General features: G+C 47.3%; 1 protein-coding gene across 1 annotated transcript; it reads right to left on the bottom strand.

The window, feature by feature from the left end:
* Positions 1–69,301: 69,301 nt before the first annotated feature.
* Positions 69,302–287,862, bottom strand: LOC138452972 (exostosin-like 3). The gene is made up of 6 exons (XM_069605337.1): positions 287,646–287,862; positions 249,801–252,330; positions 212,789–212,916; positions 154,377–154,521; positions 138,047–138,175; positions 69,302–71,826 (listed from the first exon to the last, which is right to left on the bottom strand). Exons 2-6 carry the CDS (start codon positions 251,946–251,948, stop codon positions 71,617–71,619), a joined length of 2,760 nt encoding a protein of 919 aa, XP_069461438.1. The 5' UTR covers positions 251,949–252,330; positions 287,646–287,862; the 3' UTR covers positions 69,302–71,616.
* Between the last annotated feature and the right edge of the window lie 496 nt (positions 287,863–288,358).

Genomic DNA, 288,358 nt, shown 5'->3' with positions numbered 1-288,358 from the left:
CTCGGCCAGCAAATATCTAAAGATGGAAAAAGAATACTACCAGACAGAGCAGCTGCCATTCGACACCTTATCATACCAAAAACAGTGAAGGACATGCAGAAATTTCTTGGCATATGTAACTATTGCCGAGCATGGATCCTCGATTACGCAGCATACACACGACCAATGCTCCAAGCACTAAAGGAGGCACAAAAAATCAGGACCCCAATAAAATGGACACATGACATGATTGCCCAATTTCCCCGAATGTGCTGCCAAAGACCTCATTGCAGACGCTCCAGTCCTTGCAAATCCAGATTATGAAAGGGAATTTTTCTTGTTTACACACAGCAACGGAACACTGATGACAGCAGTATTGACACAAAAAACATCGCTAGGCCACAAGCCATTAGCATACTACAGCAGAACACTAGACCCAGTGATGCAAGGGCACTTCGCTTGCGAACAGGCCCTCGCCGCAGCAGCCTTCGCCATTGAAAAGAGTGCCACAATTGTGATGGGATGCTCATTGACACTATATGCAGAACACTCGTTATTTGCAATACTTCAACAATCAAAATCAACCCTCACAACACAAAGAGCAGCTGCCTACAAAATAATAATTTCCAGCCCAAACGTACATGTGGTCAGATGTAAAACGGTAAACCCATCCACATTCATTACAGAACCATGCACAACAGAGGACATGCAGGAACACGACTGCAGTACATATGAGGGGGAGGGCGATGATATTCCTAAGGCGAGTGAAAATGCCCTAACGGAAGGAGAAATGTATTTTATAGATGGGTCAGCCTCAATAAACCCAGAGACCGGAGAAAAACATGTGGGGATGGCTGTGGTACGCATGAAAGAAGTAGAGTACGAAACAATTGTTCAATAGCGCCTCCCCTCCCATTACTCTGCACAAGCAGCCGAACTGACTGCACTAATTGAAGCATTGCACGCAGCCAAAGGTTGCACAGTAACAATATATTCAGACTCAGCTTACGCCACCACCACTGTTCATTCAGGGCTATCACGTTGGCGGAGAAGGGGGTTCAGGAGAGCAGACGGGTCCCCCATACTACATGCCACATTACTAAACGAACTAATAGAGGCTTTAGCAGAACCATCGGTAGTGGCAGTGGTCAAATGCCAAGCCCATACCAACAACACAGACGCCACAGCAGAACAACCAGTAGAAGCGTACAGTAACACGTCCATAGTACAATTGATAGAGCTCCAGAGAAGGGCCCCACGAGAAAAACAGGAACTGTGGGACAGGCGGGGATGTAAGCAATCGGCCACAGATCTCATTTGGAGACAGGAAACCACAGGCAAGGTAGTGATGCCTGTGGAATTACTAGAGCTAGCATTCCAACAATTGCACTTCCCAGCCCATGTTGCAAAACAACACATCGCCTCAGACATCCAGGAGGATTGGTTTGTCCCACATTTACACAAACATTTGTCTAAATTTGTAATAGAATGTCAAACGTACAATTCAGGAATGACATTAAGAACCCTGCGTAGCACTTTGCTACGCCCTGCAGGGCCATTCAGAGAACTACATATCGACTATGCCGATATGGGAGAAAGATGTAACAGAGCGAGATACTTGATTGTGGTTGTATGCCCCTTTTCACGGTGGGTGGAAGCAGGCCCCTGCCCCCATCCCGATGCAAAATGTGCTGCCAAGTTCCTCGTGCGAGAATTGTTCTCGCGTTGGGGAATATGTGACGTGATACGTTCAGACAATGGCACGCATTTTGTGAATGATCTCTTCAAGGAGGTGACATCACTCCTGAGGGTGAAACACAAACTAAGTTCCATTTATCATCCAATGGCCAATGGGGTCGTGGAGATGATCAACGGCCTTCTTAAGAGCAAATTGTCAAAATTGTGTAACACCCTGAAGAAATACTGGGTGTATTGTTTGCCACTAGCACTGTTCCAACTCAGAACTCAACCATGCAAGTATCACCATTTGAGCCCCCACGAAATCATGACGGGGAGAAGAATGCATATGCTGCTCTCCCCTGTTAGGAGAGCTTCTGATGCACACAGAGCTGCAACAGTGCTGGGGGGGAGAGTTTAAAGAGTGCCTAGCACAGCTAACGCGCGCAGTACCGAGCATAGTGAAACAAATTGGTCCGCCATTTGCTGAAAATGTAGCAACAGACACCACCATGCCAGCAGCAGACAGCCCAACAGGGCCGCTAATGCCAGGAGAGCAAATCTACGTGCGTAGTTTCATAAGAAGGTGGAATTCACCAAGGTTTCATGGCCTTTATGAAGTGGTGTACAGCACACCAACAGCAGTGAAGGTCAAAGGTTTGAAATACTGGGTGCACCTCTCAGATGTGAGGGCACGTGGTAGTGCAAACCTCCAAAATGACCAAACTTGTGATACACACAAATGAAGAACGAAATGAATAATACAGAAAATGTACTTAAGAAAAGAAAACAAATGCTTTCAGCTAAATGTCTCTATACCTCTCTCCTATTATATCTCTTTCACAATTCTACACTCTATCCTATCGTTTTTTCTAAGCACTGCTGTATCATAATAACGTGCCATGAGTTGAAAGAAATTGCTAATAGAAAAATGAGTGAAATGAGATGAAATGTACATATGCGTATATATATATTATGACTTAACAAAATGATCTCGCCCCCATAGGTCACAAATGGCTCAATGCGACGAAATGGCCAAACAGGCCGAAAAGATAGATAGGGCCAGTAGATTTAGCAATGTTGAATGTGTTATAAAATATACTGCAGTGCTCTTTTCAGTAATGTTGCTTTTTATGTTTTGGTATTATACGTTATTATTTTTAGTAGATGAAATGCACAAAGGGGGGAGCGGGGCTAAAATGATACGACAATGGTCTAAACTAATATGGACTGGGGTGAAAACAATGTGGACGGAAACGTACAACATTGAGCTCAATAGTACAAATGTAACATTACCTTATGAGCAATTGCATGCAAATATAACTGCTACCTCACTGTTAAGTGATGACACGACTGAAGGAAATGAGCCCGAATGGAATGAATATGACGATTATTATTGGTCAACCAACCCCATGAACACAAACATGCATACACATACAGCACCCGAAGCTACCGCATTTCCTATCAATATTACCATTAAATTCACACATGTTATCATGAACAACAATAATGACACATAGTCTGGAATATTCCCCCTATAGCACCAACGAGTGGGCATCAAATTGAAAGACAGGAGAAGGAGGAGAAAAAGGGGGGCGGGAAGAAACAGACACGATATTTATCATGACATAGGGTTAGATGAAGTAGAGGACCCCCGACACCCTGACCAATCAAATAAATGGTACTCAGACATGAGCACTGCGGCGAAGCAAGCAACTAATGAGAGCTGCTACGTCTGTTCACTCATTCCCCATGCATCTGGGACACCAAAAATGTTAATTCCACAGGAGATACCCTTGTCAGAGGCCCAATGTTTGATTCATCTGGTTCTGTGTAGAATAAGAAAAACCTTCCAGGCACACACAGTCACTATGGAAAAATTGGAAAACGAACAAACATGCACTAGCAAGCGACAAGGAGTGATTTGCCTCAAAGAGCTGTTTTTTATCATAAAAGGGACGAGATATGCAGACAATAATTGGCATGATGAAACAATCAAGTGCAAGGCAGAAGCACTCCGGGGCCTGCCTGAAGAAACATTCCAATGGATAAAAGAGAGATGGGCCCCCGTCTGGTCACAACACGTTGCCAAGCTAACATGGGTCACGGCACTCGAAAAGTGTCATGATGCCCACTCCCGGGGAGCCGGTTCAAGCCCTGCGTCCCCGAAAGCGGACTTCCAGTCCCCAAGGAAGGACCCAGCAACCCCATATAGGGGCCCTTTGGACAGTGTCCTGGCACCTATGGTGCCAGGCTCATAAAAGACACCAGTCCTGGCGCCATAGGCGCCAGAATCATTATGGGAGTGCTTGGGTGCACTTACCTGATGCAGACCATGCTGCAGGATCCCGGCCTCCTTGAGGCCTGAAAGGAACTACTTTACCTGTGGGAATAATTTACCATCCGGGCGTGGTCGGGGAAGGATACATACCTGATTGGAGGAAGGATACATACCTGGAACTTCTTCCAAGGCTATTTAAACCCCACCCGAACAGCCACACGTGCTTCGCGTTGTTCTGCATCTAGCAGCTGGACGCTCACCATGTCTGCTCCTGCATCCTGACTTCTGCCACGCCTGCCAGCATCCTGGATCACCTGCAAAGGAAGAGAAGAAGAGAACAGAAGAAGGAAAAGTCCTTACCTGCTAAATCCGCAACCCGGAGACATCTCGCCGACAATCCTGAAAAGGAAGACTTTTATTTAAAAGCTCATCGCGTCGATCGCTGCAGTGCCGCATTCCACTCACCTTTACAGGGCGCCTCCACGTTCAGCAGCGATCATCCGGATTCGCAGTCACGCCCCAGCGCCTAGGGAGAAAAAGACCAGAACAAAAGGTGAGAGAGAGAAGGGAATAAGGAAAGCTAAATCTCCATGTTAAGACTTACCTGTTGATTCATTCCCTCTTCATTTCGGGTCCGCGCCGCATCCTGGCATTTCCGGACCCCGGCCCCTAAGGGGAAAAAGAGACATCAGCGTTAATGAGTGAATGAAAAGACATTACCAAAAAACGCTCATTAAAGACTTACCTGATTTCTACAAGGATTTCACCTCTCATCTCAGGTCGGTGCCTGTTCCCCGGCATTCCGTACCCCGGCCCCTATGGGGAAAAAAGACACTAGCATTAGTACATTAATGCATGGACACAAGGGGAACCTCTTATCAAAAAAACTTACCTGGAAGCCAAGCAAATTTGGTTCTCACCAATCCGAAAATCCAGTGAAGTAACTGGATACCAATGCGCCCCTGCATCAGAAGCAGGATGGAGAGCTCGTCCTTCCAGAACCTAAGGTGAGACGCTACGAGGAATCACAGAAGGGTTTCGAGGAGGGTGAGAGGGGAAAGTGGGAGGCTGATTGCATTACCCCGCAGACAGTTAATCCCCTATTTTTGCCTACAGAAGGATACTTCTGCGAGCCAGACAAGCCAGATTTGGGGACCGGTCCAGTCCGTCTTCCGAACCCTGCGCATCACCTTAGAAGAGGTCACAGCAGCGAGAACCAGGCCAGCGCCTCCGTGGGAGTCAGGTGAGCGTTACAAAAAGCCCATAAAAATTCAAAAGGAAACTCCACATGAACTGTGCTTCCACGGGGAAGGGAGGGTGAACATGGGGAATGCAAAAAAGTGCAATAAGATAGTAATTATACCTGATATGAAGAAAGGAACAGCTGCACTTATGGACATGTACTGGGTCTGCGGTAAACAAGCTTACCTGCATCTCCCCGCATCATGGAAAGGCACTTGCACCCTAGCCTCCCTCCACACAGCACTAATGGTGATACCAGCAAGCAATATTCAAAACACAGCAGGGCAATCGGCTGGCATATCAGCAGCAGGGCAATCAGCTGAACCATCGACAGCGCCCCAACTAATGACAACAGAGGCTACATTTTACGAACTATTGTCAGAAGATGAACTAAAGAAACAGCTGCCACGTAGTAAAAGATTGTCCAATTATATCTCCTCCAAATCATCAGAACTCCTTGCTGAAATACCGCAAAAGTATAAGCTTTTCTCATCGGCTGAAACATTCTTTGCATCACTCCTAGTTCCAGGCCTCCAAGCACGAACAAACGCCAAATGGTTGTAGATTGCGCGCTGGGAGCTCGTCCAACTAGCCAACGACACTGAAGAAGGGTTCAACATGATAAAAAAAGAGCTCCGTGCACTGCGCCTATTGACAATGCAAAACAGATATGTCCTAGACCTCCTCACAGTAATGGACGGTGGTGTTTGCAAAAAAATTGGGGGGCGTGTTGCACATTCGTGCCAACTGAAGATGCTGATAACGGGACACTCTCACATGTGATAACAGCAGTACACAACCTAGGGGAGAGGATGAGAACAGAAGGAGGCATAGAAGAAAGCGCATGGTTCGACAATTTGTTCAGTTGGATACCATCATGGGTAAATGTGGCAATGAAAATACTGGTCCCCATCATCGTCTTTGTGCTCCTGTTCTTCTGTGTGTGCCAATTGGGACTGCGATGTTGTGAGAAAAGCATGCCAACCTCAGCTATGATGATGGTAACAATGGGCCGACAGACAACGGTAGCTACCATGACAGATGCTCAAATGCAAACTGGGGAATACACTACACCACAATATAGAATGACTGCCATTTACAGGCAGTATGGGGACAGGGTTGATAATTTACATCACACTACAATTAAAGAGCCAAGGGAATTGCAATGGTATAACAAAGTGTGGATAGATCTGGATGGGGATGGTGGGATATACTTAATGTGCACCCCAGACGAATATGCAAGAAGAGGGAACAGCTTGAGAAGTGTATGCAGAGCATGGATGCCAATAAAAGGCACCCCAGCTTGGGATGAGGCTGTTGCTGAAGCAGAGTACTACCGAAGGGAGAATGAAAAGAATAAGGTAAAATAGTTTGTTACTGTTAAGACGGATTTCTGAACTCTGGCCTGGCGGCGCAGAAGTTCAGAAGGCCAACCTAATTACTTGGAACAGGGTAACCTCTGGACAAGCCAGACCAATCAGGGTAGCGATCGCGGCGGTCAAGACTAGGTCTCAAGAGGGGTGAGGGTGACTGAAAGCCCGCAATGAGCACACAAAGCAAGGACACTTACAAACTACTCCAAACAGGTGTTATATTAAAAATATATACACATTTATTCCAAGGCCTTTGCAACAATGACCGTAGCGAGAAATCACAATAAAACTCTAGTAAACCAACACATACCAAACCAATACAATATATATACAAATACAAACGAGTCTAAAGCGTTAGATGCACGAAATGTGTAGTCCACCTAGAAGGGGAGGAAAAGAGGCAGTGCGAAATAATGATTAGACCCAGTCCGCCTTCAGAGGCACCTAACTAAAAGGAAGTCCAAGCCCTACGAAAAGTGGAGCCTTGTGCTTAAAAGTACCTGCACACGCTGGTGCCAACGGGCAAAAAGGGGAGTCTCTTCGAGGGAATCAGGCAGTTCAGTTTGGTGCACAAATGAAGAAGAACAGAGTTCCGCGACTCAAGCGCAGCCTCCACTGTGGGCAGAAGCAGAGCGCGAGTACGGAAAGGCGTGCTGTTTGACACAGTGGGGAAAAGCTATGGGCTCCTGCAGGAGGGCGACCAGTTCCTAGCTATGCTACTCACCGGTCCCCGATGCAAGCAGACCCAGGCTTCTCCGCGTCAGTTTCAGTGCTGGCAGGTTCAGGGGAGCAGGGGAGGTCTCGTCGTCGTGTAGATTCTGCAGCAGCAGAGTTGAGTTAAAGATGTCCCAAACGAAGTGAACCCGCACAGTTTGTTACCACAGCAGGGCAACGGAGCGGCCGTGTGTATCTCAGCCAAATGTACACTACTCACATCAGACCTGGGAATGCCAAGTGTACGAATCGTGTGAGAGTGACAAGGACTCGAAATACAACACAACCTGGCGGCGGTTACAGAGCAAGACTCCTGGGTAGGCTGGTCAGTCTGCTGGATGGCCCAGAGACACTTCCGAAGGCTTACGTGCAGGATATGGTGAAGATGCCGAGAATAGCTGTCCCTGCTATTCCAAGAGTCGAAGTACCAGTACAGGCCTTCTGGTTCGATCAGAGGTAGAAAGAGTTTCACAAGGCAACAGCAGTGCAGAGGAGCAGTCCTTCAGCGGGTCACCAGCGATTCCTCGGTTCAGCCTCGTGTTTGCAGGATACTTGGCTCCTGTATTCCTTTGTTCGTGAGAACTCAGGAGATCGACATGGTAGTGGCGTTTCCAGCCCCCTCTCATCCACGGTTCCCTTTGTGCCAAAACAGAGGGGACCCAATGGGAGATCCGCTCATCCAACACTCACACCATACGTGGACCTATCACGGACCACGGTGGTCCCAGGCATTCATACCACACTAGACTCTCTGGCACCCAGGATGTGTATTGGGACCAGACATCCCAGCCCACATCCTGGAGGCACACACAAGGCCTGTAGAAGCCTGCGAAAGCATCTGTGTTTCGCGGGAAAGTACATGCCCAAATAAGGAAGGCCCCGGGTCGGCTCGACCTGGGGAAGGTGAAGGGGGCAAGGCGGTCAGCGGACAGGACAAAGGAGCCTCGTGGTCTGGCCATTTTGGGAGCCAGGCCACCATTTTGGGCTAAGCGCGAGAAACGCGCTTAAAACGCCAAAAGGAGCTCAAAAACACAAGAAACGATTGCTGCCACCATTCCCGTCTGTGATTCACTTGCACCGATCAGTTACAATCCAAAAAGAGTATCTAGGGCCTGTAGAAGGCTAGAGACCCAAGAGAGCAGTAACTTAGCTTACAGTGCCCTCTTGTGTCATGTTGCACGAAAGCTGCAACATGATAAAGAAACTACGGAAAACAGCGTTTCCCGGTACTGACTGTCTTAAGGGCATGTCAGTTTCCCCGTAAGAATGGAGCGAAAGCCCAAAGGAGTGCGGCAGAAGGCTGCACTTCTCTGGCAAAGTCTAGATCATGGTGAAAACAACAGCAAAAAGTTTAGGGGTTGCCACATGGAAGGAAAATTACCCACAATTAAGAAATCTTTACTAACACTCGCCCCTCCCAGACTATGGACAGGGAGAACTAATCTACCCTGATTGGTCTGGCTTGTCCAGAGGTTACCCTGTTCCAAGTAATTAGGTTGGCCTTCTGAACCTCTGCGCCTCCAGGACAGAGTTCAGAAATCCGTCTTAACAGTTACTTTAGATGTAACGAAAGGGGGGAATGTATGGGAGCGAGGGGCCCTCAGACCCCCTTGCGTCGTACGCTTCTCAGTACAAAGCTTGGACCACGTGCCTCCAGTAGTGGGTTCGCCCCTTGCCCTTATGTAATATTAACCATGGTTGACGTTTACATAGATGGGACCACTGAGCGGGACATGGGGCATCCATCTTTTGTACCCCCTTTCCGACTCCATCTTGGTAACCAGGCCTCACTGCGATAGTACAGCAAGGCTCAGCTCTCCTTCGCTTGCAGCAGCCAAGGACACAGGCACACGAGACGCGCAGGCACATGACCCCCACCCTTGTTCCCCTGCTGAAAAGGACAAGCTCTGCGATCCCATTCTCACGCTGAAGCTGAAAACAGTTGCAACAACTAAAACGATACAGTAGTCTTCCTCTGAGATCACTGCCCTGCATGAGAACCAGCATGTGAACCAGCATGAGCTAAGCACTTTGCTCGTTCGTCTTCATAAACGTACAGTTACCCACCCCCACCTAGGGTAACTAAGTGCCATCTCCACCATGCATTCTCAGAAGGCATCCCTTTCATGTGCCATACCCTCGCATGTGCTGCGACCCCCACCCAGCACACTCACGACTAACACTAGAACTCTACCGCAGTATATATTTACTTATACTAACAGAAAATCCCAAGCTTGAGATTTGTTTAAAACACATCCTAACCCTTTAATAAATGCATAATAAAGGTCAAGGCCTCCTATTAAAGCCATGAATGACCCAGTGTACCGACAATAAGGTTCTATGTGTGATTTTTGTAGAAATACAACAACAAGCATAAAATGTTTATATATTTTGTTATTTAGAAACATGCAATGTAATATGTTAGCTTACGTAGTGACCATGGCTTCAACCCGACCCGACCTTCACCCACGAGGTGCAGAGATGTCTGACATCCATCATCTCGTCAGCCGATCAACCAACCAGGAGGAAGAGATGCTACTCACGCCTACAGCACCATACCGCCTGACCAATCGGGTCCAACATAGTATTTTTTGTTAGATTTATTTCGAATATTATAAAAGTGTATATTGATGATTATGATGCAGAGAGTACTTTGGGAGAATTTCTGAGCTTAGAAATAAATCCTGCCTTGAACTCTCGCAGCCGGTTCTCTGTGCCTCATTCCCCGTCAGGGGATTTGTTGATTTTTTTTATTTTTTATTATTACACGTAATAAGATGGAGTAGGCACTAACACGTTTACGATTTCAGTTCTAAATTACACTTCCTCCCTAATGCAGAGTACATTGCAAAATGTTTGAGGGCGACATTACAATCAGTATGTTTTGCACAGTGATCTCTGATCAAGTACACCTGACATCAATCAGGTGACATTTTAAATGAATATTTTGACAAAATGACGTACACTGTTTGCGAGGGTATGTGTGTAATGCGCTGTGGGCGATGAAAGTTTTTAATTTCCAATACGATTGACTATTTCATTTAATTTTTATGTATATTCTATTCAAGGAATGTACACAAAGTGTGTAGTTAGAACTGGAGGCACATGGCACACAGGTGGTGGATCAGCTTGCTGGTGCGGTCATTATAGAGAAGACCACAGTTTCACAGAAAATCAAGAAAACAAGGGTAAATAACAAACAATTTCGTTTTCTAGAAGTGTTTTGGGCTGGTATTTTCTTCATAACAAGTTTTTTTAAATTAAAGTGATATCTGCTGTGTGTGTGCTATACATTGAACATGTTTTTACAACCCATCTCCTAGATGCCCAGAAGGAAAAGAAGTATAAAGATACAGATAATAAATGAAAACAAAGATGCCGCTTGCCAAACAGATTTCACCATGGAGCAACTACTATTTGAGGCGCAGCGTGGTCTAGTCAATAAGCAGACTCGAGATGCTTGTGTCGAATGGCCTGAAACTGAATTTAATGTGACCGGCGAAGCCAGCAAAGTGTTCTTGGACCATTGCTACAATGTGGCAGTTGCACAAGATGAAACTGAATATAATGAAGATGCATTTGAATTCCTCGCAGACCACTTGACACAATCTACACCCGCAAAAAAAGGTCCACCCAATAAACATTTGATGTTGACCGTTTCTCCAATTTGTGTGCAAACAACACAAGCTGAACTAACAGAGACTGAAGCTTCAACGCAATTGACAAATGAACTTGCCAAAGATCTCGACTTCAGTTTGGGCGATTTGTCTTCCACGGTTGAGTCACAAACCACATTCATGCAGGACGATTGGCTAATAAAGGAGCACAAATACATTGTATTTGACAGCTGCCTGGTAGCGATTATACTGATCCTGAACTGTGTCCATCTAGAGAGGGGGAAAATATGCGGGTAGCCATTGGTGAATGTGACTCGTGTATTGCAAGGCACTAACCTGAAGATCCATGTTGTCCTGTGTCATGGTCTGCTCAACATGTGCTGAGCAAAGTGCCAGCTGGAAATCTACTATGTTCAGCAGCTTTACTTTTCAGTGGCTCCACTTTTAGTAAGTTGTCCAGTTTCTGTCAATTTGTGGGAGTTCAGTTCCTTGCGAAAACGCAATACTACAAATATCAAAGACAATTCTTATTCCCCGCTTTAGTCAAGCCTGGACAATTGAACAAATGTCAATTGAAAGCACATTCTCTGACAAACGATTCAGGCTAGCTGGCGACGGACAGTGTGATAGCCCAGAGATCATGCAGGTGTCCCAATATACCTCCTCTGTGGCCATGGAGAAACATGGTTTCATCAAATCTGTCGAACATCTTCAATCGACAGGAATGCAAATAGACCTCATAGCCACTGACAGACATGTTTCAATAGCCAAGGCCATGCGAGAGCAGTTTCCAAACATTCGTCATCATTTTGATGTATGGCACGTTGCTAAATCAGTGGGAAAAAAATGACCACTGCTGGTAAAAAAAGGGTTTGGAAAATATTTTACAGTGGTCTCAGTTTTCAGCAATCATCTTTGGTGGAGCTCCAAAACTTGTGATGGGTCTGTGGAAATTCTACTTGAAAAATAACGTTCATTGATGCACCATTGTTCCAATGTTCACTCATGGACAGAAAACAAAAATGTTCACAAATGTGCACATGGACCTTTATCGGAAGAGCAGAAACACAAAAAGAAGTGGTTGGTTCCGTCTTCACCTACACACAAAGCTCTTGAGAAGATCGTGTTTGATAAAACTCTTTCAAGAGACCTAAAGGGACTCACAGAATTCTGTCACACTGGAGATTTAGAGGTGTTCCACAATATGTGCCTAAAGTACAGACCCAAAAAGCTGCATTTTGGCATAGACGGAATGCAAGCTAGAACATTACTAGCCGTATTAGTGCATAACGAGAACTGCAGGAAACTTTGGGATGCCTCGTTACACCATGGCCTTTGCAAAGCAAAGCAAAAAATGGGTGGCCAAGCCAACATACCAGGAAATGGAATTCAATTTTGTGAAAGATCTCACCTAGACTGTGTTGGCCATGCATACTCATGGAATCGATCCTGATTTTGTTCATAGGGCACGCACATTGCCTCAAAACATTGCAAACTAGCCATGTCCACCGAAAGCTGAACTTGTAGAACAGTTGACTTTCCGGTATAAATGATTTGCAGCGGTGTTCTTAATGTGCTGACTATAACTGTTGGGATATGTTCGCCAATGTTTGTACATTGTGCATGAACAATGGAATGCTATTAAACTCGAATGTCAAAGCTATTAAAAGTATTAAGTATTTCATTATGCACATTTAATCCGGTTTATGAATCATTCATTTAAATGTCGAAAGATAACATGCATGTCTGTGGAGCTCGACATAGGTGGCCATAGCGTCGAAATTGTCTTTTCAAATGTATCCTCTTTGTCAACTTTTCTTTGCAAGAAGTGCCTATTGTAGGATGCCATACAGTGTAACTCTGTGTTTTCCCCCTTCCTGCTTTCAGCCAGCTCTTGTGGGTCCTTCACTGATCAGGGCACAGGAGGGTCAGATGGATATCTGCATGAAAGGAACTGTGGAGTCTGAGCTGGTGGGGTGTAGGTTGTTAGTGCAAGGGAAGTTCATTGAAGATGGAAGGGCACTTGGATTTATGACTTGTCAGTGTCATTGGACCTATTTGAAAATGGTTTCCTCGTTATCTGGTAGGGGCAGCGTGTTCCGCCCCCCTGGCATAATTATCGCCATAAGTAAATGAAGTATGATCGAAGAGGGGACCCATCTCCACTACTATTGCATATATTTGCATCCCCCATCCTAGTTATATGTGTATAAAAGCATTGCTAATGTGTGTAGAGTGCACTCCATTTTGTCTCGTCCGAACGCCATCTTTTTCTAGGCCTCTGCCGAATTATCAGCCTCTCCCTCTCCCAGCGCCGCTCACAGCCAGCCCCTGCTACCTCCACCCCTCACCAGCTCTGTGCGAGTCACTTCTTTTTTTTTTTTTTTTGTAACATTAGTTTATTACAACAGAAAAAAAAACTTTTTGTTACATTTGCGCCACATCTCCTCAAGGCTTTTACTGGCTAAAATCACTAATTATGTATCAAGTGTTTAGCTGTAGTGCGTCCATAAAGTTTATTATTGCGCAGGTTAACTGAGTATTTAGACCTGCGATCAGGTAACACCACCAGGAATCCATGTTTCCTGACGAGGGGGCAAAACGATCCAAATGCAGACTACGCTGCGCTGCAATGGCACCACAGTCCAATATTAGATGTCTCACCGATTCTTGGCCAAATTTGCAGAATCTACATTTTGCCGTCTGCACCAGTGGGTCATTTCTCAGGAGCTGTAACTCCCTAGTTTTGTATAAATTACGTCTCATCCGCAGGAACATGTTACGATGGTATTGTGATGGGAATTTCTCCAAGTATCTTGGAATTGCATCCAGTTTATTTAGCGCAGATCCAAGGTCTAAGGAAGTTAACATTTTGTTCTGGCGTTCTTCATTTCTTAGCCAATTATGATGATGAATTTTTTTCTTCGCAATTTGGGGGCGAAGTAGTACAGTTTCTACAGAAACTCCAGCATCTTCTAATACAAGAAGTAGTTTTTTCTCCCACTCCTTTATTAACAGTGCAGATAAATGTTCAGAAACAGTGTGTAGAATTTCATACGGTTTTACTACCGTCTCCATCCGCATTTTCCTAAACATGGAGATTGATTTCCACAGAACAGTTCCATATAAGGCCTCAATACATAGCTCATATCGTATTGCCACAATTGATGAGTTATTTGGTAGTCTCAACACTTTACGCCAAAAGCTACCTTCGAGCTTGTCCCATAGGTCTTTTGGAAGATTCCAACATGTTTCACTCCCAAAAGTTATTGCGGGAACTACTTTTTGAAGGTAAAATGATAAAACCGGTTTTAGAGTAAATTTGCCGTAAGCTGCATGCAATTTTGCTCCTTGTAGTGCAAACATTTTCATTCGGGTCACCAAGTCTTGGCTCCACTCCCATTCTCGAATTGAGTTATTAAACAGAACACCTAAGTATCTTATATTGTCAGTTGTCGCAAGAGGTTCATTGTTTATCTTCCATTCGAAGTTACCTGGCTTCTTTGATATACTTTGACCCACCTCGATGATTTTTGATTTTTTGATATTGATTTGTAGGTCATTTTGTATGCAATACAGCTGAAATTCATTTAGCAACCGCTGCAGTCCAATAGGAGTAGAGTCCATAAACACAATATCGTCGGCATAAACAGCCCAACTCAGTTCATGACAATTCACCAACGGAGGAAAAACTCTTAGTTCACTTAATGTTAAAGGTAGATCAGAGATGAAGAGCTTAAACAGCTGGGCTGCCAAAGGGCAACCCTGTTTAACTCCTCGTTTTGTCAGTATCTCATCAGATAAGTCGCCTTGTTCGTTTAGCCGGACTCTAATTGATGTATTTGAATGTAACGCAATCAGCGTGGCTAGCAGCTCATTTGGACATTTCAAAGCACAAAGTTTTTTCCACAGCAGGTTGCGATTTATACTGTCGAAAGCCTGGCTCAGATCTATAAAGGCGATATATAGTTTCCTCTTACGCCTTAGTGCGTCTAGTTTTAGGCAATTCAGGAGCATCAAGTTAAGCTCAACTCCCACACCTCTTGTGAATCCGGTTTGACGTCCATCAAAAGCTGCTACTTCTTCGGCCCAGAGAGCAAGACGTTTCTGAAGAAAGGACCCAAATACTTTTCCGATTGTATCCAAGAGGGCAATTGGGCGATAGTTGTTAGGATCGTCTCGATTGCCCCTCTTGAATATCGGAACAACCACCGCCTTGGACCAAGAATCAGGCAGCACTCTTTCCAGAGCAATTCTTTCGAATAAGATACTCATCAGATTTGCCCATATAGAGCTGTGGTTTTTTAGCATCATGTTTGAAATACCATCAGGGCCGACTGCTCTGGAAGAGTTTAACTTCTGAATTGCCTGTTTAATATCTTCCTCTGAGTCTGCCACATTCCATCTTACATCAGGGAGTTCTGGTAGGGAGATCTTGATACAGTTGCAATCATCAAATATTGTAGTAAAATGCGCCACCCAGCTTGCTCCACTTACACCATTTGACATTGCATAGGTATGTTTAATCCCACCGGTGTTTATTACTTCCCAAATGTGTCGACTATCTTTTTGCAAAATAAGTTTCAACATCTGTTCCGCTTGAGCTTGGACTCAACTCAGATTGAAAGATTTCATCCAGTTTCGGTAACGCTGTTTTCTTTTTTGAATTAGTATGTTATTACAGGAGTTAGGATCCCTTCTTAAGATCCTGATGTCGTTTCGAAGATTTTGCTTCTCTCGTTTTATAATTGGGTCAAAAGTATGTTTTGGTTCGACATCATGCCCTTTTCGTTTGTTGGGCCTTGTTTTGTATTGATGTAATAACAATGTATAATTTATCTTTGCCGGTATGTCGGTCGCGTTAGTAAAACGGGATTTTATCTTAACCAGCTTTGGTACATTCAGACGTAGCCTGTTGGCTCCATTGTTTATGGTAATTCTCTCCGGGTATTTTATCGAGGTTGTTTGTTGAACTTTCAACCATTTCAGCATTAGTGCGTCATGGTCGCTTTTTTCTGTCTCGGTAACTTTGAGAGTGATTATTTGGTCCAAAAAATTCCTAGATACCCAGATATAATCGAGCGTCTTCATGGAGTCTCCTCTCTTCCAGGTAAATCCTGGGGGGATGTCGCCACGAGTGCATCCATTCAGCATAGAGCAATCTCTAAGGGCCAGTTCATTTGCCCATCTTACACCCCGATCCATCACATGTTCGATGCTCCTTGATGTGGTTGTTATGTTTTTTGTCAGTGGTTTATTTACCCAAGAATAGTTGAAATCCCCACATATTATAATTGCAGGATCAGTATATAAGAGCAGACATTCGTCGATTGCAGACATAACCTCAGAAATTAATCTAGCTTGTGATATCATTGCTGGGTTCCAATAGATATTCACTACCAGAATCACCTTGCCTTTGGAATTTAAGGGCCTGGAGTTTTGAATTGTCGTAACTTGTGCGAACATGTTTGGATTTTTAGTTGACAGAATCTTCCAGTCCTCACTGTTATTTATCATGGTGATCAACCCAGAGAAAGGGCGGCCAAACAAGTTCTTTCCTGCCGGATTAAGAAACACAGTATATCCATCGCACACTGGGCATTCACGTAGCCATGTTTCTTGTAAGCCTATAATTGAGGTTTTATGTGCTAATTGCCATTGACCTTCAAAAAGGTGGGAAAAGCCTCGTGTATTCCATGACATTAATTGGTTATTAATGTCAAAATCCTCCACGCTAAGCTACTGTCTAATTTGATTTGCGTGACTTTGGCACGGTGATCGCTGTATCCTCATGTGGTCCCAAAGTTCTTTCCTTCTTTTTTCATTCTGTGTTAGTTCCATAGTAGAATGTGGGGATCTTGCTTCGTCCTGAGCATCATCACATATAATTTCGAAGCCGAAGAATAGTAAGTCGGCAGCAGCATCCTTTACGGCTTCCTTTAACGTGCTTGAATTAAGATGCAGGTTTACCCAGTCCAGATGGTCTTCCGAAATATACTCAACGACCGCTATGTCGTCTGATTTGATAGCTCGGAGAGTAGGTATGCAGTGTAGAAGTGTTAATATGTTCCGACGATTCAGATTTACTTCTTTTTGTTCTGACAGGACATTTTTAATTTGTATTTTCCAGATACCTCTCACAGATGGAGCATTCAACTCAGTGTTTTTCCAATTAGACTTTCTGCCAAGTTTTTTGATTTGTGCTCTTGTTAATTTCGGATTTAATTTAGCGCACATGTCATTTTGTTGGTCATGGCCAGCTGTCAATTTACTACTCTGCTCTTTTGTTTCCATGCCTATTGGCAAAGGCAGAAGCACCTTTTTGTTGTTTTTGTTTGCTTGCCCACTTACTTGTGGTGGAGTGACCATTCGAAGGCTTGGTCTATGCTGAATCTCTTTTGCCTTACTCGAGTCACCCGATAATTCTTCCACCATAGTGGCAGCCGCTTCTTTCTCTTCGTCATCGTCAATTGAATAGGTTGAAAGGTCACATAAGTCAATAGATGACTCAGATATTTCGTCATCATTACATACTGAACTGTCTCTTGTTCTTTTCAAGCACCGTTTAGGCACTCTCGTCGATTCAATTTCTTTTATAGCATTAACAGGCTCCTTTAGTTGTTTCGCCTGACGTTGAAACATAGACAGGCGTGGTGGTGTTGATAAATTCCGTATGAATTTTTTGCTGCCCGTTTTTCGCGCACGTTTGGCCACTTGCCTCTGGGTGGATCGCGTCTGTACATTTTTTTCCCCTCTCTTTTTCTCCATGGATTGGTTTTTGCTCACTTTCTCTGCTGTTGTAGATTTATTGAAGATCCCAAATGATAGTATTTCAGATAAGTTTCCTGGGACTGCTCTTTCCATGTCAGTCTCTGATGACCGTTCTCCTTGTACTTGCTCCGGCTCCGCCGGTGCTATGATCACGGCATCCTTATTAGTATTGACAGGTGCCTTTTGCTGGGACAGTGGGTTGAGCTGAGCACGCAACGTTTGCTTTTTGCTTACATCATTTAATTTCAAGCCCTTATCACTTTCGTCTGTGACATTATTCTCAATATTCGTTTGCACCTTAGCTGGACATGCATAGCCCATTTTACAGCTAGCCAGTCCTGAGGGCTTGAAACAAGGGTTTAGAGTCGCGCCGGGCTTACCATTTGATGAATCAGTCAATAAAGATAGTCTAGGTAAGTCGTCGATTCCTGCGCTTCCTGTCCGACTATTGGTTGGATTATTATGACGCATCCATTTTGTGCACTCAATTACTGCATCAATCAAGCCCGCTTTATCACCATTTGCCTGGCGAGCAAGTTCGCATAGTCTGCTTTGCCATTTTAAAGATGTTTCAGCTTCATAATCCATTCTGTGCGTTATTGCTTGCGAAAATGTTTCTAATGATGAGATCTTGGCATTTACAGCAGCCAAAAGCGTCAATTGGTCATTCACAGCATCATGGAGGGATTCATACAATTTCATGAATGGTAATAAGGCTATTGATGTTGCAGCTAACACATTATTGTGAATTTGTATTCCAGCCGCTGTGGATAGCGAGCTTTTAGAGGGGGGATCTGACCTTTCTTGTTCAGAAACATCCTGGTTCTCTACAGGTGGGACTCTCATTTCCTTGCTCCGACCAGACAACTTGGAATTACTCATGATAGCTCTGGCCTCAACATCCTTTGAGCCTACTGAATCGATGTTTACATCTGATTTTTGAAGTATCAAGCTGTCTATAGCTGACATGGACCCCTCAGACCTGAATGATGTGTTCCAAGATGAATTCCGTACTAATTCATTGTCTGCTGGTTCTTTTCTAGATGAGTGTGCCGATTGATTATGTCGAAAGCTGTCATTCAAACGCTCGTAGGTTGCTAAAAAGTCGGCTTTTAGCCTTGTGGCCAGCCTGGCTTCGCGTCCTGATAGTTCAGTCGATGGTACTGCTGTAGGTATCTTTCCTCTAGAGGGGTCTTGTGAATTTTGTCTCTGAAGTGTCTGTGTTTTATTTGTGCTCACAGCCTCAGGGCAGATCCTTTGTCTAGGGTATTTCTCCGCCGCTGTGGTAGTTCCAGATGACATTGCATTCGGCAATTCAGTCGTCATAGGATCAAAACTTGCCCCCCCACCTGAGCTTATTTCATTTGCTGGAATAGAACCAACTACCTTCATAATACTGGAAGGTGTTGCTGACATAGGTAAGTTTTTTGTGCTAAGTGGAAATATTGGAAAGAAGGGTGCAGACTGCATTCCTGCTCTTCTATGATCTGCCAAGGGGGTAGGCTGTGAGACTTCAGACTGAGATAGGACATTTGGAATGTTAATACCCAATAAGTCGAGATCAGTTGGTTCAAAGGGAGAGATTTGTGGGGTTTCATAAGCGTCAATATAGACCGAGGGCGAAAAGGGTTTTTCCGGTTCAACACTGCTGCACTTAAGATTGTCTGTCAGCATATTTTGACAAAGTGCTATGGCATCATTTTTACCATTTCTCGTGCAAGCAGTCTCTGTCTGCTGAAGACCCACAACTGTTTGTGAAAGATATGCTAAGGAAGGCACTGTGCCTTTCGACGGTCGACTGATTTCCGATCTGTCCACCATTATAATAGACCCAGTTGATACATTTTGTACAGACAAATCCACCAGGCTTACCTCCTTGTTTTGCCTCAACGGTGGCTTTCTTTGATGTAGCAGTGATTTCTGTCGGGTCTGCGGTCCCTCTTTCAATGTTGTGGTCATCATTTGTGCTATGATATATTTGCAACTCAGCCGTTACCAGGATGTAATCCAACAAATGAGACTTGTGGGAAGCGTATATGATTAAGCGTGTGATTCTAGCTCCAGATGCTACAGCGCCAAACAGCCGCACAACAGCCGTTGGCCTTTACCCCTGTCGGGCTTAACGCCGCGAGGGTGGTAGCCTCGGTCTTTTGTGGGCGGCCTGTGTCACGTGATGAGTCACCTGCCTGCCGTGGCCCCGCCTCCTCCAGGAAGCGCAGGAAAGCCGACAGGAGCTTTGTTCTTACTCGCAGTGCCGGGTAGATGAGAATAAGCTATCCGCTTCAACAGGTACACTCCTTCAATTAGCCAGAGCACAGCGCTCGGGCGGTAGCCACGGTCTTTTGTGGGCGGCCTGTGTCACGTGATGAGTCACGTGCCTGCCGTGGCCCCGCCTCCTCCAGGAAGCGCAGGAAAGCCGACAGGAGCTTTGTTCTTACTCGCAGTGCCGGGTAGATGAGAATAAGCTATCCGCTTCAACAGGTACACTCCTTCAATTAGCCAGAGCACAGCGCTCGGGCGGTAGCCACGGTCTTTTGTGGGCGGCCTGTGTCACGTGATGAGTCACGTGCCTGCCGTGGCCCCGCCTCCTCCAGGAAGCGCAGGAAAGCCGACAGGAGCTTTGTTCTTACTCGCAGTGCCGGGTAGATGAGAATAAGCTATCCGCTTCAACAGGTACACTCCTTCAATTAGCCAGAGCACAGCGCTCGGGCGGTAGCCTCGGTCTTTTGTGGGCGGCCTGTGTCACGTGATGAGTCACGTGCCTGCCGTGGCCCCGCCTCCTCCAGGAAGCGCAGGAAAGCCGACAGGAGCTTTGTTCTTACTCGCAGTGCCGGGTAGATGAGAATAAGCTATCCGCTTCAACAGGTACACTCCTTCAATTAGCCAGAGCACAGCGCTCGGGCGGTAGCCTCGGTCTTTTATGGGCGGCCTGTGTCACGTGATGAGTCACGTGCCTGCCGTGGCCCCGCCTCCTCCAGTAAGCGCAGGAAAGCCGACAGGAGCTTTGTTCTTACTCGCAGTGCCGGGTAGATGAGAATAAGCTATCCGCTTCAACAGGTACACTCCTTCAATTAGCCAGAGCCAACTGCTGAGTCACTTCTCATTGAAAATACAGTCATTAAATGTTGCCTTTAGCAAGTATCAAACATTTATTCTGTCTATTTGGACACGTGCATGCTAAGGTGCCAGCCTTCATTATCAATATAGATGAGTAAAAAAGTATTCACAATAGCGCAGCATTGGTGGATGCCAGCAAACAAATTGGTTTATTTTTCAAACATATTTCAAATGCCACGTTAGTCGGCATGGCTAATCGCTCCCATGGAGTGAAGGTCACAGCATTTGAAGTTGCTTGTGGGAAGTTCACACTGACGCATCTTGTACAGTATGTTTTTGATTTGTGGCTTCCCTTCAACAAAACGAATAAAAAATGTTCAATTGTTGTTCGGCCTTGGAAGAAAGAGAGGATTCGCTTTGGTTAAGCGGATGCTGAGGTGTTTATTACCCGCAAAAATGATAAGGTTCAACATTTTAAAACTGGACAAAGGAACATGTATGTATTTGTATGTATGTATTTAATTTTTGTAGAGTGCCGGTAGCCCGCGGGCATCAGGGCGCTTAAACATACGCAACAGATACTATGTGACATACGACATTTAAAGGGTTTGCTAACCACCGGAAAGCCTCTAAGAGGCATCGTCACCCGATTTCTCATCTGAAAAGGTGAGTCTTGAGCACCTTCCTAAAGGTGGAGTGATTAGTTTCCAACCTCATGGGTTCAGGGATGCTGTTCCACAATTTGGGAGCCAGTACATGAAAAGATCTGCCAGCCCGGTTTTCAGCTTAAACTTGGGCACGATCAATAGGCATTTGCCACCTGATCGTAGATTTCTCCTGGGATTGTAGGGTACTACACTCATTTTCAGGTAGGCGGGCGCTGTGCCATAGAGGCACTTATGAACCAGGCAGAGAGCCTTGAACTTTATCCGTTCTTCTACTCTCAGCCAGTGTAAAGAGAGCCTCTCTTCCGTAACATGATCTTTCCTCTTCACATTTTTTACTAACCTGACCGCCTTGTTTTGGATCACCTGACAGCTGGAGAGATCCTTGGAAGAGGCCCCCAACAGCAGGGCATTCCCGTAGTCGAGTCTAGAGAGGATGATGGCTCTGGCTATCGTTGCCCTATTTCCCTCATTCAGCAATGGTTTGATGGCTTTCATCAGCCTGAGATAGTAGGCTGTGTTTTTCTGGAGGAAGCTGGTCTGGGCATGCAAGTCGACCGCAGCATCGACCATCATCCCTAGTGTCTTTACCTTAGGGACCACTTGTATTGTGGCGTTCTTGATTTGGAATGTGTTATACTCTACCCCCAGTTTTTCCAGCTGACGACTGGAGCCAAACAACATCAGTTCAGTTTTGGAGTCATTCAAGCACATCCAGTTTGCCTGCATCCAGTCGTCAATGTTCTTATAAACCCTGGTGATCACTTCGCTGTCTGTGGTGTGGTTCCTATCCCCTAGCTCCAGTATGAGTTGGGTGTCATCTGCGTAGTTTGTAAACGACACTCCGGCTTTCACCAATAGGCTACACAAGGAGCACATATAGATGTTGAACAACATTGGTGATAAGCTGGCCCCTTGGGGTACTCTGAATAGGATATCACAAGGGTCGGAGAAACTGTTACCCCAGTGTACTCTCGCTTGGCGGTTGGCAAGAAAGGACAGAAGCCAGTCAATGGCCCCCTCCGAGCAACCAACATTCTCTCTAAGAGCCTTGATAAGGAGGGGGTGATCCACCAGATCAAATGCGGCGCTAAGGTCTAGCAGCATCAACATCCCAAACTTGTTGTCATCCAGCATAGTCAACATCCGATTCTGCAAGTCCAGCATGGCTGTTTCGGTGCTATGGAATGCTCTGAAGCCAGATTGTTGCTGGTGCAGGATTTCCTGGTTCTCTACGAATTGTTGGAGTTGCTGCGTAGCTACCTTATCCAGCAGTTTAAGGATGAAGTTTGAATTGGTTATGGGCGGAGGTTCCCGGGATCTTTGGGATCTAGGCCCGCTTTTTTAACCAGTGGAGTAATAGTGACTTTCTTCAGATCTTTCGGCACCATGCCCTCTTGAAATGAAGCATTTACTATTCTTCGGAGAACGGGAGCAAAGATATCCTTGTGTTGGAGAATGATGCCGGGGGGCAGAATGTTTTCGGCGCAAGTGGTGGGTTTCATGTTATTTAGCACCTCCAACATCTCTGCCTCTGAGATAGGTTCGAAGTTAAAGAGCTGCTCTCTGGCAGTGGTCTTGACTTCTATGGGGCAGTTCTCCTGTTTAGGAGAAGTTCTGGCTTTGATAATATTTTGTCTTGCCTTTTCCGTTTTTGCTTGGAATGCATTTAGCACTGTATTACAGTCCTCCTCAGAAGGTTCGAAAGGGGGAGTAATAGATACAGGCTTTTCAATGTTCTTCAAAATATTGAAGAGTTTACTTGTGTTGTTGTCCGCTTGCTCGATTTCTGTGTTGAAGAAATTAGCCTTAGCTGCCTTAATTTTGTCTTTATATTCCTTATCCTTCCCTTTCCAGCTTGCTTTACTCTCTGCCGATTTATCTGTGATCCATTTCCTTTCTAAAAACCGTTTTTCCTTCTTCAGAGCAAGAAGCTCTGGAGTATACGAGAGCTACCATGTAATTTCATTATATGACAACCGTTGATCTGAGCGGACAATGTGCGTTACGCCAAGAGAATGGAAATGCCAAATATAATGTAAGTTTGGCTGAGGACAAGTTTATAGACGAGCGAGTCAAGGTTTCTTGTTCTGTCCGGTATTGCTTGCGTACATTGTAATGGGTTGTTGGTTGGGGCATATTGTGACGACACGCAAACCCAAACTGTATGTATTTGTCTTTGTCCCAGGCACATGGGCATGCCAGCACCGAAATGCTATGGCAATTCCCTTCTAAACTAGAGTACGAACAGCAACCCCATACACGTGTTTCTGCCTTGTTGTGCCTCGTCAGTGAGGTGGAGCTGAGCCTCTCTGAGCACAGTGCACACGGAGTGCACGTCTTGGTTCCCCCAGGTTCCACCAACCCCAAGTTTGTTGCTAATATTCCGTTATAATGCTGTCTATGTGTTGTTCGATTTTTTTACGTCAGCTTCTGCATCCCATTGCGAGCTAAACATACTCCACAGCACTAACCTCTCAATGATATCGTAGACTTCAACTTTCCAAAATGTTTTTCTCTGTGTTTCCATTGTTTCTGGTTTGTGTTCATTATTAGGTTTCACCTGGTGGAGAGGTAAAGGGTAAATGGATACATTGGAATAAAGAAGGTCTACTGAAATATATTTTTGTTAATTTTTCTACACAGATACATTGTTCCTTTTTGCGAATGTCATCGGTTCAGATACAAAGTGACGGATTCTTCAACAGGCAGTGGCAGATACACTTAAACAGATGGATGTCGATTACGCTGATGTGGGACGATCGCCCGGGACCCATATGCCCTTTGGTGGTACCAGCGACGTGGAGCAACCTGTCATCGTTTACGGTGGTCTAGCCAGAAGCTGATGCCAAAGCCTTCCGATTCAAGGTACATCAAATGCGCTTCTTCTACCGAAAGGAACACCTTTTACATCAAGATAAAGATTTGATGCTCGAACACAACGAAATTACACATTTGGTTCATAATCGCAATTGGCGGATGTTCTCGGAGCATTTATTATGAAATAAAAGCACATTATAAATTGCAGCGAATTGGTGTTTCCTTTAAAAATTAGTGTTTTCGATTCCGATTTGGGATGCGCTGTGCTGTGAGAGGATGTGTGTGTTGATATTCCGGGTTCTGCGTCAGCTGATGTGGCACCTGAAGTTAGGGAGATGCGGCAACGGATAACATTGGCACAAAATGCCCATGCCCCGCTTGTTGATTTCGCATGTGTAAAAGTGAGGAAAACTAAGGTAAACTGCATAGGAAATGTTTTACGATCAATCACAGTTTGCTTAAACCCACATGCCCAAACGCTCGGGACAATAATATTTTTGAGCGCACTATTCCTTTAATCATCAAACACGGTATGTAATGACATTTCAAAATGTAAAACACTCCTTGCAGTTGACAAGATAATTCACGAGATGGCACTACATCAAAACATTTTGGCATTAGCAAGACTATAATCGGAGCAGGATGTATTGGCGTGGGACGATTTGCCGCGCCCACTTTGACGCAGCAGACATTTTGGTGCGCCCATTTTGCCATGCCCGTTTCGGCGCTGGAATGTTTCGCTGCCAGGATCTTTTGGTGCGAGGGATGCCAGCTGGAATGTACTGGGGTTGGGGACGGTTGTAGGAAGCCTTCAGCAAGCTACAAGGTAAACTTGTAAGAGAGTTGTCTTTTCAGTGCCAACATAAATAGTACATACATGTTTGCATCCTTCTTCACACTGAAAAGACAACTCTCTTACTTCATACTTTGCCTACTGAAATCTGAAAATGAGAACACACCATGCCAACAGCGTTTTCTATATGGGGTTGTTATCTAAAGTACAATCATTAATAACGTTATAGGAGAGTTGCTGCATAGGGGGCTGGCTGGTAGGAACCAGGCCCAGCCAGTGCTCTTTGTGTGCACGAGCCGAAAGCCGAGACATTTACAGCGCTCGCAAAAAATATATTTTGGCTTCACACATTTCACTGTGGCGTTGAATCATACCCATCTGTATTGGAAGATAGCTGAGAAGGTTAATGCAAATGCTGCAAAGATCCATGAAACAAGCACGTTTACCGAATTCGGAGTGGACTGACTTTCAACATTCCGATGTTGATTAAAAAAAAAAAAAGAGCACCAATACGTTGAATAAATCACACTATTAACTGCCAAAAGATTTTTCAGTTTGAATATACCAGCGCGCACAACTTGATCTGTATGAACGAAGGCATAGCATCCATTATACACGTAAACCCTCACATTCTTACATGTGTGACCCCCACTTACATGCCTGCTGGTTAACTCCAGATACCAGTTGAAATCGCATCCGCAGAGAGACCAGTAAACAGTCGCTAGATGACACTGGACGTTTCTCGGAAGGCATTTGTTAAATGTTTAAACACCCACCGTCAGTAGAAATCATCCAAGCAAGAAAAGTGAATGTACATTTTGAAAACGTAACAGCTTTTTAAATACTGATAGCGCAAGTGAGCACCGTTCATACATTTTCATAGTGCCACCGTACACACCGGATATATCACGATTACCTATTTTTATACTAGCCAATTTATCCGTAATAATGAAAGTCTGAGTCGGCCTTGGAAGGAACCCGTGGCCTGCAGTTTTCACTGGGTGAGTGACGGTCTTTAACCCGCGCGCGTTAAACAGTTAAGGCCTTCACTTAACATACTAGGGCTCCCAGCTCATATGGAAAAACAGACCCTCAACGTCTCTCTACCCTAACAACAGGGAAAGCACAGGTAGACGACTGGAAAAGGAAAGTTTGAAGCAGCCCACACGCACAATTCTTTTCAAATACAACACGCTAACAAGCACAGTACCTGTCGAGGTGCTGCATTTGAAAAGAATGATGCTTCTGAATTTGACATGTGGCTGCAATGTCAACCACGTCCAAACGTCCCTTCGCGCCAAATCGCCCGCGCCAGAAAGGCCCCTGCGCCGAAATGGGCGCCCCATATCAGCCGCGGCAAAACGGCGGCGCCAAAAGAAGGTGTACCGACTATAATGGTTAGCGAGTAGGTTATTTTGAAAAACATGCTAAGAAAACGATGGCACAAGTTGACATTAGGGCTGTAACGAATAGCATATTTAGTATTCGGCCGAATACCGAATAGTTTGTCAACTATTCGGCCGAAGCCGAATATGAAGCCGAATAGTTGCTTTATTTAATAAATCATGTTGCAAACTTCAAAAAACACACTTATTAAAAAAAACAAATAAAGCACCATTTTAAATGCATTCTATACTTTTATTTCTCCTCATTGTAATTAATGTAGCATCTTTATTTAATGCATAAAAGCCAGAAATAAAGCAGATTTAACCAAAATGAAGGGACCAAATTTAGAGAGGATTGTTGCATATTCCGTACCAGTTAAAGTAGGAGGCTTCACAAATGCAAATGGACTGCCTTTGTGAATCAGATGCATTGCATTCTCTAACCAGTTGCGAAGTCGATGCGGTCGAGTTTTGAAACTTCTTTGCAGCTCACATAGAAATGTATAAAATGGTTCATGTCGGCTCATGCAGGACACAAGTCAAGAGGAAATCTGAAATGTGTGAACTCTATCTCACAGCTATTCACCCCACCCAAACAAATGCTGATCACTTTTCACTTATCTTAGCCACTCCTTCTCGCCAATACACACACATATGCAATTTATCATTCCTGATAAAATATCAGATAATGTTAAACTCAGGACTCAAGTAGTTAAAAAAAGAATAGGGGGGACTATGATGTACGCAATGGGAAGTGAAATGACAGGAACTGAAAGTATCTATGCACATTTCTTTCAGTTTGTCTTTTCCAACTGAAAAAAGTGCACATTGCATATAACCATTCGCCAAAAGAAAAGATTTTCCTGTATTGTTGCAGGCTAGGCATAAAAGATGAGCACCTTTTATGTCTAAGAATCTGTAACAAAACATGCCATAAAGAGCAGATTACAATATAAGATATTTTTCAGCTGTGTGATAGAAATTTGTCTGATCTAATTCTATTCAGTTTGCAAAGGTAGCAGGCGCCCCTCTCTTGACAGAACAAGGGCTGATAACCTGTTCAGTGGTTATTAACCACTTGAGAGTTCGCAGCCACTGCTTTTACTCACTGTGCCTTTCACAGATGGGAAATATCCATTTGCATTTCAGTCTTTGTCCTGCCCAGGGGCAGTCCAGCACCGAAATGCAATGGCAATTCCAACCTGAACGAGAGTACCACCAGCAACCCCATACACGTGTTTCACCCTTGTTGGGGATCATCAGTGAGGTGAAGCTGATGCCTCTCTAAGCACAGTGAGAGGGAGACCACGTCTGGTTGCCCCCAGGAGACCTAGGGTTACCAATCCCAGGTTCCTTGAAATTTAGTTTGCAAAGGTAGCAGGCGCCCCTCTCTCGACAGAACAAGGCCTGATAACCTGTTCAGTGGTTATTAACCACTTGAGAGTTCGCAGCCACTGCTTTTACTCACTGTGCCTTTCACAGATGGGAAATATCCATTTGCATTTCAGTCTTTGTCCTGCCCAGGGGCAGTCCAGCACCGAAATGCAATGGCAATTCCAACCTGAACGAGAGTACCACCAGCAACCCCATACACGTGTTTCACCCTTGTTGGGGATCATCAGTGAGGTGAAGCTGATGCCTCTCTAAGCACAGTGAGAGGGAGACCACGTCTGGTTGCCCCCAGGAGACCTAGGGTTACCAATCCCAGGTTCCTTGAAATTTAGTTTGCAAAGGTAGCAGCCGCCCCTCTCCCGACAGAACAAGGCCTGATAACCTGTTCAGTGGTTATTAACCACTTGAGAGTTCGCAGCCACTGCTTTTACTCACTGTGCCTTTCACAGATGGGAAATATCCATTTGCATATCAGTCTTTGTCCTGCCCAGGGGCAGTCCAGCACCGAAATGCAATGGCAATTCCAACCTGAACGAGAGTACCACCAGCAACCCCATACACGTGTTTCACCCTTGTTGGGGATCATCAGTGAGGTGAAGCTGATGCCTCTCTAAGCACAGTGAGAGGGAGACCACGTCTGGTTGCCCCCAGGAGACCTAGGGTTACCAATCCCAGGTTCCTTGAAATTTAGTTTGCAAAGGTAGCAGGCGCCCCTCTCTCGACAGAACAAGGCCTGATAACCTGTTCAGTGGTTATTAACCACTTGAGAGTTCGCAGCCACTGCTTTTACTCACTGTGCCTTTCACAGATGGGAAATATCCATTTGCATATCAGTCTTTGTCCTGCCCAGGGGCAGTCCAGCACCGAAATGCAATGGTGGTACTCTTGTTCACTACCTTTGCAAACTAAATTTCAAGGAACCTGGGATTGGTAACCCTAGGTCTCCTGGGGGCAACCAGACGTGGTCTCTCTCTCACTGTGCTTAGAGAGGCATCAGCTTCACCTCACTGATGATCCCCAACAAGGGTGAAACACGTGCATGGGGTTGCTGGTGGTACTCTTGTTCAGGTTGGAATTGCCATTGCATTTCGGTGCTGGACTGCCCCTGGGCAGGACAAAGACTGATATGCAAATGGGTATTTCCCATCTGTGAAAGGCACAGTGAGTAAAAGCAGTGGCTGCGAACTCTCAAGTGGTTAATAACCACTGAACAGGTTATCAGGCCTTGTTCTGTCGAGAGAGGGGCGCCCGCTACCTTTGCAAACTCAATTTCAAGGAACCTGGGATTGGTAACCCTAGGTCTCCTGGGGGCAACCAGACGTGGTCTCCCTCTCACTGTGCTTAGAGAGGCATCAGCTTCACCTCACTGATGATCCCCAACAAGGGTGAAACACGTGTATGGGGTTGCTGGTGGTACGCTTGTTCAGGTTGGAATTGCCATTGCATTTCGGTGCTGGACTGCCGCTGGGCAGGACAAAGACTGATATGCAAATGGATATTTCCCATCTGTGAAAGGCACAGTGAGTAAAAGCAGTGGCTGCGAACTCTCAAGTGGTTAATAACCACTGAACAGGTTATCAGGCCTTGTTCTGTCGAGAGAGGGGCGCCCGCTACCTTTGCAAACTAAATTTCAAGGAACCTGGGATTGGTAACCCTAGGTCTCCTGGGGGCAACCAGACGTGGTCTCCCTCTCACTGTGCTTAGAGAGGCATCAGCTTCACCTCACTGATGATCCCCAACAAGGGTGAAACACGTGTATGGGGTTGCTGGTGGTACTCTCGTTCAGGTTGGAATTGCCATTGCATTTCGGTGCTGGACTGCCCCTGGGCAGGACAAAGACTGATATGCAAATGGATATTTCCCATCTGTGAAAGGCACAGTGAGTAAAAGCAGTGGCTGCGAACTCTCAAGTGGTTAATAACCACTGAACAGGTTATCAGGCCTTGTTCTGTCGAGAGAGGGGCACCCGCTACCTTTGCAAACTAATTCTATTCAGTTTTGCAAACTGGAGTCTATATTTGCCTTTTTGAGTTGATGTTGCATTGTATTCAAATGAGAATGTCAAAGTATTCGGCAAGAGCCGAATAGCAAGAAACTATTCGGCCGGAGTCGAATAGCTTTATTTCAGCCAGAATTCGGCCGAATACTTACTCGAAGCCGAAGTTCGGTACACCCCTAGTTGACATACAGGATTTTAACATTGCAATGTGATGTTTGATAGACGCTTTGATTGAAAAGAAGAAATAATGACTAGGTAAAACGCCTGATTATCCAGTTAAAAACAGCAAGCCTTGCCAAATGCAATAGAAAAAGAAGGTCAGGCGCGCACTCTAGTTCCCAGTCATTTCATCCTGATGTGAGTAATAACAGGGTTAATTCCCAAAATGTTAAAAAAATAACAGGGTTGAATCCGAGATGCAAATAATAACAGGGTTAAGTCCCAACACTGTTAAAAAAGTACCAGGGTTAAATCCCAACTGCTGCAGTTCAAATGCACAATAGTTACTCCTCCAAGTACTTTCAAATCTCAAACTCTCTTCAGGGAGGCTGTGTTGGCTGCGTTCCTTTTCAGGTGTTGCTAATTACTTTTTCAAAGGATTCTGGTTATTGTAGTGATGGCACATGTGTTTCATTCAGGAGACCAGGAACCAACCCCCCTCCTGTTGTTTTTTGACCTTTGTTGGGATTTAACCCTGTTATTACTCACATCAGGATGAAATGACTGGGAACTAGAGTGCGTGCCTGACCTTCTTTTTCTACTTAATGTTGCAGGAGACCCGGGCTCCAGAGGCAGCAGCACCGGGGTTATTATGCCCCCACTTTGGAGAGCCATAGTCATGGTTTTTCCCCCTCCCCCAATTTTGGGTAAGATTTGTGTGTTTGGAGGGGAGTTGGTTCCTGGTCTCCTGAATGAAACACTTGTGCCATCACTACAATAACCAGAATCCCTTTAGACTCAAATTGAAAAAGTCATTAGCAACACCTGAAAAGGAACACAGCCAACACAGCCTCCCTGAAGAGAGTTTGAGACTTGAAAGTACTTGGAGTAGAAATATTGTGCATTTGAACTGCAGCAGTTGGGATTTAACCCTGGTCATTTTTTTACATTGTTGGGATTTAACCCTGTTATTATTTGCATCTGGGATTCAACAGTATTTTTTTTTTAACTTTGTTGGGATTTAACCCTGTTATTACTCACATCAGGATGAAATGGCTGGGAACTAGAGTTCGCGCCTGACCTTCTTTTTCTTGTCAAATGCAATCGTTTTTCGGTTTTTTTTGGCAGGAGTTCCCACTTCATCTTATACAAAACACCTCATGTGGGCGTGGCCTTGCAATTTGTTGGTGGTGCATTCGGGTGACGTAGATCTCTGGGTTTTTCATTTTGAAATGTAGGCAGGTATGCTTCCCATGTTAGAGGGTGGCAACTCGGGTTTGGCAATCGTCGAACACGCCTACAGGAAATAAGTGGAGGCTGCTTATTCTGCCCCTGCCATCACACTCCCTGTAGCTCTGATATCACACCAGACTGAAGATCCGCAGCAAGCATTTCAGAGGAGCCATCCCCCACAATGTGAATCCAGACGTTTAGCCGCAAGCACACAGGAATATCAGATTATATAGCAATGCATTGTTTCATGTTGAGTATCTGCTATACAGGATTGGTTTGGTTACACATTCCTAGACATAAAAGGTGTGCGCCTCTTATATTTAGCCAGCAATGTTCTAGGCAAATCTGTTCTCAGTTGGAAAAGACAAATTGAATGAAATGTGCACATTTTTCATGATCATAAATTCACTTTCCCAGTGCATACGCCAGTGCCACCCCTTTTTTTAGGACTTGAGCCCTGCATAGAGCTGATTTGGACCACACATAGCGCCACATAAAGTGCCCACATTTTTCCTCGGTGTCGACGGTGCTTTTCTTTGTGCAGCTGCATGTGAATTTCATGCGGGCACACACAACGTGCATTACTATGGAATCCGCCCAAGTTCTGATCAAGACCATATGGATTTAGCAGGAATACACTAGTAAACGCCACCTGCAAAGTGTATTTGCGGGCAGTGCTTACATTTTTCACATATTGAGAGGAAAAGAGTAAACACCATTCTTTCTTTCTCCCGCCGTCGTGTGGACATTTAAAATTGTATGCAAGGGCCAGAGGTCTAAGTGGGCGGGAGCGGTCAGGAGCGGTGCTCCTATACTTTTTATTTTTAAGTTTCACTTTTCCTATACTTTTATTTGAAAAATAAACCATTCTGGAATGGTTTTGTTTTAAAATAAAAGTGTAGGAAGAAGTTGAAGCTTGCACTTCAGTGCACTGCACTGAACATTCCCATAAATAGCAGGTGTGTTTGTTTGGGGGTTTGGATTGTTTGTCGGGGGGGTGGCGATGGGGTTTGTGGGGAGCGGGGGCAGGCCGCACGCTTCGACCACTGGCAGGGGGCACAATACCAAATAAGTGCAAGCAGTGGTGGCTCCCTGTGTGCAATTCACATTTAATGTCAAATAATCCTGAAAGTGACCCCCCCACACTTTGCACCTTGTGGCTCATGCTTCACTGTGTTATGTTGTTAAGTATCTGCACTGCGACCATCAGCACTGTATTGGTCTCTCTGTGCCAAATATATCAGCAAATATATCAGCAAAATGACGAATTGTGCCCCCGGGGGAACACCAGACGCATGTATATGCACGATTTAGCCCCTCACTGGACAACCCCATACATTTTGATTGGGGAGATGCAAGATATCATGACTTTAACACCCCCCCCAACCCCGTGGTAATTCACACCCCCCCTCTTTCTGGGATTGATTCACAGTAAGACCATCTAACCCCTCCCTGGAGACCCCCATGCCTTTTGATTGTGGGGGTGCAAGATATCATGGCCTGAACGCACTTATGGTAATTCGCAACCCCTGTTCTTCTTGGGGTAATTCACACTAACACAAGTGGTCATCCTGTTTTACATTTACAGGTCCCAACAAATGTATAAGCACCACCCAACCCCTCACTGGACACCCCCCGCCCATACCTTTTATTTGTCGGGGTGCAAGATATCATGGCATATTGTGTAGGGGATTGCATACATACAATAAAACATCATCCACATACAGGGGTACAAAGTGAGTGATTGATTCCAGCATCCCTCATATAATGTCTAAAATATTCACCCATGCTTTCAGCACCAAATCAAAGAGGATTGGTGATACCAGGCAGCCTTGCAAAGTCTATTTGGAAAAACCCAGTTTCCTGTTTTGACCCTTGCCATCGGACAATTGTGCAACAGACGGATCCATCTCAATATATTTGATCCAAGGCCAGAGTTCACAAAACTCTGAATAGCCAATCTCATTCCAAGAAATCAAAGGCCTTCATCGGATCCAAGGACATAAGCGCCAACTCGTTATTCAAGGTTTTGGTCGCGTCCATAACTAAACGTAGTCTCCTAAAGTTCATGGAGGTGTCTCTGCCTCCTACGAACCGGCATGCGTCCACATGGATCAGTCCTGTAATGACTTTGGACAATCTCATGGCAATCACTTCCCCAAGGATTTTCGCTTCAATGTTAATCAGCGAGATGGGCCGATGGGATTTGCATAGTCCCTGGTCCTCCTGAGATATAAGTAACACGATCACAACCGCCTCACACATGAATTGTGGCTGGATTCCAGTTCTGAAGGCAAAGTCATACGTTACCTTCAATTTATGAAGCAAGATTTCTGCAAAGATCATATAGAATTTAACTGGGAAGCCGTCGATCCCTGTTGATTGAATCCCCCACAGTAAATGTATTGTCGCCTGGATTTCCCCTTCATCTGGAGGCGCTTCCACAGCCTCTTTGGATTTGGCATCTAGCCGCGGTAACGTGACCAATTCTAATAAATCAGAGCTTATACCACCATAATTCCAACCGTGTCATAATTCTGTGTGATAAGCAATTTCGGCGCTTCTTGCTGAAGCAGCTATGCCAAAAGACAACCCGCCTTATCCCCCTCACCATGAACACGAATGGCATTTTGATTATATTTGTATTTATGTAGTCATTATATGTGCTCCTGGTGATTCCCGATCTCTTTAGAAAATCATCCACGCAGCATATTTCCTCTTGTAGTCATCGAACAGTATCTTCCGACTCCTACAAAGATTTATGGAACAATTTGCATACCCCGAACATGTTGGCTATAAAGGCCTCCCAGATCAGTCCGATATCGTCTATGGAGCCCTTGTTCTGCTCAAGACAAAAGGAATCAATTTCATGTTTAAGTGTTTCCCCTAACGCCACATCTTGCAACCTTTCAGCCCTGAGTCTGCAAGTAGGAATAGCAGGTTTCTCTTCCCCCCACATCAAGGTCGTCACCAGTGGGGAGTGATCGGACAGTATCAATGAATATCAATAAATTGGGCAAATGGTTCCCTTTCCACTAGAATGCAGTCTATTCTGGAGGAAAGTGCAGTGGAGAGGCAAGTAAACTGAGTAACCCCTGCTAATAGCATGACTGTCCTTCCAGAGCTCGGCCAGATCCAATTCAGACATTACTTTATTTAGAGTCCCTGAGGATTGTTGTTTGGAAGGACCACTCCCAATCGGCCAATCCAAATGCGGGTCTAGCAGTTAAAAACCCCTCTCCACAGGTCATATCTGTATTCACGCCCCCACCCCCACCCCGACAGTTTCACTACATTCTAAAATATTCTCATTCAGCACATAAGAGTTTATCAAGCATATCCCTCCATCCTCAAAACTACCAGGCATTATCAGGATTCTCACAAACCCTAAGGGGGTCTAAAGCTCAAATTTAAACTAAACAGGCAGGTTTTGGCCTAGCTAATATTCAGTAACACGAAAAATGAAGGCAGGCGAACCCAACTATTGAGTGAGGGTGGACATCACATTCACTAGGTAAACTGTAAACAACCAACAGTGCAAGGTGAGACAGATACCATGAATTTGACGTTTGTGGAGAGTTGCGTACGTGGGCAATCATGTATTATTCAAAAGGCTCAACACAATTGTTACACTTAATCCAGCCAATGTTCCAAGAGAAAGGACAGAGAAAAGTGCTAGCTTGCCCTACCTAGGAAGTAGACTAGCCCGAGTCTGCGCTGGTGGGCCGTCTGCATATCAGGGGATAGAACAAGAGGACAAGCAATTCATCAATGGCTCTTTTTGGACGAGCAGGACCAAATACCCAATTCTATGATTTTTCACAATACGTTTTTGTAGCGAACTGGAATCTCAAAATCCTCTTAGATTGCTCAGGACAGGCAACAGAAAAAGAAAGGAAAACAAAGTTAAAATTGGTAAGGCACCCAACGCAGTATCTTTTCAGCAATATTTTGACTTTATTGGCTCATGGCCTAACCACAGATAAAATACCCCCAAAATATTCCTATGAAGACTAAACAGCTGGCCGAGCAATTAAGTAGCTAATCGGGCCAAACTGATGTTATGCAGGATGTGACAGATGTTTTCTTGCAATCCCTACATGTATGTCAACCGGTTTCGGTGGTTGTGTGTGTAATACCACCTTCTTCAAGGCGGGACCTCAGGGGCAGAAAACAGAGAAAACACACATACAGAGAAGTGGTAGGACAAGGACAGGATGCCCTGTCCCTCCATAAGGCATTTCCAGCATCACAGAAAGGAAGAAGTCCCTTCTCTCCTTTCCATGCTGGCTATTGTTTTTGTTTACTTTTTTTAATGGGCACCATGGAAAAGAGAAGGGACTACATGTAGTCCCTTCTCCTGTTTGATGGCGGCCATTTTTCTTGTTTACTTTTTTTTAGATTTTTCAATGCCTGCCATGGAAAGGGAAAACGGACTTTGTTTTCCCTTCTCCAGCTGCAATTTTATTTTCTGTTCCGAAACATCTTGCACTGTTGGTTGTTTACACAGTTTACTAGTGAGTGCGACCTCCGCCCATTATCAGGTTTCAACCTTCCGAGCCCCCTAGCCTTGTGTCAAGATGTATAGGAATACCTTACACTATCTAAATTAGAACCCCTCTGCTGTATGAGGAGAGACTAGATCCATACATTCCCCCACCCCACCTCCAGTTCCACCGAACGACACCAGGACCCCGGAAGTGTTTCCTGCAATAAAGCAATTTGGATGCCACTCCTTTTTCAGCAATTCGCTTCGCTCTGTTACTGAGCCACCTGACCTTTCCAGGTCACTAGACTTAGGTTATTCGGAATCATTTCAAGTGTGTGGCGTACTGGCGCTCATCGACAAAATGACCCACCTTCCCTGAGTCATTCAATGCAGTACATTCTCTCCCTTGCTTTTTGAAAAACAATGTGATAACCACCAAAAATCCCTTGGATTCGTATGATATGATATGGCATTTATAACATGCCTATACACAAGTGTTTCAAGGTGTGATAACCAAACCTCCCTATCCCCCCCCCAAAAACACTACCCACCCCATTACAACACCCCTTAGACCCAAACTCGGTCGAAGACCGTAAGTAAAGGACTGCAATCAGTTTCCACAAGTCCATACAGTCGTGTTTGTGTTTAAACCTCTGTTCCTGGGGTATGTGGGACCACGGACCAGTGGGAAGCCAAGCACCTTGACCCCCCCCACTTCATTGCCAATCAGACACGTCCATAAAGATGCAGCATCTCCACCCCACTCCATCCATCCAGTCCGCCCCAACGGGGCACTCTTTGTTTTGACAGTGCAGCCGCCATCTGTACGTGGTTAGCTCTCCAGCCATTCCCAAGCCTCCTGTACGGACAGAAAATACAAGGCTTCCCATTGGCCATTGCTTTCAATTCTGCTGGGAAAAACATCACATACTTTATATTTCCTTCCTGCAATCTTCTCCACGCCGCATCATAAGCATGACTCCATTTTATGACCTCCTGGATGAAATCTGGACAAATCAGGATGTTGGTGGAGCCCATCTTGAAGGTACCACACCTTGCAGGCTTCCTGCAGCACTGCACTGCACTGCATCTCTGAAATGAAGGAATATTGACACAATCACACTCAGGTGGGCATCTCCCCATGTATTTTCTAGGTTTGCCCATATTAGACAAGCATCTGAGCCACAAACAGAACTTACTTTCCCGTTTACTGAAATACACAGTGCAATGAAAACCTGTTTAAATGCAGGCAGCAAGAGTTGCTTTTTCATGTTACAATGAAAACACATTCATATTTGGTTAAGCATGCTTTTTGCTAAACCATGCACAGCAAGATGGAATCAAATTAAAATGCAGGCCTGCTTTTCCATGTAAAATAAGTGCGATGAAGTACATTAGAGTTTTGTATTCATCCGAGCTGTGCGCAAGCGACCTTGAACTGGATAGAGTGTATTCTGCATTGGCCTCTCCAGGTAGGAACCCAATTTACTCACAAAACATAACACAGACCAGGATAGGGCAATCAGGGCTATGTCCTGGTCAAGTGCACTAGTATAGACAGCTAAAAATACAATGTCTAGCAAAATCCCTTAATGTAATTGAAGGACAGAGAATTATCATTGGCTGGTGAAGTGCACTGGTATAGACAGACAGCTAAAAATACAATCTTTGGCAAAATCCCTAAACGCAATTGGAGGACAGAAAATTGTCCTTGACTGGTCTGAGCCCAAATAGAGTAACATCGGCTAAAAATCCATTACTGGCAAGATTCCTAGTTGCCACTGAGGGACAAAAGCCATGTCTTTTGATGCTGTATACATGGACAATGCAGTCAGCTAAAAATCCATTGTAGCGAAATTCCTAGCTGCCACTGAAGGATAGCGAGAGTAGGCGTGGAAAGGCTTGAAAACAGGGAGGCCTCGGGGTGTATAACGGGGTCGAGTTCAACACCTGAGGACTGCTGCTCGGGGCGACAAACCTGACGGAAGACAGGGCTGACACAGATGGCTGGAAGGAGATGAAAGCAACCAGGCTTCCCAGATGGAAGGGACGCTGAACCTATTTTATGAAGCCCCTAACTGGGTTCTGGCTATTGTAATTTATTTTGAGCAGAACTTACATTTCTTTTATGATGCTTGGGGAAAGAAGTTTACTTTCCCCCCTCCCCAAGAACCCTTATCCAGCTCACAGCCTAAGGGCCTGAGAAAAGACGCCTGATTCTGGATTGGGTATATGCTGAGCACCAGTAAATCCAAAGGACATTTCATTCTTTTTAAAGCATTCTATCCTCATTTAATGCATCTTTGAGCCCGTGGTACATTAATAGGTGTCTTTTGGAATTTTTCCTAATTTCCCTATTTTCCATGTTTTTAATTGTGGCTTCCTTTCCAGGCTTTCAGCTTTTTCCAGTCCTCTTCAACTCCCTACCTTCTTCGTTAGTGTATATAGGGGCCCCCGTTAGCCTGCATTTGATATCACATTGATTGAAGCAGAGGCTTCCATGAGGTTGCCCATCATGAATTGGTGAGGCTGGTGCTAGATCGCCTAGCATATTCTGTGAGGTTACCAATCACGACCCGGTGAGGCTGGTGCTAGATCGCCTAGCATATTCTGTGAGGTTACCAACCACGACCCGGTGAGGCTGGTGCTAGATCGCCTAGCATATTCTGTGAGGTTACCAATCACGACCCGGTGAGGCTGGTGCTAGATCGCCTAGCATATTCTGTGAGGTTACCAATCACGACCCGGTGAGGCTGGTGCTAGATCGCCTAGCATATTCTGTGAGGTTACCAATCACGACCCGGTGAGGCTGGTGCTAGATCGCCTAGCATATTCTGTGAGGTTACCAATCACGACCCGGTGAGGCTGGTGCTAGATCGCCTAGCATATTCTGTGAGGTTACCAATCACGACCCGGTGAGGCTGGTGCTAGATCGCCTAGCATATTCTGTGAGGTTACCAATCACGAACCGGTGAGGCTGGTGCTAGATCGCCTAGCATATTCTGTGAGGTTACCAATCACGAACCGGTGAGGCTGGTGCTAGATCGCCTAGCATATTCTGTGAGGTTACCAATCACGACCCGGTGAGGCTGGTGCTAGATCGCCTAGCATATTCTGTGAGGTTACCAATCACGACCCGGTGAGGCTGGTGCTAGATCGCCTAGCATATTCTGTGAGGTTACCAATCACGACCCGGTGAGGTAGGTGCTAGATCGCTTAGCATATTCTGTGAGGTTACCAATCACGACCCGGTGAGGCTGGTGCTAGATCGCCTAGCATATTCTCTGAGGTTACCAATCACGACCCGGTGAGCCTGTTGCTAGATCGCCTAGCATATTCTCTGAGGTTACCAATCACGACCCGGTGAGGCTGTTGCTAGATCGCCTAGCATATTCTCTGAGGTTACCAATCACGACCCGGTGAGGCTGGTGCTAGATCGCCTAGCATATTCTGTGAGGTTACCAATCACGACCCAGTGAGGCTGGTGCTAGATCGCCTAGCATATTCTGTGAGGTTACCAATCACGACCTGGTGAGGCAGGTAGCTGGTTTTTAAGGTGTCTTTGCTTTCTTGGAGAAGGTTGATCAGTCTTAGTCTTGATCTGAGATAGAGGCAATCGACAATAGTTAAACTTTTCCATTAATGGGTTATTGCATTTTAAAGCATTCTGTGTATAGTGATGATAATAATAATGATGTTTCTTTATTACAAATTACACATAATTAAAAATATGTCATTTGTATATGAGAGTTTAAGACACATTCCCCGAGTGCTCATTACTGAGTGATATCAGATGACTTTAAACATCAATGTTAAGTGTGGGCCATCTATTTAAACTACTGTGTATTGATGTATTGTACAAGGTGCAGGTCTTTTTAAAACACACCAAGGGTTAATTGATGGTGTGAACAATGGACTATCAACATAAATATATGTGACAATGGTAAACCTCTCCTGTGGTGGCAATTGTGAGCAGCCGCCAACTGCAGGGGTTGTTGCCTGCTGTCATCCCTGTTGCACAGTGACGTGTACATGCTTTTCCCGACCCCTACACCTACCACAGGCCACGTTTGGATGCGTCATGGAATCCTCTTCTGGGGAGTGGAGGCAAGGCCGGGTGGTAGGGGTGATGACATCCCATCTCCTGCCCACCCCATTACAAAACCCCTCAGACCCAAACTCGGTCGAATGCCTTAAGTAAATGACAGCAATCACTTTCCACAAGTCCATACAACCCTGTTTCAAACCTCTGTTCCTGGGGTATGTGGGACCACGAACATGGGGGAAGCCAGGTACCATGACCGACCACTTCATTGCCAATCAGACACGTCCATAGGGATGCAGCATCTCCACCACACTCCCTCCCTCCCTCCCTCCCTCCCATCCATCCATCCATCCATCCATCCATCCCTCCCTCCCTCCCTCCCATCCATCCATCCCTCCCATCCATCCCTCCCTCCCTCCCTCCCTCCCATCCTCCCATCCATCCATCCCTCCCAGGCAGTCCCTGGTTTAACCGTCAAGCTGCCATCTGTCGGTGGTCCGCTCTCCAGCCATTCCCAAATCTCCTGTGTGGACAGAAAAAACAAAGACTTCCCATCGTCCATTACTTTCAATTTTGCTGGAAAAACAATGTACTTTGCATTTACTTTCTGCATCTTCTCCAAACTGCATCATAAAACGGACTCAATTTATGGGCCCCCTGGGTGAAATCTGGAAAAATCAGGATGTTGGCGGAGCCCATCTTGAAGGTACTACAACTTGCAGGCTTCCTGCAGCACTGCACTGCATCTCTGAAATGAAGGACTTTTGCAACAATCACAATCGTTGGGGCTCTCAGAGGTGGGCATCTCCCCGGCACCCTATATGCCCTCTCTACAGTGACCAATTTTGATTGGCCTTTTATCTGGAAGGTGTCCAGAAACAACTTTTCAAAACAAATGTACCATACAGTGTTTTTCCTCCCCTTCCGGTACTCCCACCACTCAAACACTGCAGCACCAGGATCTTCCTTCTACATATTCATTGCAATGCAAAGCTGATCTTGTAGCCATTGCAAGCCCCTTCACCTTGTTCTATAACATCAAAGAATCCTCAATGTCGCTGACCTGTTCCGCGGCAATGACTCTTTCATTCACCTCCCTTATGTCAGCTCACATAAGGGATACCTCCATGCCCACCTCCTGACCTTTAGTCTCCAGAGACAACCTAGACTCCTGTATGGCGGCCATAAGACCTTCCATGGTGGCTCCATCATTAGCCAAGGCAGATACAGATGTTTCACACCTTGTTGGCGAGGAGTGCTTGTTCTGCCCGTTCTTGAAACCAACATAATGCGCCATCTTCTGTAGGCCCTTCACCATGATGACCGTATCAGACGTTCGTTGTTTCTCACCTGGTGCTATTGAGCAGTGATCGCGTTGATTTTGCCTGAACCACCCCGTCCCTCAGCTGTTCAGAACCTGCAACTGTAAATAACCTCCCAAGGAGCCGGTCTGGATGAATGTATGATATGCTGCTGTGCCGTGAAGAGGGAACACTCCAAGCACCACCAATTTGTGCTGGGCCTGAACTATGACACCCGCAGCACTGACCAAGTGGAGGGCAAAATGGCAGTTCCAACATCACCTCTGGTTCACATGGCACCCACCATACTCCTGGTGGGTGGAGCTCTGCAATTCTAGCACCCTCATCCTCCTTCCACTCTGCCTCCGGTGTCCACAATTACTGTGTCAGATCTTAGGCAATCAAACTGTGCCGTCCATAGGGTGGGCAACAGCAGAGAGAGTCCAGCATACCGCTGACTGCACATCCCCAAGGGGGATCAATCTATCCAATCACCACTGTTGTTCACCTTCACTTAGGACCTTTCCATGCTTTCTATCAGCCGGTAAAGCAGTTGACTGGCAGCCAGCCCCTCCAGCATGACACGGAATCATAAGGATCATGGACGAGTCCAGTCCCGGCAGTATCGCTGTCGCCCCCGGAGGTCCCTGCTTCCACTGCAGAGCTTCGACCAGTGTAAGGAGGTCGAAGAAGGAAGCTGAAATAAAGGTGGCATGATTTGTTTATAGACTTATTTTATCGTAAAGGAAACCTAACTGTCCCTATCTCTGAGAGGGGTTTCCCTGCTGTTAGGGAGAATTCTCATTCTATGGCTAATTTCCCTTACCTATAGAGTCCCCCAGCAGCTTTGCTGGATTTGGAGGGTTTGTTTCTTTTTACCTGCTAAGAGTGAGACTCTCTTTCCCACTCTTAGGCATTTTTGCTATGTGTGTTCTAGGCTATTTTTGTGTTTAATGCGGATGGGATCTTTTCTCTCACCCATAGGAACCATCTTTATGCAAATGTATTACACAGCACCCTCAGTGCAGTGACACAGGGGTGTTGTAGCGACCCCCAAACATAGACTCCATACCCTGGGACTGACTACTGTCTCCCAGGGCATGTAAAGTCCCCATTGACTTTACTAGTCAAATCTTATGAACTTAACCAGTACAAACCATCTTACTACAGAGGTACTGGAAAGGGTTAATAGTCTTTCCCTTGGGTTCATTTTCGAGGGGGTACCTTAAAGTTCCCCTCTTTAAAGTTTCTGGCTGGTGGCAGTGGTTACTACTGTAAATATTCGACCGTGAATATTTCCCTATGGGATTTTTCCATTGTTCGAGGCTACAACTTTTACTGACAGCCTCTAACATACCGCCGGGTTATTTTATTATTAACTTTACTCCGGTTCGGTTTATTCGCCAGAATTTTAATATAAATTCTTTCTCGTGTCTTACTCTAAACTCCTAACCCAGGTCGGGGATCCTTTGTTCGCTATTTTGGTGGGCTTCTGCCAAGAAGCCCTCCTTTTGGCGCCTCTGAGTCTGGGGTGGGTCTGTTGTTTGGGTGGGGGAGTAGAACCCATGGACAGAGTTGCCGCAGAAACTCAGGTCGCACTCTAACCTGATAGGCTGGAGGGTCTCCCACCAAGAAGACCACTCCACTGTTTGAGTGGCAGCGAGGCTGCATGAATGGGTCTCTTTCTGCATAAAAGCAGGGTCCTGAGGACTGGAAGAGTAAGACGTCGCCACTGGAACTACGGAACCGAAGGGGAGAGAAGCCACAGACATCTTCAGCATCTACACCACCGGTGAAGCCCTGCCGGATCGTCTCACCACTTTTCTTCCACACGACGAGAGGAGATCTTCAGCTAAGAGCCTTCTTCCCTTGAGCTGGTGGGCACAACCAGTTCACCCATCGCATCCTAGGACCGGCCTTGGTCGAATCGACAGTGCTCAGCACTTGGATACCGGATAGCCAGGCAGCTATCGACCCGGACCGCGATTAAAAGGAGCGTACCTTTTAAACTTCGTTTGGTAGCACCGCGGCTGGTTTCCTCCCTGGGTAGTGCAGTGACTCGAACCTTCCTCCACGACGAGAGCCTCTCTTCCTCTCCTGGACCCCTCGAACTGCAGGAACTACCAGGAACAATCGCCATCGCAGGAGCCACTTCTTCACGTTGAAGGTACATTGTTCCGCCAGGCCTCCCTTCCCCCGTGGTAGCCATAAAGGCGTTTGAAATCCTTTAGCTACTCGTTGGGTTGGCCGCCCTTTCTCCTAACATTGGGCCTCATTACACGGAAGGCGGTAAGGGTTAACGGTCACCGTTAATGGTACCGGTAACCGTTAACCCTTACCGCCTTACTACGAGGTCCCTTTGCGGGTTGGATACTTTAACGCCTGCTTTTTGCAGGCGTTAAAAACCAACCCGCAAAGGGACCAGGGAGCTAATTACGGTACCGCAATTTGGGGTCCATAATTAGCACCTTCCCCATTCCCATTATGCCCTATGGGGCAAAAATGGGAATGGGGAAGGGCAATGGGGGAAGGGGGAATTACCGCCCTGCCAACCTTGGAATAGGGCGGTAATTCCCCTTTCCTCCAAGGCGGTGCCGGTAATTTACCGGCTTGGACCAAGGTGCTAATAGCACCTTGGTCCACCACCTACCGTGTAATGAGGCCCATTGTCTTTTACCTCGCATCTACCTTTTCAACATTTGCTCACCAAAGACGTGACTGCAGCTACAAGAACATTTTCGCTCCTAACCTCTTGGTCCTGTACCATTGACTCTGGCCCAGGCCTATAGACTCTGGCTGATTTGTTAGATCTGCTCTCACTAGTTTGTTTTTCAATGAGAAATGTGTTGATGCACCTAAGTCTTCTTAGCCACTCTTCCTTCCTACTGTTTTAACTTGTGGAGTGTCATTTTGCTCAGTTTTCATTTACCTATCTCTTTGCTAAAGTATTACTGTGCATTACTTGTCCACAAAACTTCAGGGAAGTGTTGCTAGGAGGCCTACGAAGATATTTCTGTGTAACTTGTGCTTTCCCTCCCTTTCGTTAAATTGTTAGAGTGCCATTTGTAGTGGGTTTTCACTGTGCCGTTTCGCTCAGTTTTCACTTAACCGCAAACTTGTCTACAATTGAACAGGGAGTTGTGTATATCTTTTTCGGGACTTATTTTAACTTACTTGATAATTGTGATACATGTGTTTAATCAGAAGTGTATAAATAAATATATATTAACTTTTTAAGTACAAAGCTTTGGTCAGTGTTTCCTTGTTCCATAGCCTGGTCTGCCTAATGTGTAAACCCTGAATACTGCTCATCTCCCTCTTGAGATATGTCTGACTGCTTAGCCACAGCTACCAACTAAATCTTTGTGGTACGGACTGATACCAAAGGGGATTTATTGCTCTCACCTGTAGTCTTAATCTTGTGTAGTGGTCCCAGAGGGAACTGCACGGGATTCTGCTTAACACCTGCCTGAAAACTAATACTAAAGTGTCTGTCAGAATGTGCATCAAATTCCACCGTCCTGTGTCAATGTTCTGTCAAAATCCTACTCTAACCCTCACACTACAACTAAAGGATAACTAATAGAAAGTTCCTTCTTCAAGAGAACAGCTCCCTTTTCTGCTGCCTCTTTAATAGTGTCCAAAAGAATGTTCTCTCAGAATGTTCTCTCACAGGGAAAGGCCATGGGCAATGACTTCCTTTCCCCAGGTTTACGGGTATCACCCAGTCTTTATGCAATTTCACGCTCAGGAGAATGGCTCACTTCACCTTGTGTAGATCTGCACAGTTTCCAATAAAACCAGGAGGGGAATGACTCCCTTCCCCTTTTATTTCTTTAGTATTTATAAAACACCTGATCAATAAATGGTGTCTCAAAGTGTGAGGAATTCGACCATCCGCACGGTGGGTGTGCGCTCACCTAGGCTTTTTTAAAATTTTATATGAATTTGAAGGATGGTAGGTCAACCTCTGGAAAATGTGTGGGGCTACTCCACACACATTTTCCTAGGCTCACTGCGAGACATGCACATAGACCTTATTACTCTGGGTGGACACAGCCTACAATCGCAGTCCTCCCGGTCATATTTAGTTGAGATCTGACAGGTGGAGTACATGATGCATCTCAGAATGGGATGGCCATGTAGGGAAGGCATGGTATCAACAGTAAGACACACACAAGTGACCACAGTTGAAGGGTGTTTATTGAACTTCAGAAAGTGTTGAGAAACACCCATCTAGGTTGGCCACCAGGCGGCGCATGGATGAGGAACACCTCCGTGTGAGCTCCAGACTCACGGGCCCCAAAAAGTGAGTTGAGCCCCCACTTATGACCCCCCCCCGTGCATAACAACAGCTGATCAAGCAGTACGAATTGGCCCCCCATCCACTGGGCGAAATTCTGTGGAAAAACAGATGAGCCTTCCCCGAGAAAAGACTGTCTTTCTGTGCCTCCCCCTCCCCGCGACATACGCCGAGACAGAAAGCAAGCCGCGGCCAAACGAGACCCGGGGCACCCAGCCCCTGGTTACAAGCCTTCGCTGATGAAACGGGGTGCGCTGCAGCTCCACCAGCAGTCACCGCATCACCATCTGTCCCGCAACCCCGGTAGGACAGGCGGACAGCCTACGCAGGAGGCCGTGTGACAACAGGCCCCTGCGCCCCGCTATACAACGAGGAATAACAAGGCCCTTCCCCCTGGAACACGCAGAGGTGCGCCACCCAGCTCTGGGCCCCGTCGCTCTCCAGGACGCTCCCGACCCGAGGCCCGGGTGCAAAACAAACATTCGAGTCGTGGGGGGAGAACGCCCCCCACCCGAAGTGAGGCTCCGACTGGAGGCACGGCAGATAGCGGCGCGCGGGCTCGCGAGGGTGCCCAGCCACGCGCATCGCTCCCCCCAATACAGCGGGACACACGGGGACCCGGGACGGGGCACCCACGCTCCGGGTCCTGCCTTTGCCCCGGAGCCTGAAAGTCCAGAATGCCCCAACAGACACGGCTCCAAAAGATCCAAAGGGGAGAATCCGACACCCTTCTGGAGCCTCTCGCACCCACCACAACCCCCTGTACCGTGCACACCACCGGCCCGGGCCCTCGATAAGAGCCCATAAGATTTTGTGTGCTACCAAACGGCCCCCAACCCTAAGAGGCCTACGGATCACCAAGTGCCACATTCCTCTACTACTCATAGGGGAACAGTACACACCCAGTGAGGCCTATGCACCAGGCACCTCCTACAAAGGCACTGCTCCCCCCCAGGCACCGCCATAAGAGCACCAGCAGTCATCTAACACTCTCCGGAGGGCAGCAGAACGCTCTGAGTCAAGAAATCCTCCCCACCTGTCACGTGGAGCTTTTTGCCCCGGGAGCACTCCATAGCGACGCTAGACCTCGCCCACCCAGCCAAAACACCAAAACTGGCAGCCTTGGACCTAACACACACGACCAATGGACTACCCACATAATCCCTGCAAAGTATACCACCAACGGCCACGGCAAACAAGGCAAGGGGCTCGCACCCGCAACAAAGGCAGTGCAGAGGGTTGGGCCCCCAAACACGGGGCGTGTGCCCTCCTCTGAACAAACGTCAGTGTTGGACCCTCTCTGAACCGGATAGGCGGACCAACCACGAAGAGAAACAGAGCATCCAAGTGTCCCCCCCTGAAATTTAAACTGAGCTAAAGCCCCCAACTAAGAGATCGGTCACTTGCAATCCCACCAGTGACTAAGCACAGGACCGCTTGAACACTGGAGCACCCTTGACATCACATTGGGCCCGTCAACAGACGGCTAGTCATACGGAGGGTAGGGCCCCTGGACCCAGGGCGAGTGCCTCCTCCTACCCCGCAGCCGCTACAAGCACATCACGAGGCAGAGAAACATCGCCACCACCCCAGCAGAGCGCACTGGACGCCCGGCGCTTCAGCACGTCGTCAAAGACTCCCCCTGCATGCGATAAAGTGACAGTCCACACTACAAATTCCTCACCAAGCACTAGGAGATCTCCCTGACGCATCAACGAGAGACGTTAAGTCCCCCCAGGTCCCCTCCTGACACTGCAAGCATAAAACCACGCAGCACTGAGAACCACGCCCCACCCTCACAGGAGGCCCGCACTACGTCTCTGCAGGAAACGGGCAGCCTGCCATAACCACTCGGACCACGGTCTGACCAGATGGCAATAGACGCCACCCAGAAAGGCCTGATACAGGTCCCCTATCTATGGGGGGCCCCGCGCAAACACCCGGATCATACTTCAAAACATCATACAATATGGTAGTGCAGAGGGTAGGGCCCCCACAACTGGGGCGTGTGCCTCCTCGCACACAACAATTGCTACATGAACATTAAAAGCAAGTATGCCAGATACGCATACACTCCGCTTCTCCCGAACCCCGACCCGCAATGTCGATGGAAGCCTCAGAGACGGGAGCGGCAGCCACCAAGGGCGACATCGCTGCCCTCCTGAGTGAAATTAAAAACATGGGGGCCAGCCTTGGCGGCAAAATTGATACGATGACACAGAGAGTGGACAACATCGAGGAGAGACTGGAAGGCGTCGAGAACAATCAAGCCTCGATAGATACCCTTGAAACCCAAATGGATCTCAGGATACGTAACAGAGTAGAGAGAGGATGAAATTCGCCTTAAGATGGACGATTTAGAAAATAGAGAAAGAAGGAACAACCTACGGTTCTTCGGGATACCGGAGCACGAGGGGGAAACAGAAGAAGACCTCAAAAAAACAATACATGATATCATTAAAATCCTGACAGCAGATGAGGACATCGATGAGCCGAAAACCGAGAGAATACATAGAGCCGGTGGCCCACCAGGCGGCCCAAGGTCAGTCCTCTCCAGATTCCACCGATATCAGGACAGAGCGAGGATACTCACGAAAGCCAGGACCGGGGGCTACATCACCCTCGGGTGGATCAGATCACCATCTTCCAGGATCTATCCTCGCTCACCCTTGTGTAGTGGTCCCAGAGGGAACTGCACGGGATTCTGCTTAACACCTGCCTGAAAACTAATACTAAAGTGTCTGTCAGAATGTGCATCAAATTCCACCGTCCTGTGTCAATGTTCTGTCAAAATCCTACTCTAACCCTCACACTACAACTAAAGGATAACTAATAGAAAGTTCCTTCTTCAAGAGAACAGCTCCCTTTTCTGCTGCCTCTTTAATAGTGTCCAAAAGAATGTTCTCTCAGAATGTTCTCTCACAGGGAAAGGCCATGGGCAATGACTTCCTTTCCCCAGGTTTACGGGTTTCACCCAGTCTTTATGCAATTTCACGCTCAGGAGAATGGCTCACTTCACCTTGTGTAGATCTGCACAGTTTCCAATAAAACCAGGAGGGGAATGACTCCCTTCCCCTTTTATTTCTTTAGTATTTATAAAACACCTGATCAATAAATGGTGTCTCAAAGTGTGAGGAATTCGACCATCCGCACGGTGGGTGTGCGCTCACCTAGGCTTTTTTAAAATTTTATATGAATTTGAAGGATGGTAGGTCAACCTCTGGAAAATGTGTGGGGCTACTCCACACACATTTTCCTAGGCTCACTGCGAGACATGCACATAGACCTTATTACTCTGGGTGGACACAGCCTACAATCGCAGTCCTCCCGGTCATATTTAGTTGAGATCTGACAGGTGGAGTACATGATGCATCTCAGAATGGGATGGCCATGTAGGGAAGGCATGGTATCAACAGTAAGACAGACACAAGTGACCACAGTTGAAGGGTGTTTATTGAACTTCAGAAAGTGTTGAGAAACACCCATCTAGGTTGGCCACCAGGCGGCGCATGGATGAGGATAAGCATACACTCCGCTTCTCCCGAACCCCGACCCGCAATGTCGATGGAAGCCTCAGAGACGGGAGCGGCAGCCACCAAGGGCGACATCGCTGCCCTCCTGAGTGAAATTAAAAACGTGGGGGCCAGCCTTGGCGGCAAAATTGATACGATGACACAGAGAGTGGACAACATCGAGGAGAGACTGGAAGGCGTCGAGAACAATCAAGCCTCGATAGATACCCTTGAAACCCAAATGGATCTCAGGATACGTAACAGAGTAGAGAGAGGATGAAATTCACCTTAAGATGGACGATTTAGAAAATAGAGAAAGAAGGAACAACCTACGGTTCTTCGGGATACCGGAGCACGAGGGGGAAACAGAAGAAGACCTCAAAAAAACAATACATGATATCATTAAAATCCTGACAGCAGATGAGGACATCGATGAGCCGAAAACCGAGAGAATACATAGAGCCGGTGGCCCACCAGGCGGCCCAAGGTCAGTCCTCTCCAGATTCCACCAATATCAGGACAGAGCGAGGATACTCACGAAAGCCAGGACCGGGGGCTACATCACCCTCGGGTGGATCAGATCACCATCTTCCAGGATCTATCCTCGCTCACCCTGGCCCTGAGACGTCTCTGTAGTCCCCTAACAAAATGGCTCAAAGAGCAAGGCACGAGATACAGGTGGGGATACCCCTTCTCCCTCACCTTTGAGCATGGGAGCAGAAAGATACAGCTGCGCTCCGAAGAAGAGATTCGAGATTGTATCGCGGAACTTCTCGGAACAGGCCCAAAAGAAGGAGCACGAGAGGGGCCTGAACAGGACAGAGCGAGATGGGAGCTTCAGGGTCCGAGGAGGAAAAGTGTCAAGGGATCAAGGAAGTACAGGTGGCCCAACGACACACCAGACAGTAACAAATGATAACGTTTACCAATGTTCCAAACCTCCGTGATGGCTATCAGGATATTACTGCATAGACATTTGTCAACATCCCGGCGCCCAGCGTGCCCCCGCTATGGGGCCTAGCCCACACTGGGGCCGCCGCCTGGAGGGCAAGGAGGAGTAGTCGGTGGACGATGAACCGGGAAACCGCAGGTATCACTACATTTTCCACTTAAAAGTTATTGTTGTATATTAAAGTGTTTGGGGGCAGGGGGGGGTAGGGGGCTCAAAATGTTATAATGATAATAGCTGTGGTACGGGTCGTGAGGTAACGGCCCCCACTGGTGATCAGATAGTGGACCGGCTGTACACACTCAGTCCAACTGGGACGCCACCGAGCCAAGATGCAGACCCTCAGGGAAAAGGGGAAGGATGAAGAAACCGAACTGGGGGCAAGGGGTATCATGTTCAATACCTCGAGGGGCAGGGAGGGGGGAAGGGCGGCAGAATGCATCACAGCCCCAGCTAGCTAGGGGCATCTATCAGGCTACATCCACTGCGGCGGCATCTAGCGTCGGGACCCAACGCGCAAACCAAGAAAACACACAAGTGATCGACAGATATGACAGATCAAGTGACAGGCATGGCTCAATCAAAATTGGCACATTGAACGTCAAGGGACTCAACTCCCCCACCAAAAGGTCGCTAGTGTCCAGAGAGTTCAAGAGGGCGAAGCTTGATATACTTTTCCTACAGGAAACCTGATACAGCAAGGGAGAGGAGAGGAAGATCCTATACACCAAGGCAGGCTCCGAATACTGGGGCTCAGGCCCACTCAAGACGGCCGGAGTTGGCATCTTGGTCAGCAAAGCGATCCGGTTCGAAATCCTAAAAACCTGGGCTGACGTAAGCGGCAGAGCGCTCGTATTGGTCGGCAAAATTCAGGGCACCACCATCACACTAGCATCCATATATGCACCCAATACCGGACAGTCCAGGTTCCTACAACAAACAGTTCCTAAAGTCATGACTGAAGCAGAAGGCGAAGTGATCTTGGGAGGAGACCTTAATATGTGGATGGATCCAGAATGGGACAGACAAGCCGGCAATCCACTCGCAGCCGCACCACCCGGATCTGGACACTCACAGTTTGCAGACATGATGGACGCCTACAACCTCAACGATGCATGGCGACACATGAACCCAAGGCAAACAGGTTTCACGTTCTACTCTGGACCGCACTCCATGTTCACCAGAATTGATTATATATATCTCACCTCAGAACTCACCGAGGCGATGTCCGAATCCAGTATATCTCCTGTAACATGGTCGGATCACGACATGGTCACGGCCACCATCAATCGGATGGCTCTCCCACAGAGAAGCTCTAAATGGCAATGCAACGAGACACTCTTAAAGGACCCGATTTTCCGGGATCAACTTTGGCAGGACATCAACCGGTATTTTGAGCAAAACAACACAGGTGAAACTCCCGTAAACACAGTATGGGAGAGGGGGCAGTAAAGAAAAGAGAACGCCAACTCATAGAAAACAGGCTCCGAAACGAAATAACCCAATTGGACCTCATCGCCCAATCTTCTGGCCTCGACAGAACCCAAAAAATTGAGGAAGCCAACGACAAGAGGGAGGAACTGCGGCGATTAGAAACAGATAGCATTGTGCGCAAACTCCAATGTCTAAAGCAAAAACAATATGAAAAAGGGGACAAGGCAGGTGCCCTACTTTCCGCAAGACTTCGGGGACAACGCAGAGAGCGATTTGTCCTGACGATACAGAGTGAAGAAGTATCCCACGGAAACCGTACTCCCAATATCCCAGAAGCCTTCGCCAACTTCTACGAGAAACTATACACTTCGGATGCCGCCCCCCACTCAGAAGCGATCACAGAATACATGAACAAGGTTTCCCTACCGAGCCTCCCCCTGGACATAGCACAAGCCATCGACGCCCCCATCACAGGAGAGGAAATTGAAGAGGCGATTAAAAGGCTCCCAGCAGGGAAAGCCCCGGAAACGACGGCTACACAGCAGGGTTCTACAAGACCTTCAAGGGCGTCCTCCTCCCATTCATGGTCGAGCTCTTCAATAACATCCTCCAATTAGGCGTTGCACCCGAATCCTTCTCAGAGGCGCTTATAACTTTTATACCCAAAGAAGGCAAGGACCCCAAACAGTGCGCATCCTACCGCCCAATTTCCCTCCTAAATACTGACGCCAAAATTTATACGAGAGTTCTCACCGCGCAGCTCGAGTCACACATGCCCGCTATAATCCACAACGACCAAGTGGGCTTCATCCTCGGCAGACAGGGAGTTGACTCTACCCGGAAGACCCTTCACCTCATACACTAGGCCAAGAAAATGCCGAACACACCCACATTATTCTCAATCGATGCTGAGAAGGCGATCGACAGAGTTGAATGGCACTTCCTGGAAGCCACACTAAAGAAAATAGGCCTGGGCCCTACTCTCCGATGAGGAATCAAGGCTCTTTACATGGCGCCACGAGCATCCGTTGTAGTGAACTCCCAGTACTCCCGCTGGTTCCCCCTCAGTAGAGGAACAAGACAAGGTTGTCCCCTCTCGGCAATGCTTTTCGCGCTATCACTGGAACCGCTTGCGCAAACGCTTCGAACGAACTATGGCGTAGAAGGGATGCGAGTGAATGGCAGAGAATATAAGCTGGCTTTGTACGCAGACGACATCCTGCTCCATGTGCAGAATCCGATGACATTGATCCCCCAAGCGATCCATCTTATAGAAGAATATGGCGCACTGTCAGGCTTCAAAATGAACAAAACCAAATCCATCCTTTTCCCGCTCCACGAACCCACCCCCGGACCAACAAATAGACCTTGAGCACCTGGGACTAATCATTGGAGGCCCAACATTAAGATACTTGGGGGTCAATCTAACGAGAGATATCGCACACCTATATGAAGCAAACTTTCCCCAACTCCTCGACGCCCTGAAAGCGGATCTCACAAAATGGAAACCCCTCACAATCTCCTGGATGGGACGTCTAAACGCTATCAAGATGGAGAGCCTCCCACGCTTCATATACCCCTTTCAAGTCCTGCCCATCACAGTCCCGGATCAATTCTTCAAATATGTGAAGAAGGCAATATCCGAATTCTTATGGGAGGGAAAGAAACCAAGAATACCTTATGAAACCCTGATACTACCCAAGGAGCAAGGAGGGGTGGGCCTTCCGGATATTGAGCGATACTACCAGGCGGCGCAACTCAGAATCCTTATTCTACACCTACGCGACAGAAAGGACCTGCAATGGGTTCAATTGGACGACGACAATCTAACCCCTGCAACTCTCGCAGAATGGCTATGGGTCCCCAGACCAAAACTTACGAGAAGACTACGCAATCACCCAATACTGGGGACAATAAGGAACATATGGAAGGAAGGGAAAAGAATGTCTTGAGTTACCACATGGCCTTCCATCTGAGCCATCTCTGGTCCCCCGGGATCAGAGAGGAAATCCCCGAACACGCCAGATATCAAGTTTGATTCGACGCCGGACTTGAGAGCGTCGGCCAACTGTGGAGAGACGGAAAATTCATAACAATCATGGAGCTAGAAGAAGCCCTCCAACTGCATCCGATCCCGATCTTCTTGTATCTGCGATTGAAAGGCGTCTTATCGAAAAGGGAGTGGAAGGCCAAAACATGAAGAGAGCTCACGCCCTTTGAAACAATCCTGGACACAACCAGAAAGGCTTGATAGCACGCATGTACAGTGCCTTGATTTGCAAAGAACGAACTCCGAGTCTCCGCCTCAAAGAAAGATGGGAAAAAGATTTCGGCAGAGAATTCGATCAGCAGGCATGGGACAGAATTTGTGAAACGCCTTCCCGAATATCAATTGTAGCTCAATATAAGCTACATGCAATAGAGCTACTCCACAGATGGCAGTACGACCCACACAGGCTTTCCAAAATGTTCCAGACCACCAGCCCGAGATGCTGGCGACAATGCGGCATGGATGCCAATTACTGGCACATGTGGTGGGGATGCCCCAAAGTTCGTATTTACTGGCAAGAAGTCCTAGGATGGATCAAAGAGATAGACGGCATTGAACGGGAGCCATCCCCCCTCCTGACTCTTTTTGGTCTAGAAGAGGACGAGGAATTGATCAGGATAAAAGGACTGGCATCCCCTCTGCTATTGGCCGCGAGAGCGGGCCTGGTCATCAAATGGAAATACCCACGCCTTCCAGTTAAAAAGGATTGGTTAAAGATCGCAACAAACATCTACACAATGGAAAAAATTACGGCAGCCCTCCACGACAAGGCCGCACGACATGAAGAAATCTGGTGCGACTTTGCCAACCATTACATCGCAGGCTCAGATAAGACCGACTCAATGCACCAAGGACTTTAGAAAACACCCTGTCCTAACATGAACTGAACATCACCAAACACGTTACCAGCCAACCAAGCCTGTCGCAAACTCAGTCACTAACTCTAAACCTAAACAGACTATCAGTGATAAACGTCCCGTCGCGCGCTACACGTTAGCGGAACACACGCCAACGAACTAGGAGCATTGTTATGGGGAGGGAGGGGGTGGGATTCAAAAAACAACTTTCCATTAGGATGGGACATTTATTTGTTATCAAAATGTTATTTTTGTTGAACGATTTTGTAATTTGATGTAACTCTGCGATCATAATACGCATACATTTGTATGTTCCACCCTTATGTTTAAAAATCAATAAAACTTAAATAAAAAAAAAAAGAAAAACACCCATCTAATCCTAAATCTTAAAATGGGAGCAAGCTACGACCATCAAATAATAATAACGCAGTCCTAGTGGTGTCCTGTCAAAAAAAAGGGCCTATACTAAAAAACCTATTGCCAATCCTTACCTCTAAATACACATAGTGTGGGAAACAATGTTATGTAAAAGAAAGAAGTGTTCAAGAAATTATGTCAGGATATTCAGGCCGTTGGCCTCCCTTCCCCACATTTTCTGCACAGGACAAGGTGGCACACTCAAGCTTAGCACAGTCTCCAGCTTCTCTAGCAAGAGAGTCCAGTTCAAATAGCATCATGGCCTTCCATCCCCAAGTCCATTTGCCTTTCAAAGTCTCTTCGTTCAGAGGGCCTGATGCGACAAACAAATTCCTTTCCTCTTAGGATTTCACACGTACTCAATTTCTCAGGTGATTCACTATTCACCTCGGATCACCTCAGGTGGGGTCAGATCCCCTTTAACACAATGCTCGTAGGACTTTCATGTATCCAATTTCTCGGTTGATCCCCGGTTCACCCTGGATTCCCCTCAGCCGGGCTCAAATCCGTTTCAACACAATGTTTAATCAGCCTCCCTCTGCCAGGCTCGGACCAATGTTAATACAATTTAACACAAACTTGCTTTAACCCAAAGCTTTCAATTGATCTCCCTCGTTCGGGCTCAGTCCAACTTTTATCTACTTTGTCATCAACATTCTCGGGAGTATCAATATCGAAGACATTCGATTGTGCACAGGATTTTTTGCTTGACCCATTGCAGGACCACTTAAATTCACAATCTTTTCCCACTCTTTCACTTTTGCCACCTCTCAGTTGGATACCTTACAGAGACCTTCGAGTGAGCACGCACGAGGTTCCGGACCACTCTCTCAAAAGGTATTGTACCTTGGTTTCAAAGTTCAATCACTGATCTGTTGTTCAATTTTACTCACATTGGTTATCACATGTGTTTCATACACTGTTCGCTTCAGTGTTCATCATACAATGCTGCTGCTTGCAACCTTGGCTTCAACACAGACCAGTCTGGTATCGGTCTCCCCAACTCACCGGCTGTGTTGATTTCAGTGGCGCCACTTTGTTGTGGGAGCCAAGGACAGTACCACAGCAGCAGGCAATTCTCCCCACCTTGATTATCGACGCGGGCGGGCTCTGGGTACCTCTGACAGACAATGCAGGATTCTTCAGCCTAGTTTCCTGGTATTACGCTTTCTATTCTCGAGGTTTTGTGAAAGTAACAGTTCCTTGTCAAAAAGATCAAGGGCACTTCCCTCCTTGCGATCCCATTCTGTTTCACAGTCTTTCTCCTCGTGTTAAACTGCCATCTTGGAACTGCTGCTTCCTTGTGTGTTTGCCTCGGTCAGAGTGTGCCCTCATGCTCCACCTTTTATCTGTGTGGGGAAGTGTAATGGGAGTCAGGTGTGTGTGATGGTCAGTAATTGCCTGACTCTGCCGGACCATTGTATTGGCACATGTCAGGTATATGGCTCAGGTGTTAGTCCGTTTTCTCTCATCGCAAGCTGTCCGTGAGAAGTTGTTAGTGTTGTGAAAGGGGTGGGGGGGCTTGAGTTCCTAAGTATCCTACCTGGTAGGATGGGGTAAAGCGGTTACAGGGAAGGTGATACCGTGCCTCGCTATACGGTGTCCCACTCCCCGAAGACCACTCACCCAGGTGATCCTCCCACACTCGTCCACCACAAGGAACTGAATCCAAACGGGATGGCTGGGTCCTGCCCACCTGGATGACAGATCCCGGGGAACTAGCAAGTAATACAACTTCAGGTTTCTCAGAGCTAAAACCTTCCTCCTGCCATGGCCAGCCGAATTAACTATCAAGGGCTCCAAGGATCCACCCTGTTTGTTTACTCTCTGCCGATGGTGGCAGCAATTGACATAATTAACATACTAATGGAGTATACTTCAAACAGCCCCACATGGGGCCTGGCTGCAGAGGCTAAAACAAAAGAGACAGGAAACCCCAACAACCTTTGATATGCACTGTCTCATCCTGAAGCCAGCTCCCGCCTCTCAGTATCAAGGGCAGTGATCTGTCATGTCTAGGATTATGTGCTTACAGTAGGCAAGCCCTGCAGGGAGACCCCATTCAGAAGGTACAAGTATGCGGATTGACAGAGAAAGTCTGTTCTCACCGCAGCTGCAAGGGTGACTTGCCGCTTTAAATCAGGAACCGCAAAGAGCCCAATTAACCCTTCATCCACAACTGTCACGATCCATGCCCCTGGCCCCCTCAGGTATAACAGCCCCCTGGCAGCAGTGGGGCTAAAGCCCTTCACACTGGCCCCAAGGGCCTTAAAACTCCATCAGAAACATATATAGATTCAATCCTGGCGCCTTTGGTGCCAGGCTCATTATCAGGAATAAAGCAATACCAGTTTTGGACCTTAATCCAACATGGAGGTCTATTACACAGCTCAGGTCTTTAGAACCAAGCCATGTGGTCTAGTGATTTGGGTGTGGCTGGGCCTGGAACTACTTTACCTGGGCTATTTAAACCACACCCAAACAGCAGAACACCCTTTGCGTTATTCTGCACTCCTGCAGCGTAACGCTCACAGTGTCCAGCTCCTGATCATCTGCTTCTCCGGCGGCGCGATCCTGAAGCCCTAGATCTGGATCCATTAACAACCTAGAAGAACAAGAACAGCATTAGCGAGCAAGAACACTTACCTGAGAAGTAACCGTTCTTGAATTCATTCTGCGCTTCGCTTACCTCGCCCATCTCTGGAGTTCGCCGCAACCTGCAAAGGTAAAGAAACAAGGACAGCATTAATAACAATTCTTACCTGGGCAAGCAGCGAGTCCTGGCAGCACCCTGCGCCTCTCTTACCTCGCCCATCTCTGGGTTTCACCGCAACCTGCAAGGGAGCAGGAACAAGGTCAGCATTAACAAAGCACTTACATGGGCAAGCAGCGCTTCGATCGATCGCTCATCACTCCGAAACATCACCGTAACCTGTACAAAGGGAAGAGAACACAGGGGAGCAATTAACACCAATAATGTGCAGCACTCTGCGCTACCCAACGTCTGGCACATAATCAAGCAGAGAGGGGTCCGGGATAGCACTTAGACCTCCATCCAGTATCGTGTGGTGCCCCCGTGGAAACCAGGTGAGCGTAACAACAGACAGGAATATGGGTGGGACTTAGTGTTACCTGTTTTCACCACTTTACCATTTCTATTGCAAAGCATTCTGTTTATGATCTCAGGCATACAGGAGATTGTTGGTGGGGACCCAGGATTGTTTCATTAAGGTAGGCTTAGCCTACATCAATCACTGTGGCCCATTTGGCTTTAAAAGAGTGCTGAGCCCCTCTTTTGGGCAAATCTGAAGACTTTGCAAGGAGTAACAAGAAGAACTCATTTGGACCCTGCCTGAAGGTACAGTGTGCCTTACAGCTTCCGCCAGTGAAGGAAGGCTGGGATTTCCAAATAGGGAAGCAAGATCCCTCCCTTAAACATCTCCCAGGAACAGAGGGAGATACTGTATCCAGAGGAGTCTCCAGCAGCTCCAGAAACCGATATTCATCCCTGGACCACAGGTGCCCCAGAAGTTGATTTGTCACACATGGTGCCACCATTTTTATCTCACCACCTAGTTCGGTACCAGGAGAAGGACTCAATTTTCCTGGTATTGTTTTCCACAGTTCTTTCTTAGTGCTTTCAGCTTGCCATATCCTCTTCCACTCTCATCTGTTAGCAAAGTTCCAAATCTAATTGGGGTTCCCGACTCTTCTCCGGTGGCCAGTGGTTTTGTTATTACCACTGCACCGAGGAAGATTTCCTCTGATGCTCTCTTTCTCACTGTTGGGGACCCAGACCCTTCTGGTACTCTAGGCAGGGTCCTCGACCGTCCTGGTGTTTGTGGTACGGTCCCTGACCTTTCCCTGGTGGTCAGTAGGTTTCTGTATGCCACTGACACGAAGAAGATGATACTGGAGGCACAAATGTCACTGGCTAGGCCCAATAGTTGGTTCACTCACACTGGGCCGAGGGAAAGCTGTTAGAGAGTCTATCACGTCTGCTCTCGTGTCCCCTCTTGTACCTCCCCTTACCTTTGATGGGGCTTTGGTACATCACTGCAGCTTCCTGGGTCTGGGATCGGCTCTGTTGGTTCTTCTGGATTCTTTCCTCATCAGGATCTGCAGCGCAGCGTCTACCTGCGCAGACCAGCTTGCTTCCCTCTCTTTGTTATGTGCTTGTGTCTGCACCGCCAGACCCCAATGGAGAACTCCCACAGCTGCTCATGGGCGTTCTCTGTGTCTTCCTCCCGCTGCTCCGCCAGCAAGATGTGAATCTCCTGCATTGGAGATCTGTTACCTCTGACAGCAGTGTTCAACTCAGCGGACTTGACATATCGGATAGTCCTTTGTTCCTTTTTATACAGTGAACCAGTTCCTCCCATGCGGATTGCAAAAGTCCTTCTGTGTTAACGACTTTATCCTCATGCCTCCTCGAGGCCATCTAATATCACTATTAGCCGTGTCAGTGATCTTCATGTCTCCTGTGCTCTTCCTAGTACTTTTGGCTTCCTCTCCTATGCTACAATACATAGGTTTGCTCTCAATGTAGTGGTTCTGGACATTAGGGAGGGCTAGGGAATGTCAAGGAGTAATGACATTTAACGTGTTGTACCCCAGGTGATCGTCTTATCCACACAGGGGGAGTGCCTCCCCATGAGGTCCCTCCGCATTAAACCACCCCTAGGGGTACTATTGGGTAGCGGCTGCAACTCTCTAGCCTCATGTGAAAGGGCTCCCCTCGTAACACCTTTTGAATCGTCACACCAGCCAGTTTCCCCTTCTACATTGTGAAATCATATTGATTAGTTAATGAGGTAGAGAGTATTGCTTTTGCAGTGGCCTTGAATTTCCCAACAGTGTTTCAGGTACACATCCCTTGTATCGCAAGAAGGAAATCACTTCCAAATAAAATCCCTTTATAAACCAAATTGTTACAAAACAGTCTGCTTCTTGTCCCAGGGGCTAGGAGTGGGATTTTGGACATGGAGGCCATTTTACTGAGATAAGTGTCTGTGAAAAAGGACCGAAAAGAAATAGATCTCCAAATGTTGTTTTGGAGTGGATTGGTAAATTGCCTTGAATATGTTACGGCCGAACGAGTGTGAGTACACTGCTGGTAAAGTAAGGCTGAGGAGGCCAGCAAGGCATTATGAAACATGTAAGGTACAGGGTAAAGAGAATACCAGGACTGTACCCGAGGTGAGAGGAGAGCCTATTAGAACGAAGGGCGGAATCAGAAGAGTACCCTGGAGTTTGGAGGAGAAAATGTATGTTCCAGGAGAGGGCCAATGACATGCGAGCAGCAAACATATCAATACCCAATGCATCTACGAAAACAATTCCAAATTAATTTTGTGTTCAACAAAGTCCTGATCTAATGAGACTTCTCCTTGAAGGACTATGGCATACATACAATTGTTCCAAAAACAACAAAGCTGTAGGTGGTACATCTATAACCTTTTGCACTTGCTTACATGGTTCTTTATGTTCACATTCACTGTAGTCCCTGCTTGGATATCTTGCTGCAGAGATTGAATCATCCTCCAGGGAATGATGCTCAATTTGTGTGAGGACCGACTGAGTTTACGTCGTATTCCTTTTGGAAATCATGAGTGACTTCAACCCTATCTATGCTAATCCACTTTGTGTAACAGAGGATCTTTTGTTTACTCTGCCTGTCAGTGATGTTCTTTCTCCCCCATAACAAAGCCAACATCATTGTTCCATCTAGATGACCTTACACCTAATCATTCAAAGGCTAGGTGATCATATTGTGAGGCCAAGTTCCCCTTAACCTGAGAATCACTACACACCAAAGAGCAAGTCAAACTAACTACGATGTAAAAGCCCTATTAAAAACTGAAGTGCTTCCCATGTAGCGCCATCTGTTCTTTACTCGAGTGGCTTGCCCTTGTATACAAAATTAAAAAGTCAATGTTAGAGTCCAGTATCATAGATTCCATTGCCCTAGAACCTTTGGAACAAAGTCTAATTGCATCTTGCAAGATGTACATTAATCTGAACCGTTTGAAATAAACTTAGTTATGTGGATAATCTGGCATGGCCTCGAGGGTTTATTGGTAATACAAGGCCACTATTATGTAAGTGATTAGTGATTAATACTCTTCCAAAAGAGGTCCATCGGTAAACCTCAATTATCAGTCACTATTAAGAAAAGGAATGTGGTTTCTCCTTACATTTGAGACAAAATGATTATTAGGGTATTTATTGAGCGTGGACCTGGCTTCGGGAAGCAACAGAGTGCTTTACAATCATAGAGGAAGAACAAGTTTAGAGAGCAGAGAAATAAGGCAGTGGGGATCTAACAGGGCAGGGAGGGCAATTGTCAGCAGCGGATCTACAAGTAACCGGGGGAGGAAACTGTGGGGATCAGATCACCCAGTCTCAGGTATAGTGGGGAGTGGACAGTGTATGGACCTAGTAACCAGGGGGTGACACTGTAGGGATCAGATCACCCTGTCTCAGGTATAGTGGGGAGTGGACAGTGTATGGACCTAGTAACCAGGGGGTGACACTGTAGGGATCAGATCACCCAGTCTCAGGTATAGTGGGGAGTGGACAGTGTATGGACCTAGTAACCAGGGGGTGACACTGTAGGGATCAGATCACCCTGTCTCAGGTAAAGTGGGGAGTGGACGGTGTATGGACCTAGTAACCAGGTGAGGAAACAGTGGGGATCAGATCACCCAGTCTCAGGTATAGTGGGGAGTGGACAGTGTATGGACCTAGTAACCAGGGGGTGACACTGTAGGGATCAGATCACCCTGTCTCAGGTATAGTGGGGAGTGGACGGTGTATGGACCTAGTAACCAGGGGAGGAAACAGTGGGGATCAGATCACTCAATCTCAGGTATAGTGGGGAGTGGACGGTGTAGGTTTCAAGGAGTTGGGGAGTAGCCTTTCCTTGAAGAGGAGGGTTGTCTAATCTGTGAGGCAATACATTTTCAGTCTTATGTTTGCAGACCAGCTCTTGGAAAGAAGACAAATCGGCACTCCATTCTCTTTGTGCAGCTGTCAAATGAAGACCCATACTCCACCATGAAATACACATTGCCAATCGCCTGCCTGCTTGGTGGCAGTAGATACGGATTTCCTTTTCATTCCTTTTTAATTGTACTTGTATAAAGATTTGTACTTTTACAGTTACACAATCAACCGTCAATATCTGAACTCTGCTACATAGTAGTTGTTCTGTGCCCTTAAGTGGCAAGTGAACTACAATTCACTTGCCTCCCTGGCCAACACACTAACTGAGCACGGCCTCACACAACTCTGCTCCCAACCCACACACTCGAAAGGAAAAACTCTCGACTGGGTAACTGCTACATTACCCTCAAGAACCCCCTACCCCTTGTCTGGACGGATCACCACCTCCTCTCGTTTGATATCAATATCAATAACCTAGTGCCCAAAAAACCTCCTCTTGCACCTGCCTGCCCAACGAGGAACAAGCGTAACATTACAGCTGAAGCTCTTATACCCCTGGTACTCCCCACGCTCAACGCATTACCAGCCACAGCTGATTTGAACCTGCTGGTCAACACCTACAATTAATCCATGTCCAAAGTTATTGACCTTATTGCCCCATTAAAAATGCGCAAAGGGAAACCCAAAGCACACTTGAACTCGTGGTACACCCCTGAACTCAAACTACACAGACAAAGAAAAAGTAAACTTGAAACATTGTGGAAAACAGTTCCCTCTTCAGAAAATAGAACTAATCTCACTAATATCACCGCTCTCTATAAAACCGAGATAATACATGCTAAAAAAGAAACCTTCAATTCCAGGATTACCAAGGCGGGTTCTACTACTAGAGAACTATTCAACATCTTAAAGGAACTTGAAAACCCCATTCCTCCCACAGATACCTGTACCAAGGATAAACCCTGGTGCACGGCCATCCAAAATGCCCTCGCCAACAAAATCACTGGGCTCCAAAATAAAATTGAAAACAAACGACAACAACTCTCCAATGGCCCAACCTCCAATCTAACCTTACAATCGCCCACTGACACCAATTCAGGTTTTACATTCAAAAAGGTAACTGTACCTGAAGTACAAAAAATTATAGCCTCCCTGAAACCCTCAAACTGTAAAGGGGATAGTTGCCCCGCACAGATCATAAAAGATGCAGCGAGGGATCTATCCCCCTTCATCACCAAGCTAATAAACCTGTCCTTCACCAGCAATGCAGTCCCAATTGGGTCCTCCCACTTATAAAAAAGCAAACTCTCGACCCGGCTATACCTACCAACTATAGACCCATCACCACTGTCCCGTTCTTACTAAAAATCCTTGATAGAGTCACCTATTTACAAATTCAGGACTATCTAGAATCTAACCAATTATTAGGAGTCCGTCAGTCTGGCTTTCGACCTCAACACGGAACAGAAACGGCCCTTGTTGATCTTAAAAGTCAGATCGACGAACTCAAAGATAAAGGCAAGGCTGCCATCCTTCTCCTCCTGGACCTTTCTGCAGCCTTTGACCTGGTCGACCACAAAATCCTATGTAACCACCTGTCATCGGCTGCACACTTCTCCCACTCAGCGGTCACATGGATCCAATCTTTCCTTGCTAACAGGACCATGCGTGTCTTTTCACCACTAGCAGCGGCCGACCCGATACCCATCACATGTGGTGTCCCACAAGGTTCATGTGTTTCACCTACTTTGTATAATATATTTACAAAGCCCCTCTTTGACAAACTGGACCATCTGGGTGTCACCTACACCACCTATGCTGATGACACCCAGATACTCCTAACCCTATCAGGCAAGTACAACTCCATGTCGGCCGAATCAATGAAGTCTTCACCATCATTCAGGCATGGATGGCCACACATGGCCTCTGCCTGAATGATGATAAGACGGAACTGCTCCTGGTCGGCTCCCCCAACACCCTCTCGAAACTTGGTCCCAGCTACATGAGCATTATTATCGATGGAAGCAGCATACCCATCGCCAAAAGTGTAAAAACCCTCGGTTTCTATCTAGATACCAACACCAACCTCTCTAAACAAATCAATATGACCGCCTCAGCCACTGCCTACACAGGTAAGCTGATAAGGGCTTGTAGACCTCTACTCTCCACTAGCAGCTCCCTCATATTAGCCAGAGCACTCACAGTCCATACTGGACTACTGCAACGGCCCATATGCAGGCGCAAACAAATCCATAATTAACAAATTGCAGGTCCTCCAAAACAACGCACTCTGAGCTGCGCTTAATATTCCCAGAAGAGAACACATTTCTGCTATCAGAAAATCATGCAAATGGCTATCCATCCAACAGAAAATTGACCTAAAAACCCTATGCCTCACCTACAAGGCCTTGAACCACCTTGCCCCTCCCTATCTAACCAATAACTTCACCTTGAAACCGAATATCAGAACTACCAGATCAACCAACACACTATGCCTGATGGTGCCCAAATACACCCTAAAACGAGCCGGCGGAACCAGCTTCCCGGTTCTAGCCGCCCAACTGTGGAATACACTTCCACTGGACATCAAAACTATCTCTACCTTTCAACCATTCAGAACCCAGGTTATCACCTGGCTACTGAATAAAAACTAACCAGGTAACCTCACACACCGACCCTTCCCAGCTCTCACTCACTACCTCCTTGTGTCTGTGGGCATTAGCCTCTGTATCATTCTTGTGTATATGTTATTGCCATTGTATATCTCCTATGAAAACTGTAACTGTTTAAAAACTGTAGTTGTAAATTGCATAACTGTACTATATGTTTAACCTGTATTCTGTAACCATATTCTTGTGCTCCCATATACCCCTGGGTCTGGAGCGCCTTACAAATAAATTAAACAAACAAACAAACAATTGAGTGGAGAAGAATGGTTCCAAAAATGTTAGAACTACATATATTTGTTTTCATTTTGTTCTTTACAAAGCCTCATTTTTATTACACATTCCATTACTGGAGAACTTGAAGGGTACATACAACGGAGCTCAGACTCCCTGGGTGGGGCTCAGCACATTGCACATGGGAAGGTTCTCACACCATAGGTTGGTTGAGGGTACACACTACATGACACTAGAAATTCAACAACTTTGGGTCACATAGTTTGCAGTTTTTCCTCCACGCAGTACGTCTTAAGTAAACGTCTTGTAAAGCAGGCAGTGTAGCTGTCTGTAAATATTTAGCTTCCACAGATTCGCAATAGGGTGTGTGATAAACAGTGCTGCAATCGGTTGGAGTCCAATGTAACGTGATTTTTGTGTAGGTGTTGGAAACTCAAGTCATAAGTAGAGCAAATGGGTTGGGGGCTGGGAGAACAAAAACATGAACTATGGGTTGCACACAGACATCTTTGAAAAGATATATTGGGGAGAGGGGCCCAAGGGTCACGTGGTCCTTGAGTAACTCTGAAGACCATCATGCAGATCACTCACAAGTACCCGAGGGAAATGCATCGCTGAAGGTGGCCTCCTGGAATTCAAGGGGGCCCAATTCTTTTTTGGCCAATCCAGTCGGCCTAAAACTATTGACCTCTTTTGACATGTTTCTTCTACAGGAAACATGGTGTCTAGACAAAATGTACATCAATGGGTATAATGTAATATGCCTACCCGCTAGTAAGAGCCTTAGAGGGCGGCCGAGGGGGCGGGGGGGTTTTCCCATAGCAGCAAAATATTCTATGAATCTATCCCATTTTTATACTGGCTCCTACAACAAAGACGTATTGGCAGCTGTTTTTGAGGACACAGATCTTTTCCCCAAACTTATCCTGATTATAAACTTGTATAAACCCCCGGGGGGGAAGGGGATAAATGCAGCTGTTATATGTAGGAGAGCTTTGGAATTGTTGGCTCTTTGGTATGCCCACCACCGCTGGTGGGGGGGGGGCGCTCAAAGCGGGGGATTTCAATGAACATATGCTCACTCCCTCAGGGCAGGGGGAGTCAGACTTACATGTCAATAGCGCAACACAGGGTGCGCCGGTAACATACACTACACCTCAGGGCTGAATCGGCCAATTAGATCTTTGGAGTATGACATGCCTGAATACAAAGTCAATGGCGGGAAACAAGGTGAGATATACCTGATCTAATGGTAAACACCACTCATGCATAGACTATGGGCCTCATTACGAGTTTGGAGGTAGCCATGCCGTCATTACCGGCATGGCTACCTCCAAACTCGGGTCCGGGTCCCGAAAAAAGGGAATTACCGGGCCATTCCGACTTTTGCGGGCCCGGTAATTCCCATTTTCGGGACCCGGTACGTCCCCATTCCCATTTGAGCCCCCATAGGGCTGAATGGGAATGGGGAGGATGCTAACAACTGGCCCGTTAATGACGGATCCATTGTTAGCATCCTGGTCTGCTCGCGGGTGCCGGTATGCACGTCTGGCCAGACCAGACGTGCATACCGCCACCGGCAAGCAAACTCGTAATGTGGCAGCCCGGTATGAACGGTACCGTTAATGAGGCCCCATGTCTTTGTATGTCAAGAATTATGGGGACTATCTACCCAGATTACCATGATTCAAAATAATTTGAAGGATCACTTGGTGTTGGCCTGGAAGTGGGCAAGAAGAGTGGGCAGGAGGAGGACTAAGTTGTCCTCCACTAGTGTGACGGTTAATTCTTCAGGCAATCGCCTAAGATGGGCGGACAGGGGGATCAACAAGATAAACACTCTTCTTGAGATCCACGGTCATTCAATCACAAACAGCTTAATCTCAGCAGGGGGGCGGTGGGCTCGAGGTCCACTTTGTCCACCTTTTTCAATCATCTAAAATTAATCAGAGTTGGACCCCAGAGGCCCAGAGGTGGATTGGCCCCTTTTGACCCGATAATTCAAAAGAGGAAAAGGGCTTTCTGAGCAGAATCGACTGCCATTAAGAAGCGGCTTGATCTTGCTACTCCTGAGCGGGAAAGTAAGCTCAGAGCTTTCTCCACGAAGTATAAAAATTGGGTACGCCAACACAAAGGGTCCTTATACAGTGCAAGATGGGTTAATATGTTCGACCTGCTCCACACCAATGATAACGGCAAGTTCTGGTAATACATCCGGTTATATCTGTTGGCCCATTCCCCTCTGGAATTGAACCCGATACCAGAAGAAACTTGGCTGACGTACATGGGATCCATTTTCTTTAATCCCTCAATAATTCTATTTGTGGGGGCCGTCCCAACTGTTCCGTGGCGAGCGCTGGGCGCATTTGACAAGGAGGAGATTGTGGTGGTTATGAAAAATCTCAGGTCCCCATTGGCAGTCGGACCTGATTCTATCCCTGACATCGTGTTCAATGCCAAACCGCTTGCATGGGCAACCATCTTGGTCCCCTAGTTCCATAGTATTCTGTCATCTGGCATGGTGGCTCCAAATAGTTGGAGTCCGTCTTGATAGCAGTCTTTAAGAGGGCTGATCCAGGGGCCCCCTCTAATTATAGACTGCTAGCCATGCTGGACTCCTGTGCCAAGATCATCTTCACATTATTATTAAAAAAACATACCATCTGGGCAGAAACCTCTGGTTGCATGCATCGCTGCCAAACAGGCTTTTACAAGGGCCACAGCACTATCCACAACAACTGTATCGTTTAGTGCTTATTGGCTGATAGGATTGTTGGTAAGCAAAAGACTCATGTGCTTTTTTGATTAATTCAGGGCTTTTGATACAGTGTGTCGTGATAGGCTCTGGCATAAACTCTCTCCAGTGGGGCTTAGACCCCGTCCTTCTGCATTTCATTAAGGAAATATACACATGACACCCAGGTTTGCAACCGCCTATCACAGGAGGGGGTCTTGTCCCATGCCATCAGAACGAACATCGGCCTAAAACAGGGATGTGCATTAGCACTAACATTAGATAACCTGTACACGTCAGATTATGACCATGCCATGCAAGGAACTAGATCATTCCCGCCTTGGATGGGTGCCGTGGCTCTACCTTGGCTAATCTATGCGGACGACACCATCCTGATGGACCGCACACAAATCGTCCTCCTGCGAGTTATTAATGCATTAGGGAACTATGCAAGGGCAAACGACCTGATAATAAAACCATCCAAGACAAAGGTCATGGTCCTAGGCAGAAGGCCAAAGCAGCGGTGCCCCTTTGCATGGTGGCTCAATGGCACCAAGTTAGAGGTCGTAGAGGGATATACATACTTTGGTGAGTCTGTCACTTTCCATATCCTGAAGAAATGGCTACTAGTGAAACGCTTTGCTTCTAGCTCCGTTGGCGGCAATGTGGAGGCTCTGATTAAGATCTATCAGACAAGCATTGTTCCTGCCCTGACCTATGGCTTGCATCTCCTTGCCGAGGTACATGTGGCCTGGTTGGAAAAACTGGAGGGTAAATTGCTAAGGTCTATGCTATCTGTCCCTAAGATCACTCCGGTCGAAGCACTAAGGCTAGAATTGGGTGTCTGGTCGCTTCGGACACACTGGCTCCTCACGGTGTAAGCTATATTGCGCCCTGCGTTTATGTCCCTTGGACGACCACAAGCTCTTGAGTCTGGTCGCTCGCAGCCTGGGTGAGACCTGCAAAACCCCCTTCCTGGTAGCATTGACTAAAACCACTGAGCTACATAGCGAAGAGATAGGTTTCCAACTCTCCAATTTAGTCAATTTCCCAGATTATCTGGCCCTATTGAAGAGGAAAACTTGGGACAGGGACTGTACAAATTCCCTTAAGAAACTCTCTGTGAAGAGGTGCTATACACTGTTCACACAGCAGGCCTTCAAATTCGACAGCCCATGCACCTACCTGACCCATCCTTGCTCCCAAAAAATGAGACTTCATTATATATTTATGATTAAAGATCTTACCAATTTACGAATATATTGGGGGCTGGTTGGGTATGGTTCTGGAGAAGCGGTTGTGTCAGATCTGTAGTAAACAAATTGAATCTAGCCGTCACATATTGACCCAATGTACCACTCTCGTCCATGTATATTGCAGGGCATATTCGAGCTTGGTCCACACAATTGCAACGACTTCCGAGGTGACCAAATCTGGTCTGCGCTGTATGGCGCAAATTCCCTGGCGATCTCAGGGGCATCCTATTACGTCTGTAAAGAAGTGGTAAGGTGCCTGGTGGGCGCTACATGATGTGCTCTATTCTGGGCACAAAAATAAGGTATAGCTAACGTGCTGGGGTACAATGTATGTGCTTAAACTTTAAATATGTTGTTTTATGATGTAACTAGTAGAATAGATCTGTGATTTTATCATGTTACTATGTGATATTGTAAATTATCTTTTTAATTTGTGTTAAGGTTATTTTGTTTAACCAAAATGCACAATAAAACAATAAAAAAAAATATGACTGCACTGTATGGAACATGATTGACGAAAAAGTAAGGATTGGGGCAGTACTAAACAAATTCACATATCCTTGTTATATTTTCACTTCTCATTCCAGGAGCTCTCCGATATTTCAACTGATTTAGAAAGTGCTTCCGTAGGCACAACAATAAAGCAGTTACTTTCATCAAATTATCTGAGCAAAACAGATCACAATAATTAGGATTTCACCATTTCTCACCCCGAAAATAGTAGCTTAGTAGTAATACAGGTAGATCAGTGAGGGGTGTATCCTCTCCCACTGCCAAGCATTTTACATTTTGGATGGCACAATGCCCAACTGGGCCAGGGAGTATAAACAGCTAAAGCAACACTGGAAAGAATTAAAACCAGCAGATTTCAGCTCAACTTCTCATCCAAGACCGCTGGATATTTACATTTTTGATTGTGTCAAACAATAAACCAACCAGGATAAACTGCTGCTTTACAAGCATTGCTCCCATTTTAATTCCTTTGGACAATCTTACTTAAGCTCAAAGTTAAGTCATAAAATACATACTGTAGTCACTGTACAAAATTGGGGGACCATGAGCGTTATTTCAAAAGTTGCAAAATAACATTTCTCCATAGGAACCGTATGTGAACTGTTCAAATGATGTCCCTCAAGGCAGATGGAAAAAACAAACCAAATCAAAAGCCGGGATGACAGCAATCTGAAGGCATGAAGAATAGCAGCGTACAGGAATGTGTTCGGACCCAAGAGCTCGTACTAGTGCAGCAGTGACATGTGATCTGGGCGATCTACAATACATGTTACATTAAGGGCGTTCTTTCTCTTTTCCCATCTCCTGTTCAATAACCTCAGAGAACAGTGCTTATGGTTGTGCTGCCGGCAGGTGTTCCCTTGGCTGTTTCTTGCAGTCTTTGTACAGGTTGAAGGCAAATAAATGCCCGGCGGATGAGGCCTAGTTGTTTCCCCAGATCAGTGCCTGCAGAGCTTCTGCCAACCAGACTTGAGCTTTGGTGGAACCGAGAGGTGGCTGTGGGTCTCCATGAATATCCAAATATAAATGATTTATTTTTCCCTGGCCTCACTATTGGAACTCTTGAATAGCAGCTAAACTTCTACTTGTGAATTGGCGCTGGAAGGCGTGCATCAGTCTGGCTTCTGTGGTTTTGTCATGGGTCATGGATGTTCCTTCTTGCACAAGAGCAAGACTTGTGTGGCCTGGATGAGCACGGCTGAGCGTCCATTTTGGGGCTGGGATCCAGACGTGTAGTAGCTTTTCGTACCTTCCTTCCCTCCCTGATATCTGCCAATGTTCATTCCAATGTTCAAAGCCAACGTGCCTTATCCACTAGAGCCTCTCATCCATTTAAACTTGGATCACTTATCCTAGATGCGCTGGTGGAAAGGGGGGCCCGAGGCTTCACGCAGCTGGATAGTGTTACATTTTAGGAGGTCACCTCATCTCCTCATGTAATTAATACCTGGCCTCCTTTGCGTCTACAAAGTACAGGACACTAGATTCTATCTTTTTGCAAGGCAGCAAATAGCACTACTGTCAACTCATTGGGGGTACCATTACAGAGCTGATTGATTAATATTCTCTGTTATTGACCTTTTTTATGCAAGTTGGATTGTCTTTTTTGTCTTAATCAATGAGTAACCAAGTTGGAGTGATGCATGATTTTCAAATGTTGCACAGAAAAAAACCCACATATGCTATAATACAAAACACAAAGAGCATGGAGGCATTTTTAAAAGCTATTGTACCAGGGAGGAATCAATGCCTTCAAATAAGATACAGTGAATTTAAACTATACAATTTTTATGGCCCCATATTTCAGTCACCTATAACATTTGAACTCATATATACTTGATAGTAATGTTGATAAAAGTTGAAATGGCAATTCCAATTGTAATTAGATTACACAATTGACCTGTGATGCAAGAGAAGGGGTTTGTAGGTTTTGTTTCTGTGTTTCACACTTGGGTATCAAGAGTTTAAAGGGTGAATGAAATTGTGGTGCGTCTACATAGTAATCTCGGGGATAAGCAGTTTAGAAATAGAACTGAATAGAAAAAAAGAGAAGTTCTATTTAGAGATGGGAGCGTTGAGGCTCAAACATGTACATGAAGTCATTCAATGCCACAGAAAATGACGAAACAAGGGACACACCTGAAAGCACCTGTAGTGTTTTAGTCTTTACTGTAGATCTTCACATCAAAGTGACCAATAAAAGTGAACGTACAAGATGTGGGCTGAAGGTGTGTGCGTAGTATCAAAGTGACCAATAAAAGGGAATGTACAAGATGTAGGCCGAAGGTGCGTGCGTAGTGCACCGCCGGCATTTCCAGGCAATACTTTTTTTTCTCAAGCAGATTTGTCAAGCAGACCACAAAATCTGTTGAGTTCTTTAACGGACTGACCCCTACAAAAGTCTTACTCGATTTCTAAATATATTGTCTGCATCTTTGTGCACAAGAGCAAAGAAAGTTAAAATCTAAAACCCCTGCATGTTAAAAGTAGAATGTGCCAAAACTGGTTGAACCTTGGCTAATGTACCCCATTTCCAAGTAGTCAAAGTACCCACTTGACTATGTAGGAGGATCCATGGACATGTGCAAATTATCTCAGTCAGTTAGTTCCTCTTACTGACCCGTTCCGGCTCTAGTCCTTAGTAAAGGCGTCTCCAGTGATCACTTGACATAACGTTTTCCTACGGCCCTAGGAAGGCTACAAAAGGCCTCCACTTCTTTAAAGGTGTCCTTCTTGTGCGTTGCTCATGCTCTAGATAAATTTGAAGCATTTTGTCTTATCGTGTGGCAGACGAGTCTTGAAAAGAACAGAGTCCACTCTGAACTGGGTATACAACAGTGGCATATACCCATACACCTTGACAAAAAAGTTGATGCATTTGTGCCTTTCGTGGAAATGTGAATCGTCATGTGAGAGAGCCTGAGGGCAGCCAGGACAACGGAAGGTCCAGCGAGATGTCACCTGAAAGGAAAAACAATACAGATTAAGGTCAACGAGTGAATTAACCACCTCAAAATCTTTGTAAAGATATGCCCAACGTATCATCTAATTGTAAACATTGAGATCCACCTTGCTGATCCTTCCCAAATCGTTAAAATCATTATAAAAATAACATCGTCCTGTATGCATTGTCTATATCTAATGTTGTGCAACTGTAACTGCGCACCTTCATAAACACTCAATCGGTTTCATTTTTTGTGTGTGCTATAGTGTATTAAAACAACTCTTTTGCTAATAAAAAGACAAATAACATTAATATACATTGTAAAAAGAAACAGGACTTTATATACTTTCAATATAAAACTATGTATGTTATTTGAATTAATTAATCATAGATCGACTCTCGTAATAATTTGACATCGAATCAGTGTGCGCATCAAGGCAACTTGAGTGCCCTTCATCAAACGCTGCCAGAAAGAATCAGTTTATGAAACTCGTATCACGTACACATATTTTTTTAATTCACTCACTCATAAATAATGTGGAGTCACAACTAGTTGGCAAATTGTTTAAGGGAATCCAAATGAGTTGGTATTCAGGAGAGCTGGCAACCTCTATTGTTCTTATAAAGTCATTGATAAGGCCCCGTCCATCAAGGATTCCAAGTTCATTGAAGCGAAACGCACAGTTAGGACTATTTCTCATCTGCGACCTAGAAAGATATTTGGCCAAATAGTTCTAAACTCTCAAGATCTTTGCATACTATGAATAGGGTTTGTAGTTCACAATTTGAGTTTGTTGATTATGCCTCTAATGCGTCCTCATTTGTTCTTTTACCTTACCTGTATTTTCTACTAAAGATTGACGACTGCAGCCTATTTCTAACAATACAACATCAGTTTGCAATAAAACCATTCAACGACAGACTGATCCTTCAACAGCACCAAATTTAGAACAACATAAAATGAGTTCCTAAGCTTATTGAAGATGCTTTAGACTAATTCCAGAGAATTATAGAGTGCCATGAACGAATGCCCAGCTCATGCCTTATCAACACTATAGGGAGGGAATATGGAAGCCCTTACATCTGCTTCTAAAATCATCCCTCGGTAGCATTTAGTTCTTTCCACTCAGGCAGGTGTAGCACCGCTAGGCCATAAGTCTAGTAAATGTCTGTTCGGAATTGTCGGAAGCTTCTGAGTTTCTGTTTCTTCTGTTCTCTCAGTGAGGCTTGACGATTCTACACTGCCCCACGTTAGGAGGGCCTTTCCTCTAACACGATCTTGGAAGGCAGCGGCTGCGGTGGCAGCACTTGGCTGTACCTTGCTGGAAAATAGTGGAATTAGTAGAGAGACGGAGAAGCTGGTGAAGTTACTGCTTTTAGACAAGCCGAAGTTGGAAGTAGAAACAGAAGTAGCTTTTGAGTGACTGGCGTGGCAGTGAGCGGCTGGTGCCAAGTGCTGAGAGATGGTGCATTTGCCATGAGTTGTCGCAAGCGGCTTGTGAGCGATGTGCAAGCCTGGTTGCTGCATTTAAACTTGCAGTCTACTACTGGCTGCTTCGCCACTGCTGCTCCTTTGTTTAGGCCGCTTTGGGTTGCCACAGTTGCTTCGGTTGTGCCTACCTAACTTATTTTGCTCCTTTACGCTTCATTTTTCTGCCTCTATCTGTTCTTTACTGCCTGTGCATGTTACTGATCCGCACTGCTGCTGGATCTTTACTACAATTGACTATAAATAACTAATAAATATTTGCAATACCCAAAACAAACTTTCCAGTGTGTATAGGAGTTTGCCCACCAGTTCTGTGCTTATATTTCTATGCACGATAGTTGAAAGTGTACAAACACTTGTTTTTACCTTTTGAAATGATGCCGGATAAAGCCTCCACCAAATCCAGAAAGCCAGAAATGGTAAAACCTGCGAGAAACTGCCCCCCAGGAGAGGGAATAAAGATAAACACTGTGCAGATATTGTCCGTGTGCAGACTCGATCTGCAGCTGCATGTAGCCGAAGCGTTCAAACCATTATGATGAGCGCTGGCAAAATTACTGCATTCTACAAGCCGACCTGTACACATGTCAACAGCGAGTAGCCGAAGGAGGCTGCCAGTACCAACAGGTCAGCTTTGAACATTATTTGTTTTATCTATTATTTATTTTATCTATTTTTATTTTTTTATTTTTGACATTTATAAAGCGTACCAAACCCTCAGGCATCAGGGCGCTGTTATGTACATGTTACCTATGAACATTACTAATTCAGATTATGGAGACATTGACAACAACTTGCTATTAGCGATGTGCGACATGCTGACAGGTACAGCTGCAAGATGCGTAATGCCTACTCCAATCGTGGAGACTTTGGAATCAAGAGCAGAGACAAACTGTGTTACTAAAACTGATATTCATGCTCATAATCCTGTAGAAGTTTACATCCCTTATAGTTCAGCTATTTTAGTTTTATCTACGCCTATGAGTGCACAAGCCATTTCTCAGGGCGAACTATGCCACCTACCCTTTGTCCAAGAACCACAGGAGAAAATGTGGATGATGCTGAAACCTCCACAAACAGAACACGCACAAGTAATGTAACCGATCTTAGCAATAATGTTAACACGTCAGAAGAGGTGTGGCAGTTAGCAGTTAAGATCTTAATTAAACTGTGCAGTGTTATACTTGAAGAGGTAAATAACCAAGGGATTGTACTTCGTGATCTAAATAACCAATTTCCACAAGAAAGTAAAAATAATGACGAACTTGTGATAAACGCTGACCTGCCTCATGACTGTGTCGAACCTGATGTAATTAGTGTACCTGTGCCATCCAATATACAAGACGAAGCTGAAGTGGAGCTTTCAATGTACAAAACGCATAAAGAGAGACGTATAGTCAAAAAAGCCAGATTACAAAAACAAGCAATGAACAGAAAACATCTTACGAACCTTCAAATACAACCAGCCGAGCCCCTTAGCCCTACGTCTATTGTGCCTGATCAAATTTCATCCATGAATAATATGCACAATCCTGCCAAGAGACGAGGTAGGGGTCAGAAGCCAACTGGTACCCTGACTACTTGGTTGTTGTTTGATGATCCACAAGTCAAACTGCGAGACCATGGAAAGCCTGTGCCCACTCATGCTGCAGTGAGGGGCGAACCGACAAACTTATTAGCAGATCATGACCTGCTGAAGGCAGATGTTGAAAGTCAAGAGAAATTGGATGCTCCTCCAGACTTAGGGCCTCCTCACGAGTTTGGCTGTAGCCCTTAAATGCGGTGGTAACGTTATTACAGCCGCATTTAAGGGCTGGCCCTATCACGAGTTGGGCGCTAAATCGACTGTTTTGCCTCCAGCTTTTTTCTGGAGGTGAAAATCCCTGTTTTCGGCTGTATTACAGCCGGCTGTATTAGCCCGCATAATTAGCGTTGAAAATTCCCCATTGGATCCAATGGACCCAATCAGGAATGGGGATTTACCGTTAAGGCCCAACTCGTGATCCGGTGGTAATACCACCGGACTGGTCGGTGTTAGGGCTATTACAGTCGGCTGTATTACAGCCGGGAATACAGCCCAACTCGTGATAGTATGCCAGCAATCTGCACCAAATCCAACGGAAAAGGAATCAAAAACTTTCATCCTCAGTAGAGGCCCGTTTACGTTTACAGACAATAGTACAAACAGGTCAGACCTTCTCAAAGTCTGTAAAAGCATTCCAGCTCTAAGAGTATTATCCTCTGCGGAATTTAGTTTTGTTGAACCTGTAAATATCCATGGAGGCAACTTTGTACGTTTGCATTGCATTACTGTTGAAGTGCCCTCCTTGATCTGGTACCACCAGAAATCTATTTCGAATGTGGGTTATGTAATCAATCGTCCAAAACATGTTCCTATCCCACAGGCAATGAAACCACATCTGGAGATGATCCCTAAACCCAAGTCGTGGGGGCAGGTGTGGGGCTGGGTGTGGCCACTGGGGTTGCTGTTGAAGATGCCATTGGGTGGGAATGTTTAAGAAGTTTCTCATACGCCAAATGGTAAAAACAAAGTTATCTTTAAAGTTTGCTAGTTGGAACACCTGAGGATTTACCCACTTCCTTGACCCTAAAGGCCCGCTCCCCATACTTGACGAGTTTGATGTGATATTCTTACAAGAAACTTGGCTCACGGCAAAGATCCATATTGACAGATTTACCTTAACCTAGCAATTGGCAACTAGAGGCCACAAAGAACGACCCTTGGGTGGCCTAATAGTGGGAGTTAAGCAGAGTGTCCCCTGTTTAGCACTAAAACGATAGCCCGTACTATGAACATTTTGGCTATCGAGAGAGTGGTGAATGAACTGGTTGATTCTATCCCAATGCTGCTTATTAATGTCTATGCACAACCAGACATTGAATGTCTTGATGAAATTCATGAGCCCATAGACCAAATTTGCTCCTCTTGGGTAGTTGCTGATGATCATTAATCTGTGTTATTGGGAGGGGACCTCGATGCCTGCTGCAGGGACCAAAATAGCTGTCTTAAATATAGGTACGTAAAACCCGAGAGCAAAATGTCTAAGCATAGAGGGAACCATAAGGGAAAGTTATGGTTCGACACACTCAAAGAGTGGGGTCTACTGATGTACAAGGGCTGTGGCCGTACACCTGGGGTTTGTCTGGGCCAACATGCGTGGTCCGCTGGAAAGAGAACATCTACACTAGATTACTTCTTTGGTACTAATTTGTGCTGTGAAAAAGAGATATTGCTCGAGTCTAGAGGCAATAACTTCAGTGACCATAATATCCTGATACTCACCATTGATATGCAAATAAAACAAGGTGGTCGTCTATATGATGTGGTTAATATGGAAGTTAATCATGGGAGTAGCAGGATATGTTGGACGCCTGGGAATATATGTAAAGCCTCTAAATATATCAATGATTTGATTGACTATGAAGTGGTTTCTTGGAAGGGGCAGAGGGTAGATTACATTGATAAATGTTTAGAAAAACTGGCACGAGACACTGGATCGGTTAGACAGTATCAAACGACCATCCATGAGGGAAAACATACAAATGTAATTGATGTCGAAATTCGCAATGCTAAATGTGAAATGCGATGTCAGTTGAGGACAGTCAAAAGGGAAACCTGGCAGTCAAAAGGGAAACCTGGCCTAGTTTGATTTGAGGCAAAAACAAGGCAAATCATTTTTTTTTTTTTTTAAAAAAGAGTACAAAAGTTGGTTAAGAAAAAGGAGATTTTCTACCCTTAATGGGCAGTGGCAATTGATGTTTTCAGTGTTATGCAGTGGAAAAGTGAGATCAATCTGGCAAATGTTGGCTAAGGCTGGGGGTACACACGCTATACGATGGTCAATCCCATACCCGAGCATAGATGGAAAGAATATACATCAAGCAAGTTTGTGGTCCATGAAGAGGAAACTACGGTACACAGATACAGCGGGAGATGGTTGTTATCTCCCAGTGTTGATTATATACACACTGCTATTGTAAAGCTAAAATGCTCTTGAGCTCCCAGCCCTAACGGCTTATCTAATGCAGTATTTAAGGCTGACCCTGGAGCTTGGGCGAGTACAGTGTGTATCCTCATCCCGCTGACGGGGGATTATGACAAGGATTTGGCCTTTGTAAACAAAGTGTACCTCATCATCCAGGCATGGATGGCTTCACACGGTCTATGCCTGAATGATGACAAAACAGAACTCCTCATTCTAGGTACCTCATCCAACCTTAACAAACTAAGCCAAAACTACTCCTCCTTTGTAATTGACAATAACAAGATCACCGTAGCTAAGGAGGTCAAAACCCTTGGCTTCTACCTAGATTCAACACTTACCTTCAAAAAACAAGTTAACGCTATGGCATCCGCCACATCTTTCCCCTGCAAACCTATTAGAGCAGCTAAACCTTTCCTTTCACCATCCAACTGTATCACCTTAGCCAGAGCTCCGATTCTGTCCAAGCTGGACTATTGTAATGCCCTATATGTAGGTTGCAACAAATATATCACAAATAAAATCCAAATCCTACAAAACAATGCCTTAAGAGCTGCCCTAAGCATCCCGACGAAAGCCCATATTTCTGAGACTAGAAGATCTGTCAATTGGCTGTCAACAAAAGACAAAATCTTCCTTAAATCTGTCTCTCTGACCCTTAAGTGCCTCCACCAATCTGCCCCTCAATACCTGATAACTAGATTCACCAGACCAGCATCCTCCCGCCCTTCCAGAAAGGCTAACACTAATCTCCTTCTAGTGCCCAGATTTAAACGCACGATGTCTGGAGGGAACAGCTTTCTGGTCAAAGCAGCACAATTCTGGAACTCCCTACCGCCACCCATTAGGGATGACCTCCCGTACTCACAATTCAGATCTAAGACCATCCTCTGGCTCAAGGAACAGGATACATAACGCTCCCCTGCTGCGCCACACTACATTCACCTAAACTGTGTACATCCATCTTTATCTACTTATCTACCCAGAGACAACATACTATATATACTTGTAAATATTGTATATCTTGTGTAACTATTTGCTGCATCGTTTCTCATTGTTCTTGATCTTTCCAGTATTGTAACCTTAGCTGGATTGCAATTATTGCTGTTATGTAACCAAGCTTCACACTCCTCTTGCTGCCTCTGCGCCCTGCTACCCTTGGGTTGGGTGCGCACTATAAATAATAAAAATACAAAATACAAATACATTGAAAATATTATTTGATGAAGTGTGTAAGGAAAACACTGTTCCAAAATCATGGCTTAAGTCCGTCCTCCTGCCCATTTATAAAAAGGGTGATCGTGAAAGTCCAGCCAACTATAGATTATCATCATTACTGGACGTATCTTGTCAACGGTTCTCTACGTTTGTATTGCAGGCGTTACAGCAACGGGTCGAAGACAACAATATCCTACAATGTACACAAACAGGATTTCAGCCAGGCTCTGCAACTACACACAATATTAGGCTAATAGAGACATGGATCTGTGAGGCTGCAAAAAAAGGGGAATCGCACACTGCATTTAATTAGGGTGGATTTCAGTGCAGCATTTGACACTGTCAATCAGGCCCGCCGATGGAAAATATACATATGTGGGGCTGACCCGAATGGTTATTAGCAATCATAATCCATGTATGGTCAGGTAACATTGTTGAAGTGCGACTGAACAACTCTGGTAATGTGACAACGCCGATGATGGTGAACAGGGGGGGAGGGGTCAGCCAAGACTGTGTCCTTGCCGCCCTTCTGATTAACCTTCACTTGGCAGATCTACCCTTAACATTGTTAACACAGGATGGATGTTCTGTAAAGTTAGGATCCTGACATATAGCAAGTTTATTGTATGCCGACAATCTTATTTTATTAGACCGTACAATAAGAGGTGTCAAAAATAAACCAAAGGCAATGACTGAATATGCAAATTTAAATGAGCTCCCAATTAATATGAATAAGACCAAACTTTTGGCCATATCAGGAAGCAAGATTGCCAGGATAAATGAGCAATGTGATTCTCATAATGTTGAATATGTGAATAGTTATCCATACCTGGGAATGGAGATGATGGCTGACGGGACATATAGGGCTATCGTCGGAAGTAAAAAAAAGAAAGCTTTGTTAGTTGTGGGCGCTGGCTGGATTTGATAGTCCAAATGCCGAGAGATGCGACAGTAGAGTAATAGTCCAGTCCTTGGGTCATGTGCGTGGTAGTGTATTTGTGTTTTAACAACATCATAGATAATAACCTTTTGGTGCCAATTTAGTGAAACAAAAAGCCGCCGCGCGTTTCAACCGAAGGAAGGAAGGAAGCAGCAGACTCGTGGTAGAGCTGGTGGCTACAGACAGGCTGCAGCCACGGTGACAGACAGGCTGACCAGCCTCTACCTGGTACCCTAACCTGGGCCACCAGCCACCAGCTCTACCACAAGTCTGCTGCCACATGATATTTGCCTTGATAAAGACTTTGGTTGAAACGCGCGTCAGCTTTTTGTTTCACTAAATTGGCACCAAAAGGTTATTATCTATGATGTTGTTAAAACACAAATAAACTACCACGCACATGGCCCACAACTAACAAAGGTTTGTCACCCCACCAAGCATCAAATCAACTGGGGACCCAGGAGTTGGTCCCCAGACAAACCATTTGCCAGGCGGCAGGCTAACCTACAAACATTAACAGGAAGTGCGCAGAGGACCGGCTGTCCCGACACCAAAAACTCCTCACCCCTTTGAAACCCTAAAAAAAAGAAAGGCCATACAATTGATTTGTATGATAAACAAATTTGCGAATCAGACAGCTGGCTATTCGATAGAAGGGATCCTTAAGCTCTATAAACAAAGCGTTCCATCTGCTATCCTATATGGACTAAAAGCACTACCCATCAAAGATCTATCCTGGCTTAAAGTAGTGGAGGGTTTATTCTGGAGGAAGTTCACGGGTTTACCTCCCTCCACTCCAATTGCTTATTTACATTTAGAATTGGGACTTGTATCCCTTAAACGTCAGGCACTTAGACAAAGGGGTTTGCTTCATATTTAGTCTAGAGGTTTACCAAGATGCCTATTGTTGCAATGTATAGGTGCGAACTACGATACAAGATCCTTTAGTAATTTTGTGAAATTAAATGAGGAGTGCTTCTCTGATATGGAATGGTCCCCCGATTTTGCACGTGGTACCAAGTATGAAGGGCTGAAAGACATATTAAAGAATACATTGAAACAGTGGGACTGGGTAACAAACTACTCACACCTACAGTCATTGCATAACTTCAAGTATGTATCAGGTATAGCCCATAAATACCTAAAGACCCGGCATTACCTTTTGAAGTGTCCTAGTCCAGCTGTCCGTCATTTTAAACTGAAATTACGAGGGAACCAACTCCTGGTGTTAGCACTGAATGGTACCCATTCCAATATCCCACCTTTGCAGAGACTGTGTCGTATTTGCAAATCTCAAGAAAACATCGAAACTCCCAGACATGTATTGACGCTTTGCCCAAAGATGAGCACACCCTATATGACAATACTAGGTCAATTTGTAGGTCACTATGAGGCCATATAGAGTGAGGAATTTTGGAGCTACTGTCTAAATAATGATCTAGAACCTGTACACACAGCATTGTACAGAATCCGAGGAATTGTATCAGAGCCTCTAAACACCTTGAAGAGCGAAAATGTCAAAGAAACTCTTGAGCAAATTCCAGGAAAGCAAAGCAAATAAATATGAAAACTACATGTAATAGACGACTACATGAAACCCACTAAATGAAATTACAAGACGATTTGTTAGATCATATGTTGGATTTTAGATATTATGATTCAGTTTTACATGTATTATCGATATATGGGATACATTACTCACCGTAATCGTATTTCTGATGCTTGTATCTGCTTAGATTCACATGCTGTGCATAGGCCGACATCTAGTGGAAGCTGCGGAGTATTACAGTTTGTTTTTCGAAACTCGAAAATGGGCGTCGACACAGGGCGTGCCAGTAATACTATCCCTAGTGTGACGTCCACTGTACCCAAGATCTCTCACATGTCTAGGATCCTCAGATTGTATTTTTTCTGACATGAGGTAGCATGAGGAGTAGCGTGAGTACAGATAATCCAAGCAGATAGACAGAAAGGTAAGATATGATATGGTATTTGTAACGCGCCTATACACAGGTGTTTCAAGGCGCGACGAGGCAGGGAGGGGAGGAACAAGGGGAGACAGACAACGATCCTACTAGGCCAGGTGTCATTCAGATCGCGCAAGTGCAGGGGTGGGGGAGGGGGAAAAGTGGAAGGGGAGGGGGGGAAGTGCAGTACAAGGTAAGTGGCGTAAAGTAATAAATAAATAGGGCCAGCTGGTGGCAAGTGCAAGGTAAGTGCAGAACAAGTGCTGGGGAAGGGGGGGGGCCGTAGGGATACAGAGACAGTCCCGCAGTGCAGAGGGGTTCCAGGGCATCAGTCCAAGTGGAGAGTGGCTGGGCCCAGGGCCGAGGCCGTTTAGAGAGGTCCAGTTGCAGGATCAGTGCAGTTTCAGTGAAGAATATTAGCTGTTCAGCAGGGGAGAGGGAGAGAGAAAGCAGAAGCAAAGAGGAAGGTTTTGAGGTGCTTCCGGAACCGGAGATGGTTCTCCTCGAGTTTCAGGGAGGCAGGAAGGCTGTTCCAGAGGGAGGCCCCTGCCGCGGAGAGAGATCTACCCCCAGCTCGTTGCTTCGAGAAGCGGCTGACCCTGAGGGAGTTGGAGGCGGATGAGCGAAGGGCTCGGGAAGGAAGATATTTGGGAAGAGAGAGTTGAAGGTATTTAGGACCCAGGCCTCAGAAGGCCTTGTGGACAATGCAGAGGGTTTTGAACTTTATCCTCGCAGCCACTGGGAGCCAGTGTAGAGATTTCAGTCCTGGAGAGATACGATCCCTGGGCTTGAGGCCAAGGACAAGTCTCGCAGTTCTGTTCTGGATGAGTTGCAGAGGGCGGAGAGTGGAGGCAGGCAGATTAAGATAGAGGCTGTTACAGTAATCCAGCTTCGAGAGAACCAGGGCTCGGGAGACAGTGAGCTTCTGGGGGAAGGAGAGGAAGGGAAGAATACCTCTGAGGAGGTGTAGCTGGTAGTGTGACCTCTTGGCGACGTCAGAAATATGAGGAGAGAAGGAGAGTGTGGAGTCGAAGATGACCCCAAGGTTTTTTGCCTTGCAGGTAGGAGCAGGGAGGGGGCTAAGACTACAAGCAATCATGCGCCTTCTCTCAGAGGGGAGGAAGGGTGGGTCGCATGTGAATCTAAGCAGATACAAGCATCAGAAATACGATTACGGTGAGTAATGTATCCCTTCTGAGGCTTGTTGAATCTGCTTAGATCACATGCTGTGCATAGATTAGCGAGCAGTACCTGAAGAAGGAGGTGGGATGTAGGAAGGGTCATGAGCAAATAAGTGTCTTAGAACCGCTTGTCCCACTTGTGTATCTGCCTTGGAATGGGTGTCAATGCAGTAATGCTGAGTAAAAGTGTGAATAGAGCTCCAAGTAGCTGCTTTGCAAATGGTGTCAAGGGGTACATTTGCAATGAAAGCCAGAGTGGCCCCAATGCATCTAGTAGAGTGGGCTCTTGGCGTGAAAGGCAGAGTTCTTTCAGAGAGTGAGTAACACAGCTGGATACAGTTAATAATCCACTTCGAGATGGCACCTTTAGAGACGCGATCCCCCTCTCTGCCTGTAGCTACGGAGACAAACTGTTGATCTGTTTTTCTTAGCGGTCTGGTTTTATTTACGTAGTAGAGGACCGCCCTATGCACATCTAGGGTGTGTAGTTTCACCTCAGCCGAGCTTTGCGGGTCCTGGAAGAAAGCCGGAAGCTCGATGGACTGGTTTACATGGAATCTTGATATAAATTTAGGTGAGAACCTAGGGTGTGTGCGTAAAACCAGTTTGCCTTTATGGACAGTAAAGAAGGGATCCTGCACTGACAGAGCCTGAATTTCACTGACCCTTCTTATAGAAGTAATAGCTACTAAGAAGGCCGTTTTATAAGTCAGGTGTTTGAGACTGCTTTTATGCATGGGTTCGAAAGGGGGGCCCATGAGCTTGGCTAACACCACATTAAGGTCCCACCCTGGTGGTGGGTTTGAAATAGGAGGGTGAAGTCTCTTTACTCCTTCCATGAAGGCTTTAACTACTGGTACTTTCCACCACGAAACCTTGCTATGGGAAGTGGTGTAAGCCGACAGGGCTGCCAGGTGTACTTTCAGTGAGTTAAAAACCAATCCTGCATCTAGCAGGTGGAGCATGTATGTAACAATAGTGGAAGGAGTGCAATCAACCGGGTTGATTTGTCTACTCTGGCACCAGATAACGAACCTCTTCCACTTGTCAAAGTAACAGTGCCTTGTGTTTGGTTTCCTAGATTCCTTTAGGATGTCCATACACCTCTGTGGCAAATTGAGATGTCCAAACTCTATGACCTCAGGAGCCATGCTGCCAGGTTCATTGAGTTGGGTTGCTGGTGCACTGTTTGACCTTGGTGCTGGGACAGTAGGTTGTACCAGGCTGGAAGTTTGATGGGCTCGCACACCGCCATCCTGCGTAGGTGTGGGAACCACGGTTGTCTTGCCCACATGGGAGCAACTAGGACGAGCGTCATCGATTTCCTGTTCATCTTGTTCACCACTTTCCTGATGAGAGGAGTTGGTGGAAAAGCGTACGCAAACATCCCCGACCTGTTCATCCACAGGGCGTTCCCCTGGGAGTCTGGTTGGGGGAACCTGGATGCAAATCCTGGGCATTTTCTGTTTTCGCTTGTGGCGAATAAGTCTATAGCGGGGAAACCCCACTGAGAGAAGATATCTTCTACGACCTCACTGTGTAGAACCCATTCGTGTTCCTCTGGGAGGGAGTCTCTGCTCAGAGCATCCGCTAGGGAATTGAGCTCCCCTGGAACATGTTGTGATGACAGGAAGATGTACCGTCTGAATGCCCATATCCAGATTTTCTGGGCAAGCTTGGACAGATTTGGCGAACGAGTCCCTCCTTGCTTGTTCAGGTAGAACATGGCTGTTGTGCTGTCCGTCCGGATTTGCACTGACAGGTTTAGTAGGAGGGGCTCGAACGCCTGAAGCGCTCTGAATACTGCCAGAAGCTCTAGCAGGTTGATGTGGTTCTTGGCCACTGAGTGAGACCAGAGACCCTGAGCTGTGTGGTGGAGATGGTGAGCTCCCCATCCCGTCAGACATGCATCTGTAGTGACTACTGCCTGTACTTCGGGATCGTAAAAGGGTTTCCCCTGTGCAAGATTCTCTCTTGTCCACCAGTGAAGGCTTTGTACCAGTGTTGGCGAAACGACCACTAGATCATCCCACTGACCACTTGCCTGAGACCACTGTTTCGCCAACCATTCCTGCATGGGACGCATGCGCAGGCCCGCGTGGGGGACCAGGTAAATACATGACGCCATCATGCCCAGTAAACGCATTGCTTTGCGTACCGTTATTTGTTGACCGGACTGATAATGCAGAATTTGCAGTAGTATATTCTGAATTCTTTCTTCTGAAGGAAAGGTCAACCCCTCTTGGGTATCTAGGATTGCTCCTAGGAACTGTTTTGAGGTGCTTGGCACCAGGTTTGACTTTTTCTCATAGATTGAGAAGCCTAACTCGTGGAGGAGGTCGATAGTCCTTTGAATGTTTGTCCTGCAAATTCCTGGGGTTTCCCCCGTTATGAGCCAGTCGTCCAGATAAGGGTACACTGGGATTGTCTCCCTGCGTAGGTGTGCAGCCGCCACCGCCAGTACCTTGGTGAATACCCTTGGTGCTGAAGCTATCCCGAAGGGCAGTACCTTGAATTGGTAGTGTCGACTGTCCACCTTGAAGCGCAAGTACTTTCTGTGCGCTGGGAACATGGAAATATGAAAATAAGCATCTTTCATATCCAAGGTTGCCATGTAATCCCCCTTTTTTAGGAGGGGGATTACCTCTTGTAGCGTGGTCATACGAAATTTTTGGGGCTTCACATACTTGTTGGCAGGCCGTAAGTCCAATACTGGGCGCATTGTCAAATCTTTCTTTGGCACAAGGAAGTAAGTTGAATAAATACCCTTGTTTACCTGGTGTCCCGGGACGAGTTCTATCGCGTCCTTTTCTAGCAGAATGGCGATCTCCTCGAGGAGAATCTTCTGATGTTCTAAGGAGTGTACTCTTTGTTGTGGAGGATGGTTCCGGGGACGCTGCAGTAGCTCTATACAATATCCTGTGGATACTGTTGACAGCACCCATCTGTCTGATGTGATCCCTTCCCAAGCCTGGGTGAAGTTGGAAATGCGTCCCCCTACTAGGGTTGCGTGAGAAGGGACCCTGAACTGATCGTCACTGCTTTGGTGGAGGCGTGCCGCCTCCTTTGCTGTGGCTGCCTCTGCCTTTACCACGACCTCTCCTATTACCCCTGCCGTAACCCTGGGTAGACTGCTGGTTGTTGTTCCACTGTGTACCCTGCCCCTGGGAATAGTTAGATCCTCTCTGGGAATTTTGGCCGCGTGGGTGACGAAAATTACTATTCCCTCTCTGGTTAGGGGGTTTATTGGTTAACTGGCCAAGGGACTTGAGTGTTTCATATCCATCCTTGGCATTTTTCAGAGCGTCTTCGACCACCTTACCAAACAACAGATCGGTTTCCACCGGTTTGTCCAACAATGACGCCTGGGTTTCTGCCTTAAAACCAGACTGCTGTAACCACGCATGTCTTTTGATAACAGTGCCCTCCGCTATCAATCTGCCTGCGTTGTCCGCGGCGTCGAAGGTTGCTTTCAAAATGCAACCAGACACGGCTCTACCCTCTGCGGAAATCCGAGCTAACTGGCCCTTTAAAGGTTCAGGAGCAGAGGCTATGAGTGCCGCGACTTCTTCCCACTGATGGCAGTTGTAGCTGGCCAACAGGGTGGTGGAGATAGCAATCCTTGCTTGATAGGCGGACGTTGAGGCTACTTTCCTGCCGAAACCGTATAGTTTTTTGCTCTCCTTGTCGGGAGGAGCTTCAGACGATGACAAGGGTGTTCCAGCCCTCTTACGAGTGTTGGTGACAACTAGGGAGTCTGGCTTCAGATGTCCTCTTATATAGAGAGGGTCAGACTGGGCCGCCCTGAAATGTTTTTCAACCCTGGGATTGACTGCTCTGGTGAGGTTCGGGTTCACCAGGGATGGGTCTATTCTCCGCTGAATGGACCTAAGGATAGGGATGGTCTGGGCAACAGGCCTTCTTTCTCCCACTAACTCTTCTGCGAAGTCCCTTTCCTCCTGGACACCGTGGGTGTCAATGTGGAAATGTTCTGCTGCGCAAGCGAGAACCTTATTTAGGAGGGGTTGGTTATCGACCGGGGAGTCGGTAACCGGGGCTTCGTTCTCTACCGGGGAATCTACTCTGTATGTTTCAGGGTCGTCCTCCTCTTCTTCCTGGTCCTCATCATCCCCATAGTAGCCCGTCCCGGTTTGCTCTTCTATCATACCAAATTCTTGGTCCTCACCAAAGGAAGCCTCTCCTTGATACCGTGAGTATGGTCTTGCGTAAGGCTTTACCTCGAAGGGTTCTGACCTCATCGGAGTTTCAAACCGGGGCTTTTTACTCGGGGGGATAGGATCAGTAGAGCCTGAGGGTGTGGCCCCTTGTGGATCATACGAGAGGAAATGTTCTGGATTTTTATCATAAAAATCAGCCAAAGAAGACATTCTTGACATGACCCTATCTATGTCTTCACTGGACCATTTTTTGGAACTGGGAATGACTCTCTCAGCAAGTCTATGGGATTTATCTTGAGTAGCTTTGCTGGTTGTAGACCTATCAGCAGACCTGGTCTTGTCTGTCTGTTTAGGGGGAGTGGAGTGTTTCACAGGTGTGGAAGAATGTACAGGTAGTTTCTTCTGCTGTTTTTCCCCCCCCCGTGCGTGGAAAAATGTTTTCCCTGTCCTTTAGTGGCTCCGGAGTTTTTCGACGCCTGGCGTCGAGGATCGGGGGTGGTGTCCATGTCCTTCGAGCGTGGGGCCTCGCTGGCTTTAACTGCGGGCTCCGACTCCTGCAGCGCGGCCTGGGGGTGGAAGTCGTCTTTGTCTTCCGACGATCGAACTTCTGTTAGTCTAGGGAGCGAGGCACTCTTGGCAAGAGTGGATGATTGCCTGGAGTCACGCGGCGATCTTGATCGAGAGCGCCCAGAGGACACCGAATCGGACCGTTCTGTTTGTGCCTCTTTCCGAGAACTCGACGTCGTCGAGTCTTGGTTGGACTTAGTGTGTTTAGTGTGTGTAGTATGTGAAGCGCTTGTGTCGCCGGGGGTCTTCCCCATAGCTGCCCTGCCGGACGACCTTCCGAGGTCGGGGACCTGCGCTCGGCTGTCTTTCGACGCCGTAATGCCCTCGCCGTCCGAAAGTACGGCGTCGCTGCCATCGCTGAAGGCGCCCTCCGCTGCCATGGCCGCCTGCCTGGCGTGGTGGGCCCAACGCTTCGTCGAACGGTCCTTAAGTGTCTTAGGTTTAAGCCTACTACACGCTCTGCAGTTCGCTTCGGGGTGGTCCCTCGGCAAGCAGAGATTGCACGTGGCGTGCCTGTCGACCCAAGGGTATTTGCGATTGCACTTGGGGCAGAATTGAAAAGGGGTACCCTCCATACGCACCTTGAGGCAGCGGGCAGTTAAGTGTAGGAAATGTATAAGGTGTACCTATATACCAAGAGTGTAGAGTATGTACCACCCCCCACTCTCCCTACTTGCAGGGCCGAGGCCAGAGGCCTTCCAAGGCCCGGGCCGAGGCCAGCGGCCTTCCGAGGCCCAAATCCGTTGTGCAGCAGCCGACGGTCGATTTCTTCTCCAGCCGGCGTCGAGTGTCGAAGTTCGACGTTGGGGTGGGGAAGGATGTCAATAGATTAATCTTTTAAATTTTTAGCAAAAGTATGGCTAAGGCCAGGGGACTCCGCAAAATGCTTCCGACCAGTATGGCGGAAAAAAACAATCTGAGGATCCTAGACGCGTGAGGGATCTTGGGTACAGTGGACGTCACACTAGGGATAGTATTACTGGCACGCCCTGTGTCGACGCCCATTTTCGAGTTTCGAAAAACAAACTGTAATACTCTGCAGCTTCCACTAGATGTCGGCCTATGCACAGCATGTGATCTAAGCAGATTCAACAAGCCTCAGAAATATATATATATATGTATTTTATCAGTACATTTTACACACTATGTGCATAGTGTGTGTACTTTTAATTAAGTTCGATGTGTTGTGATGGGAGAGGAAAAGATGAAATTGAAATGTATAAATTATGATGTGTAAAAAATGTTTTCATAGGAATTATTTTGTAAAGGTTCTTTTATGAATCAATACAAATAAATAAATATAAGTCTATTAATAATGGGATAACTGAATAACTACAGCATTTGTCTTTAATCTTGCACACTTTGGCATATAAAAGGTGATCATTGCATCTGTAATCTTGTTATGGTGTCTGTTATTCTAGGCTTGCCGTATATAGGAAAGCCTAAGTACATTAAGTGAGAAGTTATATTTAGATCCTCGCCTTCGATAACTCAGTTAAACATGTTGTTTCCCATTACTTTTAGAGATTCAGAAAGCTGAATAAGTCAAATGAATGTTTAGATTATTTGCCTTCACGTACAGATTTAGACCCATCAAGTAGAGCCCCCCACACCTGATCCTTCTGTTGCCTCACCTCTTTCTGCTACTGATCTCGCTAACTTCTTCTCCTCTAAGGTACACACTCTACGTCAAGACATTCTGCAATCCCCCTCATATATTTCTCCCCTCCCCACCTCTCACATCCACCTCCTCCACCATGTCTAACTTCACTCGTGTCTCTGACTCTGAAGTCACCCTCCTCCTATCCAAAACTCACCCAACCGCAGCCCCCAGCGAGCCTCTTTCCACCTCTCTCATCCCCCAAAGTCTACCCGTTCCAGGTACCTTACCTTACCTCCTTCCTCAACATCTGGATAGACTGGAACACAGGTGACACGCCAGCCAACCCCACCAACACTTTTGCCCACCCCTTAGTTACCGCCAGGTACCACAGTGTTGTGGAATTGTCGAGATTATTGGCAATCACCACACTACCTGAGATGTTGACATTGGCAGGTGCACTGGCCACAGGTGTATGAAGGGAGGACAGGGGGGCTATGAGAGAGATTGATAGAGGTGGGGGCCAGAGGAGTAAGGAACCTTGTATGCCAGACGGACCCAGATCAGGACAGGGGCGCATCAGAGGAGACTACGCAAGCCGAGCGCCTCAATTCAGGACAGAGATGCAAACTAACCAACCCCACTAACAATTCCCCTTTCTGCATACACCTCTCAAACTCCAAACCAAACGCAACCAAAACCTACAGCACAACAAACCGCACAAACTTCACTAAATTGCAACAACAAAACAAAAACAAACAGACTCGCACAACAGTACACAACGACTACCAGCCGCAAACACCCCAGGCCCAGCCAACGGACCCACCGGGCTGAGGCCGCCAACAGCACATCACTTCTCTGTTGCACTTTTCCTGCTTCCTCCCACTAACTCAACCTCCCCTTCTCTTTCAGAGCCGCCAGAGCGCCAGGGGACCACTCCAGTGGTGATAGTGCGCGGTACAAATGTCCTTTAACATTAACATCTGTCTTGCTACCTCTACCTTCCCATCCGCCTTTAAGCACACAATCATCATTACAATTCTGAAAAAGCCCTAGGCAAACCCACTCCTGGTTTCTAATTTCCGTCCCATCCCCCTCTTACCCTTCCTATCCAAATTCCTTGAACGCCTCGTTTACTCACAACTCTTAGCTTACGTCTCTAACCTTTCTCTCCTCCCTCCCACACAATCAGGGTTCCGCCCTCGCCACTCAACTGAAACTGCTCTCACCTCTGTCCTCAACTCCCTCCTTACAGCCTGTTACTCCAAACACTCTTCTGTCCTTATTCTCCTTGACCCATCAGCCGCCTTCGACACTGCAGATCACGCTTTACTTCTGGACTCTCTCTCCTCCTTCAGCTTCAAGGGCTCCGTCCTTGACTGGTTCACTTCCTATCTATCTAACCGCAACTTTTCTGTTTCCTGGGGCGGCTGCACCTCCCCCTCCTACTCTCTCAATTATGGTGTCCAAGGATCAGCTCTTGGCCCTTTTCTTTTCTCTCTGTACACCTCCCTTCTTGCGCCCATCATCTCTTCCTTTGGTGTATCTCGCCACTTCAATGCTGATGACACTCAGCTACATCTCTCTTTCTCATCTTTCACCCTCGACATCCATCACCAACTCTCATCCTGCCTCACTGCTATCAAATCCTGGATGTCCTCCCACTTTCTTACCCTTCTAATATCTTCCTTAAACTTCTCTGGACTTTTCTATTGCTCTGTTCTCCTCTTTGGCCTCCCTTCCTCACATCTTGCCCCTCTTAAATCCATCTACCATTCTGCCATCCGTTCTCTCTGTCTTCTCTCCCACCAAGACTCCATCTCGTCATCCCTTACCTCACTAGGTTGGCTCTCCTTTCACTCCCATCTCAAATACAACTTCCTCTGTCTTGTTTTCAAATCTCTCTACGGACTTGCCCCTCCTACCACGCACCCCTCCTCTCCTTCTATTTGCCCCCTCGTTCGATCCGCTCTGCTGATCTCTTCCTACTTACTGTTCCCTCCACCCCATGTGCACAAACCCGCTTCCGTTCCTTCCAACTCTTTGCCCCACTTCATTGGAATCTTCTAACTCTCCCTCTCCACTCCAAAACCTCTTACTCCTCCTTCCGCACTTCTTTAAAAGCCCACCTACTCCACTCACCCGCCTAACAGTCAACGGCTGATTTGATCACCGACCAACTCTGCTCAATTTATATTACTATCTGTTTCATAGTAAATTGTTCTGTATATTGTTCTCTGCTACTTGATACATGTTAAGAATTCACTTTGCTTTGTAATGTATTACCTGGTGTTCTATGCAAAGAGCTTTGGCTAAAAGCGCTATATAAACTCCAATAAAATTAAAAAAATAAAAAGAGCTGAAGGCCAGATTGAGCAGTGTAAATTATGACAATATCACCTGCAAACACAAGGGACGTACCTTGTACATTTGTCTCTTGGCTCTGGTTACTTTCCCGTTTCTCCTCAAATAGGTCATGGGTCTTGTTTATTGAAAAAATACAACTTAGATGTTGAATGTCTACTTATCGGGCAGTTACTTATTTGCCATTTTTTGGCACATTTTTAGAAAAAGCTGTTACAGAGCAGTTAAATGATTGGTTAACTAATCTAAATCTACTAGCCCCATGCCAATCTGGTTTTCATACATGATGCAACATGGAAAAAGCCACCTGCATACAGGATGCAGCACGGAAACAGCCACCTGCATACAGGTTGCAGCACAGAAACAGCCACCTGCATACAGGGTGCAGCACATAAACAGCCACCTGCATACAGGATGCAGCACGGAAGCAGCCACCTGCATACAGGATACAGCACGGAAACAGCCACCCGCATACAGGATGCAGCACAGAAACAGCCACCCGCATACAGGATGCAGCACAGAAACAGCCACCTGCATACAGGATACAGCACGGAAACAGCCACCCGCATACAGGATGCAGCACAGAAACAGCCACCCGCATACAGGATGCAGCACAGAAACAGCCACCTGCATACAGGATGCAGAACAGAAACAGCCACCCGCATACAGGATGCAGCACGGAAGCAGCCACCCGCATACAGGATGCGGCACAGAAGCAGCCATCCGCATACAGGATGCAGAACAGAAGCAGCCACCCACATACAGGATGCAGCACAGAAACAGCCACCGGCATACAGGATACAGCACAGAAACAGCCGGCTGCATACAGGATGCAGCACATAAACAGCCACCTGCATACAGGATGCAGCACGGAAACAGCCACCTGCATACAGGATGCAGCACAGAAACAGCCACCTGCATACAGGATACAGCACAGAAACAGCCACCTGCATACAGGATGCAGCACGGAAACAGCCACCTGCATACAGGATGCAGCACGGAAACAGCCACCTGCATACAGGATACAGCACGGAAACAGCCACCCGCATACAGGATGCAGCACAGAAACAGCCACCCGCATACAGGATGCAGCACAGAAACAGCCACCCGCATACAGGATGCAGCACAGAAGCAGCCACCCGCATACAGGATGCAGCACGGAAGCAGGCACCCGCATACAGGATGCAGCACGGAAGCAGCCACCCACATACAGGATGCAGCACAGAAGCAGCCATCCGCATACAGGATGCAGCACAGAAGCAGCCACCCGCATATAGGATGCAGCACCGAAGCAGCCACCCGCATATAGGATGCAGCACGGAAGCAGCCACCCGCATACAGGATGCAGCACAGAAGCAGCCACCCGCATACAGGATGCAGCACAGAAGCAGCCACCTGCATACAGGATGCAGCACAGAAGCAGCCACCTTGCACATCCTTGATGAAGTAGGATCAAGATGGTTAGCGCTGCTTGATTTGTCAGCAGCTTTCAACACTACTGACCCTGGGATTCTCATTGAGATATTATCCCATAGAATGGGGATCAAGGGACTGGTTCTCTAGTGGTTCTGCCCACCCCCCCTCAAAATTAAACTTTACTGGCACTTCAAATATTGCATCACAAACCATTGTGAAACCTCTGCTCCAAGGCCAACCCCACTTAATTACCCTCCACCTGCCCATTTCCATCCCATCCCAACCACTCATCTACACTACGCCTCCCTCCCCCATGCAGTGAGCACTGGTAGACTCCCAAAGTTACAAACCAGGTGTATCACCCCTTCTCTGGACGGACAGTTCAAGGGCCCTCAGGCCTGCATTACAACCATTTCTCAATGGGTCTTATTTCCCCTCTAAGCTCTCAGGATGTCAAGTAGAACATGGTTTTGTCATAACCGATAAGATCATCGTGAACCCCTTACCTCGGGGTCTCCTCCCCACTTTCCCCTCATCTTCCATACTTCTCAAAAAAGGGAAGTCATAGGACCTCAATGTGGACGGGACTCATCCAGAAGGTGCGCAAGGTATTCCATATCGTATATTGCTTTGATCTTCGCCACCTATTCCCTATTTCCCTTTCCACCGGCATGCAGGGATTTTTCCACCATTGGGCTAGGCAACATCTAGCTGCCACCGGCATGATCTGCAGCGTGTGCCCCTCTTCCGGCTCCATTTCCTCCTCCAGCCATACCCATGGTGAGAGCTCCCTCTGGATCTCATTTACCCCTTTTATCCATGCAAAAAACATCCCTCAAGTATAACTGTACTTGTGGGCAGCCCCACCACATAAGAATATAGTCCCCCCTTTCCCTGTGGCATTTCCAGCAACGAGTGTCGCAACCCTTGCACATCCTGGCTATTACGGCTGGCAGGTAATGCCATCTGTGTATCAGCTTCAGGGCCTGATGTCTATATTGCAGAGAGATGATAGAGCACGCTACCCTCCTGCACATCTGCGCCAATAATCTATCATCAATGTCCTTCCCCAAATCATGACCCCATTTGACCCTGGCTGGGAGTGGGTCTCTGGGTTCCCCCAATAGAATCAACCTTTGCAGTCCCGCAATGGGGCCCTTGGAACCTCTCCTCGTTATCAGGAGCTGCTGGAAGCCCATCAGTTCCCTCCTCAGATTTTCACCCCAACAGGTTTACATCAGTGCCCCTTTCAGCTGCAGGTAGAGGAATGGTGACAGCTTTGTTAGGTCCAGAGCCCCCTCCAGCTAGTTGAACGCAATTAAGACACCCACATGTGCCCGGCTCTACTCAGCCCGGCCTCATACCAGGGTTGGAATGCTAATGATCCTCAATCCCATCCCTCAGGGGTGGGGCCAAAATTGAACTCAAAGGCGATGGCTACGTAGTTAGCCACCTATCCCCCCCCCCTCCTTCCAAATGGTCCACAGGACCTCCAAAACCGGGTGGTATAGCACCCTCCGCAAGATGCGAGATCTAGGCACCCACAACCACTCCCATTGGGAGACTGGGTCCAGGACTGCGTTGTCCATCTGTACCCACTGTTTATTAGAGAGCGGGTCTGGGTGATCAACCAGGATCCTAAGCTGAGTCACCTTGTAGTAGGTCTCAAGATCCGGGAGGCCAACGCCCCCTTCCTCTGTTGGTAAGATCAACGTCCTATATGCTACCCTGTGTTTTGCCCCTGCCCAGAGTAATTTCAGCATAGCCGCCTTCACTTCGGCGAGAAAAGATGGTGGAATCACCACCGGGAGCATTTGCAATAGGAATAAAAATTTAGGTAGCACCACCATCTTAATACAGTTTAAACGCGACATCCACCATAGCCCCAACCTCGCCCATCTCTCCATATCCCTTTTCACTGTCGCAAATAACGGCAGGAAGTTTCCAGGGAAAAGATCACCATAGTGGCGCTGTACCTTTATCCCCAGATAATGGAAAGAGTCTTCTCGTATCTGAAATGGCAACCTCTCAATATATGCCTTCTCTGTCTCCGACAGTCCCCCTACGTCATAGGCCACCGATTTCTCCAAATTGACTTTAAAACCGTATAGTTCCCCATATCGTGCCAGGCTCTCCATTGGGGATAGGGGGGGTCAATCGCTCTGGTTTGGTCATTGCACTTAAACCCCCATGCCCCCCAGCGAGGCTCCTCTTTTTCCCAAATCACTGCTGACCATGACTCCATTACCAATGCATAAAGCGGTGAGGAGAGAGGGCATCCCTGTTGCGTTCCCCGCTGTCGCGGGAATGCCTGTGACACACTCCCATTGACCACCACCCTGGCCGTAGGACTCTAGTATAGAACCGCCATCCATCCCTTCCATTTCGGGCCCATCCCTATGGTCGAGAGGACCGCCCCCATGAAGACCCAACTCACCCAGTCGAAAGCATTCATGGCATCCAACGCCAGCAGGAGCGCCCTCCTCCTTCCTCATCCGCGGAGCATTAAGGACATGGAGCGCCTTTCACATGTTTCAGCTACCTTCTTATGCATTACAAAGCCCGCCTGATCTGGATGAATTCATTTGGGCAGACAGGATTCCAAACGAGATGCAAGGACCCTAGCAAAAATGTTTGCGTCCATGTTGAGCAGGGAGATTGGCCTGTACGAGCCATACCCGCCCATATCTTTCCCCGGCTTTGGAAAATCGCTATCAAAGCCAGGAGAAACACTGGTGGCACCCAGCCCTCCCCCACAATAGAGTTAAATAACTTTGCCAGGGGTGTCACCAAATAAGATTGATACTGCTTGTAAAAGGTTGCGGTAAACCCGTCCTCCCCCGGGGCCTTCCCAACTTTTAGTCGTTAGATCACCCGCAACACCACTTCCTCCCTCTCCACCACAGTAAGCTTAGGGAGTTGTCGATCAGCAAGATAAACCTCCATCTTTTCTACTCCCACATCCGCCTGTTTGGTGCATAGCTTCCGATGGTAACCTGTGAATCGGGCTGCAATATCGTCCCCTCTATCCACCAAACCTCTGTCAGTGCCCCGCACACCATCCACTCTTGTCTCCATCCTGCAGCCCCTTAACCTTGCCAGAACCGCTCCTGCTGTGTCTCTGCATTCGTAATACCTCTGTCGTGTAAACATTAGCCCCTTTACCTCCTCCCCTATCAGTGCCTTGTTTAGCTCCTGCCTTTTGTCCGTCATCTCACACAGAATTTGTTCCCTATCAGCGCCCTGCTGAGCCAGTTGGGTACGCAGTGCCTCCAACTCTCCACGGAGCCCATCCTCAATCAGCCACCTTTCCCTCCTCTTTCGGGACCCTCCAGCAAGGGGGAGTCCCTAATCGTGGCCTTAGCCTCCTCCCACACCCATTGCCATGCCCGTCTCCCTGTTGTCATTGATGTCAAAATAGGCCCGCACCTCCTTCCCCAGGAAATCCCGGAATACTTGGTCCATCAATAAGGTGTCGTTACACCTCCAGCAGAATTTCTGCTAATGCTTCGGTACCCTCCACCCTGCCACCACCATCTGGTGGTCTGACCAGGTGGCCACCTCAATTTTGGGTGCTCCCACCTCTCGTTCCGCGGCTAGTGGGACTAGCAGCAGGTGAATCCTAGTATAGGTCTGGTGTGGGAGGGGGGGGGGTGTATAACCCCCTGCTCCCGGAAAGTGACCCTGCCAGACATCAGTCCAATAATAGTCCTGCAGTAGTTTCCAGAAAGCGTTTTCTCTACCCACCGCTCTCTTGGACCTGCCCCCTTTGCCGACCACCAATCTAACGCCGGGTCTGCGACCAGGCTGAAGTCTCCCCCTAAAATTGTGGCACCCTCTGCCCAGCCTCCAAGCATCCCAAATATCTGGCGCAGAAACCCCAACTGTCCCACAATGGGTACGTATAGGGTAGCCAATGTGATTCGCATTCCCTCAAAAAATCCCTACATTCCCAGGAACCGGCCCCTAAACCCCATCTTGATCTGGACCTTAATCAAACTAAAGGCTTTCCCTAGTAGGATACCCACTCCTTCCTTCTTGCGGTCCCTGTGGAAAGCCCAGAAGTTCATGCCAATTTCTTTACCCTTTATTACAGATTTCGTCCACTGCTTGTAGTGGGTCTCCTGCAAAAAGAGGATTGCCAATGGCTGCTTGCAGAACATGTTGCTGGTCAGTGATCTCTTATTTGGAGAGTTTAGTTCCTTGACATTTAGGATGGCTATCTTCACCTCAGCCATACCCCTTCCTCACCTTTCGCCAATTGCCCTTCTCATGTCTCCACTGGTACCTCATCTGTTCTTTCCACCAAAGCCACTGCATGGATTCCCCCCCCCCCCGATGCCCTTGCCCCGCTGAGGTGTCCGACCGTGCATACTGGCCATACTGGCCTCGACAGTCGGACCACCAGGGATGTCGCCCCTGCCCTGATTACCCTGTTTAGTGTCCCCTTCCCCTCCTCGCTCCCACCCGGGGTCCCGAGCTACCAGCCCTTCTGTCCCTCAACCCAAATCAGCTACCCTCAGATCTGACTTTCAAACTTGTCAACCATATCACTGAGGTATTGGTCTCTACCCCATCTCCATTGGATACCCTGCATCCCCCTTAACCTGTGATGTCCCACTATCCCCCCCCCCCTCCATCTCACTCCTCTTTTGGGGGCCATGGTGGGTCTTCCCCCCCTCCCACCAATTCACTGGGTCTCTCCCTATTAATCCAACACACACCCTGTAAAACTCAGAACAATAACAAGGGAACAGCCCCCCCCAAACTCAGTGGTTCCGTACCTCCCACGTTCTCCCCATACCCTCCCATAGTACCAAAAAATATGTCAAACCGATTAACGGGCTCGCGGTCCACCAACCCCTATAACACAAATAACATTTCAGCCTTCCTCCCCTCTTCATGTACCCTCCTTTCCTGGGGAGGGGGTATTACATTTTTTAAATGTCCTGGCCCCTGTCAATTTGCACCTTCCGTGCTCAGTCTGCGGGCCCGAAGCTCTCGCCCTTCCACTAGGCCCTCCACTCCGTGGTGGTCCTGGTGGACCCCCGTAAAGTGTTCTGTGGCCCGCTTAATGTCCTCCTCCGAGACCAAATGATATCTCTCTCCTCCCCATTCAAATAGGATCATGACAGGGTATCCCCACCTATATCGCACCCCTTCTCATGAAGACAACTAGTGAGGGGGCCACACTTCTTGGGCCTCATGAGGGTCTGGGCCGAAAGGTCCTGGAATATTGCCACTTTAGAGTCTCCATAGTCAATAGTCCCCATTTGCTGTGCCTTCTCCAGGATGTCGGCCTTGTCACAATAGTAGTGCAGCCTGGCCAGTACCGAGCTGGCCCCTTGTATCCTCCGCCCGCACGGTGCACCCGTCCAAGGCCACTCGGTCACCTTCCTTTGACCCTAGGACCATCCCAATGATATCCTGGATTTTTCTCTCCAGTCCAGCCATTGATTCCCCCTCTTTCTCTTTTAGGCCAAAGAAACTGAGGTTATTACGCCTCTCTCTGTTTTCCATATCGTCCATTTTCAGGCCTATTTTCTCCTCCTTCAGCTCAATTTCCCAGAGACGGACCTCAACCTGTGATTCCATCACCCCTGAGGAGGCTTGGTTTGCCTCAACCCCAGGTATTCGCTCCTCCAAAGTGTCCACCTTCGCTGTCAGATGTGACACTTTAGCCCAATGTCATTTTGCATTCCCCGAATTTCCTCCACGATCATTTGAATATCACATTTGATGGTGTGAATCTCTGCCGAGCTGGGGTGCTGCCCTCTGGCTCCCTTAGACATGTCGCCTCCGCCGGGGTACTGAAACTGCAACAGCACCACTTTCCAACTCACTTGCCTGGCCTGTACCCCCAGTCATGTCGTTCCTCTGCTCTTTTCCAATTGCACTTCCAATGGGGGTCCTCTTCACCCCTTCGCCACACCCCAGTTTCCTTTGTGAGGCGCCTAACCATTCCAGTCCACTGGGTTCTCCAGCCCCTACACTGCACTATCTGTGCTGGGTCTCAGGACTTGCAGTCTTGGGCCAATCCTCGCTCTCCTACTGTGTCACACCAGTGGACTGTTCTAGCTACTACAATCTATTCTCTGGGTCGTGCTGCTCCGCTCCCGTTCCAACCCGTCCAGTGTCTTCAAAACACCAGACCTTGTATCACCGCTTGGAGCAGGGCCACCTACATCTAGGGTTCACAGTGCCTCCTTCAGTGTCTCCACTTGGCAAGCTCCAAAACACAGTGTGCCGTGACCATAAATGTCCTGCAGACCGTTTAGGCCTCACTAAAAGGAACCTGGCACTGAAACATGAAGTAGAAATGCATCAATATGCGGATGGCGCGCCGCTCTATCTTCTCTGACGGAGATTTGCTGCGACTTTCTTACTGGGCTCTAATGCCAATATTCCTGCTGCTGCTCCGGCTTTTCCTCAGGAAATGAAATCATTGGGATTTACTTAAGAAAACCTTTTATCTTTGATACTGCGCATAGGTGTGGTGGTAAATCTTTTTGCTTTAAGATCTGTATTTCTTTCTGCAGCTCACTTTCGGGTGCTGGTGCATTCTTTGGTTCTATCCACAAATTGATTTTGGTAATTCCTTTTTAGTTGATCTTCCCCAATATTCACTTCAGGGTTTGAAATTGAGGGGAGCTGGGAGCGATTTAGCTCCTGCTTCCAGCATAGTAGAGCCTGGTTAGCTTGAAGCCAACAGCTGCCAGGAACTACCTTTGGCTCCAAGGGCCAACCGGTACCTTCCAAACATGAGTATTTGAGAATGTTAATACAAAATAACTAGAACACATCTAATACACATTTAAACACAATAGTTCATACAAAATGGACAAGGAGTAAAGGAGCATCTGTGGTTCTGGTAGCTCCTGGGTTCCCTGCGGTAGCTCCTGCCTACTGGGTGATGTGCGACTCCCAGGAGATGGTCTTAGCTCCTGCCTACTGGGTGATGCCCGACACCCAGGAGCTGGTTTTAGCACCTACCTAATGGGTGATGCCTGACACCCAGGAGCTGGTTTTAGCACCTACCTACTGGCTGATGTCTGACACCCAGGAGCTGGTTTTAGCTCCTACCTACTGGGTGATGCCCGACACCCAGGAGCTGGTTTTGTGATGCCCGACACCCAGGAGCTGGTCTTAGCTCCTGCCTACTGGGTGATGCCCAACACCCAGGAGCTGGTTTTAGCACCTACCTACTGGGTGATGCCCAACACTCTGCAGCACGTTTTAGCTCCTGATACTGGGTGATGTCCGACTCCCAGGAGCTGGTCTTAGCTCCTGCCTACTGGGTGATGCCCAACACCCAGGAGCTGGTTTTAGCACCTACCTACTGGGTGATGCCTGACACCCAGGAGCTGATTTTAGCACCTACCTACTGGGTGATGTCTGACACCCAGGAGCTGGTTTTAGCTCCTACCTACTGGGTGATGCCCGACACCCAGGAGCTGGTTTTGTGATGCCCGACACCCAGGAGCTGGTCTTAGCTCCTGCCTACTGGGTGATGCCCAACACCCAGGAGCTGGTTTTAGCATCTACCTACTGGGTGATGCCCGACACCCAGGAGCTGGCTTTAGCTCCTGCCTACTGGGTGATGCCTGACACCCAGGAGCTGGTTTTAGCTCCTTCTCATTGAATCTCAATTTCGAAACCTGCACTTGCCCATTTGAAAGTGATCATGTTACTCCCACTCTACAAAGTCTACACTGGCTAACAGTTTATTCCAGGGTTGTTTTTAAATTAGTGTGCATTGTGTACAAAACCATTGACGTTCAGGCACATTTATACTAGATGTATGGGGGTACAGAGGTCTGTGCAGCCAAGGGTCACATGTAGAAGACCCCCAATAAAAAAGTATTGTCTATGAAAAGATTAACAGGTTCCGCAGACTCTCATTAGAATGTCTTTCTATCCAATCTCCACAAGAGCTCCGATTATTTAAAATCAGGAAGGTCTTGAAGACCTAGCTATGGAATTCTGCTTTTAACTAAGGTGATATTTGTTTGATGAAATTTATGTTTTTAGTCAATTGTTCTCATCTAGTTTTATCGTAAATATGTATATTGGACTGTTTCATGGTTTTACTTGTATACGTTTTTAGTTTGTACAGTTCTATGATGCATTCATGCCTTGTTCTTTCTTTATAAAAACTGTACATAAATAATAAAATGTGTAAATGACTGATCTTGGGAGGAAAGGCATAACATCTGCCTAACTTCATCTAAATCAGAAAGATACAAATTAAAAAATAAGGGATCAGGAACACATCCCTGCTGTAATCCAACCAATGTGTAGAGTTCTCTACTAAGAACACCACTCTAGTTATTATAATTTGTATAAAGGCCTCTTTATGCAGCTTGATAATATTAAATTTGAGCAGGCCTTCTGGCAAACCCAAAGAACATAGTTTGTTTAATAATTTGTACTCAAATACAAAATCAAATGCAGTGGTTAGATCGGCATATGACAAATGAAGCGGTTGATTTCCTTTTTGCCAGGCCTGCTTCTGTAGGAGTCTAACAATAAAACCATTTAAGTTCTTACTGAGTTTAGTTTAAAATCCTGTTTGAAATGTAATTTTTTGCCTACTGTTACTGTCCAGTTTTTAAGTTCATTCAAGAGAAGAGATGCAACCATCTAGAAGGGCTATTGGAAGGTAATTCTCTGGATTGGAGAGACCTGCTTTCGTTTACATTGGGACAGTATAGATTCTACGCCTTGAAGGCGGAATTTGTTTTATTTATTAGAATATTTGTTTAGTGCTGGCGAAACACAGAAGGTCTTGGAGCGCCTTACAAGATTCAAAGCTTGAAAGGGTGGGTGGTGAAACAGAGGTTACCAAAGGTTTTCAGGATAGGATAGAAAGATTAGTATAGACATGTGGCAGCAGATGAGATGAGGAGCAGAGTTATGTGTGAGGAAACGTATGTTTTGAGGTTCTTTCTGAAAGTGGTGATGAGGGTGTAGTGCAGAAAAGATGTAGGGAGCTCCTTGCATTGGGTGCCGAGTTGGTAAATGCTTGTTTGTGTGTGCATGTTAGTTTGCAGAGTGGGATGTGTAGAAGATGCTTGTCTGGTGTTTGTGTGAGTAGTGGGTTTCAGATTGTTGTGAAGGTAAGAAGAGGTTTTGAGGTGCATGGCTTTGAAAACAATGCAGAGTGCTTTGAAGGCAATTTGTTTGGGCCCGGGGAGCCAATGGAGCTCGGTGAGAGTAGATGAGATTATTTTTTTTTTAAATGTTTATTTATTGGCAGAGGTTACAGCAAACACACGTCAGAGTGATATGTACAATACATACATCATCAACATTTAATACACTTAGGGAGCAGGTGTTACATTAATACAAGAGTACAACTTATTATATGGTGCCATAGTATTCACGACCGCTCCTGGGAGGGCCCGGGTGAGTCGCCACCTGATACACTCTCAGTTTGATTGATTAAATAACTTCTGGGACGAGAGCGCACTGGGAGCATCATTAGGTATTCTTCCTCGCAGGTCTGGGACCAGGCGAGTGCGCTGAGCCATTTCTGAAAGGTGGGGGGGAGGGGCTCTTCCAGCATTGGGGCACACATCTCTTGGCTACCATGCAACTGATGTTTAATGGACTGGGGTCAACCACCACCCCGGTAATGTCAGTGAGGGCCTTCAAGAACCCATCCCAGAAATCTCCCAGTGCACGACATGTCCAGAATATGTGAATGTGGTCTGCACGCTCCTCTTTACAGCGGGCGCAGATATATACATCCGTAGGAGTGAACCTGGAGAGTCTACAAGGGGTATAATACAGCCTGTTGAGCAATTTAAACTGCATTACACGGTGACGGAAGTTAAGGGATACTCTATTCATCTGTGAACCCATGCTCTTCCACAGGTGATCGGTGATCTCAAGGCCCAATTCGCCTGCCCAACCCTTGCGTGCTTTCGAGGGTCGGGCCGGAGTCGCAGCGAGTTGGCAATGTAGGCCAATTTAGGAGTGTCAGGTGGTTCATCAAGTAAGGTAGGCCACAGGGCATGGAAGGCCGCACGGAGCCTATAGTATTGTAGCATCTCCAGCGCAGATCCGGAATGCTCCCGTCTCCAAGACTGTGGGTCGATGAACTTCCCAGCAGGGACGAAGTGTGTAAGTGCCTGGTAACCCAAGGCCCCCTAGTGTCGAGCCAAAGCTTCGTCCTACCTGGGCTCCAGTCCAGGGAACCCCCAAGCGGGGAGCCATTTATAGTAGGGATACGATTCGGGTGTTACCTTCAAGAGGCGGCCCCAGGCAAACAGTGTTGCAGCCACAGGATCAAACGGAGAATCAGGGACATAGTTGCGCAGAATATCAGGGTCATGATGTTGATATCACCCGCGGCCAGCGTTTCCAACTTGACATGGGCTCGGATACCAGTACGTGGCATATTGGGCTTGTGCGGCTGACCAGTACAACATCAAGTCAGGCGCAGCGAACCCTCGCCTCTCATATGGGAGCACCATATCCAGCCATTTCTTATGGATCGCACCCGCATGCCATAGGAACTGTGCGCACATTTTGTGGAGCTGCGTGAAGTATTGTTTCCCGGGCCAAATCGGAATATTGCTAAAGACAGAGCAGTTGGGAACCAGAATTATTTTGATAAGGGAGAGTTTGCCAGCAAGTGACAGTGGAAGAGAGCGCCATCTAGCCATTTTCGATTCAGCGAGCCGTGCAACGGCTGCGTAGTTATCTGCTAGCAGGCTGGCCTTTGACAGGGACACCTGAACATCTAAGTACTTGATGCCGCCTGAGGACCAGCGAAGTGGATATTCTGAAACTAGTTGCAGGGTATTGTTAGTGAGTGGAAACATTTCTGAATTTGAGTAATTGATTGTGAAGCCAGAACAGGTACCTATGCGTGTGATATCGCGCAGAATGGGGTCAAGGTTAGCAGCGGGGTCTCTAATGGATAGTAGCACATCGTCGGCGTACAGCGATATTATTTCAGGGGTGTCTTTCAGTCGAACCCCTCTGTGGGCATGGCATGCTCTAACATGATCTGCCATAGGTTCTATTACTAGAACAAAAAGAATCGGGGGAAATGGGCAGCCCTGGTGGGTGCCCCTAAGCAGTGTGATTATCTTGGATGTCAGGGAGTTAATCCGGACCCTGGCCAGAGGAGCAGTGTACAACAATTTAATGTATCTGATCATATTAGGACCAATTGCCATAGTCTCCAGAACCAGCCACATACATTTCCACGAGACCATATCAAATGCCTTTTGAGCATCTAGCGTGACCGCAACAGAGCTCGAGTCCTGGTCAATTCTGGCCATGACATTGAAGAGCTGCCGAATATTGTGGGAAGTGAACCTCCCAGGAACAAACCCCCTTGGTCTTCATGCACTAAGTGTGTCATGATCGGAAGGAAGCGATTGGCTATCACCTTTGCAAAGATCTTGGTGTCAATATTGATAAGCGAGAGAGGCCTGTATGAGCCGCATTTGTCACTCGGCTTGCCAGGCTTAAGCAACACGGTTATGACAGCCTCGCGCAGGGGGGGGGGGGGGTGACAGCCAGCCGGAGCGACTCCTCCCATACCTCCAAATGTTTGGGGGCTAGAACAGCTACATGCTCCTGGTAGAATTCGGGAGTAAGCCCGTCGGGGCTGGGAGCCCTACCTTTCGGGAGGTCAGAGATTGCCCTCACTATCTCGTCCAACAAAACCAGGGAATCCAATTGATCTCTAGTCGAGTCGGATATAAGTGTCAAAGTGTCATGGGAATCCGAGCCAGGAGATCTCTCATGTGTTGCTCGTCATGTTCTAAGGGTGATGTGTAGAGGTTGGTATAGAATTCAGTGAAGACGCCCAATATTTGCCGGCCCGACCATTGCGGCTAACTCAGCGTGTCTTTAACCGACGCAATTTGGGCATGGCCCCATTCTACCCATGTGAGTCTAGGCAGTGTTTTACCGGGTCTATCACCCTTCTCCATATCTCTGCGCAGCTTGTGGGCGACTAAAATCAAGGACCTCCCTGGTGGCATGCGTTCCAAAGACCTCAAGTTCCTCACTAATTTGGGCAAGTTTGGCGAGGTCAGCCGCAGTGGTACAGCCCGATTCCAGTTCCCGTAGTCTAGACTCGAGCGGGCGAGGTCATTTCTTATAGTTTTCAAGACTCCCGACTCCCTTGAGATGGACATCCCTCTAATATACATCTTGAAGGCCTCCTAACGGACCCCAGCTGTAGTGGCCGGCAAGGTGTTGCACTCGAAGAAGGTCACAATGTCAGCCAATATGTCAGCTTTAAATACTATGGCCCTCATTACGACCCTTGCGGAAATTGACTGACCGGACCGCAACAGCGTAAATAGCGTTTCCGCCATTGCACGAAGGAGCAAAGTGCGGCTAATTACGACCCATCGGGCACGAGCATTACGCCATGGCGGAATCCGAAAGGCTGCGATGGCGGAAATGACCCCAAAACGGCCCTTACCGCCGCCGTACGCTGCACCAGGTGCAATACCGCCACCCATCTTAGCGGTCACCGTAATGAGCGGGCACCGTAATGAGCGGGCACCGCAAATTACGGGCACCGTAAATATACGGAAACGGAAGTAAAAGCATGTGGCCGGAACGGGAAACAGCACGCCGCACAACTATAAAATCCGAATCCCAACACAACCATTAAAAATCCGACCCTGACACACATCCCAACCCGTTAGCAACCCCAGTTCAAAAAATAAATATGGGAAAGGTAGCCAAGAAAGCGTGTGATCGCAAGCGGCAGGTCCACTTCTCCCGAGAGGAACTGACCGTGCTGACCGAGACCCTGCAGGAAAATGCCGCCGTCGTCTTCTCCAGTCAAATGACCAGGACGGCCCTTGCCAACAAGAAGGCCATATGGGCCCTTGTGGCACAGCGCGTAAGTGCGGTGGGGACAACACCCCGCACGCCACAGCAATGTCGCAAGCGGTGGGACGACCTGCGGATCCGCGTACGCAGCATACTTTCTGCGAACAGGAACATCGCCACAGCTACCGGGGGGGGATCAGAGTCGCCCATCAAGTTGACCCCCTGGGAGGAGATCTGCGCCTCCACCATAGGAATGGAGAGCATAGAGGGAGTCGGAGGGATGGAGAAAGGAGTGCCGACATCCGGAGAATCAGGTAGGTTTGCCAAGAGAAACAATGCGAAATCCACAAACCACGAACATGTGCAGTACCATGTGACCCCATAGTGCAATACATACTTTGCCCTGACAGCGCCCTCTAAAAGTCAGAATGAATAAACAAATTAATCAAGATGCCATAAACAACCCCTACATGTGCAGCATGCACCCCCTAACTGCAGGCAGCCAAATGAATGCATCCTCAATCCACACGAAAATGAGACCACCTCCAAGGCCCAGTCCCATATCAGCCTCATGTACCACCCCAATGCATTTGACACGTTGCCATTCCAAATCCGACAGACCCATAACTAACGCTCGCCCCTCTTTACTCCACCACAGGGTCCGATACCAACGACGAGCTGCAGGACACCCCTACCAGCACGCCTGCAAAGAGGGCCAGGACCAACGTCCCAAGAGCCTCCACCTCAGGTGCAAGGATCAAGACACGGCAGCAGCAGGAATCAAGTGCCAGCACACTGGAGGGGACTGCAACAGGCACCCCAGCAGCCAGCAAGTCCACAACCCCAGCACCACAGGTCCCCCCAAAGAACGTATCTGATGGCACTGCCTCTGGTGGTAGCAGCACCATAGGTGACACAGCTGTCATGCCAGCATGCTCCGACACGGAAAACAGTGCTGGCGACGTAGGTACCATCCATGACCTTTCCCAATCCCCCTGCATGTTCCATCCCCTACACCATGACGAAACCACGCAGGGGCACCCTGAAGACGACGACTGGCCAACCCCCACAAGTCCTGTGCCAAGGCAACATGTGTTGAGCAGCCCCCCTGTCACACCACCGCAAATGTCCATGGCCCAGCAGAGGCAACAGTCCCTCGACCTGCTGATCGAGCAACAGCAGGAAGCGTCCACGCTACTCAAGGACCATGCAAATGAATGCGGGGGTTCCAGGGCAGCCATGGAAACATCCACCGAGACACTCAGGGCACAAATAGAGAAAAGTAGTGAGAGCCTCAGGGGAGAAATGGAGAGAAGCACCGAGAGCCTGAGAGCACAAATGGAGAGAAGCACCGAGAGCCTGAGGGGGGAACTGCATGCGACGTCCAAAGACGTTTGTGCTGAACTTGCTGCTGTGCGCCGTGTGCTCTCGGAGCTCTCACAAACCCTCAGAGACATGCATGGACGCGAGCAGGCAGAGACGTCATCCGTGGCAAGTTCCGTCCAGGGCAGCCCCCAACGCAGATCTGGCAGGAACCTGCGCTCCACGGGCAGGGGTGCCCCTGATACCCGTAGAGGGGGCTTGCAATAGCGTCTACCCACGGGCAGCATGCATATCTGGACACTGGTGTTGGGGGGGGAGGAAGTAGGGTGGAGGGGGTGTGTTGGGCTTCACTGGGTGGCGGGTCCATAGGGTGTATGAATCAAATCACATTAACAATACAGCACTTCATTATCATCCAATGACATGTGTGGACATTGATATTTGCGTACGAGGCCTTCATAGGCGTACAGTCCACTATGTGCCTGTACTACACACACACAGTGCCACAGGTCCCCTTTCCGTGTAATAGGCACCATGCGTGGTTGCTAGAAGCATGCATCTATGATGCTCTGTCGGATTGCACGTGCATCCTGTGCCTCATGGACTCCCTGGCGTCCCTCCACATCCCCACCCTCATCATCATCATCTTCAGGTGCATGCAGTACAGCGTCAGGGGGCATGGGCACATTCCTACGTATGCACATGTTGTGCAGCATGACACATGCCATGACCATCTTAGAAACCCTCTCATGGCTGTACATGAGTGCCCCGCCAGACCTGCTGAGGCTGCGGAAACGAGCCTTCAGTAGGCCGAATGCCTGTTCAATGACCACACGGCTACGTGAGTGGGCATGGTTGTAGTCCTCCTCATGCTGGTTCTGTGGGTTCCGGATTGGTGTAAGGAGCCATCTCTTCAGTGGATACCCGGCATCACCTGTATGGGACGAATAAAGGGTGTCAGTGGAATGATAGTGCTAAGTAGCCCCCCCCCCCTCCTGCAAGGTCATTGACGCATCAAATGGGCCACGATGTCATGCATGGAATGAGACTCACCGAGTAGCCAGGATCTGTGCCCTGCGTGTCGCTCCATGTAGCGTGGTATTCTTGTGTTCCTCAGGACCATAGAATCATGGGTAGATCCTGGAAATCTGGCACAACAATGCGTAAAGATCTTGTTGGAGTCACACACCATTTGCACATTGATTGAATGAAATTGTTTCCGGTTGCGGTACTGGACCTCCATGGCATGTGGGACAACCAATTCAACATGGGTGCAGTCGATGGCACCAATGCAACCCGGGATGCCGCCAAGTGCATGGAATCCCACCTTTGCGTTGGTAATCTCCTGGTACGTGCGTGGTAGTGTGATGTGGTCGTCGGCGTGCTTCAGGAGGGCATCGTGCACTTGGGAGAGTGTCCGTGAGAACAGTGGCTGTGAAATGCCATGCAACTGTCCCACTGTGTGCTGGTAGGTGCCTGTGGCCAGGAAGTGGAGTACAGACACCACCTTCAGTAGGGGTGGGATGGCGGTTGGGCTATCTATCATGCTCACGAGGTCAGCATGTGTCATGTCCACAATGGCGATTATGGTGTCCCGGTCCAAACGGTAGAGGGTGTGGATCTGCTCAGCAGTGAGGTTGAACGGATCAGCTCGGAGGCGTGGGATTGCGGGCCGCCTGCGTGGTGGTAGTGGCAGTGCTTGTGGGCCTTGCTGACCCTGCCTTGCCCTCCTCCTCCTCCTTCTCCTCCGTCTCCCCTGTGCGCCCGGTTGTTGTACCTGTTGTTGTTCGTCGTCTTCTTGTAGTTGTAGCACTTGCAGTGCTATCTGGTGCCCCAGGCCCAACATCGCTAGTCCTGCCGGTAGCATTTTGGAGTGGGAGTGGTTGTGGGAGGGGTTTGGGTCTGCTATATATGTGCTGTCGGCCTGTATGGCCTCCACCTGTGCTGATTGAATGAATCTGTGGCAGATGCAATCCCTTCTGGCCGAGCACGTCCCGCACGTAAGGCTGCATTTGGCCGCATGGCATCTTGGGATTGGAATCATGTATCAAATCCCGATGGCAGTGTGATGTACTTTGACTGATTTTCATGCTATGCTCCCATTGTTACACATGCTATGATTGCAGCCGCTTACATACCTGTGAAGAGTCAGTGGTATGTAGGGCTCGATCGATGGCCGACCCTCATGCAGCACAGTATCGTACTTCACCGACGGGCGTGGCGTCCCATTTGTGATTGCAGCCAGTTAGCATTATGACACACAGCCGCACTACATTGATGTAATTGTGAATGCAAGCGTTCACAGAAGCCTTTTCGACGTAATGTTGCAAGTGAGGAATTCGAAGGCCAGGATTTTTGGTTGCGAAGTAGCGGTGAGGAGACGCCCACAGGTCTGCCTGGAAATGTAACGTTCTATTGTTGAATGTCCTTGGGACAGGGCCCATAACGAGCAAGCAATGAATGACATGAATTGAATGGGATGCGCAATAGCGTAGTGGACGATAAGGCAGGACGTTCCCAAGTCCATCTAGCTTCACGACACTACAGATCCGGCCAGGAGCACAGTGGTTTTTGCAGACTGCATTACGCACAGACGCGATGGAAGTTTCACATATTATGTGAGTGAATGTTCATGCGTTTTCATTGCGGGATGAGGGAATGATGAATGGATGCATGGACAGATGATTCCATTTAGGGTCTGCCATGTACATGTGTTTTTTGATTCAATCCCCTTCCCCTGCGCTATGTGATGCAAGGCTGCCATAGTGGGACTTACGTCTATCTGCCCTTGTCGGATCCTCCCTGTCTCGACGCGCCTTCATACACTTGTGTCTAGGCACGTTACTAATCCCATGTCATGGGTTCTATCTTGACGGACGCATGCACAGTAACCGACGTTGCCAATGGTGTATTAACCTCGATTGGTTTCGTTATGTATCGATACTGATTTAGGGGTGTGTATATTCCTTTGGAGTGGGCTAGCATGCATATGGGTGTGGATTTGGTGTGTTGAATGAAGATAGTGATGCATCATGTGTCATGTAGTGCAATCGGTTAATTTGTGTTTCATTTTGGTGACAGGTATCTCCTGCCCTATTGCAGATGCCATCTGTACGCCACTCCTCCAGATGGTTTTTACTCTCGACACCTGCAGCTTCGGGTGAATCAGTGGAGCAGCATTACGATCTTATGGGACGATCGCCAATGGGCCACATGCCCTTACGCTGTTCTGGTGGCTAGGTGCAACATTTCGGCCTTTCAGCTGGACTAGTGCCTGCCTCATGGGACGGACCTGCGGTTCTTGCCGCTTCCATGTTGCCTTTTGGAACGTTGATGTTGGCCCTGTGTGCCATGATGGTACAGGGCGTCACACAAGTGGAAGCTGGTCAATTATTGCAGATGCAGCCCTCGGTGATGATGGATGTTTTGGTGTTATTTTACAAATTGCTGTGAGGCCTTTGTCATTTGGATGTGCATTTAAATTGTATTCCGATATTTGGCGTGTTGCGTTATTCTTTGCAGGTGATGTGGCGATTTTCGATTTGTGGCGGTATGTATTGCGAGATGATCTGCATTGTGTTCCGCCTTCTGAGTTGAGTTGTGTGGTACAGTACTGGCCGCTTTTGCCTACGTAGCACAGTGTGGTCACGGATAGGGGCTGCCATTGTGACTGTTTACATGATGTGCTGTTCAGGGGCGGGGGATTGGCTTTTGGCCGACTGGTGCCTGTCAGCCAGGTCGATTGATGGTATGATGGGATGTTCAGAATGTGGCTGGTCACAGGTGCCTGTGTTTGCGTGCGTTTGTTGGAGGGGGACTGGGGTCATGTCCATTGGAATAGCTTCTGTATTCATGCCATCTGTGCCCTGCAGCTCCCATCGGCCCCTCTTGGGATGTGCCTGGCTGCTCAGTCACTCTGCCAACTTGTGTGGTACATGCTTCTGCTGATGGTTGGTTTGTTTACTGGCAAGAGTACAGGTCTGGTGCAATCCCCCTCAGGATGCTGTTTTGGATGTTGCCTTGCGCTGGTGGCAAGCGATGGGGGACTACTGTTGTTTTGTGTCATGTGTTCTTGATTTCCATTTTGATGTCTTGTACCTTCACATGCCTGTGCTGCATCAGTACGGCTATGGTGAAATGCCGTACATGGATGCCCACTCACGGGGCGCTTCGAACACCTGCATGCATTTCTACGTTGGCATGCATGGGTGAATTGTAGATTTCACTGGTTGCATGGTGTGAGTACATTGCGCCTGCCAGGAGTTGTGCAATGTGGCCAGGGAGTGGAGTACAGGCACTCAGTGGGCCATTTACGGTTGGTTCACGATGCCGTATTTCTCGCCATGGCGGAATGGTCCATTCCGCCATGCCTGATGGCGTTAGGTACATGTCCGCTAGGGTCGGAATTGCCGTACCGTTGCACCATGGTGGTGTTTGCGGTTTGGCATGGTGCGCGCGCGCGTGCTTAGTGCAGTTAGCGTTGGCGTTCACTACGGTGTCGCTAATGGCTTCGTACTTTGCGGTGACGGGTCATAGTCGCACCGAGCGCTTTTCGATGGCGGTATTGCATTTCCGCCATCGTTTTCCCCTTTCCGCCAGGGTCGTAATGAGGGCCTATGTCTAGGAGGGCGGCGGATTTGAAACACCAGGTACTGCAAATATGCATAGGCGATCCAAACTCTATTGACAGGGTGATTGGAGCGTGATCAGACAATGTATGTGTCAGTATCTGGGCCTCATAATCTTACCAATCAGGTAACTAGATACCAGGAAGAGATCAATCCTAAACAAACTGTACATGACAGTTGGTCGAGTAATAGGTGTATTCGCGCAGGTAGGGATGAAGAGCCCTCCAGGCGTCACAGACCCCGAGCGTAGCACTATGCGTGAGCAGTGTACGCGCAGCCCTAGATAATGCTCTGGGTGCCGACCCTGTTCTATCCAGCCCAACATCGAGTATGAGGTTCATATCCCCACCCCAGATGATCTGGACCCCTACGGAGGCCCAGTAGGATTGCAGTTACAGTGTTGAAGAAATCGGGTGAGTCGACATTGGGGCCGTAAGTATTCACCAAAAGGTATTCTCTCCTGATCAGCGTACAGGATAGTATGACGTACCGGCCTTCGGGATCGATGTAGCTTTTCAGGAGAGTGAATCTGATGGACCTATGGATCAGCGTGAGCACACCCCTGGCTTGTGTAGAGTAAGATGTGTAATATCTATTAGGCACCAGAAGGACAGATATTGGTTGCCAGGTGAGCCCGAGCATGCGTTTCTTTCAGCATAAGTATCCTAGCACCATGTCTTTGGGCATAAGCAATAATTTTGCGAGCCTTAGTGTAATTACCTACTGGTGCATATGCCGGCAGTGTATATCTTTGTCGTACAGTATCAACCAACCAATACATATAGTGAAAGAAGGTAGAGATTAAGCTTGAGCGAACATGGACCAGTAATATTGAACAATATAAGCACCGGGTGGTATAGCCACAGAAGAGTGCGTCAACCAGTATCACGTGCAACCAGATAGAACAGGATACGGAGGGCGGCAGTGCCCAGACAAGGTGGTCCGGTATGCCGCAACATAACGAAATGTACACATGTACTACAAATAGCTAGCACAATGAAAACTACTAACAACCTAATGGCAATAGATATGAATGATCAAAACGGGAATAGTACAAAGATGGGCAGGCTGTAGTTCAGTCATTGTCCATAAGGCCTTCATCCGGGCCGTGGAGTGGTATCTGCACCTCTATGAACTTTACAGCTTCGTCAGGGACAGTGAAACAGTAGTTTTTCCTTAAAAGTAAATTTGAGGCATGCTGGAAACAATATTGCATAGGGGATGTTACGCTCCGTCAAGAGTTTTTTTTTTAAGTTAATTGATTTTATTGAAAGTTAAGAATAATTAAGTAGACATTACAGCAAGTTGTATGAAAAGTGAAATACATCATAGTAAATATGATAATTGATGATGCTGTAGTTCACTACATACAATATTAAATACCTTATAGAAATATGAAGTGAAACCATAGCATGGTTTGGGACAAACAGGGGAGGACAGACACGACGCGGTAAGGGAAGAGTAGGGAGAGGGAAGAGCAATAAATGCAGTACAAGGAGCATTTTATGTTAAGTAATCATTAAAGACATTCCGTTTGTTATGAAACCTAGGTAGAGTTTTTGTTGATAAGGCATACATTTTTTCAATTCTGTGAAAAGAGCAAACAGAGTTCCACCATAAATCATAATTTAATTTTTGAGTATTTTTCCAATTAGACACAATGAGATGGAAGGCAACATATACCAGAAAATTAAATAAATCAGACAAAGTAATTTGTGACATATAGGGATTTGCTACGGCTCCATTCATGACATTACATTATGTGAGAGGTTCCTGAAACGAAAACATTTTTTGTAAGCATTTCCATAGATGAGTCCAAAATGTAAAAAGAAAATGACAGTTAAGATTGAATGAATGAAGTCTGCAGGAGAAGATTGGCAGGACCAGCATGCACTCTGACTGGAGTTAGACATTTTGGCAACCCTTTGTGGTGTAAGATATGCTCTATGTAGCATGAAATAGTGCGATTGAGTGATTTGCAGCAACAGAAGTGGAAAAGCATTGCAGCCCTATCTTAGTCCACATTTCTTCAGTGATTTGTAAGTTCCAATCAGATTCCCACAGGGTATAGAGTTTAGCGGTAGTATTCGTGGGCTGATGGAGAATGGAATAGAATTTGGATGCTTTGGTGGAGTGAGAGTACAAAATTAGTTCTAAATATTTTGAGGGAGTTTTATGTGTATAATGAGGAGTAGCTTTAGCAATAAGTTTAGTGAAAATGGAATAGGTTTTAAAATCTGATTCATTTAAATTGCAGTACGTACAGAGGCCTTGAAAGGTATGGGAACGTTATTCTTAAATAAATGTGAGACTAGGAACATTCCGGCTGAGTACCATTTATGTAGTTTGCCAAGGTTGGGTTTATGAGAAAAAGCTTTGTTAAAGCACAAGAAGGTGCTGGAGATATCTTGGATATTATCACATGTTGTAATTAAGGAATTCCATACTTATTTGAAGGAGTATAGAAGGGGAAGTTTTTTGATTCTAGGCCAGAGGATGTTTTTAGAAAGTGAGTAAAGGACAAAGGAGTAATGTACATTTGCAAACGCACCTTCTTTTGGAATGAAATGGTGTACTTCATCTGTTAAATACCTAGGGTTCCCTATCACTAATAACCTCGAGTCGACCCTAAACCTTACCCAGAATATGATTATTGATAAAATGAACTCATCCATTAATCACCTTTGTTCCTCTATTGGTTGGGCAGACTAGACTCTACTAAAATGGCTCTTGGGCCCATTATTCTCTATTATCTCTCTATGATACCAGTACTAATCCCAAAGTGTTTCTTTAAAAATATAAGACAACATTTTAGTTCAATTCCTGTGGAAAGATAAATCTGCCAAAATTGCTCTCAATAAGTTGAAATCCAGTAAACCTTCCGGAGGAGTGAATTTTCCAGACTTCCTTAAATACCAGAAATCCTTTTTTTTAAGACAAATTACCTTATGTTTAACTTCTGAACCCTAATTTATTAACACCCCCTCATGGATTCTTTTGGAATCAAAACTCATTACTCCACAACACCAAAACTGACGCCTCTCCTGCTACACGCCCACCGAAAAGTGGGGGGAAATCCTGATTACCTGGAAGCCAAGGCGCAGTTCACCCTTTTCACGTGACAGGCAGAGGATAAGGTCCCTGTCCCGATAGTTGAGGATCCTACCGATGACAGGCCTAGGGAAGTCTCCAGGTTTGGGTTGTGGTGATAGAGCACGATGAGCATGCTCGACAGTGAAGAAGGGGGACAGATCTGGGTTGTCCAGCAGCTCTTTAAGGAGGTTTTCAACAGCCAACTCCATATGGCCCTTGAGAGCATTCTTCCGGGACCCCGATGATGCGTATATTGTTCCTGCGTTACCTGGATTCTAAGTCATCGCATTTCGCCTTGACGGTCTTCATGTCGCGGGTAAGGTAAGCCACTGTGTCCTGGAGAGCGTGTATACCGTCCTCGTTGGCGCCAATCCTGGATTCCGCCTCAGTAATCCTAGTGCCAGCTTGGTCAACATTGGTGTTTATGTCGTCCAGCTTTTCGTGGAAAGAGGCGACGTTTTTAGCCATGGATTTCATCATCGAGGCGAGGTCTGGAGTTGGAGTGCTTGGGCATGATTCAGGTTTGTCCAGTTTAGAGGACGGCGGGCCTGATTCTGGCCGAGATGGCACTTTGGCCAACCTATCCATGGCCCCCACTTTGTTGTCCCCACGAGATCTATTTGACATGTCGGTATGAGTGGGAGCTTGGACGTGCCAGATGGATGGTGCCCAGCAGGAGTGGAAGACAGTCACCCGAGTCGGATTGAACAGTGGCAGGTGGCAGGGACAGATGGCACTGAGAAACCAGGATGCAGCCTCAGTGGTGCAAGGAAAACGCAGCAGCTTGAGCAGGACAGTCAGTGTAGAAGCAGGAGCCTTGACATGACAGTTGGGCCAGGTCGGCAAGAGGGCCCCAGCCGAGCAGAGGAAGGGATGAGGCGGGTCGCCGTGACACAGGATACCAAAGAGATGATGACAGGAGTGATATGAGGAGAGGGACAGTATAAAACTTAGGCAAGACCACCTGTGCCAATCACACAGCCAGATGTGAGGGGCGTGTACCAATATATTATCTCGCTTTTAAAATCTCTAGCTGGTCAAAATATGGCAATGGAGAGTGCAGGCAGATAGTAGCACGTGTATAAAGACCAGGAGTGCCAGTTGGGGCAACTACAGTATAACCCAGCCAGGTAAGTCCAGATGGTGCTGCACAGCAGCACAGGTGACCCAAGGACAGGAGAAATGAGCACGGGGACCTGGACCGCCAACGCCGGGCTAAGGTAAACAATCGGAGTCACAGGGAACAGCTTGTAAGCCCAGGGCAGCTGCGGGCGGACACGGATCACTCTGCAATGTGGAAGCAGTAAAACGTTGCAATGCGGCTTGGTGGAGGCGGTATCCGTGGGCCTCAGAATCAATAATGAGCAGGAGGAGAGTCATACAGCCGCCATGGCACACCCCGTTGGGTGTCCGGACGACAGTTCTCGGTCCCCCGAGTTGGAAGCGCCAGTGAGGCAAGCCGGTGGATGGAGGCCTGCAGCTCTAGCGCGGCATCGCCGCAGGCGTCCGGGGCCCAGGGGTTCTACCCAGCCGCAACACGCCTGCACGATATCACCCACCTGATCCAGGGTGTCAAGCCGGGCCGTCCGACGAGATGCATCCCAGGAGGTGGGGCTCCCGATGCTCCCGAGGGCTGCGTGCAGCACCAGACGTAGACACATTGCGGGCACAGAACCCGGCAGCACGGGGGCCCCGGGTAGGGTGGCGCCAGGAAGACAGCAGTGCAGCCCCCGCCGTAGAGCGCCATGGGGCGAAGGGGGAGCTGCGGGCAGCAGGTCAGTGTAGCAGCAGTGCAGTAGTGGGGAGCAGGCACTGCCCCAGGCACCCCACGGTAGTGCAGAGGAGCCGCGGGTGACGATCAAAGCAAGGCTCCGACTCGGACTCGGAGGCGGCCGCAAGACGATGCCTCGCAACTCTAGTCATCACTGTTGGGAGCATGCCCCCCGTTCATCCAAAGTTCGACGGGCAGGGACACCGGGCCCCGATCCTCCCCAGAACTGAAGCCAAATGCGCCCCAGGACAACAGCCAAAAGTGGTGGTAGTTGCAGCTTCAGGATGAGTGGGAATCCGCTGATGCAGCCGGATGAAAGCCGATGGCACACAAAGCTGTTAGGCTAAGCTGCCATTTTCCAGGCTGCTCAACAGCACACCCCCCCCACCCCCTCCTCCCCGAGTGGATGTGATGTATGACTGTTTGTGTAGGTGGAGTATATGTCTGGCTGCTGCATTTGTAATGGCTTACAGGAGGGCAAGGGTATTGTTGGGGAATACAGTGAGGGCAGCATTGCCACAACCCAGCTTGGAGAGACCTAGTGCTTGAACTGCGATCCGACATCAGGAGGAAGGATGAGTCTGATCTTACCGAGGAGGTGTAGTTGTAGATTGCATGTTTTGGTGATATCAGCTATGTGGTGTGTGGACGAAACAGGGGGAGCAGGCAATGGTGAAGCCAAAGGATTTGACAGGTGGGGGGCAGGGTAGTGATATGTGTTGGTTATCCATTGCAAGTTCTTTAATTCAGGGGGCGAGTTTGAGTTTGTACGTAGGGGGCAGATGAGGTGTTATTCTGTTTTGGAAGGGTTGAGGAGGTGGGTGGCCAGCCATGTGTTGATGGTGGAGAGACAGCTTTTGAGGATGTGGAATTGTGAGGAGGATGAGATTTGGAAGGAACAGGTTACTTACCTGTAACTCCTGTTCTCCAGCACGGGTCGGGGTTGGATTCATATGCTCATGAATATTCCCCGTCGTCAGGCTGGGAATCCTCAGTAAAAGAAAATACAGTTTTGCTTTCACCTGAAAAACTGTATTTTACTCTACAACCAATCACTGTCCTTTGGGTCATACTGCCCCCATCCAATTACAGTCGTCTCCTGATGCTCCACCTCCGGTGACCATCTTCAGATTTGGTAGAGCATGTGAAGTGGCAGTATGAACCAAGAAGAGCCACAGAGGGGAAGGAGGGAGGGTTTGCATGTGAATCCATGCCAAAGAACAGGAGTTACAGGTAAGTAACTTGTTCCTTCTCCAGCATGGGGTCTGGCATGGATTCACATGCTCCTGAATAAGATTAAACAACAGTAACAAATACACAACCATGGGAGGTGGCACGGCTCAACAGAAGCAATTACCCCGAAACAGACTCACCTCAAACAAACTGGTTGCATAGGACTGCTGGGCCAACCAGGGACTCCCCGTTGATGCAGTAGAATCTCGTGAAGGTGTGGGTGGACCCCCACGTAGCAGCCCTACAGATGTCGAGCAGGGAAACACCAGAGAGAAACACTGTCATCACTGCGATGGCTCTGGTGGAATGGGCTCTCGGCCGTTCTGGAAGAGGTCTGTTGGCCATACGATGACAGTGCATGATGCAGCCGAAGAGAGCCACCTGGATATGGAAGTCTTAGACAATGCCTTACTGTGATTCGCAGATCCAAAATTCACAAAAAGTTCAGAAGTCTTCTGAAAGTCCTTAGTGCGTGCCACATAATACTTCACTGCACAAGCAACGTCCAGCGAATGCAACGCCCTTTCCACCAGCGTAGAAGGATTCAGGAAGAAAACTGGCAGAACGAAAGGCTCCTTGAGATGGAATTCTGAAGGAACCTTCGGCATAAAGGTGGGATGGGTTTGCAGCACCACCCTCGTAGCATGGAAAGGCAAGTACGGCTGCTTGTAAGAGAGGGCCTAGATCTCCCCGACCCACTGGCCGAGGTGAAGGCCACTAGGAAAGCAGTCTTCCATGAGAGGAACCTCAGAGGGGCCAGATGCAAAGGTTTGAAAGGAGGGCCCATCAGTTTAGTCAGAACAACGTTGAGCTCCCATGTTAGGACACAATGGCTAACTCCAGTAGTGGTGGCTTGACACATCGTGATGCAATTTAGTCTTTCTGACAATATACCCCTCAATAGTACAAAAGGACAGATTGAGGCGAGTACTGCACGAAAATGTGGTACACCCTGGTACTCCAACAGCTGGCTGCAAGAAAAATGAACCAGATATTAACATGTGTTTTAAGGCAATGGATTCTCCAAAGCAAGATGCTGAACTGATACTCACAAGCAAGAAAATCAGACTGGGACTGAATAGTTCCAATTTAGATCGGTGAGTACCATGAAGGCAAGAAAAGTAACTATCACCAGGAGTATGAAATAGCAAGAGGCAAGTAAGAAGCAAATAGTTTTGTGCTTACCAAATGAGTGACCTGGATGGATTCTGCAGAAGAGAGGGAAATGGAGTGGCAGTCCTGGAAACATAATGTCTTGTTTTCCTATACCCGCCGGCACGAGGACGCCTAAGGAGTTTATTGATCCAGGCGCTGTTGCGCTGATGTCCATTGATCCTTGTGCTGATGTGCCAATGTCCTTTGATCCTTGCGCCGATGCGCGAGCGTCCTGAGTTCAGTAGTGTCTTTGAAAAGTTCCAGAGTGTTTATATGACACAGGTAAGACTTGAGGAATGGGGTGTATGCAGTCCGTGGAAGTTCCGGATTGGACAATGAACTGGTAAGACTTGATGAATGAGTCGTAGGCAGTCCGGGGACGTTCCGAGTTCGAAGATGAGCAGGTAAGACTTGAGGGAGTAGGCGAATGGAGTCCGTGGCCATTCCGGGTCTAATATGAGCAGATAAGACTTAAGCGAGTAGGCGAATGCAGTCCGTGGGCGTTCCGGGTCTGGTATGAGCAGGCAAGACTTGAGGGATAAGACGAAAGCAGGCCGTGGACGTTCCGGGTCAGGTAATGCAAGAAGGTCGAAGGCAATGACAAGAAGGAATCAAGGAAGGTCACAAGGCAGGCTGGGGGTTCAATGAGCCAAGAAGACAAGGTACAAGGTTCGTAGCTTTGAAAAATGACAAATTCAGAAGCACCGCCGTGCGCGGGTGCAAGGCTTAAATACAGGTCAGCTGACCGCACGCACAAGACGGCGCCGTAGGCCTGAGTACCTACGCGAATACAACGGCCGCCAGCGTTTCAATGACAACCCATTACGTCCTGTGAAAGGACGCGCAAGAAACGACATGCTACGGCTTCGAGGCTTTACAGACAACCTTGATTTGGAACGAAGACTGTTTGCTCCACTGGGGCTTCTAGACAGTTTGTTCTTGTGTGAGCTCAATCTATGATTATCCAAAGAGGCATCCAATGGAACCCTGACATCCCATGCGAGAGCAGGAGGATTCACTAGCAGAAAAGTCCTGAAGAGGCCTTTGAGGAACGCCTTGACAAGCCTGTGTGACCACAGGGATGGTTTGCCCGATGTCCCTGTGTACTTGGAAACAGCAGCCAGGTGCACCTTGATGGAGGCAGAGCCAGGGTAGCCTTGGACAGTGAAAGTAGGTACGGAAGGAGCTCCGGGGCTGTGATGTGCAGAGGCGTAATCTTCTGGAACCTGCACCAAACCGTGAAGCGCTTCCACTTGTGACCGTAGCATGATAGCGTAGAGCATGCCTTGGCCTTTGCCAGGATGTTCTTGCATTCCAGTGGGAGAGCGTAATGTCCAAAGTCTAGGGCTGCAGGAGCCATGCCGTGAGACTCAGCGACGCTGGGTCATGGTGCAGTATTGTTCCCTCTTCTCTGGCAAGAAGGTTGGGAAGTGAAGGCTGCCGGATGGACAGAGCCACCGACGGACGCAACAGGTCCAGGTAACAGATCTGCCGGGGCCCCGCTGGAGCGAGGAGTAGCATCCTGCAATGACAATGTCAGAGTGTGTTGATCACTCGTAGCAGGAGCGGAATTGGAGGGAAGGCGTACAGGGAAAGCTGAGGGAACCTGCTGGTGAACCTCAGATACTTTAAGGTATCTGGAAAGAAGCCCCTTTTGTGAGATGTGGGCGTGCTCCCCACCATCGTAGAGCTTGTTGGAACGCCTGGTTGAGAATGACCTTGTCCGTCCAAGTGCCCAGTATCTGCAGCCACCGTGCATCCCAAAACTCCAGAAGAGTTCTCATCTGAAGCCTGCCCAACGGGACGAGGTGAGTGCAGGAGAACATCATGCCCAACAACTACTTGATGGCTCACACCGTTCTGTTCTGCAAGGACGACAAGTGCTGTCCTTTCACCAGGGTGGCCGTCACCCTCTTCTCCTAGGGGGGTCGCCAAGCATGCACCCGTGTTGAGGCGGACACCCAGGAACAGAGCGTTCTCCGATGGCTCATGCAGGACTTTGGATAGTTGAAGAATCCAAGATCCGTCAAAAGGCTAATGGTCTCTGTGGTGTGCTGGATTGCCAGCGCATGAGAGCAGGAGCAGAGTAGCCAGTCGTCTAGATAACGGTAGCCACGGATACCCTGGAGGCGTAGATGCGCAGTCACCGGAGCTAAACACTTTGTGAGCACTCTCAGTGCTGACTACAGGCCGAAGGGTAGGGCCTTGAACTGATAGTTCCGTCCCTGGACCATGAACCGTAGGAATTTCCGATGTTTTGTGTGAATGGGGACGTGAAAGTAGGCATCCTCCAGGTCCAAAGCTGCCAGGAAATCACCTTCCTCCAGCTGCCCGAGCATGTGCTGCAACCTGAACATCATGAACACCTGGGATTTCAAGTACTTGTTGAGGCGTCCTAAGTCTAGGATTGCTGCCTCCCTCCTGACTTCTTCCTTACCAGAAAGTATCTGGAGTACACTCCGAAGCCCCGGAGGCACTGGGGGACGGTCTCTATAGCCCCCTTTTTTAACATGGCCTGAACTTCCTGCAGTAGCTGGGCCATATGTAGTTCTCGATGCACCACAGGAGGAATGTGAGGACACCTGTGTTGGAATTCCAAGGTGTGCCCCTGATGGAGAATGTCCAGCACCCATTTGTCTGTGGTGTTGGTCTCCCACTTATCGACAAAGTTCACTAGCCGGCCACCCACTCGGGTGCGAAAGTGGGGGCTCGGATCCAAGGCCGGTTCAGGCCTACTTGGGCGTCTGTGTCATGGCCTGCGGGCAACATCGTTGACCTCTGCTGCCGAAAGCTTGCAAGCGCCCTCTGTAGACTTCCTGGTTGGTAGAGGGGGAACGCTGGCGATAGGGTGTAGAGTATCCCTTGGAGGATCTGGTCGATTTCGCTCTCGAGGAACGAAAGGACGATCTCCTCTGCCTCAGTGTCCCCAGGGACTGTGCCAGCTCTGTGTCGGTCTTAATCAACTGGAGCGTATCGTCCACAGCCTTTGGGAACAAATTGTTCCCATTGAAAGACATGTGCCCAACCTTGGTCTGCACAACATGTCTGCAACCGTGGACTGCACGTCCGTCCTGAAGTCTGTAGCCTTCAGCGAACCTTGGCATCGAAGAGTTACGCCATTGCCCATCTGGCAGAAACCAAAGTCTCCAATATCCAGTGCCACCCTGATGGCATGGTCCGAGGCCACTTCGCCCTCTTAGAAAAGAGCTAGGGCATCAGCCTTCTTTTCCTCTGGCAGGAAGTCCAGCAACAGCCCGAGCTTGTACCAGAGTTCCTGATAGTACCGGGAAAGGATACCCAGGGCAGTGGCGGCTTTGATGGTGGAAGCCGCAGTGTAAATGTTGCGCTTCCCTACCGCTTCTAGCTCCTCCCCCTCTTGGTCCGGAGGCACAAATCCACATGGAACCACTTTAATTATTCTGCAGCCCCTTCTATATGTGTGTCCTCCTTCCACTGAGGGGCGAATTCGCTGGAGCATCATTCTAGGGGAAAACTGAAAGTTCATTAAGGTTTGGGAGACTTTCAACAACGTATTTCTTACAACACAGCATATACGCGACCACTCCGTTACCTGGTATCTTATAAATAATTGAAAGTTGCTTTGAAGATGCAGAGACCTTCGACAACGTATCTCTTGTAACTCATTCAAATACGTGACCAGTCCGCTACTTTGCATTTCAGGATTTCACAGTTAAACAGTGGGATAGCCTCAGGGTAAAGCTTGCGGTTCGAGTTATACTGTGGATTTACTTTCAGTACACTCACCAGGCTCCCCTGTAGGCTTCATCAGATCCTGCTTGCCAACGATCAGGCTTCTGGCAATCAGGGGTTTCCCTCCTACCCCTATGACACTCCTGCACCTCGGCAGCACAGTGGGAGAACACGCATTCGCTGAATTCATAAAAGGGACGGCTCCTTCTCTTGCCACCCTTGTCCCTCGAACGCCAGGTCCACGGAGATCCTGTTTCTCCTTCACCACCCCTCTTGGACTTTCAGCTTTCACAGTTCTCTGTCTCTTGGCTTCTCACAGATTGCCCCCTACAGCGTCTCGACTCCCTCTTCAGGCTCGCTACAGATCCCCAGTACCAAAGTGTTGAAAGTGTGTGATGTTCATTACTCTCAGTTGCTTCTTCTTCGTCTCAGTACTAAAGTGGTGCAAGTGTGTGATGTTCATTACTCTCAGTTGCCTCATCCTCGTCTCAGTACTGCCAAGAGGGGCAAAAATGGAAGCTAACTTACAATAACCCATAACGGTCGTGGGGAGGGTTAGGTTGGTCATTACTATGGAAAGAGGCATACCATGTCTCGCCTAAGGGCACCTGTAGGGAAGGCATTGTATCACAAGTATTGACACTGACACAATGTCTACAATTTGTAAAACCTTTATTGAAAATGTTGGGGTTGGAGAAACTCCTATTCTGCCCTATAACTAAGATGGGAATAGTCTCGACCATCAAATGATAAATAAAAAACAGTCCTAGTGGAGTTTGTCAAATCAAAATGGCCTATGCTAACAAAACCTAATGCCTGCCATATCTCTTGTACAAAAAGTACAAAATGAATGTAAAAGGAAAAGTCAGTGTTCAAATGATAATGTGGCTGAACCAGTTGTCCTTCCCACGTTAGGCCTCACGAGGCAAGGCAATCCTTGTAGGCAGGATGATACACTCTGGCTCAGCTCCCAATACAGTACGCAGTTCAAAACTGCGGATCGAGGCCCGCCTGACCTTCCCTGTTTAAAGTTCCTTTCTCTAACTTTCAAAATAATGTTTTAACCAAAACGTTCACAAAGGTCCCCCTCTGCCGGACTCGGACCTTTCATCCCACAGTTATCGTAGGTCCCCCTCTGCCGGCCTAGGACCTCTCACAATACAGTTCACACAAAGTTCCCAGGGCGGGCTCCCTTCCCCAAGCTTAATATACTTCGGGTCTCCCTCAATCAGGCTCAGACCACTTTCGAATGTTGAAGTCTTTCAAATGTGTGTGGCTTTCTTTGCAGACCACCGCCGCCCACTTTGACTCCACGATCACCATTTACTTTCACTCTTGCTGTTTTTTCGCCCTTTAGCCTTCAAACAATGCACCTTTCATGGAGACTTTCGAATGGGCTACTTCCTTTCACTGGACCATCCATTACTTAGTATGGCTGATCTTGCAGCTGTATTTCACTTTAAAGTTCATTCACGGTCTGCCTTTCTTTGCATCTCACCCACACGCATGCAGCCTTCACTTGTGACATGATGTTACTATTTAATTCACTTTTAACACACACCAGTCTCTCAGGTCGCTTGCCAACTCACCGGCTGTGTGCGCTTCTTTCTTGTTTCGCGTTTTCTGATTTTAGTACCACAGGCTTGACCTTGCCTCCCCAACTCTGCCGTTCACCCGGGAAGGTTGCTGGTGTCCCTGAAACACAATGCACTCTTCAATTGTGGGATCTGGCCTTCTCCACGTGTCTTTTGTGGCCTGTCAGAGGCAACAAACTCGAGTAGGGAAGTCTTGGGGGTTTCGGCCCGCTGCTCTCGTCCCATGGTCTGTTGCTCTCCTCCAGTAGGTGTGTCTTCGTCTCGGACGTTCTGCTCGTTCTTGTGTTCTTTAGGTGTTGCCTTTTATTTGTGTGAGGAGAGCTGATTGGTCTCAGGTGTACGCACTTAGGGTAAAGTGCCTGACTTTGCCTGACCCGAATAACGGGACATGTCCAGTACAATGTGAGAGAGTTAGTCTGGTTACTCTCAGTCACCCTCTTCCTTGTCCCAGTGTTTGTGTAAAAAGGGGGGGAGGGGAGTTGGGACTTCGGAATATCCTAAAAAATAGGAATGGGGTAGATGAACAAAAAAGGGGGGAATATTGCATCTCACCATCGGCTATCTCACTCCTACTCCCTGAAGACCCCTCACACAGGTGATACTCCCGCACTGGTCCACCCCAGGAACTGGATTCAAAAGCAATGGCTGTTTCCTGGCCACCTGGATGACAAGTCCCAGAGGACTAGCGGGTGAGATAACTTTCGGTTTCTCACAAAACCCCACTCCTTTTCCTCCTCCTTCGAGTACATCTGGGTTGATATTATCTCCTGTCATTTTCTTGGTCAAGGGGACATGGGGAACAATATCCCATAACCTGAGTGCACCCCACTTCCAATCCAGGTGATCCTACCTTGCTTCTCCACCCCCAGGGTCAGGATCCAAGAGTGATGGCCTTTCCGTGGCCAACTGAGCAGAAGACCCAAGGGGAGTAAATGTGAGGACGCCCTTAGGTTTCTCACAGAGAAAAAAAACACTGATTCAGTTGCAGTTTCTCACATAATTCTTTAAAGCTGTATCCCGCTGCTGTTGCAAAACATGACACCATGGCAGAGTAATCGATTTGGGACCTCTGGGAAAAGCTCTGCTCTTGATATGTTGGTAGTTGGTGGTTTTACGACTGTAAGGTATCCTGCGAACGATACAAACTAACCAACCGATTGCTCCTGGTAATGCACTCTATCGCTGTAGAAACAAAGGCCCCAGTTTACTGTGAGCCGGCCTTCTGTACACATTCTGAAGAATTACAAAGGCTTGTAGTGGCAGCTGGAGATCTGGGCCACTCCCGGGTTGCGTTGGGTAGCACCAAGAAGGGGTGCGTGGATTCTAAGGATTTCCACTGTAATCCGAAGTGGATCTGCAAAATGCAGGTAATCTTAGCCTCTTGCCAATTGAAAAACACATGTGCAGATCTTCATAGGGAACCCTATCTGAGGGGTTGGGACAGTGCCCTATAAATCCCAGCAAACCCAGTCAGCCGAGTTTGGTGGTTATAGCGGAAGCTTAGAATTTGTAGCCAGTCGGTGAGTAGAGGGATTTGTGGAACGTAGCAGCTGGAGAGACAGGGCTGGATGGGGAGAAAAACGAGAGGCAGGTGTTTTTGCACATGCCAGCTTCAAGGAGGGTCTGACTGCCCACAGAGGAGTGTGAGGCTTTGGCCTTATGTTGATCAAGTAAATGGCAATTCTGTGAAAAGGTGCCAAGTGTCGCTCTTGACCCTGTAGAGCGCTATGGCTGAATTTAAATTTGGACAATTAGCCATAATAATGTTAGCAGCGATCAACAACGAGAATAGTAAAACATCTTTGATCACTTATTCAGATTAAAAGCAATTATCAGGTACAGGCCCTTGATCATCCAGTTTCAGAGATACAATGGGCCTCATTACGAGTTTGGAGGTAGCCATTGGCGGGCCCGGTAATTCCCATTCTCGGGACCCAGGCCCGGTACATCCCCGTAGGGCTCAATGGGAATTGGGAGGATGCTAACAACAGGCCTGTTAATGACGGGCCTGTTGTTAGCATCCTGGTCTGCTAGCGGGTCCCGCTAAGGACACCTGGTTTTACCAGACGTCCTCAGCGGGTCCCGCGAGCAGCCCTCGTAATGAGGCGGTAGAGGGATAATGGCGCCGGCAGCTCTACCGACGCTGTTAACCGTCTACCGCCTGGGTCGTAATGAAGCCCAATAGAATGAACCTTCCGAGTCCTCATGGTCTGTTTCTATATTTCAAGAACAGAGTTGCGCAATATTTCAGAGCTGTGCCAATTCGCGAGCACCAGGCCCTAACTGCGCAGGAGATTTGGTCTTCAATTTTATTTCTAATTTTCAATAATATTTTAGAAAATTGCACAATTCCTGTAACATGGCACACCTTATACCAGTTATTTTACCCGTTTTTAAGAAGGGTGCACACACATTCTCAATTAGCTACCGTCCCATGTACCTCCTGGATGCCGACAGTAAAATCTTTTCTGCATTGATTTTGAAATGAAAGTGGATTTTTCCTAAAACTCCTTTAGCCATGCTTGTCCATCTGCATACCAGCACAGAGCTTTGTGTAAGATTGGACTGGAAAGGCTCGTTATCTAAACCTACTTCTTCTGCCAGAGGCCTTGGGCAGGGGTACGTCCTTGCCCCCTGCCTATTTAGCCTACACCGCTCTGATTTGGGTGAATGCTTAGAACCAGTTGCTTTTGTTCTCCCAAAAATTGGAGAAGAGAAAGTATCTTGGGTCAGCTATGCTTATACGTCCTTTTATCGGACACAAATCAAGTGGGCCTGCAGCGCCTTTTAGTGATTTATTTTAAATGCACCAAGCAAAATAAATCAAAGGCTAATCCTGAAAAGACAGGTATACTGTGCTTTAGAGGCTATAGGTCCAGGGCGCCCAAGAATACCTGGAAACTAATGGTTGCCAGAGCATGAAAAACCTCAGTGGTCTCACTTCCAGGGGATACACCAGATACATGATTTGAAAGGGGTACCCAATCCGCTATACAAATGCAATGCATTGCCCACAATTTGTGTCCTTTCACATTTCTCCCCCTTATATCTTTTTAAGAGCTCATGGTTTTATCAGCTTAGATACTTTTTCAATGTCACAAACCTTTCACTTTGACAAGCTGGAAGGTAGAATTCTGCAAAAAGGTCTGACCCTTCCAAACTGCACTCCAATCATTTTCATTAGATATGAATTTGGCCTCCCATCCATGCATACGAACCTCTACTGAAAGCGCTCTCCTTAAATAGGAACATTTTATTGGGGAACAAATGTTCTTTATGCTGACTACTTTATTTTGAAATGGACACCCCTAATTCAGGATGTCTTAGTCACTTAAATCCAAGTGTGAGAGCATTCTTCAACAATTGAATGCGTCAAGAGTTACTTGTAACAAATCCACTTGAGGTAAAAACAAAATTGGAAAAAAGCTTATGAGAATGATTGGGTTAGAAAATGCATGTGATTTGAGAACCTCCTACACATTGGGGTATAATTTGTCCTTGGAGAATAAGCGATTCGGGGTTGTGCCTTCCTATATTACTAAATCCCCTGATGGTTGCGTACTTAGAACCTTCCTTGCATTCAGGTTGGACCTTCTGCATGCGAAAGAAAACTAGAAACCTTGCAACTGATAAGGAATGCAGATCTTGTCCACTTGTGGAAATGCAACATATATTTATATCGTGCTCTGCTCTACAATCTGACAGAATAAAGGTTGTTCTCAATATATGTTCATTGTGAGAAACCAAAGGGTGTCTCACTAGCTAGTCCTCGGGGATCTCTCTCTCAGGTGGCCAGGGCATGGCCATCGCTTTTCAATCCAGACCATGGAGTTGGACCAGTGCAGGAGGAGCACCTGGGTGGGGGTCTTCGGGGAGTAGGGGTGAGGCAACAAATGGTGAGATGCGGTATCCCTCCCTTTCCCGTACTCATACCCCATCCTATTTTATGGGATTCTCCAATATCCCAACTCCCCCTGCCCCCCTTTCTACACTAACACTAGGCCGTGGAAGAGCGACTGAGGATAAAAAGGCTAACACTTAATTATCTCATTGGACATGTCCCGCTAATTAAGTCAGGCAAAGTCAGGCACATACATCTGATACCCATTAGCTCGCCCCACATGGATAAAAGGCAAAATATAGAGACACACTCTGAGCAAGGAGGAGCACCAGAAGTAGCAGATCCGCCGGGGTGAAGGCGAACCCACTGGAGCAGGACAACCGATCAAGGGACTAGAGAAAAGGGTAGAGAAACCGTAAAGTTCCCTCAGGAAGTCGTTGCCTCCATGAAGCCATGAAGGAGACGCAGAGAAGGCCAAATTGCAGACAAGAAGTAACCTGCATTGTTTTTCAAGGACACCAGCGACCCTCCCGGGTGAACGACAGAGTTGGGGAGGCGAGGCCAAGCCTGTGGAAATAACCTTAACTTGTGAATCAAAGCCGCACAGACAAGAAAGGAATGCACACAACCGATGAGTTAGCGAAAGACATGAAAGGTCGGTTTGTGTCAAGGAAAGATTTATGCCGCAGCAGTGTATCTCACAATTGAAGGTTGCGCAAATGCTGATGAGACGTGAAAGAAAGCAGACCAGTAGTGAACTTTTAAGTGAACAATAACTGTGAAGTCAGTGATAAAGGGCAGCAGAGTGGTCTGGAAAAAGCAAATAGCTCACTCAAAAGTCTCTGCGAAATGTTTGATGTTTTGTTATAAAGCGTCAAAGTGAATAAAATCTTAAATGCGCAATGGTCAAGATTTACCCCGGCGAAAGGGGAAGTGACGAGGGGAACGCGTTAGAAGAAAGATTTCTTTGAACTTTTGTGGTTGTGGTATTGAACTACCAAGACCAAGAGACAGTGGGGCAAATAACATAAGGGAGAGCTGAAGTGAAAGTCGAAAGTGGTCCTGCAGAGATCTATGGTAAAAGCCTTGCACATTTGAAAGTCTTCGACATTAGTGAACGGTACGAGCCCGACTGAAGGAGACCGGAAACATGAACTAAGTTAGGGAAAGGGAACATCTAACGAATGTGAATGAAGCTTGGGGAAGGGACCTCCTGCAAATGGTGTGATTGAGAGGTCTGAGCCTGACAGAGGGAGACCTACGTGAACTGCTGAATGCTGTGAGAGGTCCGAGCCCGACTGAGGGAAAACTATGTGAACTTTTGTTGAACTGTGAAAGAACTTTTGAAAAGCTGGAATAAGTGACTTTAACATGGAAGGCCAAGGGGCCTCGACCCATGTTTTGAACTGCCTTTTTTGTTGATAACCTGAGCCAGAGAGTGTGTCATCCTGTTGACGGGGGACGCCTTCCTCCATGCTATCCAACGTGGGAAGGAGAGCTGACTCAAACACCTTGATGCTTTATGTTATAACACTGACTTTCCTTTGCATACACATTCCCCTTTATACACTTTTTGTATAAGAGATAGGGCAGGCATTAGGTTTTGTTAGTATTGGCCATTTTGATTTGACAAAAACTGACTATGACTGTGTTTTCTTTATTATTTGATGGTAGAGGCTACTCCCATTATAGCTATAGGGCAGAGTAGGAGGTTTTCCAAACCCCAAGAATTTAATAAAGGTTTTGAAACTCGGAACGCTTGTGTCAGTGTCATACTTGTGGTACCATGCCTCCCTTACATCATGATGAAGCTCAGCTGAATAATTTTTCTTTTTTGTGCAGAATATTTAGTGGTTGTCCCACTTCGCTTTTGTAACTGAGATATTAGACCTATGAATTATTTTTAATGTATTTACTGGATTTCTTTTTCCTTGCCTCAATATGAACTGAAGCTCTTGAATGAACTGTGTAATATTGCTGTGATAATCTCCAATTTATGACATTGCAAATGATACGTTCTTTTTTATTGTTATTGATTAAATGTATTTAATGTGTTTATCTGGATATGTTTTTTTTCTAACCAACACAATAAATACATTAAAAAGCAAACTGCAGTTAAAGGTGATGTTATAGCTGCTTTGCAATAGTGGTAATTAGCTAAAAGGTGCCTTAGTTTAGCTTCCTAATGTGCTTTTACTTGCTTAAAAAACGTATTTTGAAGATGCATAGGGCATAAAGATATGAATTTGATTTGTGGGGGCGCAATCCTTACATTTTTGTAGACTTAATTATGCCATTATCTCATGTTGTATAGTGACAATTGCCCAGAAACATATACCTATATTCAAGCAATGGTTTTGATAAAGAAATGAAGGGTTAAATGAAGGCGTACATTTTATGATTATATACATGTTTTTACACAGCAAATATCTGAGAGTTGACATGGAGAGAAATATGCAGAAGAGCAAATGCTTTGTGGAGATTTTATATTTTTTGTTTACGGTTAAAAAGACAATGGATTTTTAACTTGAGGGCCAAATGAGAATTTGCTGAATAAGCGTTGGCACATTTGTTCATATGATACGGGTAAAGAAATGCATTTGTGTGTGAAATAACATGGTACACTTAATCCTTCTTAAAAAGAAGGGAGTATTTGCAGGCCTTTGAATAATGTATTGCTAATCCAAACTTCGGCATCACGTTGAAACATTAATTATTTATGGGCTTTGTGTAGGTTTTTATAGTCTTCTTTAAGTTTCTTTACACAAATCGTAGTCCAAGCTAGTGAGGTCATAGGTTCTAAACCATCGTAACATCCGGCCTCAGTTTCTTTTTTCCTACTTTGAACCATATCCAAATATGCAGAGGTCCTACCATTCTGTTTACCCGTACAGGATCCCCTCACTATATTAATAATGCAAATCGGAAATAACTCATAGGAAAATGTTGATATTTTGGCAGCAAAATTAGTAGAGGACCACAATTGGTTCATTTCCGCATTAAATCGTTCTAGGGTTTGGGGTTTCCATACAACACGCTTTTTATTGTGATCCACCTCCAAGTTCACAAAGGAAGATGGAGAAAAATGACATGACATCCATCTAAAATTAGCAATCAACATGCAACGATCACTGTAAAGTGATCACAGTGGTGATAGAGACATACACAATCAATCCATAAACATTGGTCGGACCTGTGCCAAGTCGGTTTCCCGGGAATGTCACCTCGCGCATGACCCTTTAGCATGAGCGGAGCCGATTCACCACATGAGCCAGACCAGTGTTTCCCATTATTGTGCCCAGACTTCCAGACTTCATATCCGACCCAATGCACAGAATTCCAGTCACCTGCTAGCATCATTTCTCCCTCAGGAGCATTAAGGTTATATTTACCCAATAAAGCCCTTAGGGGGGGCGATACATTCCTGCAATAAAGAGTGGAAAGGATTCTATTATATGGAAAGAGGGTTAAGGAATGGGTTCAAGATATTGAACACTCCTGTGCTGGGCTCTGTATTTGGTTTTGCTATCCAAAATACAGCAAGATTAGTGGCAGGCCTGCCACAGATTAGTGGCAGGCTTCTGGATTATCTGATAAGCATCCCACACCCAATCCACCAGACGGTCTCCCACCTTGCAGATTAGTGGCAGACTGCTGGATTATCTGATAACCATCCCACACCCAATCCACCAGACGGTCTCCCGCCTTGCAGATTAGTGGCAGGCTGCTGGATTATCTGATAACCATCCCACACCCAAGTCTCCCACCTTGCAGATTAGTGGCAGACTGCTGGATTATCTGATAACCATTCCACACCCAATCCACCAGACGGTCTCCCACCTTGCAGATTAGTGGCAGACTGCTGGGTTATCTGATAACCACCCCACACCCAATCCACCAGACGGTCTCCCACTTTTCAGATTAGTGGCAGGCGACTGGATTATCTGATAAGAATCCCACACCCAATCCGTCAGACGGTCTCCCACCTTGCAGATTAGAGGCAGGCTGCTGAAGTATCTGATAACCATCCCACACCCAATCCACCAGACGGTCTCCCACCTTGCAGATCAGTGGCAGGTTGCTGAATTATCTGATAACCATCCCACACCCAATCCAGCAGACGGTCTCCCACCTTGCAGATCAGTGGCAGGCTGCTGGATTATCTGATAACCATCCCACACCCAATCCAGCAGACGGTCTCCCACCTTGCAGATCAGTGGCAGGTTGCTGAATTATCTGATAACCATCCCACACCCAATCCAGCAGACGGTCTCCCACCTTGCAGATCAGTGGCAGGTTGCTGAATTATCTGATAACCATCCCACACCCAATCCAGCAGACGGTCTCCCACCTTGCAGATCAGTGGCAGGCTGCTGGATTATCTGATAACCATCCCACACCCAATCCAGCAGACGGTCTCCCACCTTGCAGATCAGTGGCAGGTTGCTGAATTATCTGATAACCATCCCACACCCAATCCAGCAGACGGTCTCCCACCTTGCAGATCAGTGGCAGGTTGCTGAATTATCTGATAACCATCCCACACCCATTCCACCAGACGGCCTCCCACTTTACAGATCAGTGGCAGGCTGCTGGATTATCTGATAACCATCCCACACCCAATACACCAGACGGTCTCCCACCTTGCAGATTAGAGGCAGGCTGCTGAAGTATCAGATAACCATCCCACACCCAATCCACCAGACGGTCTCCCACCTTGCAGATTAGTGGCAGGCGACTGGATTATCTGCTAAGAATCCCACACCCAATCCAGCAGACAGTCTCCCACCTTGCAGATCAGTGGCAGGTTGCTGAATTATCTGATAACCATCCCACACCCAATCCAGCAGATGGTCTCCCACCTTGCAGATCAGTGGCAGGCTGCTGGATTATCTGATAACCATCCCACACCCAATCCACCAGACGGCCTCCCACTTTACAGATCAGTGGCAGGCTGCTGGATTATCTGATAACCATCCCACACCCAATACACCAGACGGTCTCCCACCTTGCAGATTAGAGGCAGGCTGCTGAAGTATCTGATAACCATCCCACACCCAATCCACCAGACCGTCTCCCACCTTGCAGATCAGTGGCAGGTTGCTGAATTATCTGATAACCATCCCACACCCAATCCAGCAGACGGTCTCCCACCTTGCAGATTAGTGGCAGGCTGCTGGAATATCTGATAACCATCCCACACACAATCCAGCAGACGGTCTCCCACCTTGCAGATTAGTGGCAGGCTGCTGGATTATCTGATAACATCCCACACCCAATCCACCAGACTGTCTCCCACCTTGCAGATTAGTGGCAGGCGACTGGATTATCTGATAAGAATCCCACACCCAATCCGTCAGACGGTCTCCCACCTTGCAGATTAGAGGCAGGCTGCTGAATTATCTGATAACCATCCCACACCCATTCCAGCAGACGGCCTCCCACCTTGCTGATTAGTGGCAAATTGCTGAATTATCTGATAAGCATCCCACATCCAATCCACCAGACGGTCTCCCACCTTGCAGATTAGTGGCAGGCGACTGGATTATCTAATAACCATCCCACACCCAATCCAGCAGATGGTCTCCCACCTTGCAGATTAGTGGCAGGCGACTGGATTATCTGATAACCATCCCACACCCAATTCAGCAGACAGTCTCCCACCTTGCAGATTATTGGCAAATTGCTGAATTATCTGATAACCATCCCACACCCAATCCAGCAGATGGTCTCTCACCTTGCAGATTAGTGGCAAATTGCTGAATTATCTGATAACCATCCCACATCCAATCCACCAGACGGTCTCCCACCTTGCAGATTAGTGGCAGGCGACTGGATTATCTGATAACCATCCCACACCCAATCCAGCAGACGGTCTCCCACCTTGCAGATTAGTGGCAGGCGACTGGATTATCTGATAACCATCCCACACCCAATCCACCAGACGGTCTCCCATCTTGCAGATTAGTGGCAGGCTGCTGAATTACCCGATAACCATCCCACACCCATTCCACCAGACGGTCTCCCACCTTGCAGATTAGTGGCAGGCTGCTGAATTACCCGATAACCATCCCACACCCAATCCACCAGACGGTCTCCCACCTTGCAGATTAGTGGCAGGCTGCTGAATTATCTGATAACCATCCCACACCCAATCCAGCAGACGGTCTCCCACCTTGCAGATTAGTGGCAGGCTGCTGGAATATCTGATAACCATCCCACACACAATCCAGCAGACGGTCTCCCACCTTGCAGATTAGTGGCAGGCTGCTGAATTATCTGATAACCATCCCACACCCAATCCAGCAGACGGCCTCCCACCTTGCAGATTAGTGGCAAATTGCTGAATTATCTGATAACCATCCCACACCCAATCCACCAGACGGTCTCCCACCTTGCAGATTAGTGGCAGGCTGCTGAATTACCCGATAACCATCCCACACCCATTCCACCAGACGGTCTCCCACCTTGCAGATTAGTGGCAGGCTGCTGAATTACCCGATAACCATCCCACACCCAATCCACCAGACGGTCTCCCACCTTGCAGATTAGTGGCAGGCTGCTGAATTATCTGATAACCATCCCACACCCAATCCAGCAGACGGTCTCCCACCTTGCAGATTAGTGGCAGGCTGCTGGAATATCTGATAACCACCCCACACACAATCCAGCAGACGGTCTCCCACCTTGCAGATTAGTGGCAGGCTGCTGGAATATCTGATAACCATCCCACACACAATCCAGCAGACGGTCTCCCACCTTGCAGGTTAGTGGGAGGCTGCTGGATTATCTGATAACATCCCACACCCAATCCACCAGACTGTCTCCCACCTTGCAGATTAGTGGCAGGCGACTGGATTATCTGATAAGAATCCCACACCCAATCCGTCAGACGGTCTCCCACCTTGCAGATTAGAGGCAGGCTGCTGAATTATCTGATAACCATCCCACACCCATTCCAGCAGACGGCCTCCCACCTTGCAGATTAGTGGCAAATTGCTGAATTATCTGATAAGCATCCCACACCCAATCCAGCAGATGGTCTCTCACCTTGCAGATTAGTGGCAGGCGACTGGATTATCTGATAACCATCCCACACCCAATCCAGCAGACAGTCTCCCACCTTGCAGATTAGTGGCAAATTGCTGAATTATCTGATAACCATCCCACACCCAATCCAGCAGATGGTCTCTCACCTTGCAGATTAGTGGCAAATTGCTGAATTATCTGATAACCATCCCACACCCAATCCAGCAGATGGTCTCTCACCTTGCAGATTAGTGGCAAATTGCTGAATTATCTGATAACCATCCCACACCCAATCCAGCAGACGGTCTCCCACCTTGCAGATTAGTGGCAGGCTGCTGGAATATCTGATAACCATCAAACACACAATCCAGCAGACGGTCTCCCACCTTGCAGATTAGTGGCAAATTGCTGAATTATCTGATAACCATCCCACACCCAATCCAGCAGACGGTCTCCCACCTTGCAGATTAGTGGCAGGCTGCTGGAATATCTGATAACATCCCACACCCAATCCACCAGACTGTCTCCCACCTTGCAGATTAGTGGCAGGCGACTGGATTATCTGATAAGAAGCCCACACCCAATCCGTCAGACGGTCTCCCACCTTGCAGATTAGAGGCAGGCTGCTGAATTATCTGATAACCATCCAACACCCATTCCAGCAGACGGCCTCCCACCTTGCAGATTAGTGGCAGGCGACTGGATTATCTGATAACCATCCAACACCCATTCCAGCAGACGGCCTCCCACCTTGCAGATTAGTGGCAAATTGCTGAATTATCTGATAACCATCCCACATCCAATCCAGCAGATGGTCTCCCACCTTGCAGATTAGTGGCAAATTGCTGAATTATCTGATAACCATGCCACATCCAATCCACCAGACGGTCTCCCACCTTGCAGATTAGTGGCAGGCGACTGGATTATCTGATAACCATCCCACACCCAATCCAGCAGACAGTCTCCCACCTTGCAGATTAGTGGCAAATTGCTGAATTATCTGATAACCATCCCACACCCAATCCAGCAGACGGTCTCCCACCTTGCAGATTAGTGGCAAATTGCTGAATTATCTGATAACCATCCCACACCCAATCCAGCAGACGGTCGCCCACCTTGCAGATTAGTGGCAAATTGCTGAATTATCTGATAACCATCCCACACCCAATCCAGCAGTTGGTCTCTCACCTTGCAGATTAGTGGCAAATTGCTGAATTATCTGATAACCATCCCACATCCAATACACCAGACGGTCTCCCACCTTGCAGATTAGTGGCAGGCGACTGGATTATCTGATAACCATCCCACACCCAATCCAGCAGACAGTCTCCCACCTTGCAGATTAGTGGCAAATTGCTGAATTATCTGATAACCATCCCACACCCAATCCAGCAGACGGTCTCCCACCTTGCAGATTAGTGGCAAATTGCTGAGTTATCTGATAACCATCCCACACCCAATCCAGCAGACGGTCTCCCACCTTGCAGATTAGTGGCAGGCTGCTGAATTGCCTCCCACCTATACCACGCTGGGTTTGGTGGGTGTTTCTTTTTTAAGAAATTTTTATTTTTTAAACAAAAGTCACCATAACAATAAAGCTTTTGCAAATATCAAGCATATATACAAGTTTGTCCATCAAAGACTTTAGCTGTCAGAGTGGAATGACTGCTAACAGCTCAAAATTGATGAGCCAGACTCAGAGAAACAGAATTGGCTTTATATTTAAAAAATGACAACCAGTAAATTGAAAATAAATTGCAAGAAGCTGCTCCTCTGGCAATTTGCCACCCTTGCCCTGGGCGGCATTGTTGTAAATACATCTACGATAAACAGTCTAAAACCGATGTGAAGGGCACTGATCAAGGACTGGGCAATCAGATGGGCACATTATCACTAAATGCGAATACTTTTAAACAAATCCGGAAACGTGGCAATCAAACATATTACAAATCAATGCTGTGATTAAACAAATGGTCACTTTTCCATGGGTCATGGAGGTGCTTTCCTCTGCGCATGCTGTTGCGTTATACTTTATATGTACAGGTGGCACTATTAACAAATGCCACAAGAAATCCCCACATATTTCAGACCTTATAATCACACGTGTTCACTCGGCTAATTATGTTAGAATCTTCTGTACTCTGCCAATCAGTTCTTTCTCCAAGATGGCCCATTCATAAAATCATCTTGGTTTGTCACAGCTTTACTTTGGATTCTATGGACACTAAATAAATATTCTCACGCGCATAGTTAGAAATACACACTGCGTGAGGTCGCTGCAGGGCATCGTACCAAAAATAGTGATATTTGCTTAACCAGCCCACTAAATCCCCAGAGTAAAAGTACAGGATTTTATGTTCCATTGGAATTTTAAGATTCTTGCCCCTTGCACTTAATTACCTTCAGCCATATCAATAGTTTATTGATGTAGAGATTTGTAATTCTTTTTGATTAGATGAAAATACAGTGATAACTAATTCTGCTCGTTAAGGAATTGCACTAAAAGAAAAGCTTAAAAAGCAATAACTACATGATCCTCAAAGTACATTTATTCTACCCATGCTCTAGGCAAAGCAAGAGCTGATAAACGTTTTTTTATTTTGAAGCTGTAAGAAAAGGACTACAATAGGATCATACAGAAGACATGACTAAAAAGAGCAGGATCATACAGAAGACATGACTAAAACAGCAGGATCATATAGAAGACATGACTAAAAACAGCAGGATCATACAGAAGACATGACTAAAACAGCAGGATCATATAGAAGACATGACTAAAAACAGCAGGATCATACAGAAGACATGACTAAAAACAGCAGGATCATACAGAAGACATGACTAAAACAGCAGGATCATACAGAAGACATGACTAAAAACAGCAGGATCATACAGAAGACATGACTAAAACAGCAGGATCATATAGAAGACATGACTAGAAACAGCAGGATCATACAGAAGACATGACTAAAACAGCAGGATCATATAGAAGACATGACTAAAAACAGCAGGATCATACAGAAGACATGACTAAAAACAGATCTTGAAATCACAGCAACGCCCACTCTGAAGAATGGCCAATGTGGCAATGAAGTAAAAGGCATGAAGTGGTTTTCCTTACCTTGATGGGTGGCTTCCGTGTAATGTGCGAGACGAGAAAGTTCATGGCAATATCCTCACAGTTGATGTACTCGTCTACCATGTCGCGGATTGCTCGCGGCATCACATAGGAGTACAGGTAGGCGTAGTACTGGAGAAGAAAGAAGACAGAAAAGATTTTCTGTTTGATGACGTTCTTCGGGATCACAGCTCCACGCATTCCCAAACATCCCCAAAGTAAAGAACCCTTTTCATCCAATGACGTTCTTCGGGAGCACAGCTCCACGCATTCCCAAACAACCCCAACGTAAAGAACCCTTTTTATCCAGGTAATGATACTGAAGGTAGATTCCCATGGATTGGGAAAATCTGATCATGCTGTGTGAAAACTTATGTCACAAGAAAGCTTTTCACATCATACAAAATTGGCACAGGTTTTTTCTTTTACAATCCCGATATTTCTAAATGCATCAGAGTGATTTTGAGTAATAAATTAACGTAAGCAATGTGATTTAACAGTTCGACATACAAATTGTCACAAAGCCATGGAATGTGTCCCCTCTCTCCAAGGTGAGCCATCCCCTTTGGGACTTCGGAGGTGAGGCCGCTTAGCTTAACACTCCCATGAAGACAGGCCAAGCGGTATCCCACTGGGGGGCATCAAAGGGAAGGTGAAGGGGGATTGACACTACACCCCCTTACATCTCTATCCAGAGATTGCCTGGCCTCTATGTTCTCCTCCCTTATCCCAAGAAACTAACAGCTTTAATAGTTATATGTTTGTTAACATGCATGATAACTGGTCACTGTGTACATGAAGCGTGTTGGAGTGGTCAGGAAAGGAAATGGCCCAATGAGAAAGAGGGGTTTGTGCTGCGGGCGCCATATATGTGGTCGTGGGAGCGGGGAAGTTGGTCCGATGTTGTAATTGTATATGTATCTAGCGTAGTTAACGAGAATGATATGTTTTACTGTAAGTGTTACTTTGTGTTTAAATTTATACATTTTAGATGTGCATGCGCACAGCAAGATAAATACCAAAATCACCAATTAAATAAAAGTACAATCTGGGTCTGGTGTGCCATGAAGCGCCTGGAAGCTGGGCAATGAGGAGCTTCATAATGCGCATGCAAGGAAGGGGATTTGTCACGAAGAACTCACTGTGAAGGTGACATGATAGTTATTAAACATGCATGCACCAATATACATACATGGGGAATTTACAAATCTATGCAATGTGCTCTTTTCATAAATTGGTTAAACTCTGCCATCAGGGCTTGTGTGGGGAATTCCGAGTGGCTGGGGAAAACTGCTTATGGAGGCCAGAGGAGAGGTAATGAGTAGCTACGACCTTTGCAGATGGTAAGTCAACAGGTCGGCTCATGGTTTGTATGGCTTTGCCGTATCGCAGAAGGAAGATGTAATTTGTTAAGTGCATGGCAGCTTGTTATGTACTGTTTAGACGGATGCTGCCATTTGCTTTCTGACCAGCAGGAAACCTGGAGTGAAGGACACCAGAGTTCATGATACTCCATGTGTTTCGATTGTTTCCCCAGGATGTAACCATAGGCCATGCATGTTGAATTAGTAGTCGTTTAGATTAGAGTGTTCAGAGACGCTAGCAAGTCGGGGTGGGTGAGATGGCTATCCCCAGTTCAAAGGGAACCTATTTATTCATCCCTGCATCATATTGTGTGACGTACTCTTGCAAACCATGTGCAATTGCATCCGGGGGTAGGCAACCTCAAGCCAGATGGACTTGTAATGAATTAGGTTTATATGTGAATGCTTAACTGTATGATGATGTCATGACCTGCCACGGAAAAATTCTAAAAAAGGGGTGTGTTGTACACATTCGCTGAAGATGGTAGTTAAGATAACTGCAACAACTGCAGTGTTAAATTGATAGCAATTCTGTGCAATGTAACTGTATCTTCTTTTTGTAAATCAAGTCCAATCAAATTGAACTCTGTGTGTTTCTACAGGCATAGTTGGCAGTTCAGACTGTGTACCGATGGCCCGTGCTTCATAGCCCAACAGAGAATAGATTAACAATGTGTAACCTTTGGATGCTGTAGATATTTAATAAGCAAATGTAAATCCCCTCATTCTGACATTACACAGTGAAATTCATAAGGGAAGCGAAAGGGACGGGGTATTTATATCGGTTCAACACAATCTGAAAACCATTGTCCCAGGCTGGGGTGGGTGCGCTGAAATTGTGTTTGCTATGAGCTTATTTCAATAACACACGTACTAGAAAACCTCAGCAGCACACACAGGAAAGGGTTAGGGGCATGCAACATTTTCCTGATAACAGAAACCTTTGGTAATATTAGGGAAAGCTAAAGGCCTGTACATTATGCTCAAGTGTAACTATGTGCAGTTAGAAAAAGTACAATGTTTTGAAGAAGCACGTCATGGTCACAAACGATTTGCCGTCTTGATGATTATGTGGCACACTTACCCCCCCCAATGGCCGGTGAGTGGAAGAGACCTCGATATGAATACAGAATTGATCATAGAGATGAATGCTTGTGTGTGAGAAATAGCGAAAAACGCAGGTAGGTCAATTTCGATTGTGTAGTCAAGCTGCCTGTGATTATGTAACATTGTGGTGACTTCCTCTGCGTGAAGCTGTGGTTCACCTTTGAACTGATTTTACTTTAATAAAACAAAATATTGATTCCAAAATTAGCCTCTTTCTTGTCACCAGAGGTCTGGGGTGGGACTATGTCTGGGGGTATAATATTAGGGATGCCCTTTTGACATTGGGAACATGGTGAGCCTCAATGGCAGTGTTCATTTGCTATATACTTTTAGTGCATTCATTGGAGAGTAGTAGCCATTCTATGTCAGAGAAGAGTATTGAAAGTGCACAGCCAGGACCTTTTATGGCATTGCATGTGGCTCTTAAGTTAGTTTCCCACCGTAATGTCATTCCCTTTTATCTGAGGCTATTTTTCAGTAGGTGTTGTACCTTGCCCCTTACAAATGGGTCCTGTCCTCAGGGAGTGATGAGAAGGGGGTGCTAATCGGATGTAGACAGATGGTCAGTTGCTATTCCTGTGTGGGACTGTGCAATTCTATGTGGCTTTATTGGTGCCAAAGTCTGGGTAAGAGCGGTCACCCTCTGTCAAGAGCATCCATTACGGTGAGGTCTGCAGTTGCACTCTGGGTAAGAGCGGTCACCTGTCACGAGCATCTATTACGGTGAGGTCTGCAGTTGCACTCTGGGTAAGAGCGGTCACCCTCTGTCAAGAGCATCCATTACAGTGAGGTCTGCAGTTGCACTCTGGGTAAAAGCGGCCACCCTCTGCCAAGAGCATCCATTACGGTGAGGTCTGCAGTCGCACTCTGGGTAAGAGCGGTCACCCTCTGTCAAGAGCATCCATTACGGTGAGGTCTGCAGTCGCACTCTGGGTAAAAGAGCGGTCACCCTTTGTCAAGAGCATCCATTACAGTGAGGTCTGCAGTCGCACTCTGGGTAACAGCGGTCACCCTCTGTCAAGAGCAATCATTACGGTGAGTCTGCAGTTGCACTCTGGGTAAGAGCGGTCACCTCTGTCACGAGCATCCATTACGGTGAGGTCTGCAGTTGCACTCTGGGTAGGATCAGTCACCCTCTGTCACGAGCATCCATTACGGTGAGGTCTCCAGTTGCACTCTGGGTAAGAGCGGTCACCCTATGTCACGGGCATCCATTACGGTGAGGTCTGCAGTTTCACTCTGGGTAAGAGCGGTCACCTCTGTCACGAGCATCCATTACGGTGAGGTATGCAGTTGTACTCTGGGTAAGAGCGGTCACCCTCTGTCAAGAGCATCCATTATGGTGAGGTCTGCAGTTGCACTCTGGGTAAGAGCGGTCACCTCTGTCACGAGCATCCATTACGGTGAGGTCTGCAGTTGCACTCTGGGTAAGAGCGGTCACCCTCTGTCAAGAGCATCCATTACGGTGAGGTCTGCAGTCGCACTCTGGGTAGCTCTATCGGTTAAGTTACTTTCACTGCACTTAGGACCGATATACATGAAATCATAAAAGTAAGAGCAATAAAGAGTTATGCCTGTCACAGTGGCTTCTTGTGTGATCATGAAAGAAATTCTAGGGACACTGCCATATAGTCTCGGAGACCACCATCTTTCCCGGAAGAATTAAGGTGGCAGCCTTGCGCTTCCCAAAGCAAAAGCACTTCTGGTGCTGAGGTTTCCGCCCCAGATACTGGGTTCACAGCATTTCCACATAATCAAGGAAGCCGGGTCAGCTGCCCAGCGCTTGGCATCAGCAATACTCTAGTTAGGGAGGGAATATTACCAGTAAAGAAGCGCCATGGGGCTCCCTGCCTAGTTTCTGGAAATTCTAATTTCTCAGCTCCTTTGCACAACCCCACATGTTGTGGGCAACTATGTATTAAGGGGCTTTTTTAATAGCTTTTACACCTCACACGAAAGGAATAATTGCAAATGGGATCCACCCATATAGCAGCCATTTGTAGGTCTGAAACTTCAGACCATGCTGCCACATTTCTCAAGACACGGTTATAATGAAATCACATTCCTGCAGAAACCACAGAAGCATTTGGCCCAACCATGTCTTAGCACACATGCCCATTCATTGGTTTCAGAGCAGGGAGCAGGTTTACATGTCACTAATATAGGCACCACGCCCAGAGAACGTTAGCTAGACCCATTTCCTCCCAGTACCCACACATACAGCTTCACATTGCCTTGCAAATCCAAACAATATTTAGAAGAGGAATGCCCATGGAGTGACATTACAATAGGTTTGCTTACTCAAATGAGTCGAACAGCTGGCAGCTAATCGGAACTGTGCAAAAATAAAGAGGTGATAACCTCTGGCATTGCTCTGGGCAACCCTGCCGAGCCATTACAGAAGGGGAAAGACCATATGCAAATCAGGCTTGGTCCCACCCCAAAAGGGGCAGTCCAGCCCGAACTGCTAGGTCACAGCCCTTCTGCACGAGACCACAAGCATCCCCAAACATGTTTCGCCCTTGTTGGGCCTCATCAGTGAGGAGTAGCTTGTGTCTCTAGGCCGAGCAGGCACGGGACCCACGTCTGGGCATACCCGTCCCACTCGGGGTGACAAAGAAAAAACAAAGAGGTGATGGCTGGAAGGTTTAGAATGATTCTTAACCACTGGCATTGCTCTGGACAACCTTCCAGACCATCGTTCTGCGCCTGCCAACCCATTACAAGTTAATCAGAACTGTGCCTGCTAGATGGGAGTTCTCCAATCATACAGTGGTAACACACGTCACACCAAGAATACAAAGTTTAAGAGTGGAAACCATCTAGGACTATCAGTGAGCCTCATTTGGCCTGTGTTCCAAAGAGGTTATGTGTAGTTTCTATAATCAGCCCAGAGAACACTGTATGACTGTGCCAAAGGTCCACTGTACAGTGCAAAGCTACCACTGTAAGGCTTTGCCATGATATAACCTTGTCTAAAAGAGCTACAGTCCTATTCCTGCAGGATGGGAACACTGGTTATTTTGATGAGTCAAGTGTTACGAAAATACATTGGCATTCACAACATTAGAACAGAACAGGACTTGGAACCTAATAACTGGAACATGGTATTCCCTGCAAAGTCAAGAAAACAGCACTTCATGAAGAGAGTACCCAAGACTTTGGCTAACTACTAAGGGCCTCATCACGAGTTGGGCGGTAACCCTTAAATGCAGTTGTAATGGCATTACCACTGCATTTAAGGACTGGCCCTATCACGAATCTGGATTATTTACCCCCAGCTCAGAGATCCACAGAGTCCTAAATGTCAGAGCAAATATGAATGAATGAGGGGAAAAAGGCTCCCCTCGGTCAGGATAGAAAGAAAAAAAAGATCAAGAAGTCCCGCAAAAGGTGCTGAGGTCTCACTAGGAGAGGGGATGAAGCATAAACATGACAAATCTCCCCAACAATGACGCACTCGCGTACAGTGGTGGACCTTCAGTACTCTGGTTATTACTTCATTACTTCTGTATTGCTTGTAGCGTAAACATAGCCCGAGAGCATTGGGATTGCCATTTTATGCAGTAGCTCAGCACTGTTGGAGGAGGGAGAGCAGAGTGTTAGCAGTCTGGAAGGTTTTGTTGAAAGAGACACTTTAGTATTTTGCACAACAGGAGGATGGTTAAGGCATTTGGAGCCTCTCCCAGGATTAAGTTCCAGGTGTCGGGTGCGGCAGGAGGAGAAGTATTCCCTTTACAGGCTAGCTTAGACTCCAACCTTTTGGTGGTTTTGCTATGTGACGTGCGAGAGCCTGAAAAGGTGTGGAGTTTAGCCGCCAACTATGTTGGTGTTCTGTTTGAGGATGCTCTTTAGATCTATGTCATTTATATTAGCACCCAGGGCGGTGGAGCAAACCAATCAGGTTGCTCTGAACACAGGCTAAAACTGCTAATCTGAGCCCACGTTCCGAGCAGCCTTCTGGCTGCTTCCCTCACCCCGCCCCACTATCTTGCACTCACCCTTCCTTCCAGTAAGTTTAATTTTCATTTTATTTCCCCCCTGCACTTACCTTTTGTTTCAGTAGTGGCAGAAAGCATCTGCCCCTGCTGCTGCCACCACGCTCCCTCCAGACTGCCACGGAAATAGAAGAGGGGCACTTTAAGAAGCCCTGCTTTCCACCTCCACAGCGGCCATCTTAGTAAAGTATTTTGTTTCAATGAACTGGACAATGCGCGGCTTCCCGTTCATTCAAACAAAATACACCGCTCTCACCTCCCCGAGTTACCAGATGGGCAACCCAGGGTGCTAATAGCGTTAACATCCTCTTCTGCATGCCGGATCAAGTGTTATCAGCCCGGGGACCCCTGTTATACATCTCGGGCCCTGTGCCGATAACACTCGATCAGGCTGGCTGGATCGGGTGTTAACGCATAAATATGACCTTGGCATGGAGGGGCAGCCAGTAAAGTTTGCGCACTGTAGGAGAGATGTGCGTGAATTTGCGGGCACCTCTAATGAGGCGGGCTGCGGGATGGTAGGCTGCCTTGCAGGTTGCCAGGTGTACGGCTGGAGACCCAGTAAGGAGGGAATTTCCCTCGATGTGCAAGATAACGAGGGCTTGGGACCACTATGCGGAAGTCATGTGGGGGATTGAAGGGTTAGATTTTGTGCAGTGTGGAGATCTGCAGCCACGGTGTGCACCTTTTTGCTGTGAGCATTTGGAAGGAAAGTCTCCTGCTGTCCATGAAGCCCAGGAATTTGGCTGCGTGACAGCCGAGGGGCATGTTGTCCAACCATTATTGCACAAGTTGTAGTTTGGCGGGTGTATTTGATCTTGGGGTCAGTTTGAGGTAGGTATTTAACAGAAGGAGCGATGTCCTGGGGGCCACTGACTGTAAGTACAGCCGAGTGTCCTCAGCAGACTGATGGATGGCTCTGTTGGGGACGTTTAGGAGAGTTCCCAAGGAATCTATGCATGGATTGAAGACTATTGGGTAGAGGATTGAATTTTTTGGAGGACGCCAAGCATACCTGCCTAACCTCTGGGTTTTCCCCAGAGACTGAGGGTTTTTAGCCTCTTCTCTGGGTCTCTGGGGAAGAACCTGGAGTCTTTGGGTTTTCGCTGCGGATCCCATCCGATTGGCTGAATCAGGTGGAGGTGTGGGCGGGACTAATAAGAAGGCTGGCTGCAGCAGACTTGAGCAAAATAAATGTAGAATACCGCTTTTGAAAGCAGAAAGCAGTATTACCGCGTTTATTTTGCTTAAGTTTTCATTCTTTTTGGCCAGTTTGCCTTATGTTTTAGTCGCCCTAAATTGACGTGCGGCTAAAACATAAGTCAAACTGGCCAAAAAGAATGAAAGCTTAAGCAAATAAATGTGGTAATACTGCTGTCATTAATGACACCAGATTGAAAGCAGTATTCTCATTTAAACTCATTTAAACAAGTTTGCACGCGCACCCGCGCATTCGTGAGAAGTACTCGTGCTAAGTAATGCTTGGCCGCTTAGCCGCGAGGCACGCGAGCTGCAGTGCCTTTTCCTTGTCTTGTTAGATTTCTGTGGAAATTTGTGTTGGAAAGTGAGAGGGGTGCCTCCCCTAATGTTTTCCTTTCATAGAGAGAGGTCCAGTGACCTCATGCCTAACTGTGGTAAGTACTACTCGTTGAAAACAAAACATGCCTTTTTCCACTAATAATCCTGGTCTGGGCAGCTGCACGCCGACAAACACAGGAACTCGTATTAGCCATAAAACAATTGTACTGGGTCCTTCTCCTGCTCTGCATTCTTTACATGGTATTCCAGCACCTACCAATATCAATAGATTACCAGTTTCCAGTATGTTCAAACCTACCGTACAATATAGAGATTGCACTGCAAATCCCCATATTACAAACCATACTGCTCCTTCATGCACTCAAAAATCCTTTGCAGCTGTTCAAGCGATGCCTCATATGGTGTCCGACTCCACCCTGCTGCAAATTCCAGAAAACAGACCAGGTTTTGTGCCGATGGTTAGTCCTATTTGGTCAGAAGCACCCTCGTCCCCACTGCCTGATGATCTAGACATTTCTATTTAGGCCCGTCAATGTGAGTCGCCTATATCCATCTACAGTGCCAACTCCACACGACGAGATGTTTGCCCTGACCCCTCCGTACATCACTCTTGGTCCCTTACTTATGTACACCCCACACCGAAGCGGTCTAATCAACCCCCTCCGATAACACCTGAAATCCCATGCAATCCGATGATTGAAATAGCGCTGTCTGCCATCAATACTACAATGCTAACTTTGTTCAAACTCTTTGAATCCTTAGACGCCAACATTTCCAAACAAACTTTACAGCTTGACCAAGTGACGCTTTGGTTGAATTCTTTGGTGGCAGATTCAAATGCTCGTAGTTTGGAGGGGACCCAACGCTCTTTGCAACCTAATGAAGATGTTGTAACTATTGATGAGGTCAAGACAGTAGATCCAAGGATGCCGTCTCTGTCTGCTCTCCCCATTCTGCCAGTCATTCGTCCAATTACAGATCACGTAGATGCCCCACCAAAATCCAAAGAAAATGATTTGTGGATAAGCATTCCACACCCCCCCCCCTTCCCCCTGGTAATTTGCACACTTTGCCAACGGTGCCAGTTACAGACGACCAACGCATGTTGGCTCCCAGAGAGCTGCCCATTGTTACACTCAAGAAAAAAAAGGGCCCATGCACAACTATTAAGAAATCAAAAAATGTACCTTCAGCTCGACATACAAAAAACACTCTAACCTCTTTCTTCCGGGCCATAGGGGCAGCAAAAACGTATTTGAGACAGCTTAGTAAAAAATCGACAGATACTCAAATCAATATAAATGGCAATGCCACTACCAATCAACCAGAAGATCCGGGCCCTAAAGACTCGCCTTTCTCATACCCCCCCTTAAATGATCTGATCAATGAGATACCCAAAGAAAGCTTGCCAACAGTGATGCAGAAAGCAATCCAGGTTCCTCCCATAATGAACAACTCTAAGGCATGGATGAGCCCCCTTCTCGCCAAAGAGCACCCCACACTCTTGTCAATTGAGCAACTGAAGGGCGCAGAGGATAGCTCTCTGGCTCAACGTATACATGTCTCCGCGATTCAACTAGAACCAGAAACTACATCGAAAGCTGTGATTCAGCCACCTTGTCCTGAGATACTTAAACCTCCAACGCAATCAGTGCCCTTCGCTGCTCCACCAGTTCAGGGTGCACCCGATAAGCTCTCCTCATCCACGCATTTCAATCTTTCGCGATCCTCGGAGTTTGTGCCTCATCACACTTTCACTTCTAGGATTTCGGATAACCCTCATAGGTTTTCACGACATACTGAGTATTTTAACTCAGATTGTCATTCTTTGATTATGAAATTTCGAGAGGATCCTTTCCGACCTACACTTTAAATAGAAAAAGTGTGATTAGCCTCTTTGGAGACGTGCCTGATTTAGAGGACATCAGTTCACGGGACATTGATCGTGCTGATTTTATCTCTGATAAGGTCTCCTCGGTCATTAGACTCTGGATTCCATCAGGTGTCGTGCTCAATACCATCTGGCAAGCCAAAATGAGACTCTTTGATATGGGTTTTTTAGTTGCTCAAGACCCAGAACGATACACCTCCAGATCGATCCACTAAGTGCCGATATCAAACACCTACACTCAGGTGCGAGGTGAAACCGAGTATTCCATAGATACACGCCAGTCACATTAACCATCAGCCACTCCATGCCACCTTTCCCTTAGACTTGCCAGTTGGAACACGCAATGCCACTCACATCTACAGGTCTCCCTTTGTGATTTCTTGGTTAGTCATGACATCTTGGCTTTTCAAGAAGCATGCCCCTCTGATCCACCCATTTGGGACAACTATGACACGATTCTTTTACCAGCAATCAAACACGAGAAAGCTCGTCCATTGTCTGGTTTGCTGGTTGCGGTGAATAAGAGTCGAGGTTTCTCAATCTCGGCCTGGGACTCAGTAACCTTGTTCTTACAATTGGTTCGAATTGTGTGTCCACAGCATGTCATTGCTCTGATAAACATATATCGCAATCCAGCTGGCCTAACAAATGACACCTTTTATTTAGGTCTAGGCAGACTTCTTGAGTTTATGTTGCTTTGCCCCGACATCACTGATTCAATTGTTGTTGGCGACATAAATTTAGACTGCCTGTCTGCCAAGAACACTGGCCATTGCAAACAAGCCAATCAATGGCCCTCCTTAGGAATTTTCATATGTTTAATGGTGCGGTTGAGGGAGACATTCCGGCCAAACCGACTTGACAGCGGGCCACCTCAACGAGCATCATAGACTATATTTTTGTCGACCACAACCTTTTCCAACATGTGGGGGCCTTTAATGTAATACCCCAACCACACAGTGATCACAATCTGTTGTCGGCATGCATCAATTGGAGCACATCACCAACTGAGAAATTGTGGATGACACAATCTTTATCCATTAACAATGCTAGATCTCGTCTTCATTGGTCAAAACACACTTTAGGGGTTTTTGATAGAGCGATTGACCAGAATAGTGTATGACTATGCCCAATGCCATACACAAATCTCTTAGATTTTTTTCTTCGACCTACCTTTGTTACGGATGGTCAAAAGACCCAAGCATATCCACTTCATCGACCCTGCAGTTCACTATCGTTATCAGCGTAGGTTAATTATTAAATCTAGCAAAGACTGTCCAAAATCAGCCTTTAACTCCATACAATGCAAATATCGGCAATGGACTAGAGCGCACAAGGCCCAACAATATCAAAGGGACAGTGAGCAAATGTTAAAAATTATAGCCACAAAGAATTCAGCTGCTCCTTGGGTTCTTCTTAACCGATGTACTAATCAACATTAATCAGTATCCCAAGTTCATTCTGTCAAAGAACATCAATGGCTAGCTCACTTTACTGCTTTATACACTGATGCTGAATTTGATCTGTTTACTTCAGTCATCAATGCAGCAGTAGTGTGGTCCGTAGATTGTTCTTCTTCTATCTTTGAACAATTCATTCGGGAGATAAGCTCATCTAGGGCAGCTGGCCCTGATGGGCTCCACAATTTAATGTTCAAATCCAACCCAAGTCTATGGGCTGTGATTTTGGACAAAATTTTTAAACAAGTTTTGAAATCCAAAGAAATACCCCGATCATGGAAAACATTGATCATTGTTCCAATTTATAAAAAAGGTGACCGCACCCTGCCGCGGAACTATTGGCCAATCACCTTATTGGACGCCACGGGCAAGTTATTTGCAAAACGTATACTTTGTGATTTTAATGCATGGACGGAAGCCGGTCACTTTAGAGACCCACATCAATCAGGGTTTGTCGCTGGCTTCGGTACTCGCATCAATCTATTTTGTCTCAATGCTATAAAAGCCCAATGCCATAGATCCAAACAATCAGTCTACTTTGCATTTATAGATCTACATGCCGCCTTCGACTCGATATCTCAGGTAATGTTGATGTCGAAGTTGGAGAGAGACCAATGCTCTGCGGCCATACGAGAAATCATCTATGCCCTTCATTCCCAAACTTCTATTCGTATCCGATTAAATCTAGATGGCTTATTATCCATTCGAATTCCAACTGCCCGGGGCCTCAAACAAGGCCGTCTACTCGCTTCAGCGATTTTTAACTACTTCATCTATGATGTTAGTCAGACCTTCGCTGCTGTAGACTCTGACGCCCCAATTCTAAATGAATCTGCCATCAAAACACGAATCTACACTGACAATCAAGCCCTCATTGCAAAAAACGCCAATAGGTCGCCGGAATTATTAACCGCATTTAGTGCCTACATTGATACAAACCAACTCATAATCAACACTAGCAAAACACAAATCGTAGTTTACTCTGCAGTCAGAACTACCCATAACAAATTCACATGGCCAGTTAAAAAAACTAAACTTGTGATTGTTCCAAGTTACATGTATTTAGGTATGACTTTTGAGGTTGGACCGAATGCTGTAGGCCAAGTAGATGGCCTGGAGCAAAAGCTAGCTACTGCCATCTCACAAACCAAGATAATTTTACAGCGATATGGTAAATTTACACTGAACCCAGCTTTATCCTTCTGAAATCAGAAAGGCCTTCCATGCATTACACTGAACCCAGCTTTATCCTTCTGAAATCAGAAAGGCCTTCCATGCATTACACTGAACCCAGCTTTATCCTTCTGAAATCAGAAAGGCCTTCCATGCATTACACTGAACCCAGCTTTATCCTTCTGAGATCAGAAAGGCCTTCCATGCATTACACTGAAAATCAGAAAGGCCTTCCATGCATTACACTGAACCCAGCTTTATCCTTCTGAGATCAGAAAGGCCTTCCATGCATTACACTGAACCCAGCTTTATCCTTCTGAAATCAGAAAGGCCTTCCATGCATTACACTGAACCCAGCTTTATCCTTCTGAAATCAGAAAGGCCTTCCATGCATTACACTGAACCCAGCTTTATCCTTCTGAAATCAGAAAGGCCTTCCATGCATTACACTGAACCCAGCTTTATCCTTCTGAAATCAGAAAGGCCTTCCATGCATTACACTGAACCCAGCTTTATCCTTCTGAAATCAGAAAGGCCTTCCATGCATTACACTGAACCCAGCTTTATCCTTCTGAAATCAGAAAGGCCTTCCATGCATTACACTGAACCCAGCTTTATCCTTCTGAAATCAGAAAGGCCTTCCATGCATTACACTGAACCCAGCTTTATCCTTCTGAAATCAGAAAGGCCTTCCATGCATTACACTGAACCCAGCTTTATCCTTCTGAAATCAGAAAGGCCTTCCATGCATTACACTGAACCCAGCTTTATCCTTCTGAAATCAGAAAGGCCTTCCATGCATTACACTGAACCCAGCTTTATCCTTCTGAAATCAGAAAGGCCTTCCATGCATTACACTGAACCCAGCTTTATCCTTCTGAAATCAGAAAGGCCTTCCATGCATTACACTGAACCCAGCTTTATCCTTCTGAAATCAGAAAGGCCTTCCATGCATTACACTGAACCCAGCTTTATCCTTCTGAAATCAGAAAGGCCTTCCATGCATTACACTGAACCCAGCTTTATCCTTCTGAAATCAGAAAGGCCTTCCATGCATTACACTGAACCCAGCTTTATCCTTCTGAAATCAGAAAGGCCTTCCATGCATTACACTGAACCCAGCTTTATCCTTCTGAAATCAGAAAGGCCTTCCATGCATTACACTGAACCCAGCTTTATCCTTCTGAAATCAGAAAGGCCTTCCATGCATTACACTGAACCCAGCTTTATCCTTCTGAAATCAGAAAGGCCTTCCATGCATTACACTGAACCCAGCTTTATCCTTCTGAAATCAGAAAGGCCTTCCATGCATTACACTGAACCCAGCTTTATCCTTCTGAAATCAGAAAGGCCTTCCATGCATTACACTGAACCCAGCTTTATCCTTCTGAAATCAGAAAGGCCTTCCATGCATTACACTGAACCCAGCTTTATCCTTCTGAAATCAGAAAGGCCTTCCATGCATTACACTGAACCCAGCTTTATCCTTCTGAAATCAGAAAGGCCTTCCATGCATTACACTGAATCCAGCTTTATCCTTCTGAAATCAGAAAGGCCTTCCATGCATTACACTGAACCCAGCTTTATCCTTCTGAAATCAGAAAGGCCTTCCATGCATTACACTGAACCCAGCTTTATCCTTCTGAAATCAGAAAGGCCTTCCATGCATTACACTGAACCCAGCTTTATCCTTCTGAAATCAGAAAGGCCTTCCATGCATTACACTGAACCCAGCTTTATCCTTCTGAAATCAGAAAGGCCTTCCATGCATTACACTGAACCCAGCTTTATCCTTCTGAAATCAGAAAGGCCTTCCATGCATTACACTGAACCCAGCTTTATCCTTCTGAAATCAGAAAGGCCTTCCATGCATTACACTGAACCCAGCTTTATCCTTCTGAAATCAGAAAGGCCTTCCATGCATTACACTGAACCCAGCTTTATCCTTCTGAAATCAGAAAGGCCTTCCATGCATTACACTGAACCCAGCTTTATCCTTCTGAAATCAGAAAGGCCTTCCATGCATTACACTGAACCCAGCTTTATCCTTCTGAAATCAGAAAGGCCTTCCATGCATTACACTGAACCCAGCTTTATCCTTCTGAAATCAGAAAGGCCTTCCATGCATTCTTTATGGCCTCGAAACGCAGCTGATCTGGACTCAACTTTCTCTTGACAAATTGGAAGCCAAATTTTGGAGAAGCATTCTCTCCTTGCCACAATGTATCCCAGGCTCATGGCTTCGCTATGAACTTGGCTTAGTTTCGCTCCATGCTGTCTATCTGTGGCGCCTTTGTTCTCTTTTCTGTAAATGTTTGATTTTGACTGATTGTTATAACATCCTACAAATTTTGTCATCATATTTGTTTTCGACTACTCGTGCCTTTGTACAAAAATGGATGAGGGAAGTTCAATTTGCCTTCGCCAGAGCTGATATCACCATAGATATCTTGGTCACAAATCCAGACAAGGCTAAACATATATATATAAGAATCATTGTGATCCCAAACACATGAAAATTATGGAGCCGTACTTGGTAAAATCTCCTTCATCTCCTAAGCAAAGTGCCATCCTAAGGCTGCGTTTCAACCTGTGGCCCACGCGGGTCATTCAAGCAAGACGCAAAATCATAGCTACACAAATGAATTTTTGTCGTTTTTGTGCGAATAGTTGCCTGAGTCGCTTGAGCATCTCATTTCAGTTTCTCCTGCATTAACAGAGTTGCAATGCATTTATTTGGGAGACCATTGTCCCTACTTGGGCTCCTTGGAAATGGAGCTACGATGGCCTTATATCTTATGTGCTGGCAAAATGTCTATTCAGTTAGCTTCTGGGAATTTTTTAAAAGCCCTCAAGTTGGGCTCATAATATAATAATTTGTTCAGAAGTGATGTTTCATTATGAATTTAATGTCATTCTTTTTAATTATGAAGTGTTTTGTTTATTTCCATATATGTGTATTGAAAAGTTGATATAATGTCAGCTAAATCAATAACAAAAAGAAAATAAAAAAGAAAGCAGTATACCGCGCTTCTTATTTTCTTCAGCTCTCATTCTTTTGGGCCAGTTTGCCAGGGCTCAAGTCAAGGGAACAGGGAACACGCAGGTGGACAGAGTCCACCCACCTTTTCCAGAGGGTGGACTCTGTCCCCCCACCCCAGCTAAGGTGAATTCATGAATTAAAAACCGCAGGGATTGCACCACAGCCACAGCGGTCAGGTTTGCAGGCTGGACACGTCACCACTGCACTATAGAACCTGATGACAAACAACTAAGGTGAAGTGTCCAATTGCGGTACTGCAAGTTCCAGGGAAAGCCTTTCTATTGGCTCTTGGAGTTTAAAACAGGCACACATGTTCACAATTTGAAGGAAATATCCTGTCTTGGTTTTGTGTGTGTATGGCAGAAGTATGCCTTTCGTCCTGTGCAATTTGGGTGCTTATGAATAGCCAATTTAATGAAATGTATTGCATTCCACTGTAAAGTGCAAACTGCAAATGTTGACATGTGGGCGGGGTGTGTGGGCGGAACCGTGTGCAAGGGGGCGGGGTCTTGTGAGGCTGTGGGCGGGGCATACAGCTCAGGGTTTTGGGTTTTTCAAATGTAGGCAGGTATGACGCCAAGGTGTGAGACAGCTGAAAACGCAAATAAGAATCCTTTGCCAAGCAAAGGGGTGGAGACATGAACGCCTCGGATTGATTGCAACTATGCTGTGCTGTGAACCCTGCACTGTGTAATGTGCAGAGGGCCACTCTGAGCAGTGTGGCTGGGTGGGACACAGGAAGGCCGCCCTGCACTCACCTTGTGGAAGAAGGCCGCGCCGGTCAGCACCATGGACAGCTCACACGAGTAGTTGGAATTGTAGAGCCAGGACTGGTGCGGGATGTCCCACGCGTGGTACCGTCCAGGGAAGCCCACCACGCGCTCTCTGGCCTCTCTCCAAACTCTGAAACACAGGACAGCATTGGGAAAACCTTTACATCCGTGCATTTTATGTAAAATGAACAATGCACGCCCATTGGCTGATTCAAGATGTGACACTAATTAGCACAGCCAGGGTGTGTGGAAAATGTGAAGTGGAGCACTTAATTTAAAAGCGAGGACACTTTACAGTGGATGAAATCTGGAGCAACCAGAGCCCGTGCCTGTTGAAATGCAAGCCCACAAAAACAGATGCAGGACCAATGAAAAAGTGACAAGCACAACGTGCGGCCTGCTCTGCTTTCCAGGGGGTGTTTCTAGACATGTGGATATTATTCCAATTCGTAGCGCTCCCTTCTCAAGTGTAAGAAACTGCCCATGCTTGTGTTCCCCTTACACAAAATGTACATACATGTAAACAAGTCTGTTCGCTCCCACAGTGCAAGAACTTAGAAAACCCAGTTCGGCTGTCATGGCAACGGCCCAACCTCAAGCTACCCCCAGTTGGCTGCCGTCTGACACCATCCGCAGCGTTGCAAAGTGTCCCAGAGAAATGCAGCCTGTTCCACTGGGCAATTGTCCCCTGAGATGCCATCTGCAAGCCACGATTGCCTTTGAACTCCGCCTAGTCTCTCTCTCTTAGACTTAATATAGACATTAAATAATGGATAAGCAGACTACTGTAAATGAAACACTTGCCATAAGTCATTGAGCCTTTGTGGAAAGGGGAGTCTGCAAAACTCGCAAAAGCATGCAGCTCCCAGACGTGTTGTCATGTTTGAAAAAGAGAATGTCCATATGTTTTGCTAATAAAAAACCACCAGAAAGACGGAAATCAGGAGGGTGGCCAGAGATGTGACATGTTATGTGGAATAAATAGACATTGCCTGCATTTCAAATGATAGAAGGCATGACCTGTGCTGTGAAATCATGCAGCCGACTCTTTTCTCCAGCAATAAGAAGCAATGAGCTATGAGAAGTCCACAGGCCCCCCAGAGGGAAACACACTTGCTAGAATGCCCCATCCCGACCTCCCCAGCAACACACTACAGAGAGCTGAGGAATCCGAGAAAGGGCGAGCCCTCGAAGAAAAGCGGCTGAGACATGTAGGTGTAGAAAACCTCCAGATACAATATATAGACTATGCGCTAGAATGCATAGATTACTTACCCGTAATCGTCGTTACTCCTAGTCCATCTCTTCCTCGTCCCAGCACTCATCAAAGAGGGGTCCCACCTCCATACAGGAACCCTCTTTCTATTTCTAAAACCTTCAGGTTCCGCCCCTCCAGCTCCCACCTCCCGCCTCCGGGCATAACAGTCCGCCTTCCCCAAGACCCAACAGTATGTAACACTGCCCAATGGGCCCATTCAACATGGGGAAGGGAGAGGCGGGAAACTAGTGCTGGGACGAGGAAGAGAAGGACTAGGAGTAATGAAGGTTACCAGTAAGTCACCTGAGCATGACCACCACGTCCACTCTTCCACATCCCAGCACTTATCAATGAGGCCTACCAACTGCAGAAAGAATGGGCCGAGCACAAAGAAAACCCCAAAAGGCAAATGGAAAATGCTATCGACCAATACACATTTATTTAAATCCAGAAATCCAGACAGTAGTGACAAGGTATTTCACTAGAGTGCCACACTCAACACACCTGCCCCAAAAGCCCCCACCTCCGGACGGTGTAAATTGAACCGGTAATTGTTAATGAAAGTGTCTGGATCAGACCAACTGGCTGCGTGGCCAATGCCCTGGATAGGAACGCCGAGAGCCTCAGCACAGGACGCACCCATCCCCCTCGTGGACCTACCCTGCACACCAGAGGGAAGGAGAGACCCCATAGAAGAGTAAGCCAAAGTGTAGGCACCCCAGAGCCAACGGGTGATGGTGGGCACAAACGCCTTCCACCCGGGGACAGCCCCCCCAAAGGTAACAAAGAGGCTAGGGGAGGAACGAAAAACCCGAGTACGTTCCAAATAGAGCAGAACCGCCCGCCGCACATCAAGAGCAGCCCAACGAACCTCCCCCGGAGATGAGGGAGAAGGGAAAAAGGAAGGCAGAACAATCTCCTGGGCAAGATGAGACCTGGAAACCACCTTGGGAAGGAAGGACGGGTGGCACTTAAGAAAGCAACGCCTCGGGAGAAACCACCAGGTAGGGAGCCTCACAGGAGAGGGCACCAAGCCCGCCCCCCCCCCCCACTGCAGCGCCAAAGTGATAGCCACTGGGAAAACCACCTTCAACGTGAGGACCCGAAGGGAAACCTCAGACAAAGGATCAAAAAGAGAAGACAGCAGAGCCCGAAGGACCAGCCGGATATCCCAGGAGGGCAACACAGAAACAATGACAGGCCGACTAAGAGAAAAACTCAGAAGAAGGCGTCCCACCAAGGAGCAACCACGCACAGCCGGAGCCCACTGAGCCCTCGGGGTGCAAACAGAAGGACCCAAGTTAAACCCATCCTGAAGAAACTGAAGCACAGGAGCCCAAGAGCCCAAGGAGGAGGAACCGCCATGACTCAGACAACCAGTGCCTCTCATAGGCCCTCAAGGTAGGACGCAGCTCCCTCTGAATATGAGAAACCGCCTCGTCGAGAAACCCCAGAAACTAGGCGCGCCCTTTCAGTTTCCAAGCCCCCCAGACCAAGTGCTAGGGACCCTCCACCCCGAAGGGGCCCACCACCAGATCCAGACTCCCAGTGTGAGGCAACATGGGGGAAACAGCCGAGTCCAGGAGAAGGGGAAATCAGCACCTTCTGAACGAGAGGAAGGGGCGGAAAGGCATAGAGAAGCCCCGGCAGCCACAGGGAGGTCATAGCACCTACCCCTCACTCCACCAGAGCGGGGAACCGGGAGAAAAACCGGGGGACCTTTGCAGACTGAGGAGAGGCAAACAGATCCACCCAAGGAGTCCCTAGAACCCTGCAGATCTTCCAAAACAACACCTCCCGCAGCACCCACTCCCCCGAGGGCAACACACAGCTGAGGTGATGCGCCACCACATTGTCCCGGCCCCTGATGTGACAAGCAGACAGCGACAGAAGACGAAACTCCGCCCAAGTACAGAGGAGAAGAGCAAGAGACCCCTGCGACCGAGAGCTCTCCTGGTGGTTGATACGCACCACAGAGACAGTATTGTCTGAGTTTAGAAGAACAGCCTGCCCCACCGAGACAGCGCAAAAATATTTCAGAGCCGTGAAGGCTGCCAAGAGCTCCCTCCAGTTGGAGGACCTGGCCGTGTCCCCTCTGGACCACATCTCCTGGACCTCCCGACTCAGGGCTACCGCCCCACCCATCGCATCAGACTGACGTCTGTGGTAACAATGATCAGAGAGGGTGGACAAAGCGGGAACCCCAACAACAGATTGGGCAGGTGCAGCACCAACGAAGCTGTACTCCGAGGGAGGGGCCCACAGGGATAGGAGCCCCGAAGTCCAGCGACAACTCCTTCTAAAACCTGTGGATGTGGAGCAACATGGGACGTAGGTGAAGTCTCGCCCAGGGAACAAGGAAGACACATGCTGGCATGTACTCCTGAGCCTGAAGAAAGTCCCTGGCCGGGGCCAACTCCTGACCCAGAAGATTCACCAGGCAAATCTGCAGCGTCTGAGCTCTGACAAGGGGAAGAAGAACACGTGCCCTCCCCGCCCTCGCAGTCCAAAACCTGGCCCCAATGAACTGAAGGTCCTGGGAGGGCCGGAGTTGGGACTTCTCCCGGTTTATGATAAATGGTAGCAAGGACAGCGCAAGTAAACTCATTGCTTGGTATGGGTTTCAAGCTTACGCACGCTTGGAGAGGTTATTTGGCCTCATTGCTTGGTATGGGTTTGAAGCTTCCGCACGCTTGGAGAGGTCATTTGGCCTCATTGCTTGGTATGGGTTTGAAGCTTCCGCACGCTTGGAGAGGTCATTTGGCCTAATTGCTTGGTATGGGTTTGAGGCTTACGCACGCTTGGATAGGTCATTTGGCCTCATTGCTTGGTATGGGTTTGAAGCTTACGCACGCTTAGAGAGGTTATTTGGCCTCATTGCTTGGTATGGGTTTGAAGCTTCCGCACGCTTGGAGAGGTCATTTGGCCTCATTGCTTGCTATGGGTTTGAAGCTTACGCACGCTTGGAGAGGTCATTTGGCCTCATTTCTTAGTATGGGTTTGAAGCTTACGCACGCTTGGAGAGGTCATTTGGCCTCATTGCTTGGTATGGGTTTGAAGCTTACGCACGCTTGGAGAGGTCATTTGGCCTCATTGCTTGGTATGGGTTTGAAGCTTCCGCACGCTTGGAGAGGTCATTTGGCCTCATTGCTTGGTATGGGTTTGAAGCTTACGCACGCTTGGAGAGGTCATTTGGCCTCTTTGCTTGGTATGGGTTTGAAGCTTCTGCACGCTTGGACAGGTCATTTGGCCTCTTTGCTTGGTATGGGTTTGAAGCTTACGCACGCTTGGAGAGGTTCTTTGGCCTCATTGCTTGGTATGGGTTTGAAGCTTTCGCACGCTTGGAGATGTCATTTGGCCTCATTGCTTGGTATGGGTTCGAAGCTTCCGCACGCTTGGAGAGGTTATTTGGCCTCATTGCTTGGTATGGGTTTGAAGCTTTCGCAGGCTTGGAGAGGTCATTTGGCCTCATTGCTTGGTATGGGTTTGAAGCTTACGCACGCTTGGAGAGGTTATTTGGCCTCATTGCTTGGTATGGGTTTGAAGCTTTCGCACGCTTGGAGAGGTTATTTGGCCTCATTGCTTGGTATGGGTTTGAAGCTTCCGCACGCTTGGAGATGTCATTTGGCCTCATTGCTTGGTATGGGTTCGAAGCTTACGCACGCTTGGAGAGGTTATTTGGCCTCATTGCTTAGTATGGGTTTGAAGCTTCCGCACGCTTGGAGAGGTTATTTGGCCTCATTGCTTGGTATGGGTTTGAAGCTTCCGCACGCTTGGAGAGGTTATTTGGCCTCATTGCTTGGTATGGGTTTGAAGCTTCCGCACGCTTGGAGAGGTTATTTGGCCTCATTGCTTAGTATGGGTTTGAAGCTTTCGCACACTTGGAGATGTCATTTGGCCTCATTGCTTGGTATGGGTTTGAAGCTTACGCACGCTTGGAGAGGTCATTTGGCCTCATTGCTTGGTATGGGTTTGAAGCTTACGCACGCTTGGAGAGGACATTTGGCCTCATTGCATAGTATGGGTTTGAAGCTTACGCACGCTTGGAGAGAACATTTGGCCTCATTGCTTGGTATGGGTTTGAAGCTTCCGCACGCTTGGAGAGAACATTTGGCCTCATTGCTTGGTATGGGTTTGAAGCTTACGCACGCTTGGAGAGGTTATTTGGCCTCATTGCTTGGTATGGGGGTTTGAAGCTTACGCACGCTTTGAGAGAACATTTGGCCTCACTGCTTGGTATGGGTTTGAAGCTTACGCACGCTTGGAGAGGTCATTTGGCCTCATTGCTTGGTATGGGTTTGAAGCTTACGCACGCTTGGAGAGGTCATTTGGCCTCATTGCTTGGTATGGGTTTGAAGCTTCCGCACGCTTGGAGAGGTCATTTGGCCTCATTGCTTGGTATGGGTTTGAAGCTTCCGCACGCTTGGAGATGTCATTTGGCCTCATTGCTTGGTATGGGTTTGAAGCTTATGCACGCTTGGAGAGGTTATTTGGCCTCATTGCTTAGTATGGGTTTGAAGCTTACGCACGCTTAGAGAGGTCATTTGGCCTCATTGCTTGGTATGGGTTTGAAGCTTCCGCACGCTTGGAGAGGTCATTTGGCCTCTTTGCTTGGTATGGGTTTGAAGCTTACGCACGCTTGGAGAGGTTATTTGGCCTCATTGCTTAGTATGGGTTTGAAGCTTACGCACGCTTGGAGAGGTTATTTGGCCTCATTGCTTGGTATGGGTTTGAAGCTTACGCACGCTTGGATAGGTCATTTGGCCTCATTGCTTAGTATGGGTTTGAAGCTTCCGCACGCTTGGAGAGAACATTTGGCCTCATTGCTTAGTATGGGTTTGAAGCTTCCGCACGCTTGGAGAGGTTATTTGGCCTCATTGCTTGGTATGGGTTTGAAGCTTACGCACGCTTGGAGAGGTCATTTGGCCTCATTGCTTGGTATGGGTTTGAAGCTTCCGCACGCTTGGATAGGTCATTTGGCCTCATTGCTTGGTATGGGTTTGAAGCTTCCGCACGCTTGGAGAGGTCATTTGGCCTCATTGCTTGGTATGGGTTTGAAGCTTACGCACGCTTGGAGAGGTTATTTGGCCTCATTGCTTGGTATGGGTTTGAAGCATACGCACGCTTGGAGAGGTTATTTGGCCTCATTGCTTGGTATGGGTTTGAAGCTTACGCACGCTTGGAGAGGTTATTTGGCCTCATTGCTTGGTATGGGTTTGAAGCTTACGCACGCTTTGAGAGAACATTTGGCCTCACTGCTTGGTATGGGTTTGAAGCTTACGCACGCTTGGAGAGGTCATTTGGCCTCATTGCTTGGTATGGGTTTGAAGCTTACACACGCTTGGAGAGGTTATTTGGCCTCATTGCCTGGTATGGGTTTGAAGCTTCCGCACGCTTGGAGAGGTTATTTGGCCTCATTGCTTGGTATGGGTTTGAAGCTTACGCACGCTTGGAGAGGACATTTGGCCTCATTGCTTAGTATGGGTTTGAAGCTTACGCACGCTTGGAGAGGACATTTGGCCTCACTGCTTGGTATGGGTTTGAAGCTTACGCACGCTTGGAGAGGTTATTTGGCCTCATTGCTTGGTATGGGTTTGAAGCTTCCGCACGCTTGGAGAGGTTATTTGGCCTCATTGCTTAGTATGGGTTTGAAGCTTACGCACGCTTAGCAAGGCTGTTTGGAGAGGTCCTTTAGCCTCATTGCTATCCAATGCCATTTTTTATTTTCTTTGCCATAAACTGCTCCACAGAGGATCGCCTGGCGTGTGCTTAGCATGCTGTGTCAATGCTCATCTTCAATGGACCAGCAGCTACCCTTGTGCCGAGGCAGCGTTAGGGATATCTCCTGTGTAATGCTGGACAGGCACAGGTTCGAAGCCCCTTGACCACTAAAACCGTTTTTTTAGTTCCCAGTCTGCCGAATTAAAAAGCATGCTGCTTCATTTTGCCATTTTGGGCCACCTTTCAAATACTTGTGAGATGCGTCACTCTGTAGAGGTATAGGAGTTTTAAAGTGCAAACTGTTGTATTCTTGTGAGCACGTGCCTGTGCCTGTGTTATTACGTGGTGATGATTACCTGGCGCTCTCCCTCCAGTGTGTATGGAATGTTTGGGTTAGGATGGATGCGAGTATGCAAGAATGTGTGTCAGGTGAGGGAGTGCTGAGAGAGGCGAGGTGGGATGGCGGAGAGAGCGCTGGGCTGCAAATAAAATTAACCAGGTTAAGCCAAACTAACCTTTGTTCAGAGTTTATTGAATCTGCTACAATTTGGCGACAGGATTAGCAGCCCAGCAAGAAACCCACGTGAAAATCGAGAGTAGTCGGCTCCGGAGGGGGAAACTTCTTTGTGCTGTTCTTTGGATACTCACTCAATGCCAACGGTAAGAAATCCTGTAATCAGGACGGCAGCGACATTCGCAGCCAAGCAACAGAAGCGTGTGAAGGAAAAGAAGTGATTTCTTTTGAATGTTGCCATGCCCTCACTTGGATGAAACCTGAGTGTCAGCCTGCCCTCACTTGGAGTTGTGATTGTTGGCCTGCGTCGCGTCGGGACGGGACATTGAATGTTAGCATGCCCACACCTATGCAAAACCTGAAGGCTAGCATAGGCCACACTTGGAATTGCGGACATTGGCCTGCGTCGTATCTGGATGGGATTGATTGAAGGATAACATGCCCGCGCCTAGAAGAAACTTGAAGGCTAGCATGTGCCACACTTAGAATTGTGAACACCAGCCTGCGTAGCCTTCGGATGGAGTTGTGAATGTTTGCATGCCCAGACCTGGACGGATTTCTAAACACTGACCTGCACCGCATCTAGATGGGACTGTGAATGTTGGCATGACCACACACAGGTGGAGTTCTGGGCATTGGCCTGCGCCGCGTTTGGACGGGATTGTGAAGGCCGGCAGGTGCCGCACTTGGATGGAACTGTGAATGTTAGCATGTTAAAGGACAGGTAACCCACTAACCAATATAAGCTCAAACTCTGCATACTTATCGCACTCAAAAAACTCACACAACCATCTCTCGCACACCAAGCCGCACGCCCTTCACAACACTGCAACAACAACACATAAGCCGGAGCAACAGCACACGCCGACTGACACCGATCCGATACCCGCACCAAAGCTCAGCACCCGGTGTATACCGAGTTGAAGCTGCCAAAAGAACACCACTCCTCTCACTATCCTCTTCCGTCTTCACCTTACTAACCCATCCCACCTTATCGTTTACAGATCCGCCAGAGCGCCTGGGGACCAATTCCGTTGGTGACGGTGCGCGGTACAAATACCCTTAACATTTAACATTGTGTGATCACTTGGGAAGCACGCACGTGTGCACGAGCAGCTGATACTTAAAAGCATTAGAGGAAAGGACGCAGAGGCGTAAAATTACGCGACGCCATTTTGGAAAAGAGAGATTTCTCAGCTCCGGCCGAATGAGATCATCATTGCTCATACTCTTCCTCGTCTCAGTACCTGAAAAAAAGAAATGTTTTTTCTCTCTTCACCAGCATCATATCCCACTGTTATAAGCACTTAATGAGACTGATAAAGTGGAGCATTTTAAAGTGCCATTGGATCACTAAAGGAAATTTGTACTAAGAAGTTGGGTGAATATCAAGACATGCAAGGGATAAATGTTCACCCACCTGCACGTTTTCTTCGTAGCCCTGGTCAACCAAGCGTAGTATGGCCAGAATGGAGGGAATACTGGAAGAATTACATGAGAACAGTAGAGCAAGACGGATTGTCAGCACAGAAGAAGAAACTTCTACTGCTACATGCATTGGGGCATGAAGGTCAGAGAAAATACAGAGAATTGCCTGAGTTGGCAGTAGATGAAGCAGGAGACATAGATGAATACGAGAAAGCATTTAGGCAACTAGATAAACACTATGCTCCCGAGGTGAACATAGCAATCAACAGATATAACATCTACACCAGGACTCAAAAAGAGGAAGAATCTATTGAAGAACATGTGTCTGGGTTAAGAAAATTGGCTCAGACCTACCGTTTTGGTATGGGCATTACTTTGGATGAACTCATAAGAGATCAAAAAATCATACACACTAAAGATGCTTTAATTCAAGACAGACTATGGATGGTGCGAAATCTATCATTACCAGAAGCAATTGCCATAGCAAAGAGAGTCGAGCATACGCAGTTATGCGCGAAGGAAATGAAGAACAAGAAACTGGAGACGGGTCAAATTCAAGGGATAGGACAGAGTTCAAGCAAACCCACTCTAGAGCAGGGAGAGCAGATTACAGTAAGTGTCGTAAAAGCCAGATTTGAAAAACAGAATGTTGATGAGTCGATCAAAAAAAATTCTAAGTCTAGGGAACAAGCCCACAAGGAAGTCGGAAGTAGTTGGAAGAAACCGTGGGCCAAGATAGATACACCGACCATGCCACAAAGTAGAGACAAGGACAAATGTTTCAAGTGTGGCAGATTTGGACATTATGCAAACTCAAAGAACTGTCCAGCCATCAACCAAAGATGTGCCAACTGTAGAATAAGAGGAGACTTTGCGGGTGTGTAGGAACAGAAAGAAAGTGTCAGTAGTGCAGGATGAGGAAGATTCTGAAGAAGAAAGGTGGTTGTTGTTCGAACATCGACTGAAAGTGTGTTAAAGTGCCCATGTTGCAAGAAAATACTAGAAAATTACAAGCTTACTGTGAGAGTAGATAGCTGCTCGCCCTATACCATAATTCCAAAGAGCACGCTAGGAAGGATGATACAGGAAGGGCTCAGAGCAAAAGTATTACCCCCCGACATTCGTAATGCCGGAGGATTTGAAGGTTCGACAATACAAATCATTGGTTGGTTTAGAAGTATGGTTCAGTTCAAGGACCGAAGAGAGGAAATAAAAGTTTATGTGGCAAGGAAAGGAGTGAATGTCCTTGGTTGGGGAGAACAGGCGGCGTTGAAGATAAAACTGGATCCATGCGAGAGAGAACCAGTTTTGGCCATAAGAGACATTGGAAATCTTGAAGTGAAGAAAGCTGACGAGGGTTTGAGAAATCCATCTCAAAGTGGGTTAGGGTTGTTAAAAAATTATTCTCACAGGATTGTGATGAAGAAAGGAGCATGACCAGTGGTGCACAGCAAAGCGAGACCTATACCCTTTGCATTAGTAGATACAGTGGAACAAGAATTGGATAGGTTGGAGTAAGAGGATGTAATTGAAAAGATTGAGTCGTCACAATGGGTGAGCCCCATTGTAGTAGCTGTGAAGAAGAATGGAAAGCTAAGGATTTGTGTAGATCTCAGGGAAGTGAACACAAATATCGTGTTGGACATTTACCCTTTGCCCATCATCTCAGACATGTTGAATTGCATAGAAGGGGCAGACACATTTACCACCATGGATTTATCAAGTGCATACCATCAAATCAGACTTAGAGGATTGCAGAGATGTTAATGCGTTAATCACACCGTTTGGATTATATAGGTATAACAGGATGCCCTTTGGATTGGCCGCAGCGGCTGCTGTGTTTCATAGAGCAATGCTGCAAGTCCTGAAGGGGATAAAAGGGACTTTGGTTTATCAGGACGATATCATTGTGTTCGGGAAAGGGGAAAAGGTGCATGATGAACGGTTGCAGATGGTTTTGTCTAGGTTGAGTGAAAGAGGTTTGAAAATAGAGATGAGCAAACGTAAATTTAAGAAACAGGAAGTGGAGTACTTAGGGCATGTGGTCAGTGGAAAGGGGTACAAACCGAAGGTGGAGGCGATGAAGGCCATTAGGGAAGCCTCAAGCCCCAAGCGTAAAGAAGATCTCAGGTCATTTTTAGGATTGTGCGAGTACTACAATAAGTTTGTACAAAACTTTGCCGGTGTTATGGAACCAATGAGAAGATTGCTCAAGAAATATGTTGGATTTTTGTGGGATGATGAGTGCGAGGAGTCAGCTAAGAGTATTAAAAGGTGCATTTGTGACTCTATAGAATTGGGAGGATTCATGTTTGGCAGACGAACCCGAGTGACGATGGATGCGAGTGGGGTTGGTTTAGGGGCAGTATTGTCACAAACTTCTGAGTGTGGTAGTGCGAAAGTCATATGTTATGCGTCAAGGGCGATAACTGCAGTAGAAAGTAGGTATTCAGTGATTTAAAGACAAATGTTGGCATTCGTGTGGGCAGTGAATTATTTCCGCAAGTATCTATGGGGCAGCAAGTTTGAAGTAGGCACTGATCATAAGCCATTGGTAGTACGGTCAGTGCGTGGAATGTGTAGGGCATCGCCTAGATTAGCCAGATTAAGTTTAAAACTGCAAGACTATCATTTTGACGTGGATTATGTTCCAGGGAAAAGGAATCGAGTGGCTGATATCCTTTCAAGGTTGCCTGTGATGATGGAGGGTGTTGATCTCAGTAATGAGTTTGAAGGTGTAGCTGTTGTTTTGGAGGTGATCTCAAAATAAAAGTGGATGGAAGAAGTTCAGAGTGATGGAGTATTAAGCAAGGTCATTGAATATACCACAAAAGGGTGGCCTGAAAAGAAGTTTCTAGAAGAAGGATGCCTTCAATTTTGGGAGGTTAGAGAAGAGTATACTGTGGAGGATGGGTTGTTACTGAGGGGGGATAAATTGATACCGCCCCAGAGTTTACGTTAAGAATTGATTGAGAAAGCCCATTTTGGACACCCAGGCTCATCAGGCACGAAACGGAATGTTAGAGCCAAATATTGGTGGCCTGGGGTTGATTTGATGGTAGAAAGACATTTGAGATGTTGTTGGCCATGTCAGAATTGTGACAATAGCTGCAAAGTGGTCAAGACAGAGCCCATTAAGATACACAGAACAGCCATGGGAACAAATTGGCATTGATATTGTGGGGCCTTATGACAATGTGGCGGAGGAGAGAAAGTTTCTTATTGTTATGATTGATTCTTGTTCTAGGTGGATGGTAGTAAAGTTGGTGAATAGGATAGACTCCTTTGAAGCCATTACATTCATGCAACAGGTCTTCAGAAGAGAAGGGTACCCTAAGGTGATCATCAGTGACAATGGTACGCAGTTTAGAAGCAAAGAAATTAGTGAGTTTGCTAACAGTGTAGAGATTGAATGGAGATATTCAGCGAATTATCATCCCCAAACAAATGAGTTAGTTGAGAGATGTAACTGAGTGTTGGTGGAGACAGGTGAGAAAGGCGTGTGAGTTATTTGATGACAGGCCGAAAGAGAAGATAGGTTAAGAAGGATAGATCAAAATGAGATAGAAAGTGGCGAATGCCAGGCGATACCTCAAGCAGGTGGTAGAATAGCAGGTGGTAGAATCAGAAAACCACCGACATGGTCCAAGGATTATGTGATGAAGTAGTGTAGGATGAGTTCACTCTTTTATTCTTGGTTCAGATTTTATAGTAAACCTTTTAACATAGCACTGTAGCTATGGGGTCACACCCGGGAGTTTCAGAGGTAGGCCAGGGTGAGCACCGCTGAAGGAGAAGTAGGGTTGAGTATAGGGATCAGCAACTGGCGAGATGGTCTTTGTAAAGTAGGCTCTTAAGGTGTAGGATGGATGGCAGCCCTCCTACCCAAGACTCCCATGACACAGGGTCTACAAGAGGCCGACATAGCAGCGCCTGACAAATGTCTATCTAAGGCCTATACACAAAGCAAAACTGTTGGCTCTACCAAGGCTTGTTTTTTTTTTTTTTTTACAGGACTTCAGTGAAGGGCTCACACACTGCTTACCATTCAAATGGCTGAAGGAGGACATGTTTAAGACATTTGTATTACAGGCATAGCGCATTTACAGCTCCAATTAAGACATTAACTCTCAGAAGACTGCTTTGAAATAACACTGTCAGGCACTTTGAGCTACCTTATCAAGCAATAACAACAACCTTTGCATGCAAAGAAATCCCAGTAGGATGCGTTTTGGGTAGAGTGAGGCTGGAAGTGGGTAGGAATGACCACAGGAATGAGCATGGCCGTGGGCAGTCAATGGGTGGGTAAATAATCAAACACCTACAAGCTGCGTGTCCCTCCTCATATGCCATCTCCTCCTAGCTGTACTCTAAAGCAATAGTTTCGGCTTCTGGGTGATGCGCTTTAGCACCACCTACAAGACGTAATGAATGAGGGCTATCCCTCCAATCAATGGACACATGGAGCCATTCATGACATGCAGAGTAGCAGGTGGAATAAGGCACACAGAGAAGAAAGAGGAGGTGCCACTGAGAGGGGGAGGGGTATGGGGGACAGACCCATGTGTTAAGTGGGTTCATACTAACATTTTAAACTATTTCCCATTGTGCATTGCACATGTGTTCACAGAAACAATGGTGTGCAGTGGGTCTAGCGCATTCACTCAGTGCCCCATGTTCTGTTTCTCACACCTTGAGCTCGCTCTCCCTCATGTCCCCCCTGCAGCCCCCAGATGCACTTTTCTCCATTCGCCTCCCATCTTCAGTGGATTTAATCGGCTAGTCATTTTTTCAGATGCATTTTTATTTTCCGCTTGGTGCAAGTTTTTTTTAATGTTTTTGCTACAAATGCAATAAACTGGGATTATAAACTGTCCAACAAGCTCCTCATTCATATCCTATAGAAACTCGGGAGGGGAGATTAGCATATGGTCAGTGGCGTATTTAGGCTTTCTGCTGCCCTAGGCCCAGATAAGTGCATGTCCCACCAACTTTACTCCACGTCTGCCAGACTCTGCACCTTCACCAGATTCCGCCCTTCAACAAACTGTCTTCATTGTCCAAACCCCTCCACTTTACCCCCATTTTGGCGCCATACCATAACAAGGATGTTGTTACAGTTGGAGGGATTAGAAAATGATTGCTTCTCTATTAATTCAAGCCTGTCATCTTTTATGTGAAGTTAGTTTCAGATCTCTGCTGCCCAAGATTTTGGCAAACGCAGTGTGTTCTACAGTTGAGTGCACTAGAGGTAATTGTTACACGTAATTGTCTCCTTTTGGTTAAGTCCGAAAACAATCTTTTAGAGGAAGTGATAAGAACATAACCGTCTGCCAACTGGACACAAGTGGGAGAAGGATGCAATGAGGAATGTTGGTTTCAATGCTAAAAGCAGGTCCTTCCCGCAAATCGCCTGCTGCCACTCTATGAGAAGCACCTAGACTGGTCTGTAATATGAATGCAACATAACTACATTTCAACATCCGATGTTGTCAAATGGTAAAGTTTACATATGAAATATATGCAAGTGGTACAGGCAGATCTTATAACTCAACCCCCTTCTCAAGGTTACAGCTCTGGTGTTAGCAGGGGACAAAATGGAAATAAGGCAAGTTACCTGCTGCAGCCGATGTACCTCCAATCCCTTTGGCTGGAACGCCATTAAAATATGGCAAAATCACAAGTGAAGTTTGTAAACTGTGCCTGGGCACAGACATCTCAGTAGAGCAAAGACAGCTGCAGAAGGTTCTTGGAATCTTTGGCTGTGCATTCTCACAGTGGACTAATGGATAGGGGCGACCCTGAACGGGCATGTGTAGGAAGCAACAGCATTCCTCGTAGCTGCACAATGCAGGGACCTTTTATAACAAATGAAGTGGTGCATACTGTTTACATCATTGTTGTTTGTGAAATTGCTCAAAATACCCAACACTCCAAGAGTCAAACTGAGCAATGGATCAGGCGTTCCAGCACAACATTATCTTTGTGGTGTGGTTTAGGCTATGGGTCTTTCCAGCTTGCGTTTAAGGTAATCCAAATGTTTGTTAACTCCGTAGAGGTGGGTTGGACTGTACAATACATAGGAGAATAATGTGAGATGTGTGTGTATAGATATACTGCTGTCGTTTGAAGTATTGTTTCACAGTAGAAGTCCTCCCTTGTATTTAAAATAGAATGAATGTAAAGATACCTGATACACATCACAGGTATGCATTGTGTGACACACTTTGCAGTTGGTTCTGATGGTAGCATTGAGCGTGCAGCAGAATGTCATCAGAGACACATGATAACCCCAGCGGGGGTGCCATTTGCCTGCTTAGCACTGAGCAGCTTCTGTAAAGATGGCTGAACGGATCTCGTTACGGGACACTTTTGCAGCTGTGAAACAGTGTGTACCTTTGGCACACAGCTTTTGTCCTCACCCTTCTATGGCTTTGGGTATCCTTTCGCAGGTTTCTTGATGCACTTGTGCATTGAGTATTACTCTTTGCCATTTTAACTTCTCTATGATCTATTTCATGCTTGCACCTTTTGGGCAGCCTCAGACCTCTGAAGTGTGGGGCCGGGGAGGGAAATGAGTGCTTGCTAGTGAACATCATTTTAGTGCCACCTGTGGAAACTCTGTGCTTGACTTAAGCATAGGCATGTGTTTAAATATTGCAAAATGACGCATCATGTTTAAGCTATACTTTTCGATTTAGGGTGATTTGTTGGAGAAAAATAAAAACTAATCCAAAAAAGACTGCCCCCCCCACTTTGACCGCATATATATGCGGGGGAATGGGAGGACCGCCCGCAATCACCCTCTTACCCCTCCACATGTTTTATTAACTTTACCCCCCCTAAACATATATATGTGGTCAAAATGGGAATGCCATATTCCGTCTTTCGGGATTCTGTCTTTTTTCCCTCAATCTTTTTGGGTAATACCTACTTTTCTGAAGGGAAAGCTCTCATTTTTGCAACAGTTTAAACAGAAGCATGTAGTGTATTTGAAGATAAAAGTGATTGCCTAACAATGTGTGTGTGTGTATTGAAAGATAAGGTGAAGTGACACCAATAAAACCAGTGAGATGTTGGCTGTTTTGCATATTTAAGAGCATTTTGGGAAGATACGAATGAGCAAAGAGCTTTACATCTGTCATATATGTCTGTGAGAGTTGTATGACTGACTGAATCAACAAATACCTGGAGTACGCTGGGCTTGGTACGGGTTTACTTTTATTTTAATTATTATTTATTTATTTTTTTAAACAAAAGTCACCCTAACAATAAGGCTGATGTAAATATCAAGCATATATACAGGTTTGTCCATCAAAGACTTTAGTGGTCAGAGTGGAAGGACTGCGAACAGCTCAAAATTGATCAGCCAGACTCGGAGATGAAGAATTGGCTTTATATTTAAAAAATGACAACCAGTGAATGGAAAATAAAGTGCCGCCCCTCTGGCAATCTTCCAGCCTGGGCCTGGACGGCCTTGCTGTAAATACGTCTCTGCATAGGGTTCTTTTAAAGGGCTACACCAGTGTTCCGATATGAAATAAAGAAACGTCCGGTTTATGGCCACTGTTGTTTAGCGACTCGTGAAACATAACAGAAACGAGGGGGTTTGGAATTGGGGCAGGGAAAGGGGTGGCAGGAGGACTACCATTCAGACATGGCTGGTTATTTCATTAATGAATGCCTGCGCTTCTAGCACCCCGATTGGTTTCAATTGGTCGGGCCAGGGTGCAAATTGCCGACACATTTTATAGACAGATTTTTCGAGTGTACAGAATTTGACTGATTTTGCAGTGGTTTAATTGTGTCCATCTTTGCACAAACGGACTATTGAATAATAAATGCATGAATGACTAGTCTAAACGATGACCTGAAAGAGCCTTCAAGCGATGTGTTCAACATTAATCTTCTTTCAAATCTAACTTACCTTTGTGCTTTTGAGAGCACGTTGTAAATAGGCACACAGCATTCCATTTAAAGAGTCTATGGTCAGAGTGCGTCTTTGTAAACAGAAATGGTGTAGTCACGTGTCGTCAGGTCTGTATAAATCGATAATATATTGCATTCAGAAATCGAGACACAATATTGTGCTTCGCATTTTAGAGAGTGTTGCAATTTGGAATTCAATTGGGGTAGCCCTGATCAGTTCAAGAATACGAAAAGGGGAATTGGGCAACACCTGCTTTGGGGCAGGTTGTTAAATTGCCCTGATCAGTTGCCTCACACAATGAAAGCTTACATTCATTTTCTGATAATAGACGGTGTATAGTGATTGCATCGAATGCCTTAGCATCTAAAAAAAAAAACAACGAAAAACAAAAACATTGAATGCATTTTTTTAAAAACATTTTTTAAATGGGGGGCTCTCACCCCAACCCCCCGTTTTTTAACTCCTTAAACCCCATTATAATTAAAATAAAACCTTTACCTTTGAAAAAAATGCATTCGATGCATTTTTTGGATGCTTTTGGCATTCGATGGTTTCTATTCGATGCAATCACTGTATACCTAATAGACTGCAGGGGTTCTCCACGTCCATGCGAAGGCGGCGCTGGGGGGGGGGGGGTCGCTGAGGGGGCTAGAGCACCGGGTCTTTAGGGTGGAGCCCTGGATAGAAGGCCAAAGGCTACTACTTGAAGGCTAGCCATTAGTGAAGCCCGGGTTCTTTCCCAGACCTAGCAACACCCCTGTCCAGAGAGCCTACTTACTGGCTTAGTTCTAAAGTGAAGCCTATTCCTTGCAAGGGCAAGCCCCCTTCCAGGCATGTGTGCAGACTGAGGCCCCCTTCCAGGCATGTGTGCAGACTGAGGCCCCCTTCCAGGCATGTGTCCTTCCAGGCATGTGTGCAGACTGAGGCCCCCTTCCAGGCATGTGTGCAGACTGAGGCCCCTTCCAGGCATGTGTGCAGACTGAGGCCTCCTTCCAGGCATGTGTGCAGACTGAGGCCTCCTTCCAGGCATGTGTGCAGACTGAGGCCCCCTTCCAGGCATGTGTGCAGACTGAGGCCCCCTTCCAGGCATGTGTGCAGACTAAGGCCCCTTCCAGGCATGTGTGCAGACTGAGGCCTCCTTCCAGGCATGTGTGCAGACTGAGGCCTCCTTCCGGGCATGTGTGCAGACTGAGGCAGGGGCCTGCCATCCCGAGGTGCTCCCGGGCAGTTACAGAAGCATTGTATCCACATGGATTCCAGCACTGAGTCTTGAACATACAATAGAAATACCTGTTCACTGAGAATCTGGCAATCTGAAAGCATTCGCACACCCATGCCCTCTGCCACCCTCCGCCTTCACATTGCATTTCAGACTCTCTTTACAGCTGAACTAAATCAGCCATAGTGCCATTGCATTACACAGTGCACACACAGCGGAAAGCTGGAATGAGCCGGATGCAGCGGCATCTCTGCTCTTGCGAGGTCATCGTCCTAGAGAGGGCCGGCAGGGTCCTCAAGGAACCCAAGGGGCAGGGGTTTAGGACGCCACGCTCAGCACAGGATCCTGAGGCCTGGCAGAGACACGGAGCACCGGTAAGATCACTTCTGGCTTCATGTATGTTCAGTAAAGCTTGCTTCGGCCATTTTAACTTCCACTCAGCCATCTGGTCCAGCCTCTTTATCTAGGGGGACAGTGGGTTTTCTAAGGGGAAGGAGGGGCGGGGGAACAATGGAGGGTGGATGAGTGTTGGTTTATGTGGAGACGGGCCGCCTGATGTGGGCCGCCCGGCACAGGAGAAGGGAGGTGCGGTGGGGGGCGGTGGGTAGAAGAGTCATCAGGGGGCGACGCTTGGCAATGTTTCACCTTTCTCAGAGTTGGAACTCATTTTGCGAATACGGGTTTTTCTGAAACCAAAGTCATCTATTGGCTGGGAGATGTGTGGAAAGGCAAGGCAGGAATGCACATGGCACGACTTCCACAGCATTGTATACTTGTTGGATACAGCGTGTTTGTTCTCTTCCTGGAACGCATCATGGCTCTATTTAAGTATCACAATTACAGTTACAATTGAAAACAGAAATTGGCGTCAACAGAACGGTCACTTTCTAGCTAACTGTGTAAGAAGCTTCCTATGCCACCGCGGGCAGGTTGTGGGGTGGCTGTACGGTGCAATTCTCGCCAGGAGGAGGGTGCCGGCAGCACACACACCAGGGCAGAAGGGCGCAGCATCCCGTATTGGCCAATTTCCAGGCAATACTGGCGGCTCCTATGCGAGATCCGTAATGCAGCACTGAATCCTCCGCAACCTGCTGTATCCCAACAGTGGCCCCCAAGCCCCCGAGGATTGTCGCGGTGGAAGGAAGGGCAAAGCGGCAGAGCGGCGGCCATGCAGGCGGTGTGTAGCTGGACTGGGAGAGACGTTGCATCGGGATCCTGCCGGGGGCCTGGGCAAGAATCTGCCAGGGCACGGTCCGGACCTGGCACCGTCTGTGAGGCGTGGGGGGGGGGGGGGGGTAAGGCCCAATCGAGGAGCCTCAGGGTTTCAGCCAGAGGCCTTTGCATGATGTGTTCCGGCGGGAATGGGCGGGGTGGGATCTCATGGCATGCTCTGGGAATCCTTTAAATGTTCCATGCGTGGGATCCTATGGGACACTATAGTGGACCTAGTGTCTTCTGAGCGAAGATGCGGGGAACTGGAGAAGCTCTATCGCCAACCCATACAGCAAGAATTGTCAAAAAGTACGGAACATGCGACAAGGGAGGTGAACTATTTGCCTAGACACCAGCAGGTGCAGCGATACGGGGAAAGGCAAAGGCCTGGCACACTATTAGCAAGAATGTTATCTTATATGTATTTATAGAGCGCCGGTAGCCCGCGGGCATCGGGTGCCAACCCAAACACCAGATGCAGGAACAGAAAAGACAGGACGAGATGTGAGTGACTGTGATATATGGTGCTGACTATAGATACACTTCCGCCGATATCACAGAGGTGTTCCTGAGGTTCTATAGGGACTTGTACAGACCCAGAGGGAATCCTGCAATACTTGGAGGATGTCGAGCTCTCTGGCTGACCCCAGCACACAGGGAGGTACTTGTCAGGATTTCATGGAGGCAGGGCCCACGCTCCATGGACCAGATGGCACCACCATAGAATTTTATAAAACATATGCTAGTGCCCTCGCTGCTTACCTACTGCAGTTTACTGAGAAGCCGTGGACTGTGGCATTCTCCCTGCAACAAGGAGAGAAGCCACAGTCGCCCTCATATTCAAACCTGGATGAACGTGCTCTCACTAAATACTATTCCTCCAGACCTTATCGTTCACAAACTCTGTGTGTTAAACGCTAAGCAGCGAGCTGGTGGCCAATCTCTTGTCTCACCAGGGTCCCTCCTATGGAGCAGCCTCCCCCTTCCTCTTGAGCCGGACCTCAAGACTTTCCTTTTCACCTCCCTCCCCCCCTCCTCTGCTAAAAACTCACAGCTGCTGAGTTTGGCGACCAGGGCCCTTATGTGTCCTCCTTGATCCAGGCCTCCCGCACCCAATCGCCTACAGCCTCTGCCCCTCCAAGCACTTTGCCTTGGCACCCACTGGCCTGTGCCACCACAGGCCTGAACTTTCCTATTTATTGGTGCTATGCTACTCCACCCAGGCACTTACAGCTGCTCACTCCCAGCACTTTGCCTTGGCACCCACTGGCCTGTGCCACCACAGGCCTGCACTTACCTATTTATTGGTGCTATGCTACTCCACCCAGGCACTTACAGCCACTCACTCCCAGCACTTTGCCTTGGCACCCACTGGCCTGTGCCACCACAGGCCTGCACTTACCTATTTATTGGTGCTATGCTACTCCAGCCAGGCACTTACAGCCGCTCACTCCCAGCACTTTGCCTTGGCACCCACTGGCCTGTGCCACCACAGGCCTGCACTTACCTATTTATTGGTGCTATGCTACTCCACCCAGGCACTTACAGCCGCTCACTCCCAGCACTTGGCCTTGGCACCCACTGGCCTGTGCCACCACAGGCCTGCACTTACCTATTTATTGGTGCTATGCTACTCCACCCAGGCACTTACAGCTGCTCACTCCCAGCACTTTGCCTTGGCACCCACTGGCCTGTGCCACCACAGGCCTGCACTTACCTATTTATTGGTCCACAGGCCTGCACTTACCTATTTATTGGTCCACAGGCCTGCACTTTCCTATTTATTGGTGCTATGCTACTCCACCCAGGCACTTACAGACGCTCACTCCCAGCACTTTGCCTTGGCACCCACTGGCCTGTGCCACCACAGGCCTGCACTTTCCTATTTATTGGTCCACAGGCCTGCACTTTCCTATTTATTGGTGCTATGCTACTCCACCCAGGCACTTACAGCTGCTCACTCCCAGCACTTTGCCTTGGCACCCACTGGCCTGTGCCACCACAGGCCTGCACTTACCTATTTATTGGTGCTATGCTACTCCACCCAGGCACTTACAGCTGCTCACTCCCAGCACTTTGCCTTGGCACCCACTGGCCTGTGCCACCACAGGCCTGCACTTTCCTATTTATTGGTCCACAGGCCTGCACTTTCCTATTTATTGGTGCTATGCTACTCCACCCAGGCACTTACAGCTGCTCACTCCCAGCACTTTGCCTTGGCACCCACTGGCCTGTGCCACCACAGGCCTGCACTTTCCTATTTATTGGTCCACAGGCCTGCACTTTCCTATTTATTGGTGCTATGCTACTCCACCCAGGCACTTACAGCCGCTCACTCCCAGCACTTTGCCTTGGCACCCACTGGCCTGTGCCACCACAGGCCTGCACTTACCTATTTATTGGTGCTATGCTACTCCACCCAGGCACTTACAGCCGCTCACTCCCAGCACTTTGCCTTGGCACCCACTGGCCTGTGCCACCACAGGCCTGCACTTTCCTATTTATTGGTCCACAGGCCTGCACTTTCCTATTTATTGGTGCTATGCTACTCCACCCAGGCACTTACAGCCGCTCACTCCCAGCACTTTGCCTTGGCACCCACTGGCCTGTGCCACCACAGGCCTGCACTTACCTATTTATTGGTGCTATGCTACTCCACCCAGGCACTTACAGCCGCTCACTCCCAGCACTTGGCCTTGGCACCCACTGGCCTGTGCCACCACAGGCCTGCACTTTCCTATTTATTGGTGCTATGCTACTCCACCCAGGCACTTACAGCCGCTCACTCCCAGCACTTGGCCTTGGCACCCACTGGCCTGTGCCACCACAGGCCTGCACTTACCTATTTATTGGTGCTATGCTACTCCACCCAGGCACTTACAGCTGCTCACTCCCTAGCACCTTGCACTTAGCCCCTCCTCCCCTATCCCTTCTCTCTCCCTCTGCACTTGCACGCTCCGAATGCTCACAAGGCCTAGTAGGTCTGCCTCTATTTTACAGTGTTATATCTAAATGTAATCCTGTGTTCCCTCCTTGCTGCCCTGTGGGCGCTTTGAAACACAATTTACTTGTTATATAAGCGCATTATAAATGCACAATAAATAAATAGTGGTCCCTGTCGCCCAATTTCACTTTTCAATGTGGACAATAAAATATATGCCAAGCTACTAGTGGCAAGACTTCTCCCATGCATGCAGAGTCCAGGACTTGCCGATCCGTCTGGCTTCATTCCGGGCAATAGTACATCTGTTTGTCCTCGCAGGTTTTTAAGTGTAATTAATATGATCGACCCAGACACTCAGGCGATCTCAGTCCTTTTAGACACTGAAAACGCATTTTACTTAATAGAATGGCCATTTCTGTTCGCAATACTAAATAAGGTTGAGTTGGGAAAACGTTAAGTCGCCATGCCATGATGCAGATCTTGTATCCATCACCGGCAGCAAATATTAATGTCAACGGTGCACTATAGGAACCCCATGCATGAGATGGGCAGAGTCACGCCAAGGGATGCTCCTGCTCGCTGATGATGTACGCATGGACCATGGAACCGCTAGCTGCCCTGCTACGAGACCATATACACAGGGGTATTGAGCTATATAGCCATACGTTCATCATATCCCTGCACGAGGAAGCCCTGTGATCCTTCAGAACGGTGTCCCCCTTGCATCTGGGGAATCCCACTGAGCGAGCATCCTGCCCTGCCTGGGCACTACATTACCCACTTTCAGCACAGAAGCGCTGATTTGCCTCCATTTGGCCCGAAATCACCCCCAGACCGCACAAGCGAGCCGACATTCAGCAATTCCAAAGTGTCGGGCGCGATGCGGGATGAAAGCGAGGCTGAGATGCCACTACTTACGCACAAACATCCGGCGGCAGGTGGAAGAGCCGGCGCCCATCCAAAGGCCATCCAAAGGCTGAAATAGCCCTGTTTGCCCCCTGACACTTGGACCTAACAAAATCTAAAACCTAATTGGAACACTTCTATGTTTGCAAGACGGTCCACATCGCTAATCTGTGAGTAGATATAATAATGCATTCTCTTGCAAAGCCGCGGTTACTGCTTGAGTAGTCAATGAATGAATGCACACAACTTGCACACAACTTGTAATAACACACTCTGTGCAGTCCAACACACCATCCCCAGCTGCACCTGACCAACACACTAGTGCCTTAGACACCATAAGCGCAGTTCTAGCCTACCGACTATCATAGCCCACCAGCCCACAGCTCATGCGCCACTGCCATTAGCTCATTGCGCTCCTGTAATAACAGAACCTATGTTCTAAGTCTACCTCACCCACCCACCTCGAGGGGATCTGAAATAACACACTGTTTCTGTATAGAGCCTTGCCTTACGAACTAGCCCAGCTTGAACATGCATTAGACCACTGTGTATTTACATATTCTCCCAATTAATCTGGGAATGTGAACTAGCCTACCTTGATTTTTGTGTTTTACATATTGGTCCAGTCCCTATTTCCTCTGCTACAACTGAACTAGCTACACACTGCTCCAGTGGAATTATAAACATTACCCAGAAGAACTATGCACACTGTAAAGACTCAACAAATGATCATATCTCTCTGTGCCTTCACAATAATGGCCTGCATCAATCTCACACCTTGTACCTTGCAAGAGAGAAATTTGAGACTCCGAGCAAGATTTCCCCGGATCTACGATCCCAAAAATAATAAAACTAGGACAAAAAACCCCCATTTTAGCCATAAAACATGTGCCACAGACTATAATCCTGCCAAACCCTCCCTAGAAATTCTGCAAAATAGTCCCACCTGCAGTACCGCCTACCCTCTGCATATTCAATTCAGACCTAATCACCCTAAACAAACTCCCCCCCCCCCAGGGCAAAACAAATCGACAACTATTTCTGGAGCCTTAATCAACGCCAGATCTCTCATGGCACACAGCACTGGTATTGCAGACATACCCGCTATGGATGACCTAGACATCCTAGCAGTTACCGAATCTTGGCTTCATGACGCAGCAGGTACAGCCCTCATGCTGGCTTTACCTGATAACTACAAAATATTGAGAGTCGACAGGCCCAACTCCAGAGGGGGCGGCCTCGCTATCATAGCTAAAACTAAACTAGCACTATGGCTAACTACACCCCCGAAATCAAATCATGTGAGCTACTCTCAGCCAAACTTCCTATCTCGGATAACAGCACATTAACTATCTTCTTAATATACAGACCTCCAGGTCCAATCGGTACCTTTGAGGAAGACCCCTCCAGCCTCCTCTCTAACAATATCAAGGACGGCTCTCAACTCCTATTACTAGGAGACTTCAACCTGGGCTTTAATGATCCCGAGGACAAACAAGCCCTCGCTATTGAAGCTGTTCTAACAGAACATGGCCTGACCCAAAAAGTCCTCGCACCTACTCATATAAAAGGGTGAATTTTAGATTGGGTAGCCAATTTGAACTGTTCCACTACTATCACCAAAATAACCCCACATCCTTGGACTGACCACCACTTAACGGACTTCTTGTCCACTATTGAGCCACAAAAACAGATAATCCCTGAAATAGCTCCACCCCTCCCTACTAGATGCAAAAAAGACATTACTACTGAAAAACTACTTCCTCTCCTCCTACCCACCCTCACTGCTATCCCAGATAGCTCCAAACCCGAACGCACTAGTAGCAAACTTTAATAACACCATGGCCAAGGCCCTTGACATTATTGCGCCAATCAAACTCTGTAAACGCAAACAAAAATCCCATCTTAACAACTGGTTCACTCCCCAGCTCAAAGAACTACATCTCCAAAAAAGGAAACTTCAAGCCATCTGTCATCACTCTCCCACGGTCGAGAATAAAACTACACTAACTAACTTTGCCAATATGTATAAGAAAGAAATAATCCTCACCAAAAAGAATACCTTCAATGCAAGTATCACCAAGGCTAATTCAAATACCAAGGAGCTTTTCACAATCCTCCAGGAAATGGAAAACCCTATTCCACCTACAGATAACGTTCCAAAAGATAAACAATGGTGCACCAGCATCCAAAATGCGTTTCCAACAAAATAGTTACTTTGCAAACCAAAATAGTCAACAAACAAAAAAAAAAGCATCCCTGCGCTCCACTGAGACGCCACCTACCCCACCCTCAGGGTCTTTAACCTTTGATACACCCTGCATATTCACCAATATCTCCATTCTGAAAACTGAAAAAGTTATACTATCCCTGAAGCCCTCTAACTGCCAGGGCGATAGCTGCCCAGCACAAATAATTAAGGATGCAGCCAGAGATTTGTCCCCCTTTATCTACAAGCTAATCAACGCCTCCTTCAACTCAAATACTGTCCCAACCAACCTTAAGGAATCCTGGGTGCTACCTCTTCTCAGGAAACAAACACTAGATCCGGCCATTCCTACCAATTACAGACCCATCACAACTGTCCCATTCCTCCTTACAATTATCAATAGAGTAGCCTACCTCCAAATCCAAAAGGATTTGGAGGCTAACCTTCTACTAGGATCACGCCAATCTGGATTCAGAACACAGCACGGGACTGAAACAGCGTTAATTGACCTCAAGACACAAATCGACGAGTTGAAGGATAAAGGTAAAACAGCTATGCTACTCCTCCTCGACCTCTCTGCAGCTTTCGACCTGGTGGATCAAGCAGTGTTATGCGAACACCTAGCGCCAGCTGCACACTTCTCGAGTGATGCTATAGCCTGGGTTCAATCCTTCCTAGCTAACCGTACGATGAGTGTTCTCTCCATCAGCCTCTGCAGACCTAATCCAAATCACCTGCGGTGTCCCACAAGGCTCCTGTGTCTCACCAACAATGTATAACATCTTTACCAAGCCCCTCTTCGACAAACTTGACAGGCTAGGCGTCACATATACCAATTATGCTGACGACACCCAGATCATCATACCCATCTCGGGCAACTTTGTCGAAGACACAGCTCTGTTAAACAAGATATACCTCCTCATTCAGGCATGGATGGCCTCACATGGTCTCTGCCTAAATGATGAAAAAACCGAGATCCTGATTTTGGGTTCTGACTCCAACCTAAAAAAAACTCAGCCCCAGCTACGCTGCTTTTAACATTGATGGCAACGTTATCAAAGTAGCACCCGAGGTAAACGCACTAGGCTTCTACCTTGATTCCACATCATGGACAGCTTACACCTGTAAACTGATCAGGGCCTGCAGGCCAACTGATCAGGGCCTGCAGGCCCTAGCTAGCCAGAGCTAGCCAGAGCTAGCTGCAGCTTACACCTGTAAACGGATCAGGGCCTGCAGGCCCTGGCTAGCCAGAGCTAGCTGCAGCTTACACCTGTAAACGGATCAGGGCCTGCAGGCCCTAGCTAGCCAGAGCTAGCCAGAGCTAGCCAGAGCTAGCTGCAGCTTACACCTGTAAACGGATCAGGGCCTGCAGGCCCTGGCTAGCCAGAGCTAGCTGCAGCTTACACCTGTAAACGGATCAGGGCCTGCAGGCCCTAGCTAGCCAGAGCTAGCTGCAGCTTACACCTGTAAACGGATCAGGGCCTGCAGGCCCTAGCTAGCCAGAATAAACTGATCAGGGCCTGCAGGCCCTAGCTAGCCAGAGCTAGCCCGAGCTAGCTGCAACTTACACCTGTAAACGGATCAGGGCCTGCAGGCCCTGGCTAGCCAGAGCTAGCTGCAGCTTACACCTGTAAACGGATCAGGGCCTGCAGGCCCTAGCTAGCCAGAGCTAGCCAGAGCTAGCTGCAGCTTACACCTGTAAACGGATCAGGGCCTGCAGGCCCTAGATAGCCAGAGCTAGCTGCAGCTTACACCTGTAAACGGATCAGGGCCTGCAGGCCCTAGCTAGCCAGAGCTAGCTGCAGCTTACACCTGTAAACGGATCAGGGCCTGCAGGCCCTAGCTAGCCAGAGCTAGCTGCAGCTTGCACCTGTAAACGGATCAGGGCCTGTAGGCCCTAGCTATCCAGAGCTAGCTGCAGCTTACACCTGTAAACTGATCAGGGCCTGCAGGCCCTATCTATCCAGAGCTAGCTGCATTATGCTTGCCAATGCATTGATCATGTCTAAACTAGACTACTGTGATGCCTTATGCGCAGGCGCTAACAAACACATCCTCAACAAGATGAAAATATTACAAAACAATGCCTTGAGAGCCGCCTTGAACATCCCCCGCAGAGAGCATATCTCAAACTTTAGAAGAGACCAGCATTGGTTAAAATGTGGGGCAGGATTCACCTCAAAATGGCTTCCCTTACCTTCAAATGCCTCAACAATGCTGCACCACCCCATCTCTCTGCCAAACTGACCAGAAAAGCCTCAGCTCATCACAGCAGATCATCCAATCCTCTGCCTAGAAATCCCAAGATTCAAACTCTCTAAAGCTGGGGGAGCTAGATTCCCAGTTAAAGCTGCTGTCTCCTGGAATGCACTCCCTGTTGCCCTACAAGTGGAACAACCATACCCGAGATTCAGACATAGACTATTAAACTGGCTTTGCACCAAGGACACCTAGATATTGCTCACCTACCTGTGATTCTATCTTTGAACTATGTGCATGACCCTGCGTGTACGACACTACTGCCCCTACCATCGCTCCATTGTGTATTATGTACCCGGACCACACTGTATACATTGTAACTTGTTTCTTATGCACTGTAAATTGTTCTATTCCTATGCAATGATATGCTGTAGCTAAGCCTAAAATATTCTTGTAACTGCTGCGCCCAGCTACCTGAGGGTTTGGTGCGCATTATCAAACAAACAAACATGATGTGTTTGTCAAACCTCCTCAGGAAAACCGGACGATAATCATGCAGCGGCTAGATGGTTTGGGCAAATACTCTGGATTATGCATGAACCACGGGAAGGCAGTTTCCCCTCTGACTGACGCCACACGAACATTTCACAATGGGTGTGGGTTTAGATGAAAAAGGGAGCACACTAGATCCCGTGGGATAGAAACAGCGAGTGATCCTGAATTACTCTTCAGGGAAAACTATGGGAGAGCTGTAGACTATCCAAGGCAACAAGTTCAGCGATGGCAGGGACTTGCTTGGGAGAATTGCACTCATTAAAATGGCGATTCTGCCGAAGTTTCTATATGTATTATTATTTCTGAACATCCCATGACATTATATAAATCTTTTTATTCTCATCTCAAGAGTATCTTGCTGGGTCTGGTCTGGGCGTGGAAGGAGGCTAGAGTTAGTGGAGTGGTACTGACCGCACCCCTGAAAAGGGGTGAATTGGCACTCCCCAATTTCGAGGGATATTATCTTATAGCACAGGGTAAGAATTCTGTCATATTGGTATCACCCCCAACCGGACAGGCCACAGGTTCAGATTGAGAGGGCTTTGGCCGGGCTCTTTGGTATTAAATCTAAGGACGTGAGATCAATGTGGTTGCATGTGCAAGGCCTGGAAATCGATAGCCTTGAGGCTGGCTGCTTGCAGTTTATACCCGCCCTTGCTGCCAGTTAGGAATGTTGCCGGGATGGAATTAACATATAAAAAAACATATATAGCCTTAATTGCCCGACTTGTACTGCACACGCTTGGGGATATTCCAAACAGACAGCAGCTTCCGAACATTAGAGAAGTTTAAGACTAGGGGCACACATCGCCATTAGATATTTTTCATGTATTTCAAGCTCTGAAACGGATTTCGGACACGGTTCGCCATTCCCAGCCTCCGCCCTTCAGGTTTACATCACTTCACAATATTATCGTTGCGCAGGGCGAGGGCCGGTTGGTCTCTACAATATATGGATAGCTGGACTGGGGGAGGAGCGACTTTGACTGGCTTTATAGGCATCGTTGGGAGAGTAACTTGAACCTAGAGATACGTGGGACATACTAAAACGGTTTCATTAAATGCCAGCCATCAATGGATTCATTGTACATGCATACACCAAATGTACCATACATCCAAAAAGCTCCACATATTTTATCCTGCTGTACCACATGAAGGTCAGCGATGTAAAAGGTTGGATGCTGACTTTGTTCATTTGGAATGGCTGTGCCCAGGGGTCTGGCAGTTTTGGGGGAAAGTACTTGAGGTGCTTGCGCAGATCACTGGTGAAAGCGTTGAACTGAACCCTATGCTGGCCCTCCAGGGATGTACCCGATCCATTCCAGGGATTGAGAGAAGGTTGATAGATCTGGGGTGGTATTGGCTAGAATGCAGCTAGCTATGACCCGGTGCGGGCCCTCAGCCCCAGGTTTCGATGAGTGGTTGTCCGACAAAGCATACTGCTACGACACGGAGAGCGCCTTTACACGCACTAGACCACGATCCGCATGACTCTTGGATATACGGGCTCCATATCAACGCTATCTCCTAACAGTCCCGGGAGACATGGCTGCTAGCCCACAGTGAGATAGAATGATGCGGTGGGAAGCAGAATGATGCGCTGGGAGACATAGATGCTAGCCCACAGTGAGATAGAATGATGCACTGGGAGACAGAATGATGCGCTGGGAGACATAGATGCTAGCCCACTGTGAGATAGAATTATGCACTGGGAGACAGAATGATGCGCTGGGAGACATAGATGCTAGCCCACAGTGAGATAGAATGATGCACTGGGAGACAGAATGCTGCGCTGGGAGACATAGATGCTAGCCCACAGTGAGATAGAATGATGCGCTGGTAGACATGGGTGCTAGCCCACAGTGAGATAGAATGATGTGCTGCTAGCCCACAGTGAGACAGAATGATGCGCTGGGAGACATGGTTGCTAGCCCACAGTGAGATAGAATGATGCGCTGGGAAACAGAATGATGCGCTGGGAGACATGGCTGCTAGCCCACGGTGAGATAGAATGATGCGCTGCGCTGGGAGACATGGCTGCTAGCCCACGGTGAGATAGAATGATGCGCTGATAGCCCACAGTGAGATAGAATGATGCGCTGCTAGCCCACAGTGAGATAGAATGATGAGCTGGGAGACATGGCTGCTAGCCCACGGTGAGATAGAATGATGCGATGGGAGATATGGCTGCTAGCCCACGGTGAGATAGAATGATGCGCTGGGAGACATGGCTGCTAGCCCACGGTGAGATAGAATGATGCGCTGATAGCCCACAGTGAGATAGAATGATGCGCTGATAGCCCACAGTGAGATAGAATGATGCGCTGGGAGACCTGGCTGCTAGCCCACGGTGAGATAGAATGATGCGCTGCTAGCCCACGGTGAGATAGAATGATGCGCTGGGAGACCTGGCTGCTAGCCCACGGTGAGATAGAATGATGCGCTGCTAGCCCACGGTGAGATAGAATGATGCGCTGGGAGACCTGGCTGCTAGCCCACGATGAGATAGAATGATGCGCTGGGAGACAGAATGATGCGCTGGGAGACATGGCTGCTAGCCCACGGTGAGATAGAATGATGCGCTGGGAGACATCACTGCTAGCCCACAGGGAGATAGAATGATGCGCTGCTAGCCTGCGGTGAGATAGAATGATGCGCTGGGAGACATGGCTGCTAGCCCACGGTGAGATAGAATGATGCGCTGGGAGACTCTGGTCTGGTAACCATTATGTTCGCTAACTCCTCTGATAGAAGTGAAAGCTACTAGAAAGGCGGTCTTGTAAGTCAGGTCTTTCAGACTTGCTTTGTGCATAGGCTCAAAGGGGGGTCCCATGAGCCTAGTCAAAACCACATTTAGATCCCACCCAGGAGCTGGGTGAGTGATGGGAGTGATGGGAGGATAAATTCTTTTAACCCCTTCCATAAAGGCCTTAATCACAGGTATTTTCCACCACAACACCTTCTGCTGTGATGTGGTGTAGGCTGACAACGCAGCCAGGTGAACCTTTAAGGAATTGAAGACTAATCCAGAGTCCAACAGATGGTTTAGTTATAGTACAATGTGTGAAGGCGAGCAATCGATGGGATTGACGCCTTTGGAACTGCACCAGATGACAAAACGTTTCCATTTGATTGCATAGCAATAACGTGTGTTAGGCTTCCTTGCCTCCCTCAGTATGTCCATGCATCTCTGAGGGAGTTGCAGATTTCCAAACTCTATGACCTCAGGAGCCAGGCTGCTAAGTTCAGAGTTTGTGGGCATGGGTGCAGAGTCTCCCCCCTGTCCTGAGACAACATGTTGTACGGGCAGGGCAGCTTGACTGGTGGGGACAGGGACATTTCCATCAGGTGCGCGAACCAAGGTTGGCGGGCCCACATGGGAGCCACCAGAATCATGGTGACTGGTTCCTGGTGCATCTTGTGCACTATCTTGTTGAGAAGGGGAGTCGGGGGAAAAGTGTAGACAAATTTCCCCGACCAAGTTATCCAGAGACCGTTCCCCTTGGATCGTTTCTGGGGGTACCTGGAGGCGTAATCTTGGCATTGGGCGTTCTCCTGAGTAGCGAACAGGTCGATCTCTGGAAACCCCCATTCTGCGAAGACGTTGGATACAATGTCTTCGTGCAGTCGCCATTCGTATTCTTCTGGCAGAGGAAAATCTCTGCTGAGTACGTCTGCCAGAAGATTGAGTTCCCCTGGAATATGTTGGGATATCAGAAACATCTTGTGTTTGAGAGCCCATATCCAGATGTTCTGGGACAGCTTGGATAGCCCTGGAGAGTGAGTGCCCCCCTGTTTGTTCAGGTAGTACATTGCTGTAGTGCTGCCGTTTAGGACCAGCACTGTCTTCCCTTGTAGTTGCTCCTGAAAGGCTTTCAATGCTTTGAACACCGCTAGTAGCTCCAGTAGGTTTATATGGTTGGACGCTACTGTAGGGGACCACACTCCGTGCGCTGTCTGTTGAAGCAGGTGAGCCCCCCACCCCGTGAGGGATGCGTCTGTCGTGAGAGTGGCTTCCACTGCAGGGGTGGTGAAGGTCTTCCCCTCCAAGAGGTTTTCTCTTGACCACCACTGCAGAGAGAGAACGAGGGCTGGCGAGACAACTAACAGATCTTCCCATTGTCCGCTGGCCTGACACCACTGGCTGTTGAGCCACTCCTGCATGGGACGCATGCGCAGCCGCGCGTGGGGAACCAAGTATATGCATGACGCCATCATCCCGAGCAAACGCATGGCTTTGCGTACCGTCACATCTCGACCGGCTACATACTGAGGAACCTGGGAGAGCATGTTCTGAACCCTCTCGCTGGAAGGGAAGACTAGACCGTCTTCCGTCCGAATTAGAGCCCCCAGGAACTGTTTTACCTGGCTGGGGACTAAGCTGGATTTCTTTTCGTTGATAGAAAATCCCAGACTGAACAGGAGGTCTACTGTTTTTTGGGTGTTCGAAAAACAAACGTCGAACGAGTCCCCCGTGATAAGCCAGTCATCGAGGTAAGGGTAAACTGGAACTGATAGTCTGCGCAGGTGTGCTGCTGCCACTGCCAGGACTTTGGTAAACACCCTTGGCGCCGAGGCTATGCCGAAGGGGAGTACCTTGAACTGGTAGTGTTTGTCCTGAATCACAAACCTTAGGAATTTTCTGTGCGCTGGCAACATTGAAATATGAAAGTATGCATCTTTCATATCCAATGTTGTCATGAAGTCCCCCTGTTTCAGCAATGGGATCACCGCTTGCAGTGTTACCATGCAAAATTGCTGGGGTTTTATGAACTTGTTCGCTGGGCGCAGGTCTAGAACAGGACGCATGGTGAGATCCTTTTTGGGTACAAGGAAGTACACTGAATAGATACCCTCGTTTACCTGAAGAATCGGGACGGCTTCTATGGTGTCCTTTCCCAGCAGCGCTTCCACCTCTTGGATCAGGATCTGCAGATGTTCCGGTGAAAGGCATCGATGTTTCGGCGGTCTGAACTGTGGAGGTCTGGCGAATTCCACGCAGTAACCGTGGGCGACCGTCTTTAAGACCCACTGGTCTGAAGTTATCCCCACCCATGCCTTGAGGAAAGATGTCAATCGCCCCCCAACAGGGGAGACATGGGAGGGGACCTGGACTTGGTGGTCATTTCTGACCAGAAGTTGAAGCTCCTCTGGAATTGGAGCCTCTGCCTCTATTCTTGCCGCGCTTCTGACCCCTCTGGGGGTAGTAGGTGGGGCTATTGGAAGGTTGACTTGTGTTGAAGTTGCCCGTGCCGTAGTTGTTTTGAGCGGCGCGGGCCTGTCCTCAAAAGGACCACCGAGAATTATTGCCACTCCGAGAAGAGGGTTTCTGGGAAATCTGGTGCAGCGACTTAATAGTCTCGTGCTCCTTTTTGGCTGTTTCCAATGCTTCGTCTACCGCCTTTCCGAAGAGGTTGGCCTCTTCGATGGGCTTGTTAATAATGGATGCCTGGGTCTCAGGCCTGAAACCCGACGTGCGCAGCCACGCATGTCTCTTTAGGAGAGTACCCTGTGCAAGAGACCTGCCTGCTGTCTCTGCGGTGTCCAGGGTATTTTTTACCACATTTTGATTGGCAAGTTTGCCTTCCGAGACAATGGCGAGTAGCTTGGCTTTGGTTGGTTCCGGAACCTCCTAAAGGCCTTCCTGGAGTAGGTTCCATTGGGCGTTGGCGTAGCTTGCTAGTAACGTAGTGTTATTAGCAATCTGGATGGAATAGGCCGCCGCTGACGTAACCCGTTTGCCCAAGGCATACAACCGTTTGGACTCCCTGTCCGGGGGTGACTCTCCCGTGGCAAGGAGAATCCCTGGTCTCTTGCGAGTGTTGGTCACCACCAGCGAGTGTGGGACCGCATGTCCTTTAATGTATAGCGGGTCGGTGGGGGAGTGCCAGAAAAGTTTTTCGACCCTCGGGTTCACAGCCCTAGTCTGAGCGGGTGTGAGTAAAGACAGAGCCAGTCGTCTTTTTACCGAGCTCAAGAAAGGAATAGACTGGCTTGCCGGAGGTTTTTCATTAATAATGTCCTCCGCTAAATCTTGTTCGAGCAAGGCTTCAAGCGTGGCAATTTTAAAGAATTCTGCTGCTTTCTTTAACATGGTGTTGAAAGCCATTTGATCATCCACCGGGGAGGCTTGTCGAATCGGGCTGGATGGGGGAGAGTCGAGGCAAACGATATCAGAGTTCTGATCCTCCTGTTGGGCGACTTCCCAGTTGTCCGTTGCTTCTTGGTCTTGCCCATAGTTGTCAAGAAAAGAGGACTCCTCTTCTTCCATATAGATGTCTCCATCTGGACATCTTCTTGATAGTCGACTTGGTGTTGTACATCTGGTGTTAGGCATCTTGTGTTTGAGGGTTAGGGTCCAACCGAGCCTTTTTCAGCAGAGGCTGATCAGAAGCCCTGATAAATTGCTCCAGCCAATCCATACACCCCTCGAATTGCACTGTGGTCCATTTGGAAGACCCAAATGGACCTAGTTGAGTAGGAACCATATTCTCCGCCGTAAGGCGTTGAGAGGACCTCCTCAGGGCGCTAGAGAGGGGTACTTGACTTTCTTCGTAAGAGTCTTTGGATTGTCTTCCAAATCCGTGGAAAACTTTTTGGCGGATTGGCCCATAACTTTGGGCGGAACCGGTACCAGGCCCACCGCCGTTGCAATCCTATTGATGCTCTTACGGATATTCGCCGAATCTTCGAGAGACAACGCCTCCCATGAAGTGTCGGCAGTGGAAATTCCTTCTGCGGCTCCAGAAGGGCCAGCGGATGGTTTCTCGGGTAGAGGCCTACTCGTAGTTTTGGGGCCTTTACGGGCCTTGGAAACCGTCGAAGTTTCTTGTCCCGAAACTTCAGCGCGTGTAGTTTGGGGAGTAGCGTCCTTGTTGTGTTTGCTATGCCCAGTCGTCATGCGGTGCTGCGGATGCGGGGAAGGCTTTGGATCTGACCGATCCGAGGGCCCAACCGAAATTTCCGGCGGACCCGTTGGCGCTTTCGCCTTCTTCGACGATGTCGTCGAGGACGGCGTATGGGTTGTGTGCTTTGTGCGGTGCGATTGTACGCCCCTGTCGCCGGGTGTGGTCACTGTAGCAAGACCGGAGTCGAGCCTGGAAGGGTCGGGGACGGGTGTGGCAGACCTAGACACGTCCGACTCAAGGTCTATAACGTCCGCATTGGACATTTGGTCATCCGACATGCCCCCGTCACTTTCGGCTGGTGTCGCGGCGGGGGAAGGAGGCTCCACGGGTGACATGCCGTACGCGGCCCACCGCTTTAACCGGCGCTCCCTAAGGGTCTCAGGTTTAAGGAGTTTACACGCCGAACACCGCCTTTGGTTGTGGTCAAGGGGGAGACGAGCGTTACACGTCGTGTGCTCGTCTTTCCACGGATATCTGACCCTACACACAGGGCAGAATCTAAATGGAGTCCTTTCCATAGCAGAAGGGAAGGGTGACCAGACCAAAAAGGAAAGCAGTGGAAAAGAGGAAAGACATAACAGTATGGCAAACCCCGAGCCCACTCTCCCTACTGTGTAGGCCGGCCAGAAGGCCCGACCACGTGGAAGTCTGAACGCCAGATCTTAGGCGCCGGAACCCACAGCCATAGACGATTCCCCGTAGTCTTCGTCGAAGATGTTCTGATGGCGAAGGGACTTAACTGGGGAATAACACTGACAATTCGGTAAGATAAACAATGTCTCATGAAGAGCTCCGCTATAGGGCGACCAGTTATCTGGGAGGAAAAAAACAATCTGAGGGACCTCGGCGCGTGAGGGATTTTGGGTACTACACACGTCACGATAGGGATAGTGTTTCAGACACGCCGATGCCGAAGTCCCCTTTCGGTCCCCGAAAGACAAGATGCAATACTCCGCGGTTACCACTGGATGTCGGACCATATGCACAGCATGTGATTCTAAGCAGATTAACAAGCATCAGAAGATGGCATTACCTGGTAATGGGAAGATGTCCCTGGCATATGATGCCATTAACTGGCATATGATGGCAGTACCCGGGCATGGGAAGATGTCTCTGGCATATGATGGCAGTACCTGGACATGGGAAGATGTACCTTGCATATGATGGCAGTACCCAGGCATGGGAAGATGTCCCTGGCATATGATGGCAGTACCTGGGCATGGGAATATGTACCTGGCATATGATGGCAGTACCTGGGCATGGGAAGATGTCCCTGGCATATGATGGCAGTACGTGGCCATGGGGATATGTACCTGGAATATGATGGCAGTACCTTGGCATGGGAAGATGTCCCTGACATATGATGGCAGTACCCGGGCATGGGACGATGTCCCTGACATATGATGGCAGTACCCAGGCATTGGAATACGTACCTGGCATCTGATGGCAATACCCGGGCATGGGACAATGTCCCTGGCATATGATGGCAGTACCTGGGCATGGGAAGATATCCCTGGCATATGATGGCAGTACCTGGGCATGGGAAGATGTACCTGGCATATGATGGCATTACTTGGGCATGGGAAGATGTCCCTGGCATATGATGCAAGTACCCGGGCATAGGAAGATGTCCCTGGCATATGGAGGCAGTGTCCCTGGCATATGATGGTGCAGCTGGGTATGTGTTGGTATATGGATGTACCCATGGCAAATGAAGACACTATATTGATGGAGTATTTCCATGGAAATATCGCCACACGTAACACCACTATGTCCCGTGGAATGGCCACAGGATTTCTTTGGCTGTGTGGTAAAAGTGTTGGCAATTCCTTTATTGCCCAAAAAAATGGCTGTAACGGAACTACCTCCATGTTTTTACTGCACCCATGACCTTGTAAAAAAAAAAAACGTTGGCTTTAAGAAATTGTTACTTTATCAATTTACATTTTTTTTTTATAAATCAGTGCCACTTCCTGTGAGGTCATCAAAGTCAAAGGTTGGGTGACATCACTTCCCTTGATGAAATTGAGGTCAAATGTCAGTTGATGTAGTTCAGTGGATAATGTCAATTCATTCCCCCAGACAAAGGTCGCCCCGGAACGAGGTCCATCTTGAAAGTCCTGGGGTGTGAACGGAAGATGCGAAATCAATGCGCAAGTGGTATTGGATTCCATTTGGACAGAAAGCAGGGGCCTGGAAGGGCATGCGCATTTCCCCTGTGCATCCCTGTGTAGCCTTTGAGTAGCGCATGGCTTCATGCCAGCATACTGGTGTAAAAGCAATGGATTCCTGTGGCATTCGCCGTCTTTTGCACCTGGGCTTTTAAAGGAAGGCATCATTGGCTTCTGCCTCACAGATTCCCACAAGCATATTTCAAGCCACATTTAAATGTGTTTTTCTTCCTCCGCCAGCTGGTGTGTCTTTGGTCTGTGCACAGCAAAGGTGTGTGTGCTGATTTAGTTACTCACTCCTTGAGCCAGAAGCCAGCTGGGATTTCACCACTTACACTCACCGCCGGGAACCAGGGAAAGCATGTAGCGACTGGGTCAGCTTGCCAAAGCAGGCTTTCCCGCTGAATTCACCTTCCATTTGGTCCTATAAACTCATTACACCACACAGGTTGCATTCTGGCAAAGAGACACAAAACAATTGTTCTACCGTTGAGGTAAAAAAAAAGTCCACAGCCTCCCCCACTATATGCACTTGTGCGTTCTCAATGTTACTGGGCCTAGTAAGATCGATGTTTTTGTTCTCCCCTGTTCCCCTCCCTTGCCTTGTCTCGCTCTGAAGCACTTGTGTACGAGCCCGATAGAAATAAAATATCAATATCAATATTGCTCTGCAATTAAAGCAGGCTTAATTCAAACCAATGTCCCTTCCGCAATGACTTCAGACAGCTAGGAAAAGTAAAGCCTTCAGCCGACTAATACCCAGAAGCTTTCTAGGCTAGCTCCAGATGTGCTAGACACATCACTTAAGTAGGGACCAGACCGCAGGGAAAGGGCCTACCACATTTGGCTCTTCAGATGTTCCTGTTGGCACTGGCCAGCACAGAAAGTAGCACAGCATCTGGAGACTCAGTTTGCAGAAGCCGGTGTGACGAATCCTACGGACTCCTCACTGAATCCCTGCCGAAGGTCTCCTCCCAGGTGGCCAGGGAAAGGCAGATGCTTCCGGATGCTCACCTTGGGGGTAGTGTTCTGCGTCAGGATCACCTGGCAGGAGAAGGGGCCCAGGCGGGTGAGAGGAAGCCGCCGGGTGAGACATGGTATTCATCATCCTCTGGGGAGGATGATTCAGCAATGCTAAAATCTGTAACGACTCGTAACAAACATCTGGTTGGCTCACAAGATATTAATCTAAATAGGGGTGAACCCACGTATATACCTGTGAACTTGCAAAGAAATCAAAATCCCTCTAAAGTTTGGGAGACCTATAAAGCTAAGAACCACCCTTATACCCAAGGAGGCAGTGAAAAGAAAGTTTGGAATATCAGCGTTAAAGAACTGCCATTTTCTGTACAATCGGAGTTAATGGCCCTCATTACGAATTTGCCGGTCCGGTAACAGCGGTACCAGTAAGCTTGCCAGTACCGTTGTTACTGGACCAGCAAACTACGAGTTCAGCTCGCGGGTGCCTTCCCAGCCGCCAGGTCTGACGTGACGGGCGTACCGGCACCTGCGACTGCACACTGACGGTAGCACCTGCACCGTTATTAATGGTGCAGGTGCTACCGTCCTCCCCATTCCCATTGAGCCCTATGGGGCTCAAATGGAAATGGGGACTAATTATTACCGGCAACGGGCAAATACCGGGTCCGCCGGGGCCGGTATACCCCAGTAATTACCCATTGCCGGGAGCCAGTAAAAAAACGACTCCGAACTCGTAATGAGAGCCAATGACTAATTTTTTGTAAAATTCCTGCAGAAAATGTTGAAAAACACTGAGGTTTGAAAGTAGTACAGCAGAAGTAAGAAAACCTAATTTTTCCTTTAGAGAATTCAAGTACCTGAATTCTCTATGTACTGGAAGAGGCACAATGTTGCAGAAGTGGCCAAATCATTAGATGACCCACACCTGAGAGAGACTGAGAGGCTTAAAAGGGCCCCCTCTGACGCAGGCCACAGAGAAGGAGAAGGAGAAAGGAGCTGACTCCGCTAGTGAAGAGCAGAGGAAGTCTGAAGCAGAAAGCACGCAGCTCGAGTTGGCAGCCCAGACAGAAGCTGGAGGAAAGAGAACAACAGGACCATTGCAGGACAGATTCCATCTTCCGGTCCTGAGAGGGTCCGTTTCCCCAGAAAACTGAAGTGCAGAGGTCGCACAGCGGGAAGCGTGCAGAAAGATGGCTTTCTCCCTTGTGACCCGTTCTGCAGAGGCTGCGCAGCGGGAAGCGTGCAGGAGGCTGTTTCGGGTGGCTTGCATGCAATTGTCTGCCGCCTCAAGGCCGTCTCTAATGGCTGGTGTGCACCAGGGGGCATCCAGAGCAAGTGGCACTCCAATTGGAAGTGGCGCGAATGAAGGCAGGCTTACCAGAGAGGTTCGCTGCATCATGAAGAGTCGCAGCAGGAGAAGTCCTGCGGAATTCGAGAGGAACAGAGGCACATGTCGAGACCGGTGAGTGACCGCAAACTGCTCCGCAAACCGCTCTGTCCGTGCTTACAGGCAGGAAGCACGCATGCAAGTGAGAGGCGCTCGTGGAGTACAAGAACGAGTGCAGAGTTGCACTTGAGTGTGAGTAAGAACAATTCACACACCGATTTTTTAAATACCGAACAATAAAAGTGGTTCCCAAGCTATTAGTGCATATTTAGTTAAGGAAAAGCAGCAAAGACTTAATGAACAGCAGCCAAATGACTGTAATCCTGAAAGTGAGAGTTTCTCGAAAGCCCAACCACCTGTGGGGCAACTATATTAAGAGTGGAACTAAGACAAACACTACCTGACCAATATTGCAAACAGCAGAAGGGGGAGAATGCAAGAGATGTGAACTCTGGTACTAAGTGCCCATGTTATATACAACACTTGGTCCATGTTGGGATACCCACAGCTTGTCAAAACAAGGGGAGAGGTAGAAGGAGACCCTACCCCTGTCAGTCTCTGGTTATTCGTGAAGTGGGGAAACAAGAGTGGCAAAAAGGCTGCCCTTCTGGAGACACGTGTCCAGAAGGAAAGGAGCATCATCCACAGAAAAGTGCTGAAGTGCTTTCATGTGAATCATGTCTTCCCTAAAGGTGCTGAAAGTCTTGAAGCTGTTATTTGATGAAAGCTGCGAAACTGTTGAAACCTCTGGTCAGTTGACATTGGATATAAAAGCACTTGTTGTGGTGACGAGCTGCTCGGGCAGGGGAGTATACCTGAATGGCAAACCTTTGAAGACTGTAGGCCTGGCAAGGAAGCAGGCCAAGTCTAAGTTGGCGAATTGCTGACAGAGGCACTGTGTGATCTTGTAGTACTGGTACAAAGAGGTTCTATTTCCTGTTAAAGTGGCAAATCATCCTGACCAGTATAGGCATTGCTGCTATTGAAGAACTACAACTCTGGTACAGAAAGAAGAGGAATCTTGTAATGTATCTGCAGTAACTTTCCATCGACAGGTAGAAGTTGCATCAGACTAGATTGGAACTACGTTGCAAACACGAATTTCCTTGTGCTCCTTTTATTTCCAACTGTAAAGAAGAATCGCGTGTAAAACCTGGGGTAGGGGAGTTCGCCCAGGTTGTGAAGAGACTTCGGATGCTCTGCAAACTCAATCATTATTGTCTTGAACTGCTGTGCATTTCATTGTTTAGCTGTTGTATGTGTAAGTGTGAGGGACAGATATCCTTTGTTAGAGGGTTTCCTTTAGTGTATTTTAGGCAGGGAAATCCTCGTCAGGCTCGTGATAGTGAGGCGTTCATCCAAACTAATATTCGAATAAAATGACATATGTTGAGAAAACCGCACAACGTGGTCCGCCTCACATGTCTAACCCCTCACACCAGCTATAGGGCTTGCAAACACGCCACTGCATCTCTTCCCAAAAATCCCACGGCTGATCTAATGGAACTTTTTAACTTCAACCTCTTCGCCGATCTTTTCTTCTCTGGCAAGAGTCCACAAAGGGAAGTTACACATTGCCTGTATATTTCGCATATAACCTTCGCTAAAGTATCTCTGCCAATTTACCATGTACTGTGCCTTGTAACCTGTACTAGTGCCCTTTTACTCCCGGGTCCGGAGCGCTATAGAAATAAAACAAACAAACAAACAAACACAGCAATTGAAATCCTTTGTGGAAACCAAAGCAAGTCTTCATGACCAGAAATCAGTACAATAAAAAGAGATCCTCACGTCAGCCAACATCAGTAACATCCTCAGAGCCGCCCGAACACCTGCTCTTGTTCAATCTGCCAGTGCCATATGAACAGTGGATGCTAACATTCATCACGTCTCCTGGATTAATGGGCAGGGGTAAAATAAAGCCCTAAAACGGATCCACTCGTTACCATTCAACCGAAGGCAGACTGAAATTGGTACAACGTCCTCCTAAGTCAAACATCAGGAATGCATTGCCTAAGGTTTTTTCACCAACCTCTACTCTTCAACATGAACATGAAACAGCTTTCACGACTGACATGGGTATATTCATTCCGAGGAAAGACCATGAATAAAGGGTTGGCGTCTGAGTTGATGCTTACAGATTGCCTGGCCTTAGTAGGTGACAGTCGGCAGCAGAACCAATATCTTTGACTGCTTCCGTAGTTTCAAGACCAGCAATTCCAAAGCTGTGAAGGTGGGCACCTTTTTTATTACCCTATCCCTGTGTGCCCAAGGATCCTCCGTTGTCGTCCCCTTTCTTAAACAGCCACATGCAACCTTTGATGACGATTCTTCACAAGTTCTGCATGAAGTTTCAATCTTATGCCGACGATACTCGGCTGTTTCTCAGGGCCTTCAGCCCTTCCGAGAACTTTTCCCATCTCCCACTATGTCTCAAAGACGTTAAACAATAGATTGTGAATAATGGAATTCAACGGAACCCTTTAAAGACTGAGTCGCTGTCAGTGGACCAAAACACCTGTTTTGGGGATACTTGTTAATGCCCCCACATCCACCCATCCTCTTTGGTATACCCAGAACCTTCTCTAACAAGGTAAAGAATCTTGGTGTCATCTGGGAACCCAACATGAGTCTAACTTGTCAAGTGAATCACACTGTCAAGTTTTTCATCTTTTATCTTTGTCTTTTGAGAAGCATTCTTCCTTAAGTTCCTCAAGAAGATTAGATCGGCTATTGGCACGTTAGTTAATTCACGACTGGACTCACTGTATGCAGGGATTTCAGAGTACCATCTGACTCATATACAAGCACCCCAAATTCTCACCAACTTCATCTTTCAGACACTTCCTACACTGGCTGCATAGCCATCGAGATACCATTCATAACTTACATCCCCAATACCTTACAGATAAAGTACAAGCATATTTATTATTTCTTTGTTAAGTGCATTTGGATACAGTCAGCACATTTTACACTACTCACAATCATTCCATTGATTAAAACATACATTAGACAAATAATATTAAAATATCATTAAAAACAAAAAGGAAAACATAAGATCTATGATCACACATAAGACAATCGATTGATCGGGGCCTTACCAATCTAAGGCCAGTTTCCTGGCCGCCCGTTGCCATACATAAAATGCTGCCGCAGTTGATAAAATTGATCCGAGGAATAGGAGCGGGCTTCACTACAGGCCCTGTTATACTTTGTGCTAAGTGCACTACACTACACTGAGTTAAAATATGGCGTGCCGTTTCCACCTGTGTAGAGCGTAATCTGCATAGCCTTTCGCCTCTAGGTAGGCCTGCCCATGCCCCCGTGTGTTCTAAAATGGGAAGTGTTTGAAGGCGCACCGCCAAAATAAATCTTACCAACATGGGGAGAGGCAGTTTTACCAGGTAAGATTTTGGCTGATGTGAAAGCCTGGTGGGCATAAGACTCACATTTTCTAAGGTCGGCCAGGTGGTCTAAGGCGGTGTCTGCGTCGTGACAAATGCATTTCTCTTCAAACCTTGCCAGATTGAGTCCAGCCAAGACTCTGCAACATTATCCAAGCCAATCTCCAATAAATAGAGTTTCACCGACTTCTCCATGTCCCTAACCTAGACACTTCGAGAATCTCTTGGGGTGCCCCACCGCCCTAACTAGAAGAGTATCGGCACCTAGACAGCCATAATACATCTTGGCCCAGAACTTCGTGGCTGCCGTTTTCCAGAGCGTCAATAAAGAAGAAAGGCCCAGCTCCAACCTAATTGCCTCCATGGGAACCCTCCCTGGTACCCCCAGTAAGGACCGCAGGATTTTTGCCTTCAATCTAGGGGGCCACTCTACTGCCCTTAATGGGAATTCCTCCAGTGCATAAAGTATGCCTGGGATAATTGAAACTCTATAGGCGAAAATGTTTGCCTCTAGTGAATACCCTTCAATGATTCTTTTAATAGACAGCCATTTGAACCAGGCCCTGTCTGAGATCCCCACTGCCAAATATGCCAGGGATAGACAAGGTCTAATGGGGACTCCCAAGTACCTATACTCTGTAACCTGCTCTAGCGTCACCCCCCCCAGCCTCCATTTAAAAGAAGGAGCGCCATACCTTCCTTTGCCGCAAATCATTACATGAGTTTTAAAAGCATTCAGGTCGAGGCCGTGATTGCTTGCAAAGGTATGTAAGGCATTGAGTGAATGCTGCAGACCGAGCAGTGTCCGGTCTAAGATCACTGTATCGTATGCATAGAGTAGGCATGGGATGGGGTCCGTTCCATACCATGGCAGATGATTCTTGATCGCTCTAAGCACAATGGGTAACTCGGATGTATATAAGTTATATAATAGGAGGCCGAGGGGGGCGCTAGAGAGCCCAACCAAGAGGGCCGCGAGCCTGTGAGCTCTCCACACCACGAGAAACATCAGTTCAAAATCCGGCCGCCTGACTGCCCCCAAAGTCGAACTCGGCGTATGGGACACCGTGATTGAAGATCCCTTGCAAAGCGGAGAAACAAAGGAGAATGCATCAGTGTGCGGACCGCGAGCAACATCACGCGGCAGGAAGAGCGAGGAGCCACTGGTTCTGCGCCGGACAGAACGACCTGAACGAACAAGCCAGGCCAGTCAACCCGAGTATCGGCAACCTGGTGAGAAGGACCAGGTGCAGTGCCCCGCAGGAGCTCCTAACCTCCCTCCAGACATTAAGGCGGTCGAGTGATGCACAGCAGACCTGGCCTGTAACAACAGGAAGCACAGAGACGCTAAGGCTGTGTCACTATACGGTGCGGGAGACAGTGGCATGGTGGCACATGGAAGGCGGACCCGGCAACACACCACCCGATCATTACGGTGAGCCCTCCCGATCAGCGCTGAAACCAGCTTGAGCCTCGTTCAGTCGAATGAGAGGGAGCTGAACCCCCACGGACACGGCACAGAGAGAGGGGGAGGCTCGACCCCCTCGGGCGAGGCGCAACGACATCCCGCGAAGACACAGTTACCCAGAACAGCACAAGTCGGAGACCCGGAGGGTGCCTGGACTCTGCCTAACCCACTGAGCCTCAGGGTGCTGGACCGCGGGCATAACACCAACCAGCCTGCGGCAGACACAGCCCACGATTATGAGAGTGGTGATGTCCCGGAATCTTTTTTAGATACGTGGCTGCGGAGACCTGAACATTGCGCAACTGGCCAGCCCCCACAATAGAATATAGGGTGAAGACCCGGGAGACCTTGCTCCACCACCAAGTCATAGGTCAGAACGTGGCTAACCCAGGAAGCACACTTGTCTCATTTACGATTGCAGTACAATCCGGAATAAAGATCACTATGCCGGGAAATCACCTATTGGCAACATATTGTGCCCAGTGACTGCTCAGCATCGCACACGGTGTAGCTGAACCGTGAAAGGAGGAATCGGACCAATTCCCGACAGTGGCCAGCCTGCCCGCAAGACCTGCCTCGGGGTACAAACACCCACTATCCTACTATCCTATAACTACCCATTCCCCTTTTTTCTCAAATAAGGGGGGAGAAATTAAATTCAGCGGTCGTACGATAGAACAGTGCCCCACCCAGAGCGGATCAATTATAAGGGAACTACCTGGGGCTGAGACACAGACCTAGGGCAGGACTACTGGAGTGCCAACCGCTCGGCGCGCAAAAACCTTGCACCGAGGCATCAACAAGCATCGCTCACACCTGCCAGACCAGATATATCACTCACAAAGAGGGCCGGCCTGAAGAAAGGAGATCCTGGTGGATAGCAACAAGTCAGAGGATGGTCAAGGCAAACAAAAGTGGCAAACAACAGACCAAGCTCCAGTTCGAGCCTGCTTCACAACCTCAACATGTCGAGGCAACAAACTCATCCGAGGGTAGCAACACTCATGACACCTCAACTGCATTCCACGACATAAAGGAAATATTTAGCCAATTGCAAAGTAGTATGCAATCCCAGGACGGGAAGATGGACACGTTGGCCTGCAAGATGGACCACATGCAAGTCCGCCTGGACAAACATGGGGGAAAGACTAGATGAGGCAGAGGGAAGGATCTTGGTGGTTGAAGACAGGGTGGCTACGATGTCCAGAGATCTGCAACAAATGAAAAGAACATTAAAAGACCCGACAGAGAAGCAAGAGGACTTAGAGTCGAGGTCCAGAAGAAACAACTTGCGAATAATTGATGTCCCTGAGGCAGCTGACCAACGGAGCATGGGAACAATGGTGGAGGGAATCCTGGGGGACGCACTGGGTCAGGGAAGCTTCTCTGATATCTTTGTGGTGGAAAGGGCATACAGGATTCCCAGCAATAGTAGGCCAATCCGTGGGGCAACACTGCGACCAATTATTGCACAAATGCTAAACTATCGTGACCGGGACTCAGCACTGCGGAAAGCAAGGGAGAAAGGACCCCTTGCGTACAACGGAGACGTAATCAAGATCTTCCCGGACTTCTCCGTTAAAGTCCAGGCATCACGTCACACATATATTGATGTGAAGAAAAGGACGCGTGACCAAGGCATCCGCTATGCCATGATGTTCCCGGCCAAGCTTCGGGTAGAACATGAGGGGCGCACATTGTTCTTCACCACACTGGCGGAAGCCGACGATTTTCTTGAACAAATACTGCAGAACTCAAGACCTAGGGGAACAACGACTGAGATCATAACGAGGATAACGCAATCCGCGGGGATCTAGGAACAACAATTCATAGGGAAAAGACAGAGGGGACAGTAACGGACCATATCGCTGGAAGTGTGGAGAAGTGGTCGGGCCACTAGCTGACACCCGAGCGGAAGCAAGTTAACTGTCTATACGCTGGCAAGTTGGCGTTTCCAGCCAAGGGAGGGGGGAAGGTATGTTACTGACAGGTTGGGGTTGTCAGCAGGGGACGGGGTGGGGTAGGGGGAACAGGGAGGGTATACGCCGAGAGCAAGCATCACAACACACGGGAGGCCGAGGCGGGGACGATGGGGAAGGTTGGGAGTATTGGTTCAGGACATACACAAGTCCGGCAAAAAAGGCTTGGAAAAGGGTGAATCATAACCTGAGATATGGCGGGGTCGATTAGATACTTAACATGGAATGTACGTGGGCTAAATTGTCCGTCAAAATGACGTAGGGTCCTTCTCTATTTGCAACATCACAGAGTGGGAGTTGCGTTCCTGCAGGAGACGCATCTCACGACAGCTGGCGAAGCGAACTTTGGAAAATCCTGGGGAAGTCACAGATATTTTTCTTCCTACTCCTCCTACGCGAGAGAGATGTGCACTCTCATTCATAGCACGGTAGGGTTCAACATAATCTCCATAATTAGGGATGGTGAGGGGAGGGGTCTTATAGTGCGAGGCACGATACAGGTCCGCTTGTACAGCCAGGTTAACTACTATGGGCCTAATCAAGACACAATCACAACCCAAGAATGGCTCAACCAGCAAATGGGAGAGGCTCCACCAGGGGACATAATCTGGGCAGGCGATTTCAATGAGGTTATGGACCCAATACCGGATCGCACGACAGGCTCGGTCCGATCCCCAACAAAGGGCGAGAATGAGATGGAAGGAATGGTTCAGACATGGGAGTTAGACGATGTGTGGAGACTTAAGAATCGGGGGTGTATGACAATACACCTTTCACTCCTCGGTCCATGGCTCGGCATCACGCCTGGACTTCCTCTTGATATCTCAGGCACTAATAGGGTCGATTAAGGAAGTCACCATCTTGGCTCGCACCCTCTCAGATCATGCACCAGTATTATTGGACATGGAACTGTCAGGGAGGGAGAGGGAACCGTGGTGATTCAAGGGAGAGGCCCTGGCATATATACTGTCCTGTGATGATATTGCAAAGGCCATAGACACCTTCTTTGAGATTAACGTGGGCTCTGAGGTCGGAATGCCTCGACGAGAGCTGGGCTCAGTCGAGTCATGCTTTAGCATATTACAGGCGGCCGGGGCCCCAGAGACCCCCGGGCAACAAGCCGAAATTAAGCAGCTTATGGAGCAGTTCAAGATGCTAGCATGCAGAGAGGCAAAGATGATGTGATTGGGAGCAGCCGTGAGGCAATACGGGGAAGGGCAAAAAACCAAGTCGGCTATTGTCAAGGGCTGCGGGGTTGAAAACACACTAGTGACGGGTCACATCCATAATAGATGACCAAGGGGTAGAGAGGTTCGACGACGCTGGGATAACCCAGGAGTTCGGACGTTTCTATGCAGACCTGTATTCATCCCACTCAAGGGCCTCCCAAGCAGCACTAGAGGAATACCTAGACCAGACCACGCTGTATTGGTGTACGGATTAAGACAGGGCGGGACTAAATTGTCCTATAAAATTGGAAGAGGTGCTGTCGGCCATTACATTCTGCCGTCCGGAAAAGCCCCAGGACCTGATGGTTTTGGAGCCGAAGTACTATGCGCCCAAGATAGGTCCATATCTCCTGCCTATGTACTATCAACGCACTCGAGAGGGGAGACTTCTGGAATCCCTACGGGAGGCTCTGGTCACAGTGCTACCCAAACCAGGCAAGCCACTTAATGAATACGTGTCGTACAGACCGATTTCTCTCATTAACTTGGACAACAAGATATTAGCTAAGATACTGGCCTCTAGACTAGTGCCCCTAATGACTAAAATGGTAAGAGCTGACCAAGATGCATTCATCCCGGGCCGCTCCACATCTTTTGGGATAAGGAGGCTGTTTGGGCCGATCTCGGCAGTCAATCAGAAGGATTGTGCTGTGGCTACGTTACTAGATGCCACTAAAGTGTTTGATTCAGTGGAGTGGCCCTTTTTGTTTACGGTCCTGCGCAGAATGGGGTTGGGAGAGCAGTATGTTGCTATGGTGGCGTTACTATATGAGTCGCCGATAGCCCAAGTGAAGGTGAATAGCCGACTCACCCAGGGGTACGAGACAGGGATGTCAAGGGAGACCCACATACACTGGGGCATTCAGCTCTTTAACCAGAGGGTGGTCATCTCGTTATATGCTGACGACGTGGTGCTTTTCATCAGAGACCCGGAGCAGAACCTGGATCCAATCATGGAGGAGGTGGCCAGATTTGGGGTCTTCTCTGGCCTTGTGATTAACGCAACCAAATCAGTCCTTTTTCCGCTAACGCAGGGTGTTTGTTTATTTATATGGCGCACCGAACCCGAGGGTAACTGGGCGCAATTACAAGAAGTTGTAAGTATACTTTCGGCATAATATTACAATATTTACGACAAGATAAACAACAGAGAAGAATTACAATAGTTATGTACATAGAGGTAACAGCAAAAATGCAGAATATTACAGTAATCATATACAATGAGATACAGAGGATCTGTAGGGGAGTAGGGGTCAATAGGGCCCCCCTCTGACTACATCTCCCGCCCAGGTAAAGGCTCATGACTCGTCGGCAGCCCACCCACACCCTGGCCAAGGTGGCGGGGCGGCTGCGGAACGACACATGAGGCTGCACCACCACGATATTATGGCAGGACAGAGACTCCATTTTGTACAGAGCTAACATCATTTTGTTAAGACGGCTCAACCAAGCTCAAGCCGAGCAGGCAGGCACACGAAAAAGGCAGAAGCATGACCCCTACTTGACCGCATTCACTGAGGCCCACACTTCCCTCACCCTCCACCCCGTGGCCCCCGTGGCAGATCCGCTGAAGGCCCGTTCTCACGAGCAACCAGACACGCATAAACAACAAAATAAAACACTGTAACAATCAAACTTTCCGCAGTACATCATTGTCCGAGCCGTGAACTGAAAAACGAGGAGGTAATCGGAACTTGCACAAACTGGCATGATCTAAACCCTGCACAAAGGTCCCTGCACTTTAGAATTTAAGGAGCCGCTCACCCCTGTCCACCCAAAAGACCCCAGTAATGTGTGAAGTCGTTAATATGAAAAATGTTGTGTTGACTAACGATTGCTGCTAGCTCAGAAAACGATTGAGTAAAGAATTATGTGTAACTACCAATTTGTAATGTTTACAAATATAAAAGAATGCACATAAGCCACATGCAATGGTACCCTTTACCTTCGTTGTGAATACACTTGCCTAACACTACCTCATCTTCGAATGTCAACTACAAATGTAGAAATGTATGTTGTAAATGCATGACCCCATGTAGACATTTTTTGCTAAGAGTACACTGTATGAAAGTCGTCGTAGAATCACCCTCATGTTGTTATTCACCCCTCGACCCAGACCAAGCTCCCCGGTGTTGTGCAGGAGGCCGCGCACAGAGCTGCAAGGCCATTTCCCCCTCCTCCCGCCCGTGTCCCCCTGGAGATAACCCGTGCTCGCATAGCACAGCCTCCCAAGCCCGCTGAATCCCTTCCAAGCACCCACCTCCCCCATCTCTGAGGCGGCTGTGATCAAGCCCAGTGAATTACGGGTTACCTGGTCCCAAATCCCACCGACCTCCAGGCACCAACCCGGAGCCCCCACGGCCCAATGGTACCCCCGCCAACCCCAAAAAACTGATGATCCACAGAGAAGGGGGGCGCTTCTCCTTGCATCAGCAGAGCGTGCTCCCATCCCTCATTATTCCCCTCTGACCAGAGTGATCAAGCAACACTCCTAGTGCCCCCCAGACAGGACCCCTGGGCTCGTGGGGCCTGTACTCTCCGAGCCCAAGATGCCTCCATGAAAGATGTATTAGGATACTTCCTTTTCACGTATCAGTATCCCTGTCTCTAACCCGACCCCAGGTCAGCCCTCCATTAACCTTGCAGGAAAACTAAATGTGTATATAATAATGAATGGATGAGAGTGTGTGCCACAAGGGCAAAGTAGCAACATAGCCACCAATCATCAGCTCAAGTCGTGTCCGGCCCTGCTCTCCACCCCGATGAGCCCAGCTGACCGTCCACCCCACTCTGGAGCCACGTGGAGCGCCGCCAATCACGGAGCAGCTGGTACTACATTGTATATAGCCTTAGCCGACGCCACCCAATCCCAGCGGTTATGTGCCCCCTATAGCTAGTGACGTGCATGATGTACTTTTTGTAATAAATGAAACTGTCTTTGCTATTGTCAGACAGAGCGCTCTCGGAGCTTTGCAGAGTCCTTTGCATGCCCTATTTTACTTAGATAAAGAGACTCTTAATATCACCCGCACTTGGTCTTGGTCTTATTCACCTCAGGGGTGTGTCCGTTATTGTCTCTCTACTGGGGGGTGCGTTTTTGGGGACGCTTACGTTCAGATCATACAATATGGTACAGGTAGAGTCAAGTAATTAGGGGGTGCCAGTGGTCCTTGGCTATCCGCCAGTTTAGGATGTTGTGCCTAAAGTTAGGGAATGTTTGGTCTGCTCTCAAGGTTGGCGGGAGGGCGTTCCAGTGCTGTGCTGCCATGACAGGGAAGCTGCTTACCCTAGCTTTTTTTTAGTTTAAATCTAGGCACAACCAGGCAGAAGGAGTTAGCTGTCCTGGTAGGGCATGCTGTTTATCTTCCGATTATTCTCTCTGAGAGGTAGAGTGGGGCGGCTTTGTTGAGACATTTATGTTTTAGCGAGACAGTTTTAAACATGATTATGTCATTGATGGACAGCCATTTATTCTGTCTCCTTATTTCTGAGATATGTTCTCTCCTAGGTACGGCCTGTGCTGTTCAGAGAGTATTGTTCCGGAGGATTTGGATTTTATTCACGATATGTTTACTTGCGCCCAAGTACAAGGCATTGCAATAATCGAGTTTGGAAAGGATTAGGGCTCTGGCTAGGACATTGCAGCTGTCATTGGAGAGAAAAGGTTTGCAGGCTCTGGTCAGCTTGCAGGTATAAACTGTGGCCGAGGCCATGGCATTGACCTGTTTGCCTAGTGTGAGGGTAGAGTCTAGGTAGAAGCCTACGGTTTTAACCTCTTTTACCACTTTGATAGTGTTTCCATCGATCTTGAAAGAAGTATATTTGGAACTGACTTTGTTCAGGTTGAATGCTGTGCCGAGTATAAGGAGCTTGGTTTTGTCGTCATTCAAGCAGAGGCCGTGGGCGGCCATCCATGCCTGGATGATTAGATACAATTTATTCACAAGGGCTGTGTCCTTAGCGTGGCCTCCCGAGAGTGGTATGAGGATCTGGGTGTCATCTGCATAATTAGTGTAGGTGACACCCAGATGGTCCAGGTCGTCAAACAGTGGTTTTGTAAATGTGTTGTACATGGTTGGAGAGACGCAGGAGCCCTGCGGCACACCACATGTAATTGGGATCGGGTCTGTAGCCGCTGAAGGCAAGAAGATTCTCAAGGTCCGATTGTTCAGAAAGGATTAGATCCATATTATAGCATCATAGGAAAAGTGGGCAGCTGAGTCAAGGTGTTTACATAGTACTTTGTAGTCCACCAGATCGAAGGCAGCAGAAAGGCCAAGAAGGAGAATCAGGGCTCTTTTCGCCTTGTCTCTTAGTTCGTCAATCTGGGTTTTAACTGTTTAACTTCCATGGGTTCCCCCCCCCCCAGTGCCAAGGCCTTTTTTGGTGCTTTTTGGTATTTCGCCATTCAATGCCTTCTAACGTTTTCTGTTTCATTAACCGCTTAAGTGCCAAGCACGAGGTATCTCGTCCTTGGCAACAGGGAGGTAATACCAAGGACGAGATACCTTGCCCTTGGCACTTAAGGGGGTGAAGATCAATCAGCGCCGTTTTGGTGCTGTGTTGTGGCCTAAATCCAGATTGGTGGACTCCCAGGAGGTGAGTAGTCTCTAGGTACTCCTGTATTTGGAGATAGGCTACTTTGTCTAAGATCTTAAGTGGGAATGGGACTGTGGTGATGGGCCTATAATTGGTGGGGATGGTGGGGTCTAGAGATTGTTTTCTGAAGAGGGGTAGGACCCACGACTACTTTAGATTGCTTGGGATGGTGCCAGAAGAGAAGGAGGCGTTAATTAATTTGGATATGAAAGGTGCCAAGTCTCTGGTGGCATCTTTGATAATCTGGGCAGGGCAGCTTTCCCCCTGACAGTTAGACGGCTTAAGGGATAGGATGATTTTTTCTGCCTCAAGGATTGAGACTCATGAGAATCTAAAGCGTTGAGGCGGTTTAGTAGGGTGTGTTGTAGTGCTAGCCTGCGTGCCTAGGTTAAGTAGGTTTGCTCTTTTATCTGCAATTTTGTTTTGGAGAAGGGCAATTTTGTCCGTTAAGGCTTTCTGGATATTGGTGCACCAAAGTTTATCCTTCACGCAGTTGTCTGTCGGTGGTATGGAGGCGTCCAGCTCCCTTAGAATAACAAATAGCTCTTTGGTGCTTCAACTAGCTTGATGAATCCTGTCATTATACGTTTCTTGTTTAGAGCGTATTATTTATTTTTTGTACAGGGCAGAGATTTTGATCAGGTTGGTTTTATTTTCCTCGGTAGGTAAGTGTCTCCACAAAACATCTAGTTTTCTTTTTTCGGTTCTCAACGTTTTAAGTTGGGAGTAAACCAGGCGTTCAGGTGAGCAATAGGTTTACATTTCATCATTTTTAGGGGCCATAATGTCTAGAGCTTTGATCATAGTAGCATTATACTGGTCACGAGTGTATCTGGGTCGGAAGCGTCTGGCAAAGAGTTTAGGGTAGGCATTATGTCTGGTATGATCTTATCCACCGTAATGTTCCATTTGTTCCTAGTGAGGATAGGAGGTACTATTGAGTTGCCTTTGGTAGTAGGGATATTAGCTGAGAGGGAAAAGGAGAGAAGGAAGTGATCTGTCCAGTGTTGAGGAGTAATAGAGGTGATAGATGCATTGCAGACTGCAAGGTCTGCCACCCAATCTAAGGTTCGGCCTTTGTCATGGGTGGGCTGGGTCACTCTTTGGCTGAAACCAAGTTCGATGAGCACATTAGAAATTGCTAAGGCTTGTTGGTCACTGGGGTATTTAGAACCCAGGTTAAAATCCCCTAGCAGTAATATTTGAGAGGAAGCTTTGGTAGTGTCAGAGAGTATTATGGAGATATCCTCCTCGAATGAGCCAATGGGTCCTGGTGGTCTGTAGATAAGGTGGACTGTAAGGGCTTTGGAGTCAGAGATAGGTAGTTTGACAGTGAGTATTTCACAGGATTTGACCACTGGAGATGGGGCCAGTCTCATGGCCAAGTTAGACTTGGCAAATGCTGTTACGCCTCCCACTCTGGAGTCACCCCTGTCTGCTCTAAAGATGGTGTCATTGTCAGGTACTGAAAGTAGAAGGGCGGGGCCAAGAGCTGCATGTAGCTATGACTCTGTTATTGCAAGGAGGTCATAGTCTTCAGCTTGGATCAGATCAGCTAGCTCAGTAGCATGTGACACTAATGATCTGGCGTTGATCAGAGCGCCCTTGATGTTAGGGGTGTTATTATTAGACAATGAGGTAGAGGATGATTTATCCTGGCGTCGTTTTTTAATACAGAGAGAGGTGGATGGGTTACCCTGGTGTCGTTTTTTGATGGTGAGATCACTGGTCTTAGAAGTGTGAGAGGTGGGTGTGACAGTATTTTTGTTTCTAGAATTATTTATAGTCACTGGATAAGTCCCAGTGGAGGGGGGGAACGTGTTTCGTCTAATGATCTAATCGGAGGCTCAAAGAGTCTGGTTAATCTAGCGCAGAGTCTAATATTTCTCATAGTGGTGGAGCACGGTATGTTAGTTTTGATGAGACCATGGTTTGGGTTAAGGTTGATGGGTATCAGGTGGTCTTGGCCCAAGCTGCTAGCAGCGCAGGTAGAAATCTAGTAGGTTTGATTGGCTGCAGGTTAGATAGCAATGGGGGCAGGAATAAAGTAGGTTTGATGCTCACTATAGGTGCAGTTATGTTCTCCATAGTTAGATAGTTTGTATTTGTATGGTTGTAGCTAGTGACTATGGCCAGATGGCCTAATGCCAGTAAGGCGCAGAGTAGGTTTAGTGACAGGTGGGTGGTGATGTACGTAATGCCCTTATGGAGGCAGTCTAGTTGGCTGGGACACAATAATTCGGCAATGCGCGTGTTCAGTAGTGCAAGGGCACCGCGGCAAAGCTAGGTCTGAGATTGGCATTGGGAAGAGGCACAATTATCCGTGGGCACAACACAAAGCACATACCAGTTCAAGTATAGTCATTGGGCACACTGACGGGCAGAATCAAAGACAAGAACAAATACTTGCATTAGGCAGAGTCAGCAGTTGGAAATGGGCACTACATGCGTCAGAAGAGGATGCAGAATTAACATGTGACGTACCACAGGTCCATTATCACAATATGCTGATAAATGGGGTTTTCAATGGCATATCACACAAACCCTCTACCTGGAGGTCACAATAGCCCAAGACACGCCCACAATATTCGAAAGAAACTACCAAAAAGTACTTGACCAGGCGAAAGAGGCGGAAGAGCTCGCCACTTAACCTATACGGCAAGAACTCCCTAGTCAAAATGGTCCTTCTTCCTCTATTCCTATATCTGTTTCTCAATGTGCCCATAATGGTCTCCACAGACTACTTCCAGGAGGTGAAATCAATAATCACTCAATTCATCTGGGCTGGTAGGAAGCCGAGAGTATCGTGGGATAGGTTAATACCACCAATACATTGGCGAGGGTTGGCGGTACCAGACTTGGAAACTTACTATGCCGTAGCGCAAGCTGCGTATGCCCTCTATTGTTTCGGTGGTCAAAAAGAGAGGAGACACGTAGAGATAGAAAGGGCACTAGCGACTCCTTTTCTGCTACGATCTAGTAATTTTACCGCCCCGACAGGGGACGCAGAGCCAGAAATATGGTGGCGCTTACGTGCACCGCTTGGGCACGCATAGAACACAAATCAAGGACGGAGGTCCTCTACAGCCCGGAACTGCCGGTCGTGTTTACCCCAGGCATCCCACTCACCTCAGAAAAGGGCTTTGTTAATCTCCTGCGGAATCTGGAAGTACACAAATATCGCAGCCTGTTTCTCGAGGGGAGGTTCATTACATTAGTAGAGCTAAAGACAAAGGGGAGCCTCAGTCCCCTGGATGTGTTCTTATACTTTAGACTGAAACAACCCTCCAGAAGATGTTCCCTACCTTTCCAGAACAACCAATAGTGGCACCAATACTTGACAGGATGATCGCTGGGGGGCAACATAGGAGGGTGGTCTCGGTCATGTACGCCATGTGCCAGGATTCCAAACCACTGGATGTGTCCCCCCAAGGGGAGGTGGGAGCGTTCACTGGCACACAAAATTTCCGATGGGGAGTGGAAATACTGCTGTGTGGGAACTAAACATATTGCGATACATGCCAGATACAAACTAATACACTGGAAATATCTACACCAATTCTACTACACCCCTGTCCAGATTCATAACTACTTCCCAGGGGCAGCCACCAATTGCATTAGATGCAATGATCCACAAGCAGACTTCCTGCACATGGCATGGGGGTGTTCCACAGTACATACCTTCTTGAAGGCGGTATATGAGACCATAGGTGAAATTATTGGCGAGAGACTGCAGCTGAATCATATGACTGCTCTCCTGGGATACACCAAACCTATACCCAAGGGCAGGAGACGACTAACTGGGCTACTCCTGCTGCTGGCAAAAAGAAGGGTAGCAATACAATTGAAGGGCTCAATGTTCCCCAAAATAGAGGAATGGCATGCGAATGTAGTAAGGTGAAATGATATGGAGACAGGATATAGGGGCTTAACGTCTTGTCGTTCTGCACCATCCAACATATGGGACCCCTACATCCATTTCTTGCCGAGTCAAGATGAGGGGGAAACCCAAGTGCCATAGAAGGCAATCACCCTTACAGCCAGTGGACACACCACAACATGGGGAGAAGGGCCACTCACACCCATAATCCCACCAAGAATCCAAGTACATGTGTGCTAGTCATATAACTGATACGACTGCAAACTGATCATATACCCCTAACTTGAACATTCGGAGTAGGGGAATGATGGACTGATGGCGAGACAATTCCGCTAGACTTGAGATATCGAACTGAGATAATGTAAAGACCATGTTTGAGCCACAATGCTCCCTCTGATGTACCTCTCTTTCTTAAGCTTCCTCTTGTGTGTCTGCTTCACTTAAATGTTCAACGTCAACGTTTTTTTTAACGTTTTGTGCTCGTTTGTTTACGAAATGCCAATAAAAAAAAGAGCTTTAAAAAATATATATATATAAGGGGGCCAAAGGGAATCCCTTTTTCAACCTCCGCACGGTGCTGAGCGAACTCGACAAATCCCCTTCCTGAGACAATCTCACCCTAACCTGGGTGTCACTATACAGTGCTTTGATGAAATACAGGAGTGATGGGTCTATACCCCGTGCTTCCAGCTTTCCCCTGAGTTTCGATCTAATTACGCTGTGGAAAGCTGCAGAATAGTCAATGAAGTATAGGTATAGCACCACTCCCGAATAAGATTGCGTGTCTGAAATAAGGGTTATCAAGGTCCATATTGAATGGGCGGTCCCACAACCTTCTCAAAGCCTGTCTGCTGGTAACGCAATAAGCCCTTCTCCCTGACTCATGCCGACCCATGCGACAGTAGCTCCAGTAGCAAGGTGGCAAAAAGCTTGGAGCTGCAATCCAGCATAGCGAGGAGCGTAAAGCTGGACTGAAGACTCCACGGCCCCCAGGAATGAGTATAGATGATTTCCATGAGGTGGGGTATAATCCCAGAGTCGCAGACCTGCTTAAATAGTATAAAAAGGGGTGCTGCCCATCATTGCGGCTCACCCTTTAAGACCAGGTTGCACAGGCCATCGGGTCCCGCCGCACTAGACGCCTTAGACCTCATTATGCAGGTCACTAGGTCTTCCCCCCTAATGTGCCTACTACCAAGGAATCAGCCATGGGTTCTCCTATCCCTCCCGCGATTGGTTCCCCCACTCGCGTCCATAGAGCTTTTCTATATGCTGGGACCATTCCTCCTCTGAAATATCCACCAACCCCTTAGCCTCCATGCCCGTCCCATGACTACGAATGAGATGCCAGAATTCATGGGTGGTTTATACATTTCCATCCTTCATTATTTAACGCAAATCTGTGCCCTCTCAGCCACTTCTTCTAATTAGCCCTGGCTGCTGAGATAGATTGAGCTTTTTCCGATCCCGGTCCGACAACGGCTTCTCTTTATCCTTGGTACAACCGTATTCAATTATTTTGTCCTTTTATTAATGCCGGAATCGAGAACGCTCCCTGGTCGGCTCTGTTGATTGTGCTTAAGGATATGGACCGTAGCTCCCCCAGATCTCCCTTGCATTTACAACAAATGTCCCGCTCGTCACAGCCAGACCCACCTAGGGACATGTTAAACCTTTTAATTCCGCCTGCTGACCAGCCTATTACCGTATATGTTTACAGAGGGGTTACACATTAATTTGGCTAGTGAAGGCCTAGGCGGGCCCTCACAGCTCAGAAAGAGCATGACATGGTTGCTAGCCACCGTGGGCTTCAGCAGCAGTTTGGGGGCTCGAATGATCAGGTTAGGATTTGTAACAATGAAGTCAATGTAGCTACTATGGTGGCCATTAGACCATGTATACTTATTTTAACCCTCTTTAACCTTCAGGGGCAGTTGCTCAAACTCTGCCAAGGCATCCCTCCATGGCGCTACCACAGAGTCTAATGTCCCCCACTCACCCTCCTCAAGTGTATCCATCCTGAGATCTGTGTTGAAGTGCCCTGTCAGTATTATTGAACCCCTGGGGAATTGTAATCTCCCAACAACAAAGGGTCTCAACCACAACCTTGATCAAAGCATTTCTTACTTCCCGACACGGATGGAGCAGGGATGCCTGGACACGGGCGGATTGCTGCTTTTCAGACTTGAGAGAGGAACAGCCCTAAATCCAACAAAAACCATTGCACCATCTCTGGGGCTTGGAGGATTTTTTGAGCCATTTGTGACAAGATCGTAAAGGATTTTAGGCCACTTACCGAAAACCAAACATGATCTCATCGTGGCGAAGGTGGGCGTCATCATCGATGGAAAGAATGGCTTCCGTCTCAATCTCGTCCCAAGGCAGGAATCGATTATTCAAGCTGTTCTTTTCTGTGCGGACAACCTAAGCATAAAAAACAAAAACCAGGATGCTAAATCAAATACACCATTCTGGACGCGTCAAAATCAACCATTTAATTATTTTATGGTAAGGACGAGTTTGTAGGGCTCGGTTATTGCCAATGTGGTCGCTTGGGCCTGAGACCTAATGACAGCCTACCAGAATGGAAATAAAGATCGTAGTTAATGGTGGAAGAGCCGTGTATTCAAATGTCATTCATAAATAGGTAGCCATCTGTAAATACTGCAGGGAGTGGACATGTTCCAGATCTTAGTACTTCATCCGGCTGCACTTCTTTAACTGTGCATCAAAATGGGTGCCACTGGTGATGCCTGTATCTCCATTATAGTTTGCTGGTAGATGACGGGCTTCTATCATGTCTTTGGTAGGAGGTTACATCAAAATCAGGGAGGCAGCACATAGTACTGAACCTACGTCCATTGGTTGAACCAGCCTCACTAGCCAGGGCTTACAAAATGTACTAGCCCACTCGTATTGCCAAGGAGATTTTAGGAAGGGCGGGTACCATTTGCATAGCACTTAACTTGGCAAGTATGAGATGTTTGAAACCTATTTTACATTTACTGCAAACAAACTTTTTTTCCATTTAATTGCAAATACATGTTTCCCTGTGCATAGCTGGCCTTTTGGTGCCAACATTGCACCAAATATATAGTGTGCTGTGGTGACATGTATCATGCCTTTGAAAGATAGGCTGACGTGGGATATAAAGCACTAAGTCTAGGAATTGCCATTGTAACAGGGGCAGGGTGTAGGACCTGGGTCATTTCGTACTTATGTGTCCGTGTTATTTAGATCTTCACAAAGTTTTTTTAAACTCTTATTTTAAGGCTAAGAATATTATATTTTATCGTGATGCAATTGGTCTGATAATGGCCTGTAATGATGAAGTATTTTTGTATAATCTATATAATTATGTCTTGGAGCATTCATTAGGAGGGCTTCTATTTTAGAGTATAACTTATTTTGATGTCTTGTTGTGAGTATATTTATTGTTGTTTGTTATTAATAGAGAAATCCAAATTTTATTAAAATATTGAACTGAACATCGTTTTACAGAAATCACTGGTAAATATGTTGTCACCCATCACCAAGGGGCAAATGCATTTCACTTAGGTCGAGTATGTAATCCAGGAACTGCAGATTTAGTGGGATTTGCAAGGCACGCTAGCATTCTGCACCATTTGAGCCTGGTTGTGTACCCCTCCACTAGCCTTTAGAAGCAGCCCCTTACAGAATGGTATTTCTTCATCTTGCCAAGTTCCCATTGCACGAACATTATAACAAAAATTAACAACTTAGTTTGGACGTTTTAAGGAGAGAACCAGCTTTGGGAAGCAGCACAGTGCAGTACATCAGTAAGTGTTACAAGCATTTATTAGGAGGGTACAAGAGGTAGGAGGCGGCAACCCTTATAGTTGGCATGTACATGGGGAACATGCAACAGTACTGAATGAGATGGAGGCGTGGTAAAGGGGGTCCTGTCAAGGGTCATAATCTGGAGCGAAACTGGACAGGCGTTATAAGGAGATGCATGTCTTCTAGCGTATGAGGAAAGTACAGATTGTTTCTGAATTGCATGAAGGGAGGTGGGAAGAGATTGATGTTGGCTTTGGCTCCACACTCTCCTTTTCTCCTCACATCTCTGACGTCTCTAAGAAGTCAAACTACCAACTGCACCTCCACAGAGGCATTCTTCCTTTCCTCTCCTTCCCCCAGTAGCTCACTGTCTCTAGAGCTCTGGTTCTCCCTAGGCTGGACTACTGCAACAACCTCTTTCTAAATCCACCTGCTTCTACTCTCCGCCCTCAGCAAATCATCCAGAACAGGACTGCAAGACTTGTCCTTGGCCTCAAGCACTGGGATCATATCTCTTCAGCACTGAAATCTCTTCATTGGCTCCCAGTGGCTGCAAGGGTCAAGTTCAAGACCCTCTGCATTGTCCACAAGGCCTTCTGGGGCCTGGCTCCTCAATACCTCCAACTGTCTCTTCCTACTCGAGCTCTTCGCTCCTCTGCCTCCACCTCCAACTCCCTCAGGGTCAGTCACTTCTCCAAGCAACGAGTTGGTGGTAGATCTCTCTCTTCGGCTGGGGCCTCCCTCTGGAACAGCCTCCCTGCCTCTCTGAAACTTGAGGAGAACCATTTCCAGTTCTGGAAGCACCTCAAGACATTCCTCTTTGCTTCTGCCATCTCTCTTCCTCTCCCCTGCTGATCTCCTGTCTGATACTGCACTAGTCACCTGGCTACCCTCTGATCTCGGGCCCAGGTCCCTGCCCACCCAGTTGCACACCTGCACTGCCTCCTGGCAACCCTTGCACTTGGGTTTGTATCTGCAACCCTACAGTCCCCCTACCTGCACTTATTGGACACCTGCTGTCTGCACTTGCACTTGCCACCTGCATGCCGGACTAGTTGTTATTTGTTTGATCCCATGTAGAGCACTGCCCCCTCCCCTGGCACTTTCCCCTCCCCTCTCCCCTGAACTTGCGTGATCTCAATGTCACTTGGCCTAGTAAGATTGTTGTCGCTGTCCTTCCTCTGTCCCCCTCCCTTGCCTCGTCGACCCTTGAAACACTTGTGTATAGGCGCGTTATAAATGCCTTATCATATCATATGAAATTCCAGTCTGTGTATCGACTAAAAGCAGTCTACATTTTCAAACATGTATTCCCCATTCTGATGTTTGCCTTTATTTCATAAAGGTTTTTTCTTAACTATTTTATACTGTCTGCTAAGAATGTGGCACTGTGCATGTTTTTGCAACTGTATCCCCCTTCATGCCTCTCTTGTGTACATGAGAAGGTGAAAGAATCACTGTACCAGGTGATATATACCAGACTTTCAGTGCCCCACCGGCTTCATCCAACTGCAGTCCCATTCCTGTGGATTATGGAATCGGGGAGATTCCAAATTCCACGACACACATGGAACGTGAATGCTGCACATCTCCCTTCCTTACATGACAAAGCAAATAGTTACAACAAATGTAAACTACATAACACAACAACAACAAAATTACTCATGCAAATTGCAGTGAAAACATGTAGGAGAGAAGCAAGCAAAACTGGGAACATAGACTAGAAAAGAACCAGGAAAACAAAACTAGAAACTTCTGCCAATTCCTACAACCTGAAAATGTACAAATAGCTAAATGGAAAAAAGTAATCCTGAAATCAATCAACATTCATCCAGGTAAACAGGCCGCCTCCTATTTCTTCTAGGCCTTTTGATCATAAGGCTTCTTGAGTCACAACCACTAGACCCTTCCTTCTCATTTCACTGCACACTGTCTTGGCAATGTATACAATCCATTCCTATGTCTTTCTCTCCACTGTTCTCTCTCCTTGGCAGAAAAAGCTTTTTGCACTTACTTACTCTACCCATATTCCATAATCACCATCAGAGGTTTTGACCGCTCCTTGGATCACTTTCGTTACCATTATAGGTCTAGATCACAAACCGGCTTGCTTCTGTAATCCAGGGAGAAACTTAATTCTTACCCTTCCACAACATCGCACACCTTGGACGCCCTGCGAATATCATACAACTTTGCTACTTCATTATGTTTCTCATATTTTTTCCCGGACATCCTCTAATCTAAATTTGCTCACACAGAACCTGCCCATCCATGCCGGACACACCTTAGTGTTGGGTTTCCTACCCCCGAGAATTTCAAATGAAGAAACACCAGTTGTGGAATGAGGTGTAAACCTGTACGACACAACAGTGTAATTTACTGCTTTTCTTCCGTCCTTCTCTACTATGGCACCGTGGATGCTTTGCTTTATCACGCGGTTAAACTGCTCAACTAAATCATTTGTTTCCGGATGATAAATGAACTCGTGCAATGTTCTATGCCATTGCCCTTAAGAAAGCTCTCCCTCTCTCCTGAGACAAATTGTGCACCATTATAAGTCAACAGAATCAGGAGACAACCTCCCATAAACACGGTATTTAGAAACACAATTATGTCTCTGGTACATATGCTGTGTGTCCACTGCACTTCCACCCATCGGGACAGAAAATCAAACACCATACAACATTGCTTTTCTTGACTCCTCACGGGACCTAAAATATCCAAACGAACCCTTTCTCATGGTACCGTTGGAATTGCCATCATAGTTATGGGCAGGGTCTGCTGATGACACCATTATCTCAATTCTCACAAGTATCACAATCCCTGATCATTCTCTCAACTTGTATACCCCTTGTATACCCGTACCTGGCCACCAATAATCTTGCCGAACCATTTGTTTGGTTTTTGACATGCCATGGTGCCATTCATGAACGAAATAACAATAAAAAATGAACTTTAACAAATACACGGTCCTTTGTTTAGAATGTATATCCTTTCGATAGGGTTGTTTTGGAAGGGTTTGTGTGGCGTTTCCACGCCTGTATTGCATTGGTAATGGTTGCAGCGTTTGCATTTGTATGGTCTTTGATGCCATCCATGGGCAACTAACAATATGTTCTTCTTCACAACTTCTGGTGGAATAATTTGATGACTTAACACAAAACCATTTTCAACATGTAACTCATTGTACACCATTGTAAGACCCTCAAATTGGAAATGCCCACGTTACCACATCCTGTCCTCTGCTAAGAACTTGTTGCTCCATCTTCATCCTCATCCTCTATTACATTAGTCAATCTCGATAAACAGTCTGCAGCATTGTTCTGAATGCCTGGCCTCTAATCTTCTACATCCCATGTATGTTCCTGTAGATGAGTGATCCATTTTCTTATACAAATCAAGACTTCGTCCAACCCTTTAGATGTTAAAATTTCCTTCCAGGGCGTGTAGTCTGATCGCAGTACGAACCCGGTTCCCCCCCCCCCCCAAAGAAAACAGTCCAAATTTCTCCACAGCCCATTTGATGGCCAGTTATACTTTCTGTATGGTAGAATACTTCATTTCGGATTGCTTCAAACCCTAGATGCAAAACCAACAGTACATTGTTGTTTCCGTTCTCTCTGCGACATGGCTCTATGTCCCTAAAGGGTTTAAGGTTCCTCTCCCCTGTGAGGGATACAGTCAGATAGATGTACTTATTAAGTACACAGAACCACACGACAATTATTGTTAATGTGGTCATGTCAGTGTTTTTCTTTAATATCTCTTTTTGTGAAGATCATGTTAGTCGGCATTGTGGTCTATGTGAGAGTTAAAATACTTCTTTCAGTTTACACTAAAACATAGGTATGTGAAACATTTTTAAATACAGACAACTCTGGTCAAGCAAGAATAGTTCCAAAAAGGATGAAGGAAGGGGATCCATAATAAAGGATAGACAGTGGACATAACACCCGACCCGGGACATCGAAGGGTTTCTTAGGTGTCTGTTACATGAGGAAACATTGGGGAAATTGATTAGGATGGATCACTTTCGTTTTGTTTATTGGCTCATGACACAGGTGAAAGATCAGGGCGCTCGCAACCTGTTGGACATCTCGGCAGCCTTTGGAAGACATTGGATTTCAAGAAACAGCTCAGAACCACCTCCTTCCATGCATGTAGCACTAAAACCACTATCATGGGCAACTACAAATCCTATCCTCTAGCAGCGGGCTATGGAGGAGACCAAAGATCTGCTCTCTCGCCTCTTCTATTCAACATGATCTACATGTATGATTCCCTTACTGCTCCATTTTGTGCACTCTCAGGAACACATGGCACTATCAAGCAGCATGCCTTACCCACACTGTAGAAGGAAGCAGGATGTTTTGTATCATAATAAAGCAAGTCAGACACACCAACTATTTTTCAGATCGTACAAGATTTTGTTGCATAAAAATTGGAGATTTTGCGGCACAAAAAAAGCAAATGTTGCAATAAATTTGTATTGCTGCATTTTTGCAGCACATTTTGTATTGACTCGAGTATGCTAGCGAACCGGGGGTGATAGTGCCAAGTTTCTAGAAATATGCCGTGTGGGTTAGTGTAGAAGAGAGCCAGGCTATCATTACTGGCACGTTGTGTATGTGGTCTCTCTTTTCTATTTGATAAAGAGTCCCAGATGCCAGTGGCTTGACAGATCAGTGTTTGTTTTGCTCTACTTTTTGGTTTAATGCGTATGCCTATTTTATATCATTAACTGCATGGTGCATATGAGTTATAATGGGGCAAATATTCCCCTTCTATGTTCTACAATCCCCCAACCGCCCCACACGCCCCACACTCGCCAACACCCCTCACACTTGCCAATTCTCGTCACAACTTACTTCTTTTGCTATGAATTTAAAAGAAATGACTATGGGTGCACTGAAGTGGTGATATTGAAAGAGCCTGCCCTCTACATGCGACACTGAGTGGGTACTTCAGTTTTTTCGGAAACTTGGGTCATCTTCATCATGGAACATGCACCCAGCAAATACTCTTGGTTTGAGGATATTATTTTCTCACATGCCCCCACTTAAGTTGTTCAGCCTCCATCCTCATTCATGAGAACCACATGGAGTTATCCAGGTAACTGCCCCTGAACCCAGAGTGACACACACACTGCCATTGAGCAGCCAGCATGTTATGGCATGGGCTTTAGTGGTCATAAGTGGTAAAGGCTGGATGGCGCACTGGTCCTCCGTGACATTTAGGCTTTCTGCTATGCCTAAAGCAAGCAAACGTACATACTCCTCAAATTTACCATTGACCGCCCCTTTGCCAGGCTCCACTCTGTTTTATTTTAAAGACATAGAAGCACAAATGTTAATTTGGTGGAAGAAACATTTGAAACTCTTGACATTTTCATCTTCTCACCAGCATGCCAAGTAAGCTTTGACATTTGCAGCAATTCCCTATAAATGGTGCTTTCCAGGATTCTGGGAGCAAGTTGATTTTGTTCACAAATATTGGTTTTCATGCACGTGCACAAGCTTAAATGTCAGTCAACCGCACTAGATTTGCAGAGATACAAACTGGGGTAATTAGCATATTGGGGAGGTCATATGAGCAGTACCAGGATAGTCGAACATTTCAACATCTCCTTTCACACAAAAACACACTCAAGAAAGAGGCCACGTCTAACACACACTCAATACTTACCTGGCTTTATACCTGCACTCGGTGCAAGTTGAAACTACATCTCCCTAGTGAAGCTGTAGTTCTAAGGCATATTTAGTCTGTCCCCTGGCACAAATGCGCCGGCGCGAATGGGACTAGCCGGTCTGTGACCGTATTTAAGTGCCCAGGCTCTGCTACGTCCTCTAGTGTGTTTGTTTATTGCGTTTAGCGCTGCTTATTTATTTTAGTCTTGCTGATTTAATTCCTTTTAACTTGTTTTACTTGCTACTGAAATTGCTTTTAACATATTGTTTTTAGCTTGGGGGATTTTCACTGTTGCTGAATCTTTGAAATACAGCCTTTTAATAGTGTCGGATATTTTAAAAAGCATTAGTCACTTAGCATTAGCACAAATCGCTTGTACTTACCTGGCTTTATATCTGTCTTCCGTACAAGTTGAAACAGAGCTCCTCTGCTCTGCAGGCACGTTCTGAGTAAACTAGAACTCCCTAGTGGAGCTGTAGTTCTAAGGCATATTTAGTCTGTCCCCTGGCGCGTACGGGCCTAGCTGGTCTGTGGCGGTCCGTTGCACTCCGGTGACTGCGGGGCTGCATTTCCAGCTGCTAAATACTGGTAAGGCAAAAGGAGTTACGCCTCAATTATAGCCTTGATCGCTAAAGAGAAAGCTGATTCGATGCTTAGAACGGGCCGCTTCTTAGAAAATGCAGCGCCGCGGTCGTGCTCGTTTTCGAGCAACCCGCGCAAGTTGCACACCAGTGAGATTCTAGCACAGGTTGATCATGCGGAAGTAGCAAAGCTTTCTAGGCAAAGGAAACCAGAGTTTGCGCATAACTTGAATATGCTCTCTGCTACTAATACCACAGCCCTGTCTGGGGTTATAGATTTACAGAGTCGACCCTTGGAATGTCCTGTCATGAACAATAAAGTGCAGATTGAAAGCACACATGACAATCCCAATTTTATTCTGCAAATGACTCTGTTTACTTCTGAGAGTACGGGTGTCACTGGTAATACTACTTACAATTTGAAATGTTTATTGCTGAACACACGGTCTCTCATAAAACATGTGCTGGAGGCATTTACTTACATATCCGCTCAGAATGTTGACCTATGTGCTCTCACAGAGACATGGAGCCATACAGCAGCTGGACCTTCACTTGCTTTGGCCTTACCTCTGGGATACAATTTCATGTTTCTAGAAGGAAAGGGAGGGGGTGTGCCAATCATTTACACAGAGGCTTTAAATCGGTAGAGAGGTGACTATTAATATAGAGAGCTGCAGTATCCTACATATTAAAATCAGAATGGACCCCCGAAACCACCACTAATATGGTCCTTGTCTATCGACCCCCCTCCCTCATGAATGATTTTAGTAATCAGTTATGTGACCTTCTTTTAGCATTTTTAAAACCTTGCTCAAAAGTTATACTCCTTGTGGGTTTTTAATTACTGGTTAATAGATGAAAGCGATGTGCAAGCTAAAGCCCTTAATGGGGCTCTTACTGACCTGGGCTTCCTGGAATTTGTTAAATCACCCACACATATAAAGGGCAATACACTTGACTGGATAGTAGGACATTATGTCACTCTAGCCGACCAGAATGTAAGCATTTGTCCCTGGTCCTACCACTTTTTCATTCACTTTGAAATTGTGTCTACACAGAAGGTGATGAGGAAGAAAGTGATCTCGACCAGAATACAGTGAAGAAACCTAGAAAATCTGACACCACAAGCACTGGATCCATGGCTGGTCACAATGCGACAGAACATGAATGATGGCTGGTCAGTAGATGATATCACTAAGGTATACCAACATACACTTCAGAAAGCAGTGGATGCTTTAGCTCCATGGCGTAATAAGAAAGCCCTTCAAAGAGAGACTAACCCCTGGTTCTCCCCTGACCTACATAAACTCAAAAAGGAAAAAGATCAGAGCTCTGTATAACTGGAACATATCACTGGCAGATCGAGATAAAAAAACCTACAAAGTAACCGTAAAAAGGTTTAAGGCAGCGGTCATTAAGAAGTCTTACCTAGATGACTGCATAGCTAAAGCTCAGTCCCAACCTACCTAAAGAGCTTGAAACTCCCAAACAAGATAATACTGATACAATCATCAGAGATGCGGAATGGTGCAACTTGGTACAAGATGCCATGCACTCCAAACTTAAGAAAATTAAGGATGGAAATGTACTATCAAAAAAAGCTACTACCGGGAAAGACATTAACATCCCTAACACGGCCTACAGGATATGGAATCTAGAAGATCAATTCACCTTTAAACCCGTAAGGGAATCTGAGCTGGCATCGATTATTGAGAAATTGAAAGCTTCAAATTGCAAAGGGGATATCTGTCCGGCCTCAACTATTAAGGCTTGCTCGTCCGCACTGATCCCTATATTATGTAGGTTTGTGAATGCCTCATTTAGGGACATTTGTGTGCCAGGAAGCACTAAGAACTCCTGGATAACATGCTTGCTGAAAAAACCTGGTCTCTCGCTGAGTGATCCGCTGAACTATTGCCCTATTTCTAACTCTCCCTTTCTTCTTGAAATTTTAGATAGAGTAGCGAATTCGCAAATCCTCATCCATCTCAAATCATATAACCTCCTGAACCGGCGGCAATCCGGATTCAGAGAGAGCCATGGAACGGAGACAGCCTTGCTGGACCTTAAGTCCTGGCTTCTCCGCCATATGTACCAGGGAGAAACAAGCATGTTGATGCTGCTTGATTTGTCCACCGCCTTCGACCTGGTGGATCATGCATCCTTTGTCACCAGGTTGGTGGTGGTAGCAGGATTTGCTACCTCTGTGGCACAATGGGTTATATCCTTTCTCTGTAAAAGCCAGTGGAGGGCGAGTAGTGCCCTTGCTGATGCTAGCCCTAAAGAGCTGGCCCAAGGATTGCCACAGGGGGCATGCCTATCTCCAATGTTTTACAACATCTGTACAGTGCCGTTCCTCGATTTCTTGGATGATAATACATTGAGTTTACCAACTACGTCGATGCCACTCAAAGTGTCATCACCTTAACAGGTGCCTTTGAGGAAGACGAGCTCAACATCAATAGGATATATGGCCTAATACAAAATTGGATGTGTACCAATGGCCTCTCACTCAACACTGTGAAAACAGAGTTGATGTTAGTGGGGACGGAAGCTAAAACGCGCAAGATGGAGGGGGGAGTACGCCCAGCTCCAGATTGATGGATGTACAATTCAAATAAAAAAGAAGGTTAAAACCCTCAGTGTTTATCTTGACTGCAACTTCAATATGAAAGCCCAAGTTAGCAGTCTGGTTGCATCAGCCTCGTACTATATTAAGCTACTGACCCATGCGCACCCCTTCCTCTTAAAAGAGAGTCGGGAAACACTAGCACGAGCACTGATGGGATCAAAAATTGATTACTGTAGCAGCCTCCTCATTGGTTTTCCAAATACGGAGGTTAAGAGACTGCAAGTGGTGCAAAATAATGTGGTCAGAGTTATTGTGGAACGTAGTAAAAGGGACCACATATCTGATGCGAGAAGAGGCCTACATTGGCTTCCGATTAAAGACAGAATCTGTTTTCGTCTCTTGCCGATTACCTAGAAATGCCTGAGAAGCACAGCGCCAGCTTAAGATGAACTAGTCTTAAAAGCCAGTACTCATAGTATGAGATCGAACAATTCTTCTCAAATAAAAAATCCTGCCTGTAGATTGACTCAGGTCAAGAAAGGAGCATTTTATGCAGCAGCCCCAGCGGCATGGAATGGTCTGCCTCTTGGTTTGAAAGAGGAGACCTCTATCATGGTTTTCAGGAAAAGACTGAAGACCTTTTTGTTTAACTAATTAGATCCTCCCTCCCTGAACATCTGGACCAAACTGGCACCTTCTTCTTTATTTTAATTATGTGTTGCTGTTTATGTCTATGTCCGTTAGCGTCCTTAAGCCTCCGGGGCAGCGGCAGCACTATACAAAACATAAAAATAAAGTAAAGTAAATACAGAGTGCCAGCAACGGACTACAGGAATCAGAAGGGCGAACTGATCTCTGGCCTATTGGCTCAGATTCTCAACCCTCACAACCGCCCCTATGTCCTCAAGAACCCCTTCACAGACTCCCGGTGGCCGAATTCTGCGTTTAGACTAAGGATCTGGCTGAGAGACCTTCCGACAGGGCTCAAGTCCTAAAACTAAGTGAGGAGGCGTGGGGCACTAACTAGCATACGCAATGCACAACAACAATACAGGAAGTGAGAGAGGACGCAAAGTCACAGCAAGGCAATGACAGATGTACCCGATGTCACAACTCGCCTGCCGTGGAGACTATACCCAAGATGGAGACTGAAAAGGAGGTAGAAGAAGGACTCCTTCCCTGGACTCGCTGTGCGCATTCTAGTCTTTTGACTTTATATTCCCGGAAGTTGCTAACGCACTCGCGTTGCAACTTCCAGTACTTTGGAAAATGTTTCCCAGCGCTCGCGTGTTAGTTTCCTTTTTCCCTCCTGGCCGCTTTCCGAACGGCTTCCCCTTTTCCGTTTCTGCCGTTCTCGGACGGCTGTTCCTCTGTATGCTGACTACTGCTTACCTTCTTGGAATCTCCCTCTTTCCTTGCTCGCAGTTCTAGCGAGGTACCTGCTACTCTTCTGCAACCTAGCCCCTCCGGACTTCTTGCATCCTGCAGCTGCTCTCTTGAGTGTTTATTTGGAGCTATTGTGTACTTTATCTACTCCTTCAGTTTCTCAGTGCATTCTGGGATCAGTAGTCCCAGCAAGATATCACAACCTACCAGGGTTTTTTCAGCAAGGCTTTTTCCCTGGTCTGGGGTGGGCTCCCTGGGGTCCCCACTGCCAGGCAAATAGCATCTCAGGCAAAGTGGCCTCTAGTGGAGCCGATACCCATCGCACCAAACCAGGGGTAAGGACGCACAAGAAGCCCAGCGACTTTTGGAGACAGAGAAGAAAGGAGATACCAACGGATGAATTCTGGGACTCTGATTCAGACGGTACCTCAGCCATAAAGACTTCAGGTGAGGAGGGGGTTGGTGGAGATAACAAGGATCAGACTGAATCTGAGAGATTGCAACGCCCAGAGATAATGGCCTCCCTAGAACAATACCAAGAAATGGTAAATGCCATCCAGGCCCTGACGGCTGAAGTACAGTTCCTAAGAGCTGACAATACAGCATTACAGCAACAGGTTCAACAGTTGGGACAACAGACACCTCAACGGGATGATAACAGAGGAGAACTACCTCCTCTTCCCTTGTCGTGTGGGAAATATGATGGGGACCCAAAGAAATTAAAAGAATTCTTGGATGCCTGCACAATCCAATTCACCTTTCGCCCCAGAACCTACGAGTTAGACAGAACTAAGGTTGGGTTCTTAATATCCAATCTGACAGGCAACGCTCTGGCATGGGCTACGCCTTTTGTTACTACTTCAGATCCGGTTCTCATTGATTACGGCCTATTCACACAACGACTAAAAGAAAGGTTCGAGAGACCGGAGGTCTTGTATTCCGCCTTTGAAAATCTACTCGACATAAGACAAGGGTCATCGGATGTCCAAACGTACCTTGTGAGATTTCAAAGGATAGCTGCAGAAGCAGGATGGCCCGAAACTGCCCAACAGACTATATTCCGAAGAGGACTCCACGAAGACATTAAGGACGAACTGGCGAGAGTTGCCAGACCTAATTCTTTCCAAGACCTGGTCTCCTTAGTCTTACAAGTAGAGTTCCGTATGGCAGAAAGGAAGGCAGAAAGAAGAAGACCACGCAATTTTGTATCAGGACCAAACCCCTCTTCGATACCTGAAAAGAGATCCACGGAAGAACCTATGCAAATTGGAACCACACGAGGACCTCTATCTACTGGCGAACGCAAGAGAAGAAGGGACCTCGGCTTGTGTATGTATTGTGGGTCAAACAGCCATCTATTAAGAGATTGCCCTGAAGTACCCCCCAGAAGACAGGGAAACGAAGGACCCCAACCTTAAACAGGGAAAGGGAAGGGGTGAACACCATAAATCCCTGTCACTTAGCACAGCCTTCGGCTTTGGACTGTTGCAGTCTTATGGTGATCAAGATACTAATAGAATGGGAACCGACAGGGTCCGTGGAGTGCATAGCCATGTTAGACTGTGGGGCGGCTGGCAACTTTGTGGACGACAAGTGGGCCAAGGAACATCTCTTACCCAGACGACCGAAGATCAGATCTATACCGGTGGAAGGAGTCGATGGTACCCCACTAACATCAGGCCCCATTAGTCACGAAACACAGGAGTTGAAGATAAAGATGGTTAATCATCAGGAATACCTCTCATTCGATCTGATCAGGGCGGCACATTTTCAGGTAATACTAGGAATTCCCTGGTTGAGAAAGCACAATCCCCACATTGATTGGAGTTTGAACACAGTAGACTTCAAATCACAGTACTGCGATCAGCATTGCTTAACTACAGAAATCACCCCGGTCATTCAAGCAACACTGCATCCTTCCTTCAGTGTCAACATGATACCAGCTCCATATCAGGAATTCATAGATGTATTCACAGACACACAGCCCCGTCTTCTACCACCACATCGCAGAGAAGATTGCAAGATCGATCTGACACCGGAAGCAGTTGTGCCTTTCGGGAGAATGTTTCCGTTGTCACTACCTGAAAAGGAAGCTCTGAAAGAGTACCTTGCCACCAACCTAGAGAACGGCCTTATTAGAGAGTCATTTTCCTCAGCAGGGGCTTCTCTCTTTTTTATTTCCAAAAAAGGAACAACAGAACTACGTCCCTGTATAGATTACAGAGGTCTGAATAGTCTTACGGTGCGAGATAGATACCCTATGCCATTAATGAAGGACATCATTGAAGCCGTCCAGGGTGCCCGGGTCTTCACCAAGCTGGATTTGAGAGGAGCTTATCACCTTTTAAGACTCCGCGAAGGGGATGAGTGGAAGACGGCTTTCCGGACACCTCTAGGACATTACGAATATAGAGTAATGCCTTTTGGACTGGTCAATGCACCGGCACAATTCCAACGATTCATGGACAATATGTTTTCAGATATGCTCTACTCCTCAGTGGTCGTTTACCTAGACGACATTCTTGTCTTTTCTGCCACTCTGGCTGAACATCGTGTCTTGGTAACAGAAGTCTTACAACGTTTAAGGAGAAACAGTCTACTAGCTAAACCCCGAAAAATGCATATTTGAGGCATCCACAGTACCATATTTGGGTTTTATATTATCTGCAGATAACATACAGATGGATCCAGCCAAGACGGATGCCATTACAAATTGGCCTGTACCCTCTAATGTCAAAGGAATCCAACGATTCTTAGGACTAGCGAACTTCTATAGAAAGTTTATCCCCAATTTCTCTGAGATTATTCTTCCTATCACCAATCTTCTGAAAAAGGGGGTGAAATTCCTCTGGGATTCCGACACTGAACAAGCCTTCCAAACTTTGAAAAGATCCTTTGTAACAGCTCCGATCCTCAGACAACCAGATCAAACACGCCCGTTCATAGTGGAAACTGATTCTTCCCTCAGTGCTATCGGGGCAGCATTACTACAGAAGGAGGAAGACGGCTTAGAACATCCTGTCTCTTATTTTTCACGCACGTTGACCACTAGTGAACGCAACTATTCCGTGTTAGAAAAAGAACTCCTGGCCATCCGACAAGCGTGTGAGGAATGGAGACATCTGCTAAAAGGCTCTGTAGTCCCGTTTTTGGTCCGTACGGATCATAAAAACCTTAAAGTCCTTCAAAAGATGGAATGCCGCAACTCACGACATGCCAGGTGGGCGTATTTCTTCTCACAATTTGACTTTATAATCACCTATCTCCCAGGAAAGGACAACACTCTGGCAGATGCCCTTTCTCGGAGTATGGGTGAAGATTCGGGAGATCTACCAGAACAGGAACTCATGTTAGCAGGAAAGACATTCATCGCCACCATAAACACATTTTTGCGACGGGTAAAGGCGGAACAACAGAACAATAGGAGCCCAGAAATGGATTTGAAAGGGAAGGGCAACTTTCTCTTTAGAAAGGAAGCTTTGTATATACCAACCCGAGAACTCCAAGTACAAGCAATGTCCTGGTGTCACGATATTCCCTCTGCTGGACACAAGGGCCAAAGAGCCATACTAGAGTTAACATCCCGTCAATTTTGGTGGCCTTCCCTGGCTAAGGATGTGAAGGAGTATGTAAAGGCCTGCCCTGTGTGTGCTCAAAACAAGTACGATTACCACAAACCCATAGGACTTCTACAACAAGAAAAACAGCCCGAAGGACCTTGGCAACAGATATCCACGGATTTCATAGTGGAGCTGCCGGAATCCTGTGGACAAACGGCCATAATGGTCACAATCGATTCAATAGAATTTACCCAGATGGGTTCATCCAGGAAAGTTTGCGCCCAGGTATCTTGGGCCCTTTTGTATCTCAGCCAAGATCAATCCTGTGGCTTATAGACTGGACCTTCCCCCGGTTCTCAAAAGAATTCATCCTGTCTTTCATACCTCACTTCTTAAACCATATATTGAGGACCCTCATTCCCGAAAGACAAAAAGCTCCCCTCAAAAGACCACAAAGACCACTGAGGAATATGAAGTTTCCGACATTATGGATTCCAGATATAAAAGAGGTGTACTGCAATACCTGGTTTTTTGGAAGGGATACCCAAAGTCAGAAGGCACATGGGAACCTGTTAAGAACATTTCCGCTCCTCGTCTACTACGGAGATTCCATCGCCTTCATCCCGGAAAACCAGGGGGTGGAGGCCTGAGAAGGGGTCATACTGTCACAACTCGCCTGCCGTGGAGACTGAAAAGGAGGTAGAAGAAGGACTCCTTCCCTGGACTCGCTGTGCGCATTCTAGTCTTTTGACTTTATATTCCCGGAAGTTGCTAACGCACTCGCGTTGCAACTTCCAGTACTTTGGAAAATGTTTCCCAGTGCTCCCGTGTTATTTTCCTTTTTCCCTCCTGGCCGCTTTCCGAACGGCTTCCCCTTTTCCGTTTCTGCCGTTCTCGGACGGCTGTTCCTCTGTATGCTGACTACTGCTTACCTTCTTGGAATCTCCCTCTTTCCTTGCTCGCAGTTCTTGCGAGGTACCTGCTACTCTTCTGCAACCTAGCCCCTCCGGACTTCTTGCATCCTGCAGCTGCTCTCTTGAGTGTTTATTTGGAGCTATTGTGTACTTTGCCAACTCCTTCAGTTTCTCAGTGCATTCTGGGATCAGTAGTCCCAGCAAGATATCACAACCTACCAGGGTTTTTTCGGCAAGGCTTTTTCCCTGGTCTGGGGTGGGCTCCCTGGGGTCCCCACTGCCAGGCAAATAGCATCTCAGGCAAAGTGGCCTCTAGTGGAGCCCATACCCATCGCACCAAACCAGAGGGGTAAGGACGCACAAGAAGCCCAGCGACTTTTGGAGACAGAGAAGAAAGGAGATACCAACGGATGAATTCTGGGACTCTGATTCAGACGGTACCTCAGCCATAAAGACTTCAGGTGAGGAGGGGGTTGGTGGAGATAACAAGGATCAGACTGAATCTGAGACCCGACCCCTGGTGATCAATTCAGATCATTGGCATTACACATGTTGTGTTGTGTTCCGACAAGCAAAAGTAATCTGTATGCAAAGGAAACTGCTGCAAAGGGAATGCTGAGGCCAAATAAACCTAGAACTGTTGACGAGCAATTTCCACGTCTCTAATTAAACTTCTCCTATTTTTTTTAAAAAGAAGTGTAAAACGATATGTCGATAAAGGCCTCAAAAAAGGTAGTCTGCTGACACTGGGCTTTTAGCTCATATCAGTTTGCATTCCTTTCATGCGATTGCATTGTGAGTTTCTCATTTAAATCCGAAGAACTACAAGTAGAGGAAAAAAACATTTAGAGGGAACTGTTCAAGCTACTTTGTTTGTTTGTTTGTTTATTTATTTGTATGGCGCACCCAACCCGGGGTATCTGGGCGCCTTTTTCACAGGAGGTTACACGTATACTTTCAGCTTAGTTACAGTAGATGTAAGAATAACAAAGATGCAGTGGGTTATACGAAAGGGTAGATACGTATATACAAAGTACATATACAAAAGAGAAACTGGGTAAGTAAATATATACAGGAATACAGACAAAGAAGAAGGACTTAGTGGTCAGAAGGAGTTACTTGGTTAGGTGAGGGGAAGTTTCTCGTGTATGCAGGACTTTAAAGCTAAGGCACCTTTATCTGCCTACACCCAACAAGGGGCATTTTAAGAAGGAGCTGTGCAAACTCTCCTGCTGCTTTTATAAATCCACTTGCTTTCATCCTTATTTGACGCGAGGCATGCAACTCGTGTACAACGAGACGAAATCTGGAGTTTAATCAAATGTTCCTCATAAGAAAAAGGGAGTATGAAAATTCAACCGACGCCCTAATTTCTAGTTGTAGACAATGGAGGGTTTTTGCAGAAATTTAAAAAAAAAATCACGGAATCCCCTGGAGGTACCCAGGGAGCGGCTCAGAGGGGCCCACGCAGGTGTCTGGCAAAGTGCAAGATCGCCTGCGGCAACAGACAGCCAGCCTCAGCCACCAAGAACAGGTGATCTTAAGTGAATTCTAATGTTTAGCCGCTGGGTGACAGGTCAGCATGTTCACCAGGAGGTCTAGAGTGTAACAAGAGAACACTGCATCTTCCCGCCGAGGAAGGTCCATTTTAAATATCTTGCTGCTCATCAATCCTCTCAAGTCCCCCAAGGATCCTCGCTAGACCCCTGCCCCCATTGCAACTGTACGGCGAGGACACCCAGATGTTCTTTTGTCTACACAACTACATAGTAAACCAACAACCGGGAGCTGGGGTCTTACAAAATGTTTATGACCCGAGGCTCCACAGGGACTCTGACTCAACAGGAATAAATGGAAAAGTGTAATGCACAGCTCACCAAAAGACAGACCCTTATTATTTCGCCTAATCCACTGCCCTCCTCGCCAGCTGGCATACACATACCATTGTTTGCTTATAAACACTGCAGGGTTCTCTGCCAACTAACTGCTTAGAGAAAGGGGAGGGACTTTAGGCAAACCGCATGAAGTAAGAGCTTGTTTTTTTCGTTCTGATCGAGCAGGACCTTCCATGTTTCAAAGGCTTGAATTGCAAACCGGAGGACTCACTTGCCAGACATTTTGAAAGACATAGCGCAAGGGTGCCCTGAGATTTTGAGGGGGTACAAAGAAAGATCAGAGTCGTCAATCCCTCTGATAGGTGGGGCAGATTCTTCAAACATTTAAATGCAAGGCAGGTAAACTTAAACTGTACCCAGCCCCCCACCCTCAACCAATGGAGATCCTCTAGTTTCAGAAATATGAGGGTACTGCGTTATTCTAACCTGTCCATAATGAGAGAACGGCTGTATTCTAACAAGTCCATAATGAGGGTGCTGCAGTATTCTAACAAGTCCATAATGAGGGTGCTGCTGTATTCTAACCAGTCCATAATGAGGGTACTGCTGTATTGTAACCTGTCCATAATGAGGGTACTGCTGTATTCTAACCAGTCCATAATGAGGGTACTGCTGTATTCTAACCTGTCCATAATGAGGGAACTGCTGTATTCTAACCTGTCCAGAATGATGGTAGTGCTGTATTCTAACCAGTCCATAATGAGGGTACTGCTGTATTCTAACATGTCCATAAAGCTGGTCCATTGAGTGAGAGGAGGCGGCCCACATTGAAAGCATTGCATAATAGAGCTCAGAGTAAACTGCAAGCCCTACTATTTAATGTCCAGTCTTAAGTGACTGCAGACAGTTCACCTGAGGGATGAAGACCTTTTTGGCATCAAAGGACACACCCATATTCTTTAAAACACAAAGAAAACGGCACTCACCCGGCAGTGCTACTGCGCCTGGGATCTCTACGAAAAGAGCACTCACACGCCAGTGCTACTGCGCCTAGAATCTCTTACCTATGTATCCATTATTTGGTTTAACATCTTTAATTGTTCTACTTCTATCGCCATTGAAAAAGACCCAAAGGGTTGAAACACTATTTTGCATAAAAACTGAGAATACTATCTCTGTTGTCCTCATGCTATACATAGATTTCAAGACTTTTTTTTTTTGTTTTTTTTTAAACAGTCCTAAATGGATTGAGCCGTGTGATAGGATATGGCAAATGTTTTCTTGTTTCTTTATGAAAGATAGACAACTATAAACACTGGTATTTCTGTTTATGCACGATTGTGCTAAAGCAAATCTAGATATTCTCTTTTCTATGTAACGTTGGGCATTGTCACACTTCTACCTTGGCACATGCAGCATACCTAGTACCATCTAATCACATTTGGGTGCAGTAGCACTAGCGCGTAAGTGCCCTTTTTGTTTGTGTTCTATGTCCTCTCTACCCTTAACGCACTGCAGCCATATTAAAACTACATCGAGTTAGTCCTGAAAAACAAAGCAGAAACCACATTGAAAGCAGAGACTCCTATACTCTGTGGTCAAGGGGTCGCAAAGTCCACCCCTCATTCATAAGAAGAAAAAAGAAAAAAGAAAAATCACTTCATCCAGCACATGACAAAGGCAGGGCCATTGCTAAATCCACATCCTGAGGGGACCGTGCCCAAACTTTGAAGTAACCTCCCTGAATACTTCACTCATGACAAAAGTGCACTTAGAAGCCTCTCTATTCACCAAAGCTTTCACACCCTGGTCTTTTTGCTGCTTCCGACTTGAAGTTGGGCCATCCCAAACACTTGAGCTCAGAGTCTCGGCCACAGACTCCTTACACCCTTGATTTACTTAAAGCCTATAGCTCAGAGCCTCTAGTTGATTACAGCAATATTTACAGCATCGCACTATACATCAAATAAAGCGAAATTACACGCAAATAATTCTTCCAACATGGTCAAATGATATCATATTGTAGAGGATGCAAACCCAACTCACAACCTACCATGGTCAGCATCCAAACTTGAGGGACAGACATACACCTAGAAGGAGGTTAGACATTCTTGACAACATGGACTAGGTAATAAATAGCTATCAACACACAACTTAAAAGATGCTTCAGCTTATGTTATTCAATATTTCTACTGCTCCCATCAACAATGCAGCGGCTTTACAGTGTCTGCCCTTGTCTGAGAAGTGGTGTATTAAGGCCTTGCATATAGGACTGGTCATCTGCTTGATTACTGGATGATGACATGGTGAACTAGACCTCCAGAGAGCAGCACCCAAGTGGGTTCTGACTAGGGCCTCCCTGACCGAGACCCTAACAGGTCTGTGCAGAAGTGCGGTCATTAGAGCGGATTGATGCGTCATGGAGTGCTCATTTCAGTTTGCACATGTTTCTAGAGATTAGATGGGGATTGCGTGGACGACCAGTATTTCTTGGTTTGAGAAGCCTTTTTTGATGGGCTCTTTGGGGCCCAGTCATTAATTATTTATTGTTCTTCTCAATTATGGGGTAACCAATATTATTGTAATATATCCTTTACAGGCGATTTCCCCCAAGGATCGACTACTAAGGTCTGAAATACATTGGATCATATCACCGGTCTCAGTCATTGAGTTCATCTTTAATTCCATGTTTAAATAACTTTGCAACATGGAATTATCTATAGGATTGTAGTTATTTGGAAAGAAAATCATTACTGATGTTGAATTGCAGTGGTACTTATCACAGTGGAGCACTGCACAGCAAGGACTACTTTCTTTGGTCTCTTTTTCAAACATTTTATGTCCGAAATTTGCGAATGCGGGAAGCTGATGTGCCCCAAATACTGTATTTTAATTCCATGATTGTATATACTTGGGAATAAATGAAGCTTGATGACCACTGGTCATAGGTAGTGGCTTGGCCATGGGTCGTGAACAGCAACTATACTCCCAACAGGCAGCGGTACATCGCCACTTCTCTCCACCACCTTCACTCTCCCACCTTCACTTCGCATGACAATAGCTTTGGCTTTTGAGAAACCTGAAGGTGTCTCACCCGCTAGTCCCTGGGGATCTGCTATCCAGGTGGCCAGGACACGGCCATCGCTTTTGAGTCCAGTTCCAGGGTGTGGACCAGTGCGGGAGGATCACCTGGATGAGGGTTCTTCAGGGAGTGGTGAGATGCAGTATCCCCTTCCCTGTAACACCTTTACCCCATCCTACCAGGTAGGATAAGTAGGGACTCAATTTCCTCTCCCCCTTTTCCAAAACGAACACGTTCTCAAAGACAGCTCATTGTGAGAGAAAATGGACTAACACCCGAGCCATATACCAGACATGTCCCAATACAAAGGTCAGGCAGGGTCAGGCAATTACTGATCATTACACACACCTGACTTCCATCACACTTCCCCACACAGATAAAAGGCGGAGCACGAAGGCACACTCTGAGCGAGGCAAAGCACACGAGGAGGCAGGTTCCAAGATGGCAGTTTGATACAAGGCAAAAGACTGCAAGACCGAAGAGGATTGCAAGGAAGGAAGCACCCTTGACCTTTTCACTGAAAGACCGTAACTTTCATGAGCCTTCGAGAATAGGAAACGTAAGAATCCTGTATTGTGTGTCGGAGGTACCGCATCAATAATCAAAGTGGGGAGAAGCATTTGCCGCTGTGGTACTGTCATTGACTCCTACTGCAAAGCAACACCAGTGAAGCCAGCACAGCCAGTGAGTTGAGGAGACTGATACCAGCCCGGTCTGTGTGGAAACCAAGGTTGCAAGCAGCAACATTGTATAAAGGAAATTGAAGAGAACAGTGCATGAAGCGTATGTGGCAAGCAATGCAAATATAACCAAAGTAGCACATGGGTGACTGAACTTTGAAAATTCGATACTGTAGACAGAGTGGTCCGGCACCACGTGGGTGTTCATTCAAAAGTCTCTGTTCGATATCTAACCAAAAGGTGATAAATGTAAAAGAGAAGAAATTGTAAAATCGAAGTGGTCCTGCGACGGGTCAAGCCAAACCCTGTGCACATTCGAAAGTCTTCGATACCTTATTGAAATTGGTCCGAGCCCGGCTGAGGGAGACTAATTGTTAATGTTAATGTTCAAGGATATTTGTACCGCGCACTATCACCACCGGAGTGGTCTCCTGGCGCGCTGGTGGATCTGAAAGAAAGGGGTTCGGTTAGGCGTGTTAGTAGGACAAAGTTTGGAGAAGAGCAAGGGAGCTGTTAAATACTGTTGGCAGCTTCAGTTCGGTTAACACTGTTCGCTGAGCATATTGGTGTGTTATTCGGTTCCAAATCCGTCGTGTGCTGTTGTTTGGGAGTCTGTGTGGTGTGGTTGCGATGTGGTGAAATGCGTGTGTGTTGCTGCGGCTTTAAGAGGTGTGGTTGTGTTTGGTTAGAGTGTGAGAGGTGTGTGAGGAATGATTAGGTTTTTAGTAGGATTCTTTCTTTTTTTTGGGTTGGTTAGTATCTTTGTTGTTTGTTAGGAGAGATGCATATTCTATTGTGTCTCCTTCATGGTTTAGAGAAGGTCATTTCCCTTCGATGATTTAAGTTTCAGCGCGATACGACTGTCTCATCTCCCTGTCATTATGCTAAGTTAGCTCCTTTCGTGTTTCCATCTTTGGATTCAGTCACCCCTTTTATCCCAGTTTGTCTTTGCTGTAACCTAGTTTTTTGGATCGATTTACTGGCGAGCTATGCCCATAACCTACGTCCTTTCTGAGTGGGTAAGGTTGTTGGTAGTGTTGGGCATGTATCCTCATTTCTGTCCTCATGGGTTGTCGGTTGTGTTCTATTCCACCTAGCGTTGTCTCTCTTGTTCTTGTAGGAGTTTCCTTAGTCGGTTCTGGGTGTTGTCTGTGCCATCATATATTCTGTCAATCTGTTCTTTGTGTTTCCTGTTTGATTGTTTTAGTTGTTTCAATTTGGTTCCGAGGTGTTGAAGAGCCAGGTCTTTAGAAGTTTTCCAAATTTTAGGTTCTCTTTGGTGTTTCTTATTTCTTTCGGAAGGTTGTTCCCGGTTTTTGCAGATAAGTGGCAGCTCATTGTGCCTATGCTACTTGAACCTTAGTAATTGCAGCCTATTCTATTTGAACCTTAGTCAATGCAGCCCATTGTGACTATGCTGAACATTGCCCACTGTGCCTTTGTGTAACTTAGTAATTGCAGACCACTGTGCCTACACTGAATTCTGCCCATTGTGCCCATTTAAAGTAGCCTTTTTCAGCTTACTGTGCCTATTGGAACTTAGCTTCCACATCAGGAGTAGCACACCCTGTAGCCTGCTATTGTACCTACTCCTCCTAATCATCACCTACCAGAGAGAGGACTGTAGCTTCCCCACAGCGCTCACCAGAGCCCTAAACAAATCTTCCATGACCTGCCTAGCTACCGGTACCACTATGGAACACCCAGATCTGAGCCCTTCAATTGAGTTTCCTAGTAACCCATGTAGTCTACTCCTCAGATATTCCAGGCTCCGAGCTAGACTCTTGAGACTTCATGAGTCCCTGACTAGAACCCTACCTCCCACCAACAAAAGATCCAATATCCAGAAGGCACATATCTTCCCTCTCAACAGCCTGAGGCCTCTCCCCACCCCCACCAAAACAGAACCGTCCCATCCGACTGCCTCCCCCCTCAAAGGAGGACTAATAAATGCCAGATCCCTGACCGCTCATGCCACAGACATCTGCAATTTGATAGTGCTCGATAACTTGGACTTCCTCGCTATCACAGAGTCATGGCTGCATGACGCAGCAGGACCCCTACTCTCCCTAGCAATCCCGGAAGACTATACGATACTCAGGCAAGATAGAACCAATATGCGCGGTGGCGGCATTGCTATCATCGCAAAGACCAACTTAGGTATGAGAACCACGCCTACCATAGTATCCAATTCATGCGACAACACTCGCCATCAAACTTCCTTCAGCTAGCTCCCAAACACGGACTATCCACCTCATCTATAGACCACCTGGACCCATAGGGACATTTGAGGAGGACATCCACAACCTACTGTCTAACAACCTTAAAACCTCTTCCCAATTACTTGTCCTAGGGGACTTCAACTTGGGTTTCAATGAGCCTCTAGATAAAAATGCCACCATCATTGCCAATTCTCTTTCCAACTTGGGTATAATGCAAAAAACTCTAGACCCCACTCACAATAAAGGAAGAATCCTTGATTGGCTAGCAGACTACAACTGCACCGCCAATATCAAAGCCATTGTCGCTCAACCCTGGACAGACCACTTCTTCGTGTCATTTGAATTATCTACCTCCAGACCACATCCGCCAGTATCTATCATGGCCCTGCCATGCCTAACAAGAAATAAAAAGAGCATCACCAGAGATAAAGTAATCCCGGCGATTCTACCCATCCTTAACCAACTAGAGGATCATTTAGACCCAGAAACAGTAGTTAACGAATATAACAAAATGATGTTATCCACCCTTGACAACATCGCCCCTCTGAAACTCAGACCGAGTAAACCTAAATCTCACCTAAACAAATGGTTTACCCCTGAACTAAAGGATCTGCGACTACTTATGAGGAGTTGCGAAACAGCTTGGAGGCTCATCCCCTCAGAAGATCATAAAATGAAAGTCACAGAAATCTCCTCCCAATATAAAAAAGAAATCCATCTGGCCAAGCAGAACCCATTCAACAAGCGTATATCCAATGTAAATTCAAGCATGAGGGAACTGTTCACCATCCTCAAGGAACTAGAGTCACCCACCCCCACTCCGGACATATGCTCCAAAGATATTTGGTGCTCTGATATTCAACAAGCACTATCAAATAAAATCTCCTTACTCCAAACGAAAATAACCAACAAAAAAAGCCTCCCTCACACAACCACCCAAGACTTATAACCCAATTATAGACCGTGCTCCTAAGGAACATGACCCAGCTGCACGATTTATGTTCTCTAAAACTTCTATCCTTGAGGTGGAGAAAGTCATTCTCTCTCTCAAGCCTTCAAACTGTCAGGGTGACACCTGTCCTGCCCAGCTCATAAAAGATGCGGCTAGGGATCTTTCCCCATTTATTGCAAAACTTAACTCCTCATTCACGTCCGGCACTGTGCCCACCAATCTAAAACAATCCTGGGTACTACCACTGCTCATAAAGCAAACGCTAAGCCCACTTATACCCACAAACTACCGTCCCATCCCGACAGTTCCTTTTCTGCTTAAAATCCTGTGTAAGATTGCTTATAATCAAATCCAAAGTTTTCTGGAACAACACAAACTCATTGATTTGAAGGCACAAATAGATGAGCTAAGAGATAAAGGAGAAATGGCTCTCCTCCTGCTGTTGGACCTCTCGGCGGCATTTGACCTCGTGGACCATGGGGTACTTTGCAACCATTTAGACTCTGCCGCACGTTTCTCCAGAGAGGCCATAACCTGGATTGAATCCTTTCTTAGTGACAGGACCATGAGGGTGCTCTCCCCATCGGCAGCAGCTGTCCCAATCCCCATCCTATGTGGAGTTCCTCAGGGATCTTGCGTCCCCCCCACCCTATACAACATATTTACTAAGCCTCTTTTTGATGATCTGGACCTTCTCGGTATCACCTACACTAACTATGCAGATGATACCCAGATTCTCCACCCACTTTCCGGGGATTATGATAAGGATTTGGCCTTGGTAAATAGGGTGTATATCATCATCCAGGCATGGATGGCAACCCACGGTCTATGCCTGAATGATGATAAAACAGAGCTTATCATCCTAGGGACCCATTCTAACCAAAAAACGAAGCCAGGACAACACCTCATTTGAGATTGATGGTAATATCATCAAGGTGTCTAAAGAGGTGAAGACACTTGACTTCTATCTGGATGCCACCCTCTCTTTCGACAAACAGGTGAAGTCTCTGGCTTCAGTCACCGCTTAAACATGTAAGCTCATTAGAGCAGGCAAACACTTTCTCTCTGACAACAACTGCCTTATTTTAGCGAGAGCATTAATCCTCTCCAGGCTCGACTATTGTAATGCCCTCTACATTGGAGCCAATAAATCCATCACCCATCGAATTCAAATTTTACAAAATAGCACTGTGAGCTGCCCTCGGTGTGTCCAAAAGATCACATATTTCAAAGATCAGGCGCCAAAACAACTGGCTGTCTACCCAAAACAAAATCCATTTAAAAGTAGCATCTCTTGTTCACAAAGCCCTGAACAATGCCACTCCGAGCTATCTCACAAAATCACAAAAAGAAACCATACACGCCCAGCTAGAACCTCAAATGCCAATAGCCTCATCATACCAAGATTTGGGCTAACTAAGGCGGGGGGAAGTAGCTTCCAGGTTCGAGCGGCCCAATTATGGAACTCACATTAGTATTGACAACCCTAACCCCAAACAGTGCCACCTCGCGCCAGCCTGTCTGACCAGAAACAAGCAGAACATTATGGCAGATACCCTTACACCACTGGTTCTCCCCCTCCTAAACGCGCTCCCAGCCACTGCTGACCTCAACCTTCTACTCAGCACCTACAATGACGCCATGACCAACGCCATTGACGCTGTTGCCCCACTAAAACTACGTAAAGGTAAACCTAGAGCTCATCTGAACTCTTGGTATACACCCGAACTTAAAACCCTCAGAAAAAAGAAAGCCAAGATAGAAACCTTTTGGAATATAATAAAACCAAACTCACGATCATCTCCTCCCTTTACAAAAAAGAGATAATCCGTACTAAGAAGGAAGCTTACAATGTTAGAATAGACAATGCAGGTTCTTCCGCTAAAGAACTCTTCACCATTCTGAAGGAATTAGAAAATCTCAACCCACCGACAGACACCTGTGTGAAAGACAAACCCTGGTGCACTAGCATCCAAAATGCCCTGGCCAATAAAATCACTGGCCTTCAAACCAAAATTGAGGCCAAACGTCTACAACTCTCCAACAGTAATTCCTCCACCCCTAGCATATCTACCCCCACCAACGCAACCTCTGGCTTCACGTTCAAAAAGGTCACTATACCTGAAGTCCAAAAAATGATAGCATCCCTCAAACCTTCTAATTGCAAAGGGGACAGCTGCCCTGCCCAGATCATCAAAGATGCAGCGAGAGACCTATCCCCCTTCATCTCCAAACGTATAAACCTATCCTTCTCTACCAACTCTGTACCCAACAACTTGAAACACTCATGGGTTCTCCCTCTTCTTAAAAAACAATCCTTAGACCCAGCCATTCCCACTAATTACAGGCCTATCACTACGGTCCCCTTCCTGCTAAAAATCCTTGATAGAGTTGCATACTTGCAAATTCAGGATTATTTAGAGTCCAATCAATTGCTAGGGCTGCGTCAATCTGGCTTTCGACCCCAACATTGAACAGAAACTGCCCTTGTTGACCTCAAAAGTAAATTTAATGACATCAAAGACAAAGGTAAAGCTGACATCCTGCTCCTTCTAGACCTCTCAGCAGACTTTGACCTGGTCGACCACAAAATACTCTGTAACCACCTCTCATCTGCTGCCCATTTCAGCTATACAACATCTTTACAAAACCTCTTTTTGACAAACTGGACCATCTGGGTGTCACCTACACCAACTACGCGGATGACACCCAGATACTCCTCACCATCTCTGGCAACTACAATGTCGACGTTACCAGGATCAACGAAGTCTTCTCCATCATTCAGGCATGGATGGCCAAACATGGCCTCTGCCTGAATGATGAGAAGACAGAGCTCCTCCTAGTCGGATCACCTAAAAACTTACAGAAACTTAGCCCCGACTACACCACCATCATCATCGATGGTAACACCATACCTGTCGTTAAAAACGTGAAAACCCTAGGCTTCTACCTTGACGCCAATACCAACCTCTCTAAACAAGTCAACATGACCGCCTCAACCACCGCCTACACTGGGAAACTAATCAGAGCCTGCAGACCTTTCTTATCCACCAACAACTGCCTCACACTAGCCAGGGCTCTCATACAATCCAAGCTTGACTACTGCAACAGCCTCTACCAAGGTGCCAACCAAGGTATAATCAATAAACTCCAGGTTCTCCAAAACAACGCGCTGCGAGCAGCACTAAACATCCCCAGGAGAGAGCACATCTCCCCCATCAGAATTTCCTGCAAATGGCTTTCCATTCAACAAAAAATGTACCTAAAAACTCTCTGCCTTACCTACAAAGCCTTAAACCACCTAGCTCCACCCTATCTCACTAACAAATTTACTTTGAAGCCGAACACAAGAATCACTAGATCTTCCAATACTCTTTGCCTTATGGTGCCCAGATTCACCTTTAAAAGAGCTGGTGGCTCGAGTTTCACGGTCCTCGCCCCTCAACTTTGGAATACCCAGCCGTTGAACATCAAATCGACCGAATCTTTCCAACTGTTCAGGAAACTAGTCATTGGCTGGCTACTAGATAAAACCAATCCCAAGTTCGACTAAGTCCATTACTAATTGTATTTACTGTACATGCCACACTAATGCTTAACCGTATGCTCCAACTACATCTGACTGCATATATTGTATATTACTTCCACAAAATGTATAACTGCAAACTCTTATATATTGTACTTTTGTAACCTGTCCTTAAGCGCCCTTTTACTCCTGGGTCTGGAGCGCTATATAAATAAAATAAACAAAGAAACAAAAAAACACTGCCTCACCCTTTACGTGAGGAGCAGCCCTTTTCCGAAATTTAGATCCAACTACATTAATCTGCTGAGGTTTGCCAATGATTAGCCCACTAGTGCCTACTCATCTTCAAGAGACCCCAGTATAGACACATTACTGTCCTGCCTATCTTTGCTCTTATGGACCGCCTCACCTTGCCCATCTGGCCGATGAGCTAATGTCGTTTTAGTGCCTGTACATATACTGCCCTCATTGTACTTTGTACTCACTATGCCTGTTGTAAACTGCAATTGCCGTCTACCGGTTATATACTGTATTTTGTATTCTGTATGTAACCCATGTCCCTACCCTGTAACTTAAGCTTCGCATTTTCTGTACTGCTGCGCCCGGCTACCTTCGGGTTTGGTGCGCATTATAAGTGAATAAAACAAACAAACAAACAAAGAGGAGCCCCCTAGTTTTTTCTTGACATATGGTTTTGGTTCCAGGTGGATTTCATTGCTTGATCTGTATTAAAAAGGGATCTGAGCCCGGCTCAGGGGGATCCGGGGTGGACGGTGAGTCACCCGTAAGGAATATCCTGCAAAGATTGGAGAAAAGGGATCAGAGCCCGACTGAGGGGGATCCAAAGAGAACGAACATTTCACTAAAGGGATTTCAGCCTGACTGAGGGTGATCCGGGTGAATAGTGAATCACCTAAAGTGAATATTTGTGAAATTCCAAAAAGGAAAAGAACTTGTTGTTTATTTGGTTGCATCAGGCTCTCTGAATGAAGAGGCTTTGAGACGCAAAGAGGCTTGAGCACAGAAGGCCCTGATGCTAATGATTGAACTGTATCCTCGTGCTAAAGAAGCCAGAGATTGTGCTGCGCTCGAGTGAACCGCCTTGTCCTGTGCTAAAAACGTGGGGAAGGGAGGCCAACGGCCAGAACATCCTGACATATCATTTTGTGAACACATCTTTCTTTTTCGTAACACTACCCCCACACTATCTGTATTTAGATTGGTAATCGTTTTATTTTTGTATAGGTCCTTCTATTTTGACAAGACACCACTAGGACTGCGTTATTATTTGATGGCCATAGCTTGCTCCCATCTGTAGAGTGAGGATTAGATAAGCGTTTATGATACCATTGTTGAAGTTCAATAAACACCCTTGAACTGTGGTCACTTGTGTCTGTCTTACTGTTAATACAATGCCTTCCTTACACTTATAGGGGTGCTAAAGGAAAGCTCTGCTTAATAGTTAAACCTAAAATGGTATTTGACTAAATAAATCAATACAATCTTATTCCCACCACAAGTAATGAGGCCTTTTGGAAGGAGATTTAACTAGCGTATTTTTTGTCGTCAGAGAACAGAAGAAACGCTGAGCAATTAACAGGATCTCAAGAAGATTGCAAAACGACTTGAACACAAAAACTCCCCAAAAAATAAAAGGGTTAAACAAAATGTTTTTTAAAAAGGAGGGAAATACAAATTTAAAAAACAACCATCACAGATCCTCTCCCACTGCCCACCCTACACAAATACTGCCCACTACAAAAAAAAGAGAAGGATTGCTACCTTGGAAAAAAGTAAAGGGTGCTTATTATTCAGAACTTAAAACTGAAGATCGAGCTATAAAAGTGCTATACAAGCATACAAGGCTTACACCCAAGGACACGTGTGTATTCTCAATGTTCAATCAAGGGACCAGTCTTTCAATGTTCTTGTAGACAGGCTATTGAATGTAATGAATGAAGATGCCCACTTTACTAACAATACCATGACTTTCAGGTGGAAAGATTGAACCTTCTTTAACACTTATCTGCATAATACGCTGCATGTACAAACAGCCATCTATAGGCAGTACTTGCAATGCTTTTTTCACAAGGTTATGGGAGATATCACTTCTAATCTGAGCTACTTGTCTTAGGATCAGATCCGTTCCAGGGTCATTTTTTTTTACACAGTCCGGCTGAAGACCGTCAAGAACGGCCTTTTGCAAACAGGTAGGGCTGCTGTTTGTCCCTTTCCTAATTATACAACGGGTCCTCCTTTAGTCAACCCGTGGAGGGAATCCAAGAAAGACTGCGTGTAATTGGGGGGTGGTGGGTTTCCCTCAGGTGTCTGCATCGGACAGTTACTGGATGGCCCTTTTGGGTTCTCCATGCTCGTAGAGCCCCGGGGACCTGCGGAGGAGAGGCTTTCACCAGATCAATCATAACCAATGGAGAAGATCCAGGCATTCTTTCAGGAATGCTGCTCGGGAGCTTTTTCCTGTTATTAGCACCTTGAATTCTACCTACAGCCTACACGGTTTGAGGAAGGGACACTGACTATGCGTGAAGACCCCGGGCCCTCGTGCAGGGCTGAGGAATGTGTAATGAGGAAAATGGAAGGGGGCAGACTTTGCACTCGCCACTAGCCTTTAGCTAGTGTTGATCTACTCTTGGCAAGGCAGAAATGGTCTGCTGTCTTAAGGTGGCGAGTGACGTTTTATGGCTGGCAACTTGAAATGTTGCAACTTGGAATAGGGCAGAGGCAAAATAGTACCAATTAAAACCATCAACTTTATTCTTAGAGTTGCACCCAAGATGAGTAACATTTCTGCCCCACACATTCCATTAGTGTGTGGCAACAATCGCTCACTATCACGCAGGAGGAAGTCACAACAGCTCCACTTGCCAATCAAACAGATATTTAGCAGATACTCAAACCCTAGCGTAGGACCAAATTCTTTCCCACTTCACGGAGAGGCACTTCTACACACAGATTTAACTTGTTCAGATGCTCACCCCCCCCACCCCCTGCGCCCTTATTCTGGACAATACAGAAAACAGGTGCCAAAAAGTGCCGTATAGTAGCATTTTTAAACATTCCATTTTAACTTGGTCATCTGTGAAAATGCCTTTGTGCAGAAAATCTCCCTTGTCTAAGAATAAACCGTCCAAACTGCTGCCATGAAAGCTTGCGACTTGAATCCCTCTACAGCAGAAGTGACATTCAACATGCACAAGAGCAAGCGCTTTCCTTTTCCCTGTTCCTCTCAGCATAATGAAAGCTTGCGACTTGAAACCCTCTACAGCAGGAAGAGTGACATTCAACATGCACAAGAACAAGCGCTTTCCTTTTCCCTGTTCCTCTCAGCATAATGAAAGCTTGCGACTTGAAACCCTCTACAGCAGGAAGAGTGACATTCAACATGCACAAGAACAAGCGCTTTCCTTTTCCCTGTCCCTCTCTACAGCAAGAGAAGTGACATTCAATATGCACAAGAGCAAGCGCTTTCCTTTTCCCTGTCCCTCTCTACAGCAGGAAGAGTGACATTCAATATGCACAAGAGCAAGCACTTTCCTTTTCCATGTCCCTCTCTACAGCAGGAAGAGTGACATTCAATATGCACAAGAGCAAGCGCTTTCCTTTTCCCTGTCCCTCTCTACAGCAGGAAGAGTGACATTCAATATGCACAAGAGCAAGCACTTTCCTTTTCACTGTCCCTCTCTACAGCAGGAAGAGTGACATTCAATATGCACAAGAGCAAGCGCTTTCCTTTTCTCTGTCCCTCTCTACAGCAGGAAGAGTGACATTCAATATGCACAAGAGCAAGCGCTTTCCTTTTCCCTGTTCCTCTCAGCATAATGAAAGCTTGCGACTTGAAACCCTCTACAGCAGGAAGAGTGACATTCAACATGCACAAGAACAAGCGCTTTCCTTTTCCCTGTCCCTCTCTACAGCAAGAGAAGTGACATTCAATATGCACAAGAGCAAGCGCTTTCCTTTTCCCTGTCCCTCTCTACAGCAGGAAGAGTGACATTCAATATGCACAAGAGCAAGCACTTTCCTTTTCACTGTCCCTCTCTACAGCAGGAAGAGTGACATTCAATATGCACAAGAGCAAGCGCTTTCCTTTTCCCTGTCCCTCTCTACAGCAGGAAGAGTGACATTCAATATGCACAAGAGCAAGCGCTTTCCTTTTCCCTGTCCCTCTCTACAGCAGGAAGAGTGACATTCAATATGCACAAAACAGGTGCCAAAAAGTGCCGTATAGTAGCATTTTTAAACATTCCATTTTAACTTGGTCATCTGTGAAAATGCCTTTGTGCAGAAAATCTCCCTTGTCTAAGAATAAACCGTCCAAACTGCTGCCATGAAAGCTTGCGACTTGAATCCCTCTACAGCAGAAGTGACATTCAACATGCACAAGAGCAAGCGCTTTCCTTTTCCCTGTTCCTCTCAGCATAATGAAAGCTTGCGACTTGAAACCCTCTACAGCAGGAAGAGTGACATTCAACATGCACAAGAACAAGCGCTTTCCTTTTCCCTGTTCCTCTCAGCATAATGAAAGCTTGCGACTTGAAACCCTCTACAGCAGGAAGAGTGACATTCAACATGCACAAGAACAAGCGCTTTCCTTTTCCCTGTCCCTCTCTACAGCAAGAGAAGTGACATTCAATATGCACAAGAGCAAGCGCTTTCCTTTTCCCTGTCCCTCTCTACAGCAGGAAGAGTGACATTCAATATGCACAAGAGCAAGCACTTTCCTTTTCCATGTCCCTCTCTACAGCAGGAAGAGTGACATTCAATATGCACAAGAGCAAGCGCTTTCCTTTTCCCTGTCCCTCTCTACAGCAGGAAGAGTGACATTCAATATGCACAAGAGCAAGCGCTTTCCTTTTCACTGTCCCTCTCTACAGCAGGAAGAGTGACATTCAATATGCACAAGAGCAAGCGCTTTCCTTTTCTCTGTCCCTCTCTACAGCAGGAAGAGTGACATTCAATATGCACAAGAGCAAGCGCTTTCCTTTTCCCTGTTCCTCTCAGCATAATGAAAGCTTGCGACTTGAAACCCTCTACAGCAGGAAGAGTGACATTCAACATGCACAAGAACAAGCGCTTTCCTTTTCCCTGTCCCTCTCTACAGCAAGAGAAGTGACATTCAATATGCACAAGAGCAAGCGCTTTCCTTTTCCCTGTCCCTCTCTACAGCAGGAAGAGTGACATTCAATATGCACAAGAGCAAGCGCTTTCCTTTTCCCTGTCCCTCTCTACAGCAGGAAGAGTGACATTCAATATGCACAAGAGCAAGCGCTTTCCTTTTCCCTGTCCCTCTCTACAGCAGGAAGAGTGACATTCAATATGCACAAGAGCAAGCGCTTTCCTTTTCCCTGTCCCTCTCTACAGCAGGAAGAGTGACATTCAATATGCACAAGAGCAAGCACTTTCCTTTTCACTGTCCCTCTCTACAGCAGGAAGAGTGACATTCAATATGCACAAGAGCAAGCGCTTTCCTTTTCCCTGTCCCTCTCTACAGCAGGAAGAGTGACATTCAATATGCACAAGAGCAAGCGCTTTCCTTTTCCCTGTCCCTCTCTACAGCAGGAAGAGTGACATTCAATATGCACAAGAGCAAGCGCTTTCCTTTTCTCTGTCCCTCTCTACAGCAGGAAGAGTGACATTCAATATGCACAAGAGCAAGCGCTTTCCTTTTCCCTGTCCCTCTCTACAGCAGGAAGAGTGACATTTAATATGCACAAGAGCAAGCGCTTTCCTTTTCCCTGTTCCTCTCGGCATAATGAAAGCTCGCGACTTGAAACCCTCTCCAGCAGGAAAAGTGACATTCAACATGCACAAGAGCAAGCGCTTTCCTTTTCCCTGTTCCTCTCGGCATAATGAAAGCTTGCGACTTGAAACCCTCTACAGCAGGAGAAGTGACATTCAACATGCACAAGAGCAAGCGCTTTCCTTTTCCCTGTTCCTCTCGGCATAATGAAAGCTTGCGACTTGAAACCCTCTACAGCAGGAGAATTGACATTCAACATGCACAAGAGCAAGCGCTTTCCTTCTCCATGTTCCTCTCGGCATAATGAAAGCTTGCGACTTGAAACCCTCTACAGCAGGAGAAGTGACACTCAACATGCACAAGAGCAAGCGCTTTCCTTTTCCCTGTTCCTCTCGGCATAATGAAAGCTTGCAACTTGAAACCCTTTACAGCAGGAGAAGTGACATTCAACATGCACAAGAGCAAGCGCTTTCCTTTTCCCTGTTCCTCTCGGCATAATGAAAGCTTGCGACTTGAAACCCTCTGCAGCAGGAGAAGTGGCATTCAACATGCACAAGAGCAAGCGCTTTCCTTTCCCCTGGTCCTCTCGGCATAATGAAAGTTTGCGACTTGAAACCCTCTACAGCAGGAAGAGTGACATTCAACATACACAAGAGCAAGCACTTTCCTTTTCCCTGTCCCTCTCTACAGCAGGAAGAGTGACATTCAATATGCACAAGAGCAAGCGCTTTCCTTTTCCCTGTCCCTCTCTACAGCAGGAAGAGTGACATTCAATATGCACAAGAGCAAGCGCTTTCCTTTTCCCTGTCCCTCTCTACAGCAGGAAGAGTGACATTCAATATGCACAAGAGCAAGCACTTTCCTTTTCCCTGTCCCTCTCTACAGCAGGAAGAGTGACATTCAATATGCACAAGAGCAAGCGCTTTCCTTTTCCCTGTCCCTCTCTACAGCAGGAAGAGTGATATTTAATATGCACAAGAGCAAGCGCTTTCCTTTTTCCTGTTCCTCTCGGCATAATGAAAGCTTGCGCCTTGAAACCCTCTACAGCAGGAGAAGTGACATTCAACATGCACAAAAGCAAGCGCTTTCCTTTTCCCTGTTCCTCTCGGCATAATGAAAGCTCGCGACTTGAAACCCTCTACAGCAGGAGAAGTGACATTCAACATGCACAAGAGCAAGCACTTTCCTTTTCCCTGTTCCTCTCGGCATAATGAAAGCTTGCGATTTGAAACCCTCTACAGCAGGAGAAGTGACATTCAACATGCACAAGAGCAAGCGCTTTCCTTTTCCATGTTCATCTCGACATAATGAAAGCTTGCGACTTGAAACCCTCTACAGCAGGAGAAGTGACATTCAACATGCACAAGAGCAAGCGCTTTCCTTTTCCCTGTTCCTCTCGGCATAATGAAAGCTTGCGACTTGAAACCCTCTACAGCAGGAGACGTGACATTCAACATGCACAAGAGCAAGCGCTTTCGTTTTCCCTGGTCCTCTCGGCATAATGAAAGCTTGCGACTTGAAACCCTCTACAGCAGGAGACGTGACATTCAACATGCACAAGAGCAAGCGCTTTCCTTTTCCCTGTTCCTCTCTACAGCAGGAGAAGTGACATTCAATATGCACAAGAACAAGCGCTTTCCTTTTCCCTGTCCCTCTCTACAGCAGGAGAAGTGACATTCAATATGCACAAGAGCAAGCGCTTTCCTTTTCCCTGTCCCTCTCTACAGCAGGAGAAGTGACATTCAATATGCACAAGAGCAAGCGCTTTCCTTTTCCCTGTCCCTCTCTACAGCAGGAAGAGTGACATTCAATATGCACAAGAGCAAGCGCTTTCCTTTTCCCTGTCCCTCTCTACAGCAGGAAGAGCGACATTCAATATGCACAAGAGCAAGCGCTTTCCTTTTCCCTGTTCCTCTCGGCATAATTGCCCTCTCTAGTTACCTACCTGTCCTTTAGGAACACACATTCTATCCACACACATAATATCAGCTGGAAACAAGGCCGACAAGAGACAACCTCCCAGGGACGCACGAGGAGACTGGTTTGTGCTCTACGAACCATACAATGAATGCTTAAAACCTCCTGTGCCCACATTCTGCCCCCCTTACATAGCACTTAACGGCATGCCACACTTTTTGGCAAATGCAACTTTGCAGATTTTCTACTACTTTTTTTATTTTACATCAATCACTATGTATAGTAAGTATGGGTATGGGTATGGTATTTAAAGGTCGATGGGATTATGGGTGCAAGAGGGGCATGGGTTCCCCCTGCTTTTTGTGGTTAACAATAAATTGGTAAATCAGGGGCGGGGGTAGGTTTGCATTCGGCAGAACATGAAGAATCTAACCATATAAACGTATGACATCCAAGATCTTTCTTTATAGACCTAAAGCAGAAACTAGACCACTGTTCAAGTCTATGCAGCACCGCTGACCAACAAAGCAGAGCCAAGATAACCAGTTAAGGCTATTTACTTTAATTCCCATGCTCTTTCCCTGTGGGCGCTTGGAGACACAAATTACTTGATGTATAAGCGCCTTACAAATGCACAATAAATAAATGAATAGATACATGAAAATAGCCGAGTCAACTTCAGCTAAACGAAGTCAGACATTGTAGTCACAGTAACTATCTTCGATCATACAGAACTCAATTCAGGAAGCACAATTAACGCTGTCAAATCATGCAATGTCAACATCCAGCAAAAATCGCCATTTTGAATATGCATTCAAATCGCTTTCTTACCACAACTGGGACTCCGATGTCTGGCCACAAGAGGTCCTCCGATGGCATTTTTGGCGAATTCCAAACCACCACCACCTTATTTAGGTAGGGGAGCCCACTGAGCCGCTCCAGTGAGTTCATTAACACTTCTTCCCGCTCATACGTTAGCATCACAACAGTGAACTGTTCTCGGGGCACGTTACCTCCTAAGGCCGCTTGGAACTCTTTCCCAGATCCGCCAGCCCCTCCCCCAATTGGTCGAAAACCAGTACCGGATCCCAAAAACTTTGCCTCCGAAGGCAAGACCGGGTCGAAAGGTGTATGTGGGAAGAGGTGGAAAGGGCCCGCAGCGGAATTCCAGTTTCTATAAATGTCCATAGCAGTGAGGGTGAAGTTACGAAGGTATTTCGGAGATGCATAGGGCGGCTCGGTTTCCACAGGTCCCAAATCCAAATCCCCATTGTCTGCCATGTTAGGATCTGTCCCAGCGGCTTTACCCGATCGGTGAGGAATCTCCACTGCTGGTTCTTCCCGAATCGGGATCGCTGGGATTTGGATTCGAGTTCTTACTGTTGCTAAAACTGTATTAAATACGCGGTCAGTGGTGGAAAAGTAGGTCTCCCACAGGAAACGTCCTTGCCGCCTCATTGCCAGGAGGTCATTGTCAGAAATGCTTCTCAGGAGAAAGTGCGCTTCTGTGATGCGTGGCTTTGGTATGATGAGCACTGCTTCATGCCACTGGATCATGTCATGATAGGGCAACTGCACATGATCTCCAAAAATCACTGGGATGGCCCCAACCTCCAGAGCCTCGAAGAGCCTCATGGAACAGCCAGTGGAGATTACCAGGTGTGTGTCTCCTGGGGTGATGATCAGTGCAAACGTAGATCGCTTCAGCAGTTCCAGGCGATCTTCCCTTTCACCACAGAGCGCCCACTCAGTGGGCAGACTTGCTTTTGGCTGGTTCTTACAGGTGAACTCCACCAAGACAAAATCCAACTTGCTGTCTTGCACAGCCTTCAAGATGGCAATGATGCGGTCATCATAATCGGCTGGGGCGTTGCCCTCAATTTCTTGTTCAAACGAGTGGGCCTCTTGCAAACTGGACCGGAGAGATTCAATTTGCTCACCCTGGAAACTGAATAGATACTTTCGTTTCACTGGCACCTGTGGGGGAATCCCCAGAAAGTTGGGTTCTGACATGGCATGGACTAGGGGGGATACCACGATGTCAAACCCTGTCCGGTACTGTACATCATAAAACGTGGACTGGGCAATCATGGCACGCCCTGTGCTTATGTTATACAGAAAGTTTTGGGTCTCAGATTTCCGGGAAAAGTTAATGATAAGATGATTGTGCCCGTCTGTCCTCCAGTATGGCAAAGAGTGCAGCTGCTGCTCTAGTTCAATAGGTTTTGGCATTGTGGGCTCCTGAATTTCACCCACCAAGACAACATATATACAGGCAACATCTGCGTTTTCAGTAATATATACATTCGTTCTGACAGTGGCTTCAAAGGCCTGCTTAATCAAAGAGTCGAGGAATCTACCAAAGAGGTACTGATCCCCGTTATATACAAAAACAGGGAAACCAGATGTAAGGGAACAGCGAGAGTAGTCAAAACAGTTGTGCAGCCTGCAATTCCTGATCGACTTTGGCAATGGCAGATTGGCATCGTCTTTCTCTGGCAAAAGGCGCACTGGCAGCGAGAGCTTTGGCTGGTTTTGAGCCATGAGTTCCTTGTAGGAATGCTCGGTTTGGCTGATGACGTTCTTGAGCTGCAAGAGGTCCTGCTTGGCGTTCTCGATGCTCTTCTTGCAGGCTTCGATCTTCAGGTTGAGCTTGGTGATCTCACTGTTGAGCTCCTGGCGCTTGGCTTCCAGCTGGAGCAGCTCCTCGCTGACGGATTCGCGGATGCGGCAGAGATCCTGCACATGTTTCACCTCGCACAGTTCGCTTCCTGTACGGGGACCAAAGATTTGTTTTCCAGCATCATCGGCATCGTCAATGGTAGTCAGATAGTAGTGAGCCATCAAAGGGAAGAAAACCAGGATGATGAACAAAGTAAAGCTGAGCCAAGTTAGCCTAATCCGGCTGGACCACCGCAGCATCCAGGGCTGACCTCCATTCCCCACGCCTCCATTTCGCAGCATCGTATAGCCAGTCATGAGTCCGGGAGTCACCGCGACCAATCACGTTGGATAAGTAGCCATAACCAAATTGCTCAGCCAGCAGTTACTGATTTCTGTATGTTCCTTTTTTTTTTATAAAGAGCCAATAAAATGGAAATGTCATGTTTCCGTAGCAGCTAGGGCTTTCTTTAATGTTCCTTTTGCCACATCATCTATTAGCTGACCTTCGTTTGCCCTGCGGTGGGCACGAGTGCACTGCTGCCATGACAATAGAATGTTGCAAGTAAGCTGGGCAAGTGCAGCAGCCCGTTCCAGCGGTTCCTGACATTCCCAGTGGATATGGAAAGCGGGGGGAAACAGATTCCGGCGTTCTCGGAGCATCACCTGCCTCTGTAGCATGGCCAACCCGTGTTCATCTCTAGAAAAAAAGAAAAGCAAATGTTTCAGACATTGCACAAACATGGGAAACCAGGTGTCATTTTAAGAGCTGGATACATTGAGAAAGGTACCGAAACTTCATTCAGTAATGGCTCACATAAAGCATTGCCCGTTTCACCCAACAGCAGCTCAAACTCAACCAAGCCGCCCACCTGCTGCCTGCCGCCGCCACTCAGAGCGAATACACCAACGCACTAGGCTGCACTACAGTTTTACAGCTACTTTTGTACAAAACGCTCTTCACTGACAAAAAAAGCAGTTAGAGTTGATCAGATTTAATCTAGATCAATGAACTGGGGTTGAATATATAGCAGGTGCTGAATAACACAAGGAGTTCTAGATTTAAGTCTAACATATAGGGAAGAAATCATTGGCAAAGCCAATAGTTGTAGCTTTTGTGAAGGCATGGGAGAGGCATTTGCCAAGCACTATCAAATATTGTACTATCTGGCTGGAAGACAGCTACAGATGGTTTGATTACCTAGGCATTTGCATAGCAAATGCCCAGTACATATACACAAGCCAAAACTATTGCATTTACCAACGATTGTTTTTAATACAAATTCATGGCACAAAACAAATGAGTGGACACACATACTGCTTATAAACACACTTTCTTAAGACATTGTACACAATTCATTTACAGCTATTTAAGGCAGATACTGTAGGTTAGGATTAATTGTACACAAACCTTTCTTACAATATGTTTGTAGGATGTACAGGAGAAGAGCCACGAAATCAAAGCTGGGATTTGTTTTCTTTAATAAAAATGCCAGCAACCCGATAGGATCCTTGGTAAGGCAACGCATTCAAAACCAATGGCTGGTCCAGGGGAGGAGGCAGTGGAGGAGACCGCCCGCCACCATGAAGCCCCCCTTGGACTCCTGCTCCTCTAGAACCATTAAGGACAACATTGGTTCTCTCGCTCTAGCCTTGGCCGATTTCTATAATCACCCCTTTGCCACTGGATCTTTCCCCTCTCTCCACAAGCACTTTCTTGTGCACCCCCAACTAAAAAAAGCCTTCTGCCGATCCCTCCTTTGTGGCAAACTATCGCCCGATCTCCATCACTCCTTTCCTGGCCAAACTCCTGGAGAGGTTGGCCATATCCCAGCTAACCTTCCACACTGAATCTGTTTGTTGTCTCCATGACCATCAGTCTGGCTTCAGAGCAGCCAGAGGCACGGAAACTGCGCTCCTGAACACCCGTGAAGACCTGCTCTCTAATCCCGACTCTAGCTCTTCCGAGGTCTTCATTCTCCTCGACCTTTTCTCTGCATTTGACACAGTCAACCACAACATCCTGATTACTCGTCTCCGCAAGACCCTGGCAATCACGAATCAGGCCCTGGCGTGGCTGACCTCCTTTCTCCTGGACCGACCCTCCCAGGTCAAGCTTGTGTCCTTTCTCTCCACCACCTCTCTCTCCACATGTGGTGTTACCCAGGGCGGCTGCTCCTCCTCCTCCTCCTCCTCCTCCTCCTCCTCCTCCTCCGGAACGCATCTCTCTGTCCCTGAAATCCCTCCACTGGCTCTCGGTGGCTGCAAGGATCAAGTTTAAGACCCTCTGCATCATCACATCAGAAGTCTTTCTTGTGCCGTGGCCCCCACTATTTCCAACTCTCTTCCTAGAGCCTCCGCTCGTCTACTTCTAATTCTCTGCGGGTCAGTCGCTTCCCCAAGCAGAGAATGGGGCTAGATCTCTATCCTCTGCAGGTGCCTCCCTCTGCAATGACCTCCCTGCCTCTCTCCGCCTTAAGATGGTTCTCCTTAAGTTCTGGAAGCTCCTCAAGACCTTCCTTTTCTCCTCTACTCTCTCGCTCGCTCGCTCCTTCCCTCGTTCTCCTGCTAACCTACCATTTCTCCTACTCTGTCTGCTGACTGGCTGCTTGGTGTCCTCTGTGTCTTACAGGACACCCGACCCACTGCCTGTCCAGTCCCCCTGCACTTGCTGCCTGGCTTACCTTGCACTACCTGGCTGGGATTGCTCTCTGTAGTCCCAGCCTTCCTTGCACGTAACTCAGGGCCCTGCTGCTCTGGGTGCACTTGCCCTGGTACCCTCTCCACTGCACTTATTTTTGCACACTTGCACGATCTAAATGACACTAGGCCTAGTAAGATTGTTTGTCTTTCGCCTGGAAGCCTGGAACAAGCCGGCAGATGTGCTATTTGCTGCTGGCCTAGATCACGTGGGCGTGCAGCAGGAGAGGGGAACGAAGCCTGGAAGCTTGGCACCAGCCTGGAGCGAGTCTGCAGAAGTGCTGCGATTTGCTGCTGCTGGCCTAGGTCACGTGAGCGTGCAGCAGGAGAGGGGAACGAAGCCTGGAAGCCTGGAGCGAGTCTTCAGAAGTGCTGCGATTTGCTGCTGCCGGCCTAGGTCACGTGGGCGTGCAGCAGGAGAGGGGAACGAAGCCTGGAAGCCTGGAGCGAGTCTGCAGAAGTGCTGCGATTTGCTGCTGCCGGTCTATGTCAGGTGGGCATGCAGCAGGAGAGGGGAACTAAGCCTGGAAGCTTGGCACCAGCCTGCAGAAGTGCTGCGATTTGCTGCGGCTTGTCTAGGTCACGTGGGTGTGCAGCAGGAGAGGGGAACTATGCCTGGAACGAGCCTGCCGAAGGTATCGGTTTTTGCTGCTTGCAACCTCCTCATCCCACTCCATGATCTTTTTCCTTATTTCTCAGAAGCTCAGTTCCTTCTTCTGCACTTTCCTGCCCACGGTGTGCCCCATTCGCCTACATGCACACATGTTCTTTCCTCTCCCACCTGAAACGTTTAGCGATGATCAGCCTCCATCAGACCTGCCTAATCTCTTGGTGTAATCCAGAGACTCTGGGTTTTTATGCTCTTCTCCTCCAGGTATCCAAGGAAGACCATGGGGTTGATGGGATTTGCGGCAGTCTCAGCAACTCCGCCCACAACTCCATGTGATTGGCCACTGGTGGTCTGTTTGTAGCCAATCACAAGGCGGTGTGGGTAGAGTTTTGCAGGCAAATTCTGCCCATATCGGCTTCAGGGTATGGGTTGCCTTCTTTTTTTTTTTTTAAATGTGGGTGTGCAGGATGTGGGCAGGCATCGGGTGGCATATGTCTCCAGGTTTTTGTTTTTGAAATGTAGGCAGGTCTGTCCTGCCTGCGCAGAGATAGTGTTCCAAACAGGGATCGAAATTTAAATTATATAAGCAGGAGCTAAAAGCAGCAGCTGGGTATCCAGCATTAACCAGTGACCAGGAGCTACCACTGGGGAACTAGAAGCTAAAAGCAGCTGCTGGGTATCCGGCATTAGCCAGTGGCCAGGAGTTACCGCTGGGGAACTAGGGGCTAATAGAAGCTGCTGGGTATCCAGCATTAACCAGTGACCAGGAGCTAACATTGGGGAACTAGAAGCTAAAAGCAGCTTCTGGGTATCCGGCATTAGCCAGTGACCAGGAGTTACCACTGGGGTACCTGGAGCTAGCCACATTAAACAGGGAACCCTGTTCAACTCTCAATTATCGTCTTTGTCACCAAACAACATCTACTGTAACACACCCAGACGACACAAGGAACCATCTTTTGAACATGGATTAAATCCACATAGTCCTAAACTACCAATCTCTCTGAAGGAAAAACTAAACTATCCCTGGGTAAAAGACTAACCCTAGGTAATAGTGTAGTGCCACCTATCTAACAGCGATAGCAGTAGAACCAGATATCCCTCCACTAAACTATGACAAGAATCAGGCAATAATTACTAGGTTAAATAAATAATTAAAAACCATCTAAAACACCAACACAAAACAGGCTAGAATGTCACAGGCCATACCCACCAGGCATTTCAGGGGGCTTGAATGTGGCAGCCATACCCACCAGGCATTTCAGAGGGCTAGCATGTGGCAGCCATACCCACCAGGCATTTCAGGGGGCTAGCATGTGGCAGCCATACCCACCAGGCATTTGAACGGGCTAGAATGTCACAGGCCATACCCGCCAGGCATTTCAACGGGCTAGAATATCGCAGACCATACCCACCAGGCATTCCAGGGGGCTAGCATGTGGCAGCCATACCCACCAGGCATTTCAGGGGGCTAGCATGTTGCAGCCATACCCACCAGGCATTTCGGGGGGCTAGCATGTGGCAGCCATACCCACCAGGCATTTTGGGGGGATAGCATGTGGCAGCCATACCCACTAGGCATTTCAGGGGGATATCATGTGGCAGCCATACCCACCAGGCATTTCAGGAGGCTAGCATGTGGCAGCCATACCCACCAGGCATTTCAGGGGGCTAGCATGTGGCAGCCATACCCACCAGGCATTTCAGGGGGCTAGCATGTGGCAGCCATGCCCACCAGGCATTTCGGGGGGCTAGCATGTGGCAGCCATAGCCACCAGGCATTTCAGGGGGCTAGCATGTGGCAGCCATACCCACCAGGCATTTCAGGGGGCTAGCATGTGGCAGCCATACTCACCAGGCATTTCAGGGGGCTAGCATGTGGCAGCCATACCCACTAGGCATTTCAGGGGGCTAGCATGTGGCAGCAATACCCACCAGGCATTTCAACGGCTTGAATGTGGCAGCCATACTCACCAGGCATTTCAGGGGCTAGCATGTGGCAGCCATACCCACCAGGCATTTCAACGGGCTAGAATGTCGCAGACCATACCCCACCAGGCATTTCAGGGGGCTAGAATGTCGCAGACCATACCCCACCAGGCATTTCAACGGGCTAGAATGTCGCAGACCATACCCCACCAGGCATTTCAGGGGGCTAGAATGTCGCAGACCATACCCCACCAGGCATTTCAGGGGGCTAGCATGTGGCAGCCATACCCACCAGGCATTTCAGGGGGCTAGCATGTGGCAGCCATACTCACCAGGCATTTCAGGGGGCTAGCATGTGGCAGCCATACCCACTAGGCATTTCAGGGGGCTAGCATGTGGCAGCAATACCCACCAGGCATTTCAACGGCTTGAATGTGGCAGCCATACTCACCAGGCATTTCAGGGGCTAGCATGTGGCAGCCATACCCACCAGGCATTTCAACGGGCTAGAATGTCGCAGACCATACCCCACCAGGCATTTCAACGGGCTAGAATGTCGCAGACCATACCCCACCAGGCATTTCAGGGGGCTAGAATGTCGCAGACCATACCCCACCAGGCATTTCAGGGGGCTAGCATGTGGCAGCCATACCCACCAGGCATTTCAGGGGGCTAGAATGTCGCAGACCATACCCACCAGGCATTTCAACGGGCTAGAATGTCGCAGACCATACCCCACCAGGCATTTCAGGGGGCTAGAATGTCGCAGACCATACCCACCAGGCATTTCAGGGGGCTAGCATGTGGCAGCCATACCAACCAGGCATTTCAACGGCGTAGAATACCACAGACCCCATCCTCCAGGCATTTCATGGCTAGAAGGTGGCTGCCCATACCCACAAGACATTTCAGGGGGCTAGAATTTGGCAGACCATACCAAACAGGCATTTCAGGGAGCGTGAATGTGGCAGACCATACCCACCAGGCATTTCAGGGCTAGAATGCCACAGACCCCATCCACCAGGCATTTCATGGCTAGAAGGTGGCTGCCCATACCCACAAGACATTTCAGGGGGCTAGAATTTGGCAGACCATACCAAACAGGCATTTCAGGGAGTGTGAATGTGGCAGACCATACCCACCAGGCATTTCAGGGAGTAGGAATGTGGCAGACCATACCCACCAGGCATTTCAGGGAGTGTGAATGTGGCAGCCCATACCCACAAGGCATTTCAGGGGGCTGGAATTTGGCAGACCATACCAAACAGGCATTTCAGGGGAATAGAATGTGGCAGACCATACCCACCAGGTATTTCAGGGGGGATTTCCTCTCTTTTATTAAACATGCCCCAGAGTGTGCAGGTGTGCGCATAGTTCTCTACTGTCCCATCCAGTAAAATTAGATAGGTAGTGACAATCCCATGCAAAATATAAAACTCAATGCGGTATCCAACAAGGCATAGTTCAGAAAAGGATATCCAAAGTACTGGTCGACCGGTTTCAGTGACCTGTACTGCGCCACCTCAGGACCAACAAAAAGCACCTTCCACGACTTGAGGGGTAATATCGCCCGTCGTCCAACACACATGCAAGAGCGGCCGTGATGCAACCTAAACAGGCAATAGTGGAAAATGCTCAACTACTCCGCGGAAAACCTGCTTCACAAAAGATTAAATTCAAAATGTATTCTTATTTGTCATTTCTTTGCCACCTACGTTAAGTGTGACATGCACCAATACTTATTCCAAACTCTCTCCCAATGGTGTTCACATCCGTGGAAATCCATCAATTTCTGTACCATCTACAGAAGAGAGAAATACGTACAACAACATGACGATTAGGCAACCAGTGCAAAAGCCCAGTGCCCTTCCCAGCATACACCCATGCCCCAGGTAGCCTCAGACACCCTTCCAGAGTACCTGAGCCAACATATTACGCACTGTACATGGACGCCGTCGTAGTAAATAGAGTGTGCAGCGATGGTGCTATTCTCCACGGGCTCACAGTGCCCCTTAGTGATCCCAGCTACCATCTACAACGAGATGGCATATGCCCAGTTAGGCAACTACAAAAGTGATGTCAAAGCCCACTTTCAAATCACAGCCCCATTCACAGATCAAGTGCGTACCTCTTAGGTTACCTATATGATTGCTCTCCATATCCCGAGCCGCCGGCGTATTCCATACCCGGTCTGGAAAAAAAGTCACCGACGCGGATATCCTTTACTGTATACACAGCGCCTGTCTTGAAACGGAATACCGACATGTCATTTGTTCTGTTAAAAAAATGTATAACAGACACGTCCACCCAAGGGCATATTGGCGCAAAGACAGCACACAGTGGACAAGCTACTGTACAGCAGAAGGAGATGGCCTAGAACAGAAGGGTTTTAAGAAGTCGACGAATAAGGAGATGATCGTCAGTACATCTCAGAGATAAAGGTAACTTTTTCCAAAGTTTGGCGGTGGAGACTGAAAAGGCTCAGCCACCTAACCTAGACAGACAAAATGTAGGTATCACCACTAGGTACGCTTTCTCAGAATGAAGCGAGCGACCCGGAAGGTACAGATGAAATTTACTTTGCAGATAATCAGCTCCTAGGTGATGGAGAGCTCTGTGGACTAGACACAGGGACTTAAACTCAATCCTTTTGGCCACAGGGAGCCAGTGCAAGGAACGGAGCACAGGACTAATGTGGGCATAGCTACCCTGGCAGCCAGATTCTGGAGAAGCTGCAGCCGATGTATGAGCCCAAGAGGTTGAACCAGGAAGAGAGTGTTGCAGTAGTCAATCCGTCTGATCACCACCAACGCAACCACCCGTGGGCGCAGGTGGGAAGGAGGAAAGGGCAACACCTTGCACAGCACCTGCAGCGAAAAGTGTCCCGCCTTGCATACTGCACTCACCTACCTAAGTGGTCATAGAAAGTGAGGCAGAAAGATAGACTCACAAGTTGTTGACCACTGTGACAGGGAAAGGTAGATCACACCAAGTCGTGGGCCAGAAAGATGGTGACCACAAGAGGGATCCGGTGGGGAGCCCACCACCAGAATCTCTGTCTTGTTCAGCCAATTGCATCCATTTTCCCACGGCCCTCAGGCACTCACACAGCCGCAAAGACACTACAGTCCGGTCGAGATCTAAATGCAACAGGATCTGAGTGTCCTCAGCGTAGGAGTAGCACCGAAAGCCATTGGAGTGGATAAGCCCAATCAGTGGCCTGATATAGAAATTAAACAATATTGGGGACAAGACGGAGCCCTGAGGAACACCACACGAAAGTGAGTTGCCAGAAGAGCAAAAAGGAGGAAGAGAGCGAGATTGGCCCCTTTCAGAAGATGAAATCCAAGCTAGGACCAGCCCAGAGAGGCCTGCAGAAGCCATGCGGGACAATAGGGTGGAGTGGTCGACAGTGTCGAATGCTGCAGAAAGATCTAATGATATCAGAGCACCCATTCCCCCTGGTCATCCAGCATGGTACGATTGTCAACTACCGAGACCAGGACACTCTGTATCTCGTCTGGGCCGGAACCCCGACTGAAAGGAGTACATAAACAACAAGGATTCCAGATATGAAGAAAGAATGGGGCGGGGGGGGGGAGTGGAACAAGGATTCGAGAAGCTTCATATGAAATGGGTTGCAGAGAAATGGGGCGATAACTGGCCAGAACAGAGACATCCAATGAAGGCTTTTTGAGAAGAGGGATAACAGTGGCTGTTTGAGCTCTTTAGGAATAGAGCCTAGCTGGCAGGATTGATTTGACTGCCAGCGTAAGCGAGGAAGTAACAGTGGGCATCATATCTTTAATAACTTTAAGGAGGGACAGGGTTTAACCCAGTCTAACCCAAAAGAGGGGTAGTGTGCGCATGAGGAGCCAGTCCTGGATTCCTTCCCCTCTTCTTGCAAATATTGCCCCATCTAAGTGGGTAAAGACTAAAGCCTGCACGACAAACTGAAAGGGATGAAAAGAAAAAAAAGCTTTGCTCTTTCGTTGGAGGACATTTTGATAGTTGGGAGCCTCAGTTGTCATGGAGAGCTTGTAATCAAGCCGCAAACTCAGAGAACGAGCTAAAGTTGGTGGGTGATCTACAGTGCGACACAATGTTACGCATTAGCCTTATGCCATAGTACGCTCATCAGCTGATGTCTCACAGTTACCCTAGGTGGAAGGCAACAAAATATGATGCCCAGAAACAACAATCCTGGTCATGTCCTGGGGCGCACCACATTGTCTCCAGACATTCGGTGGAAAAAGAACCTCATACAGACTAAGACTCCCTATGCATAATATCAGTTAGACTCAGCTAAAGGTTTAAGAATGATTGGGGAAAAATGTGAAGTGGCAATTTTACAATATTGCTTAAAATACATTATTTAACGCAGAACTAAAGTCAAAGAAGAGCATTTGGTTCAGGGTCTTCCCAGTGATCGGTCTAGAGTTTCTGTGGAGGACGCAACACCCCTGCCTGACCTTTTATGGAAAGTCCTGCCCTTGGAGCCATAGTTTGCTACATTTGCTGTGTTTCTCCTGCAAAATGACCCCCTTTCCATACGTGGAAACCGCAGAGCCCCCTTAAAATCCCAGGCAGATCAATGGGTTGCATTGTAAATAAATGCTGGTCTTGGAAAAGGCCTAAGGCACTGCCAGACATCAATCTTTGCACTCACAAATAAAACCACAAGAAAAAACATACAATAATATTGTTACATGTCAATAAAGTTAAAATCAAAATGTCCGGGGGATCATGGTTGTTTAACATTAAACAGTTGAGCCTGGAGCGAAAACTAATAAAACATTTCTAACAAATGTTACATTATTGCGATAGAGTGGGTTACAGTTTTTAAACTGTGGGTCTGACAAATGTAAAGGCAACAGGAGTGGGATTTAAAGGGTTACTACGATTCTTTCAAACAGGAGGTTTGAGGCTCCCTTAATGAGAAAGCATTTCTAAGTTCCACCTTTGGTAGGACGGACTTACATTTTTTTTTAACTTAAGCTCTGTTCCACTGTGCGCTTGTTGTGCACACCTCGCCTGGCCCGCAGCTCTGTGGGGCCCGATCTAGCAAGTAAGCAGATTTCCTTCCTGAAAGCCTTCTCCTGCCTCCAACGCCACGCATGCTTCAACACCCTACATTTCCTTCCCCTTACCCAGCTCCCCAACCCACTCCTGCCCGCCACATCCCTGATTTGGTAATCAACTTCAGGAAGAGCACTCATAGGTGTGAGTGCCGGAGCAACCAGCTAAGGGCACCTCACCAGGGCATCTCCCTCGCTGGTTTGCCTGTTCACCCCAGCCTGGCCTCTAACGCTATCTGCAGCAACTTCCAGGTAAGAGGCGACCATTTCACTGCATAACAAGTCTTGTAGGCGCTACCAACCACCCCTGCTCTTCTACCGCACACCTCCCACCTACAAGCCACGCATTTGCCACAAGAACAAACAACCCAGACACTGGCAGGGGCCGCAGGGCTGGTGCAGGTAGGCTCTATGAAGCCCTCAAGCATAACCGGGGCGATGTCCCAAGGGGCATAATGGCCCATCCCCTCCCACACCCCGGGGGTGTTGACTTGAGAGATGTGTGGGAATCCCAAGGGTATTGTCCCAGGTAAACCCTGAGGTTCCTCTAATCAGGTATCCAGGGGAGGGCCATCACTTTTGGATCCCAACCTGGGGGTGGACCAGCGAGGGAGGATCACCTGGGTAGGGGAGTGCAGGGTAATAAATCCGGGAGACACTCAGGCGAGACGCTGTATCCTACTGGTATAGCACAGGATGAGGAAGATATCCCTGAAGCCTTCATAGGATATCCGGGTCTATCCCTCTTGAACAAGGAAGAGAAGTCCAATCATAATAGAAAGACAAGGTTGGGGAAATACGGGAACCAGAGGGACCGGAATCTGGTTGGCATCAATAGGTCCTTCTTATCCCGATCAGTCCAACTATTACAAATCACCAGTAAAGAAAGATGAAACAGGGAAAGGGAATGGCCCTGGACATATAAAAATCAAGCTGTGTGTTCCTCTTCTCCCCAATATCAACCATCTTACTACCCTTTGCTCTGCAAGAAAACTCATTGGTCTTGTCCCATCTCTCCCTCCCCATTTGTCTAAGGAGGATAGCTCAGGGGCAAAGTGCTCGCCTTGGAAGCAAGACAGCGTGAAGCAACACAGGTTTGATCCCCGGGTCCGCGCTTAGAAACCTCCGGGTATTACGCGTGTTATAAATATCATATCATATATCATTTCCAACAAACAATGAGACGAGGAAGATGCAACGAAGATCAATGAGGATTACCCATAGGAAAAGCATTGGGAAACAAGACAGGGCCTACTACTACAACCTACCACTAGGCTGTCTCACTAATAGCATCAGGCAAGGTCAGGCACTTTATCCCAACTGTGCACACCTGACTCCACTTCGCTCTTCCCTACACTATAAAGGGTGGAGTTTTGCCAGAAGTGAGAGCTGGGGATGCTGTCTGGACCAGAGAAGCCGAAGAGCAGGGAGCAGCAGGAGCTGAAGCATGGAGAAGAGCGGTGTGCCGAGACACTGGCTTGGTGCTGGTGAAGGGCTGCAGCGTGGCTAGGGAGCCGTGCCTGCAAGGAGCTGGAGTGAGGCAGCCTGCATCCTGTTGGTGACGTTCAGTGAAATGCTCGTTACCCTGGGACCTGTGCCGGTCCCAAGAGTGTCTGAGCGGTAGGTGGTTAGACCCTGACCTCAATCCCATGTATCCAGAGGGATACCGCCTGCATCGCGATGCTGACCAGTGAGTTTCGTGAAAGTTAGAGAGAGAAACGCAGGAGTGTGCGTTTGACTGGAGCGGAGCGGGAGACAGGCACAGTTTGCAAAGCGGCACAGAACGGAAAGAGAAAGTATAAGAAGTACACAAAGTGCAAGAAATAACGGAAACAGTGAAAACAGAAAGAAGGAAAAGGCGCTAGCGGACGTGAAGGAAAGTAAAGCAGAGTAAAGACATGTGAAGTGTGCAAGAGGTCAAAGAAACAAGTCTACAGGGGCAGTGTGCACAGTGATGAAAAGGAAACAAAGGAAAGCAAGAAGGGGTGCAGGAAACACCTGAAAGTGAAAGGTTAAAAAGGAAGAGCAAGGAATAAAGAGAGGGGTTAAAGGTCAGAGTGGCCACGCTTGGGAGGAGCAAAGAGCCCAGTGTTTTCAAAAGTCCCTGAAACTAACCCATGTAAAAACTGTACAGTGAAAGGTACATCCTGACTAGGCAAACTTTGTTTAAAGACGAAAGCGGCGTAAGCTTGGGGAAGGGAACCCTCATAGGCCTAAGAAGAATTGCGTAAGAAGCAAAAGGTACAACCTGACCAGTAGAACTTTGTTTGTTTGTTGAAAGACGAATGGGGCCTAGGCTTGGGGGAAGATAACCCTGAGAGATCAAAGGATATTGTGAACTCCGTTGATTTGCTGCAGGAGCCCTGCGTGGAAGGTTCCAAGGGCTCCCAGTTTGAACTGAACTATCTTGCACTGGCAGAACTACACCCATTGGTAAGACTATCTGAAACCAGCTGTGGTTTACATTTCCTTTTCTTTGAACCACTATTTTTTTTCCTTTTTAAAGACTTCCTAACACATTCTGTAAAGAGTGAGGGCAAGCATAGGTTTAAACACATGCAGATTATTGTTTTGGACTTTCAGACATCAACGTCCCTTAGAAACATCAGTTAAGGCAACCATCCCTTTAGAGTTAGGGCCAGTTAGGCATTACACCAACCAGGGAACCTTAGTAAATAAAGGTTTTGAAACTAACATCTTTGAGTCTGTGTCTCTCTTGATACCATGCCTGTCTCACACATGGTGTACCAATCAGGTGGGGCAGCCAAGCAAACCCTGCAAAAGTATAGGCAACATGGCGGCACACACGACAAAGGGCAAGGGATTGGCCAGAGACTTTTTTTTTTTAACGGAAGTGTCCAATTAGGGGTGAGCCACAGATGCATAAAAGAAAATGTGCAAGGGCCAGGAGACCTGTTTGGCTTTACCGCCACGGCACTGGGGGTCGCACATCACCATTGTCACATCACCAACGATACTCCTCTAGCCCGGCCCAGCAGTGACCAGCACAGATGTGGTAGGTCCTCTTGGAAAAGGCTAAGGAGTTTGACATGAACAAATGCAAAGTAATTGAAGGGAAAGCTGAGCCAGATACAAGATGGAGGTGGATGAAACAAGTCTTGACAGCTGGTTGGTTGCTTTCATCACTCCTTTTCCATATGGAATGGAATGACTGGACTGCCCAGTGATTGCTGGCTACTGGGAGGAGGTGGTGGGACGACTGAACAAGTTATTGGGCGTAACTATGAATCTACACACAGTGTATGTTTATGGAGCATCTTATCAGGTGTAGCATTCCAGCTTTGTGCATGTCATCATCTTTCAGTGTGGAACCCTCCGGTTCTTGTGCTCACAAGTACCTGCTACGTGTACATAACTCTGAGGCCAGATTGAAGGATAACTGATTACAGAGCCGAGTCCGGTGGGGCTCATATTATCTCCTTCCCCTTTTCCTGTATATATATATATTACAAGAATAAATATTAATCATCCTCCGTATCACGTGTCAGCATATATCTACATACTACAAGTGGTCACCATTGTTGAGCCCCACCCGCCGTCCGCCGTCATCCACTCACTGTGTTTGCATCCCCGCTACCTGCTACCAGGCCATTGCCGCTCCGTTGTGACTCACAACAACGTCACAGCGGCCATCAAACCCAAGGTACGTTATCCCTGCATGCCGCTCCGTTGCTCCTCCAGCAGCTTCTTTTTTTTCATGAAATTCACGTAGAAATTTCATACCCGTCAGCTAGCGCATGCGCGCAAGTAAATAGCAACACTGCCATCTACTGTTGAAGCGAGGAGAACGTTTTTTTGTCTGCATACAAATAAGTAAATATGTTGCAGGTGAACTGTTGGCACATTAACATTGACGGTCAATTAGAAACAGTACGGCAATCTAAAGGACTCGAGCAAAAGTGAAAGAAAAGAACATTTTACACTTCCAATGTTTCATTGCCTGTGTTAAGACACAATACAGCAATCTAAAAAAACAAATAAAAAAAACAAGTCAAACCTCCCCATGTCAATATTTTGGCGCAATCTTCACTAATCTTAGTAATTTGTTGCTCTGCATTCTTTTGAGACTCATCATTCGACTCATTTATCATAAGCAGGCAGAGCACAAGTTACATTGTTCTTGTTGGTCCATTTTCTCTGACCTTTGCCAATAGAATACAGGGTACAACATGTCTTTTAACAGCGTGCCTCCACCAATGTTTTTCTTGCCAGAAGTTGGTGAACTTGTAACACCATGGAAGAGGTGGATCAAATCGTTCGAACATTATGCAGGTGTAGTGTGTGGCCCGAACTGTAGTGTGGAGAAAAGGAAATCTTTGTTATTGCACTGCCTAGTCCCTGCTGGTCAAGAGAAATTTGAGGATTTGCCAGAACTCACTGCTAGTGAAGATATTGATATAAATGAATATGAACGTGTTGTCAAGAAACTGAGTAAACACTATGAAAAAAAGACGAGTACCATCTTGGAGTGGTACAAATTCGGGAAGAGAGCGCAGGAGGAAGGTGAAAGCGTTGAACAATATATTACCAGCCTGACAAAGCTTGCAAGGACTTGCAACTTTAACAAACAACTGGACGAGAGATTGTGGGACCAGTTCAAGTTAGAGTGCAGCTTGGGAGGAGCAAAGAGCCCAGTGTTTTCAAAAGTCTCTGATACTAACCCATGTAAGAACTGTACAGTGAAAGGTACATCCTGACTAGGCAAACTTTGTTTAAAGACAAAGTGGGAAATCCGCCGGCGGTATGAGCGCGAAATTTCCCCATTGAGCCCAATGGGGAATGGGGCATTCCCGAATGGGCTCAATGGGGAATGGGGACTTCCAAATCTGCCAAACCCGTGATCCGGCGCTAATAGCGTCGGTGGGTTTGGCGGAAGGGCAGATAGCGCCAGCCCTATTAGCGCAGGCGTTACCGCCCAACTCGTGATGAGGCCCACTGTCCTGTGAATAGCTAAGGAGTTGGAGCAAACTGAAAAGTGTGTCAAAGAATTAGAGAGTAGGTTCATAACAACTGAAATCAAAAATGATCTAGTCAAATCCAATGTATCTTCACCCAATGTAATCAATACTAATGAACCTGTAGCTCAAGAAAGTAGAGCAACAAATAAACAAAGGACATCGGGGAAGAACCACAAACCTTCGTGGAACGAGGAGAAGAGAAACAGGAGACCTTTCAAGAATTTGAAGAGCTTCAGGAGGAGGAGTCCGGACAAACGAAGAGACCAAGGCAGATGTTTCAGGTGTGATAGTAGCAACCACTGGGCGGATGACCCAGATTGTCCAGCATTGAAAATAGTTTGCAGCAATTGCAAAGGAAAGGGCCATTATTCCAGATGCTGTAGAATTCGTAACGCCTCCACAAATTGGATAGGAGACAACGGTCACAGTGACGAAGAGGGAGCAAAGTGTGTTTTTATGATAATGGATAACGAAGATGAAGAAGTTATGGAGAGTACCAAAGCAACTGTTTGTGTCGATGGAACAGAGATAAGTATGATGATAGACTCTGGTGCCAAATACACTCTTATACCACAAAATCTTTGGAACAGAAGCAAGCATAAATACCTTCATGAACCTGACATCAGACCCAGAGCATATGGAGGGGTCAGAATTGACATCATAGGATGGTTTTGGGGTATGTTGAAATTCAAGGAAAGAAAGGCCAATGGAAAGTTATATGTCACGAGTGTAGGCAAGACACCGCTTTTGAGTTGGACTCATCAAAGCAAGTTAAGCTACATCCCAGTGATATTGAATCAGTAATGTCAATAGAAAATACCACATTAACCAAGAATAATTCTAGTGAAATAATGAAGGCATTGTTTCAAGATGAGATTGGATGTCTTTGTGGTTATACTCATGAAATCAAATTGAAACCTCACCATGTTCCTGTCGCGCAGAAATTGTGTAATATACCTTTGTCTATGAGAGACGAAGTGAAAAGAGAGATTAAAGCGCTGGAAGATCAGGGTGTTATAGAGAGCATCGATGCCAGTGAATGGTTTTCCCCGTTTGTTGTACTCAGAAAAAAGTCCGGGAAACTCAGAATTTGTGTGGACATGCGTGAATTGAATAAATGTGTTGTTCCAGATAGACACCCTCTTCCTAACCTTCAAGAACTTGTTTCTTTGATAGGTCTGTCTAAATTGTTCTCCACGTTGGATTTAACATCAGCATACCATCAGGTTAAGCGACACAAAAATTCCAAGAAGCTAACGGCATTCATTACACCTGATGGATTATATCAATATAAGAGGATGCCTTTTGGGTTAGTATCCGCTGCGCCTGTGTTTAAAAAAATAATGAACAGGCTATTTGAGGGAGACTCAGGAATTATGTGTTTCCAGGATGACCTCCTTGTATATGCGGATGAACAGAAACTACATGATGAGAGGGTGCCACACGATCTCAGCGAATGGGATACGACCTATGAAACAACTTACCGGTGCCATCACAAAAATGCCTAAACCAAAATCTAAGGAAGACGTTTGTACGTTCATTGGAATGGCGGAGTACTATTCAAAATTCATACACGATTTTGCACTCCACACTGTTCCGTTACGCAAGCTCTTGAAGAAGAAGATATTTGAATGGAATCATGAATGTGAGCAAGAATTTGAATTCATTAACTTTGCCTTGACAAAAGCTCCTTTGTTAAAAAACTTCACGAGTGGGAAAGAACCATCATCACTACTGATGCTAGCAATTTGGGTCTAGGGGCAGTAGTCACTCAGGAAGTTGATGGAAGTTGCTTCAAGACTATTGAAAGGAGCTGAGAAATCAAATGCCACAATAGAAAAGGAGACTCTGGCCATTAAGTGGGCATCGGAGAAATTCAGAAGTTTCATCTGGGGAACAGAGGTCGAGTTTCGTACAGACCATAAGCCATTAGTTCATGTTATCATGAATAAAGGATTGGACAAAGTTTCAAATCGTATCAGAAGATGGGTAATATTACTACAGGAATTCAATTGCACAGTGCGGAACGTTCCGTGAGTCAAAAACATTGCCGCAGATGGTTTGTCCCGTCTCACAAGTATATCCGAAGTGGGAGATGGTAGGGAGAATGATTCTGAAGTAGTTCCGAGTATAGAAACTACTTCCATACCTCAGAGCGAGTGGGAAGATGCTGAAATGAAGGATAATTTGATAACTCGGTTGAAACAACTCATTAAGGACCAATGTCCGTTGAGGAGGGCCAACCTTGAGGAAGTTGGCCTTTCAGACTACTGGAGAGTGTCAGATGTACTGAATGGACAAGGTGGCATGGTTATGAGAGATGACAGAATAATTCCACCGTCAGGAGTACGTCAAAGACTTATTGACCTAGGCCACCAAGGCCACCAAGGGATTGTGAAAACCAAACAGAGGATTCGAAATGATTTCTGATGGCCACGTTGCGACCTTCAAATTGAGAGGATGATCCGCAACTGTATCCTTTGTAATGAGAGTGAGAAAGCTTGCATGAGTTTGAAGTATCCTATGGTTGTGACAGAAATCCCCAAAAAAGCGTGCCATGAGTTGGGCATGGATATTTTAGGCCCTATTTACAGCAAGGGGAAACGTCAGTTCTGTTTAGTTGTAATTGATTTATTAACTAGGTGGGTGGAGGTACTGATCGAGCCTTGTATTACCACTAAAACAGTTACTGATTTCCAATGGGAGATTTGTGGTAGAGAGGGTTTTCCAAACAGCATTATGACAGACAATGGCACTCAATTCCGTTCAAGAGAGATGGAGGATATCTGTGTATAAAATTCTATTTTGCATAACAAAGAGTGCCATCTAGCATCCCCAGTCAAATGGGATTGTTGAACGTTTTAACAAAGTACTCAAAGAAACGATTAGATGGGGTTGGTCAAATGGATTAGATAGGGAAAAGGCAGTGAGGGATAAGATAATTGCTCACTGTTTCTCTCCACAATCTACAACTGGTATATCTCCATTTGAACTGAGCAGGGGACGTAAGGCTAACACCAAATTGTTACCATCATGGATGAGTAGAAGAGCTGTTGTAGAGAAAGATTTTGGGTCTGTGTGTAAGAGGATCAGGAACATTCAATTGAAGAACAAGTCTGCTCATGATAGACTTACAAGCAAGAAAAGGAAGTGCGACACGGACAGTGGGGAAATTAATTAAGCTTCCACCAGCCTTGAGGAAGGGTCCATACAAGTGGTCCCAACCAGTGAAGGTGGTTGAGGTATTTAAGCATGCAATCAGAATAGAAGATGGTAGGATATGGAATATGGAGAGAGTATGTTTGGTGCGGGCACGTGATGACAGAGCTGTTATTGGGAGAACAGATAGTGATGCTTCTGATATGAGTGGGAGTGTGAGGAGTGTGGAAAAGAAGAGGAAAGTGTCCAAATTTTCCTTGCCAAGTGTCTCTACAGATATGCCTCGTTTGTCAAGTTGGGGTAGAGTCAGACGCAGACCTCGTTATATGGAAGATTTTGTGTGAAGATTGACTTCCTATTTAAAGACTTATTTTTCTTTTGTGTGTGTAAAATATTGTCGCAAAGGAAGGCAAATGTGTAGCATTCCAGCTTTGTGTATGTCATCATAGTTCAGTGTGGAATCCTCCGGTTCATGTGCTCACGGGTACCTGCTACGTGTACAGAACTCCGAGGCCAGATTGAAGGATAACGGATTACAGAGCCGAGTCAAGTGGGGCTCACATTATCTCCTTCCCCTTTTTCCTGTATATCTATATGTTACAAGAATAAATATTAATCTTCCTCCGTATCACGCGTCAGCATATATCTACATACTACACCAGGGGAAAAAAAAGAAGCATAAAACATGAAATAAAATCGCCAGATTTCTGTTAGTCCGAGCCAAGAGGCAAGCGGCAAATAGCAATTTCATGGAAAGGGGCGGGTGGTTCGTCACTGAGGCAATGGCTCCAGGGTGTGCATCAGTGGGGTTTGCCCGAGGCAGAGTATTTGAGAAAATGGAAAGACCCTGAGGGGGGAAATGATTTGGAAATGGACTGGGGGAACCGCTGAATGAACTGGCATCCACCCGGACCTAAAACCCCCATGAACTGACCAACACGGAAGGTGAATGGAAATGGAGAGTAGAGGGACATAAAGTGGGATTGTGGGTCTTTTGAGATGACGGGTAGGGACACTGCGAAATGGAGAATGCACGGACTTGCACCGAACTATGATGGGGAAGGGGGGATGGGTGGGGAGGGGGCTACGGGGGCACTGATCTTGAAAGGGCATGGGGGGGGATCTTGGAAAGTTGTGGGAGTTTGTAATGTCCCGCATGGTGCGTTGTATTACATGACAATTCAATAAAAAGGTTTTTAATAAAAGAAAGAAATAACATCATGATTTGTTATTGATGAAATAAGGTCACAAATCCTGCTGCCTTTTTTATCCCACAAGTTAAAGAGTGGTGTTCATTTGTGTAATTGGCTGTTGAAATAATTAAGGAAAATAACAGTTTTACAATGTTTCGAGCACCACAGTGGACAAGTGCCCTGGTTATGGACGCGCCATAGGACACAATAACCTGAACACAATAACCCCAGCTCTCCCCCGCCCCCGACACAATAACCCCAGTGCACACAATCAAAGTACACTCAGGTAGCCGACACGCACAGTAGGTCAGTTTCTAGTGGGTCTGCAAACACTAACAGAAGAGCACAACCTCCATCATATCTCTCTTCCCTCACTAACCCCCAGTGCACACAATCAAAGTACACTCAGAAAGCTGCCACGCACAGTATGTCCGTTTCTAGTAGTTCTACAAACACCAACAGAAGAGCACAACCTCTATCCCATCTCTCTTCCCTTGCTAACCCCCAATCCACACAAAGCTAACTCCCAATGCACACAAAGTACACTCGGAAAGCCGACACGCACAGTGTGTCAGTTTCTAGTGGTTCTGCAAACACCAACAGAAGAGCACAACCTCTATCCCATCCCTCTTCCCTCACTAACCCCCCGCCATGCCCCGTGTGTTCTCTTGTCTCCCCCCACCCCCCGCTCTTGCTCCGTGTGTTTCTCCTGTCTCCCCCCACCCCCCGCTCATGCCCCGTGTGTTCTCTTGTTTCCCCCCACCCCCGCTCATGCCCCGTATGTTCTCCTGTCTCCCCCCACCCCTGGCTCATGCCCCGTGTGTTCTCCTGTCTCCACCCACCCCCCGCTCATGCCCCGTGTGTTCTCCTGTCTCCCCCGCTCATGCCCCGTGTGTTCTCCTGTCTCTCCCCACCCCCCGCTCATGCCCCGTGTGTTCTCCTGTCTCCCACCACCCCGCCATGCCCTGTGTGTTTCTCCTGTCTCCCCCCACCGCCCCGCTCATGCCCCGTGTGTTTTCCTGTGATCCATCAGGTTTTAATTCCCTCCTCTTCTACAACCTTCCTACGCCCCTTCCTACCCATTTCTCCCTCCTCTCAGCCTTCCACCTCCTAGCACTTACTCCTATCATCTGTTCCCTGACTTTTGATAGCAGCTTGTCTGTCTCCCCTCCTCCCCCCCTTGTTCTTCTCCCCCCCCACCCCTGCTTTTTAAATTTGTCACTGACAAATTTGCTCAGTAGCGTGCCTTGTTCATCTCCATCTCCCCACTCTTATCCCACCGTGCCCCCCCTCCCACCCCTCCTCTTGTATACCTCCTGCACTACATCAATTGTCGTCAGACATAGTAATGTTACTGCTTGCTTTGTTCTCCTTCTTTTCCATTACCCCTTGCCTTACTTGTTTCTATGCACTTACACTATCAGAAATGTCGACAGGCCTATTACGATAGTTATCTTTCACATTCTGTATTGTTTCAAGGACTTTAACTGAATGTAACTGTATTTTCCTATGTTCCCTCCCTCCTTGAAGTGCTTTGAAACACATTGTGTATAGGCGCGATATAAATAAACAATCAATCAATCAATCACACAATCAAAGTGCACTCAGAAAGCCGACACGCACAGTATGTTAGTTTCTAGTGGGTCTGCAAACACCAACAGAAGCGCACAACCTCTATCCTATCTCTCTTTCCTCGATAACCCCCAATGCACACAAAGCTAACCCCCAATGCACACAAAGTGCACTCAGAAAGCCGACATGCACAGTATGTTAGTTTCTAGTGGGTCTGCAAACACCAACAGAAGAGCACAACCTCTATCCTATCTCTCTTCCTTCACTAACCCCCAGTGCACACAATCAAAGTACACTCAGAATGCCGACACGCACAGTATGTTAGTTTCTAGTGGTTCTGCAAGCACCAACAGAATAGCACAACCTCTATCCCATCTCTCTTCCTTCGATAACCCCCAATGCACACAAAGCTAACCCCCAATGCACACAAAGTACACTCAGAAAGCCGAAACGCACAGGATGTCAGTTTCTAGTGGTTCTGCAAACACCAACAGAAGAGCACAACCTCTATCCCATCTCTCTTCCCTCACTAACCCCCATTGCACACAATCAAAGTACACTCAGAAAGCCGACACGTACAGTATGTTAGTTTCGAGTGGTTCTGCAAACACCAACAGAAGAGCACAACCTCTATCCCATCTCTCTTCCCTCACTAACCCCCAGTGCACACAAAGCTAACCCCCAATGCACACAATCAAAGTACACTCAGAACGCCGACACGCACAGTATGACAGTTTCTAGTGGGTCTGCAAACCCCAACAGAAGAGCACAACCTCTGTCCTTTCTCTCGCCCCAGCACCAGCGCCGGAGTGGGCAGGAGACCTCCTCCACCCTTCATCCACATTGCTGCCAAGCCTCAGCTGTCCATCTGCAGCAACAAGTTCTCCGTGAAGCGCCATCACTACGCTTGCACCACGGCAAGCTCGCCCATTGCTGCATGTGCCCTACCTTATGCTAGCACCAGCAACTACTGGTGAGATTCACTGGCCACAATCACGCCGTTTGTGATTTATTTTCCTTGCCTGCAGCCGCCCGCCACGTTGCAGCCGAGCATTTGCCCTTTTCCAAGATGGCCGGCGCAACGCGGGTTGAAAGTGAGGCTGTATACATTTGTTGCTAGGCAACGCACGCTTTATCCCCCAATTAACGTGACCGTAAGGTGGTAGCCGTCCTGTGGTAAAGGACTAGGTTAAGGCCCTGTTTTGCCTCCAGCCACCTCAGAAGCCCCAGCACCAGCGCCGGAGTGGGCAGGAGCCCTCCTCCACCCTTCATCCACATTGCTGCTAAGCCTCAGCCCTCCATCTGCAGCGACGAGTTCTCCGTGAAGCACCATCACTACGCCTGCACCACGGCAAACTCGCCCATTGCTGCATATGCCCTACCTTCTGCTAGCACCAGCAACTATTGGTGAGATTCACTGGCCACAATCACGCTATTTGTGATTTATTTTCCTTGCCTGCAGCCGCCCGCCAAAGTTGCCGCCGAGCCTTTGCCCTTTTCTAAGATGGCCGACGCAACGCGGGTTCAAAGTGAGGCTATATACATTTGTTGCTAGGCAACGCACGCTTTATCCCCCAATGAACGTGACCGTAAGGCGGTAGCCGTCCTGCGGTAAAGGCCTAGGTTAAGGCCCTGTTTTGCCTCCTGTTGGCCGCACTGTGCGTCTCCAGTCTCCTACTGACCTAAGGTGAGCTTCACCCGAGCCATTTCCTACTTCCTCTTGATGTGCCATAACGTAACGCTATGCGTATATATATTCTGTTATCTGCATTGCCTGCATATTGTGTGTTCCTTGCAAAACGCATCGCACCACCTCTACCCCTGCCAGAGATCTTGTGCCACAAGTAATCTCAGTAACGTGCCACCACTGAGCCCACTCCCCGCAACATACTATGCCTGATCCACAATAGTACGATTTACGATTCACCCTCAAAGTTTGAGCCACGGTGACAAATAGCAGTCACCCCTTGCTGCCTCTTCGGATCCATCTGGCGTGGACGTTGGAGTTCGGCACCCGACATCCATGTACAACTCCATCTAAAACTCTCTTGAAAGCGCGACCGAAAGTGAGTCGCACCGATCACCTGGACTAATGACTCTGCCGATTGCACATATTGCATTCAAACCTTGTGACTTAATGTACTTGTATAGTGCATAAACTGATGTGTAGCACAGTTTTGAACTATTTAAGGTAATCACGCACAATGTATAACAATTAACCGTTCCCGTGTAACACTTGTTGCCTGTGCCTTCCGCCCGCTATATGCTTGTAATGTATACAAAATGCTATGCAAAGATTGAAGATGCCTTCACTATCTTCAATCTGTTGCCTTTGCCTGATATTGTACTAGCATTGAGCCTGTAATCCTCCACTGCACCTAGCCTTTCCTCTATCTCCAAACACTGTATTGCTGCCTTTGCCTGATTCTGTGCTAGGTCCTGAACGTGTTTGCCACCTTACCACAACTTGATTCTAGCACGACGACTCTGCATTAATGCCATTGACTGATTTTGTACTAGCTCTAGATTTGTACGAGCATGTTTGCCACTTTACCACAATTTGCTTCTAGCACATTGACTCTGCATTATTGCCTCTGCCTGATACTATACTAGCACTAAGCTGGTAATCCGCCCATTGCACCCAGTCTTGCTTCCGTTACCCTGACATTATATTGGTGTCTTTGACTAATCTGCATTAGCACTCTGAGCCCCACCTTGCCGCAGCTCCCGATCCCACAGCTAATAGCCAGACATTGCCTGCAGCTCTAAGTCGGATCCTGCACCTCTCAGCTATCTAATTGACTGTCATGATGCCTACCCCCGGGCATCCAGACCAAGTCCATCAACCCCGGAAGCAGGCATCATGTTACCAGGAGCAAACCCAGCAACCCCTGTTAGGGGCTATCTGGGTACAGTCCTGGCGCCTATGGCGCCTGGCTCATATAGGACATCAGTCCTGGCGCCATAGGCGCCAGGCTCATATGTTAAAACTTACCTGATGCAGACCATGCTGCAAGGGATCCAAGCATCCAAGCCCATGTGAGGCTTGGAAGGGACTATTTTATCTTAGGAACTATTTTGTTACTCGGGTGTGGTTGTGGAGGAATACTTACCTGGGACTACTTTGAAGGCTATTTAAACCACGCCCGAAGAGCAGCACATGCTTTGCGTTATTCTGCATCCAACAGCGTAACGCTCACCGTGTCTGCCGTCAGCATCCAGCATCCTGCCACGCCCGCCTCGAGTCCAGAGCGCCTAGAAAGAAGGAAAAGAAGAAGAAAGGTTAGAACAAGAACATTACTGGATTTCTTACCTGATTCCGGATTCAGCGCATCTTCAAATCAGAAACAGACTTCATTTTAAACACGTCACATTGCCTGCAGCAGCGCCGCGCCATACTCACCGTTCCTCGCAGCATCTCTACGATCCGGTGCTGTCTCCATCACCAGGTTGCCGCATTCCAGCACGTAAGAGGGACAAGAAAACAACAAGGTGAGCCAAGGGAACAAACAAGGACAATCTCTTGCCACCAGATGCTTACCTGATTTTACCAAAGGAGGTATTATCCACCAGCAGGCCAATTCTTCCTACGCCGCACCTGCAAGAAAGAGAAAGCAGCGAGTTAAACCTTGGCATCATTTACCGGACAGTGTTAGAAAACACAGACTCTTACCTGAACGCTTTCAGCTGCCACAAGACGATCTTCTTTTGGGTCTTAACTGCAAAAGAAACAAAGGAATTGGACAAGAGTGATTATTCTGACATTTTTAACTCTTTAGAACTATATACTTACGGCCTTTCACCCGGAGGTGTGGAGCCAAGATTTGTCCAGAACTCTTCCAATATCCTCAAGCCAGTGAAGTAACTGACCATCAACGCGCCCCTGCATTCCTCGCAGGATGGAGAGCTCATCATACAAAACTATAAGGTGAGCTTTGTCGAAGGGAATGTCGGAAGTGATAAGTGGGGACGCAGTGAGGTGTTAATACTCAAATCCACGGGTGGCTAATTCCCTTTCCCCGTCTTTAGGAGACTATTTCTACGGGTCAAGCAGACGAAGCTAGGTGGGCCAGTCCAGTCAGTCATCTCTGCACTACGCATCACGTTGGTGGAGACCGTGGCAGTCAAGTTCCGCTCGACACCCCTGTGGGAGCCAGGTGAGCGTAACATTGACCTATACTGTATCCCACTGCTTATTCCAACTGCAGATCTGCTCAGAACAATGCCATATATTATGTGATGCAAGTATGTCCTCTGTAAATGCCTATGTATTGACAGAACAGCTCGGATCTGAACTAGTTGCATGCCTGTGCCCCGGCTCTGTATAAATCCCCATCCACTACAGGGTATGTTCAGTTGAACCATCTTACTAAACCTACTTGTTGCTACCCCTGTTTTGACTTGACCCCATGCTACTGTTGCCATACTGTACTGGTGTGACCATATGATAATGAATGCTAGTTTGGCCCTATGCCTTTGCTGCCACGCTGTACCAGTCTGACCCCATGCTACCGCCGCTACTCTGTACTGGTTTGCCCCCACGCCACTGATGTCATACTGTATTGATTTGACCCTATGCTATTGATGCCATACTACTAATCCCTGCACTGTGCCTCTGCCACATTGCCACCACCATGCAACTCTGGCTCACCTTCATCATGTTCCCATTCTGTGTCTTGCAAAACAGTGTACCCTGCAGCGGTAACAATTACATAGCCTATAAAAATAGTCTAGCTAGACTTGCCTGCCTTAGGCACTACCCCATCGCTTGCCCTACACCATTCTTGCCCACCACGCCGCCTTCCCACTAGGCTCCCAACACGCCCATCCCACCTATGGCAGAGCCCATTTAGCTGACACCCCAAACACTGATAGTCCCAAGTGGCACCGCCCTAGCCCAAGTTCATCACGCCCTGCTCTTGGTTACAACCCAATTAGAACTAATGTTCTTGGTTACAGCCCAATTAGAACTAATGTCCAAGTAGACACACATAACGCCATTTTCGACCTGACCGAGCGTAGCAACAGACTAGGTACCAGAATCTTCCATAAGAATAGTAACCATCCAGTTAAACCGCATACCAAGATCAATAACCAGAATGTAGTTTCTAACAACTCTAACCCACTCCCTCTAAAGGGAGCACTTCTAAATGTTAGGTCGCTAGTCGCCCATTGCATAGAGACCGCCGACATCATCCTGACCAACAACCTTGACTTCTTTGCTGTGACAGAAACCTGGTTGCCTGACGCTGCGGGCCCAACTCTAACCCTAGCTTTTCCTGATAACTACTCCATCCTCAGAGCCGATAGACCCAACGCTCGAGGAGGTGGTGTAGCCATCGTCTTTAAATCCTCTCTTGACATCAGACTAGCCTCCTCTTCTCCGCTACAATCATATGAGCATCTCACAGTCAAACTGCAAACATCCCCCAAAAGCACAATTACGATGCACCTAATATACAGCCCCCCAGGCCCGCCTGGATCGTTTGCAGAAGATATCACTTCCCTAGTAGCCGAAAGCTCTAAACCCTCAGCACAAATGATCATCCTTGGGGACTTCAATCTCGGGTACAATGACCCTAATGACACCCCAGCTACTTCCCTGGCAAATGCACTAACTGACCATGGCCTCATACAATTTTGCTCCCAACCCACTCACTCGAAAAGAAGGACTGGGTAACTGCTCTTAATTGCAATATTACCCTTAAGGACCCCCTACCTTTTGTCTGGACAGATCACCACCTCCTCTCGCTAGACATCAATATCAATAGACTAGTGCCTAAAAAGCCTCTTAACGCACCTGCCTGCCCAACAAGGAACAAGTGCAACATTACAGCTGAAGCTCTAATACCCCTGATAATCCCTACTCTCAACGCACTACCGGCCAGAGCTGACTTGAACCTGTTGGTCAACACCTACAACGAATCCATGTCTAAAGCTATCGACATCATTGCCCCATTGAAAATGCGTAAAGGGAAACCCAAAGCACACTTGAACTCTTGGTACACCCTTGAACTCAAACTACTCAGACAAAAAAAAAGTAAACTTGAAACACTGTGGAAAACAGCTCCCTCATCAGAAAATAGAACTAATCTTACTAATATCACCGCTCTTTACAAAAATGAGATAATACGTGCAAAAAAAGAAACCTTCAACTCCAGGATAACCCAGGCAGGCTCTAGCATGAGAGAACTATTCAACATCTTAAAGGAACTAGAAAACCCCAATCCTCCCACAGATACCTGTCCAAAGGATAAACCCTGGTGCACGGGCATCCAGAATGCCCTCGCCAACAAAATCACTGGGCTCCAAACTAAAATTGAAAACAAAGGACAACAACTCACTAATGGTTTAACCTCCAATCCAACCTTACCATCGCCCACTGATATCAACTCAGGCTTCACATTCAAAAAGGTAACTATACCTGAAGTACAAAAAATGATAGCCTCCTTGAAACCTTTGAACTGTAAAGGGGACAGTTGCCCTGCTCAGATTATAAAAGACGCAGCTAGGGATCTATCCCCCTTCATTACCAAACTAATACACTTGTCATTTACTAGCAGCGCAGTCCCAAGCAATTTGAAACAATCATGGGTTCTGCCACTGTTAAAAAAACAAACACTCGACCCGTCTATACCTACCAATTATAGACCTATCACCACTGTCCCGTTCTTACTAAAAATCCTAAGAGAGAGTGGCCTACTTACAAATTCAAGACTACCTAGAGACAAACCAACTATTAGGAATCAGTCAATCTGGCTTTCGGCCTCAACATGGAACAGAAACGGCCCTTGTTGATCTCAAAAGTCAGATCGACGAACTCAAAGATAAAGGTAGGGCTGCCATCCTTCTTCTCTTAGACCTCTCTGCAGCCTTTGACTTGGTCGACCACAAAATCTTATGCAACCACCTGTCATCGGCAGCACACTTCTCCTACTCTGCGGTCACATGGATCCAATCCTTCCTCGCTAACAGGACCATGCGTGTCTTCTCACCGTTAGCAGCGGCCGACCCGATACCCATCACATGTGGTGTCCCACAAGGCTCTTGTGTTTCGCCTACTTTGTATCACATATTTACAAAGCCTCTATTCGACAAGCTGAACCATTTGGGTGTCACCTACACCAACTATGCAGATGACACCCAGATACTCCTAACTCTATCAGGTAACTACAATTCTGACGTCGGCCAGATCAACGAAGTCTTCACCATCATTCAGGCATGGACGGCCGCACATGGCCTCTGCCTGAATGATGATAAGACTGAACTGCTCCTTTTCGGCTCCCCCAACGCCCTCCTTAAACTCAGCCCCAGCTACAATAGCATCATTATTGATGGAAACACTATACCCATCGCTAAAAGTGTAAAAACCCTCGGTTTCTATCTAGATACCAATACCAATCTCTCTAAATAAATCAACATGACCGCTTCAGCCACTGCCTACACAGGTAAACTGATCAAGGCTTGCAGACCTCTACTGTCCACTAACAGCTGCCTCACATTAGCCAGAGCACTTGTACACTCCAAACTGGACTACTGCAACGGCTTATATGCAGGCGCAAACAAATCCATAATTAACAAATTACAGATCCTCCAAAAAAACGCATGCCGAACTGCTCTTAATATTCCTAGGAGAAACATATCTCTGCTATCAGAAAATCGTGTAAATGGCTCTCCATTCAACAGAAAATCGACCTAAAAACTATTTGTCTCACCTTCAAAGCCCTGAATCACCTTGCACCGCCTTATTGAACCAATAAATTCACTATGAAACCTGCTACCAGAATCACCAGATCCACCAACACAATATGCCTGGTTGTGCCTAAATACACCCTAAAAAGAGCCGGTCGGAACCAGTTTCCTGGTTCTAGCCGCCCAACTCTGGAATACACTTCCACTGGACATCAAATCCATTTCTACCTTTCAGAACCCAGGTTATCACCTGGCTACTGAACAAAAACTAACCACCTGAGGTCATTCTGGTCACCTCGTACATATACCCCCAGCATTCACTCACTACCACCCTGCGTCTGATGGTACTAGCTTCTGTATCATTCCGGTGTACATATTATATAAAATGTATAACTCCCCTGCAATAACTGTATATTGTAAATTGTATAAATTCTGCACAATTGTTCTAAATGTATAGACCTGTATCCTGTAACCATATTCTTGAGCGCCCATATACCCCTGGGTCTGGAGTGCTATACAAATAAAATAAACAAACAAAACAAACAAACAAACTAACCCCCGGTGCACACAATCAAAGTACACTCAAAAAGCTGACACGCACAGTATGTCAGTTTCTAGTGGTTCTGCAAACACCAACAGAAGAGCACAACCTCTATCCCATCTCTCTTCCCTCACTAACGCGCCAGAACTACATTCTTGCGGAGGCACGTGAGCGCACAGAGACTATGCAAACAGTAGCAATGCGCGGTATAAATCAACATACCATTAAGAGAGAGGCGACGGGGGCTCGGCGTATATTGGAATGATTGGTGGAGGGGTGGATAGCGTGCAGGGTCATTGCACAAAGACCCTGATTCCACTGAGCTGAGCTTGGAATAACAATATCTTCAATCCAGTGGCAATTTCTGCAGTAACTTGGAAACAAAATGGGCTGGACCACCTACAGTGAAACCCCAAAGTAAGGTCACTGCCCGGGCTCAGCAAAAAAGAACGTCACTGAGGAGAGGAAGTGGATAGGGAACACATTGTTAAATAGAAACATATGATATTTTAACGGTAAATGTATATGTTTCTAAAATAGATGAACCTTTCACTTTGGCAACAGGACCTGTCGCTGTAACGCTATGACAATGAATTTAATCTTTTTGCTAACTGCCCTCGCATCAGCCGAAGGAACACACATGCTATGGTCTGGGGATGAGCGACGCATGGGCGCACTAATGGACCAGCGCATCTACTTTGCACATAAACGTTTAAAACCGGAAAAATAATGGGGAAATACAGATACTCAAAAGTATACACCGAGGTGATGTGCATGTGGATTAAGGAGTCCCCTCGAGCGAACAAGGACTGGGCTCTGGCTGCACACCGTACACCACCTCCACAGAAATCAGATGTTCATGCCATGGCAGCAGCCGGGGCTTCGTGGCTTTCTTGTATGGATGGCGTCACCAGTAAATGCAAGGCTTCAAGGCAGCACTTCACACTGCCCAGAGGACTGAAGGCCCTAAATCTCTGGGGACTCGACGGTCTAGATAAGAGGTGTAGTGTGAGTGTTTGTGTGTAGGGGTGGGGATAAGGATGGGGGCGGGTGGAGGGTGCCTATTTGGTTGGGAATAAACCATCTAAAATCGAAACAGTTGAGCATGCATACACACCTCCAGTATTCGGGACACAAACTCGGGCTTCTGTAACCAGAGACGCCAACATTTCCAACGTTTAAAAAAAATGCCTCTTTTTACATATACCTCACTCCAATGCAAACCGACTGGCATATAAATAGGCCTCCCTTTTGCATACAAATATTGCTTGTTGGTATTTCTAAATGTGTTCCCCAAAAAACAGATCTATGCAGCTCCATTGCAAAGACATGCATGCAAAAGCCCCTTCTTGTGCCCCATACCAAAGACATGCATGCAGCTGCCCCTTCTTCTGCCCCATACCAAAGGCATGCATGCAGCTGCCCTTTCCTCTGCCCCATACCAAACACATGAATGCAACTACCCCTTCTTCTGCCCCATACCAAAGACATGCATCCAACTGCCCCTTCCTCTGCCCCATACCAAAGACATGCATGCAACTGCCCCTTCTCCTTCCCCATGTCAAAGGCATGCATGCAACTGCCCCTTCGCCTGCCCCATACCAAAGGCATACATGCAGCTGCCCCGTCCTCTGTGCCATACCAAAAACATGCATGCAAATGCCACTTCTTCTACCTCACACCAAAGACATGCATGCAACTGCCGCTCCTTCTGCCCATACAAAAGGCATGCATGGAACTGCCCCTTCTTCTGCCCCATACCAAACATGCATGGAACTGCCCCTTCTTCTGCCCCATACCAAAGACATGCATGCAACTGCCCCTTCTTCTGCCCCATACCAAAGACATGCATGCAACTGCCCCTTCTTCTGCCCCATACCAAAGACATGCATGCAGCTGCCCCTTCGTCTGCCCCATACCAAAGACATGCATGCATCTGCCCCTTCTTCTGCCCCATACCAAAGACATGCATGCAACCGCCCCTTCTTCTGCCCCATACCAAAGACATGCATGCAACTGCCCCTTCTTCTGCCCCATACCAAAGACATGCATGCAACTGCCCCTTCTTCTGCCCCATACCAAAGACATGCATGCAGCTGCCCCTTCTTCTGCCCCATACCAAAGACATGCATGCAGCTGCCCCTTCTTCTGCCCCATACCAAAGACATGCATGCAACTGCCCCTTCTTCTGCCCCATACCAAAGACATGCATGCAAATGCCCCTTCTCCTGCCCCATACCAAAGGCATGCATGCAACTGCCCCTTCCTTTGCCCCATACCAAAGACATGCATGCAACTGCCCCTTCTTCTGCCCCATACCAAAGGCATGCATGCAACTGCCCCTTCTTCTGCCCCATCCCAAAGACATGCATGCAACTGCCCCGTCTTCTGCCCCATACCAAACATGCATGGAACTGCCCCTTCTTAAGCCCCATGCCAAACATCCATAGAACTGCCCCTTCTGCCCCATACCATAGACATGCATGCAACTGCCCCTTCTTCAGCCCCATACCAAAGACATGCATGCAACTGCCCCTTCTTCTGCCCCATACCAAAGCCATGCATGCAACTGCCCTTTCTCCTTCCCCATATCAAAGGCATGCATGCAACTGGCCTTTCTGCCCCATACCAAAGCCATGCATGGAACTGACCTTTCCCCTTCCCCATACCAAACACGTGCATGCAACTGCCCCTTCTTCTGCCCCATACCAAATCTATGCATGCAACTGCCCCTTCTTCTGCCCCATACCAAAGACATGCATGCAATTTCCCCTTCTTCTGCCCCATACCAAAGACATGTATGCAACTGCCCCTTCTTCTGTCCCATACCAAAGGCATGCATGCAACTGCCCCTTCTTCTGCCCTATACCAAAGGCATGCATGCAACTGCCCCTTCTTCTGCCCCATACCAAAGCCATGCATGAAACTGACCCTTCTCCTTCCCCATAACAAAGCCACGCATGCAACTGCCCTTTCTCCTTCCCCATACCAAAGCCATGCATGCAACTGCCCCTTCTTCTGCCCCATACCAAAGACATGCATGCAACTGCCCTTTCTCCTTCCCCATACCAAAGCCATGCATGCAACTGTCCCTTCTGCCCCATACCAAATCCATGCATGCAACTGCCCCCTTCTTCTGCCCCATGCCAAAGGCATGCATGCAACTGACCCTTCTCCTTCCCCATACCAAAGCCATGCATGCAACTGCCCTTTCTCCTTCCCCATATCAAAGCCATGCATGCAACTGCCCCTTCTTCTGCCCCATACCAAAGACAAGCATGGAACTGCCCCTTCTTCTGCCCCATACCAAAGCCATGCATGCAACTGCCCCTTCTTCTGTCCCATACCAAAGCCATGCATGCAACTGCCCCTTCTTCTGCCCCATACCAAAGCCATGCATGAAACTGACCCTTCTCCTTCCCCATACCAAAGGCATGCATGCAACTGACCCTTCTTCTGTCCCGTACCAAAGGCATGCATGCAACTGCCCCTTCTTCTGACCCATACCAAAGGCATGCATGCAACTGCCCCTTCTTCTGTCCCGTACCAAAGGCATGCATGCAACTGCCCCTTCTTCTGACCCATACCAAAGGCATGCATGCAACTGCCCCATACCAAAGGCATGCATGCAACTGCCCCTTCTTCTGCCCCATACCAAAGACATGCATGCAATTGCCCCTTCTTCTGCCCCATACCAAAGCCATGTATGCAACTGCCCCTTCTTCTGTCCCATACCAAAGGCATGCATGCAACTGCCCCTTCTTCTGCCCTATACCAAAGGCATGCATGCAACTGCCCCTTCTTCTGCCCCATACCAAAGCCATGCATGCAACTGCCCCTTCTTCTGCCCCATACCAAAGCCATGCATGAAACTGACCCTTCTCCTTCCCCATAACAAAGCCACGCATGCAACTGCCCTTTCTCCTTCCCCATACCAAAGCCATGCATGCAACTGCCCCTTCTTCTGCCCCATACCAAAGACATGCATGCAACTGCCCTTTCTCCTTCCCCATACCAAAGCCATGCATGCAACTGTCCCTTCTGCCCCATACCAAATCCATGCATGCAACTGCCCCCTTCTTCTGCCCCATGCCAAAGGCATGCATGCAACTGACCCTTCTCCTTCCCCATACCAAAGCCATGCATGCAACTGCCCTTTCTCCTTCCCCATACCAAAGCCATGCATGCAACTGCCCCTTCTTCTGCCCCAAACCAAAGACAAGCATGGAACTGCCCCTTCTTCTGCCCCATACCAAAGCCATGCATGCAACTGCCCCTTCTTATGTCCCATACCAAAGCCATGCATGCAACTGCCCCTTCTTCTGCCCCATACCAAAGCCATGCATGAAACTGACCCTTCTCCTTCCCCATACCAAAGGCATGCATGCAACTGACCCTTCTTCTGTCCCGTACCAAAGGCATGCATGCAACTGATCCTTCTCCTTCCCCATACCAAAGCCATGCATGCAACTGCCCTTTCTCCTTCCCCATACCAAAGCCATGCATGCAACTGCCCCTTCTTCTGCCCCATACCAAAGACAAGCATGGAACTGCCCCTTCTTCTGCCCCATACCAAAGCCATGTATGCAACTGCCCCTTCTTCTGTCCCATACCAAAGCCATGCATGCAACTGCCCCTTCTTCTGCCCCATACCAAAGCCATGCATGAAACTGACCCTTCTCCTTCCCCATACCAAAGGCATGCATGCAACTGACCCTTCTTCTGTCCCGTACCAAAGGCATGCATGCAACTGCCCCTTCTTCTGACCCATACCAAAGGCATGCATGCAACTGCCCCTTCTTCTGTCCCGTACCAAAGGCATGCATGCAACTGCCCCTTCTTCTGACCCATACCAAAGGCATGCATGCAACTGACCCTTCTTCTGTCCCGTACCAAAGGCATGCATGCAACTGACCCTTCTTCTGCCCCATACCAAAGCCATGCATGAAACTGACCCTTCTCCTTCCCCATACCAAAGGCATGCATGCAACTGACCCTTCTTCTGTCCCGTACCAAAGACATGCATGCAACTGCCCCTTCTTCTGACCCATACCAAAGGCATGCATGCAACTGCCCCTTCTTCTGTCCCGTACCAAAGGCATGCATGCAACTGCCCCTTCTTCTGACCCATACCAAAGGCATGCATGCAACTGCCCCTTCTTCTGTCCCGTACCAAAGGCATGCATGCAACTGCCCCTTCTTCTGACCCATACCAAAGGCATGCATGCAACTGACCCTTCTTCTGTCCCGTACCAAAGGCATGCATGCAACTGACCCTTCTTCTGTCCCGTACCAAAGGCATGCATGCAACTGCCCCTTCTTCTGACCCATACCAAAGGCATGCATGCAACTGACCCTTCTTCTGTCCCGTACCAAAGGCATGCATGCAACTGCCCCTTCTTCTGTCCCATACCAAACATGCATGGAACTGCCCCTTCTTCTGACCCATACCAAAGGCATGCATGCAACTGACCCTTCTTCTGTCCCGTACCAAAGGCATGCATGCAACTGCCCCTTCTTCTGTCCCATACCAAACATGCATGGAACTGCCCCTTCTTCTGACCCATACCAAAGGCATGCATGCAACTGACCCTTCTTCTGTCCCGTACCAAAGGCATGCATGCAACTGCCCCTTCTTCTGACCCATACCAAAGGCATGCATGCAACTGCCCCTTCTTCTGTCCCGTACCAAAGACATGCATGCAACTGCCCCTTCTTCTGACCCATACCAAAGGCATGCATGCAACTGCCCCTTCTTCTGTCCCGTACCAAAGGCATGCATACAACTGCCCCTTCTTCTGACCCATACCAAAGGCATGCATGCAACTGCCCCTTCTTCTGTCCCGTACCAAAGGCATGCATGCAACTGCCCCTTCTTCTGACCCATACCAAAGGCATGCATGCAACTGACCCTTCTTCTGTCCCGTACCAAAGGCATGCATGCAACTGACCCTTCTTCTGTCCCGTACCAAAGGCATGCATGCAACTGCCCCTTCTTCTGACCCATACCAAAGGCATGCATGCAACTGACCCTTCTTCTGTCCCGTACCAAAGGCATGCATGCAACTGCCGCTTCTTCTGTCCCATACCAAACATGCATGGAACTGCCCCTTCTTCTGACCCATACCAAAGGCATGCATGCAACTGACCCTTCTTCTGTCCCGTACCAAAGGCATGCATGCAACTGCCCCTTCTTCTGTCCCATACCAAACATGCATGGAACTGCCCCTTCTTCTGACCCATACCAAAGGCATGCATGCAACTGACCCTTCTTCTGTCCCGTACCAAAGGCATGCATGCAACTGCCCCTTCTTCTGTCCCATACCAAACATGCATGGAACTGCCCCTTCTTCTGACCCATACCAAAGGCATGCATGCAACTGACCCTTCTTCTGTCCCGTACCAAAGGCATGCATGCAGCTGGCCCTTCTTCCGGGAGGGCGGGTGTGACGGGTCTGTGTATTCTATATATTGGGACCCACGGGCCAAATAATGAGGTAGGAAGCATCATGTGAAGCAGCGCACCCACTGCATGCATATCTGAGCGGCTGCATCTACTGACCTGTGGCTGCTACAGCCTCCTCCCACTCTAGCAGCAGCAGCTGGTGACGGGGTGCTGGCAATCAAGGGATAGGAAGGGCCGAGTATCCCCTTTCCTGACAGTTTGTCCCTGCGCCCCTCCTTCCTCAACCACATCAGACTGTCTGTCTGACAAACGCCATGTTGACGTCCGACATCAAAGAAGGCCACCTCCGCTGACACTCTGGGAGTTGTAGTTTTCTCTTCCCTGATGCATCCCACGCGGCCGCCGGCGGTGGCCTGTCTGCATGACTACAACTCCCAGAGGGTCACGGGAAGAACCGGGGAGAGCAGAGTATGCCACAGGACTGCAACTCCCGGCAGGCCATTCAATATTCTCTGATTTTTTACATCAGAGTCGCCGTCACGAGTGAGAGCCAGATGTTGCGACCACAACAAACACACCTTCCGCGGTTAAAAACAAAAAGCGGACAAAAACGTGATATCGCGTGCAGCGCGCATGCGCGTGTTCCATCTTGATTGAAATGATTCTGTTCCAATGGGTTATTGTTCGTTTTTTGTTCCTTTTTTTGCAGTTTTAAATAGTATTTGTAAACCTCCTTTTCAACATTTTTGTAGCCTTCTAGAATGTTTTTGATGCACACTTATATAGGTATTGAGACTACTTCCTGTTTCATCAATAAATTATACAGTATGTCAAGAAGACCTCCCTGTTAAATACATATTTGCATTGCT

This window comes from Ambystoma mexicanum, chromosome 4p, assembly GCF_040938575.1.
Source record: "Ambystoma mexicanum isolate Mex_15411 chromosome 4p, UKY_AmexF1_1, whole genome shotgun sequence".
NCBI lineage: Eukaryota > Metazoa > Chordata > Amphibia > Caudata > Ambystomatidae > Ambystoma > Ambystoma mexicanum.
Note: the sequence above shows the minus strand (reverse complement) of the source record. Positions and strands in the feature narration are given on the sequence as shown.

What these genes read in the sequence shown, in the direction of transcription:
- LOC138452972 (XM_069605337.1), bottom strand. Translation starts at nt 251,948, where the DNA reads ATGACTGGCTATACGATGCTGCGAAATGGAGGCGTGGGGAATGGAGGT. An exon ending in GAGATCATGTTTGGTTTTCG is followed by an intron (nt 154,522 to 212,788) that starts GTAAGTGGCCTA and finishes CCTGTGTTTCAG; the next exon opens with AGTTTGGAGAGAGGCCAGAG. An exon ending in CACGGAAGCCACCCATCAAG is followed by an intron (nt 71,827 to 138,046) that starts GTAAGGAAAACC and finishes TTTTCCTTTCAG; the next exon opens with GTGACATCTCGCTGGACCTT.